At 46.0% G+C, this 288,358-nt stretch overlaps 3 protein-coding genes across 9 annotated transcripts; 2 read left to right on the forward strand and 1 right to left on the reverse strand.

Annotated features, from left to right (window-relative positions):
• Positions 1–2,979: 2,979 nt before the first annotated feature.
• GPR20 (G protein-coupled receptor 20) lies at positions 2,980–28,895 on the forward strand. The gene is made up of 2 exons (XM_030494112.1): positions 2,980–3,052; positions 27,672–28,895. Exon 2 carries the CDS (start codon positions 27,693–27,695, stop codon positions 28,752–28,754), a length of 1,062 nt encoding a protein of 353 aa, XP_030349972.1. The 5' UTR covers positions 2,980–3,052; positions 27,672–27,692; the 3' UTR covers positions 28,755–28,895.
• Positions 28,896–74,129: 45,234 nt separating this feature from the next.
• Positions 74,130–166,711, forward strand: SLC45A4 (solute carrier family 45 member 4). 7 transcript variants are annotated; one of them, XM_030479662.1, is made up of 9 exons: positions 96,766–96,885; positions 100,553–100,724; positions 125,726–126,346; positions 153,431–153,619; positions 156,576–156,755; positions 156,844–157,919; positions 158,018–158,117; positions 159,074–159,285; positions 160,461–166,711. In XM_030479662.1, the coding sequence occupies exons 3-9, from the start codon at positions 126,103–126,105 to the stop codon at positions 160,821–160,823; spliced, it is 2,364 nt and encodes a 787-aa protein (XP_030335522.1). In that variant the 5' UTR covers positions 96,766–96,885; positions 100,553–100,724; positions 125,726–126,102; the 3' UTR covers positions 160,824–166,711. The 7 variants fall into 7 exon arrangements, with proteins under 7 accessions (XP_030335555.1, XP_030335522.1, XP_030335538.1 ...); XM_030479678.1 differs by having other exon boundaries at positions 100,556–100,724; XM_030479695.1 differs by lacking the exons at positions 96,766–96,885; positions 100,553–100,724 and adding an exon at positions 74,130–74,149.
• Positions 166,712–169,757: 3,046 nt separating this feature from the next.
• Positions 169,758–209,378, reverse strand: DENND3 (DENN domain containing 3). The gene is made up of 23 exons (XM_030502408.1): positions 209,197–209,378; positions 202,942–203,215; positions 202,086–202,201; positions 201,454–201,593; positions 199,049–199,160; positions 197,442–197,561; positions 195,748–195,966; positions 194,092–194,213; positions 192,899–193,054; positions 189,415–189,511; positions 186,302–186,405; positions 185,327–185,508; positions 183,586–184,107; positions 181,768–182,030; positions 181,222–181,392; positions 180,285–180,414; positions 179,740–179,847; positions 177,847–177,986; positions 176,299–176,459; positions 174,475–174,608; positions 173,509–173,624; positions 173,253–173,390; positions 169,758–171,232 (listed from the first exon to the last, which is right to left on the reverse strand). The coding sequence occupies exons 1-23, from the start codon at positions 209,278–209,280 to the stop codon at positions 171,032–171,034; spliced, it is 3,810 nt and encodes a 1,269-aa protein (XP_030358268.1). The 5' UTR covers positions 209,281–209,378; the 3' UTR covers positions 169,758–171,031.
• Between the last annotated feature and the right edge of the window lie 78,980 nt (positions 209,379–288,358).

The following is a 288,358-nucleotide window of genomic DNA, read 5'->3' on the forward strand; positions in this document are numbered from 1 at the left end:
CGGTCTCCAGTAAAAGCTTTGTACCTATGAGGCATGATAAAGAGACGCCAAATCTCTGCCATGCTTGGGTGTTACACCATCTAAGACTGCCTAGGCTTTTAATTCAAATCGAGAGCTCTAAACACATGGCTTTTAAATCCCTTCAGCCAGGTATAGTCTGGGTAGTGGCTAGAAGACCTCATTCCCCAGGCATCTCTGAGAGTCGTAGCCAGGATATGCCACAATTCCCTTTCAATCCAACACCTTCGTGATCAGAAGATCTCCCTTCACACCCTCCAAAAGACTATAAAAGTCCCTGACAGGTAAATGAAGAGTTAATATCCTTGCTACCTGGGAGGTTATCACTAGAATGGGGCTCCTGCCCAGGAACAATGGCTTATGGGCACTTCTCCACTGTGATGGTTTCTTTACAAATAGTTGGTTTTCCTTCTCCTGTTCAGGAGGTCCATCTGTAGTAAAAATCTATAAATAGTGTGATAGGTTAGGAGGAGAAATGAAAAAGGGCCAGTGCTGGGTCATTTAACGTATAGACAAATACGTGTTCGCTTCATGTGCCATGTAAACCTCAACTGCTCGAGTTTATCATTCACTGCCAAAAATGCTATTACAGCAGCTTGAGATTTCAAAGACAATTTTATTCTTGTTTCTGACTGACCTTTGGATGGATTTTTCAACTTGGAAGAAGGAAAAAAAATATACTTTATGTGCTCTGAAATGGAGCTCAGATTTAACACATTTCCAAGTATAGGCACGGTGATTTATGAGGACCTCTTTTTCTGGTTTTTATAAGACTCTGTCTTTCTTCAGCCATGAACAATGTATTGGTTCTGACAAGAACATTGGGAATCTTTGAGACTTCAGCATTATTTATGACAGAGAGTGTGTGATCCAATGGCCAAGAAACAGGACTTATTACTTGGCTCTGCCATGAACGTGCTGAACAAACTAAAAGCTTTCCCTTCCTGTGTCTCTTCTTCTCTGTAGTGATGCTACACTGGGGTCAAAAGGTATTTTCTTACTACTGGTTTTCAAATAAATCAGTACAGCCCAGTCATTGTGGTGGTACCACATAACGTTTCCTTGCCAATAATCCCTGCTCCCTGTTGGGTTTTATGACCAGCTTCCAAGGGTCAACCAACCCAATTACATCAATGTCACCAGGTGGTTGGGGCTGTTTATGAGCACTGGTGCCAGGATTCATACAGAATAACCTCAATGCTTGAGATTAAATCATTGTAAGCTAAGAGGCTACAATGAATGTTTTGCCTCAAGGTACCATACAGATGGTCTAATAAGGGATGACAGACCAGTTGTATTAAGAGCTGGACAAATGCATCATAGGTAGGTAATCCATGACTCAGAGAGAGCACAGATTTCATCACGGTTGTGCAACAGCACTGGAGCAAGCTCCATATTTGCCCTTACCTGAGGCTCTAAGATAGGAGTGGTCAAGCGTTTGCATCACACTACCCAAGGGAATGAGCACTCAACCTAACAGAAAACTACCAGCACTTAGGGCATTAAAGCCTTACGTTTGATTTCCTGGAAGTTGTTTGGCCATGCAAAGAAAGCTGGCTTTGCTCCCAGCCAAAAAGAAGCCCTAAAGACCAGTGTGATTAATCTGCTGTGACTAATTCGGCGTTAGCCATGGGACGCGCAGGTTCCACTTCCTGACAGTGTTCTCCAAATCCCTCACAAGCATCAGCGCTTTCCATGCCCCAAAAACATGTCCCTGCACTGTGGGTGCACACGGCTGGGGGATGGATGTGCATACCATGCAGCAAAAAAAGGATAAAATCAAAGTTTTAACCTGAGAAAGCAGGATCTCAACAGGATATCCTCCAACCTTACAAGGGTCTAGGGAGAGGTGAGTTACTGAGTTCCTTGAATCCAAATACTAGATGCTGTGACCTGCAAGTCTGTAAAAGGCTGATCTGTACGCATAGACAGGCATATTCAGGTGCACATACCTACAACTGCATGGCCCATGTAGCCCAATGTCTCTAAGGCCATCTCTTGAGATGGTAAAAGCAAATCAAATTGGCATTTCCCTATTCTCTTGGAGATAGGCACTGGCCCTGGCCTGGACACAAAGTCAGCACAACTGGGCAGCTGTGTCCATGTGGTATTATGTAGGGGCACGATGCCTCTCTCAGTCCCTCAACATTCTGTCTCCCCTTGAACCAGCACCCAGGGACAAACAGCCACCAAAGGTCAGGGAAGGGCTCGTCCTCCCAGTCAGGGTGCTGGTGAAGGTGGAAAGCAGCTCTCTGTGCAGATAGAATCACGGAATGGTTTGGGTTGGAAAGGACCTTAAGATCATCCAGTTCCAACCCCCTGCCATGGGCAGGGACACCTCACACTAGACCAGGTTGCCCAACGCTCTGTCCAACCTGGCCTTGAACACTGCCAGGGATGGAGCATTTACTTCTTTGGCCAGCCTGTTCCAGTGCCTCACCACCTCACAGTAAAGAACTTCCTCTTCATATCCAGCCTGAACTTCCCCTGTTTCAGTTTGAATCCATCACCCCTTGTCCTATCACTCCGGGCCCTGATGAAGAGTCCCTCTCCAGCATCCTTGTAGCCCCCTTCAGTCACCGGAAGCTGCTCTGAGGTCTCCACGCAGCTTCTCTTCTGCAGGCTGAACAGCCTCAACTTTCTCAACCTGATGCGAAGGTCAGGCCTCCAACATACCCATGTCTAGGTGATGATCTACACCTAGGGTCAATGTGCGCTCCATAAGCACCCCTTCTTTCAGCATTACCCCCTAAAACCTCCCATCTCTGGCTTCCCACGCCACAAGAACTCATCTCCAGCTCATCCTCACTCCTCTCCCTTTCCAACTGTTTCCCACCCCCCTGAAGACATCCTTTGACCAAAATGAGCCATGGAGGCTAGAAAAGACACTGACGTCAATGTAAAAGTAAACCAGAGAGGTCTGGTTCCTGTTTCATCCCTGCTCCAGGGTGAGCACTGAGAAGCGCGGTCACTCAGTCGAGGAATCTGGGAGCGGGCTCAGGGATCAGCAGCTGAGCTTTCTCATCCAGGCTGTGTGAGTACAGGCTGCGGCATGCTTTGGGCTGGGAGCGAGGGGGGAGAAGGAGGGAGAGTCACCAGCTGCAGCTCCGGAAGGCAGCGTGCTGCGGTCCTGGCTGTGCTGGGATGCGGATGGGATCCCCGAGTCGGGAGCAAAGCACGTGGGTTTGGATGGGCTTTGGCTCCTTGTGGGTGGGAACAGTGCTGGAGAGGACAGTTTCCTATGCTGGGTGCTGCAGGGGTAGAGGAGGGTCAGGGAGGTTTGGGCTGGTGCAGAGGAAGAGAATGTCTCGTCAAGGGAAATGTGTGTTTTTCTAGATACTGAATTGATCCATTTGGGTACCAAAGTACATTATTTTAGTCAGTGATGTGCATGTAAGAACACACAAATGTCTATACGTAAAAAGCGGGTTTGGGCAGAGCCATCTGAGGGATTCTGCATGTAAAATTGAGTATTTATTGTTATCGCCATATACTGACTGCTTCTGTCAAGTCTAGCTGCATATATACATACGCATCCTGTAAGTGTCCCTGTACAGAGATGCAGAGGTAGACACAAGGCCATGAAAAAGTGTTCTGAGAGGGCTCAAAATGAACTCTGTGATATAGGATTAGGAAGCAGAAAACTTCCCCCCTGGGAAACAGCATGAAAATGTCCTTACTTTGGTTGCTGTGTGAATGGGGGAAGCGGCTGGGTCAGAACTAGGGTGGGTGAGAGGGATGAATGGTCTCACTAGCTCCATTGGCAAGTCGCTGCCAACTGAGACGTGTCCAGCTGCAGTAGATCATATAGAGAGCATCTCCTATGGTTTACACAAGCTATACTCAGTGGCAGTGTGATGAATTGGCAATGCAGCTCTTCAGACTCATTTCAGCTGTGTTTTGGTAACACGAGGCACCTCTTCTTCTGACATTTCTCACATGCCAGGCCCAATTTCTCTTCTTCAGCAAAAAGCCAGCCCCCGTCCAGAAATGGCAGCTCCTTCAGCAATGCTAAAACTCCCCCATTCAGAAATAAGAGACTGGGTATACAAGTTTAACCCCTATTACATGCGCATGACAGTCTCAATTGAAAACCACCAGGGCAAATGCCTCCATCACCCATGATCAGATGCAATGCTGCATCTCCACTTTCTCTGTAAATCCCTCCCTGAGCAGGAAAAGCTGGGTAGCCATGGAAAAAAGGAGGCAGAAATACCCAACACCTCCTTGTTGTAGCATCTACTGGCACAAGTGAGGGCAGAAGCTTGCCTTTGGTGGAAACCTCTTTGCTAAGAAACTTTTCTACCATCTCCTTTGTGCACAGAAATCTCTGACAACTCACAATTAGAAAGAAAACTCCCTCCTTCCCCCCTCCTTTCTTACAAGGACACATGGTGATTTAGCAATGCAGTTAAGCAGCTACTTCATGAATCAATCGATTTCAATGCATCTTGCTTCATTCTGCTTGAACCTTCTTCCCCATCACACCAGTGCCTTGAGATAAAACACAGACAAGGAACCATTTCTTTCCTCCCCCGCAGAGCGCAAAGGTGCCAAAAGCACCCTACAAGTCTTCCTTCCCCTGTTTTGAAGAAGGAGGCAAAGGCCAAGGAAGGAATTGTACATGGAACATCTCTCACAGCACGTTCTCCCGGAGGCAGAGCAAGCAGAACAGGGGAGGCTGCTGAACAAAGCAATAAATCCCACTATGCGCACGTACAACAGCGCCGCAGCTCCGCTCCCCTTTACATGCATCATGTCATGGGGATGACATGATTCCCATAGGGATATGGACTGCCTGGCCCATACATCCCCTTTCATGGGGGAAGACTAAACCCTGCACTCCAACTTGTCCTAAGGGCTGTTGGATTTTGGCTGTCTGCATTTTAGCAGGCTGGAGACATAAAACCAGGGATGTTTACTACATAGGTGCTCAGCATGTTTGGGAAAACCTCATCCTTTAAGGAGATGCTGTCTAAAAGCGGAGACATCCAAATTCCTGAGCCCTTTTTAAAGTGGGAGCCACAAATCCCCCATGGGAGTAACGCTCTAACAAACACATTGTTTGGACTTTCCTTTACACCATGGACTGTTAGAGCAGGTTTCTATAAATGCCCTGTTGCTAGGTTTAGGGAGGTGAGACAATATATTACCTAAAGGTACACGTTGGCAAAGCTCCTGTGACATCTAAGGTAAAGTCTACAGCCTCTTCTGAGAAATGTCTGATGCTTCTTAGCAAGCCTATTATAAATCCCATTATAACTGTTATAAGCACCCTGCCATCCCTTCTTGCCCTCTCTTTTACCCCTCCTCCAGTTTTCATACTTGCATTTGAATTTGTGGCTTTTAGCTGTAAATTTTGCTCCCACTCAATACAACTGATTACAAAGAGCTGAGAAAATCCTATTGATGGCTTAGCACAGAAACACTTCCCATCCAGTAAGTCCTGGAGAGGCACAGAAGAGTCCAGCTAAGCATGACAAAGTCCAGAGACAGAAGTAGTTGTGCTGAGGTGAAGGATGAATGAAGAGAATAGAAAAGTGAAGCCCAGAAGGGAATCAGTAAAGCTGCGGGGTCAGATGGGACTAGGCTGAACTGGCCGTGACACCCAAAGAAATGATGTCACCCATCAGGATGACGCTAACCAGGGATGCTGCTGTTCAATCTCAGCATGATATTTACTGGGATCAATATGCCATTAGCGTATAGATGCAGAGGAACTGAATTCTTTATTACTTCTTATGCATAATCCATAAAGGATGTGCATCTCATCTATCACAGTCTGAAAAGCACCACTACCTCCATTACCACCCAACAGAAGGGATGACTTTTTCCACAGTGGTGTAAAAAGATTTACTGTCACATGTGCCTTCCTCTTCATGGTTCCAATCACCTTCTCTACAAATACCTGCTAAAAAGATGGGGCTCTGGGAAAGGCTAACAAACATGGGGTATGGCTCCTGATGTCCAGTATATAGCTCCCCATCCTTGCATGCACTGAGGTTGTCAGTCCTTTCTATGAGATACCTGGAGAAATGGATTTGGATTTGCCCCATAATGAACCTATCACAAGTAGGCTTTGGCCTTACTAATGAGGTTGGGGATGCTGTGGAGATTTGATGAAATTCTGTTTCATCCAGAGCTATGAAGAGCTGCAAAGACCTACCTTGGAGTAGCTCATTCACCACAGGTAGGCATTGGCAAGGTGAAGTAGCACTGAGCTCTGAGCATGCACCCAGACACCAGGGTTCCCTCAAAGTGACAACACAGAAGGATGTAGTAAAGTGGGTACCTTGGCATAGCAGGAGAGGACAGCCTCAAGAGGACGACCAGCTTCTTGTAAGGCATGAAAAGGGTTTCTAGCATTCAAGTGCAGAGGGCAGGAGATTGCTGGTGGATGGCTTATGTTGCAGAGTGGTGGGCACAGACCTCCACCACACAAAGCCATATTGAGCAACCAGCTTCTCCTCTCAGTGGGGTGTATAAGCACCATCTTGTTGGTCTGCCCACTCCCTAGGGTCCAGCCAGTGGTCAGTGCAAAGCAAACATGTGTAGCACACCTTCCCCTATAACCGGCACAGCCTGACTTGCCATTACCCATCTCAGTAGGGAGGCCAGTGCATTAGCAGTGTATTATCAGGATATTTAACCAGGTACAACTTCCTCCTCATCCCAAAGGTCCTTTTCTAGCAGAATGGAGAGGAAAAGCTGGGTGGTCATGCTGGGTTTCACCTTCTTGGCACTCACAGAGCTGCAGCTCCCCAGCAGAGCCAGGCTGGCTCCTTTTGCCTTGGTTTGAATATGCCAAGCAATACATCTCTGAGAAAAATCCAGGCTGCCAAGCCGTGTTATGCTGTCTCCAGCTACCAGTCATGTGGATAAATTGATTGTCATTAGAGTGATGAAGGAACTCAAGAAATAAACTTGCAGGAACAAGGCAGCCCATTTTTCACATGCCAGCATCAAGGCTTCCTGCTGCTTTGATCAAACACACAGACAATTGTCTCCAGGATGCTCTGGTGTTAGAGACACACTTGTGAAGGTTTGAGCAAGCCAGTGAGGAACAGAGATTTATAGTACCCCAATAACTCCACATTCACGCACTGTTGTGCAAGGCAGGTTGAGCAGATACTTTCTGAAGGAGTCCAGGGCTGAGTTATGGAGCAGAGTTACACAAAGAGAGGTGGTTGTCACATCCTGCTGCTGCATGAAGCCACCATAAAGCTCATTCCAACCAGCAGCCACCTCGGAGGATACCCGGGACTGAAATAGCAAGGGGCAGACGTCAGGAATCAGAGGCACTGGCGGGACAGGGAAAGGAAGGGGAGTCACGCTGCCTCTGGCCCCTGCCTAGATTAGGTCTGTCTCATACCAGAGCTGTTCATCTCCCACTCATAACAGTATTAAATTCACCCAGAGAATCAGAGCTGCTAAAGCACTGGCAATAATAAATCCCAATGGTGTTATTCCTAGTGAGGAGCTTACCTAGGGAAGTGCGTGATTATTTTAAACACACTGATTTATTAATACACTTAGGAGAGCTGAAGCCACTCGTTCTTGCCCAAGGGAGCTCAGCAGTGGAGCTCAGCATCTCGACTCACAGTATTGGGACTGATATATGACTAGCTACGATCAGATGGCATGTCTAAAAATACACAGCCTGAGGTTTATTTTTCTTGGAAAATGGAAAGACACCCAAAGAAGCAGAGCCCGATTTAGCAACCACAGAGGCTGGATGGTTGCTTTAAAGAAGCCAGCAGAATTTGCCCAAAAGAAGATGCCATTTAGGTTGTGTTACAGCCATGGGGTTAATCTGTTGCTTTAGCACCATGGGGGGATCCTCTGGCTGCCCTTGTTGTGGCTCCTACTCTGTATTATATGGGTGCCGATCACACATCCCTGCCCAAGGAGACATAAGCAATAGGATTCCTCTTACCCAAAGGAGGTCTCTACACTGGGACTGCCACTAACTCAGCTGTTCATTTAGTACAGACTTGTACTAATGAACTAAAGCCCTGTGAGATGAACCCACCTTGCACCATGCCCAGGGAAGCTGCCACAGACATCTCTGCACCAGCTATCAGGTCTGCCTTTGGCCATCTCTTCTCTAGATTAAACAAGCCCAGTTCTGCCGCACTGTCCTCGTGGGTCACGTTTGCTGGACCTCAGGTCATTCCCACTGCTTTGGTTTGCACCTTTTCCAAGGCAGAGACAGATTCCCCTTTCATTAGCCCATTTAACACTATTTATTACATGTAATAGTGCTTTCGTAGGAAAAAATCCCTCCAAATGATCCAAAGAGCATGTAAAACAGCACCGTGCAGCACCTCCTAACATAAAAAAGGGTGAAGCTATTGGTAACAAGATGAAGTTATGGAAAGGAATGATTCAGCAGTGGCAGGTTGAGCTTTTGCTCCTGATTTGCTTTGAGGCCATAAACACCAACTCGAGTGGGGCCTTGGTCTTCCCTCCATTGCCCATACCTCAGTGAGTTCAACGTCTCCTTGATAACCAGCAGTGACAATCTGTTCCTGTCTATAACTTCATCCTGGGCAGAGAAAACATCTCCCAGGATTTCTGAACCATCTGAACCACTGACTCAGATCCACAGCAGGTTACTGTGCCCCATGTGAGAGACAAAAGGGTCTGCAATCCTACAGCAAAACCCACCACCACCATAAACAGTGGTGATTTTGCTGTCCATCTGTTTGTCTTCAAGAGAAAACTGACTACCCTGACATTGCAATTTCCAGCAAGAAACCCCTTTAAATCACACATATTATTCCCTCCTTCCCTTCCCAAAAACTTCCCAGGGCACTTCTGCACCTTCGATACTTCGAGGGGTCGTTTCAGCGATAGGGAAACTGAGTCACCTTCCCAGGAAGTGGTTCTTTGTCCCCAGAGAGGCCCCTCACACAGAACTCACTGCAGGAGCAGGGACTGGCTGCAGGGATAGAAGCTGTAATCCCAAACAGCTGAAAACACAAAGGAAAACACCCCCTCCAAAATAACAGGCAACCCCCCCCTCTCCAGCAAATGCATCAGCCTCTTCCAGAGGCAGCACTTTTAGGAATCACTTGTAACAAGGCAGCAGCAGCGGGATGGTTGGGAAGGGGGGATGTCCTCAGATGGGGCCCTTTCTTCCTGCTCCTGTAGGATTTTTCATCACTGTGGCATTTCCTACGATAATCCATCAGATTTATGCTGCCCTGTTGCAGATCAGAGCATCACTGAGCTCTGTGCATGTCTAACAAAAGACAGCCCTGCCCTGAGCCACTCAAAATCTCTACAAACCAGGCAAACAAAGGGGAGTGGAGAGGAGGATTAGCATGTTTGTGGAGGAGAGCAGGGAGAGGATGTCTCTCCCTAGAGCCATTTGAGGAGCATGGGTCCAAAGACCTGATTTTCTGCTTTGCAAGTGTCCTTCCTCCCTCATACAGCAAAGGGCCATTGAACAGACAACCCTGGGAGCACACCGCTTGTCCCTTGCCAGGTTTGTGTTTGCTGCTAAATCAGAGCACATGGAGGTACCAGACCTGTCCCCTAAGGTCCCACAGCTTCCTTGCCATGTGTTTGTGAATGCTCCTTCTGTGCTCTGCAGCCTTGCAGGGCAGAGCACACCTTGTGTTCAAGGTTTTCCAGCTCAGCTCTGCCATGCTGTGCTTCCCATCTCCCCAAAAGCAAGAGCAGAGTGATGAGAGCTGCCTAGGGCCCATATTCTAGTGCTGTCATGACAAGCATCCTGCCAATTCCTGCTTTGTAGCCCTTGGTCCAGAGCTGGGCAAGAGATGCTCCACCCCGCTCTGACCTCCCCGGGTTATGTGTGCCCAAGCAATGCCAAAGCCCTGGCTGCCTACATAGCTTTCCCCTCCAAGCACCAGTGTCCCTGTGTGCCCAGTGACAAACAAATCCAGCAGGAAATGCCTTGCTGGGAATGGGGAGAGCTCTGCGGTGAGGTTGTGACACTGGACGTTGTGTTCTTGGCAATTAGCTCCTGAAACTTTGAACAAATATCAAGAAGGGAACAAGAGGTGGCTGCTGGCCAGAGCTGGTTTTGGGGGGACAGAAAGGTCAGAGCAGGACCCTGAAAAAGATCCCAATGTGGGTTGGACCACCAGGGGCAGCCGAGACATGACTTTGACCACTTGTTGCATGGCCGAAGTGTCTCTTGTGGCTCATTTTCCTGGTACCTTGACTGAGAAACCTTGACAGAATCCTCACTATTGTGAGAGCTGTGGTGAACTGGGCAGACTGGGACAGAGAGAGGGATCCCGACTCACTCCCATAGGGTACATTTATACCAGGGCACATCCAGCTTCACACCCCTTGTCATGCAAGAACTGGAGAAAGGCAGGACTAGTGTCCTCCAAACCTGTCACCTAATGGTCATCCAGAGGAGCAGCTTTCTCTTCACACCCTGCAGACATCTTCGTTTTCCTTTTGGCTCAGCAGGTCCATCAGCAAAAATGCCATGGAGAAAAATGGAAAGGGAGGCAATGGTCAGGAAAGTCAATTCCCAAATATGCAGCAGGGCGGAAACTGGCTCCTACACACTTTCTCTCCCGTGCCTGACTTACCCAACGGGAGCCATGACCACCATTTGGGAACCACTTGTCTTTGCTGTTCCTCATCAAACAGACAAATCACAGCTGGGTACAATGAGCAAAGGCTCCCATATGGCGACTGTCTGATCTCCCTCCTCGTATAAACAGGCAGATGGAGCCTGTTCAGAGGCAGGGCCACACGCTAATGGTGGCCTCTGGCCTTTGCAGTCCTCTGAGGACAGTGAGTGACAACCACAGGGAAGCTCCTCTAAGCTGTTGGCAGAGGATGCTGATGCTCTCTGCTGAGCTTCTTATGTCAAGTAGGTGCAGCTGCCTCTGGGCCCTGCTGAGATGCTGTTATAGAAGCAGCTGGACCATGTTTGTGGCTCACCACAGCCTCTATTGCCCATGCTGAGAGTCAGGCACATGAACATGACCAGGAGGAGCAGTCCAAGGTCTCCATCTCCAGGCAGAAGCAGCTTGTGTTTCTTTGCCTCTTTGGTGTTTCTGCCCCAGCATTGCAGGAGGACAAAGATTGTCTCTTCCCCACAGATGCTGTCCAGGGATCAGTACAGAGGGCTCTGATCTTTCCTTACAGCCCCTCCAGCTACCACCTTAGGCATAGCCACCATGAATGTTTCAGGGTCCAGATCCCAAAGGGATCTCTGATGTCCCAGATCCCTGGATCGCCATGAGAACAACAGGGAATGACCTCTCAATAGCCCAGCCCTGTCTCCAAATGAGCACGTGCCACAAGCTTAAAGCCAGGCTGGATACAGATGTTAGCCCCAATCTTCAAGGTACTTTAAACTGGATTTCTCATGGACTCTAACAAAGGTACCAGATAAAACCAGGATCTGCTTTCAGGATCCACCCATTTGCCATGCTATTGCTTACACCAAGCAGCAGCTCAGGAGTTACCAAAGGGGAGCATTTTCCCACACTGCTATCCAAGGCTTTCCTTCAGGGCCAAGGCAATGTACGTCTTACTTCCTAACAATAAGGCAGCGTGATGAGGTTGAATCACTCCTGATCAAGCCTGCAAGGAGGGAAATTCCTACATTTGGGGAGAGTCTCTGTATCCACGGATTTCTCCCTAAACCAAGTACCATGTGGTGCTTTCCTGGCAGTTATCCTCTGTAAAAGGTAACTCCAGTGGAGCAGCTTCTCGACCCTTGCTCCATCTGTTAGAGCCTACCCAGTTCTCTGGGTCAATTCTGAATCTGATTCACAGCATCTCACAGCAGCCCTGGAGACTGTAGAGAATCAAGAATTTAGGGCTTATGGGCATATCATAGGGACATACATGAATGTTTTCCAGTACTCATTAAGGCCTGGAGATCTTCTGGGACAGATTTATTAGAAGGAGTAGCTGTGGAGGGTAAAATGGATGTAGACTGTCCTCCATGCCATTAACTTTATCAGCTATAGCAGAGGGTTTATTCACCTGGCAGGGAGAAGAGCCCATCTACTGTTGCTTCTCCATCAAGCCTTGGTGGGCAACCTCCCCTGCAAGCAATCTTCTGAGCATAGGCTTGTGCTTTTGTGTGTTTGTTATGACCGTGGGCATTACTTGCCCCCATCAATCCTTCTGGTTCTCCTGCTTCCTAGTGCAGGAGTCAACCAGTGTGTTTTACATATGTGGAACATATGTGTTGGAGAGAAAACAGGAGAATGTTCAATGGAGGTGGCCTGTGGTCATGTGAGTTCTGAAGAAGCTGATAAAAAGAGGTTTCCCAGACAGCTCAGTGAAGATGCCACCATTCAGTGTCCTCTGTGCAGTGAGGATCCCACTCTCGGGTGTCCTCTGCACAGTCATGACCATGGGCAAAGGCTCCTCAGTTCTTTGAGCTGATTTGTCATGTTTGGATCCAAGACCTTCCCAGGTAGAAATTTTCCTTCACCACTGACGAAGATAATTCATTTGTGAGGATCTCTCCAGTATATATAAATATATATATAAAAGTATATATAAATATATATGTATCTCCAGTATATATATAAAATAGCCTACACTCAGCTTCCTAAAGAAAAACCAGGCATGTTCAGATACTAGATTCTGGTTTGGGTCCTTACAGGGTTGGTCAACAAAGACATCTTGAAAGCTGATCTGACCATGTGCTTTGAGCCCACCTCCACTTTGTGTCGGTCCATTATGCTGTGTCCAATCTCAGTCTCTTCTGTAGGGGATGAAAGGACACTCAGCTCCCTTTTTTAATCAGACTGGAAAAGTACACCCTTCTCCTGACAGAAACAGGGGAGACATCTCCCCACCTTCCTTTTCACCTCTTTCAGAGACATCTGGCTTCCTGCTTTGCTGCTCTGTGCCACAGGAGAGTTAAACACAGCCCTATTTTGCATGGCAAAGTTAAGGGATTGCTAGGAATTATTACAGGCTACTAGCACCCTTCCCTGCTGTAAGTATTACTCCTTCTACATACTAATTTCAGCTGAGCCAATATCTTCTTCCACCTACAATGTCAAGACATCCACTCCAATATTTAATCCTGTTGCACATTCAATGAACAGGCTTGAAAATTTTCCACTTACTAAAGCTTAACTTTCTTCCTGCCTTTCCCCCTCCCTCTGTGATGGTGATAAACGGCTGAAAATCAGGAGATGATGGGAGCTCTTCATTCATCAGATACGGTTGCAACTGCTCCTGAAGCTGAGTGTGGGAACCGCGTCTAGGACAAAGCATGGCCCTGAGCCCGGATGTGCCTTCTCCACCTTAGCAGCAGCATCTGCTTCCCAATATGGCATGTTCTGCACTATCTCAGGCACAACTTGAAGCTTTGCAGCTGTTGCCACTCCAAGTCTAGCTCTAAATCCAGCAAGGAGGAGAGGCTGGGATAGTGGGGGAGTGCAGGGCTTTCATGCTGTGCACAGGGATGGGAACAAAGCTCACATGCACCACACAAAGGCACAAAATCAAGCCAGTCCTCACATTGGAAGGGCCAGGTAGTCCCAGAGAAGGTGAACACAGCACAGGTACCAATAGCTCATCCTGGAGAAAAGTCACCTCTTTCTTACAGTCTTGCATTTGTGACTCCAGAGAACTATTCTCTAACTAGAAAAGGTTTGTTGACAGTCTGGAGGAAACTTAAGCATTTGCTGCCATAGGCAGTAAGAATGATGGAATGAGAGAATCATAGAATTGTGGAATCCCAGACTGGTTTGTGTTGGAAGGGACCTTAAAGCTCACCCAGTTCCAACCCCCTGCCATGGGCAGGGACACCTTCCACTAGAGCAGGTTGCTCCAAGCCCCTGCGTCCAACCTGGCCTTGAACACTGCCAGGGATGGGGCAGCCACAGCTTCTCTGGGAAAAGTCTGTGCCAGCGCCTCAGCACCCTCACAGGGAAGAGCTTCTGTCTCAGAGCTCATCTCAATCTTCCCTCTGGCAGGTTAAAACCATTCCCCTTGTCCTGTCCCTACAGGCCCTTGTCCAAAGCCCCTCTCCAGGTTTCTTGTAGCCCCTTTAGGCACTGGAGCTGCTCAAAGGTCTCCCCTTAAGGAGCCTTCTCTTCTCCAGGCTGCCCCAGCCCAGCTCTCTCAGCCTGGCTCCAGAGCAGAGCTGCTCCAGCCCTCGCAGCAGCTCCGTGGCCTCCGCTGGACTCGCTCCAACAGCGCCACGACCCTTTTATGTTGGGGGCCCCAGAGCTGGATGCAGTTCTCCAGGTGGCACCTCATGATAGCAGAGTAGAGGGGCAGGATCCCCTCCCTGACCTGCTGCTCACGCTCTGGGAGCGCAGCCCAGCACACGGGGGGTTCTGGGCTCAAGCACACACTGAAGCCAGGTCATGGGGAGCTTCTCCTCACTCAACACCCCCAAGACCTTCTCCTCAGGGCTGCTCCATCCATTCTCTGCCCAGCCTGTGTTTGTGCCCAGGATTGCCCCAGCCTATGTGCAAGACCTTGCTCTTGACCTTGTTGAACTTTTGAACAACCATAGAGCCCAATTTTATCCACCCTGCCCAGTGCTGGATCATGGGTTAGTTGCTTCTCTTTTGCTTTTCCACCACTCAGCTCCCAGGGTGGAAGGAAGTGAATGTAAGCTTATTACCCAGACAGGGCTCATGAAGACCTTCCAATCACACTTGCTTTCCAAGCCATAAGGAAGTGAAAAGTAGATGGCAGCCCAGGCACATGTAGCTGTGAAAGGCTGGATGCCTGGATCAGGAGGCACAACAAGCCAAGGAGGATGTCCCTGAAACTGGGGGAAGAATCTGCTCCTCCATGTGAGGAAACTCAAAATAGAAGATCAATAAAATAACCAGACACAAAAGATGGGATCAGTCTTCCTGGGAAAGATCCAAGGGTGAAAAACCAATTCCAGAAAATGACATCAACCTTCTCTAATAACCATAGCTACTGTTTGTGCTCCACTGAGCTACGCATGTGTGGAGTTTACCTCTCCTCTATTTATGGATTTGGCCTCTTGACCTGGAATTCAATGCCTTTCAGTTGATCCTGTCGTGTTGTGACGGGCCATATCCTGCATGTTTATTGCATTGGCTCCAATGTTGTCTTTATCTAACGGGTAAGCGAAAAGAACAGTCCAGGGCTGATACTAAAATCCAGCATCCATCCTCCCTGTCTTTCCAAACAATAGAATTGGATGCAACATCTCACTTTGGGTTTTTTTCTGCCTTTTTCCCTAGAAGGGACCCCTAAAGCTACTGTAAACCCTCCTGGAGAGAACATCTGTGCAAGCCCAACAAGAGATGGCTTTTTGGTATCCAGTTTAGAGCAAGAAGTATCCCATCCTGAGGTGGGACTCTGGGGGATTTGGGAGATTTGAGCCCTTAGAGCATTGGTCAGCAGAGACATATTGAAATCTGATGTGAAAAGAGATCTTGAAAGCCATGTGCTTTGAACCCATCTCAACAATTGGATAGCTCATTATGCTTTGCCCAATCTCAGCCTCTTCCCATGCAACCAAGGGTGAAGGGATACTTAAATCCCTGCTCCGAGAACTACATAAGACCCACAGCGACTCTACCACCAGTAGGGAAGGGCTGTGTGAGGATGAAGGAACATGTTGGGGGCTTCTTGGTGGAACCTCGGACTCTCTGTTTCCACCCTTTCCTCATCACACTCAGTCACTTCAGCTCAGTCCTTGGATAGATCTTATTAACCCCTCTCCTATATGACTGCAGCCAGAGTATCACCAAAGTGTGCAGGGTCACCCTTTGTCTTCCTGTGCTGGACAGCTGATTTGGTTCAAAGCATGTCACAGGCATGTTCCTGTAACTGTGAGAGATGCTTCTGTCTAATCCCAGCTCATATCAGGAAGATGAAAAGAGAGGTATTTTCCTCATGTCCACTGGTGGTGGCTCAGTGGCATTGCGGTGGCCTTCAGGTAACGAGTCCTAGAATCACAGACTGGTTTGGGTTGGAAAGGATCATCCAATTCCAACCCCCCTGCCATGGGCAGGGACACCTCACACTAGACCATGTCAAACAAGACTTCATCCAACCTGGCCTTGAACACTGCCAGGGATGGAGCATTTACCACTCCTCTGGGCAACCTGTGCCAGCACCTCACCACCCTCACAGTAAAGAACTTCTTCCTTAGATCTAACCTGAACTTCCCCTGTTTCAGTTTGAACCCATCACTCCTTGTCCTATCACTCCAGTCCCTGATGAAGAGTCCCTCTCCAGCATCCTTGTAGCCCCCTTCAGACACTGGAAGCTGCTCTGAAGTCTCCACGCAGCTTCTCTTCTCCAGGCTGAACAGCCCCAATGTTCTCAGCCTGTCTTCGTACAGGAGGTGCTCCAGCCCTTGATTATCATCATGGCCTCCTCTGGACTTGCTCCAACAGCTCCATGTCCTTTTTATGTTGAGGACCCCAGAACTGCACACAGTGCTGCAAGTGGGGTCTCACGAGAGCAGAGCAGAGGGGCAGGATCACCTCCTTCAACCTGCTGGTCACGATCCTTTCGATGCAGCCCAGGATACCACTGGCAAGTCCTCAGGAGGGAGACTTTGTTGCCACAGAGGCAGAGGAAAATCAACCTGTGGAGGGGACAAGAAGAGGGCAGCAACATCAGGTTTTTAGGTTACTAGAGATGCTCAGGCACTAGCACTGTGGGGAAGGCTGGAGCCCTCTTTAGCGTTTCCAGCACTTCATAAATTTCAGAGAGATTCAGGGCAAGGAGCCAGATGTTTGGGGAGAAATTTTGAGCACTAAAGACAAGTGGAAATATTTCTTTCTCTTTTTTTTGGTAGTGTGTATTTTTTCCCATTAGTTGCAAGGCTATATTTAGAAGAGAGGGGGGGAGAGAGAGAGAGCACGAGAGAGAGATTAGGCATTTCTTCATATTCTTGTAGTCACTCCAGTTGTTCTGCTTGTAGGAACAGATGTCTCTGTCCTGGGGTGATAGCATTCAGGTCCACGAGGAAATTTTCTTCCCTGCAGCTCCTCTAACATAGAAAGGAGATCGAGACAGAGGTAAGTCAGTCCATCGTGGAAGAATACACTGCAGGGACCATTGCAGTGAATGCTCTGGGATAGTGGTCAGAGAGAAAGAGGGGGATTGGAGATGTGGCAGCAGGGGACCAGGAGGGAATTGCTGGAGACTGGACTCTAAATCCAGAGTGGAAAGCATGGCTATTGCAGCAGAGAGCAATGGAAAGGATGATAGTGGAGAGGGTCCTGTGCCAAACGTGGATGTGCAGCTCAGGAAGCTCTTGGCTCTGCCCATGTGGCTGGTACACCATCACTTTGCATCTAACCTGGAGAGCCAGGCTGTGCCGCTGGCTGTGAGGAGCTGCAAGCGGGTTCTCCTGCTGTGAGCTCCTCTGATTTTGGGTTTTGGGGCAGTGCTGTGATATTTGGAGATGGGGGGGGGGTGATGAAAAGTGTGTTAAAGTACTTTCCTTCATTGAAGTACTGTTGTCAGCTCTTGTAAAGAGTGGGATGATGTCTTGTTTGTATCTGTGTATTCCCAGACATAATTCAAGTTTGGGCAAATGTGTTCATGGAGGTTTTGGGAGCCAGGAGAGGAGATGGTGCACTGGAGTCATCTGTGACTGGGGATGTTTTACCTCTCTTCGGCCGTGCAGCAGGGTGCGAGCTCAGCTCTAGGAGAGATGCTGTTTCCTTTCTCTGAACCCACTTACTGGCTCAGCCTAAGGAGAAGCAGATCCTTTCCAAGCTCCTTACCCAGCACGGTTCAGAAATGCTCCCTGTTTTCATAGCAACACACTTACCAATAGGTCCAAGTATTTCCAGGTTAACCTGGTTAATCCAAAATTGGCAATACCCTGCAGGCACTATGGGCTCTGTCTGCAGAGCACAGTCTCATACATGGCTAGCAAAGGAAACCACAGAACCCAGCCTCCCAAAGGGTTAAGATATGCTTGTCCATCCTGGGATGCCTCAAGAAATGCCTGTTCCCTACCCAGGTCTCCCATCTCGCTGCATTCCCTGGGCCAAGCCCACACAGGGCTCCGTGCCTCAGTTTCTCCCTGCAGCCAAGAGAGCAGCACAACTTGAAGTGAGTGCTGGGCTGCAGAGCTGCATCCATACGGGGCTGGTTTGCTGCTCATGGTGCACGTGTCCCTTCTCCCTGCTGCATCATCCCTTCATCCCTACCTGCATCTATGTCACCTCTGTTCCCTGTGCTCCCTAGGGTATGAGCATTGCTCCTTTATGTCCTGCATCCCTGGGCCATGCAGGTATTCCACAACAGCAAACCTTTGTTGTTGCTCTTCTCCTACTGTCCTCAGGCTTCTTGCCAAGGGACAGAGCAAGCAGGCAGCTGAAGGCAGAAAGAGGGAAAAGTGCTCAAAGATGGTTAAATTTGCAATTAAAATCTCCTTTTCAAAAGCCAACAGCAATGCACAGGCCAGATATTGCTCAGTTTAATCTCCTGTGATGTTTTTACACTGTGAAGTTCCTGTATGTGCCTATATGGTAATTTTCACTGCAGCCACAATAGCTGTTCTTCCAAACCAACATTTCTAGCACATTGTCCCTGGCACCCTTGAAATGCTAGATGGATTACAGTAATCCCAATAAAATCAAATGCATTTCTCTTGTACTGTTACAGCCTCCCAAGCAGACAGGCACAAATCTGTCTCTACTGGCTGGACCTATAAAACTCCAAACCCACGTTTCTTTCCAGATCTAACTTTAAAAACATATTAAATCCTCTTGGAAGAAAATTTATAAGGTATTCTCCCCTCACATTATACTGGTGAGGACAGAGAGGGATACATGCAGGAAGTGATGCTCTGATTTCTCTTGAAGTATCAGAGATAGAAATACACAGCATTTACCATCACAGAGATGTCACTCCATGCTCCCTTGTGACAGATGGCACTTGATCCGAGCCCTGACAGGCTATGAGATATTGGTCTTTTAAATGCTAACAGCTTGGTTTATAGAGCTTTCACCAAGACAATATTTCTGTCACTCCAAGGCTAAGATCTGGTGATGCAGAAAAGAGAGACATGAAAAATACAAAGGTATCAGTTGTAGATGTCTAAATGTTTCAGGAGGGACTTTCCTACACAGTGTGGTATAAACTAGCAAAAGGAGGTGTAAAATGTTTATTAGTACTTTAAGGTGACCAGTACCAGCAAACCTCATCAGAGATGTGCTGAAGGACCTCTCTGGACCCCAGCCGCCACTGCTGGGTTCACGTTTGCAGGTCTGGAGGGGCAATGCATGTACAATCCCACTTCTTTGTTTGCTTGTAATGTACATCTGAGCTCCTTCTTTTAAGGAAAGACTGAGGCATTACTGCTGCAAATGGGCATAGAGTAGGTATAAGCTCATAAGAAATCTGCCAGCACATGAATTTCCTTCTCTGTGTATCTTTGGGAGCTTCATTCCATATTTTCCATGCATGCTTAGGACAGGGCTGGAGGAGGACCATGCAGATCTTTCCAAGTTTTAAATAGGTTGTCTCTGGGGTGTCCAGGACTGATCTGTCTCCTGGTTTTAAGCAGCAGGTTAAAGCCTAGATGCAGAGAATGGGCATCTGGGCCAAGCTGAGTGGCCTCCTTCCCATCTGGGTCACTTTGCTCTGTGAAGAACAGGAATGCAGTTTGGAGACTCAGTGCTCTCCCTCTTCTAACTGGCAGTGATCCCTCATGGCTTAGCATGACCTGTTGGACTAAATCATTGCTGGGCACCCACAGGCTATTCTTGTCCAAACTGAATCAGGCACTCACTGATCCTCACTCTCAGAACACCTGATTTTGGTCCTATGCAGGGGAGCATAAGGTCCATCCATGTGCACACACACAACTGAACACAGCATGATGGGTGGAACTCAGATCACAACTCACTGCAATACCAATATCCAGGGCCTCAGAGATGAAGGACCACATGTAGGCTAACTGGCATATCAGGCAGGAGGCAAATAGCCCAAAAGCACACCAGCAACACCATCCCAACAACCAACATTGCATTAGCTTCTACACATCTGCAGTCTGAGACTGGTTACATGACTTGAAGGACAACCCTTGCTATGCCTAGGACCGAACATCCAAGTTTTAACTCTGGCCAGATGGTAATTCTGATTCTCACAGACAACATTAGAGTCAACAAGGAGGTTAATCCCTTTTGCTGTGTGCAAAGTTCACACCTTTCTCCTTCCAGACAAAGGCTGCAATTCAGCACATGAACATTCAAACATGAACAAAGTAGGAGTTGCTGGCCATCACACTCTTCATTAGACATGGGCAAGCATGCCATGGCTGACAAGTGCAGACACCAGGTAATGAGCTATCATCTGTCCCCAGTCAGGCTGGTTCTGCCATGGGGAAGAGATGTAACTTGGTGTAAATCTGAGATTATTTCACATCAGGATAACATGAGAGGCAATGCTCTCTCTTTGCAAATCCAGCCCTGTTTGCAGTGTTTAAATGCCAAAGCAACTTTGAATTTGCAGTGAATAAGACCTAAATGAAAGCCTGTGTGGTGGAGAATACTAGCATTTCCTTGCAGGTTCATACTAGAGGAAACGACGATCACTCACAGTTCCTATTTGTGTGTTTGTCAGTTCTGATTTCCTCCATCCTCCTAATGTTTTTCAATGTGTTGGCTCATTTCAGCCAAGCTTTGGCAGAAGGGAAAGATCACCTCCATTTGCAGGAAATTAGGCAGCAAAGTGAGGAGAAAGTCAAACAAGTGTCGGAGCCAAGGGAAGAACTGGAACGTGAGTGCTCATCCAGGCAGCCAAGTGTCCACATGGGAAGCAGTTATAATAAGCAGCTCAACCAGGGCAAAGCATTCATCCAGCCCTGCGAGCCACTGCATGAGACCATAAGAAAGCAGGTGTCGTTGCATCTGACACTCACAGAACTATGTGGTTTGTGTCCCTAAAGCATCTTCTATTTCCATGGCATTGGAAGAAAGGGAATAATCCAAGTGGGTTTAACTATTTCCAACTGCAGTTCTCAAGCAGTTGGGTGTTTCATACACTCTGTCTGGCCACCTGCAGACCTGCAGGGCTCTAGGAGACATCAATGCCCAGGAATCAAGTGAGAGCAGAGAGACAACGCTCACAAATATGGGATCTTCCCTGGGAATAGCCCCATTTTTGCTTCAGGATGGAATCTTTCTGCCCCGGACCTTAGCTCTCTTCTTACAGCCTGAGGGCTAGATAGGCACCAGCTTTTCCCTTTCAGCAGCTGGATTCATTCCCTTTCTTTCCTTTTCTCACTGTCAGCAAACCCACCCTCCCCTGGCTGAGCATGAGGCACACAGAACAGGCTTTACCACGTATAGGGCAAGGTCCTCAACATGCACAAAACCACCATATTTGGCCAGTTTGAGCCAGAGTTGAGTGAGAGCTTGCCAGGAGAATCATACAATTTAAACTGAAAGAGAGGGACTTTAACCCTTCATATATAAATACGATGATAAATCACTCAGGGAACTTTAAACATGGAAAGGCTGCAAAGCTAAACACATTCTGCTGCCATCCCAGGCTGCAGAGTAACACTAGCAGAGTGAGGGGCATAGCGGGGATGATAGTGCAGCCAGGTTGCTATATGAGATGTTCTGATTAAGGGAGATGAGAAAAGCTGAAGCTGTTTATCCTAAATAACACTTGGTCGTGCTTGTTAATGTCCTTTTCATCTTTCCAATCCCAGCGCATGGCTCTTTTGTTCTCTGTCTCTGGGTCTGCACACAGAGATCCTATCTGCGCACACCAATAAATAACCCTTTTGGCGAGCGGTTAGGACAAAGCTCATTTTGCCTTTTCTTTTGTATCCCATTACTTAAGTTGCTGAGCCAGAGCCAAAAGTCCCCTGAGTCAAAGAAGTGAACCCTGGTAACTTCAGCAAGGCTGAGGCTTAAGGCTGACACCAAACAAAATACTGGATGGAATGAAACACAGGATGATCAAGGATGTCCTCCTGGGGCAGACGTAGCACTGAGATGTCCATGACAAATGAACAAGTGTGATGCCAAGCAGCAAGAGAGCAAGGGAAGAGGCTGCAGGACCTGTTTCAGCACAGAGACCATCTGTTTCCTATTTGGCCCAAGAACGATGGAATTGGTTGTGTCATGAAACAATGAGAGAGTGTTTCAGAACAAGTCCCCCTCTCCCAGTGCTGAGCAGGGACCTTTATCAAAAGGAGGGAAACCAGGTCAACCTCCAGTCTCCATCCCTGCCCTTATCCCGTTTCTACCCAGATGCCTGCTGTACTTTTAAGGAAATGCTACCCACGGTCTCTCAGCCAGGCAGACAAAATCCAGCCTGAGAGGTATAATATAACAGCATAGGCCAACTGGCACTGGCAGGCAGCACTCAGAAGGATGCATGTTTACCCATCTTGAGCTTTGCAGACTGACAGCTCCATGGAAATCTGGGGGGCTGAGAGCTGGATGAGGCATGAAGAAAGCTGAGCTCCAAACTGATTGAAGATTATAGGAAGGGGATTAGCACAGAGGATATTCACTCTGTAAGCAAAAGTGATTGTGGTTCTCACAGCTCATGCCATAGCTGCAAGCAATAAACAGTGGAAAACGTAGTAAGTGCCTTAGAATTAGACAAATGCATACACACTCAATACTCTCTAGTGCATGCTAAGGAATGGGATGGGTGATCTTGTCTTCTCCACTTGCTGAAGTTACCAGGGTTCACTTCCTTGACCCAGAGGACTTTCAGATATGGCTCAGCAATCTAAGTAATGGGATATACCAAAACCCCCCATATTTAGGCATGCCCCTCACTGACTGCTGTGTGTTACCCCTTTGCAGAGATAGGGAGCTGAAGTGACTCACTTCAACACCTATATGAGTATTTCTGATGGCAGAGAGACATGGTCGAGGTCATTTTTGGACTTGGGCAGGGGGGCAGACATGGGAAACTTTGGGAATGTTTGCTTCTCCTCAGACACGAGGTCACGCTGCCTTTTTGTGCCTTGTTCATCCTGCCTTAAAACGGGGCAACGCAGTTTTCTCAAGTGCTTGGAGTCCCACAATGGAAAAATACTTAGTAACTGTTAACCAGGGATTTGGTCCAGCTCTGTCTCATTAAAAGCACTCAGAGGAATGCTGTTGCTTTGCTAGTCCAGTTCTGCATCCCTTCTGCTTGTGAGCCGTGAGATGAGGGCAGTCCCACAAAGAAAGGAAAAGGCCATTCACCCAAGCACACATCAGTACCAATGTGATTGGAGGAAGACTTTTCCCATTGCAGTCCAAGGTGCAGGCTGTCAGTGAGGAAATCTTCAGAATTAATTCAATTTCTTGGGATTTCTTCCCTGTAGTTCCTCGGATTTTGTGTTCAGACAGGGCAGCGATGGACTGGGAAAAGCCACAAACTCTAATTCAGCTCCTCTGCATATTCCATTTGGCAAACCAAATGCTACCTCTTGGTTTTTAGCAGTTTACAATATCTGGAATTTATTTCATTGTGCATAGGGCTCAGAGGAACACTGTACGATGATGATTTTAATTCATGTGCATGGACAGTACTCATAGTGGATCCTTTTCTATTAGTCTGTAAAGTGCCTTACATACCTCAATAGCATCGTGAAGATGAAGAACACTTGAATGCATTTTGAGTTACTGACTTCACTGAAAAGGCAAAATGTAAGATGAATATCAGTTGTTTGTGATAATGGATCTGAAACTGAAGATAAATCTCCTATAGGAGGCAAGCTACTAAAAAGATGTCAAATTAGACAGTACAGAAATTATAAACAGACAGTACAGAATTACAATAAGAAGACAAATACATACTCAACTCAATACTCTCTAGGACATGCTAAGGGATGGGATGGGTGATTTTGTCTTCTCCACTTTCTCAACTATAGAATCATGGAACAGTTTGGGTTGGAAGGGACCTTCAAAGGTCATCTTGTCCATTCATACAACAAGCTTACACTGCACTAAAGGGGCAACAAAGTCTTTATTCCCTGGTTTGCACTGGTGCAGTGGCTTCCGCAGTGCTCCTCTTGACAGCATCTGCACAGAGGAATCTGGGAGCAGATCCAGGCATCTGCTCGTTTGTTTTTGTAATTCAAGAGTGAAACAAACAGAGAAGATCAGATGGTGAGAATGTCAGAAAAACATTAGAAAATGGGCCAGCATCCTGCATCCTCCCCATGCATCTTCCTCAGGTGCCAGACTTTGCAACTCCTCCATCTTCAGCCAGTCTTGGGTCTGGTTTTTCCTGTTATTCCCCCTCAGCGTGCTTGGCACAAAGTGTAAAGAGACAAGACTCTCCCCCAGGAGTCTGGAAGCTCAATCAGACCCAGACAAAATAATGTGAACATGTGTGCTACTTTGGCTGCCACCGAGTTCAGTGCAGGGTGAGGTAGTCTGGTCATTCCTGAAACACAAGATGTCCCAATGTCCGTTTGTTGCTGGAGGTGGCCTCAGTGCAGAAATGGACAGAAGTTAGGATTGTTCCTCTTTGCCCAGCAGTTCTTTGGGATATTACAGGTGGTCTGACCCCAGGCTCCAGGGTTTCAGTCCTGCAGCATAATCTGGCCCTGAGTTTGATCTCACAAGGGTTTTAGTGTTGAGCCCCAGCCATTCCAATGGGCAATTCAACTCCTTAGGCTTGAGTGGCTACTTAAACAGAGTTGCCATTTGATTAGAAATACCCTTCCAAGTTAAAGGGTATTAAAAACAGCTTTTCCTTCATACCACTTCTATAGACTAGATAAGAGGCAAGAAGAAACTGGAGCAATCATCAGACTCCAGGCCAATAGGCCTAAGTCCTATCACGATGGCAAAGTCACTTCTCCAAGGATTTTCAGAGGGAACTTCACACCTGGTCTTCTAAAATCTCAGTCCTAATCTCTGGTTTTGCCTCAAAAATGTTCTGCTTCATGCTCACCTGGCTTGAATGAACCATACAGAATAACCACAGCTAGACTGCAGCATCCCATGAGGACTCTTGATCTTGAGTGTTGATCATTTAGCAAACATATTTCATTCCCAGCCCTCTCCAAAATGAGAAAGGTTAGAAAAGCATCCACTCTTTGATTACACAGTGCTCCATAGAAGCTGCCTGGCCATATCCTATGACCCCATTCAGCAGTACAGGCTGGGAATTGCTCTACTGACAAAAACAAGGGTGTTATGGTGGATCTTAAACTGAAAATGAACTAGCAAGCAGTGTACACTCACTGCAGGGAAGGCAAAGTACATACTGTGCTACATTAGGAAGTTCATGGTCAGTAGACAGAGAGGAGTTATTACTCTATCAATTCATCATTGGTGAGGTGCCTAGTTTGGACCATGCTGTTCAGCGGAACATTGAAAGACAGGAGAGTGCCCAGCAGACGTTTTATCAGGATGGGATGAATGCACCAGTACAGCCTAAGGCTAACCAGCTGGATAGTGTCTTTGCAGAGGACTTGGGGGTCCTGGTGGATTCCAAGTTGCACATGAACCAGCAATACACCCCTGTGAGAAACAAGGCCTCCTGGGTTGCCTTAGGAGGAGCATTGCCAGCAGGCCAAGGGAAGAGATCCTTTCCCTCTGCTCAGCACTTCAGACACATCAGGAATACTGTGACCAGCAAATACACAGAGACTTGGGAATCTCTTCTCCTGAACCTCAGTTCCCCAGCTTTTCATTCCAGAAAGCTGGAAGCCTTCTAGTCAGGAGGTGTGGAGAGGTTCAAAAGCTTGAGAGTTACAGCTAGCAGGGATTTCTAGTTCATTAGCCCAACAAGCAAGGATTTGGTGGCTGAGCAGGAAAAGGCTTTGTCACTTGTCAGGCAGGCTCAGAGCTGCTGTGATGCTCTCTGGATCCAGTTAGGACTGTTCCTGCAAAACACTTTTGGCCAGCAGAAACTCTCCTGAGAATCCACTTTTCACTGGAAGGCTTCTGACTTAGGTAGCTTCTTCCTTCGCTTCGTACATGGCCATCAACAGCTTGAAGCATCTCACAGGCAATGGGACACCTTCAGTACATCCTCCTGATCCCCATAAGCAGCAGAAGGGATTAGTGCAGGCAGAAAGCCAGCTACCAGAGGATGGGGCATGCTGTGGGGAGCTGGATATCCAGACTCCCTTGACAATGCAAGCCTTCCTCATTGAGACACACCATGGTTCCTGGGAGTACTGGGAGATGTGCTTGCTGCTCCTACTCTCCTAGTCCTTCCTCACTTGGCTCTTTGGTAGCAGGGATTTCAAACTCTCATAACTCACATCTTTCAGCACCATTCTTTGCTGATTCAAGCTGATTTTTTTTTTTAACCTCAAAATCCTGCTCAGCCGCTTTGAGATATTCCAGACATTTTTCAACCATTTATTTTTATTGAAACCAGCCAAGTCTCTGTATATATTGGGCTTTTTTTTTTTTTTTTTTATCTTTGTAATATACAAATCAGTTTAAAATAGTGTGTAAGTCAGGAGTGATTTGCAAATTAAACTGTCAAACCCTGGCAGGAGCAGCAGCTGACGCCCTTGGTTTGAAATCTCCTGGCTGCTGGTGCTGTGGGTGCAGATCTCTAGAAGATGCCACACAACCTGTTTGGAAAATGCAGCCATCCTTTGATTTCATAGAATCATAGAATGGTTTGGGCTGGAAAAGACCTTAAGATCATCCAGTTCCAACCCCCTGCCGTGGCCAGGGACACCTCATACTAGACCATGTTGCCCAAAACTCCATCCAACCTGGCCTTGAACACTGCCAGGGATGGAGCATTCACGACTTCTCTGGGCAACCTGTTCCCGTGCGTCAGCACCCTCACAGTAAAGAACTTCTTCCTTAGATCTAACCTGAACTTCCCCTGTTTCATTTTAAACCCAACACCCCTTGTCCTATCACTACAGTCCCTAATGAAGAGTCCCTCCCCAGCATCCTTGTATCCCCCTTCAGATACTGGAAGCTGCTCTGAGGTCTCCACACAGCCTTCTCTTCTCCAGGAGGAAGTCTTAACAGTTCCCAAAATGCTGCTGTGTGTAACTGGGGTCACCTGGCCAAGGGAAGGAATGTGATGTTTTAGGAGCCAAATGCCAGGGCTATGGTTGTGTCAATAGGTTGGGCAAATGTCTTCTGGCTGCCAGCACTATCCTGCTCCCATTGCAGTGCAGGAAGAGCCTCCAGTTGGGAAGAAGCTGCTTCAGGGGAGAAAGGGCTCAAAAGAATAAGCACCATGTTCAGGAAACAACACTTGGTAGGAGCTTCATATCGGCCTGACCCTCCCTGTCACAGGAGAAAATGGCCTGTGCCTCCATGAGCATCCATGCACCCTGCTTGGACTCAGCAACCCTGTCTACTTCTCTGGGCCATTCAACATGACCATATGTAGCTCCCTCAGCTTCCCCTTCTTCTTTGCTCCCCTTGGCATAGTCCACACCTCTGTTGTTGCTCAGGCCCTACAACCACTTTTGCACAGGGCAGAGGAAGAGAAACTTGAAGTGGGGATTGTGTGTCTTCTCCAATACATGTATCTGGAACCACTGGAAGACAGTAATTATAAACCCAGGTATTTTCCTACTGATTACTGGTATCTCATACTAGCAGATGAAACTCAGCTCAGAGAGTGCAGCAATATATAGAACTACTGAAGACATATAAATACGTTGGTTGCAATGTCCTTAGGTGTCAATATTTTGAGTCCTCAGCAATGCTGACATCCCCATCAGTATTCCTTTGTTTCTTCTCTTCCAGATCACTGGCAAGGCAGTGACCATGACGACCTCCTCCACTCAACTGCCAGCCCTTGACTCTATCAACACCACCCAGCAACCCAACTCCAGCATCTACTTGTTCTCCAAGTTCATCCACCCCGACACAGAACTGTACACAGAATTCTACAGCCTGTGGATTGCCCTGATGGTGGTCAATGCCATCATTTTTCTGGTGGGTGTTGTGCTGAACAGCTTGGCACTGTATGTCTTCTGCTTCCGTACCAAGACGAAAACCACTTCTGTTATTTACACCATCAACTTGATTGTTACTGATCTCTTGGTGGGCTTTTCCTTGCCTGTCCGGATCATCATGTTCTACAGCGCAGGGAACTGCCTCAATTGTTCCTTGGTTCATATCTTTGGCTACTTTGTCAACATGTACTGCAGCATCCTCTTCTTGACGTGCATCTGCGTTGACCGCTACCTGGCAATCGTGCAGGTGGAGGCCTCACGTAAATGGAGGAACCCCACGTGTGCCAAGGGGATCTGTGTCTTCATTTGGATCTTTGCCACTGCGGTAACTTTCTCTATCCTGACCATGGCAATACAGTTTGCTAAGTGCTGCCTCTCCAAGATTCTGGTCCTGATGGTGTGCGAGTACTTCTTCCCCCTCATCATCATCATCTTCTTCACCACCAGGATTATGTGTGCTCTGTCCAAGCCCAGCCTCATGCACCAGAGTCGGGAGAGGAGAATGAGGGCCGTGCAACTCCTTATCACCGTGCTCATCATCTTCATGATCTGCTTCACTCCTTTTCACGTGCGACAGGTAGCAATCTCCATCAACCCAGACATGCCCCATGGTGTCAGCCTCCTCGTCTACCATGTAACAGTGACTCTGAGTAGCCTCAATAGCTGCATGGACCCCATTGTCTACTGCTTTGTCACCAACAACTTCCAGTCGACCATGAAAAACATCTTTAGGAAAACTGAGCCACAGCAAACCAGTGTGGACATCCTGGGCACAAACAAGAACTCCAAGGGCCCCAATGCAATCATTGCCTTCTCAAACACAATAGGAAGCCCTGTGAGCTTGCCATCACCAAGCAGTGTCCAGATATAACCTACATCTGATGGGACGCAGTAAGCCAGTGTAGTGATGCTGGAATCTTGCTAGGATGCACAGTACTATTGTCTTTGACCTCTTTGTCTTTTAGGCTGAGGTGCAGAATGACAGTGGTGGAATTTATTCCTCAAGAACATCGTGGTCTGTTTGGAAAATGGAACTTGCAGTGATGTTAGTACCAAAACAAAAGAGAATCCATTAATTACTGTTCCAAACGGGAAAGTTTTCTTTGTATTTTAATACAGACATTTTGCTAGCAACAAATTCTTCACTGTGGTTTTCTTTTCATGTTTGACATTGTAATGCAACACTCCTGGGATGACTTAGAAAGCAGAAAAACTCTGTTTTCTATGAAAGCTTTTGGGCCTTGGCCACGTGTTTAAGAGTAAAGGATAAGAGGGATGTTTCCAGAGCTGTCCACCACAAAGATTTTAGATGCCAGTGTAGTGGGAAAGAAAGTATTCTAACCCACTTGTCACTAGTAACTACTCATTTGTTTCTGATAAAGTCTGAACTTTCTCAGTGAAGAGGAGATGCAATCAAACAGTAAAGTCTCCTCTTACTATTTCGGCTATAAGAAGAAAGCACATGTGGGTGTATATGTTTTCACACACATTGTTTGGGCTTGGAGAGAGGTTAAAGATGTGTTCCACCTTTATTTGGATTACTAAATCTCCAAAACTGCATACAAAAAAGCATACAAAAAGAGCATGCACAAAAAAGCTGTGAAAATGAGCATGCTTTCCAGCAAACTCTGCTGTTCTGCTGTCTCCCCTGAAGAACAGCCAAGATGAAAAGCAAAATCAGACTAGGGTGTTATATACTACTCTCCTTTGATTTTTCTTCCTGGCATGTTGTAAAATCAGGGCTTGCTGTCCTAATTCCCACTATCGGTCCATCCACTCAGTCACTTAAATGCTGATGCTTCCAAGGACAGAAAAAGAAGCCATCTCAGGTATCTAGGCTGAAATTCACTCCAGTCACTAGAATGATTTTACTTCACAAAGTCACTACCATGATTTAAGAGCCATGTTTAAAAGATATGTGAGGCTAAGGATGCCACAAAATTCTGCCCACAATGGTTGGTAAATGTTTTAGGCTACATTGTACCTGTTAAGCAATGTGAATACAAAAAATTATCCTAGGAAAACAGCAAAACCTGCAGCATGAACAGCAATAACTGTTGTTATTGCTCCTTGTCTCCTCACCCACATGCCTATTGCTCCTCCAGCTGGAAGGCTACTATGAATTCATCAGGTCTAGTGAACTGCGTTTCCTGGCACTCATTGGTGTTACCATCCAGAAGAGCAGGGTTTATGGCTGGTCCAAGCTAGGACATCCTAAAGCACTCTGCTTCCATGGGGTCTGACTATGGAACAACCATCTCCATTTTGCAGGAACACAACATAATCAATGTTACAAACTGCCTCTTGCAACTGAGTTAGCAAGAGCTTGCCTCTTGCAACACATTTCCCCTAATCTGTTTCTCTGACCAATCCAACAGTAATAAAAATTGAACAGTCAACATCACTGCAATAGAGGGATCTAGGCAGAGGTGAGTATAGTTGTCCCTATGAGCACTGGGTGTCCCAGTTCCCATTCCAGGCATTGGAGACCATGGAGAGTGATTCAGTCCATGGAAGCAGAGATCTCCCTGGCCTCCACGTTGCCTAGGTCTGCAGGGATATAACAGGAGCCCAGACACCACCTGAACATGGAGACACTTTGGTGCATCTATCTTCACCACACACCAAAGTCCCCCAAAGGAAGAACGCAGTTGCCGATAGACCAATGCCTGGTGCCATGGTTGGCATGATGGGGTGTCACCACACCTTTAGCTCCTGCTGCACACAAGTGTGGTTCTCCTGCGCAGCCTGCACTGTCCCAATGGCCCTATCCCCAGTATCCCATAGTATTCCCTTCTGCCTGGGCAGCTGAGTCCTGTGCCTGAAGTAAAGTTACGTATCTGCAATCTACAAATGGGCAGCGTTCAGTCAGCTAATGCAGGGACCTGCAGGTCTCACCTAGAACATCAGCATGACAATGTCAGCTGCAATTGGACCATTAAACGTGTTCTTGATCACCCTGGGGCACCGCAACTGCCACTGCTAGGTGTGTGACCTCTTCGAGGTTTTCCCAAGCAATACAGTGCACTCAGAGCCCTTTTCCTGGGATCTCTATTCCTTCAAAGAGGATTTTCCTCCCAAAAGGTTGTGATGAGGGCCACAACACTGTGGCATGAGATGTAAGACTGTTGTCCTGGTCATTCATTCCCATTCTAGATATGGCCATGAACATGGTGAGCCTTCCCAGGTCCCAACTGTGCTGGAGTTTTCTTTCTGCTTTATCTATTTCTTTATTCATCTGTAAATCACTGTTACAGGTACCTAACAATCAATGTCATCTTCTTGGAAGCTCTCTGGCAACTCTCTGTTAAATGGTGCATCAGCACACACAGATTAGGCTCTGACTTCTCAACCAGGCTGACCACTTCACATTTCTGCCACTGTTTTCCACCAGCCCTTCATTTGGAGAGAGTGTTTCATGCCTCAAAGGTCTGCGCTTCCCTGCAAACTCCAAAACCTCATGCCCATCAACACACTCTCAGACGTTTCCATGCCATTCAAGCTGTTAGTAGCAAAAATGTGTGTCACATACACAGCACTGTCTTTTGCCAAGACTACTTCAGAGTAATGGGAGGAAAAGTGCAGGCTCAGTGCTTGGCTTATTTTAGTTTCTTTGTTCCAACAAACTACAGCTTCACACCTCCCTTTCTTTTGCCATCACCAGCTTTTTGCCATATACAGAAATGTCTTAACGTCTTTCTCAGCGCAGTTGCTCATTTGAGGTCAGGATAAAACCTCTGAGATTATTTGCTTAGATTTTTAAGTTCCTAAACAGAGTCTCGGTTGCAGCTCTGTCTTTCTGCTGTAAGCTCAAGTTGTAGTAGTCTGAATTCCCTTTACTGTCAGTGTATTATTCACTCCCTATAAAAGCCACCTGAGTCTGGATAGTTCTCTTTATTTGGTAATGCCTATTGCCTTATCCAGAGCTTTCAGTGGTCCTCCATTTTATATCAGTTCCAAGGCAAGGTCTTGTCCTTTATTAAGGACACAGTCTCCAAAAACTGGAAAGAACCTGATAATTCCCAAACTACCCTATTTTTTCAGTGACTTTTTGTATTTTCTGTTTAATGCATATTGTTTACACATCTTGGTTTTCCTCATGGTCTCTAACCCTTCGATCTGCACCGTGTCTCTGCTCGGGGTATCTCTTTGGGTTGCCTCTTAGTCCCCAGTAGGAGACTTAGTCCCCAACAGCACCGACAGGGATTGCAATAGTCTTGTTCCCACCCCAACCTGCCCCTTCTGGGATGAGAACAGCCACACACGATACAATAGGGAAGCCTCCAAGGGCAATGTGAGTAACTCCATTCATCATTAAACACATGCAGAGACTGCACATAGCGATCAGCTTTTGCAGGGCAGTCTTTATGCAGAGTACTTAAAGATTTAGACGCCAAATTCCCAATGATTCCCAGTAAAATCAGGCACTTAACAGCCTTTGAGAATCTGGATCACTCCCCAGAGGCTGAGATAGTAATAGGCATGGATGGGCATTGCATATCATACTATCACCACCAAGTAGACACAATACAGCATTCCCTAAAGAGCTTAAAGGCAATAAAGAGCTCTGTAAAAAGCCCCAACCTTTCAGGGAATTACAGCATTCATTCCTCTTTGATGTGCTGTGGTTCTCTTGTGCATCTGAAATCCTATGAAGTGAAATAGAAATATCCCCTCTAGCTGCCTAGAGGCTAGCAAAAAAAGATCATGGAAAATCTCACACATATTTCTTGGGATCTCAGTCGCTTCTGTGACAAGAGATGTCTGCTAACCATGAGCTCGCCTGCTTGAGTCACAACACACAGATGTCTGTAGTCTTTTGGCATGCCAGGGAATGGTATCCAGGAATAAAGCTCAGCCTCTTTCTCTCCCTGCTGTATCTCTCACCTATGTTGCATTCAGCACAGCCCATGTTTCAAAGCACTTCTGCCTTTGCAAGGCATTTCCTACTATAGCCCAGAAACCTGTAGTAAGGCAGAGGTGCAGCACAGCCAGCCCTCAGTCACACTGCAAACATGTCTGCGCCCAGCAAAGCTGAAAATCCCCAATTCTGCACCAGAAAAGGAGCCCATGACTCCACACATGGGGTTATCTGCCAAGATTAGTTCCTCCTGGGCCCTGAGCAACCTCCCCCTTCCCTCCAGCACCGTCTTGAGAACTGCAAAGAGGAAACAACAGAGATATGTGCAAAAGCAATTTCTTCCTTCCTCATCCCTCTGGGTTTTGCTGTCCCTCAGGTGTGTGCAGGAGTCTCATTACTCAGCCCAATCTCAGTACTATTAGCAGGCGTAGGCTCAACTTGAGGAAAGGCTGAAGTGGAATTGCCCATGTCAGGGATATCAGCGCAGGCCACCTGCACTGGCATTGAAAAAACACCCCATCTATTCTGTACCTGTGGGCTGCCTCCTTCCAGGGTGTAAGGGCAGGAGAGGCTGTGGGCAAGGATTTGGGAGGAGAAGGCAGATTTGATCCTCATAGCTGCTCCAGGACCCAGGAAGACGAGGAAGACATTGTGGGGGAGCCAGAGCCCAAGACAAAGTAATAACAGAGGAAGGGAAGGAGGGGAAGCCAATGGGTTAAACAACAAGTGGAGCTCCACAGACATGAGAACAAGGATGAGGAAGCTAATACAGGGGAAAGCAGCCAGGGAAAATAAGGACCTGATATCCAGCAAAGGATGACACAGGAAAACAAGTGAGGGCTTGGCTTGTTTTTCCCCTTCTGGGCATCATTAGTCCCAAAACAGGAGCTCTAGGGAGGATTCCAGTGCTTAGATCAGAGCTGGAAGACTCCCATTTTAGGAAGAAAAAGTCTAAAACCAGAGCACTTTGTCCCCTTCCCATGGTGAGGCCCAGGAGAGGGACAAAAGTGAACTCCCCCCATCTGAGCTTTTGTGGTCTCGCGGTAGAAGACAGGAGGGTGTGCTGTGTGCTGTGAAGGAGGAAGAGGGCCTTCATCTCTCCACCCTTGGGAAGAGGGTGAAGGAGGGGATCTGGTGCAGTGCTCACAGGCTAATAGCAGCATCCATTGCGTATGTTGGCTGCGTACAGGACTGTCATGGGAAGTGCTGGGTGATGCTTATGCCACAGCACACATCCCATGCTCGGCAGGGCATCTCAAGCTGAGGCAGATTGGGAGATGGCAGCATGTCCCCAAGCACAAGAAATGATTGACTACTTGACTACAGTGTACCAGTGCTTTGTGATGGGTGCTGTTCAGCTATCGGGACTTAATAGGGATACAGGGGGGGATACCCACCCACTTCCCCTCTCTCTGATCCCTTCTTTCCCATGTGCACTTCCTTTTCCTCATGTACCCAGCCTCTTCCATCCCTTCTGCCTTTCCTGCAAGACCTTGTCCCTGTATATTCCCAAGTCTCTAGGGCTCAAATGAAGTCCCAAGTCCTGCCATCCAGGTATTATAAACTCAGCAGCTCTCTGAGGTGTGCAGTTTGATGTTTTCCTCGGCTGACTGCTGGCTGTCCGGATAATCATCTACACAACAGTCCCATCCCAAGCTGAGGACACTGGACCACCATAATCCTTTACTCTGGGCGAAGAACTGGCAGACCTGGCTCCATCCCTCCTGTATACCCAGCAGATGCTGCCCAAAACACCAAAACTTCCCTGGCAGAGATGTGAGATTCTCTAAGTGTTTTAATAACCTGGCAATGCTGGCAGTGTATCAGGGTCTTAGTCCGTGAAACTATCCTTCTTCAGGATGCTTGACTACAGCATCAGAGATTAATTTAGGAATGGGTCTGAGTTCTAACACAAGTGATTTTGTGTTTCCTTCATGGCTGTATGTAGAGCTAACAGCTCAGCTCAGGACTGAGGTTCTCCTTTCTGGCTGTCCATGCAACAAGAAAGAGCCTGACAGATGAAATGAAGCTGAGTTTCCATGTAGGAGAAAGTCCTTCATGGCAATCTCAGAGAAACCTCACAGAGAGGATCTTCTGCCAACCCAATGAGAAGGTAAGTAACCCTCTCCCAGCTCCATTCTCCTTCTTGTATTTGCTTTAATAAAGCCAAGTGTTCATATGGGGAAGGGCAGACTGCTGTCCATCACCTGCCAACTCCAGGCCACAGAAAAGCAGAGCTAAATATTTACCATAGATGTTCAGTTTAAGCTCCATTAATAGCAGCAAATTAAACAACTGGCAGCCCTTGCTGGTCTGCTTTCTCCATTGACCTGGCAACACAAGGCCATCTTGGCAACAGCCCACCAAAGAAGTGGAACATGCTTAGGACCACAAGGAGAGATGAAACAAGGATGAAATTAGCATGACCCACATCACTTCTGATGTGTCCTTGTGACTCAGCTGGAGCTGGACCAAGATATCTCTTTACCTGCCTCCTATCACCCACTCAGTCCAGTTCTCTCAGATAACACACCTGACCTACAGCTCCTGTAAAAGGGCTGAATGGGATGCGAAGAGTTGATTTTCCTGGGTGTTCTGCTCTTGGCTACAAGATGTGATTGAGTAGGTATGGCACAATATGTAAGTCTTTTGTAAGGACGGAAAGAGAGAGCTTTCTGGAGGTCTGAATTGAAGCTGCTCATTGAAACAGAAATATGAGTGGAGGTCAGACCGTGTTGCAGTGTCACGCCTCAGTGGGCAAATGGGATCCAGAGTTTGGTTCTCATACGGGTCATGGAGGGAAGTATATTCGAGCACCAGCTGACTCTCATGTAGACATGTACAATGCTCCATGAATGTGTAGATGTGTCAGAATAGGTTTTATTTTGCCAAAATCTTGGTCAAGAGCTCTGATCCAAACATATGCCTTCCAACCATGTCACCTTTGCTCTCCTCAGTAGGAACAGCCAAAAACCAAGCACTAGCCTGAGCCCCAGCCCCAAAAAGAGGTATTCTTGGGGATGCCCTGAAGGCTTTGCCTCTCTCCCTTGAAGAAGACCTCTTGGCTTCTCTTTTGTCCCTCAGTGGACACTAACAGGACTTTCCTGTCATGACCTTAAAGCAACAAAAAAAAATTCCTTCTATGTGGTTCAAGCACCCAAGAGCAAAATAACAACGGAGCTTTTACACAGAGCACCTTTACTTCTATCTCCTCCAAAAGAGGCCTCAAAAATATGCCTAGAAGTTCCTGTTTGTCTCTGCAGATGGAGATCGCTGCAGGTCAGCTAAACAGATTCCCCAAGAGATTTGCCCAGGGGAAGTCCATGTTGGAATAAGGCATGGCATGAGCCCAGCCATTGGCTCACCCTTCCTTTGATCTCCCAGGCAGCATCTCTGCGGCCAGAGAAGGACCCCTATAAATTCATTTTTGAAGTTCATTACCCAGGAGCCTAAACCAAAGCCTGGTATCCAACCTCTTGACGTTGTGGATAGCTTGGAGACTGCCCAAATCCTGGCTTCCCAGGGCAGGCCTCTCTTGATTGATATTATTTAGAGTTGGAAATGCCAGCAAGGCTTGGGAAACACGGCGGTGCTCACGACGCCGGTTCAGACGGGCTTCTCTGCACAGCTGCCCATCCGCAGAGCGCCTGGTGGGAATCTGTTGATAGGTTCTTGACACAAGTTATGGCTTGTTTATCTGGTAGCTTTACTTTGTGCCTCCTACCCAACCCGGAAACCCTTCCTCTCGTAACCTCTTGGCCTGCTGTTATATACAGACTAGTCTACATGATAATTTTGGTAACCATGCTTCATCTTATGACAAACACTGCACAAAGCAAACAGATTTGGATTGTCATCATTAAAGCAAACTAGTGGATGGTTTATCTATACAATCTGCCACTGCTAACGCTTTACCTGGCCTCCAGAGGTTTCAGCAAGCTGCTGTAGGGTATATTAACCCATGCAGTATCAAACCAGGCATGACTTTGCTGCCTCCCAAGACTGGAAGGACTTGGAAGCCAGTAGGAGTTCTTTCTAAGGTTACTGCATGCCTAATAGAGATAAGAAAGCCTCATCCAGTCATCCCAGCATCAACCCATTTAAACTGGAGCCCCTTTTCTAGAAAAGCCTGCAGTTTTTTTCTAATGTCTCTTGAAGGTTTAAAGAAGATAAAACACCTTCTTTGTCTTTGCAGAGTTACATTCCAAGCCACAGATATTTGCTCTGTCTTTGCCCAACAGTTTACTACATCCCTAAATGCCAGACTTTTTTCTCCCAGTAAAGGTATTTACAAACAACACACCATTCCTGCACTCCAAAAAGATTGAATTACTCTGTCTCCTATGAGGCATATTTCCAGGGCGGTTATTTGCTGAACTGCTTCAGATGTTTCAGCTGCCTTTTCCAGGTAGGGACATCAGAGAAAGATGGGGATGGGGGACAGAGGGGTGTTAGTCCATCAATTGATTTAATGTAGCTTTAAGCCCATCTTTACACTGGGGCAGATGGGGGGTGATACAAAGGGACTGAGGGGCACAGCTGATGCATGGGACTATGGTGCTTCTCCACCTACCACCCAGACCTCCAGGTCTGCCAGCACCAATGTGTCTTCTTCTTAACATTTTCCGTTTCCTTTCACTATCTGGCCAGACCTGCTTAGCAAACCCTATGTACTCTGCATTTAGCATCCATGTGTTTTTAGCTCTTCCAAGCCCACAAGGACTGGAAGAGAGGGGGATGTCCTCTGCCATGTTTAATAGCTGCAGCTGCTGGCACAGGGAATGCGGATGTGCTATTTGCAACTTAACTTCCACGATCAATAGAGCAGCTGCTTGTCCTGCAAGCTCCTGCGGGGCAAGAAAAATCAATTGGTTCTGCCAAGAGAATCCCAGAGGGTCATTTGTCAGCAATACTGAACGAGAAAGCAGGAGATTCCAAAGGGAGAGCTGCACAGAGCATGGTAGGACACCCGCACAGAGGCATAGGTGCATAGGGAGCATGTATGGGTGGCAATGCAGAGTGTGTTTGTAGTTGTGTGATGGAAAAACAGGGCAAGGAGCAGATACAGCTGCAGGCAGGGAAGTCCCCTCATCTGTGGCAGGCAGCAGGAGCCTGTGGGCTGTTTAATACACTAGCAAATTCCTGCTATGTGATGTAAACCAGAGATCACCCGAATCCCAGTCCAGCACCCAGGAGCAGACAGGGATGTCAGTGGAAGGGGGATCTATTCTGGGCTATTCCTGGAAATCCTTCTCACTGAGGCTCCAGCGGTGTGCTGCAGTTGGTGACTGCAAGAAAAGCACCCCTGATCTGCTGCCCTGGGGTCTGAGAAAGCTGAGCACCCGGCTGAACACCCAAGGACATGAACACACCAAGAAGCAGTGAAACCATAAATTCAAAGGGGATAAGCCCGTGTAATGATGTGTTCATGTGTGTGTGCATGTGACAAGAGAAAGAAATGCTTCTCATGGTTTCTTGCAGACCCCAATCGTGAGGGTAAAACCCTGCAGAGACAGGGAGATGAGAGAGGCCACAGGGTAAAGCTGGGACGTGTGGGGTGAAAGGCAAGAGGGAAACTGAAGGACAAACTGTGCATGCAGCCTCTAGTGAAAGATGTCAGGAGCTTCTCTACACCCACATCCAAGGGTCACCTTACGGGCTCTGTAGAGTTCCTCTTCCCATGAGCAGTGTTTGTGGCGGGAGAACAGCCAGCAGTGTGAGCACAAACAGACAATGTGAGCAGATTAAAATCACAGGACAACTTTTGGGGGATTAGCTTTTCACTGTAAGCTCAAAAGGGAATGAGATCCCTCTATTCTCTCTCCAGCCCCCTCAAGGACAACATTTCTTTCCTGTACACAGCAAGGTGCATTTTTTTCCCTACATCAGCAAAAATCTTTCACAGATTGAATATGTTTTCATGGCTCTCCAGAGGGACCTCTTTGCCCAGTGAGTAGTGCATGAAATCACAGGAAACAGCCTGCCTGAGGTCTTTCCAGGCACTGGAGAAAAGATATAGCTGCTGGGACACAGGCATAAATATCCTGCTGGCTCTTTTTAGACTTCGGAATCATCCTAGGAAGTGGCTCATCCCTTCTGCCTGCAACAGGAGCAGAGGATGCTCAGCACTAGGCAGGATTGACATTATACCTGCTTTTGGTGTTACAGTAGAACAGGCCTCCCATTTGCCATCAGCCCCTCCATCTTTCCAGGCTTTCACTGCTCTTCCCATCTGGAATATACCTGACACATAACATATTAATTATAATTAACACATACAGTTAATTTTTCCTGAGGCATTCATCAGCCCCGATCACTCTCTCCAGAGATTGATCCTGCCAGCAGAAGCGCAGGAGCAAGGAATTGCTCAGACAATTGCTATTTCCTGGATTATCCCTGTAAACCAAAGTGTGACTATAACTTGTGCCATCAGGACATATCCCTCTGCACCCTAAGACTTGGGCTGTGTCTGGTCCCAGAGCAGTCAGCACTGAATGTGGAGTAGGATTTTGACTTAAGTTTCACGTTTAAAACCCCATATATCTGTCGGGGGAAGGGCACAGGGCCAAGGCAGGCACACAGTGAGGTGAAGGGTCCAAGCTGGGCAGGCAGGTCATGGCCAAGTGCTTGATTTCATTTGTCAACTCCACTCCCAGACCTTCCAGTCTGCCTGATTCCTCACAAGCTTTACTCTGCCTTTATACTTAGAATCATAGTATCACAGAATGGTTTGGGTTTAAAAGGACCTTAAGATCATCCAGTTCCAACCCCCTGCCATGGGCAGGGACACCTCACACTAGACCATGTTGCTCAAGGCTCTGTCCAACCTGGCCTTGAACACTGCCAGGGATGGGGCATTTACCACTTCTCTGGGCAACCTGTTCCAGTGCCTCAGCACCCTCACAGTAAAGAACTTCTTCCTTAGAGCTAACCTGAATTTCCCGTGTTTCAGTTTGAACCCATCACCACTTGTCGCATCACCACAGTCCCTGATGAAGAGTCCCTCCCCAGTATCCTTGTAGTCCCCTTCAGACACTGGAAGCTGCTCTGAGGTCTCCACGCAGCTTCTCTTCTCAGCCTGTCTTCATATGGGAGGTGCTCCAGCCCCTGATCATCCTCGTGGCCTCCTCTGGGCTTGCTCCACAGTCACTCTTCCCTCTCCTCTCCTCCACCCTTACACACAGCCAATGTCAGTGAACTGGAATCCAGCTCTTCCTGCACAGAGGTGGGATCCTCCAGCAAACCCAGGGCTGCTCTGCACCGACAAGTTTGATGTCATTTCAGCTGTCATCAGCCCTGTACAGAGCAATTGGCCAGGAATTCCCAGCCTTGGCTTCCTTCCCACAGCAGCATCTGGTGTTCCAGCAGCCGCAGGGGGATCGTCACAGGAGTTGTCCCCCGGCGTTCCCTTCCCAGGCTTTCTGGAGCAGCTCCATGCCAATTCTGCTATGTCGAAGTAACTTTCCCAAGGCCACCTAGGACACACTGCTTGGTCCAGGTGGCTGGTATCCTTGTGATGCAGGAATTTTTCCATTTTCCCGCATGTCTTCCCTTCCCACGGGAACAGGATGCCCGGATGATGGGAGGCTGCGGGTATTCCTCACTCACACGAGCAGTACTGGTTACATATATGGTTTAGGGACATTTCATAAACACATACAGCAGGCTTAAGATTTTGGAGGATTTTGTGTATTGCAATTAAAACACTTGCAGACAAAAAAAATGCCAAACTTCTTGAAAACCAGCAGTAAATTGGCAGATTTAAACCATGCAAAGGAATCATATCTCCTTTTTTCCTTGGACACTCTCTTTTAGTTTTGTAACGTGGCACAGGGTGCGAAGAGGGAGGTTTGATGAATTTCCCCAAGAGGTTTCACTGCAGATCCTCCCTGCACCAGCTCTTTTGGATGCTCTGCAGCGCAATGATCTTAGCTAATAGCAAAGTCCGTGGCAGTGGTTTAAGAGGTCTGACGCTGCCAGCCAAGTAGTGACCAAACCAACCACTGCCCTCTGCTGAACACAGCCCGAAATCCCTATGGGGCTCCTGAGGGTCCGGAAAACTATGGGAGAATGGGAAAACTCAAACTCCTCCCTATCCTTATCATGAATCTTTCCTTCAGGTCAGCTGCCAAAGTCCTGTGTTTTGTGGCTTCCACGTTGACTCTCTACTACACCGTTACATCTCTCCAATACATTTAATTATGCATTGCTACACAAGGCTGCTATTTTGTGCTAACTACTGAGTATGCTTTGTCTTTATATCTGCCTGGTCCACCACCCGTCTTGGTTAAGGATTTGGGCAAATGTATAAGAAAGAGGGAACAGTTTCTGATGAGAATTACCACAGGAGCACATCCAAATAGGTAAAGATATGGGGGGTGTATTACATTTGAAAGGAATCACCCACAGAAACTGATTTCTAAGGGACCATGTGGAGTCTCCATCACAAGAAAACAAGCCTGGGTGCCCTTCTCAAAGGCACACCAACACAAGGGGCAGGAGGCAAAGTCTCTAGAACTGGTGAAGGCTAGACCAGGTAAATTCCCCATCCCTGGCAGTGTCCAAGGACAGGTTAGACACAGGGGCTTAGAGCAACCAGGTCTAGTGGAAGGTGTCCCTGCCTATGGCAGGGGGTTGGAACTGGATGAACTTTAAGGTCCCCAAACCATTCCATGATTCTATAATTCTATGGTTACTTGTTCTCAACTAACACAGTTTGGACTCAGTTTCCCTCATCGTGAAAGCCCTGAAGGTTATCTCACACACACCACGGTGTGCTGGACCCCACAGAAATCCCTGATGGGTTCTCCCGGTTGGCAACAGGCAGCATTGCTTGTGCCCGGCCCCGAACAGGGAGGATTTCTTGTCCTCTTCAGACCTGGTTGTACACCTATCCCCAGACCTGGTCGGTCACCCCCAGGATAGCCCCTGCTTCAGTTCTCTGGAGCTTCACCACCACGACATGGCTGTAGATGGTCCCTGGTGATGCTTTTAGCTGAAAACAAGCAAAAAGCTGTGTCAGAGCTTAGAGGAAAGCATCTTTAGGGCAGCACCTGCGGAGGGAATTGATGCTCGCTCCTGCCTGGTGGCAGAGAGCTGCATGTCCTCCCTGCCAGGACCCAGGTATGGGCTGGACCGTTCTCCCCCCTCACTCCCCTCAGCCCTTGCCCAAGCGCCGAGCTCAGAGCTGGTTTCTGGCTCCATGGCCAGTGAGGGATAACGCGGGCGGACGGCCTGTGCCCTGCGGCCGCGGCGAGGCTGAGAGAAGAAGGGAGATGGAAGAAGGGAGAAGGGAAAGAGTGAAAGGAAGAGGGGCGAGGAGCCGCCGCCATGTCCGCCCCGCGCCCCGCGGGCCGACGCTAGATGGCGCTGCGGGAAAAGCCTCGGCGCTGCGGGGCCGGGGGCGGCGATGGGGGGAGCTCAATGTCCCCTCAGTGATGGGACTCCGGCCCCGAGCTGCTGGGCTCAATCTCCCCTCAGAGGCAGGACCCTGCTCTGTGCTGGGCTCAATGTCCCCTCACAGACGGGACCCTGCTCTGTGCTGGGCTCAATGTCCCCTCAACAGACAGGACCCTGCTCTGTGCTGGGCTCAACGTCCCCTCAGAGGCAGGACCCTGCTCTGTGCTGGGCTCAATGTCCCCTCAGAGGCAGGACCCTGCTCTGTGCTGGGCTCAATGTCCCCTCGCAGACAGGACCCCCACTCCATACCCTCCATGACAGGGACCAGTGGTTGGAGCTTTATGGACACTACTCCAGCTGCCTGTGGTGGGGAGTGGGGTCCAGGCAAGCTCCTGACTGCCATGGACAAGGAGAAGACCACTGGGACCATGGTGGTAGTAAAGGACCGAGGCTCAGCAACGGAGGAAGCCCAAAGATTGCTCCACGCACCCCCTGCTTCCCTCAGTCTGTGAGACAAGGAAAGGGGACATGATCCTCTTTTTCACCCACCCCAGCACATCATGTAGCTGAGGTTTGTCCCCATCCGCTCAGCCACTCCAGATGCCCAGATGCTTCCAAAGCCAGCGGCAGCCAGGCGTGGGACAAGGTGATGGCTGGAAATGGTCTTTGGATGATGCTGTGCAGGGGCAGCTCCTCTAGCTAAGCACATGGAAGGGATGTCAGCCTGCTACAGACCGTGCTCATATTTGGATAGTGCCGGCATCTTCACAAGATGCCTGGTTTTGCCTTGGCAAACTGTTGCATAAATGACCCTGGGACAGCCCTGGGACAACCCTTCTCACTACAAGTCCCTTCTCTGTACTTTCTGTAGACCCCTTTAGGTCTAAATGACCCCTTTCATCCTGTACATACATGGGAGGGTCATTGTCTGTGTCTCGACATGTTGGCCAGGCTGTATTCAGTGTAGACATACCTGGCTAGAGCTGCTCTAACAGTGTGCAGCTCATCCACCTCAGGGACAACTGGTCCAAGTCCAGGCCTCCAAAGGAACTGTGGTTAGTATCTGGCTTGGGTGCACTGCTGGATCCAGGGCTTGGAACACTCTGGGTCAGTCATATCACAGATGGTATGTATGGGAATGCTTCAGCTCCAGTACAAACCTGCACTTAGGCACCACACTAACAGTTTCCTGTCTGAAACTGTGGTTTATTTGTCATTGTCATGGTTTAACCACAGAAGAAAATTAACTCTATCCCAGCCAAAACCAGGACATCTTCTCAGATTACTAGTACATCAGAGGGGGAAAAGAAAAGCTGTGACTTATCCCTTCCATTCTCAAACACAAAGTGCTCCTGGTTAGGCAAGGCTTGCATCAGGAATTTTCTTTGGGTTACCAAGTCACTACGGAAGGAAAAGATCCTGATGGAAATAAGTTACCACACATCAATCCTGTGAACTGCTTGCTGTGGAGTGCAGAGCTCCAGCCCAAGCTACCACAGTCACCTTATGCATTTTCCAAGGCATTAGCTGCATGTCTGAAAGAGCCCCCAAGAAGCCCTGATCAGGGTCTTTCTTGATCACTGTCCTCCATGTGCATCCCAAGCAGTTCACAGTCAAGAAGAGACCTGAAATACAAAGGACTTACAAGGAAAATGCGCCGTTGCAGAAAGGCAGGAGACAGCAAGTGTGTTGCCAAGGTCATTGACATGAGTCCATGTCAAATGATGTCACCCAACCTCTGCATTACAGAGGAGGAAGGACCCAGCCCAATTCCTCTCTGACGTTAGGTCTGACTCCTAATAATAAATGTGGGGTGTGTGGATGAAGTGGGCTCTCAAGGATACTTCTTTCTCCTTAAAGCACAAGGGGATCTTCTCCGCTCCCACCCCAACCTGATTTTTAGTTGGGCCAGTCCAGTACTAGCTGGGAAAGGAGAGAAAAAAGACCCCAGAAAAAACCAAACCCAAAGCCAAGTTCTGAATCACAGAGGAAAGGTTTCCTTCCTCCTGGCAGAAACCCTTAAACATGGGAATAATTCAACATTGTCAAAATGGCATGTAACTGAGAACAGCAATGATCATCTCCTTCCAATGCCCTCCTGAGGATATCCACAAATCCCACACCCTCATCCAAGCACTTTTCACCTCTTCTTACAGGATAGCACCTCTCCTGTGCAGTCCCTTCCTCAGCTTTACCTGTTGCACACTGAAAGAGGTTGGATGCCTTTCTTTGGAGAGGTTTCCTAAAATGTCTCTGAGGCTTAGAAATACTATTCTCCTTTCCAAGCTAAAGAAGTCCACGTCCAATTTATTTCCATTTGATCTCCCATTATTACTATATTTAACATAAATACCTCTTATGCCCAAACATATTGAACATAGATACTTTTTTTGCCCCAAAACTTCTTTTGTTCTGCTTAGAAGAGTATCTTTCAGCCTTGGTTGGCTAAGTGATCCATATGCTCTTCCCACAAAATACATCCCCCATTTTCCTGATCATCCAAATGAAAGTCTGAACTCCCTGAGACTGTGTGCAGCACTCTGGGGACTGGCTTGTAACCCCCAATGCTTAATTACTCCTTGGTTTCACTTAGGCACAAGAACTTTAATGGCTCAAAATGCAGCAAGGGAGCCAATATTCCTATTACCTCCCTTCCAGCCCTGATTGCACATATCTCTCTCCATGACACATAGACTGCTGCAAGGCCATGAGGCATCCATATGCTGGGAACATTTTTTGACGTTCCTTTCCTAATCCATTTGAACCCTAACAATTTGACAGGTCAAGCAGACTTAACAGGTTTTGCTACCAGCTGGCAGAGGAGATCAGAATAGCTCATCCCCCTTTAAGTACGACCCAAAGGACCAGGAGACCATTGCAGCCTCCAGCCTTGTGAAATGCACAATTCAAGAGACAATCACCAGTAATCCCAGAGCCTTCCCTCTAATTCCCACTCATGAGGACAGGGCACGTAACCTGCCCGTGATTCATACAGTCCTCAGGCAAACTGCCACAGAGGAAGAACACTCAAAATGGCCCATGATGACTCTCCATTGCTTCGCTCCAAATAAAACAGAAGAAGGAGCAGCAGCTGCAGAGCCTGTTTGAAAACACAGAGCCACAATGAAACGGTGACACAGCAGTTCACACAAGCCCCAAAACAGAGCAGGGCTCTGACATAAGCAGCCTCTTTTACAACTCAGCCTCCAGAGGCGGGGAGCTCGCCTGGCTGGTGATCTGGTCTGTTTCTGAGTGACAAGTCAATGCAGAAAGAGCGGTGATGCATCACAGTCAGAATCAGTTGTGCACAGCAGCCAAGCAGCTCCAGCAACTGCCCTCCTTCCCCTTTTCCCTGTTAGCAAAGCAGTGTTCTATCCATGGAGTCACTGCTATTACAGAGGCAGGGTCCCCAGCCTTGCAGATAAAATGTAGGCTCCATGGAGGAAGTGCAATGAGTGGCTATGTCTGCCTAAATATCCATATGGAAAAATGATATCACCTTGGCACTGCTGTTCACCAGGCTCTGGGGCACCTTATAACTTCTACCCTAAAACACTGACCTACCCTTATAGGCCTTATGGTTTTCTCAGCATATTGACACCTTCGTGCTTAGACCATGTTAAGCCTCTATGTCAACACTATCGAAACTAAAGTAACTTTATTTCTACAGAGCTTCATTCACTTTCACCTGGTTTAATGAACACACTTCAAATTCACCCCTTTGAGGAGTCCAGTTTAACTTGCAAACGTGTCTCTGCGGGGACGAGCTCTCCCATAACTGCTCCATGCTACTTCTTTATTCCACATCACAGGCTTCTCTGCACTTTAGTTTAGCCTGGATATAGAAGTGGAAGCTCTGAAACCCCCAGCAGGAAGGATTAACCTGGCCAGTTTATTTGTAGGGTGCTATCTACATCCTAGCTGGAAATGAATTCAACATAAGCATTGACTGCACCTATTCTCCCCTGCATTTGCTAACATAGGATCTACCTAATCCTCTTCCCAGCCATGCTTATCTTGTGACCTGAGTCTAACCCTTTAGACCAGAGTTGATACCAAAGCCATAGCATGGGAGGGCAGAGAAACATGCAGAGCAGGGTTAATACAGCTAAACCCACCCTGGGAGAGGAGCTGGCACAAGCTGGCAGGAGCAGAAGGAATGAAGCAGACATATTAGGTAGACAGTGTGTCCCTGGGTTTGTCCCTGGGTTTTTGAAGGAGAGTGCTAACAGCTCACACAGCAGTAGTGGAGGACATCCTAGCTCAGACTTTATTTGGAACTCTTAGCCCATCACTTGTACACACAGAAGTGGGGTGGAAGGGCATCCTCCTTCTCTCTCAGAGGAGGCAACAGCCAAGTCAACCTCACCAGTAGAAGATGACCCCAGCCAAAGACAAGGAGGAGGGAAAGGTGCTAGTAGCTTTTATGAAGAGACCCAGCTGCATAGCAGAGAAGCTGGTTGCCCCATCCCTGGCAGTGTTCAAGGCCAGGTTGGACACAGGGGCTTGGAGCAACCTGCTGTAGTGGAAGGTGTCCCTGCCCATGGCAGGGGGCTGGAACTGGATGAGCTTTAAGGTCCCTTCCCACACAAACCATTCTATGAATCTATGATCCCAAATAATCTTGCTTGCTGGCAGTACAGTAGCCAGCAAAGCATGTAGATCACTACCAGAACAGAGAACATGATGGATGTGTTCAGAGGGACAAGCTCACAGTAAGATGAAAGGAGCTATTGTATCTTTTAAGCGTAAATTATGCCACTGCTTGTACGTATAGATCAGATTTCCCATGGATTGGAGACTTCACATTCTCAGGAATGTCCAAACTGATCTATATCTCCACAAAAGCCTAGTCTTCATTAAACCAAGCAAGTACTTCATCATTTAAAGGAAGCCTCTGTGCACTCAGGACATTAACTTCTCCAAAATCCCCCTCTGGGGCGATTTGCTTGGAGAGTTCACTCTTCTGTTGCAGTACAGGCAGCCACTGTGTTTCAGCTGACATTCTGGTTCTGGGAGAAGATTCAAGAGTGCCCAAGGTTATAACCAATAAGTGAAATTAGCAGTGGCTTCATCTCAGTTAACCTCAAATTGTCTACACAGACGCGCCTTGAAGCAATTGAACTCGAGCTTTGCCTTGGCCCTCGATCAAGCACCATAAATTTGCATTTGAGTTTTAGCTCATATTTCACATAAAGTTTTTCCAGACATCAGGCATAGATGAGCATTTACAATCAGCTTTCCCATCCTTCTTCCTATTTCCACAGCAGATTGATGAGGAGTGTTTCTGACAGCCTTTTAAAGCACACGTGGTCAAAATGCATAGGTATGGTATTTATGGACTACTAAGGTTATAGGAATAAAAACGAGAGTCTGCTGACTGTGCTGCAAAGCTCAGATTCAGTCTACATTCAACCATGTTGTTTGCAAGCCCTTCCATGCACAACACGAGACCTTATCTGTGCACAGAAGTTGTATTCACACATGATACGTGGCCACCATAGGTGAAGACCTACAATATGTGCAAATTGTCCCCTTCTCCCTCACCATTCCCAGCATTTTGAGGCACTGGGGCTGCATTCCTGGATCTAGCTTCAGCCACTGAATCCCACTGGGAGAAATGGGCAGCTGGAAAAATCAGTGGTGCTCTGGAGAACCTGGGAGTTTGGCTCATTGCAATCGGGTGCAGGGCAGGAGCTGGTGATGCAGATTGTTTATACAGACTTTGCTTCTGGGATTGTCCCATGTTGCACCATGATGTCAAGGAGAGCCTGATGATCATTGTGGACTGCTAGATCAGATCTCAAACACTGAAGTTTTCAAAGACCTTGAGTTTCAAGCAGATCAGCACAAGCCATTTGAAGGTATTCTTTGGTGCTTGAGAGTGAGTTAGGCTCTATGGGGAGTGTAGCTGCTGTATTAGCAGGGGCAAACCCCACTCTAAGTTAGAATCATAGCATCATAGAACGGTTTGGGTTGGAAAGGACCTTAAGATCCTCCAGTTCCAACCCCCTGCCATGGGCAGGGACACCTTCCACCAGAGCAGGTTGCTCAAGGCCCTGGACCCAGCAGCAGGTCCATAGGGACAGCTAAGACCAGCCAAAGCACAGAATAATTCTTGCTCTCTGCTGCAAAGAATGGAGGTCCTCTGAAGGTCTCTAGGTCACTGGAGTCTGCTCTGTGGACTCTGCCCTCCAAAAAGGAGGGCATTAAAGCAAAATGAGGTCTCCTGTAAGTGCCTGTTTCCAGTGCTAAAGGCCATGAATTAAATCTTTGCCGCTGTTGTCACTGTGTATCAATACATTTGACAATAACAGTATTACTGCCTGCTGGTCCCATTCCCCTTCAATCTGTCCCCTGCCCCACTGTCCTGGACACACAGACACTTGCAAACCATTCTATGAGCCTATGATATTTCAAAGATAATTTCACAGCAGAGACGAAACAGGAGGATGGAAGCAGACAACACACTCATGGAAACTTCGAGAGACTCCTTCCTCTAACACCTTCCCAGACCACAGCCCTTACAACCAGCATACGTCAAGCGGAGGCATCAGGAGGACATCTGTGCCTTCAAGCCCTTCCGAAGCTCTCTGCAACATCCCTGCCTGGCCAAGCTCTTCCATCGCACCTTGGGCCATGAGGGACTGCACTGAGGTACTGGGTCTCTAACAGACATAAGGCACATGTTGCTGAGCACCAGATACTGTTCTCTCGTTCTGTTTATAAGAAAGAATGGCAGTGTCAGGCAGTCTTTGCTTACATGGCCAGGCATAGGGAAGACACTGGTTTTGTTTTTTTATTTTTGTGCCATTAGTCATATAGATTCCTTGTTTTTCCCCTGCAAAACCATCATGATCATATCAGCTTTAACAATACCTGTGGGCTTTAAACCCCTCATGGAAACTTTGGGCCAGACTCTGAGATGATATAAAGTTGTTTAAGCTGCTGTAAAGCAGGAAGGATCTGGATCCTTTGGTGCATCCCTGCATGTTTTGTGACTTAATGAGCAATAGCTAAGAATAACATTTATCCTGAATGCTACACAGAATATCAAAGTATTTCACCAGGACTACAACAACACGACTTTGTCCTTCACAATCATAAAAGTGTCCTCACCTCCCACATCCAGGGAAACAGTGAGGTCACTTGGCCCCTAATTTATACTGAAGTCAACAGGAGCGGCAGAATCCTTGTTTCACCTGATGTTCCACTTGAGAAGGAGCAACGCGAGAGCCTCTGTCATGGCAACTGCTCGTCCCGACGCAGACGAGCTGTCTCCAGCCCTCTCCGATTACATCTTTGCCGTTATAATTCACATCCTGCACTTATTAGTGATAAGGTCAATGGCAGCAAATACAATGGGAGCTGCTGAAAACTCTGTTGTTGCACATGCTCCCAACGACACTCACTGTGCTACAGAAACCAAAAATAACTTCCTGGTCTCCCAGAGCGGCGTGGAAAATATTTCCCTGTATTTTCTAGGTTATGGATAACTTCCCTTCTTTAGGTTTGCGGTGGCTATTTCCCCAGGAGAGCTGAGCACAGATATCCCTTGGGGGCTTGTGCCGTTTTCCTTTGTCCTCTGCAGAAGTGCTCTCACCCTGGAGATCTGCATGCCCTCCTTACAAGGGCAGAAAATCACCATCCCTCACTTCTCTGGCTCCTGTCAATGCATACACAGCTTTAACTCAACATTTCTCCCTTTCTTTCTTCTTTCCAGCCTTGTCTTCTTACTATAGGGCTCCTAATACTTGTACAAGGGTGTGAGCTCCCAATGCATGCCCATACCACAGAGCAGTGACATTGCTTGTGTCCTCTGTTGTTCCTCTAAATGAAATACACACAACCTCTGAAAGCCGCCAAGGCTTTTTTCCTACTTATTTTAAGGGCAAGCAGAGAAAGTGCTCCAGGAGCTCTCTTTCTTCCCTAAGAGCAACCACATCTGCAACTGCTAGACAGCATGACAGCCACGGACCAGGAAAACTATTTTTGCTCAACTGATGTAGATTGTTTTCCTTCTTCCTACCTCTCTTGCCATCTCTTCGATGCTGTCTGTCACTGCCTTCGCCTGGCTCTGACTGGTGAATGCAGAAACTGTCTCTCTGCACTGATTCATGTGTTAAAAGCTCATGAATTGTCTCTGATGGTCTGCAAATGCTATTTGTTTCTCACATCCAGCTGTAAACTCCAGAACCACAATGAGTATCAGAGGAGATAGGAATGGAATATGAGAATCCAGCTGGGTTGAGAGCATGCAAGAAGTGTATCCAGGGGTCTTCGTGAAGGTCAAGTCCTGCAGATAAGCCACTCTATCATAAAATCCATTAGCACAAATTGTTTTTCTAGTGGGAATCCCAGTCCCTTTCTGCCCATGTATTTGAAAATACAACTCACACACACAAGGGGTGAACCTATAACTGCTATTGCAGTGATACCTGGAGACCTCAGAAGCCATCAAGGCCCTATTGTGCTGCTATATGGAGACACATGGGAAGTTCCTGACCCCAAGTAGAATAAACAGGCAGGGCAGAGAGGGCAGAGAAGGGACAGGCCAAGTGTTGGGCAGGGGAAGAAGGGATTCAAAGACCTTTCACTATAGATTTATTACTGCACTGGCCACAGAGAGGGATTCCTTTGCTGGGACTAATCGGTCTGGCTGACCCCAGACTCCCAAATAAAGCACATGAACTTCTGTGGTTTTAAGCATTCTGAAGGCTTTGACTTTCCCTGATCCAGCTGCAAAAAACACCAGCTTTCCTGACAGCTACATCTGTGGTAATGACTCATTGTCAGAGCAAACATCTGTGTCTCATCTAACATATGGTGCAGCACAAAAAGGGACCAAGTTATTCTGTAAAGAAACCAACAATGACCTGCTGATCGGGCCAAGAAGAGGAAGGATTGAAGCTGGTTTGCACTGCTCTGCAGTCTCTAGAGGACTGTTAAAATGAACAAGGATCTGCAAGGCCTGGAATGGGGATAATGTGCCCTTTTCTGACCTCATATGCTGCATCCAGTTAGAGATGCTGAGCACCACAACTCAGGAGCAGCCAGCTGCTTAGGAAGCAAGCTGGGATTCAGTAGGAAGGATTGAATCCTGTAGGGCAGGAGTAAGATCTCCTCTGAAGGGTAAAATTGCCAGCAATCACTCTACCAAGCCTGCAGGGAACCCAGGAAGCTCTGCACACCTAATTGTGCCAGCAAGTATGTCCTCTACTTTGAACATACCAGTAGAAATAGCATTCTTGGAGTCTTCAGCCTGGGATGTCCAAGCACCAGGTCACATGTACTGAAAGTGTATTCTTGAAGTGGGAAAGTGACCCAAATATCTCGGATATTACTGCAAAATCCCTCCACCAGTTTCAGATCCATTGAGGAGGGGAACAGTTCAGAAGAGTTATTCCATCATCTAAATCAAACTTGGGTGTTCAAATGCTCCCTGACATCAAAGCCATCATAAAAGAGCTTGAACAAAATTCAGGGACATGGATAAATCTCCTTCCCTCCCTCCCAGCCAGCCACACAACCACTGCTCAAAGCCTAAGACAGTCTTCTTGGACCTCACACCACTGTCTGTCCCAACACACACCCTCTCACCTGCACCACCACCACCCACCCCCCCCCCACCCCACACCCCTCCCCCCAACTGCAGATTTACACCTTTTGTCAACTAAAGTCTAACCCCACCTACTGCCTGGACCAGACCCATATAGTCTATGGCCACTTCTCACCCCCATGTGTTGCTCACCAAGATGGAGCTGACTTCACACCAAACTCCTCCTGTGGTCTTGTCCTCCATCCAAGCCAGACCCCCTCCAAGCCTATGGCCTCCTGCCTTCTTCTCCTTCCTGCTCACCTCAAACTAAGACCCCAACCCTTAACCTCTGTTCTCCACTTCCTTGACCCTGTTCTCCCTCATTCCCTGTCCTCCTCAAGAGGAGCCTTCCCTACATCCAACCCTTAAACCTCACCAGCCTCCTTTTTCTCTTCCATGCCTTCTACATCCTCCATGGCCCAAACCATGGGTGTTTTTACATCCCAGTGTAAAGAACCACTCGGTTTACTCCTGCTCCCTTACAGGATTAGATGTGACAGCAATGAACACAACAGAAAAACTCTCACTAGAGGCAATATACAGAGACTGGACTTCAGATCTAATGACTGGGAACCATTTCAAGTGTTAATCATCCTTCTTTGTTGTTCTTTATCCAAGTTGAAGCTAAATCTTAATCTCCTTAATCCCACTATTTCCATGTGAAAGGTCTGCAGGCAATGTGGGAAATAAACTCATTTATTTCTCTTAGAAGTTATGTCAAGGAGCACGATGGGAAGATCCGCATAGGCAGGAATTTTTAGGTACAGTCCCCCAGGGTGCAAGAACCGTGTTCCTTTTTCAAACCTGATTAATTCTGCCTCACTTGGGCACATTACAGACACCGTTCTCCTCAAGCCTACAGTGTATTCCCTGGGCCACAGCTGCTGCTTCTGCCACTACTTGCTATTTGCGGAGTGATTGCATCTGACAAATAGCAATGGGAGAGATTTCAGGAATGACTCAGAGGCAAAGGCAATTTCACATCCAATTTTACATCCAAGGACAGCTTTTCACTGGTTACTGAAATATGAACGGATGAGGTTTATTCCCATACAGCACCTACTTGGGACCACGTTGAATGTCACATCTAAGCCATGGGCAGCCCATCGCCCTTCAGCTTTTCTCTGCTCCAGGCATAAGGGACAATGACTATCAAGTCCTTAGCATGTTTCTTAGCTTTCTCCCATGTTGGTGGCAGTGTTCTGGGTTTGGATGTTCCTGTTTATCCCCTGGAGGAGCTGCCAGTGATGGGTCTCACCATCCTGTCCTGCCTGTGTGAGTCACCAGTGCTGGGATCTTGCTGGTTTGCTCATCTAGGTGCCATTTACACCTGTAATTTCTACAGCCCTTCTGCCGTTTGTCTCTTCTGGTGCTTCTACACCAATCTTCATCCAACCTTCATTCTTGCCAGTCTCAACATTCCCATTATAACTCCCCGGCACACTTAAAATCCCTTCTCCTGCTGACAGCATAACAACTTCGCAATGGGGAAAGATGTTGCCACATCTGCAGACACAGACCACAGCTGAACCAACCTGGTCTTAACCTTGTCTGTCTTTTCAGGCCCACAAAGAGCAAATCTGGGACCAACACACACTTTTGTGCATCCCACCAACTAACTAAAATATGGGATAACGGGAGACCATCATAGCTGAACTAGCTACGGGAGCAGTGCTGTTCAGCTATCCAGACAGGTGAAGATGTGCTGAGTGCTTGATGGTAGCTTAGAAAGGCATGTCCATCTATGCTCAGTAGCAAAGCACATCCAAGACATTTCCAGCACAGCCCCAAGCTCCTGTGGGACATGTTGCAGGATCAGCAAATTCAGGCTATTCCTCTTCAATTCCCTGCATTGGAAACAGCTGTAAATCTTTAGCTGCTGTGGTGTAATCAGCCAAGAAACATACCCTGAGCCAGGGCTATGTGTTCACACCGAGCTGTCTCTAGGGGACTATTTCTCTTTGCTGGTAGTGCATTGGTGTGAATTTATCCCAGGGAGGGCTAAGTCAGCACTAACACTCCCTGCCCTCCAGCAGCATTTAGCAGAGCACAAGCTCTCTCTGGTTACAGACCTGGGGAGGTCTGTAACATGCTGTCTCCTCCTGTCAGCCCTGACATGGTGCTATGTCTCTTCCACTCCTCAAAAGCTCAACTAGCCCATGTTCCCTTCTTTGGACATGCTCCATCACTTCAATGTCTCTCTTGTAGTGAGGGGCCCAAAACTGAACTGGATATTTGCACACTTCAACCCAACCAAGAAGCCTATGACATCTGTGGATGAGAACACAGTCCAGATCTATGTGCTGACCACATCTCTAACAGTAATTCACCACCAACAAGCCAGGAACGCTGCAGAAAGCACTATTGGTCCTCTGCCCAACAAGAGTGACACATAAGAAAAGGGACTTCTTGTCTTTCCCCCTGCAATGCAGCAAGTTGTACTAGAGACTCCTCAAACCTGAATTATCCTGCCATCATCATCTCCTGCAACAAAGCGTGGATGTGAACACTGTGCACACCAGTGTGGCTTCATGTCAGGAAGGGTACTTTTAGGGGCAGGTTTTTGTTGATTCCAGAATAACAGCATTTGTCCTTTGCCCACATCTCCTCTGTGTCAGGAGGCTTGGGCAGCTCTGCCCTGACAGCAGAGCCCAGGTTGTCCTGGGCAGACCTGGCCATGGAAAGCCAGCCAAGGCAGGGCTGCTGGGTGACTGACCCTCCCACTTCTGAACAGGGCTTTTGACAGCAAAACATGACAGGTGTTTATTTGCAAGCCAGGCAGGTAATAACAGTTAACCTGAGCTATTACAGACACCTTTCCTTATGTGCTCCATGAGGATGATTACATGGGGCCCTGGGCTATGGCTACAGAACTAGCCTGGCTCCCCATCTCAGGATGCTTTGGCTTTCTCTGCATCCAGATCTCCATTCACTGTATCTCATAAGACGACCTCCCTCTGCTCACCTGATCTGCCCACACCACAGGACCATGAGTGGTGCATGAGAAGTACAAAGCCCAAATCTCCTCCCTGTTAACGTCAGTGATTCCTGTTAGATGGAGTTTGTGATTCCCTCCTCTTGGCCCAGGGCCATGGGAATGACTCTGTGTTGCTCAGCGCCCTGTTTAATCATTTACACCAGGGCAAAGTCAAGGTGGGACAGACACAACATTCACAGGACCTCGGTGCTTGAGGAGGGAACACACAGCCAGGCCTCTCATCCTGCCCATCCTGCTTCTGCCACCCCACACCAGCCTGACCCAGGGACTCAATCCCTGGTGCAACAGTGTCCTCTTGGAAATCTGGGTTATTTGGAGGGTTTCAAACTGCTGTTAAGTCCACATCCAGCCCCAGATCTCCCAGCTAATGCCCTTCCTGTTCTCCACGCTATATGCCTACCTGACTCACACCCAGTTCCTTGCCCTCTTCACACACGGAGAAATTAACTCCTTCCCACCAGCAGCAAGACTCCCTATCACACACAGGGAGCCCTGGCCATTACCTGGGGACCTGCTAACAAATACAATGCTGACAGTCTCCCTGAGCCCTGAAAGGTGACAATGGACATCCTGGTATCTCCCTTGTGGTCAGGAGCACCTCTGCACTCCCCAGTGCTGTACATTGGGGGGGGGTATTCCCATTTCTGATGGGTGAGCCTTGTGCTCTTGGGAGAGCTTTGCAGGAGGACAGATAGTACCTGCTATGAGATAACACAACGTGCAGAGCAAACACCCGAAGTGGCAGAGAGCTGATACAGCATTAACCCATCAGTACTTTGTGCAGAAGCAAGAACCAGCAGCGTGGCTTGATCTAGGGATCTCTTTGCAACATGTACCATTGACAGAGTTCAAGGAGCTCTCTGCATGTCATTCACACTGTGGGAACAAGAGCATTCCCACACTGTGGGAACAAGAGCATAAACATGAAGACTAAAAGAAGTCTGTGTGTCACCGATGGGAGGGCCTTGTTTCCAAAGTAAGTGGGTGGATCTTCAAACCACTGATAGAAGGACTGGGGTGGACATGAAGTGGTGACCTCAGCCTTCCCTCTGCCCCAAGGCAAGATCAAGCCTGCCTGAACCAGTCCTATAGCTCTCAGTTTAACCTGCCTTTGGAACATTCAGGCCCACAACATTCTGGTCCTTCCAAACCAACTATTCTATGACTCTATGATTTGTTGTCCCCAGTTCTGCCAAGTTCCTAACTCAGTTTCCCCACCTGTAAAAGGAGGAATGACCAGAACAAGTGGATCCATTGCTGGGTTATTGGAAAGAAAGGAGTTGGGAGAACTTTTGGCTGATAGTTGATGATCTGCAAATATCTGGCGAAAAGCAAGAAAGCAGCATGGAGTATTGTGTTTGTATGGGTGTTTACACCTGCTGAGGTGAGTTTGATACAGCTACTCAGTGTAGTAGCTCAGATAGCGCTGTCAGTGTCTTATGCAAGATGATCCAGGTATGCACACGTGTGCATGTTTGGTTCTTGTTGTGCTCCTCCGAGCATAAGATGGGCATTTGCCTTGCAGAGGAGTTCCCAGGGCAGGGACTGTGACCAGATTTCCAAGGGATACCAGGTAGCTCCTTTTAACTGCAGTTTATAGAAAGTTTGCTCTTTCATTCTATCGGGCATGGAAAAGTGTGGGAATCACAGCAATAAGCTTCCTAGAAAAGGTCAGTGCTTGGTAGATTGGGCAGCATCCTACTTCTGTAAGTGGAGGGGCAAGAAGGTTATTTCTATATGTACTGCACATATCTGACACTCATGTGAGCACATGATTGCGAGTGCACTCAAAAGGGTGTTTTAAAAAGGGCAGCATTTTTATGGCACTAACTGTGATACCCTCAAGCTTTGAGGGTATCTGCTGCTTTGGAAGACATTCTGAGCCTCCAAAGCTGGTTAACGTGAGTCTAGGTCCCTGGTTAAGATCAAATCAACACTTTGCCTGAATCAATAATTCTCAATCCTTTGCAAAATCATGCCATCAGTTTGGGCTTCAATATTCATATTGCATCAAGGCGGGTCTCAGACAAGCTCTGTGTGCAGCAGACATCTCAGAGAGCCTCACAGATCCCTGCCAGCCCCTCCTGATCACTGCAGAAAGACACTGCCCAGCATCTACAAGTTCTTGGAGATTCTCCAGTGCCCCATATTGAACATTATGTCTTATCCCTGCGGAAGCAAGCATTTCCCTTGCTTTCCACAGGTAACATTTCCTACCCAACCACATAAGAGATGGGGAAATGGGCACCACCTCTCCAGTAGGACCTGTCCGCTTGAACCGGTGCCTCAATTACTATGTTAGATATAACCCAAAGCAAGAAGAGAGCCTGTTTGGAGACAGGAGGTGGTGAAGGTGGCAACATGCACTTGATTCATTGATCTTTCAGGTGCTGGGGCTCGTTCACAGGCACAAACTTATTTCAGCTGGCTGAAATCACCATCAGATGGGCTGCACCTCCACTGGGAAACATGGGCAGCCACAAATCAAGTGAGGCTGAAAACCAGGCTTTTAAGCCCAGATGCTCTCCTGCACTATAACTAGCATTCAAACATACATCCCAGAAACCACAAGTTACTCCAATTTGCAAAGGAGTGAGGCAAAAAAGAGAAGACAAGTAGGAACTAGATGATGGCTCCTTTCCAAGCCAAACCATTCTATGGTTCTAAGATTCTATGATTGTTCCTCATATTTGGACAATAGTTTTGGCACCTGCTAGAAGGCCAGAGAAAACCCAGATGAAGTTGGTTTGGTGTCCTATTCCTTATTATGTACCTAATTTAGCTCTTAAGTCACTACTTAGAACACGAAACCTGTGTCATTAAATCATCTCACAGCCCTCCATGGAACAGTTAAGGCTCAGGATGGCCTTTGAGCATTACTGTGCATTTTAGCTCTGTTTCATTCCTGTTACCTGAGAAATATGATGAAAATGTATCTAGGAGACCAGTCATCAGCCATACAGCTTCTGTTCTTGTTTGAGTAATCAGCCACACAGCTTCTGTTCAAGCCCAACTTCCCAGTGATAGCAAGTGCTCAAAACTAGGACCTCATGATTTATCCAAGCTCGATATCTGCTACTCTTCTGGCACGGAAATGCAAAGTTTAGATCTAAAACCTGCCTTGAAAAGTTCTGTGCAATCCAATCAGCCAGTAAATTTCTCACAGATGATGGCACACTGATCCTGGCATAATCCAATGTTTCATAAACGTCTTAGAAGATTAAGGCATCATTCTCTGCCCAACTGACAGAGGAGATTCACATCTCTGCAGAGCAAACACTGGCAAGAGACTTGCGTAAGAGCCAGCAATATTGCTTGAATTCTCCTCTCTGCTTCCTTACAAGGGCAATTACATAATAGAAGCCTTCATCTATCAAAAGCAATCCTTTTAATGAAACGATGCTCTGGAGTAAGTGCACAAGCACACGTCCAATGGGAAGGTAGGGAAAGTAGCAGGATTCTATCTCCTGACTGGCCTGGAAAGAGGATTTTAACTACTTAATGACTTATTCCTGTTCCCTATTTCCCTTTGTTAACTTCTAGCTCCTGTTTGACGGAGGGCACCAAGATCTTTGACTCATGAATCATGGTCCCCAACATGCAAGGCTTACAGTCACACATGCCCCATTCCTCTTTATAAAGGACAGGGATTGTACCTGCAAAGGAGAAGGGATCAGAGCAGGACTCTGGCTGAAAGACTTGCTGATGCAGAACTGCTGAAGAAACTTCACCCGATGCTTGCCAGAAGAACTAAGGCACCATCTTGCTCAGCCAAACTGTCTTAGGGACAAGTAGTTCTGCTGCTTCCTCTGCCAGAGAGTCCCTTAGTTCCCAGTTTATCCTATCCCAGTTTATCCCAGTTTATCCTAGATCCACAAGGGGATCTGCAAATTAGGGCAATTACAGCTGAGTCTTAAGGTCACTGCAGGCAGGAGCAAGTGTCTGCACATGAGTTGTCATTGAGGTTCTGTAGCATCTATGGGAAGATATCATCCTAGTCATGTCTGTTTCTCTCAACTGACTATGAAGAGTGAATCTGCCACAATGTGCACACTCCACCAACATCTCTGCATCAGTTCTGTGAATAGATAGAGCAATGGGCGCTGCTGGCCACCTCCTGATAGCAGAGAGCCACAGACAGCAGTGTCTCAGGAAAAAATACACAAGAGCTATATACATGTCCTGAAGGACTGTGTCCAGTTATAAAACCATCAAATGTGCTAACTAACCTGTTTACAAAAGATCATAGAATCACAGAATCATGGACTGGTTTGGGTTGAAGGGACCTTAAAGCTCATCCAGTTCCAACCCCCTGTCACGGGCAGGGAACACCTTCCACTAGAGCAGGTTGCTCCAAGCCCGCTGTGTCCAACCTGGCCTTGAACACTGCCAGGGATGGGGCAGCCACAGCTTCTCTGGGCACCCTGTGCCAGCGCCTCAGCACCCTCACAGGGAAGAGCTTCTGCCTCAGAGCTCATCTCAATCTCCCCTCTGGCAGGTTAAAGCCATTCCCCTTGTCCTGCCACTACATGTTCTACCTCTCCAGGTTTCCTGGAGCCCCTTTAGGCACTGGAGCTGCTCTAAGGTCTCCCTTTAAGGAGCCTTCTCTTCTCCAGGCTGCCCCAGCCCAGCTCTCTCAGCCTGGCTCCAGAGCAGAGCTGCTCCAGCCCTCGCAGCACCTTTGTGACCTTCTCTGGACTTGCTTCAACAAGATCTGAACTCTCAGCAAGAATCCCTGTGGGACCCTGGGCTTTCACACATTTTTGCTGCCTCACACGAAAGCCACAGCATCTCTTGCACCTCACTGTAGCCTCCCCTTGAGTTGATGGCTCAGATTAGGACACATATATTGCCCTCAAGGGAAACAAGGCCAAATTGTGCAGGGGCCCTGAGGATATCCATCTGGATTTGGGATGGGCCTCACATCTCTACTCCTCTTATTGCCTCTCGTGGTGCATCTGCAAGGGGAAAATAAGGGACAGAAAGTATTTAACATGCACAATGTCCTCTAAGGCAGCTGAGGGAGGGATGTAACTCACTGGAGTGCCTTCCCTCAGCAGCAGACACCTTCCTGACTGCTGCTAATGAAATAGCAGGAAACAGCATTTTCCTGCTCAGACCTGGCAAGCAGACAGCACACAGGGGGGATTTTTGGCAGAGTTCTTTTAGGAGAGCAGAAGGTAACACGATAATTGGATGAAGGCAAATGGGAAGCAAAGAGAAGGAGGCCACACTGCAAGGTCGCTAGGGAGGAGCCCAGAGTCTGCAAGAGAGCTCGGGACAGAGAGCTGGAAAGGGAAGGCAAGAAAGCACAAGGAGGAAAGATGGAGCAAGGGAGAAATGGGACAGGGAAGGAGAGGCAGGAGGTGGGTATCCGCAGAGAGGACTTGCTAATGTGTCTGGGCCTCCTAAAGGGACCATCTCCCCTACAGAGGAGAGATCTAACCCTACAGAGTAAAAAACATAAAACCAGATGGATTTTGTTCAGATCTTTATTTATGAAGAGATCCCCTCCTTATATTCAGGATGATCCATTTGTGATCTAAAAGTCCCATGTTCTTTTTCACTGCCATTTCCCTTCCTTCAGTCCCTTAGGCTTCAAGGCTGAAAGAAAGCAATATCCCCACCACCACAACTTATCCAACTGCAATACTTCCTTCCAGAAAAGACATTCCTGCCGCTGCAGCTGCAGCTGGTTCTTGTGAGTGGCAAAGGAGGTGATATAACCAGCACAGAGACATGCATCAAGGCTGGAGGACACTGCTGTAGTCCTCCCTCCTACCACCAGCATGACCGAGGCCACAAATACATCCTCCTGCAATGGCAGTTTTAGTGCTGTATCAGCTCATCCAATCTAGGAATCACAGAGTAGGGAACTATACGCCCAAGAAGATATGGGAGAGGACGTAGCAAACCCTTGCAAATCATTCATTGCAATGGACAAGCTGCCATGTGAGAAGTGGAACAATGAAGCCTGTGGGGTTTAGAGAATGGAGGGGGTTTTAGAGAGAGGTTTTGGAGGGGTTTAGAGGCTTCTGCTCTGGGGTAATACGTAGTGTACACATAGCATTGCATTTCCATTAGTGGAGGCACTGAAAGAGACTTTTAGTCTATCCAGCGACCAAAAGTGGTAGGAATTTTTCTATCTATGATCTTTAGGGCTTCACCAGACTTGCCTGAAATGGGTAAAGGATTCAAAGGTGTGTAAAAGTGAACAGCAAAAGCATCTCAAGAGAAATCAAGGCAGTATTATTTTTGCAGCCCAGAGAGCAACCGTGTCCTGGGCTGCACCAAAAGAAGCATGACCAGCAGGTCAAAGGAGGTGATCCTGCCCCTCTGCTCTGATCTCGTGAGACCCCACTTGCAGCACTGTGTGCAGTTCTGGTGTCCTCAACATAAAAAGGACATGGAGCTGTTGGAGCAAGTCCAGAGGAGGCCACGAGGATGAGAAGGGCCTGGAGCACCTCCTGTGTGGAGACAGGCTGAGAAAGTTGGGGCTGTTCAGCCTGGAGAAGAGAAGCTGCGTGGAGACCTCAGAGCAGCTTCCAGTGTCTGAAGGGGACTACAAGGATGATGGGGAGGGACTCTTCATCAGGGACTGTAGCAGGATAGGACAAGGGGTGATGGGTTCAAACTGAAACAGGGGAAGTTCAGGTTGGATCTAAGGAAGAAGTTCTTTACTGTGAGGGTGCTGAGGCACTGGAACAGGGTGCCCAGAGAAGTGGTGAATGCTCCATCCCTGGGGCAGTGTTCAAGGCCAGGTTGGACAGAGCCTTGGGCAACATGGTCTAGCGTGAGGTGTCCCTGCCCATGGCAGGGGGTTGGAACTGGTTGATCTTAAGGTCCTTTCCAACACAAACCATTCCGTGATTCTATTATTAGCTTTTTATCTCTAGTACGTCAGCAGTCGACATCTTTATCTATTGGCTGCAATGTTCATTAGCTATTGCAGGATGTGGCCTTGAAAAGCTCTGAGGAGATGACTCAGTCATTTCAGAGGCCCAAGGTGATTTTGCCACCTCCAATCAGCATTTCCAGGAGAAGCTGGGCACACACTGAGAGGACAAGAGCAAACAACAGGGATTGTCTGGCTGAGTTTTGACACACATTCACGCTGGTGGCCATGCAGTGAATGGACTCATTGAAAGTGAGTTTCAAATCCAGGCACGAGACTGGCCACAGACAACAAAGTTTTTGTTGGAAAGCTTTAGCCCTAGGACTAAATACCTGCTGCGCTCTGCCCATGGGAAGGCTGCAGCTTATGTCTCCAGCCCAACCCTTCCAGCAAGATGGAAAAAAAGAGTGGTATTAATCAATAGTTCAGGAAGTTCAGGTTAGATATAAGGAAGAAGTTCTTTACTGTGAGGGTGCTGAGGCGCTGGAACAGGTTGCCCAGAGAAGTGGTAAGTGCCCCATCCCTGGCAGTGTTCAAGGCCAGGCTGGACAGAGTCTTGGGCGACATGGTCTAGTGTGATGTGTCCCTGCCCATGGCAGGAGGTTGGAACTGGATGATCTTAAGGTTCTTTCCAACCCAAACCATTCTATGAGTCTATGATTCTATGAATGGCACTTGAAGAAGAGAAAGTGCAGGAATGAGCTGTTGATAGTGTTCTCAGAGGACAGATCTACTCTAGGAATCACTTTCAAATACTCTAGGATGAGAAGAAAAAAAGGTCTTAAGATCAATTAGTCTTTGCAAATGATCCCCTGTGCTGGAGTTTTCATGAGTCCTGGTAGGTAACACACAGGTTATGGTGGGAACCAGGGGCACCTCTCCAACCTCTGAGTCTCAGCAGCATAAATATGATGTTGGGACAGTCGAAATGCCAGACCCTGCACCAGGGAGAAGGAAAAATAGAAGGAAAACTGCTGATGTTACAGGCAAGGGGATTGAAAAGCTGAATTGACTTAAAGCAGGTCACTTTCACAGGGCTTGCAAACTGCCTTCGAATTATGCAGTCAAATGAGTGTTAGATAAGCAGAGAGGCTTTGTGGGCCTTCAGGGGAACTCAGACAAGGGGGTTGTTCAGCAGCTGCATGATGACCAAAACACTGAGGCAAGAGGGGATAAATCACTGCTCAAACCCAAGACACAGCTGGGGCTGAGGGAGGGGTAGGTCCATCACCCACCCCGAGCTCTTTGAGGAAGCTGGTTTCAGGAAGGGGGTTATTTCTGTTTGGGTTTGTCTTTCAGCTAGGTTCCTAAGGAAATCCCCTTACACAATCACTGCATGTCTGTAACTCTCCCCCTGCCCAACAATTCTCACCCCACCGACCTAGGGTTTTCACAAATCCAAAGAAAGGTTTTTCCTACACGTGCTGTGAAAATCTGTGGGTGGGGAGGGTGAGGAGTTTGGGACCAAAGAGTGTGAGCAAAGTGTTATAGGGTCACACTCCCTCTGTTTCCTCCATAATACAAGGGAAAGGACCAGCCTCTGAAAAAAGAGGGTGACCATAGAACCATAGAATCATAGAAGGGTTTGAGTTGGAAAGGACTTTAAGGTCATCCAGTTCCAACTCCCTGCCATGGGCAGGGACACTTCACACATCCTCAAACACTCATCAGATTGTGGAGATGGACAGGAGATTGGGAGCATTCCCATCTGGTGGGGACCACCTCTGCCACCTGCAGCAAGGATGGGCCTGCCCTGAGAGCCTGGTGAACACACTGGGGCTATGTGCAGAGGAGGGACCTGGAGAGCACCACATCTGTGGTCTGACACAGGACTGCCATAGGAGACATCTTTGTCAGTGACACGGAGAGTGAGATTGAGTGCACCCACTCAATGTTCATCAATGACACCGAGCTGTGTGGTGTCATTGTGGCTGCCCCATCCCTGGCAGTGTGCAAGGCCAGGTTGGACACAGGGGCTTGGAGCAACCTGCTCTAGTGGAAGGTGTCCCTGCCCATGGCAGGGGGTTGGAACTGGATGAGCTTTAACGTCCCTTCCAACACAAACTATTCTATAAGATAGCATGGCTGGAGACCGAGAGGGCGGGGAGACAGGATCTTGCTTCTGCCAGCATGTCACTGCAGAGCTGGGCAAGCTTTTATGCCTCCAGTTGTGGTAAAAACTAAGGTACAGCTCCGAAACCCTCTGAAGGAGGCAGGGTGTGTGTGTTGCTATCACAAGCCTACCCTTGTGACCCTTGGAAAGGGAAAACACATGGTTTCTCCTGCAGCCAGCAGTGAGCAGTGCCCCATAAATCAGCTACTGGTGATTCAAAGTATATCAGTGTGGCTAATGGAGAACGCTGAAGTCATTGCTTCCCCTTTTCTTTCCTTTCCTCTCCTTGTCAAAATAAAGATCTTCTCCTTCCTTTGCTATCTGAAAAACACAGAATAATTTAGGTCAGACAGGACCTCTGGGCATCTCCAGTCCAATTTCCTGCTCTAAGAAGGGTTATCTTCAATGTTTGATCTGGATCTTACCCAGCCGACGTCTGAGTATCTCCAGGTTTGGAGACAGCAGTGTCTCTGCGTACTTGTCCCATTCTCGGGGTGAAAAATGTTCCCTTTGCTGTGCAGGACACATAAATGAAGCTTTCAGGCTGGTGTGAATGGGGATGTTTTGTGTGGAGGTACCAGAAGGAACAAATGGCAGGGCAAGGGCTACACAAATGGTGCCTGATGATGGCACCTAGCAGAACCAGTGAGCAAGATCCCAGCACATCTCCGTGCAGCAGCTCAGGATAGTCCAGTGAGTAAATCCTAGTGACTCACAGACATGTGACAGGATGGAAGGATTCAACATCCATTGTCCTCCATGGCTTTGCAGGGAATTGTGGACAAGCAACTTTGACACAAGTGTTTTGGTGCTGAAGTGGTGGGTACACGCTTACTGCTGCTTGTGGGCATGAAGGTCTGAATGCAGTGAGCGACAACAGGGTTTCTTTTGGTTTTGGTTTAAAATTTAATCAACCCCCCCCTACAAAGTCTCACATCACGCATTACTGCACTGTCCCAACGTCATTTCCTGCAGCCACAACTTGGTTTTGTTGCCTCATCCTTTCACAGGGCTCCTTGGAGAAGAGACTGACCTGTCTCCTCTATAACCCCGCCTCAAGCAGCAGAACTCAACAATTACATTACCCTGAGCATTTTCCTTCCCAGGCTGGTCAAACCCATCTCCCTCAGCCTTTTCTCATGTGTCTTGTGCTCTCCACTGGACCTGATCCATTTTGTTGGTCTCTTCCTCGCACTGGGGGGACCCAAAACTGAACACAGAGGGGAATCATCACGTTCCTCAGCCTGCTGCGTATGCAAGGAACCTGCAAGGCACAAACAAGAGGACACCAACTCCCACTAAATACAGCAACGGGTGAATCAAAGTCATCTCAGCAGAGCCTGATCGTCCTGCTCTCCATCCCTGCACCATGTCTTCAGACATCTCATCTGAGGAGGAGCCAGCAGATACCTCTTTTTACTTGCCACGTATCTGGCTGCATGAGCAGCTCTTGCATCTCTGGCAGCAAATCCTTAAGTATTTGCTGATGTGAACTAACATTCCCTGCTCCACTTTGTGTGTTTATTCTGCTCTGTCTGATAAATGGGCTCCTACATCTTCACATTGCTGAGCAAAAACTGATCAGGAGCAAAACTAAGAGAAACAAACAGAAGGTCCCTGCAGGTTTGGAGATGAAATAAGGCTTTTAAATCATGAAGAAAATACGTTTGGGGTATTTTTCTTGTTCCAAAGCAGGAGACCAGATCTGCTTTTAGTTATTTCCTCACCCCTACAGCCCTACAGCCCTACCCCTGGCAAGTAATTATCCCAGCTGAACTGAGCTCCTGGTGGTCCACATGCAGGAGGCTGCAAGACAGGATGTCTGGGTTCCCTTCTGAAGTCAATCCCTGTCCTGCTGAGGGAAGCACAGCTCAGCCCTGCTCCTGATGGGCCACGTTTGCAGATGGGGAGGCTCTGAGCAGTGGTCTCATGCAGCATGCGTCACTGCTGCTGTGGTTTCCACTGCACTTACCATTATGGCACCAAAATGCCTCCTTGTCTTATGGAAGTGTCGGGAAGATTAGTTGGTGTTTGCTTAGCACTGCCTGGATGTGAGCAGAGAGGAAAGATTTCCTGCCAGCTCTTCCTTCTCACCACGCAGATGTAATTCTCTCATGATGTTTGTTCAGGTCCCTGTGCTTGCCTTTGCCTCCTCCCCTTGCAGACCAAGGTCCCAGAGCACAGCCTCTCCACCCAGCACAGCAACAGCCTTCTCATGGGATAAAACAGGGCTCTTGAAACACCCTTCTTTTTCACACCTCACTTTTGTGTCCCTGAGGTCCACTCTGAACAAGATGAGAAGCATCTTAACCCCAAAACTGATTTGGCCATCAGCCCCGGGGCATGAAAAGCGCTAAACCCAGCTCTTGCTGCCTTCCTCAGAGTGCATTTGGGCTAAAGCAAGCAGCACAATGTCCCTTTGCCTGACACATGTGGGGATGTTGGAAGTGGTGATGTACCACCACACACCACAGTGGCACCGCAACAGGGTGCAGCTCACCCTGTGCCACTGGCTCTGTGCACCCTCTGCAATGCAGCAGCCTGTCTCCTGCAGGTGGCCAGCCAAGAGCTAATTCAAAAGCACGAAGCTAAGCCAGGACCTGCCTCTGGCAGGGAAATCCCATTCCCTGGTCCCGCTGGGGTTTTCGTTCACCATGCTGAGGATTGCCTGCATCCATAGAGCATCTCCTGATGCCTCAAAGTGCATCAGGAAGATGCTGTGTCCCACAGGTCCCTTCTGCTCTCTGGGCACAGATCAGGGTATAACACATGCACAGCTTGTAGGAGGCACCAGACAGACCAAGTGTGGCCAAGCTGCTTGCTCCTGCAGCCCCATGAGGAACTCTGTTTTGTGGCCATGTCTTGTACTAGGCAGCCCTTCACTTCTTCACGCCATGTCCTGTGCTAAGCAGCCCTTCACTTCTTAACATCATGTCCTGATCTTCTCCCAAGCTTCATGTTTCTCTTTGCTCTAACCCTTTCTCTAGCCATGGGCTAAACAGAGCACATGCTGCTCTGCTCCTCACCACCTCTCCAGAGAGCTGTGGCTGTTCCTCCAAGCCAACACCACCACAGTAGCAAACAGTGTGGTTTTAATGAGCCCCGTGGGCAACAGCCACTGTGAATGCAGCAAAGCAGCATCATGGGTTGCTGCTGAGCTACTGTTTGAGGAGTGAAGAGATCCCTTTTGACATGACCCTGCCTTTGCCCTGCTCCATCCCTCTTTGCTGCCCGGAGCAGAGGTGTTGTGATGGATTTGCCCTCAGGAACAAGAGGCAGGTTAGCTCTGCACTAGCTCTGCTCTCTCACACAGCCCGGTGCCTGCAAAACCCACATTATACAAGTTGAACCAGTGATGCTGAGTGCTGAGCCCCTCTCTGAGGCTTTTTTGGGTCGCTGTGGGGCAGGGGTGCCCTAAAAGCAGAGGGAGAGCAGGGATATGAAATCAGCAGCATCACTTCAGGAAAGCAACACCCATCTGGCTGCAGCAGGGAAGAGTGGATGTATAAATGCATTGGATTCCAGCTAAAGGCTGACTTCAGTGAACAGTGTTTAACTTGATGCCGACCCCAGAACAGGCAGATGTTGGGGGGAAAAAGCAACCCAAAACCAAAAGCTCCATGTGAAGCATTCCCATAGTTTCAGGGGGAAGTTTCATGGTGCACAGGATTCTTTTAAACCTTATCGTTTAACACAGCCAAAAGGAGGGCAGCCAGGAGATGGGAATCTTAGCAGCTGAGGGGACATTCACCCAGCCAAGCTCTTGGGATGACCCAGCCATGAGCATCCTCTTTCCATCCCGGAGCCTCTGCCCAGACAAAGCTCCTGCTGTTGCCAAACTTTCCAGCTTTAACAGGGCACAGCATCAAGGAGAATTAATGCAGAATGCACCCACCTCTCATGAGCAGAGAGCAGCCTCCCAGCGTCATGACCCAAACCACACACCACGGTCACACCACTGAGTCAAGCAATAAATCAGGCTCCTGCTTTTGCTGTTGGAACAAGGAGGCCACGAGGAGGATCAGGGGCTGGAGCACCTCCCGTATGGAGACAGGCTGAGAGAGTTGGGGCTCTTCAGCCCGGAGAAGAGAAGCTGCGTGGAGACCTCAGAGCAGCTTCCAGTGTCTGAAGGGGGCTACAAGGATGCCGGAGAGGGACTCTTCATCAGGGACTGGAGTGATAGGACAAGGGGTGATGGGTTCAGACTGAAACAGGGGAAGTTCAGGTTGGATCTAAGGAAGAAGGTCTTTCCTGTGAGGGTGGTGAGGCGCTGGAACAGGTTGCCCAGAGAAGTGGTGAATGCTCCATCCCTGGCAGTGTTCAAGGCCAGGATGGACAGAACCTTGGGCGACATGGTCTAGTGTGAGGTGTCCCTGCCCGTGGCAGGGGGGTTGGAACTGGGTGATCTTAAGGTCCTTTAAGAGGAAAAGAGTTTCTGCAACACACCGTGGTGCTGGCCATCACTTGCTACTTAGCATGGGAGTGGTTGCCCTGTCACTGAGAGGTAGGAAGGTTTCTGGGCTGATTAGGATTAAGCATCAGCTTCCTGAGGACCCGGCTCCTCTTACACCAAGCACCTCTCTGGCACTCTCTGCTTTACAAGAGCACATCCAAGTGACACGGGAGCAGCTCAGGAAGGGATCCGGGAAACACAAGGATGAGCTGAGCACAGGACCCTGCAAGCTTTTGTTGTGTGTTGCAGAGACAATGAACATCTACACATCTCCCTCCTTTCAAGCACCTCTTTTGCTCATGGATTTACGGCCAGCTCCAAGTCAAGGCACAAGGATGGTCCCATCATCTCTGTATCAAATCTTACCCACATTTACTTACACAGGAAGCAGAGATTGTGTAAGCAATGCTGCAGAGACCTTCTTCCTCATCTAATGAGCCCACAAAGCTCCTCGAATGACTCTGGCTAAGAGGGACCATGTGCTGTTTCACAGTCAGGGGGTTGAAGGCACATGGGATACACAGCACTAAGCAATCTGCCCTCTTGCAAAACCCAGCACTTGCCTCTGCCAAGCCCACAATTTCCTTTTGAGCAATAATTCTGCTGTGTTGATTTGGAAATGTCCCGCAATGGAAATGTCTACCAGCTGCTCCATGTGCACGGCCACTGGTCCACAGCCTCCAGCAGTCAAAAAGAGGAGGGCATCTGACCGAGCCTGCGTGTATCCAGCCTCTGTCTCAGATCCCTGGATGAGGTTTGGTGTTCTCAGTGTGGCTGGAATGTTGTTCACCCCTCGGCACCTCTTTGCATTGACCTCAGCCAGGTCAGCTCCTTCACTTCTGCACTTCATTGCTTTGGGCATAGCAGCGTCCGGTCATCCCAGTGGATAAGAAAAGCCTCTTCCCTGCTCTGATCCCCTTGATTTCCCTCAAGGCCACATGCTACACCAGATCTGCTCAGGTGTTCAGAAAACAAGAGCCACCCCATCCCTGGCAGTGTTCAAGGCCAGGCTGGACAGAGCCTTGGGTGACATGGTCTAGTGTGAGGTGTCCCTGCCCATGGCAGGGGGTTGGAACTGGATGATCTTAAGGTCCTTTCCAACCCAAACCATTCAATGATTCTACGACTGCATTCAGGTCCAGCGCTCAGCTTGTTCTCCCCAGGCATCAGATCCCTGGGGACACGCTGGGTATCTGCAGCTCCCCATGGGGATTAAGCCTGGGTCTGCCTTGTCCTCAAGCCCAAACCCCAGGCAGGCAGGTTGCTGAATCCCTTTGATAACCCCCTACAAGCACCGATAAACCCAAACCTCATTAAGAGCCTTTTGCACAACCTCAGTGACCTACCAGCAGGACCTTACCCCACGTTCCACCTCGCACATCTCCGTGACCATTTCATCTCTGCTGGGGTTGTCTCACCAGTGCTGTTCTCTGATTGAAGCCGAACCTCTCCCGCAGTGCTCAGTGCTGCCACAGAAGCCACTTCGCCTTTGAGCTGCCTTTGATATCCTGGCTCCTGCTAAGTGGGACACGGCAGGATCCCTGAGCGATGAAGGAGATGCAGGGATGCTCCATGCAATGCCTGAGCTGCAGCTGGATCTCGAGAGGGAAGGCAGCGTGTGAGAGCTGACAGGCTCACAACAAACCAGCTGCTGGCACGCACCCCAAGCCCAAAGCACCCCAGGCCACCCCCTCCCACCCTCCTGATACCATCACACCTGTCCGTGCTTAATTAAAAGAGGATTAAAGAAGCTCTAAGGATGTGGGCGACGGCTGAGGTCAGGGGGGGCCTTGCAAACCCATGCCAAGCCCCACGGTTGCTGCTGGGACAGCGGGATGTCTGCTGGTGATGCCAGCTTCTCCCAGCTCTAAGGCAGGTCTAATCTGACAGCCTGGCAATGTATCTGGGCTGCTTGTGTCCCGTAGTGCTGCTCCGTAAGGAGAGCTGCAGGGCAAGGATGGGATCAGGGTATAGATGTCTGCAGGGAAATGCTTGTGCTACTGGTAAGAGCAAGCAATGGCTATGGCATTCCTGTGAGGCCTCCACACTGGCCTGATGGCCCTTCCCAGGGCTTGTGTTTGGCTCCTTCCAGAGCTCACAGCTTTATCCCACATGAGCCATGTGCAACCATCCCAGCCCTGGTACTGAGGTTCAGCTCATTGAAGCAGCTCTGTCACAACAGAACAGACCATTCCACCCCCCTCCCCGATTCCCCAAACAGGGATGCTTCACTAAGGCAGAGCTTAGAGGCTTTCTCCAGCCAGCCAGATGCCAAGCAGGTAGGTCCTTCCCAGATCCAACCTCATGGAAAGCCCTGGGAATGTGTCTGCGGATGAGGCGCAGTGACAAGGAGTCCCCCGGCTGGAGGAGCCATGATCATTGATGGATAGAAGTCACCTCCACACAGGGCTAACACTGGGATTAAAGCCTCAGTATCAGCAAGTTTCACCTTCACCGGGGACACTTACTCACAATAATGGCTTTAACCTGTCAGAGGGGAGATTGAGATGAGCTCTGAGGCAGAAGCTCTTCCCTGTGAGGGTGCTGAGGCGCTGGCACAGGGTGCCCAGAGAAGCTGTGGCTGCCCCATCCCTGGCAGTGTTCAAGGCCAGGTTGGACACAGGGGCTTGGAGCAACCTGCTCTAGTGGAAGGTGTCCCTGCCCGTGGCAGGGGGTTGGAACTGGATGAGCTTTAAGGTCTCTGCCAACACAAACCAGTCTGTGAGTCTCCAAGTAGGTGGATAAAACCCCAGCTCATTCTGAGGGCGTTCCTCTCCTGTGTGGACGTCTCCAGAGCAGAGTCAATGGTATGTGGGTAGCTCCCACATGGACAGAAGCAGAGGAAGGGTAGGGACAAATGGAGACACTGACAACTGGAATTTGCTAGCACAGAAACAAGGACATGGGTCTGCATCCAAAACCCACCCCTGAGTGATGGGACATGCTGGGTGGTGGCAAAAGAGATGTCGTAGGCTGATGGATGGACTGTACTACACCAGTATTCCAGTTGACTTGTATTGCTGCATGGACAACTGGCCTGTGGGACACAAGCTGATCCCTTGTCAGCAGTTTCATGGCCTACCCAAGCCTATACGATGGGGCCAGTCCCTGCAGGGACAGGTGAGTCCACAGCATTCAAGTTCTCCCCATTTTACCCAAATCCATCTCACATCCCCTAAAGCATTTCAGTTCATCTCCAAACCCACCTCTTTTATAGTGGCTTGGCCATAACAAGGCTGAAGAGCTCGAAGAAGTTCCTCATGGTGTTTTTAGCTCTAAATTCATTGCCTTCCTCTCCATACCCTAAGAAAGCCTCCTCAGAGCTGCTCCGCACAGGATCTGACCTTTCTTCTAGGTACTTCTAACTGCTCCCAGTTTAATTGCTGCTGTCTCCTATCCAACCCATCATCCTGTCACCCAGCCTTGGAAAGTTCTCTCCCTCCTTACCTTGCACTTGCCAGGCTGATTCATCCCCTGTGTGCCTCAGGCAACCCACGCAGCCACCGATGATTGAGTTACTGAACAATTAAGTAAAGCCTTAAATCTCTGCAGCACTTAACGTGTATTGACTAATTAATCCAAGCACCAAGCTGAGGTAGGTTGGTTCAGTCTTGTGTGTAGCTTCCAAACATGCCCATGGCTGCCTCGTGGGTTGAAGGCAGAGGTGATAAGAGGTCCACCATCAAGGGACCATGTAGCATTGCCCCTCTGTGTTGTAGGACCCACTGCCACTTGGTCACCAGGACGAGGGACCCATAACCCCAGCCCAAGACTCTTGTAAAGCTTGTCCCTGATGGGCTTTGCTCCTGCATGTCTCTGGCCCTGCACGGTGGCTTCATTCCCTGGCTCCACCACCACCAGTGCGGCACATCCAGCAGCTGAAGCCAACTCGTTCCAACAAGGAATGAGCTGCCTGAGGCTCTGCCAGGCTCAAAGCAAAGGAAAACCTTCCCCTGAGGTCCTGCTGGTAGACACCTATGAGCACTGTGATGCAGGAGGACCAACCCAGCCCTCAGGATGGTGACAGCAACGCTGCCTTAAAGAGGTGTGAGCAGCAGGTCGAGGAAGGGGATTCTCCCCCTCTGCTCTGCTGTCATGAGGTCCCACCTGGAAAACTGCATCCAGCTCTGGGACCCCCAACATAAAAAGGATGTGGAGCTGTTGGAGTGAGTCCAGAGGAGGCCACGGAGATGCTGCAAGGGCTGGAGCAGCTCTGCTCTGGAGCCAGGCTGAGAGAGCTGGGCTGGGGCAGCCTGGACAAGAGAAGGCTCCTGAAGGGGAGACCTTAGAGCAGCTCCAGTGCCTAAAGGGGCTACAAGAAAACTGGAGAGGGGCTTTGGACAAGGGCCTGTAGGGACAGGACAAGGGGAATGGCTTTAACCTGCCAGAAGGGAGACTGAGATGAGTTCTTAGGCAGTTGTTCTTCCCTGTGAGGGCGCTGAGGCGCTGGCACAGGGTGCCCAGAGAAGCTGTGGCTGCCCCATCCCTGGCAGTGTTCAAGGCCAGGTTGGACACAGGGGCTTGGAGCAACCTGCTCTAGTGGAAGGTGTCCCTGCCCGTGGCAGGGGGTTGGAGCTGGAGGAGCTTTAAGGTCCCTTCACACCCAAACTGTTCTATGATTCTCTGATTCTATTAAGCCTATTCACACAGGCTGTCTCAGCCACATCAAAACCCACGTCCCAGTCTCGCAGTCAGCAGAGAGTGAGTCCAGGCATGGGAGGCAGGGAACCCATTCCCTGCATGGATGAGCCACACAGGAGCTTTGTGCAGATGAGCAGGATGGGGAGATGCAGGGATGCACCCAAGGTTTTCAGAGGTCAGTACCTCGGTGAGTCCCAGCCCTGGGCTTCAGAAGGAAAGGGAGAAGGTTTGCTGTAGCTAAAGCTTTGGGTAGACACTCGCGGGGCTGAGCTGGGCTCCAGCCACAAGCCCTGGGGCTGATCCTGAGCAAATCATGGAAGTTTTGCCTCCAACACAGTCATTTTTCACCTAGCCAAGAGTGAAGGAAAACACCTCATCCTAGAGCCATGCTTGTTCCTGTTAGCTAAGGCCAAGACAGACATTTAAGCTCCTGGTCATGCCATGGTCCTCTTGCACTGAAGAGTACAGCATCCCCCAGCACACAGAGAGAGACCCCAGAGGTCCGTGCTGCTATTTTCCTCCCTGCCACCAAAAGGTTTCAGCCCTTCTGAGCCCTCCAAGCAGCTCCTGCCCTTTCCCTGTCTCCCTGTCACTCCCAGTGACAATTCCACCTCCCTGACAGGTGGGTGATGAGGCTTGAGACATGCTTGATGTGAAGGACCTGGCAGCAGAAAGGCACTTTGTCAACCTGAAGCAGCCAGGCAGAAGAGAGCTTAATCTGAACAACCTTGCTCAGAACAGCCAGGACCAAGGGAGTCAGGATCTGCTCGCTCCATGTGGAGTCTGTACCAGCAAGATACTGGCTTGAGCCAAAAAGCATCAGTGTGCACGTTATAAAGGCATCTCTGCTGCTTGTAATGGTACCCTCCACGTGCCCTCCATCCCATGCTGCTGAGGATGAGGTTCCTGCTACCCTGTGGATACACCATTTGCTCTCTTAATACGTCCCTAACACCAAATACAGAATAGAAACTTCCTCTCCCGATGAAATTCACCCCAGCAAACCCTGAGCAGAGGAACTTATAGACCAACACTTCGGGTCATAAACCATCACATAGATCAGGATGGAATTTTCTCTCTTCCTTTTTATTTTTTTTTTTGCCTTGCCTGGATATGTGCTGATCTCATTCATCTTGGGAAAAGCACGGGGTGTTCTCATCCAGGCTCTACCTGGCAAGCTGCACACACTGTGGCAGAGGCAGCGAACTCCCGAGCAGGCTCTGCAGTAGCTGCTGCCGGGCTCCTCGGGCTTTATCTCTTGAGCGAGAGGCCGGCTTCTTCACCTGGCATTCCTGAGAGAGATGAAGGGTAAGTCAGCACATCAGCTCCATGCACCGCAAGCATCCTCCATCCCCTGCTTTCAGCCATGGCAGAATTAGCTCAGGTCAGGATTTGCTGGTAGAATCTCTGCAGGGTTTTCTCCCCTCCTTTACCTTGCAAAGGGAGAAAAGCAAGCAAATGTTTGTAACGTGCTGCATGGAGGAGCTGTGGTACCCGGCACGGCTCAGCAAGCACTGCCGGGGAAACCAACAGGGAACACGAAACGCTCCTGATGCTATTTTAAACCCTGGCAGAAAACGCGAGCTAGCAACACTGAATCCGACGGGGCTGCACCAAGCCAAGAGCAGCCACAGAGCCACGATCCCATAGCACAGGGCTCCCACACGATGCAGGGGATGCTCTGTCAGTCGTTTGGGTTGTTGATGTATTTACTAACTACAATGCTGCTCTGACAAGTCAGCCTGGATGCCCCGGGGTCCCTCAGGCACCTCCGTTCCAGCCCTGAGGACTCCAGCTCCGATCCACGGGCCGGGGTTAACCATGAATCGCAGCTAAGCTGTCCAAAGGGATCCGCGCTGCCACCAACGTGAGTGCTCAGCGCCGGTGGAAGGTGCATGTCTGTCTCCAAGGGGGGGATGCAGCTGGAATGCACCCCTGCTTTGCCGGCTTCCTCTGGAGCATCCTGCCTTGCTTGCCCGGGAGAGGATGTGAAGAGGGAATGCTGCGGGGTTGCTGCAGCCAGTGGGTGCTGCTAAAGGCAGGATGTGAGATTAAAGGTGGTATCTTTATAAAGATACCGCTGCAACCTTTAGCTTAATAATAATGAATATCACAGGTCTGGCTACTGCAGGAAATGTCCCTTAAATCAGGCTGTTTGGAGCAAGAAGAGGGATGATGCGGATCTGTGCTGCAGCTCGTTTTGGTTGGGTTAATTTGGGAAGAGGATGTTTGCTGGCAGCTAAAGGAGACGGGTGAAAATGCAGAATTACCAGACCTGGCTGATGTTTGGAAATGATTTAATCATCTCAAAGCAGGAAAATGTGGTTTGGTATTATTTACCTGCTGAGATAGCCAGGAGGGGAGAGACCTCAGCTTAGAGGGCTCCTCTTAATGAAAACGGAACTGATTTTTAAGGATTCTGCCTGTTTTGCAAAGCCCAGACACGCGGCGATGGGCACTGCTGAAACAGGCTGCCTTGCTGCCGTGTGAATGCCAGGCCTTCTCGGAAACACTGTGCAAGGAAAACAGCTCACTGCAGGGGAGTTTTAACACCCTGGGTTTGTGTGTGGGTTCATATGTGTGTCTGTGTTTGGGAGGAGGAGGTTTGAGCTGCTTGTTGTACCCTGAATCTGACTTTGCAGCCCTGGTGTTACCGTAGCTGTGGTGATGGGTATTATGCAGGGCTGTGATTTAACAGGAGAGCCCCGGCTGGGTTTAACATGATGATAGTTCCTGGTGCTTTCGGTGCTCACAGTCTCATTGCTAAAAGGGGAGCCTGTTTCTCAAAAGCTGGTGTCAAATGCCCAGTGCTACCAGGGAAACTCCTGTGCAGATGCAGCAAGGACACAAGATCTGCGTTGATGTGTAACTCTAACTGGGGTGACGTAGTGAAAAGGGCAAGGAGAGTGACTTGGTGGTGCTGATGTGGGTAGGATGGAGATTGGGAAGGAGGACAAAGAGCAGCAAATCCTCCTGGATCTCCTCCTGGAGAGGAGGCGATCAGGGATCAACACGGAGAGATGGCATTTGTGGGTGCTGTGATGGTTATTGGGGAATGGAAGCGGTGAGGGTATGTAAGTACATACACAATGGCAGGGACTGCTCCCTGCACTAACTTCTCACTGTCTGTGCTTACCAGTGAGTGAGCCACAAATGAAGTAACTTGTAAGAAAAGGGACCTTTGCTCCTTCCCCACTTCTCTATTTAACATTGCAGCTCTGCTTCAGGTCTCGTCCCAGAGGGAAAAGAGAAATCCCAATGGAAGCTGGTGTTTTAATAGCAGCAGCACAAGAAACCTAAAGCACAACCTTCCTCCTGCACAACTTTACTCTGCTCTAATTCCCTGCTTCAGGAGCGGTTGTAACCAAACTACTCAGCAGCGTAAGGGCACCTCCTCTGCACATGGATTGCTATTTCATTCTCTTTCACTCCAGTTTCTGCACTGGATTTATGGTCTGTATTATTTGGTTGAATGCTTTTGAGGACAAAGGGCCCCCTGTACCAAGCAACCAAATGAAAACATGCCAATGAACCCTCACCCTGTGAAACCACAGGGGCTGACTGCTGTAGGTTCTCGTGGCAGTCGTGCTGACGTCTCTAGTCTTGAGGGTTATAGAACTGAGCCTAGACCAACACTGCTATTGTCAGAAAGGTCTGGTGGTAGAAGAGCAAGAACAGTGTATGAGGGAAGGGTTAGAGCTCCATGGCTTGCAGAAGATCTTCTACCTTCAGCCTTCACCTAAGTGGAAAAGGAGACACAGTGAGGGGTGTCCCTTCATGGCCTGTTGACAGTTTGTCAAGCAGGGGTTGGAAGGATGCTCCGGGTAACAACTGGGCACTCCTGACATTTATTTCCTCCAGCTGATTCGTGATCTGGATCTCCAGGAATCCCTTCATCCACCATCTGAAGCATGGTCACTGCTTTGTTTGGCAGGGATCAGAAACCTAGTTAGAACATGCTACTGAAGTGGGTGCAGCATTTTAGCCCTTCCTGTTCAGTCTGGAGAAGAGAAGCTGCGTGGAGACCTCATAGATGATCTTAAGGTCCTTTCCAACCCAAACCATTCTATGATCCTGTGATTCTATGATCGTGACTGAGCTGCTCTCCTGGGCTGACATGCACAGGGTGCTTCTCTCTACCATGAAGTCATGCGTCAGTGCTCTAAGTCAGATCCAGACCCAAAACTAGGTGAGGACAAACACCCCAGAGCAATGGGGATTAGATCACACGCGGAGCACACGGCTGTAGGCATATGTTGAAGCAACCACCTAGCCCGCAGCTCCAACACAAAAACACGGACCTGAACAGCAGCCAGATCCTTTTCTATGGGAAAGCACCGTTCTTGAGCAATTTTTCCAGCACTTCCCACGCAAACAGGTTTTCCTTGAACACGGCACGGCAGCATTCACCACCTCATGCCAGCTTTTGTCTTTCCCAATTGTAAGGAGCAGAAGGGCCTCACGTATCACTTAGTGTTTCCATGCTGGTCTGAGCAGTGTATCCTCATGGATAGAGGAAAGATCCAGCATTAAACCATTTCATGTGACCAGTTCTGCTGAAGTCAGACAAGATCCAACCTGTCTGTGCAGAAATCTGAGGTCTTCACCCTGTCACACCAGTCACAGGATCATAGAACCACAGTATGGTTGGGGTTGGAAAGCACCTTAAGATCATTCAGTTCCAACCCCCTGCCATGGGCAGGGACACATCACACCAGACCATGTTGCCCAAAGCTCTGTCCAACCTGGCCTTGAACACTGCCAGGGATGGAGCATTTACCACCTCTTTGGGCAACCTGTGCCAGCGCCTCAGCACCCTCACAGGAAAGAACTTCTTCCTTATATCCAACCTGAACTCCCCCTGTTTCAGTTTGAACCCATCACCCCTTGTCCTATCGCTACAGTCCCTGATGAAGAGTCCCTCTCCAGCATCCAAATAACAGTCTAACAACATGTTCTTCCTCTTCTCACCACCACAACAGGCTTCCCAGGAAGGCCACGTTGACTCTTCTCAGTTTCCATGCAGCGGGTTGCAGTGCAGAAGCAGTGTTGATCCTTCAGTGCTGGCACCAGCTATTGGTATCCATGATATTTTGCCAAATTAACTGAATTCTTGGTGGTAAAAAAAGGGATGTTGAGGGAAAATGGGTAGTGTTTGTAAAGTCAGGGGTGACACCCCACACACTCCAGTGTAGCCTGTGCCCACTCTGACCTGGAAAAACAGGGAGGTTTTAAGGCATTATTTGCCCCAGTTAATCAACTTCCACTGCACAACAGTACCAGGATGTATCACCAGATACATTAATTGCACCTCTTAGTTAGTGGGGATGGACATAGGCTGTTTGTTCCTAACTAAGAGAATGAAATGGCTGGAGTCTCTCCCTTGCCACATGGGAGGAAGTGAGAACTGGAGATCCCTACTGGAAACAAGAGGGACATTTTTCACAGTGAGAACAAACAGCCATTGGAATCATCTCCCCAGGGAAGTGGTGGATTCCCCAATGTTGGACACTTTTAAGTGCTGGAACATCCAATTTAGGTCATGCTTTGCCTAGAAAGGTTGGACCAGATGATCCTTGAGGTACCTCCCAACCTGGGATTCTACGATTCTAGGGGAGCAGCTCTGCTCCTTAGCAGACACTCCTTTTTGATCCAAGCTTCTAATCTCATCAGGTCCCTCATTTCTGCATGCAGGAGGGAGAGGAAAGCAGAGGCAGCACTGCTTCTCCCACTAGTCTGCCCCTTGGTGCCCCACACATTGACCTGATCGAAAGAGCAGGGGGAAAAAAGGTATTTATCCAAGAAGATCTAACAAAAGATCTTTGTTGTCTCATTCAGTAGATTGATATTCCAGTTCTCCTTTGATCTCGATCCCCCTGAAAAGTCCATTAATTTTAACCTGCCAAAAAAGAACTGGGGAATATAAAAGCTGAGGCCCAAGCAAGCAAAAATATCCCGCAGAAATTGAGAATTTCCCTTTATTTGTGATGTGATGCACTAAATAATGCTCAGAAGTGGCAAATGCCCGGGGGAAACTGTTTCATCATTGCACAAGGGAGAGAAGAGGCAAGTCATGCAAAGGTGGATTGAGCCCTGGCACTGTGCAATGCTGGAGGCAGACTGAGTAACCTTCTGTCTTCCCTGTACTTGTCCTCTCAGACCTACTTCAGGGTATTTGAGACCATTCTTAGCTAATTGCCAGGCATAGGAGCAGCTTCTGGCTGGGGTCATGACTGTGTCATTAGCTGGGGGCTCCTCTGATTCCTGTGTTCAGGAACATCAAGCAAATACCTGTTAGGAGAGGGATTGAGCCAGGTTCTGCTCAGTTTGTGGCCCATTCACTGCCAGAAGATTCACTGTGCTTTGGAGAGGAGGAGAGGGAGTTTTGGATAACAAACCTCACATGCACAAGCCAATAGAGAAAACAATGATAAAGACATAGAAAAACACACCTTAACTTTGTTTTAGTGACCCATGAAAACCACAGCAGTGATGCTGCACCAGAATGGCATGCTTACATCCAAAATTTAAGCTCCAAAAGTGAAAAAAAACCATTGACACTTACTATTAGATCAGGCAGTTCTCTTCTGAACACATCTCAATTTCCTCCTCAGCAAGCTGCATTAGGCTGCAGAGCAGCCTGCTATCAGGAAGCGCTGGCAGTGAGGGCAGAGAGGCTGGATGCTCTTGGCATCCACTTTGACAAGTCTATTGTGCAGAGGGGTTCACAGAGCCGTGCTGGGCACCACGGAGAACAGTGGCCTCTTCTGCGCCTGGGCAAGAGCTGTGGCTCTCCACACGTTGGGCAGGATCCGCTCCGGCCTGTGGCACAAAGCCCTGGAGCAGCAGAGCCAGGACCACGTTGGCTCTTTGTATGAGGCCTGGGCAGACACATCCAGGTCACTTGCTCCAGACAGCATTCACCACCTCGTGTTTTTGCCATCTCCCATTGCCCAGAGGGCAGCTCGGTGCCTTTGGCAGCGGCACTGCTGCTGTCCCCAGGGTCCCTGGGCTCTGCTGCCTGCTGGAGCATGGCTGGAGTGTGCGGCAGCTCAGGCACTTGGGAAGAGGCCATCGCGTCCTGCTTGGATGTGATGCGCCTCACGCCATGGTGCCTTTTGGGTTCATTTAGGCACACAGTTAATTCTGCACTGGCTGAACGGAGAGCCAAGAACAGGATTTAGCTGTAGCTCACTCTCCCCTTCCGTCTTTGCCTTGATCCTCTAGGAGGGATAAATGCAAAGGAGTCACCCATGGCCACGGCAAGTTGATGTTAATCGCTGGAGCCTTGGTGGAGTCCAGCATTTAAGCTCTGGGAAATGGATAATTGAGCAGGGAAGGGCAGATTTTGGGAGCTGTGAAAAGGAGAGGCACACTTTACCCATGCCACAGAGAGAAAGGTGGATGTGGTTCTGGGAAAGCTGCTCTAGTTAAAGATGTCCCTGCTTATTGCAGGGGGATTGGACTAGATGAGCTTTGAAGGTCCCTTCCAACCCAAACCATTCTATGATACCATAATATCCCTCTGCTCCCAGGCTTTGGATGCTCAGGTACATGGGTTGGCAGGCTGGAAGATGGACTGTGCCACTCTGGTTGGGCTAACAGAGAGGGATGGTTCTGGAGGAAACACGATGGCTTGAGGATGATTTCACACTCATGGGGCAGCTCACTTGTGTGCATACCCCTCCTGTGGTGGCTCCTGTGGTATGTTTAGTAGATGCCCCTGTATGCATTTGAGAGGGAAAGGAAATCTGCCTGATGATAGTCCATTCTTCCAGCAGATCTTCCCTTTGTTTCTGAGGCCAGAAAGCCTTTTCTCTGCCATTCTGGAGACAGAAACGAAGGTGCAGGATCAACTGAAAAAGATGAAGTTGCTGCAAGCAAACCCAACACCCTCTGCATCATCCCAGAGACAGGAAAATGTGTTTGCTTTATTTCTGCACAACTGATCAATGGAAACCAATTGATCAAACACTGTGTGTTAACATGTTCCTGCCTCCACCCTGCAGGCTTGTGGTGCTGCCCGAGCTGAACAGTGGATCTGAGTTAACATTCAGACCTGGTAACTCTCCTCCAGTGGGATCCCAAGTCCTCCTCCAGCCTTGTTTTGGGTTTCAGTAAGGAAAGATCAGTTGAAAGCAATCATTCCAGACATCTCATGGATGTCTAATTATTACCTAAAGCTCAGCCTGGATAAAAGAGAGGGTTTGACATCCTTTTCCTCACAAGCCTTCTCTCTAAATCTTCTAAGACCACAGTGGGAAACATGATGTGTTATCTGCCACACAGCTCCATAATGCCACCTCATACCTCCCTCTCAAGGTCCATGAGTTTAGGCTGCAGTTAAACCTTATGGATTTTTCCAAGCCCAGCTTCTCCAGCCCTGCAGGTAAATCTCTTGATACCTCTTCCTTCTGCTGTTACTAAAGTACCTTCCATGGGTCCTGATCATGATTCACTCTTACCCATTCAGGATACTACTTTGTCTTGCTTCCCAGTCTGTATCCCTCCAGTGGCTCCTTCCTTCCCATAATAACTAATCTGGGTCTTCATTCTCAAAGCCCTGTGACTTCTCCAACCGTGGCCATTCCCACAATCCAACCTCTGTGGCCAACCTCCTTATCCCTTCTACCACATTTTTTTGGAAGGGAAACATCCAAACCCACAACAGAGTGCCCATTCCCTGGTAGAAACCCATCTTTGCCCACAGTATCTCCACAATGGTCAGGTTGCCACACAACACAGAGGCAAACATCACTTTCCTTCCCTGTGTTCCCCTGTTTGCCTGAGCCCACCCATTTCCCTGTGTCCCAATCTTGGAATAGCAGCCGTGATGTTTGTTGTGCAGCACAAGCTTAGCCCAGCTGCAGCTTCTCATCCTATGGCAACAGGAACAAGGAATAATAACAGCAAGGTGGTGACTCATTAAAACCAATACCCTCCATAATTAGGATTGCTTAACTTTTCCAATTGGATCAACAACTAAAAACAAAAGGATCTTAAGCTTTTCCAGTAGTTTTTACTTTTCCTGTTTCTCACACAGAAACTGGCAGTATTGGGCACTTGTCTCAGTCAAATTTCCTCTCTGCACAACATTAAACTCATAGGGTAAGGTGAAACGTTTCCTTTACCCATGTTCTGTTAGTGCTAAGGAGACTCCAACATCTCTTCGCTCCTGAGCAAGGAGGAGCCCTGCTCCAGCCCTGCCTTGGTGCTGACACTGTTCCAGCTGCTGTTGCTATAGGGTATAAAAACAAAGGCAGAACTGTCCAAGTTTTGAGTTCCTGAAAGATGTGTTTAAATCAGAGCTTGGATGCACGTTTCTCTCCAGATCTGGTGCTCAGTGGGTTTGTCTCTGCCAACCACCATTGCATTCACCTGCTGCTGATTGAAGTTGTACCCTGGGTACAGCCTCTTCTCTCTAAATAACCCTTATGTGCCCATTGCCTCTTGTCAGAGGCAGAAAAGGAGGCATGGACCAAGACAAGAGCTGCCTTTGGGATTAAGAGAAGGTGTTTGTGCAACAAGGAGCCATCAGAAATAGGAGAGCACTTGGGAGATGGCACCTGAGGGGCAGACAGGCAGATAGCCTGGGGGCAGTGTGGCAAGGAGACCTTAAAGCAGCTTCCAGTGCCTGAAGGGGATAAAAGAAACCTGGAGAGGGACTTTTTACAAGGGCAAGTAATGACAAGACAAGGGGAATGGCTTTAACCTGCCCGAGGGGAGATTGAGATGAGCTCTGAGGCAGAAGCTCTTCCCTGTGAGGGTGCTGAGGGGCTGGCACAGGGTGCCCAGAGAAGCTGTGGCTGCCCCATCCCTGGCAGTGTTCAAGGCCAGGTTGGACACAGGGGCTTGGAGCACCCTGCTCTAGTGGAAAGTGTCCCTGCCCATGGCACAGGGGGTTGGAACTGAAAGAGCTTTAAAGTCCCTTCAACCCAGGTTATTCTATGATCCTATGATACGAGAGGACTGGGCTGAAAGGAGAATGGAGGGACCAAGCAGGGAAGAAAAGGTGGGCATCAGATCCCTGAGCAGGGTCCCACGCTTCACTCCTCTTTCTCAGTCCTTCTCCCTGCATTTCAGGCACACCAGGGCCTCCTGTTCAACTTTGTCTTCTATTTTTAATCACTAGAGATCTCGGCACCCCGCAGCTCCCAGGCAGATGGCAGCAGGAGCTGCTACTGAACCAGCACTGCCTTGGTAATGGCTTAGACCAAAGCAGATCAACTGCCCTGATGCCAGCATTGGGCAGCCTTAGTGTAGACAAGACCTGAAGAACTTGACCTCCAGGCTTTCCAACCTGCCCTATAGCCTCACCCCACCAAAACCCCCACCAGTGAGTACAATAGCATGGTGTTAAAAATGGGAAGAGAGATGAGCCTGCTTTGTTACACAGTTCTATGTCCTGCAGTTCCTTTTGATGCAAATGTGTGAAATTACACATTTATTGCAAGATTCAAGTGTAGCCATGGCAACGTGATTATCAAACACTTGCATATGGAAGTGTAAATCCATACAAGCTTCTGGCTGGGGAGATTAAACTGCCCAGGGACAGGGCTCAATGTACGCCCAGACCATCCATGTCCAAACGGAATCGGCTCTCACTTCTGTGCCTAGGAAAATTTCATGGGTTTGCACCCAAATTGTCTCTATTCACCTGAGATGACCACCAGGAAGATGCAGAAGGGCTGCTGGTACCTTCAGCAGAGACACAGCATCACACAGCTCATGTGACAGCAATCCAGTGCCACCAAAAGCAGGGACAAGCAAAGCTGGTGTGTGTACTCATTGCAAGTAGGGAACGGTTGTGCCCTTACAGCTTCAGAACTGTGACTTTGGTCGTCATTCCCTGGAAACAGGGCACATCCATTAATTTTCCATAGCCTCCAGCCATAGGATCACAGCCAAGGAATGCGTGTTGCAGTCTTCCACCTTCTCTCTGGACATGAGGCAGGCTCCATGTAGAAGTGGTTGCACAGAGACCGTGCTCAGCTCAGTCCTGTTGTGTCTGGAGTGATGAGTATATGGTCAGGTGGCCTGTGAAACAACAACAGAACTGTTATTGAAAGAAAGAGAAAAAAGGAACATGCACCCCAGCATGGAAACAGGCCAGTAGGGAGGAAATAAAACCTCCAAGTTTGGCAGAATTTGGCCATACAGGAAAGCAGAGCAGTGGGAGTGCACGGATTTGTCCTTGTTTTGCTTTTTAGCCAAAGATTTGAGGTGGTTCTTTCACTGAGAAACACAGAAGTAGGGCACAGTCCCCAGCAGGCACCTCCAGGAGGTATTCACAGCCCCGAGGTTTGGGGAGCTGAGGCAGAGCTCTGGCACCTCTCTGTAATCAGCAGGAAAGCAGGTTGTCTTAATCAGCCACCTAAAGCATCTGATGGCAATGCCCCTGAGCTGTCATGTAGGAATTCACAGGATGGCTTCCTGGGTAGGATGTTCCTATAGTTAATTAACCTCTGATCCTTATTTCCAGAGGGGACATCTCTTGTTTCTATCTCCAGCAAATAGCTCTTTGCCCAATAGAGCAGGCAGCCTGCTCAAACCTGGCACCTTCCTCTGCTGCAGGTATTTCTGGGGACTGATCAAATCCCTCTTAACCTTCCCTCCTGCAAGGCAAACACGCCAGAGCTCCTTGTTTCCAAAGCTTCCCAGTATGTGAAGCCCCAGATTAACTACCCTCCTCAGTTCCTTTCTCTGCCTCATGAGGTTTTATAGCAGAACTTCTTTATTTTTCTTAGAGATTATTATATAGTACAGGAAGTTTTGGGCTTGAAAAGGAAATAGCTCTTGTCACTAACAACAGCCCTTTCACAGTAAACACGAGGCTTTTGGTTAGGAAAGTGGCAAATATTGTTTCTTCACTTTAATAAAGATTAATTTCCCCAAGCCCTTTCAGACAATTAATAAAACCCATTGCTGTGTTAATGGCTATTACAATTTTCACATCAGCTCCTGCCTGTGGCCATGCAGAGATGAGTTGTTGTGCACGTGGACTTGCCATTCCAGGCTGCAGCAGATGAAGTGTCTGGGTTTTGGTTAACCATGAATTATCACTAAAGTAAATTCACCACAGCCCTGCTGTTAACTCTTCCTGATGCAATTCCCAGATGGGGGAATGCTGGTGTGCTGCTGAGCCATCCAAGCCATGCTGCTGCAGCATCTGCTCCCCACATTTGGTCTGTGTTGCTCGAGAAAATGGACCAAACTTCTCTAAGAGGGGAGGTGAAGCTGTTGCCTGCATCTCCTCATTCCTCTCGCTGTGCCCTTTGTCGCCCTTTGATCTCGGTAATAGGGAATACTAATGGGAGCTCTAGAGTCTGAAGTGGCTTCAAGCCATTTTCTGTATTGCTGGATTAGTGCTGAGAGGGTCTGAAATCTCTGAGCAAGTCAAGAGCTTTCTGCTTCTCACAGACGTAAGCTGAACGTACCAGCACAACTAACTGCTTTTATGAATGGAGTTTAAAACAACAGACGCTGTGAAGCTGTTGCTAAGAAGCTCTGTTTTTTCCTCCTGGTGTCCTGACTGCTCTGGCCAATACAAGCCACAGCGCTCCCGAGCACTGCACAGCCCTGGAATGAAGGAAACAGGCAGGAAAAGAAAAGCCCAGGTTCCCCGTGTTTAGTTGAGCAATTAGACAATTCCACCTCTGTGATTATTCCTGGCAAGGTTTGTTCATCTCATGGGAGTCTTTTTGGAATGAGCCAGTGCTTTCGTAGGGAGTGTCAACCACGAGGCGAACGTGCCTTCCAGATCTGATTTGCTGTATTTTCTTTTTAAATACATAAGTAATTGTTTCTTTCACAGTTTGGTCTTTGCCTTTTAATGACTCACATTTCTACCTTGTCAGCTTTCAGCACTGGCCCTGCCCTCCCTCCCAGTACTACAATCCTCCCAGATCTCACCCACCGTGCCAGGTCACCCAGGGTGAAATAGCGAAAGATGGGAACTCGTTTTCTCCATCCAGATGTGCTTCTTGCAGGGGGCTATAGAGCTACAGGCACAGCAGTCAAAAGGCATAAAAACCGAGACGCAAACCTGCCTTGAACGCATTCAGGTTGGTCTGTGGTTTAGTAGTTGGGCAAATCCAGATGTATTTTCACAGAGACAATGACAGACTCGGCTCCCCAGCGCTGCCTCTGCTCCAAGTGTCTTGTTCCCATTCCAGCCTCCTGCGGTGCAAAAGTGCTCTTCAAAATAAAGAGGGAGAAAGCTTAAACATTGAGAAAATTCTTTAGCTTTAATCTTGGTGAAATATGACTGTGCCTTTTTAAGAGGGTTTTGTGTGTGTGACTTTTCCCCCTTCACTCCTCTCAGGAAAATGTATTCCGCTTGAGGCAGGGAGTGATTATGGAAAATTTTCAGGCTGAATGGTTAAAGGCACGGCCAGCTTGTAAAGTAACTGGAACCATGGAAAGTGTTGGCAACGCGGGATAAAAGGTGCTGTGTAAGTGGAGGGTCCGTTTTTACTGCAAGCTCCTCTCTCCGATACGTTGGTTTTGTTTTGACAGTTCATTAATTTCTTGTCCAATTGCAGGCTGCTGAGGGCAGATAAATTTGAGGCTATTATGGGAACACCCTATGAGTTTGTATGGAAAGGAAACTCTCTGTTTCCTGTATCATCCTTCTGGGGATCTTGAAAGAGTTCACAAAAGCCACTTAAGCAAACTTTCGTTGCTGGATAACGGAAGGAAAGGAAACTGTGAACAAGCAAACAACACTCAATTCTATGAGACAAGAGATACTCGCAGGTCATTAAGAGAAAGTAAAGTCAATGAATGCAACACACACACACACACACACACTGGAAATAATGGGAATTTCTGCTCCTGTGCTCTGTTTCTGAGCTATAAAAAGGTAAATCCTGCAAAGCACCAGTGAGATGGGTGGTGCAATATCCATCTCTGCAGTGCATGACGTTTTTTGTGGTTCAAATAATACATCGTGGGCTGAGTTGGACACGGTCATGGACCAGCTTCACTTTCTTCCTGTCATTGACAGCGTGGTTGCCAGAGGTCTGCCACAACCAGCTCTGTATTTTATTGTCACTTACAGATGGAAAGTGAAGGTCTGGAGAGCTCTGTGGTTTCCTGGGGCTGGCTTCAAGCGCAGAATTCAGGCGGAGCTCAGAGGGCTGGGGCTAAACACAGCATCAGGGGTGCAAATGCAGCCTCTGGCTCCAAACCCTGCAAGGACCTGGAGGCAGAGGGACTCCAAGTCCAGTATTGGGAACTCCAATTTATAGGCTTGTCCCTGTCTCTGAATTACACACCAGTTTTCCAAGGAGGTTGGTCCAACAGGACTTTCCCTTTCCTGACAAGTTTTAAGCATCTTGGCTTCAAGCTGCATTTCAGAGGGGGATCAAAATCACAGAGTGGATGAAATGTTGCAGGTTTGTTATAATAAGTGGTTAAAGAAGGAGATTTGCATGTGGCTTAGCTGGAATATGGATTTTGTGGTGCTTGATGTAAGTAAAACCACATGGTAGAGAGACCTTGTATCTGCTTAAAGCACAGGGAAACAGGTTGAACTTTGCAGTTTAAAGCAAGTCAGAGAAGAAATGGTTTGGGGGAATGCTTGGTTAGCAGTGAGCAGGGCAGGGGGGAGGCAGTAAAAGGGGAACAGCACCACAGCATCTGTTGTTTGTGGGAAGTGAAGCTCAAAACAAGCCAGAAGGGATGATCTAAAGCAGATATGCCCTACAAAACATACTCACCTCTCTCAGAAGAGGAAGAGTTTATGCAGCAGCGTGATGGAAGATCAATATGAAAGGACCTGGCCATCTGACAGGTCATTTTCAGGACTATGTATCAGGAGAAAACAATCTAAATCTCAGCTCCATAGTCCCTGAATACTCCTCTGAGCTTCTCCAGCCATGTTCCAACTACAGCCTCACCAGAGCACACCGAGAGGTTGTTGCTCATCAGAGGTTGAAAAATAAACCCTACAGGAATCCTCACAGGCTTGTTGGGCATCTCAGAAGGGAGGTGAAGACCAAATGAGCTATGGCACCAGTGCTAGCAGTTGGAGTCTGATAGATGATAAGGAAACCCAAGAGGAGGCTGTTCTGTACCTGCTGTATCACTGCAGGGAGGATTTCTGTCTCCAAGGGCACCGACTGGCAATTTGTGAAAAGCATTTCAGAAAATATCAATTGTGAAAATGATTTTTTTTCTGGCAGATTTTGCAACATATGCTTCTGGTCTGAGCAAAAGCACCACCGGGGGAAAAACAGAGCGAGGAAAATGCAAGAGACTGTTGCCAGCTGGAAAAAAAACATCTTATGTTCAAATTGGAGCAACCCATTCAGGCCAGTTCTTGTTTAGTTGGGAGCGGGGAAAGCCTTTTCTGGGCAGAAAATGACTGATTATTCAACAGGAAAAATCCAAAGCCCACCCAAACCATTTCTCGTGGTCTCGTCTCAATTATTCACAGCAACAGTGCTTCCCTAGGGAGCTTGTTAAACCTCCCAAATCACCTCACTGCGAGGAACTTTCTCTCCTCTCAGTTTTATTAACTTCTTTATCTCAAGCCACAACCTCTCGAGTGTGTTCTTAAGGTTGCAGATAATCTCCATTCAATCTGCTTCTGAGCTTATCACCTTCCTGTGCTCCGGCCCAGGTGAGTGGCAACACATCCCTATGGAGAGCATCCACCTGCACCCAGCATAAAGGCATTGCCAGGTCAGAAAAATGGGCTGAAACCCAGTCAAGGAGGAAGTATCTTTATTCCTATTTTGGCATATTCAAGAAAATATTCTCTGCTGCCTTTTATTCACTGATAACAGAAAAGGAAATAAAACTGTAATACAAAACTTTTGGTCCTTGCAAAGCAGCCCTGGGTGTTTGAGGTACTTAAGTCAGGAGCTTAGTCTCCAGGCTCCCTTTGTAAATAAGGAAAGAAGCAGCAGAACTGACAGGATTGCCCAAAGAAGAGCAGCAGGAAAGCACATCTCTCATCCTCCTGCTCTCTCTGCTGTTGGCACAGTGTTCAAGCACACGGCTCTACAAAAGAGCAGTGCCACTTCCAGGTCCCCCTCCAGCAGGTCGTGTTGTAGTCCTTGGGAACATCAGGGAAGAGCTTGAGAAAGAGGACGAAATTGCTTGAGAAGGAACTGGAAAGTGGGCAGTGAAGATGCTGCGAGGGCTGGAGCAGCTCTGCTCTGGAGCCAGGCTGAGAGAGCTGGGCTTGGGCAGCCTGGAGAAGAGAAGGCTCCTGAAGGGGAGAGCTTAGAGCAGCTCCAGTGCCTAAAGGGGCTACAGGAAACCTGGAGAGGGGCTTTGGACAAAGGCCTGTAGGGACAGGACAAGGGGAATGGCTTTAACCTGACAAGAGGGGAGATGGAGATGAGCTCTGAGGCAGAAGTTCTTCCCTGTGAGGGTGCTGAGGCACTGGCACAGGGTGCCCAGAGAAGCTGTGGCTGCCCCATCCCTGGCAGTGTTCAAGGCCAGGTTGGACACAGGGGCTTGGAGCAACCTGCTCTAGTGGAAGGTGCCCCTGCCCATGGCAGGGGGTTGGAACTGGAGGAGCTTTAAGGTCCTTTCCAACCAGTCTGTGGTTCTATGGTTTTATAGGGGTCACAGGGGACAACTGGAGGAGGACTTACCCTGGGAGAGCCAATATTGTGTGAAAGGGCCTGACTATTCCCTGCCAGCCTCCGCAAGCTGAAACAAGGTTTAGGACTATCAATCACGTGAGTCAACGTGCAGGGTTTATTCCACAGAAATATTCACTCTTTCACGTAGGGTTTCCCACCGAATCAGCCAGCTGAACTGACTCACCCTGAGCACATATGATCAAGGAAAAGGAAAGGAAAAGTTGCTCCTTTTGGGAGCAGCTAACTTGTAAATCATTTTAGCTGTAAAGTGAAACTGGACCCCAACAGCAGCGTGCAGTATCCACACTGTGCGTCAGGTAGAGGGACTTCCCCAAATCAAACACAGCATCAAAGTTGGTGGCTGGGGTGATATTCAGCTCTAGGAAAGGGGAAAAAATCTTGAATACACTGTTTTAACTCCAAAACTGTGATTTTGTCAGTTTTCACCCAACTTTTAGGATGGGAGCAATTAAAAGAGCCCTAAAAAAATCTCAGTGTTTTGCTGGAGATTTTAATTTTGGGCTTTGGAAATGCACTTTGGTTTTTCCTCAGAGTTCAAAATTGATCTCACATGAAACACTGTGGGCTCTGCAGTTGTTTGGTCGTGTCTGTGAATTCAAGCAATTAGAATAAAAAGTATTCACCCGATTCATTTCAGTTTCTTGGTCACAACTACAACAAGAGTCTGCTCAGGGTTATTCTTGAAACTTAGAATCATAAAATCATGGAATCACAGACTGGTTTGGGTTGGAAAGGACCTTAAAGCTCATCCAGTTCCAAGCCCCTGCCACGGGCAGGGACACCTTCCACTAGAGCAGGTTGCTCCAAGCTCCTGTGTCCAACCTGGCCTTGAACACTGTCAGGGATGGAGCATTCACCACTTCTCTGGGCAACCTGTTGGAGTGCCTCAGCACTCTGACTTGTGTTGCTTAAGTCATTTAAATAGATTTCTATTTCAGAAACAAAGTGAGAGCCAACAATTTCACAACGAGAAGCTCGAGGGCTATAAAACTTGGCTTCACCTCAGACTCTTAACATTGTTTTTATTATCTTAATCACTAGGTTCTTTACATACTAATTTTCCATCCCATTGCCAACCAGTGCCAATCCAACTCGCTTTTCCATCACCCAGGTGAGCGTTACTCATGTTTTGAAGTAAATATAAAACCCCCCCTTGAATACAGTCAGCACAACAGTGTCTATTTTTGTGACTGCTCGTGGACTTCTGCTCACACTGAGTCATAGCTGCAGAAGCCACTAGTTCAGGTGTTGCTCCTTCTGCGTTGTTTCCTAGGATTTTCCAAAAATACAGGCTGCTTTTCCACATGCAGTTTTGATGACACAGGGCTAAACAATTTGAAATCCTGTCTCTGCTGGGACCCAGGATATTGCAAACACCGAGTAGGTACGTGACCGATTAGGCAAGGGGAGAGATGAGATAAATAACAACATGTGGTTGTAACAGGCCTTAGCAGAGCAAAGAGTAAAGCGAGTCCTCCAGGAAGGCTACAGAGGCTTCAGGTCACACCTGGGTGATCAAAACAGACGTGCCCAGTAACACGTGGTTTGAATAGTGGGTTGATAGATGAATCCAGCTGTAGCTAAGGGCGGCAAAACAAGGAGGAGGTGTGGAGAGGGATAAATGCTTGGTTAACTAGAGGTCATGTTTTAGTGTCTAGAGCTATAGAGCAAACGTTTGTGCTGTGACCAGATAAATATGATGTTTTATTCTGCACTGGACTAGCCCAGCTGGCTCTCATCTATAAATTAATCTGAGTGTTGTATTGGTATAAGAAATCATTAAGGAACCAAGCTCTCTGAGGTGAAACTTCAGTGAGGTTGGCTTTAGAATTATAGAATGGTTAGAACTGGAAAGGGCCTTAAAATCATCCAGTTCCAACCCCCCTGCTATGGGCAGGGACACCTCACACTAGACCTTGTCACCCAAGGCTCTGTCCAACCTGGCCTTGAACACTGCCAGAGATGGAGCATTCACCACTTCTTTGGGCAACCTGTTCCAGTGCCTCAGCACCCTCACAGTAAAGAACTTCTTCCTTAGATCCAGCCTGAACTTCCCCTGTTTCAGTTTGAACCCATCACCCCTTCTCCTATTGCTACAGTCCCTGCTGAAGAGCCCCTCTCTGGCATGGAAAGCCAGGCTGCAGGAGCCTGAAAACCAACTGGTCTTTTTTCTGTATTCACCAGTGTAAACTGGTGCTAATACCAGCCAGCTTTCAGCAGGGTAAGGTTAATGTGAGTGGAGCCACTTGAAAATAATCTCAGACTTAAACAGCCTCCTGGACTTCAGGCTTTGGGTTCTTCGCAAACCCAATTTGATGAAAATATATCCATTTTTCAATTTGGCTTTGAGTAAACCTAGAGACCGAGGTACAAATATCCCGGTGCAGCAATGGAAACCTCATAAACATCATAGTCATGGTTTAATAGGAGGCAGCTCGGAAGGAAAACTAATAGCAGCTCATTGCCCAAATGGAGAGAAACAGAAAGAGAAACAACATAAAAACTAGAGGTTCTGGTCTCTGCTCTGCAAGGGAGGAAGTGACTGAACTCATCAAGCCCTGCAATCCTCAAATGCTGTCTAGCAGCATTTTAACTGCTCTTGGCACTTAGGTGGGGACTGAAAGCCACAGCTCTTGAAGGCCTGTCAAGTCATCCTTTGTCAACTATAAACTGCACTGGAGCTTAATTCCTCGCAGTTTTATTGTGAAGATAATTATAGACCACATCAATTCGAGAGGCAGGGTAATTTTTTGCAGCCATTAATATCACTTTTTAGCTGTGCAAAGCAGGGAAATAATGACAGAGAGCTCTCACTCTTCAAGGCATGAACTCACAATGAGACCTCACAAGTGGCTGCAGCAAACTCATCTTCCAGCCTCTATCAGCACCTTGCTGATAGAACTGCTATAAACTTGACTCTCCACCACGAGCCGTTTATTTTCCATATAGGAATGGTGTGGGGAGGTATAGCTATTGCTTTTACTCCAGGTTTCAGCCCAGGAGAAAGGCAAAGAGACCCGGCACCGGCACTGCCCTGTTTGCTCAGGACTGTTGACGTGAACCAACTGGCTCCAAACTTAGGGCAGGAGACAGGGCAAAAGGCTGGGTGACACTCTAAGCCCGCAGGTCCTGTCTGAAGCCATGTGGCTCTCAGCATTAAAAGTCAGTTTTGGCTGCCACAAACAAACCTCAATTGACCGGCAAATCTGCGTGTCTGGGTCCCAGCGACGGACTCACACAGCGTCCTGTGTGTGAGTCCTTCACAAGACTTGTCTGTGTCCAGATAAAATCTTTGGTTGGCTTGCCGCATGTCTACAGCCCTCATCTGACAGGCAGAAACCAGAAGCATCTCAACGTTTCTAGAGGGGAAAAACAAAAAAAGCATCAAGGGACCATTTTACACAAGCATTAAAGTTCCAGATGAATGACAGCATATGCTGGGGGAGGGTGGGAAGAAGGACAAACAGCAGTTTCAAGGCCAGAGCACGGGTTTCCCATCAGATATCGCACCCTTTGTGAGAGATACCCCGAGGGGAAGTTACAGGCCAAATGTGTAAAAGTTGAGACTCATTTTTCATGTCCTGTTTACAAGTGTCCTGGCTGGGAGACCTCACCTGGGCTTCAGGGTGCTCAGATTTGCTTCAAGTCTAGCCTCAGGCTGTCCAAACCCATGGCCACTCCCAATTAACATGTCGAACATCATTAAGTCTGAAAGCAAGTCAAAACAATGCCGTGGGCTTTTGTCCATCCAGATGAAGAATTACCTTTTCTTTTTGAAAGTCACAGCTTTCCAAGGATTTGGAGCAGGATAATGCAGGAATCCCTGAGTTTCATATAAAGCAATTCACGCTAGATCTGACCACTGGCAAACAGTCAGCTAAATCCATTATTGCAGGATAAAGCTCAAACATTTCATCCTAAGCAGCTGTCCTCTGCTCCCTTACCCCTTTCATCACACAAACATTGCTTTAACTGTCCGAGGGAGGGGAGAGGGAGGATCAGACACAGCCTCGTAAAATTCCTTCACCCGCTTTGCCTGCGGCAAGTTATTTCTCCTGACACGCGTGTAAAATGATGGTGGGGGTGTTGTTTGTTTGGCTTGGCGGGATATTAGATTTTCATAACAATTTTGTAAGCCAAGTACCTGCGGAGCTGAGTAACTACAGAGTAGAGAGAACTCACGGCAGCTCGTCGATGGTCTTGAGGTCTGGTTAATTAAGGTATCGCATTAAATAGGGAAGCCCCCCCCTTCCTCTGACTGCTATAGCAAGACAGGGCAGGGCTTTTAGAGCAGGATCTTGGTCTCCAGCATTCAGAGGTAGATTTATTTTGTTTAAAGTCCTTGGCTATTACACACCAAACAAACCAGTGGAAGCGAGGATAAGCAAGGGATCAGCCCCTTGAGGTTTTCTCCAACTACGTGACTCACGACATGGAAACATGCACACTAAAAGTCATCGAGGGTTTCTGAGGTGACTTCTGGATGCTTTCTTTAGGGAAAGCTCTCACCCAAGCGCCTCGGCACATTGCCTAAGGATGCAGTGAGGAAAAGGACCCACAACCACCATCCTGCTGAGGAGGGACCTGCTAAAAGCAGACATCACAAAGACCAGGGAGCAGCGCACGTCTCCAACCTCGCCTCAACCACAGTTTAGGAGTTTTCCTCCCAGCCCCACAAACATCAATCCCAAACGTAGCACACGTCTGGACAGCGCAGCAGTCTCTTGACTGACACTCATTTCTCCCCTGCCAAGACTTGAGGATGCATTTATTTATTATGGGTTAAATATTTGGAGTTGAGTAAGAACCTCAGAGGGAAAAGGTGGGTCTGCTTCCTTGGATTCTTTCTTTCCACCCCCCTTCACTCTTGCTATAAAAGACTGGATTTTTTAAATTAAAATGCTTGTTTTATGGAAAATTACCCTTCCTGCCTGTAGCTAGGGGCTGACAGGTAACAAGTCTCAAGAGAAAATAACATGAGGAAATAGAATGGAGAAATATCTGGACACGTCTGGACATGTCTGGCCATTGCCAGAACAGGTCTGGAACGTCAGGGTGAGGTAAGGACCACGCTTCACCACAACAGCAGGCAACAAAAGGTCAACAGAAAAGTCATTTTTTCCAATTAAAGTGAGGTGTCAAAACATCAGGCAGCCCCGGCTGCCACAGATCTATGGGTAACAAGAAGCACGTCTTAGAAGTTGTAACTACCCACATCTTCAGATCCCTTCTTGGTGTTTTGTTTCAGGGTTTCATATAATTTCCACTAAAGTCACTGAAATGTTCTCTCTTCTGAGTCATTAGACATTTCTACTGCTATAAATACAGTTTGTTTCTTCTGTGCAATGAACTTTGATGTTTTATTAAGCTACGCTACACACGTTCAGTTGTGATAAAACGGAGGTTGTTTTACTGTCAAGAGTAGGCATTACACTGGGCTTTATCTTTATTACTTGTCTAATTAAGTAGTAAAGTAAGTAGACTTTATTTTTTTTTATTAGTTGTCTAATTAAGAGATTTAGCCATTTTTCCTCCAAAAAAGCTAGCAATGTCCTTGCAAAATTTATAAAAATCAGTAGTATGTAAAAAGAACCCCATCATTCTTTGAATAGACTTTGGGAATCCTCAGAGTATGGTTAATTTAGTGAGTTGTGCAAGATTGTAGTCATGCATGCTTTTCAGCCCTCGGTCTGAATTAGGCTACAAATAAGTATATATCAATACCAGCATTCTCGAATAAAAGATTTATGTCTTTTTTTTTTCTTTCCTTGAGGGCTTGCAACTTTCAATCGCAGTATTTTTGTAAGCCTCAACATTCGTATTGCTTTTTAATAGTGCGTAGATGTGTACAGCTCTTCCATCTTGCCTTCTGTGGTTTCCCTTTCTCTCAAGGCTGGCACGCTCCGTGGTTTATTTATTCCCGAGCTGCAAGAGAAAGAAGTCCACAATAAAACAAAATTGTTTTGGAATACGCGCTTAACGGCGTGTCAAGAAGCACAAAACAATTACACTTATGCAACAGAACGTGCATTTTGACATGCCACTCACACGCTACTTTATGCAGCCCCAGTTTATGTAAGTAATGAGTATTTATTACGCTACCCTGCCCAGCGCAGTCAGCACAATTAAGGCTGGGAGACGTAAGTAATTGGGAACAAAAAACACTCGCCCGCGCTAAAAACATGGGCTGTTTAATGGAGAGTGCGCAGGGGGTGCTCACAACGGGGCTGTAACTCCCTTGGGCTCGCTGCACATTGTATATTGCCTCTCGTGGATGTGATGAATGATGAATTGCACCATTGCTCGGTCGCCCAGCCCAGCACTCCCCATTAAAACATGGGACTGGGTATATGGAGGCTCACTGCCTCTGGATGGTGAAGGGCTGAGGTGGGGAGGGAGGATGGGACCTCACATGTGGCCAGAACTGAGGGAAAAAGTGCTATTTTTCCTCGTGATGAAGGACAATGTCTACAATTTGGGGCTGATGTGTTCGCAGTGTCTCAGGTTGGGAAGGGCGACTGCTCCGGCACTGTGCAAGTTGTTAGCTTCATAGAATCATGGAATGGTTTGGGTTGGAAGGGACCTTAAAGCTCCTCCAGTTCCAACCCCCTGCCACGGGCAGGGACACCTTCCACTAGAGCAGGTTGCTCCAAGCCCCTGTGTCCAACCTGGCCTTGAACACTGCCAGGGATGGGGCAGCCACAGCTCCTCTGTGCCTCAGCACCCTCACAGTAAAGAATTTACCCCTAACATCTAACCTAAACCTAATTCGGTGTCGTTTAGCACAACTTTTCCAGTCAGGGAACACGGGCTCCGCGCCACGTCGCCGCCGACTTCCTGAGGTAAACACACGCTATCTCAGCGCGGACAGCTCAGGTGCCAGCCCCTAACCGCCCTCAGCTCACCGCTCGGCGGCTTTGGGGGCTCCCTTTCCCCTCAGAACCCCCCTTCCAGCCCCGGGAAGCGGCTCGGACGGGCTCGTCCTTCCCCGCGGCCGCTGCACCTGACCCGCTGCCCGCCTCACTGTGGCAGCGCCCCTGGGGGGGGTGCGCGGTCGCCCCCGTAGCCCGCCCCACTCCGTCACCATAGCAACACCCCCCCTTCCCCAGACCCCCCCACAGGCCACGCCCCCCTCATTGCATATTCATGACCCCCGGCGCGGGGAGGGGCGGAAGCGGAAGCGGGACGCGGTTTCCGAGGAGCCCGGTATAAAGCGGCCGCTCGTGCCCGGTGTCGCCCACCCCGTTCGTGCCGCAGCCGGTCGCTTCACCCCTCCCTCCTCTTCCTCCTTCTTCCTCCTCCTTTCCCCCCCCCCCTCCCCAAACCCTCCCCGCGGGCACCTCCCGGCACCGCCGCCTCCTCTCCCCCACCCCCGCCGCACGGAGCAGGTCCCGGGTGCAGGGGGAGACCCGGGGGCAGGTACGGGGCGAGCGGAGGGGGGGGGGGGGGTGTGTATGGGGGGGGACGTGAGGAGACGTTGGGAGGTGTGAGGTGAGGGAGGGTTTGGGGTGAAAGGGGTGAGGAACTGGTGAAGGTGAGGAAGGGTTTGGCTGGAGGAGGTGAAGGGTGAAGGGAGGGTTTGGGGTGAGGGAGGGGCTGGTGAAGGTGAGGAACGTTTTGAGGTGATGAGGGGCTTATGGAGGTGCGGGAGGAGTTGGGGTGATGAAGGGGTTGAGGGGATGGTTATGAGGAGCTTATGAAGGTGAGGAAGGTTTTAAGGTGATGAGGGGCTTATGGAAGTCAGAGAAGATTTGTGGTGATGAGGGGCTGGTGAAGGTGAGGAAGGTTTTGGGGTGATGAGGGGCTTGAGGTGAGGGAGGATTTGGGGTGATGAAGGGTTTGAGGGGACGGATATGAGAGGCTGGTGAAGGTGAGGAAGGTTTTGAGGTGATGAGGGGCTTATGGAGGTGAGGGAGGAGTTGGGGTGATGAGGGGCTGGTGAAGGTGAGGAAGGTTTTGAGGTGATGATGGGCTTATGGAGGTGAGGGAGGATTTGGGGTGATGAGGGGCTGGTGAAGGTGAGGAAGGTTTTGAGGTGATGAGGGGTTTGAGGGGATGAATATGAGGAGCTCATGAAGGTGAGGAAGGTTTTGAGGTGATGAGGGGCTTATGGAGGTGAGGGAGGATTTGGGGTGATGAGGGGCTGGTGAAGGTGAGGAAGGTTTTGAGGTGATGAGGGGCTTATGGAGGTGAGGGAGGATTTGGTGTGATGAGGGGCTGGTGAAGGTGAGGAAGGTTTTGAGGTGATGAGGGGCTTGAGGTGAGGAAGGATTTGGGGTGATGAAGGGTTTGAGGGGACGGATATGAGGAGCTCATGAAGGTGAGGAAGGTTTTGAGGTGATGATGGGCTTATGGAGGTGAGGGAGGAGTTGGGCTGATGAGGGGCTGGTGAAGATGTGGGAGGGTTTGGGGTGAAGAAGATGAGGAGCTGGTGAGGGAAGGTTGGGGTGAAGGACATGAGCTGGTTGAGATGAGGAAAGGCTTGTGGTGAGGGGCTGGTCAAGGTGATGAAGGGTTTGAAGGGATGGATATGAGGGGCTCATGAAGGTGAGGAAGGTTTTGAGGTGATGAGGGGCTTATGGAGGTGAAGGAGGATTTGGGGTGATGAGGGGCTCGTGAAGGTGAGGGAGGAAAGATTTGGGGTGAGAGAGATGAGGGTGAGGAAGGGCTTGGCTGAAGGAGATGAGCTAGTGAAGGGAAGGTTTGGGGTGAGGGGCTGGTGAAGGTGGGGGAGGGTTTGAGTTCTGTAGAAATGTGGGTGGGACTTGAAGGTAAAGAAGGATTGAGAGCAGCCTTTGGGTGAAGGAGTTATAGGGCTGGAGAGGTGAGAAAGGGATGAGGAGCTTTGGGGTGAGGGGTATGTGGGGCTGTAAAGATGGGAAAGGGATGAGGAGCTTTGGGGTGAGGGAGATGTGGGGCTGCAGAGGTGGAAACTCGAAAGGGTTGAGCTCTGTGGTGAGGAGTTGAGCCAAAGGAGATGTGGGGCTGCAGAGGCTGGGGAGGGATAAGGAATGAACATTAGGACAAGTATAAGGTGCAGCTGGAGAGGTTTTTTTGGGGTGTCTGAGATAACGAGTCCTAATGAGGCGAAGACGGGATGGTAAAGGGGTGGCCAAATGCCCCTTTGGGATTATGTTGGGTGCTGAATATGCTGGAAGAGGGCTTGGCAAAGAGACCAAGGAAGGACATTAGAGTGGCTTTTCAGGCTGTTAAACCTCACTGGTCTGAGTAATTCCACACTTAATCTGTAACCTGATCTCAATCTTTATCACCGTACAGTGGAGTCTCACCTCACCCAGTCTGATGTGATGGTGGGATGAGTTACTTGGCACTTAACTCTTAAATCTCCCTTGAAAGCTGCAGTTTTCATTAATATCGTGTTATCGGTGATTTGCAACTCCAAGATGCCCTAATTTAGCATCTTTAGCAAATGCAGGAACTGTTTGACCTTGAAAAATACTCTCCCTGTGGGGCAGTCTTCTGTTTAGTGATTGGCCTCCAGTGTTCTCTATGTATAGAGGAAGAAAGGAGGGGAGGAAAAGATCTAGCCAAGGCTCTGACTTGGCACTGGGTGCAGCAAGTGAATCAGTGTTGCTAGAGCTTGGCTAATGCAGTGAATTACAAATGGGAAAGGGTTGGAAAGATATTGCAGGATGCTGAATGTTGGACAGAGGAGGTGATTTCTCCTTTAGGAAAGATGCTACAAGATGTGCCCCTAGAGGGACAGGCAGCATGAAGTGCAGAGCACAGAGAGAACTGCAGCATTATGAGGATTCCTGAGAAGAAACCACACTGTTACAGCATGTACCCTTCCTGCTCTGCAGAAACTGCTCCAGTGTGATGTGTGTCATGTTCCACTGCCTCGACCAGACAGAGCTACTAAAATATTTAACGAAATATGGCTTGAGAAGGTTCTTGAGCTCCAAAAAAGTGAGCTAGTAAATGCTTTGTTTCCCTCTAGAAGTCAGGCTTTCTCATAAATAGCTGGCTGAAGTGGTTGCTGACGTGGTGGCACTGACACAGCTTGTGTATGCCTCCTTCACCCACACCAGTACTGTGAAAGATAAGGTCTTCCTCACTTGGTTTGTTTAGTGATTATACTGAATTGATGCAATGTTCAGGCCTAATTTTTCCCTTCCTAAATAAGGAAAGGGGTTTTGAACAAGAGATTAAGGCATTTAGTTGACACTCTGGCTATAAATGCTTCCAGAAGTACTACTTAGTGTTAGTTAGAAAAGCTGACACCACCTTAAGCTCCTAAAACTGCATCTGTTAGTCTCTGAGGCATTGAAAAACATGAGTTCCTGTGTCTGTCAAAGGTAGTGGCAGCTGCTGTCTTGGAAGTGAGAGCTTCATTCCTGTATTAATGAGATTAAATTGGGTATTTAAGGGAGTTTTCGTGGCAAAATAACAATTTCCATGATGTAATGGATGGGATCAATGGAACAACTTCTATTTTAGTTTGCTATTTGTAATATCAGAGGCCAGTTTACATGGGGTTGGCTCCTGCCTCTCTGAGGAAGTAAATGATAGCAGTTCTTGCACTCAATTATGTATGACTGAGGGATCTTCAGCACAATTGAAAACGTATGGTTCTATAGATAACCCTCTTGTGTAATACATGTTAACTCCTGAGGGAACCTGCTGGAGTTTGAGGCAGGAATGAGCAGTATCTGCTGATGTGATCTTGTTTGGATGCTGTGGGGACTGCTTGCAATCGAAAGCAATCCTTGTCTGCAGAGCTGAAGTGTCTTAGCAATTCATTCTGTGTTAAATACACTTGTATTGTGCTACCTCAGGCTGACAGGGGAGAATGTTTGCTGTTGGAGGTGTCCTTCGTTAGTGATGGGGTGGTTAGACTGACATAGCTGGTGAGCTTGTGGCTCCTTCTATGTTGTGTTACAGCAAAATTCATGAAGTACGACTTTGTTCATGGGCTTTCTCAGTGGGGCAACACAAGTGGAATATTTATGTGGCTGCCAGTGAAGCATGGGGCAGCTCTGCCTGAAACAATACACAAGCTTGTATGTCTAAGTACATGTGACCCGAATTTTTCACACTGAAGCAAATGGGTAGCTTATTTCAGGAGCTTTCTGAAGCAACTGCCTTCGCGCTGCCATGTGGAAATACAGGCTCTGAGGAGCTTAGAGAAAGCAGGCTGAATTTGGACACATCTTCAAGGCTGTGACCTCAGAAGTTAATTACCTTTAAACTCCCTCCAGCCCTGGATTCACTGACAGCTAGGAAGTTGGGTCTTGGTAATGTGATATTGCTCTGCTTGTGTGCTGAGGCTGGAATGTGTGGGCTCTGCCTCTATACCTCTATAAATTTCCTCTATAAAACGGATCATTTCTAAAAGCTATGAGAATATGGACATTGGATGGTACCTGCAGAGCATTTCACCAGTGAAACTGCATCTAAAGTTCAAAAAACCTTGAAGTCAAAATGTGTTGCGAACTGAATAGCTCAGAAAAGATGCTTAATCTTTGAGAGGAATCTTATAAATGCCTAGATAGAAAGCTGCTGGCTGAAATGACCCACTAGCTGCTAGATAATGCCTGCAGTTGTGAACACAGTTGCATATAACACTTCCCTACTTCCAGCAGACACTGATTTGAGCAATAAACAGTTCATTTACAAGTAGCATTTGATCTTGTCTAGCTTAATCTATGAACTCTGCCTCTGATGTACTGTTGTTGTTGTTTGTCGAGCTCCTCATGACTTCAAGCTTCGATTCCTAGAGTAGGTAGCCAGTTCCACCCATAGGATATGGGCACCTCTACTTGCATGTTGGACAAAACCAGTGAAATCCTTTCACTTGGCCCAGCACAAGAAGCTGCAGCTGGTGGTTCTCTTTCAGTTTAGCAGTCTGTAACTGTGGTTACTCCTAACAGCAGAAGCCACCCTAAAACACTTGCATCAAATGATCAGTGTGTGTTGAGCAACAGCGCATTTGCAATGGTGACATGCTTGAGAGAAGAACAAGTTTCACTTGCACTTCAGCCTGGCTTTAATGTGATGGTGAGTGTAAAAAACATGCTGAATGTAGGCAAAGCTACTGGAGTTAACTGGGGCTTTCCAGTTGGTCTGCTGGGAGAGCTGCTGTGGAAGTGATGAGGCTGTTGTGATGGAGGGGGAAGCTTTAGTAGCTTGCAGAGTAACCGGCAACATGAAGAACTTTTTGCTGCCCTTTATGTGAGGGTCTCTCCTGTTACCTTTACCTGTGATACTTGCAACATCCTGGGCTGTGACCTGTTCCAGCTGTAGGTGTAAGATTCATCAAAGCCACGCTGACAGTGGGATAACCTCGTGTGCAGTTGGTTCCATTAGAGAAGGCTTAACAGATTGGATGACTATTGTTAGAGCTACTGGTTCTTCGACTTGCAGCATGTTGTCAGCCTTACTCAACAGCTTTAACTCAACTGTGTGGTTAACTGGGGGAATACAGAGTGCAATGGTTGTCACTTGGCTTAACATACCAGCACTAAACAGACAGAAGTGTTTGAAACAGCGCTTTTCCCAAGCAGAGCATTACTCCTGCCTAATAACAGCTTTAACAAGTCCAGTAGAGTTCTTTCCAGCAGAGTTCTGTGTTTAAGTTGCCACACAGAAGCAGAAAATACAAATGATTCTGGCAAATCCAGTTGCCAGAAAGTTGAAGCGGAATGCCTGCTGTCAGGATGAGTGACATCATGTGTGTTTCTTGAGAGATAACTGGTGTTTCAGTTTGAGTTGCCTTCCAAACTGAGATCCTGGGCAGTCCAGAAGCAAGCCTGGAAGTGGACACCGTTAAGCTGTGGGGCTCTGTGCTGTGAAATAAAGGCTTTACATGCTTTTGGTAAGCTGCTGCTTGTCAGGTGACTGTTTTACAGCCAACAGCTTATCAGTTACCCACACATCTTGCATTTGGGTCACAGCCCTCCTTGGAGTAACCACCCAAAACTTCCACTGGGAAAGATTATTTATTCCCTAGCTGGGTCTGTGAGGGTCTTTTGAATCCAAGCACCGAGTAATTCTTGCTATGCCGAATAAACTGGTTCTTCTGTTATGCTTCTGTATCACAGTTCACTCCTCCCAAGTGCAATAAGATACTCTGCGTGAAGAAGAGCTGAGTTCATGCTATTAAATCTAGACCTCTCATAGAGTTGCTGGAGACTGAATGTGCCTCAAGTTAAAAGCCGGACTTTAGGCATCTCAGCAATGGATTCAGAGCACTGTAATGTCTGAGCCACTTTGGTTTTGTGTGCTGTGAACTGCCATCTTAGGGAAACTGGCACACAGGAGCTTAACTAAAGCCCCTTAGTGCTGGTATGTCCAAACAAGTGCTGTAAAGTCATTTCGACTGCGACTGGCATACTGCATTATAACAACTTGGGAGAAGCAGCCAGGGCTTCTCATCAAACTTGCTCTTGGCCAGTGACTCTGGCAAGCATCAGGACACAAGGCTTTTGCTGGGTAATGATTTGGTTTGGCTTAGGAGCTGCTTCTGACCTTGGTTTGGCTCTTACTGGCACATAGTCTGCTCAAACATGAATCTTAATATATAGGGGATGGGAAGTTGGTCGCCACAATGCAGACAACGTGTAAACCACAGAGCAGGGGATAAGTTGCTTTCCAGGACTACCAGCTATGAAGGAGATGGGCTATTAAACAAGTCTCTTTAGCTTTAGGACATGTGGCTGGCTTGACACCTTAGGCTTCACCAGCAGTCTGTTCTGCAGTGTTATATGGAGACTGACTAATCCGTGGCCCTGAGGCAGTCTGTGGGTAGACTGAGACCAAATTTCCTTGTGTGACTGAAACTCTCAGTCAGTAGCTGCTCCTCATGTAGCAAGGCATAAAAGGGTAGGAGGAAAACAAAACTTAACCCTAAGGAATAGACTGAAGATGCTTTTAAATAAATCTTAGGGTGTAAACAGCAGCAGGGAAGCATTTACCCCTGTTCTGTTTGCAAAGCTGTTTGTGAGGTGCATTTTGTCGCTGTTCTGGGGAGAGCAAGACCAGTGCTTTTAGCAGAGAGAGAACCTAGTTTCCTCATCTTGTTTTAAATGAGAGCTCCAATGTTTTTGTAACTGAAATTGAAACCAGTGTTATGCTGACCCTGCATATTTTCTATCCTCTGCTGGCTGGCCTGGGCTACTTGTGCATGCAGTAGAGTTCATTTATTTTGGAGACTTGAAAACAAGCCATTATCACCCTTCGGTGTCAGATAAATAAATGATCTAACTGGGGGCTGAACCCAAAGCACTCTTTTATAAGAGCATAACTGCATGTCATGCTTATCTTCATTCTGTCCTTGAATATATGATCAGTCTAACTGGACCACATCCAGAAGCCAGTGGCTTAACCCAACAAGCAATGACTACAGAGCAGTCAGGTTTCTATGCCACTTAATTTCCTATCATCACTTACATGTAGCAAATGGTCTTGCAGAATACACTTACTCTGAGTGCTGTTTAACCTACAACTGGCTTATCAATCATATGGGAGTACAAATAGAAGGAACAGAGATCAGCTATTTGAAGGAGTCTCGATGTTGGGTCTTTGCTTCCAGGTAATAAAAGCTTCAGTTTGGGTTTTTCTGTGGCGAGGGAGAAGGTACACATGCAGGGTACAAATCCTCCTCCCATTTTACAAGGGGAATATGTGAGCAAGTACACTGGCCTGTGCAGTCTGGCTCTGGGTACTCCCAGAGGAGTGATCTAACAGGCTGAACTATTGCTCCTTCGAGTAGTGCGGCTAGCCAGCAAACTCCCAAGAGTTCAAAAAATAACCCAAACCAAATGTACAGCTTGTTTTAACACTAACACATCCAGTGCACATGTCTTGTTTGCTGTCTGAAACGTATCTGGGGGAATAGGCGTGTGATGGAGGTTTGTTCTTTTTCTTGGCTCTTGTTCTGCTTCTAACTTTGGTGTAGAGCAGGGAGAGGTTCACACTTCTCAGTGCAGGAGCTATCCTCATTGTTTCCAATGTCACAGCACTATTGTGGCTCTGGCTGCCATTCACATGGGTTGGTACAGCTTGAAAAGTCAAAACATTTAGTGCTTTCAGTGGGCTGAAAAGGGGAGTGACTTGACAGTTGTCTGTATCCTTCAGGTCCCTTCTGTTATTGCTGGCCTTAGTTGGAGCTTTCTGCTGCTTTGCTTTAAAATCACCTTTTCAATTTGTCGTCTTCCAGGTACGGGCTGTTCAAAACTCTTAATATGCAGCTGCATACTGGTGGATTTTTCATTGTACTGGAGAAATGGCATTGAACCCATTAAGATATGTCCTCTTCCAGGTGGTTACTCTGGGATAGTTTGTATGACAACTCAGGATGCCACTTGAAAATAATCCTTTTGACGTTATAGTCAAACATAGGTGAGATCTCTTCTCTTCTTTGTATGCGTATGAGCTGGACTGAACTACTAGATGGCCTTTCAACTGTGTAGTAGCTCCCAGTTAAGCTGTATATAAAAGGGTTTGAGTTCCCATCTGGTGGATCTTGTGCTGGCATCTTCCATAGATGTCTACTCATCTGGTGGGCTTGCTATTAAATTGTTTGTAATTCTCTTACTAGTTAGGAACAGCAGGATGTAGTTGTGGGCAAGTCTTTGGTGTGATGACTTAAGGTGGAGCCTTACTACTTTGTCTTAGCGTAGTCTTAGGCTGTTCATGGCTAGACCTAAGTGACATCACGCTGTCCATGTAAAATCTAATGTTTCAGGGATATTCAATATAAACTTGACTCTCTGCTCCTTTAATAGATTTTTTTTTTTTTTTTGCCTCTTCACAAATCGCTTCATGGAAAACTACACCGGGGGGGGGGGGGGGAGGGGAGGGGGAAACCACCCAAACACCCAGTGCTCAGTAACTCCAAACTGTTAAACACATGTTGATCAGACTACAGACCTTCAGCTCATTCCAGCAGCATTTCCCTGAGCTGCCCTTAGTAGCTTTCTCTTCCTCATTAACCATGCTCCTAAATTAACACTCTTTCCAAGAGCTCAGTTCCAGCTCTGTGTTAAGGCTGGTTACTGAATAACTGCTTGTAATTAATGCCTAAATTTATCACTGCTACAAGAATAGCTACACTGTTCCCCTAAATTCAGCTTCTTTCAGAAGCTTTTGGTCGACAGACTTGCTGTCTGGGTGGCTCTGTGAGGACTGTGTAGGTATCATTAAATATCTCACTTGCAGGATCCTTCAGTGAACTTGTCAACAAGTTGCCTGGATTCTGGATCATGACCTCATTCTGCCTACTTGGAATCTGGTAACTCCTGTGTCCCTGATGGCTTTCACTGGTCATTTTAAGGGCTTTTCCCACTGACAAAGCCACTGAAGTGGCCTGTGGTCCAACATTCCTACAAGAGAAAGCTAATTTAAGTCCCTACATAGCAATTCCTGTATCAAAACTGAATATATCCACCATAGCTTATAAAAGCCAAATTCTTTAGGGAATTAGGCTTTCAGTATTGCGTGCAGGAATTGCTGCAGTCCAAATGCTTTGGGGATCTTGCTTCTAGGAAATGGGATAAGAGAGCTGCTGCGGATCTGTGCTTCAAGCATTCTCATTAAAATTGCTTTGGGCTTGCAAAAAGTAGGCTGAATGAGAGGGTTATTCTGGGAGAGGTGTTGTAATGGTTCCCTAAGCTTTACTACTAAGGGTATATTGTCTAATAAGGGCAGATTCTAATGTTGTTGTGCTTAAATACTTCAACTCTGTAGTTACAACCTCTCCACCGTGCAATATACTATCAATCTTGCATCTAAATTAGCGGGCTCGGGGTGGAAATACTGTGCAAATGAAAGCAACACTTTGTTTAGCTCCCATAGCAGCATTCAGTTCATTAATATTGCATCTAACTAACTTGGGAACTGAGTGGCAGCCTGCCAGTGCCAAAATATGAAATAAAACTGGGTTCCTTCCTTTTGCTCCAGTGACTGTTCAGCATCCTTCCTCATTCTTACCTGGTGTGCTTGTGCTAGCGACATTAGAATGCTTCATTTGCTTGCTCGCTGTTGATGTAAGGATTAAATAACTTCCTACTGCCCAGGCAATTAAATAGGGATATTTTTTCAAATACCACGAAGAATTCTGGCCAATTTCTGGCTTTCCCTGTAGAATTTCTTAAAATACTGGAGTCAAATGAGAGCAAACCAGGAAGCCAATGCTGGAAAATTCTTGTCTCCATCGTATCTGATGAAGCAAGCAAGAGCCCAGAACTTTCCTTCATGAATTAGTTAGCCTCACAGGACAAGCTGTAGCTCTCTCTGTTTGGTATGAGCAGCTAAAACTAAAGCTATATAAGTCTGTCTTTCTGCATCTGAGAGGATTTAGGCTTGCAATAATGCTGTCACCCTTCCAACCTTGCAGGGAAGAATGAAAATATAAAGGTTTACATGACTGAGTGCATCTCAAATAGTTTATAGCTGGGTGTGTAGTTTAATGTTAGATCTGCATTCCCCAGACTTGTGAATAGAAAGTTAGGCACAGACTTAAGCTGCAGATGGTGCTGGAAAAGCCTCAAAGTCTGGGTAGCTTTTCTCATCACTCATGCCCAGTTTCACATGTGGGGAGGATGGATTCAGAGTGACAGACAAGTGTCACTGTTCATGATCTAGTGGGATTCGGAGCGTGGCTTTAGTGTGTAACTGCAAGAACTCCTGGAATTGGCTTAATGTAGTACTAGTCCCATCTGCTCCTCATAGTAGGAAGTGTTTAATAGAGAGCATGTGAGAAGACATGGGCATATGTTCAGCTTGTTTTCTGTCCAGCAAAGAAATCTGGGATCAGGCCACTGAAGATCCTACCCAGAGGGCTGGGTATGTTCCCCCATGTGTGTCCTAAAGGAAACTGGAGTCTGGTTTGTGTTACTTCCTTCAGCAGGAGTTAACTTGGGGAAACTTGTGTCTGCTAATTTCAGTTCCATGTTTTGAAGCTGATAACACTTTATTTGCAGAGTTCTGTTCTCCATGCCAGTGAAGGTTTAAGCCTGATAGAAACTTACTGTTACAGGGCAAGTCTTCTTTCATCAGGGAAAAGACAGGATATAGTTGCATATCTTATATTCATCCTGTTTCTTCAGATTTCATGTATGAGTGGTGAGTAAGGGCAAACCAAGTCCTCCAAGAAGGTGAGCTGGCAAAGTTTTCCTAGATAAAACTATGTGGTTATCTGTAGTCCTAGAATTATAGAATGGTTTGGGTTGAAAAGGACCTTAAGATCACCCAGTTCCAACCCCCTGCCATGGGCAGGGACACCTCACACTAGACCATGTCACCCAAGGCTCTGTCCAGCCTGGCCTTGAACACTGCCAGGGATGGAGCATTCACCACTTCTCTGGGCACCCTGTTCCAGCACCTCACCACCCTCACAGGAAAGAACTTCTCATATCTAATCTAAACTTCCCCTGTTTCAGTTTGAACCCATCACCCCTTGTCCTATCGCTACAGTCCCTGATGAAGGTCCCTCTCCAGCATCCTTCTAGCCCCCTTCAGACGCTGGAAGCTCCTCTGAGGTCTCCACGCAGCTTCTCTTCTCCAGGCTGAACAGCCCCAACTTTCTCAGCCTGGCTCCATACGGGAGGTGCTCCAGCCCTTGATTATCCTCGTGGCCTCCTCTGGGCTTGCTCCAGCAGTTGGATGAGCAACCTGCTCTAGTGGAAGGTGTCCCTGCTCATGGCAGGGGGTTGGAACTGGATGATCTTAAGGTCATTTCCAACCCAAACCATTCTATAATTCTGTATGTTATAATTCTGTTTCCAACTTGGGCCAGTCCTTACTTTTCTCATTGATAGATCACTTCATCTTGGCCTTTCAATAGCTTTTACATTTGAAACCTCCTGTCAAGCCTTTAAGTAGAATAATCCCATGCCTTCAGCCTTGTAGTCATGTCTCTGGCTCTTGTCCTTTCTCTGATTTCCTTCTCCAGCCTTTTCTAGTTGGCTCAGTGTGTTTACACACAGCATGCTTTGCTCGCTCGAGTATTTGGGTTGAATGTTGTTGTGCCTGATGAGGAATCATTAGTCATGTGGGGCGATCCTCACCTCTAGTATCACACTAGGACAAAAATAAGACTATCTGCTTTCAACAGGATTTGACTTGGGTTCTGCTTCCCTGCTGTGATCCACAGGGCTTCCTGAAAAATGGGTAATTCCTTCTCTGGTAACCTGCAGAGTTACTAAAGAAGTAACTCTAGTTACTTCTAGAGCAGTAACCAGAAGTACTGAGTTGCTGCTCTAGAAGCAGGAGCAGTGTTTGAGTGAAGATTTGCTGGTGTTCTTCTTATTTCAGCCTGTCCTTTGCAGTCCTTACGGATCTCTGTTCAGAAGCAGTGCATGACCTGATGGTACTGCTGGACCAGCACTGGAAAGCTGCTGAAACCCTACTTAGAAGTAATATTTTGGAGTTTCTACTCTCATAGCAAAAGTTCTGGAAGATGCTGTAATGTTCTCTTAAGTCCACCTGAGTGTCCTACCTGCTTCTGTGGTGGGTTTGTCTGAGGTTGCCACTGGGATGCATGTTGTGCTAATTCTTATTTATAAGACCTGTGAAATCCAAAATAACTGGTAATTTACTAACACCTTCAGGTGTTTGAGTTAGACTTCTCCTTGAAGACAGAGTGACCAAATTGAGGCAATTCCACTTGTCTAGAATCAATTCTGTCTCTAATTGGAACTAGAGAAGGTCTATAAGAAGCCATTCAGTGTGCCAAAGTCATTGCAACAGGAAAATTACTGTCCCCACAGTCTGACCTGGATAACTCTGCCCAGAGCTTCATTCACTTTGATAGTTTTTGTTTGCCTGCTTTTAACAGCCTCCATTTAAATCAGGTGTAACATTTCAAGTACTTAGGACTGATGTGTACATCACTATCAAGGAATTAACTTTTTGCCTGCTCTTCAAGGACGTGGCCAAGTACATGGTAAAGTTGTTCCTTAACCTGAATGACAAGTCTGTTAATTCCAACAAACTGTTGCCTGTAAACACCTTGCAAACAGTGAGGGAACCTCCTCAGAGCAGTGAAATAGTTCGGGGCAAATGTCCCTATCCCTTATCAACTCCATGTGTGATAAATGGATTTAGCTGGTTCTAATGTTAGAGAAAGGAATCTCCTAAGTGTTAAGGATCTTCATGGGAACTGGGTTGGAAGCCAAGCCACTATCTTGTACCAGAATAAACTGATAAGAGAAAGAATTCAGTTAAAAGTAGAGCAGTTCGTTAAAGAAATAGTCTGAAGACCTAAAACTCGTATGAAAAGATGAAGTAATATTAGGCAGTATTTATTCAAGTACTTGACTTGGTTTCTTCTGCACCACAGAAATAAAGCATCCCTTTCTGAAACATATCTAGTCAAAACCACCTCACAGCTTAAACCAGATGTATGTGTGTTCACATCGTACTTCATCTGACCTCTGCATGTCTTTAGTGATGCTCCTTGCTTGGGATGCTGCTGTGGGCACGCATCATCCCCTCCTGGAAGATGAACATCAAGTCAGTTTTGACAATGGAGAAATTAGTATATTCTCTAGCAAGCAGAAGCCACCAAGAGGTGATGAGGAGTGACAGATCAGAGAGCTGGAAATGTAGCATCTAGAATACTGCAAGAGCAGGCTCAGCTTGCCAGAAGAGTGGTGAAAAGACTCTGCAGCCTTTATGCTGCTAGGATCAGAGAAGAGAAAGCAATGAAAGCTTAAAGCAAAGAGAGAAATGCCCTAGCTTGTGGTATGCCTGTTCTCAACAGCTTCTGCTTCATTTCCTGCTTGGCTTGACACTTCAGTATCTATCCAGGGTAAGAGAATGAGAAAACTTACTGCTTGTTCTGACTGTAGTGAATGGACTTCTGAGGAGATTTTATGCCTTTCTGGGGATATTAGATATCTGTAGGATAAGCTGCCAACTCAGCTGTTGCACTTCAGCCTCGTGCTGTTCTGTGTACTGAAATTCTGGTGTTTCCCTCATTGTCCCGCTCTTCTCATGCTGCTTTCAGTGCCTGCAAGTGTTAAAGCTGCTCTACCTACCAACAGGCGGACCTGTGATACTATCTGACCACAAATTCATTCTGCCTCTAAGAATGATCTGGAAAGGTGCTCCAGCTGGTATGCAATTAGCTGTGCATAAAGAAACAACCACTGCATTAGTGTTGTTTCCTAAAGAATCAGTCCTGCTTGTAGAGGCTGAACTCATCACTGCCATGTTCTTCACACCAGACATCTAGAAAATGACTCAAGTGCAATCACTTCGAATCTTAAAACTAAATCAATGTTGACTATGATTCGTTGACTTTAAATACCCTTTTCAGGCAAAAAAACTCTCCTTCTGCTAGAAAAAGCTGCATAAGACGAGTAGAAACTGTTGCAATGACAGTTTGTCCTTAATGGATGTGCAATTTAGCATGTATAAGGTTGATTTGCTGAGGATGTTTTAGGTAATTCAAGGCTGTCTATCTGATAGTAACTTCCAACAGAAAATGCTTGTGAGAGATCAGATGCTTTTCAAACAGCATTTGCTGGGGGTGTTTTTGCTTTGGGGAGGATAATAGTTTGTAAGGACAACCAGTATTGAAGTGTTAGCATCCCTCCTGCCTGCATGGCCTGCCTGTGGCTTGTAACTGTAGTTACAGTGCAGCTCACAAAACCATTATGCAGATTCCTCTTAACCACTCTGCCCCTGGACAATGTCTCTGTAGGGATTTAAAGGAGCACAAGACTTATGCTCTAGATCGTATAATTATCCTTACAGTTGTGTGGTTGAGATCTGCCCCCATCTCAGCTTTAGCTTTGTCCCTAAAGGATTCCTTAGATCATGTAAAGCTTCCCTTGAAGGATGGCAGCTGTATATTTTGCAGCAAGCCTACAGGAAAAGTTGGTGGACTGACAGAACATGATGGAACTGTCTGAATATGACAGAACTAAACCTAGACTGAGGTATGTTCTTTTCACTTGCTGAAGGTGACTGTCGTGATACCTGCTGTCACGATTGCACTGATACGACAGCACACTGTAAAAGTACTTCAGCTTTGGTACAGAACTGCTGCAGGTCTCATCCCATAGTGGTCCAGATGCATGTGTTAAAGTGGCATCTAAAGAGGCTGGAGCTTATGCATCCTATAAGAGGAGAGTGGATGACAGCCATTCCCAAATGAAATAAATTTGGGTAAATTCTGACAAGCCTTTGCCAAGTGTTTCATAGTTCTACAAAGTCACAAATGGGAGAGGTCTGTGTCCTCTTAAATATTCCCCTGCTAGCAGGTCTTTATGTTTCAAGTCCAACTGCCAAGCAAGCACTTGTATCCTCTTGTTATTTTAGTGTGTGTGTCAGTAAATATCTTCCCCTGCCAGTTCTGACAGGGCTACAGCTTGGCAAAACACAGGACTGAAATAGAATTTGTTCACGGGCCAAAATCAAAGTATGTCCTGATGGAGCTGCTCTTGAACATGTCCACCAGCTTCTACAGGGCTGCTCGTAACCCAGATGTCTAAATTGGATGGTTTTGTAAATAGATTGTGTTGGATGCTTTGTAAATATACTCTGTTGGCCAGAGGGTTAGAATCATGGACTGGTTTGGGTGGAAGGGACCTTAAAGCTCATCCAGTTCCAACCCCTGCCATGGGCAGGGACACCTTCCACTAGAGCAGGTTGCTCCAAGCCCCTGTGTCCAACCTGGCCTTGAACACTGCCAGGGATGGGGCAGCCACAGCTTCTCTGGGCACCCGGTGCCAGCACCTCAGCACCCTCACAGGGAAGAGCTTCTGCCTAATACCTAACCTGAACTTCCCCTGTTTCAGTTTAAACCCATCACCCGTTGTCCTGTCACTCCAGTCCCTGATGAAGAGTCCCTCCCCAGCATCCTTGTAGCCCCCTTCAGACACTGGAAGCTTCTCTGAGGTCTCCACGCAGCTTCTCTTCTCCAGGCTCAACAGTCCCAACTTTCTCAGCCTGTCTCCATACAGGAGGTGCTATTTGTTCATTCTTTTGTTTTGAATTTGCTGCAGAGGGAAGCTATGCGGAGCTGGGGCAGGGATGAGGGGAAGGGATCTCTCTCCTTTACACTGACAAGAGGCAGTTTCCAGCAATCCCCCTGAATCAGTGCAGGTTCAAAACAAATTTTGTATTTCATTCTCCTACAAGGTGTAACTCCTCAATGGTATGTTTCACCTACTTTAAGTAGTGTTTGCAGAAGTTCTTCCTGTGTTGTTCTTAAACGCTGTAGATACAGTCTGAAATGACTGTGATGTTGCAACCCTTCTAAGCACTGATTTAGCCATGTTATTGGCCAAACAATGTTTCTCTGGTATTCTTATGATTTATTACTTTTATTAATGATGGGTATTAAGAGGAGATTCTTAATTCTGTTTCTTTAGTTAAAATACAGGGGCAATGCATCACTGCTAGCTCAGTTCAGATGTTTATTTAAATAACTCTAAATCAAGTAGCTGTGCTTCATGGCAATGAACATAAGCATGTCTGTCATGCTGGTATTTGGGACTGTGAAACACTGGAGCAGGGATCTGCTCAAGTGCTCCAGCTCTTCTCTTTATGGAGTGTGCTTTCCCAATGCTTGTTTGTGCTTCAGAAGGGAGGCACTAAAGAAGCTTTCCAAAGGTGCTGCACCACAAAACTGCTGCTCTAACCTGTCTCCTCTGTTAATACCACTTAATGCATCTCAGGCCTGAGGTCATGAAGCTGAGGAGCAGCTATCTCACCGCACCCCTCGCAGTGTGGTTGTGTCAGGAGGATCAGGCCTCCTTGCATGCCAGGGAGGAAGTCAGTAAGAATTCGAAACTTATCTCTAACCACTTTTATTCCTTCCTTTCAACACTCAGCTCCATCTAACACTTCATCAGGGGATGGTAGAGTATTTTACTTGGCCCAGGCAGAGGGAAGCTATGCGGAGCTGGGGCAGGGATGAGGGGAAGGGATCTCTCTCCTTTACACTGACAAGAGGCAGTTTCCAGCAATCCCCCTGAATCAGTGCAGGTTCAAAACACAGGTTAGGCTGTAAAGAGTTTCTCGTTACCAAGGTAGCACAGTGACCCTGTGCCAGTTTGATCTGTGAGCCCACTCCAACAAGGCAAAATGAGAATATTTAGTGCAAGATGATTCCAATGGGATGGTTCCTGAAGGTGAGCTGACATTTTACAAATAAGGGGATTGTCCTAAACTTCTTTCTTGTGCGGGCTGTGTTCTCTAATGAACTTGAGCAGCGTGGATTGAAACTGCCTTTTCCAAAAGGCAAAGGACAGTGCTAAAGCATCATAGGAATGGATCCAATCTGTGCTTTGTAGTCATTGTCAGAGCCTGTATCAGAAATGTATCAGAGAGTATCAGAAATCAAAGATACTCAAAATGTGTTTTCTTATTTTCCAAATGCACAAGTTCTGCAAACATAAAGTTGATATTAATGTAATTATCACTTTTAGCACTGGAATTCCTGCTTTGAATAGGAAAACGGGGGGGTTTTTTAGCCTGTATTGCAGTAAAGGACCTATCCACCACCAGTTGCAGGAGGTTGGAACTAGATGATCTTTAAGGGTCCCTTCCAATCCAAACCGTTCTATGGTTCCATGACCTAAAGAAGATGATGTAACCCGTTATATATAGCTGTTTACAAACCCTTCAGACAATCTGAAATGTGAGAAACCCTCTTCTGTGTTGTTTTGGTTAACCTCTGTCTTTGTTGGAGGGTGAACAAAATCCTATAGATGCTTTCAAAAGCCAACTTTCACAGTGTTTTCTGAGCTGGATTGATGGAAATGTGTTTAGGGACTGGTAATTGGAGCTAATTCCAATAAATTAGACTTTGCAGACGTTAATGATATGCTGGAGGAAGACAGCTTATGAAGATCTACACTGTGCTCTTTCTTGTCTTGATCTATTGAATAGCTTCTGTAATTGTCTAAGACATATTCTGGCAGTATTTGGGTTTCTTAAGCCTGAAGAAACCAGCCTGCAAATCTTCAGTGAATATAATTAGTTCAAATGCCAGTACATGGAAATAAAGTGTTGCACTCTGCCTCTTGGGTGCAGTGAGATCTGCAAGAAATGTCTAACTTTGCATGTACAGACTAAATAAGCAGCTTGACTGTTTTTTACAGATGAATATTCATGCAAAACACGAGTCTCAGCCTATTATAGAAAGCATTGCTCATTCTAGAGAGCAATGTGCCAATGCTTGTGCTGGTGTTATACTTCATTTCCCTACACTGTGCAAGCAGGAGAGCCTTGGTGAAAGAACTTGCAAAAATAAAGTGCTTATTTGACCAAATCAGTGGATTTTCTTAGTGAAAGTTGGTACTTCAAAGCCAGGTTGGACACAGGGGCTTGGAGCAACCTGCTCTAGTGGAAGGTGTCCCTGCCCGTGGCAGGGGGTTGGAACTGGATGAGCTTTAAGGTCCTTTTCAACCCAAACCATGCTATGATTTGCAGTAGTGTCAGACCATCACAGCATATGTGCACAATGGCCTGAGCACAATCTCCATCCCCATGATTTTTTGAGTTCTTTGTGCTTATGTGGTAACTAGGTTGTTAGTTTTGCGGTTTGAAAGTACTTAGCTGTTAGTACTTACTATCTTGCCTTCAACCTTTATCTAATTTTGGAGGTAGAACTTGCTACTTGGAGATGAATAAGGCATGTCTCTATCTTTGCTGTAGTGTGAAGCTGCTTCATCGTGCCTGCTGTACCAGCATTACGGGTCCTAGTTATGTCTTCTGCTAGCTGGGAAGGCTTCTCTTGCTATTTATGCCCAAACCACCTTAGCTGTTTGTCTTCAGATTAGATCTAAGGAAGAAGTTCTTTCCTGTGAGGGTGCTGAGGCACTGGAACAGGTTGCCCAAAGAAGTGGTGAATGCTCCATCCCTGGCAGTGTTCAAGGCCAGGTTGGACAGAGCCTTGGGTGACATGGTCTGGGGTGAGGTGTCCCTGCCCATGGCAGGGGGTTGGAACTGGGTGATGTGAAGGTCCTTTCCAACCCATTCTATAATCTGTACTAGTAAACACAAGGGTAACAGGAGCACAGATGAAGTTTTATACCCAGCAGAAAACAAAAAGTAAGTTTAATCAAATGATGCCACCTCCCCAGTTGAAGAAAATGAAGTATTTCTTACTCAAACCAGCAGCGCCAATGATTTAACAATGTAATCTGATCTAATATTAGTAACTGTGCCTTTAGGGAGCAGTATAATATCCAATCCACTGAATAAAGCCTGTCTCACACTGAATTCTAGATCCCTGATGGCTTCCCAGAAGCATTTGAGTCATTCCATAAAGACCCATAGTTCCCTACATCTTTTTCCCAGTAATGGTCAGGCTGAGGAAATTACATTGGCCCCCAAAATATAAACAATGAGAAAATAGCTTTATCTTACCAAGGTGTTCTCCTTGATGACATGAGGACCTTCATCTCTCCACTTTATGTCTTAAGCTTTCTGTTCCTCCCAGCATGTCTGGGCAGTAAAACCCCATCAGGGGAGTTTGCCATCTGTGACTGCATCACCACATCTTCCAGCATGAGCCAAAATCTTGCTCTTGGGTCACTTTCTGACTAAGCTGGAAGGGAGTGGAAAGAGGGTCCCAAAAATTAAGCGGGCTTCTAGTCAAGGCCATGCAGAAGGCAGCAGGAAACCCTATGGAAGATTTAATATTGCCAGGGCTGGAGCTGGAAGCTGGTTATGTTGGGTTTTAATACTTCCTGGAATTCTGCATACATCCCAAGGAAAGGTGCAACATGTCTCCATTAACCCTTTCAAAATCAAGTAGCGCACACCTTTGCTGTTATATTTTGGGGGTGATTGTTGTTTGGGTGATTGTTGTTTGGATGTTTTTATGGGTTTGGAGGAGAGTTGAGGATTTTGGATGTTCAACTTTAATAGCAGAAGAGCTGCCAGAATCATTTGCTTCTCTTAGATGAGTATAGTTTCCAAAAGCTATGCCCTGGCTTAAACAACAGCAAGGCAGAGGTTGGAAAAGGCCTCAACTGGATTCCTGTGTGTGACGAGGCAAAAGTTTGCATTGCAAGAAGGGGAATAAATGCTGCTTCTCCCTGTGAGGGGCAGATTGCTCCATATCCACTTCACTCACAACGTGCTGCAGATTGATTTCCCTCCTCCCAGACCCTGCTTCCATGGCCTAAATTGTGTGGTAGCCTCAAAAGTAGGTCATGATGCAAAAGCACTGCGCTGGTTCCAGTGGCTGCCTTTGGTTTTTGGGTTTTAAATCTCAGTTTTCAAGATGAACTTGTTCAAACTTTCATCTAAGCCTCCATTTGGTGTCATTCTTTAGGCATGGGATCCTTGTAGAACAAGCTGGTTTATGCTGTTGTGTTTCAGTGCCTTTGATTACCTGAATGATGAATTAAATGGTAGGACATGTCAAATGTGGTTCTTTATTGCACCCAGTTAGCCTTAACCTTTCTTCTTTGGCAGGCTTTTAGTGATTCAAAACAGGTTAGTCCAGTTTAAGGTAAAACTATTTTAAAACCAGAGGCTGACTTTCCTCTCAGGATCTGTAGTAACGTTGCTCACAGTGTCTGGTGTTAAGTAATATGTAGTATAATTGCATTTTGTAAAAGTTACTCATGAACAAGTACAGTCTTCTCCCTCTGATAGGGTTAATGCAGTCCTGGGTTTAGAAAGCAGTATCATAGAATCACAGACTGGTTTGGGTTGGAAAGGACCTTAAAGCTCATCCAGTTCCAACCCCCTGCCACGGGCAGGGACACCTTCCACTAGAGCAGGTTGCTCCAAGCCCCTGTGTCCTACCTGGCCTTGAACACTGCCAGGGATGGGGCAGCCACAGCTTCTCTGGGCACCCTGTGCCAGCGCCTCAGCACCCTCACAGGGAAGAGCTTCTGCCTGATACCTAACCTGAACTTCCCCTGTTTCAGTTTGAACCCATCACCCCTTGTCCTGTCACTCCAGTCCCTGATGAAGGTCCCTCTCCAGCATCCTTGTAGCCCCCTTCAGACACTGGAAGCTGCTCTGAGGTCTCCACGCAGCTTCTCTTCTCCAGCCTGAACAGCCCCAATGTTCTCAGCCTGTCTAAAAATCATGTTTGCATTTAACTCTGTGAGCAGTCTGAAAGGCAATTTAAACAAATACCTGCCTATAATTGCTGCCCTTTTGAACCAGAGGCCTCTTGACTCACTTATATGTTGGTGCTTCTAGAAAGTCACAGGATTTGAGCCTAAACTTAAGCAACAACTTAACCCAACGGAAGGATACAGCCTCTTTTCTGAATTTCAAGTAGATTAGTTGAGCATTATTTGTCCAGCTGGGCTTAAACCCTCCAGGTATGTTTTCTACATGCTTTTCTTCCTCCTGCAGCGACTGAACACTTGAGTCTCGACATGGGCCAAAGAAACTTCCCCTGTGGCCAGTTCTGTTACTATAAACAGCCACTAATAATTAGCAACAGAGCCGCAAACAACTGGGTGCGAATAGCTGCCCGTTGGCTAAGCTAGTGGTGTTCTGCCTTGCATCTGGCAAGTACAGGAGGCACAGTACATGATAGCCCTCCCAGCATGACAGGAGATCTTCCTGCTGCCTTGTGGAAGGGAGGCATCTTGAGCTGGGCAGGTGCTTTTTGACCTTGTGGCCGCAGCGAGCCACCTACAACTTGGTTTCTCTTTGTGACCTGCAATTTCACACAGGCTTTGGGTGCTACTACTGCTTGTAGCTGCTCCCATTCCTCCGTACCCCCATGCAATGTGGATCTATGCAGCCATGCAATCAGATAAAACCAACCTGACTCTATCAAGGATTTATTTAGCTTCTTGGATGTGGTGTTGTCGGCTTAGTTTTCAACCTGTATCAGTTACACTGGTTTATTACTACAGGCTTGCGTGGCTGTGCAGGAAGGGGTGGGAGTAAGGAACCTGGGGCAGAGAAGAGGAAGAACCAGCTGCTGCTTTAAGAGGAAGTACTTGTTTATTCCAGTTTCAAGTGATTGAGAAACCTATAGTGTAAGCAGTATAATAAGCTGGTAGCGTATTTTATGTGCTATTCCTATGCAAGCAGTTGACTGTAAACCGAAACTACCCTTGCTAGCAGAACAGGCTGTCCTAGCAAAAAGTAGAGTATAATTCGAAGCTGTGATCAGATTTGTACTGCAAGGAGGATCTGTCTGGTTTCAGCTGCTACTATCTCTGTAGTAGAATCATGAAATCAACTGGGTTGGAAAAGACCTTTAAGATCACCAAGTCCAACCATTGCCCAGCACTGCCAAGGCCACCACTAACTCATGGCACTGAGGGCCTGAGCTGCATGGTGTGTGAACACTTCCAGGGATGGTGACTCCAGCCCTGCCCCGGGCAGCCTGTTCCAATGCCTGAGCACCCTTTGGGGAAGGAATTGTTCCTCATCTCCATCTAAACCTCCCTTGGTGCAGCTTGAGGCCATTTCCTCTTGTCCTGTCACTTGTTCCGTGGGAGAAGAGACCGACCCCACCTCACTACAACCTCCTGTCAGGCAGTTGTAGAGAGCGATAAGGTCCCTTCTGAGCCTTCTCTTCTCCAGACTAAACCCCCCCAGGTCCCTCAGCCGTTCCTCATCACACTTGTGCTCCAGGCCCTGCACCAGCTCTGTTGCCCTTCTCTGGACCCAAATAGTAGAAACTACTGTCCCTGTTGCAGGTCTGTAGAACAAAATTAATATCAGGGGAGTCATCTGTACAAAATGAGTTGGATTTGCATCTTCTGGAATAGTTTTTAACATATTTAGAGAATAGACAGATTTCTGTGAGGTTTCTGAGGTGGTTTGCAGGGGGATGAAGGTCAGCCTTGCCTTTAAGAGCTGCTCTTTCACAGCAACATGCTATTTGACTATTGGCATGGTGGAGCACCAGAGGACTTGAACTCAAAACATTAGTAATTATCCTTGGACAGATGCCATTTTCCTCTTGAAAAGGCACAAGTCCAAGTATCATTTTGCAAGCCAGTCAGATGCTGAAGCAGAACCCAATGTCCATTTTGCATTTAATCATGGAAGGAATAAGGAGTGATGCTTGTCTGCAGCACAGGGGTACAAATGTGCAGCCAAGCATTTTATTTAGTCTGAGTAAAAGCCAGATAAACTCAGAATGCCTTTCTTTCCAATGCTAATATTAAAGTTATTCTTAAATTACTCTAGATAGCTTTTCAAGAGATGGCCAGATTACTTGCAAACCTTACCATAAACCAACTTGGCAGAAGTATCTGACAAATGACTGGGAAATTATAGGTTTGCCAACCTCACAAGATTCACAGGTGAAATAGAATCATAGAATTGGGTTGGAAGGGACCTTAAAGCTCCTCCAGTTCCAACTCCCTGCCGTGGGCAGGGACACCTTCCACTAGAGCAGGTTGCTCCAAGCCCCTGTGTCCAACCTGGCCTTGAACACTGCCAGGGATGGGGCAGCCACAGCTTCTCTGGGCAGCCTTACAGCATGGTTACCAATGTGTATGTCTGTGGGATGTACTCCTTGGAGAATTGAAGGAGGATGAGGTGTGAGAGACTGAGAGGAAAAGGAATCTTGTTATATTAGACTTCAGCTTCTGAACTCTTATACTTGTTTTTTCCAGTCAAACACTTGAATATTTCATGCAGTAGGAGGACACCAACCTTGGTTTCTTGTTGTTCATGGTTTTCTCAGTGTGTGGTGCAGAATGTGACATCAGGATCTGCTAGTGATCCAGTGACAACTGTGACTGGAATCATTAAACCTGGTTAAATCCTGTAAGAATTGGTTCTTAGCTCTTTTCATAGACTCATAGAATCATTTTCCCTTATGAAGTTCGTGGTAAACAATGAAAAGATATTTATATGCAGTGATGGCTCCAAGGTATCTCTTAATCCTTTCAAAGTCGAGAAGGTGGAATTCTTTTCAACTGCAGAATCTTTGTTTGAGCTGGAATATTTCCTGCACCATTAGAAAACAATCCCTGCGGAATGCAGCCCTTCACCATGATTTGAGAAGACTTTGTATATTTGCATGTAAAAGCATGTAATAACCATGTAGTAGGCAGATCTTGAAGACAAGAGATGGCTACATAAGGGCTTGGAAGTTAATGCAATAAGAGAGAAGGGGGTAGTTTGCTTCTGCTCAATCCTCCCCTTGTTCCCTTAGAAATTCAATGGTGTTTGGACAGAACTGTTTCTGTTTCACTCTGTTCATTCCAGTTTTTCTTTGTCTAGGCTTATTTTTCCTTCAGGACTTAGAATTTGGTAACTTGTGCACACCTACCCTATCGAAATGACTTGTTTCTTACACCAGCAAATGCCTTCAGGATTGCCTAATGGCTTCAGAGGAAGAAAGCCCTCCAAAAGATTGGAAGTTTTCTGATGGTATCCAGTTGGGCCCATTTAACTCTTCGTCCACTTGCCAAGCTTTGTTACTGCTTAATAAAGCACATGTGTGATTAGAGTCATATGCTTTGGCACTGGTTCAGAAAACCTGGTTGCTTGTCAAACAGAACATTCCTATTCCTTGTTAGCAAGAGATATCTGGAAACATGCATTAAATATAGCTCAGTCTTCAAAGATTTGGGCAGGATCACCGTTAACTCTGTTTATTTTGGTATTGCTGGGTGCACTCAGCATCATCTGGAGGTCAAAAGATTGGATCACAAATGGAACAACACTGCTTGTCAACCTCTTCAGTCCTGACCTTACAAAGCACACCGAGAAATGTGATAGAAGTCACTTGCCCAAGGCTTTGTGTTGCATAATGGTCTAGTGGGAGCTTTTTGTGCATCTCTAGCATCTTAGTGCTTGCTAGGGAAAAGAAAACCACTGAACTTTGTGGGCCACAAATATGACCTTATGTAATTCTTCCTCTTTTTGGAAAACCCTAAAGAAAAGCAGCAATTTTCCTTTGGTTCTCTGATGGGTCATGTTCTTTGTTGGTGAATGCTGCCTATTTGAGATGCAGGAATGCTAGGATATAACCTGGTTTTATGCTTCATAGTCATGTTATGACTTGTGCCTAGATGGAATCATAGAATCCCAGGAAGGGACCTCATGGATCATTTAATCCAACTTTTCTTGGCAAAGCATGGTCTAGACAAGATGGCCCAGCACCCTGTGCAGCTGAATCGGTGTCCAGTGTAAAAGTATAACAGATTACAAGCGATTTGAGAGCTTTTGTGCCATTTTGCTTACAAATTAGTTTTCAGGATATATTACTTGCCTGTTTAGTTGAAATATTAACTACCCCTTTATAGGTTTTGTCATTGCTGCAATGTGGCCAAAGGTCAAAGTAAAACATGTGCAATTAGGTTGAAGAAGAGCTGGTGTCATCAGTGCCCTCCTCCCATGAACGCTTTGCACCATCAGGAATATTCCTGTGTCTGCACTTCTCTTCATAGCCAACCTCTGTACAGTGCCCAACACAAACCTATTCCTATGGCTGAAATTCTTCATTCTACTTCCTTGTTAGTCATGAAAATCATAGAATCCCAGCACAGTTTGGGTTGGAAGGGACCTTAAAGCTCCTCCAGCTCCAACCCCCTGCCACGGGCAGGGACACCTTCCACTAGAGCAGGTTGCTCCAAGCCCCTGTGTCCAACCTGGCCTTGAACATTGCCAGGGATGGGGCAGCCACAGCTTCTCTGGGCACCCTGTGCCAGCGCCTCAGCACCCTCACAGTAAGATGCCTTTTAAAGCTTTATACAGAGTGTGGTGAGAGTGCGTGGCAGAATGGGGACGTGGTCTCGGCTTCCTGGGGTAGATGCTGTCTCATGGGCCAGTTTACCTGTTAAAATGATTATCTTTAGGTGCTACGTGGTCAGAAAGGGATGGATGAAAGGTTTCTAAAACCTTTTACTCCTGTGCCTCTCGACCCCTGTGCTCTCTTAGTGCCCAGTCTGCTTGAATGACAGGTAAAATGTAAGCCTAATTCATCGCTTTTAAAAATGATACTAATGCTGGCCTATTTCTCAGGCGAACTCCACACAGTAAAGCATTTGAACCACAGGAGTAAAGGGACTATTGGAAATTACCATGGATATTCAATACAACAATTCAAAAGAATATCTTGTCAATCCAGGTTTGGTTTTAGTAGCCAAGAAACATGAAAAAAATGCACTCCTTGGTGTTTTTTGATCCAGCTCCTCTTTAGATGCCATTTACTTTGGAGTTCTTTGCTGCAGAAAAACTTCAGTGATACTTCCAGCAGGTAAATGAATTTATCTCCCATTTTGATAAGGAAGAATGCCACTATTCATACTTGCCAAATTCAAAATGAACTTGGAAGGAGCAGCAGCACAATCTGGGTCGGTCTAAAATGAGTATGAACACAACCTAGCAGAGCTTGTGAAAGAGCTGGAAGACCTTTCTGAGAAGCTCTTGTTATTCTCTGGCTCTTGTATTAGACATGCACTTGGAGGCAGATGAAAGTGCTGCAGGAAGATAATTCCCACAGAATTGACATAATGGAACAGTAATTCTCTGTTCCTTTAGATAAAACCTGTCCATTGAGCCTCTTGCTATTGCACTTGAGTGCTGTAACTGGTGTTTCTGGCATGTTTAAAACCTACTGTTGTTCTTATCTGTGTCAATTACAGCTTCAAAGTCTACCTCCATCTATCATCTGTTATTCCTGTCTCTTAAATTATCTCATCTCTCCCCATCGTCTTCCACTTCCAGAATAACATTTTCAGTCATCCCTTAAGAGTCTGCCTCCAATGGGCTAAATCTGAGATATCCTCTTTTGTCCTGTCTCTTTATCCTTCCCAGTGACAAATGCTCCCAGCCTGGTATCATCCTGCTTGCGTCTACAGGCATCATAAAACATTCTGCTGTGATGAACTGCCTTCCTCTCAGTTCTGCTACCCTGGAACTGTGCATTAAATGAGGTGTGGAGGGAAATTGAGTTAAATCCTTCATAGACAGTGACAGGAGGGGAAAATAAGCATAAGAAAACATTAGAGACTTTAAAGCCATCTTGTGCCGGAGTCTTATCCGAGACCCATAGTCTGTAACACAACACACATGTACTGAGTGATTTCTGAGTAACAAGAGCTGATATTTAAACTTTTACATTCTTCTGACTGTAACTTTGTCTGACTCTGCCAGCAATGAAATGTTTTATGACTAGTCTGTAATTAAAATAATTGCTCCTTCTCTGGAACCTGGATTTCCTACGTTTTCCTCACCCAGAACTTGTGTTATGAGAAGTGGAAGCATGTTTCTCTTAATACACACCGTACTTAACTTCCTATTTATGACAACTTTATTAGCCCTTCAAGGATTAAGTTGGAACCTCAGATACTAAAGCAAAGTGAGAGAATCACATCCCTTCCCCTCCTGATGCGAGTTCAACACACTACTCACTGCTGGAAGGAGACAAATGGACTCTGCTGCATGCAGGAGCTTTGCAAATCCAAATCCTGACTGGTAGAAAGCAAAACCTTTATAATAACAAGGTGCTTATGAAGAACTTGAACAGATGCCTGTTTGTGCCATAATTCAGTGACCCCAGGCGGTGCATCTCAACTCCTCCTGTTAATTCTGAGTTGATGAAGAAATGCTTTCCTGAGTCCTTTTTGTTCTGAGCTATTTAAGGCTTAAAGATTTAAAGTTGGAGCTTAAAACTGTGCTTATAGCACTTGTGTTCAGTCAGTTATTTTAACTTCTCTCATGTGATTTCAAATTTGAGTAGCTCAAAAGCAAATTATAGTATGAAGTTGTTATTGAGGGGGTCAGATTGGAGCAATCCAGTAATCTTGGGGAGCCTGGGAGGAGAAGAAGCTTAAACAAAGGAAGATTCTAAAGAGGGTCTACAAGAAATCTGGAGAAGGACTTTTTACAAGGGTGTATAGGGATAGGATGAGGGGGAAGGGCTTTAACCTGCCAGAGGGGAGATTGGGATGAGATATTAGGGGGAAGTTCTTCCCTGTGAGGGTGCTGAGGCGCTGGCACAGGGTGCCCAGAGAAGCTGTGGCTGCCCCATCCCTGGCAGTGTTCAAGGCCAGGTTGGACACAGGGGCTTGGAGCAACCTGCTCTAGTGGAAGGTGTCCCTGCCCGTGGCAGGGGGTTGGAACTGGATGAGCTTTAAAGTCCCTTCAAACCCAAACCATGCTGTGATTCTGTGAAAGGAAGAACAAAATATACTCCCAGGGGGTACAGCTGGAGGAGGGTATCAGCAGGGGGGAGCAGAGAAGATGATGTTCCTGTGCTGCTCATTTAGTAGAACAGTGTGTCCAGCCACTGTTGGATGTGCTTTAAACCCCAAACATGTCATGCTTTTCTTAATGTTCCTTTTTAGGTTCACCACTTCATGATCTGGTTTGTGCTCTGGCCCACACACGGTTTTTATTGCCACAGCTGAAGGGGCCGGAACTGCAGCGTGGGGACTTCTTAGGCCAGCTCTGCTGCCTCTGCAGCACCTCACAGAACCATTCCCATGAGGGCTTTTGTGCTGGGATACAAGTGCAGTCACACTGTGTGCAGAGATGTTAATGTGCATCCTTCTAGTACAAACATGATGTAATCTAACTTTTAATAAAGTGCTTTTTCTCCTAAGTGCTTAAACGTTTTGATTGACATGGTACACTATGTCTGTCTGCTTAGACTTTGTCTATGCACAAAGGAGGGGGGAATGTAAAAGCTTATCTTGGTTGGAATACATTTTAATAATTAAATGTATGGTGGAAGATATTCATCATTCTACTTTCATGGGCTTAAGAAACCTCATAGGATGTGGGAGTAAGTGAAGATTGATGCCTGTGCTGTATATATCTTCATTAGAAATTTAAATGTCAATCTTTAAAGTTATCTTTCTAATGGCTTATTTTTGCTCATGCTTGAGGAATATCTTCATCATAAGACAGTGTGATGGATACTGCAAAGAAACTGGCAACTTCCAAAAGTTGCCAGACGTTGATGTCTGTGTGGCCAGTGAGTAAATGGTAATGGATGAATCATCTTCCTGGCATAGTACTGGAATATCCTATGCTGTTTCTGAAATGGAACCTGCAGTAAATTTACCAGAATGTGTTAGTCTTGTGCTCAGTGCTCTGAGGAGCTCAGGCAAATGCACTGATCTCTGGCTTCGTGTAGCACCACAATCTGGAGGAACTTACAAGTACAATTAAGCAGCGTTTAAATCTGAGGAGTAACTGCATTTCAATGGAAAGTCCAGAGGTAGGAGGGAGTGTGGAATAAAAGACCCTACAGTAGGCAAGGACAATGGAAAGCATTAAACAGGAAATAGGGTATATGGTTAAGGGGAGGGGGGGGCCGACAATATCCTGAGAAATGCTATTGAAATTTTTAAATGCTTGCTTTTTGTTGCAGATTAATCAGCCACTCGATGGGGATTAACAGTGGAGCACCTCTTTGTGTCGCCTTTCCACCTCTGTGTAGCAAGACTAACAACTTCAGCACTTCTTCAATAATAATTATGAAACTGGTATTAACTGAATGGCAATTATGGATTTTTAACTCTAACTCTCAGTAAACCAGCAAAGCCATATGTTGAAATTCCTACCAAATAGCTTTTCATTCTTGAGGTCTCGTATCTATACAAGAAGTTGCAAGATACCTGTTTGTACAAGAGGAATATAAGCATTACCTGCCTGAGGAACAGAGGCTGAAAGAGAAGACACCCTAACTTGTTCGTGGAGTTATGGTAGTATTATTTATATAGATATAACAAATATATATATATTTTTATGGTGATGAATATGGCTCCCCAGAATGCTGACTCGGAATCTATGCAAGTTCAAGATCTACCTGTGGCACAGCTTCAGAAACCAGAAAACAAGGAGAATGAAAGTAGAGAGGAGACCATTAGTGAAGGCTCTATAGACCGGATACCGATACGGCTGTGGGTGATGCACGGTGCAGTAATGTTTGGCAGGGAATTCTGTTATGCCATGGAGACAGCTTTGGTAACACCTGTATTGTTACAAATTGGTAAGTAAGCCTCATTTTTGTTACTTGAAACTGTATCTTTTTGCATTGATTGAATGCGGAGGAAGAGGGGTTTGCCAGCTAAAAGTACTCCAGGCGAAAAGGATTTTGGCTTTTTGTTATTGCCTGTGCCACAGATTCAGTTGTGTGACCATGTTTAAGGATTATGTGCGTTCATCTTCTGTCCAATATTGCTTTCTTCTGTAAAAATGCTGACCTGATTTAAGTCTAAAATTCTTTACTAAAAGGTAAGTGTCCTAGAAACAACGTTAGACAATAAAGGATTGCAGTGAAGCTTTTTTATTTATGGAGAAGTGCTTCAGGTTACAGTACTTCAGAGTAAAGTTAGATAAATTGGCTTTTCCAACTACTAGTAACTTACTGCATTTATGTCAGACCACTAGTGAGTCTTGGTTTATGTGATCTGCTTAGTTTATAACACCTGAATAAACCATGATACCAATAGCTTTAGCTAATAATGGGGTGGTAATGGGGTTTAGAATAGGAGTGGACAGTGTTGAACTTGTGGTGAGTGTTGTAATTAGGTTACAATAAACTGCCTACAGTATTATCTAGTATTAACTTTATCCACTCCAGAAAATCATGTTCTCTATCAGATATCGGAAAACATTACATGAAGCTGAATAGAAGTACTAGACTGAGCGTGCTTCCATGAGGAAATAAATCAACAATGTGTGTGTATGGTATAAGTGTATATATAATATATGCATATTGTATGTTTGCTAATGTTTGCTTTGGCTTATACATGCAGTTGTGCCTCACAGCATGCTCAGTTGTGGTGAAACAGAACCACTCGACCAACTCTCTAAAATAATGTTCATTAAATACCATTTAAAGCATTGTTTAAGGGTTTCCAGGTTAGCATCTCAAGTGAAATGTCTGTATTTTTGTATCTATATGGCAAAAGGGCATCAGAGATTGAAGCTGTGTGCATGGAATGTATAAATTCTTTTGTGCAGTCTCCTACAGCTAAAAATGTGTTTATGTATGAAGTTACTAGCCCATAGTTGAATCCACAGAGGGGTCGATAATCAGTGCAGTCAGTGCCATGAGAGATGCTGATGAGTTCTGCCTCCACGTTTTCCCAAATATCGTCGTTTTCAGAGCTCATCAGATCTGGCAGCATAATTAAAATAGATAATAAATGTTCCCTAAATAGGAGCTCTCTGAACCTGACTTGCTGAATAAAACAGTTGCAACTTCATCTAGGAATGTTTATCACGTCCATAACTTGTTTTGTGGTTTTATCTTTTGGGTGAGTTGAGATTTAGAGGCATAAATGACTTGTACTAGTGGTGTTGGTTCAATTAGTATGATGAATGCAAACCCTTGCATCCTGCTTTGCATGGAGAAGACCCCCAGTCCTGTAAGTGACCTTTGCTTGCTTGTTTGTGCTGGCACTTGGCTGTTTCAGATGTGTAGCTGCCTAAGCTGACTTCACCTGACCATAGAGTAAGGTCAGACAGCATAAATAAACCATTCTCTTAATGACTGACCATTTCTATTTCTTTTGTGAGCTCTTCTAGCTGATCTGTTTCCTCCAGATAATTGAGAAATCTCTCTTCCCTTCCTTCCCTACCCCAGTGATCAAAATAACATTGGGATTTGGGGGAAGGGAGGAAAAGCATTCTTGCTTGGAGAAAAGCTGGCAGATCAGCACAGCAATGCAAAAGGCTTTGGGGATGCAATGATGATGTTCCATGCTGTAGAGATAAGAAATGGAGGGAGCTGGTTACAAATGTATTTAGGGCTTTGGGAACTAATTGGAATCTTTCATGCTTTGGTTTGTGTTCCTTCAGCACGGGAATAAACAGTGCTGGATTCACTGAAGGGTTAAGTTATTCACGGTTAAGTTATTCAAGGGTGACTTATCTAACCTGTTTGGTAATTGCCTCTTACATGGTTCTGTTTACCTTTATCAACCTCAACATCTGTTTGCCTCAACATGAGCTATATTTATTCCTCACTGGAGGGGGTTGCATGGAGGTGTGGAACTGCTGGAATATTCCCTTTGCTGCTTCATTTGGGAAAAGCCACATTCAGTTTGTTTTCCATGAGATTAAATGGGCTCTTTTGAGAAGTGGCACCTGGGGAAGTGTGGTCACTAAACCAACTAACTTTGCTTATAACAAATTGAAGAACCAGAAGCCTTTTGGGTGTGCAAAAAAGACTTCCTTACAGGCTTATGTTGAATATTAACAATTAAGCTTTACAGCAAGTGCTTGTGTTCTGTATCTCAGAGGAAACTTTGTTCACTGAAATCATGTGAGATTCCTATCAGGTACCACCATTAAAACCTTAGGCACGTTAGTATGATGTTACACACTGTCTGCTTGCAGGTATTTGACTTTCCTGACTGTTTGTGTACCCTGGATCAGAGGTGGTGTTATGATTTGGCAGATGAACGACCTGTCCTACTTGTTCAGTAAGCCATGAGATTTCAGCAACTGGAGATAGTCCCTTGGATAGTCCCTTTCCAATTCAATTTCTGTGTTTAAATGTCCTGAAGTTTTGAATTCCTAACAGAAAAACCTAAAGGCAGCAACAAGAGCTGCTTGGATCAATAGATACTGTGAATTGGGAAGGTCTGGAGGTGCCTGAGTTGCTGTATCCCCACTAAAATAAGTGATTTGTGACTTCAACGGTTGTCTTTTTTGCTATGCTTAGATTCATGTCTCATTGCCTTGTCAGAAATGCAGCTACAAATCTTTTAACAGCCTTGTAGTCATAACTGGGCTTTAGTAGCTTAGCAACAAGAACAAGCCAAATATATATTACATGGGGTTTTATTCTGACTCGCTCTTTGATGTCTCGCTGTCTGCAGCTTAAGAATTCAAACTGAAGCAGCTAAATTGTTCAGAAGGATTGAGAGGATATAAAAATATGCCAAATATGAGAAGTTGCCGCCTGACTCAAGATGAAATTATCTCAGTTGGCACTTTCACAAGTTTGGATCTCTAGAAATCTTCATTAAACCTTTGTTAGGGACCCATTCACTCAGCATTAAAACTTTACTAGAACATAAACTGTCAGTGCCTTCAGCACTCCGGGTTTACTTGTTCATCAGTCTGAGGTTGTTGATAAATTGAGCGATTTCATCTTACTCTTGAGTATGTTGTGTGCATTAACACCACTTTTTGCTTTGGTACATTTCAGCCCTGTATTATAAACTCCATAGGAGCAGGATGAGGCCTTTGTCTTTTTAAACATCTGGTACTTAATGCTGCTTATCTGTGAGAGTGAATTAGAATCCCTGCTATTGTTTATAGATGACAATGTCTTTTCTTCCCTCATTAAACTTGGCGTCGAAGGCTGAAATCTCTAAAATGATTTCCAGTTCATGGAAAATTTGGATACATTTGAAGTATTTTGCAAAGGATTTTGAGTGAATAAAAGTGAGGAGAAACTGATGACTGGTGTGGTGTAAACTTAGAGAAACTTCTTTTTGAAGCAGCTTGTTCCATGGAATCACTTGTCTTCAGATAACACCACTTTAAACCATTATTAAATAACATAATTTGGTGATTTCAGGTTATTTCAGGTGTAATTGTAATGCAACCAGTAAATCCATTTTAGTTCTGAAAAGTGGGATCCAAAAGGTGCCTGTTTCATTAGGGCTGTGGAAGAAAAAACCCTGTTGTGCGACTTGGGCTGGCTGCTGCTTCCAGCCTGAGAAACTTGCTGTCTGAGTGAGTGCTGGGAGCTGTAAACATGAAGTTTCACTACTTATATTTAATAGAATAAAAGCTTTGCCAAGCCTTTCCTGTTGCTTCAAAGGCTCTTTCCAATGCTATTGAGTGATTTATGAATAGTTAATAGGCCCAGAAGTGACTGTCAGCACCAGAACTGTTCCTTGTTCTTCTCCATAAATTAATTATATTACACTACTGCTTTTAAAAAGAAACTCTGGGCATTTACATAAGGAAAACCATGAGCAGTTTACATGTACTGCTTGTCTTTCTAATGTCACTTCAATTTAGGGATGTTTCTCTGGTGTGGTACAGGAATAGCCTTGATTTTTATGTATTACATATGAAAGCTGATGTGTGATGGCATTGCTTTGTTTTGCTATAAGAGTTAATGTGCTCTTGTATTAAACATTAGCCAGTACAGCATTAAATACCACAGTTGGGCCTTTTAAGCTTAACCCTGAGCATGGTGTTCTTTTTAGGGAATAACACCAAGGAATAGCACTGTTAGAAACTTTGTGTTTCAGTTCCAGTTAGATTTTAATAAAGAGAAAGGCTGAGCTAAGCAGAGCAGAATACCACAGGTTATTTTTGTTTGGAGAAGAAATTGTTTCTCTCATTACATGTTTTTGCATCAGCAAAACACTGTAGTAGCTCATGTCTTGTAGGAAACCTGTAGGAAGCTGTTTAGGGGGTTGGGCTGTCATTTAGACGTAAATCAGGAAAAAGCTATTATCTAACATTCAAAATTCTTCCAGCCTAAAGCTTCAAGCCCCTTTAAGCGTGGTCTACTAAATCTAGTTCATGTGAAATTGCCAGTATTGGAAAAGCATGTTAAGCAAGAATTAAAACTGCTGATGCTGAGAAATCTCGGAGTGGAAGCTGACAAGTCATTATGCTGAAGAGATTTAATATTCCAGAGTCAACTTTTAGTAGGAAGTAGTGAATCTTCCCATTGAAATTTAGTGCCTGAGAAGAATGCGTGGAGGTAAAGAGGAGATTATGGAGATGTATTTAGAAACCAAGCATGAAATGTTGCAGAGAAGTTAGCTTCTAGGTGTGTTTCTTCAAAGGAATTAAGGTATCAATTGCTGACTCAATTCACTGTGGAAGGGGTCTTCCTAAGGCTAAGCCTGGGATCAAAGGAAGTCTAAAAGCCTTAAAGAGCTGGTGGGGGAGAAGAGAACAAAGGGATGGGATGAGCTTTTGGAGGCTGCCTATAATTCAAGTGAAAAAAGGCTGAGTGGCTGGAAAAACCCTTGCAGATGGAGGAAGCTCTTCAGCATAAAGCAGCACTGACTCTATTTCGGCTCAAGCAGTCGAGTTTATTCCTCATCTCTGCCAGAGGATACGTTTATGTTAAGGTTGTATGTATTTAGAGCTGTCTTTCTACAAGCTGCATCTTACCATTGGAGCTGTGCCTTACCTTACCTTGTCTTACCAGGAAGAAACCGAGTTGCTGTAACCTGCTCTTTGAGTTAAATTCCTGTATGATCCGGCTGCATCTGGGCTCTCAGGCGTAGCTTGTTTGATGCTGAGAGTGAACTGCAGGATCTGAATTCCTCCTTGGGAAGAATTAATGGCTTGAGAGCTGGCCTGTCCCAAGAGGGGACTGTAACATGGCTAACCTAAGGACAAGAATTGATTTTACAGTAGATACACAAAACCTAGAGTAATAAACAGCTCACTAGATACATTTTTCAGCCTCGTTAGCTTTGAAGTTAGTCTTTGAGATCATGTCAGGTTTGTATTCAGATCCGAAGTGGTGGAATGTATAAAACTGCAAATATTGTGCCTGAGGCACATGTTAATTGCCCTATAAAACCTCCCCACCCATCATTTTTTACTTATTGGCTAAGTTTATGCCCACTAAGGGGTTGTGTAACACTAATTTTACTGTGCTTATTTTTTTAACCAACAAGCAAGTCGGTGATGCTTTCATATCATGTATCACTGTTCCCTTACATGAAGTGTCTGTTGACCTCAAATTAGTATCAGCCCAGTTTTTGAACACGTCCTTAGTGGAAGGTTTAGTTCAGGGTGTGTTTAAGGCACCTTTAAAAGAAGGTGCTGTGCAGCTATGGAGCTTTTTAATCCTGAGGGCAATGGAAGCACATGCTTTGTTTTGATATCAAGGGAAACGCCACGAGGACTGGCAGTTGGGCAATAGCTGTTGCTTACAGAGCTTTTTTTATAGCAATGTTCTGTTTTTCTTTAAGTAACACTGAATCTGGCCTTCAGAGGCACAACTGATAACATGTGGCAGGTTTTCAGCTGGGGTAACATGAGGATTCTGGCTTTAGGGTTGTACAGACTGCGTGACTCGGGATGAACAGCCTTACTAGGAAAGGGAAGCTGAGCGCGAAGAGCTTTTCCCATAGCATGAAACATGTTTCCTATTACTTAGCAGTAGGTAACTCTTTGCTCCGCTCTTTTTTTGGCTGAATAAGGTCTGCAAAAGCAGCTACTTGTAAAATAAGCCTCAAACTTGCTTGGTGCTGTTTTCTTCCGTGCCAATTCTTTAAGTCCTTGATCTTTTAATTGCGTCCTATGGGAATGTTGATATGTCCCTCCTCAGCACAAACAGTGCTTGCTGTAAAAATTGCATGAGAATACTTCTTTGAATCCTCGGTTTTGCTTTTGAGAGCTTGTGTGATCTGAGGTTAGTGCGAGTGACCATCTGTGACACACGAGACACAGGTATGAGAACTGTGGACCAGCAGCAGCAGCACGCTGCAAGACACAGCAAACTGTGTACAAATGCACTGTCAGCTCTTACATAAAAGGCTTAAAAGCAGCTTTTGATTTAGTCATCTCTGCTCCTCAAATCCATTTTTGTTCTGCAGCACTAGACATCTCAGTCTACGATATGTGGGATGAGCTTGAGGCCTCCAAAAATAATCACTCCCTAAGAAGGAAATGGACATCTCTGTCCTTATGTAGATGCTGCTTTCTACCAGTAAATCTTTCCTGTCCAGCATGCTGCCTTTCTGTCTTGAGTAGTCAGGGCTTAAGAGAGACTAAACTATTTGGAATGACTTAGGAGTACTTTGACATCTGTGTTCCCATTCTTCCCCGGATCTCATGCTCTCTCCTGCCCCAAGGAGATGTAGTAAAGCAGCAGAACTAAGGAGCAGGTAATAACGCTGCTATAGGCTGCTAGTGATGAACTGGTTATGGGACTAGATTAAGCAGATTGGAGGGGGGTGTTTAATTTGCATATTACCCAATAGCTTTTAAATGTTCTTTCAGTCTATTGTAAATGTGCTTTTTACTTCTCTTTTAACATTGAGTCAATGAATTGTTTTGCAATTCTTCCCTCCCACACATACTAGACCCACCTTGTTGCTGTAGCCAAGACCAGCCTCTAGGTTTTCTTCTGTTTCCAAGGGCAGCTCTGAAGTAGAAAAAGAGGCACAGGTAGGACTTGAGGAACTGCAGCATCCCTGTGTTTTTAGTGATTCCTACCTAAGGGGAAAGGAAGGGAGAAGTAGGGGCAGCCTTTGGCCTCCTGAAAACATGCTTTAAACTCTGCACCTTCACACAACCTCTTTCCTAGCCTGAACCCTTCCTCTTCGTCTGCTTTCCACCCACATACGCTCTCAGCCAAATTTACAAAGCCCACATCTTACACTTCTGTCTAAACACCCTCTCAGAGAACAGGATGTCAGGTGAACCTTTGAATGTACATGCATGCACAGCAGCCAAGAGGTAACTTTGCTACAGCGACAACGCAATAGTGCTTCCATGCTCTTGATTATGAAGTAATTGGCACCAGGACCATTTTCCAGCAGGAAATTACCTGTTCTTTACTGTAGGAAGAAACCTTCCAGCTCTTTGGATGGGGTTCTGGTGTTGGAGGCTTGCAGATGCAGAAGCAAGATTTGAGTGCCCAGCTTGAACCCCAAGACTTCAGTGGTTTTCTATTGAACATGATTGTAAAACAGGTTATGGAAAGAGAATGGCTGAGAACTCGGTGAACAGGAGTCTTACTTCTGAAGGAAATAAAATTAAGGCCACTTTTGAAATGAAAAGAATGTCAACGGGCTGTTGCCAAAGCACGTAATGCTTTAATAAAGCTTGCTTCAAGAGGATTGTCAAAGCTGCAGCCCCTTAAGCTCTATTCTCCTTTGAGTCTCCTGTGTGCTTGTTGCAACAGTATTTCTGTTGTGATGCACCCTCTGGGACTCCAGTTTAATCATCCTCTTTTAACCAAACAACACTTGAGAAGGTTTCAGATGTGCTTCCTGCAGGCTGTTCTGCAAGAAATGGTTGGAAAAGTTTGGAGCTGCTGATTCAGTTTGATGATAAAATCCTTTTAAACAGGGGGAAAAAACAGGTCATAGATTTTATTTACATTGGTTTGGATGAATCCTCACTAGGCCATCACGCTCCATAAACCAAGTCCTCCCTCTGAAGTCTGGAGTAACAGTGGGCACAGATTTTTTCCATCAATACCCAGGGATACTCTATATTAACATTTGGTGTTCTTCAGTTGGACCCTCACAGTGGATTTGTTGCAGTAGTAGATGCAGAACCTATAAACTGAATGTGACCTGGTGTCCTACAGAAACAAATTGGATTTAAAAGGGTTTCATCAGAATCAGAATGTCCTGAAAGCCTGAACTATTCAAAGAATAAGGTGAGAGTAGGTGGCGAAGGGGAGGGAAAGACCTTTAGCTGTGGGAAGCGATGGGCAGGTAGTGGCTGGCAAGAGCACTGAAGTATGTAGCAAGTACTGCTAGACCTGGTAGGTGACTCCAGTTGTGTTTTGAAACTGAGAAGAGATTCAAGTGCTTTATTTATTGTCACTCCTCATCTGGGGAAAAACATGTCATCCACGCTCCTACTGCAGGGGAGGATGTCTACCAACCAAGGTTTCCCCTTCTAGTCAATGTTATTGGAAACTGTTCCACTTTGTGTAAAACAGCGTAAATGTTCATGAAAGCAGCTGTTCTAAATGATAGAATCATAGGATGGTTTGGGTGGGAAGGGACCTTAAAGCTCCTCTAGTTCCAACCCCCTGCCACGGGCAGGGACACCTTCCACTAGAGCAGGTTGCTCCAAGCCCCTGTGTCCAACCTGGCCTTGAACACTGCCAGGGATGGGGCAGCCACAGCTTCTCTGGGCATCCTGTGCCAGCGCCTCAGCACCCTCACAGGGAAGAGCTTCTGCCTCAGAGCTCATCTCAATCTTCCCTCTGGCAGGTTAAACCCATTCCCCTTGTCCTGTCCCTACAGGCCCTTGTCCAAAGCCCCTCTCCGGGTTTCTTGTAGCCCCTTTAGGCACTGGAAGACCCAGAAGCCGGAACTGTGTCCATAAATTAATGTCATAACAGAAGTTACTGTGGTAGGCATTCTTCAGAAACAGCTTCCACACTCAGCTCAAGAAGCTTTAACACACTTCCAGAGCAAGGCTGCTTTTCCCCATGGAAGTGCTGATACAGAGAATGAAAAGTTCAGTGCCTGCAGTGGCCTGGTTCTGTCTTCGGCATCACTTTTGTCTTTGGCACGTATCCCACCACGAGGCAGTGCAATCTGTTTCAATATACCAATAAATTTTGCATAGCTTCTGCTCAGATCATCTTAACCTTGAATCTCTGTCCCCCTCAGGATCCTGATTTATGGCCTTCCTGGCTCAAGTGATAAACTGAGCAGGATCATTTTCTATGTGTTCTCATGTACAGACTGTTTAAAAACATGAATTTCCTCCTTTTATCAGTTGTGCTGCTCCATAAACAATGGTCTTTCAATAATTCAGTCTATCAGAATTGAGGCCTCCCCCCTCACCTCAGGGTAATCTGCACATTCAAAAAAATATCCTGCTGGCTTTAAATGAGCCCTTGGAGGTGGTTTATTACCTCTTCTATCTGGATACTTCTGCAAATTCAAGTACTTCAGAGAGTGGAGATCGAGTTTACACACTTCAGAGTTCATGTAGGTGGCAGGAAAATTACTATTAAATTACATGTTCTAAAATTAGTGCCAAACTTTGTAGGAGAAATCTTCTCATATCTAAACCCAACAACATGCCTCAGGTATCCAGATAAATGCTTGTTTGCCAGATTTAATTAGTCGTAGTGGATTTGGTGTCAGCATTCCCTGTGTTTTCCTTGCCTGATTTGGGAAGTCAGGCAGTGTCTGACCAAGCCAGACATCTTCCTGGCAAGGAAGATTCATTACAGACATACCTACTGTATTACATGGACTACATCAGGTGGCTTAAAAATGACTGTTTATCATACTCAGATGCGTATTAAACAACTTACGTAGCAGTGGGATGCTGCTGCAGCCTCAGAAACATCTGAGCTGGTGTTTTGCTCCAAGCTACAACAGAAATGAGGAACAGATACGTTGTGCTCTGCTCCTTCTTTGTCCCCCTAAGTCATTTTTCCATCAAACTTAACAAAAATAGCTTTCTGGTTGCTGACCCAGTGTCAGTTTAGCACCTCTGTAGTGGTTCTGTGCTGGATCTGCAGAAAACTTGCTTCTACAAAGGGTTTGGGATTTTTCACTGGGGAATATATTCCTACTATCAAGACCTTTGCAGCATAAATTGAGCTGTACTTACTTTATAGTGACTTTAAATAGAGCAGAAGGAAATGCTGTCATTGTCATCTGTTTGAAATGAAAATTGAATTTCAAGTTTGTTCTTTTTGGTTCAACAAATAGCAGGATGCAAGAAACACACATTTCAAACCCGAATGGGTGGCATCTCGGAGGTCATTGCTGCTGTGGTGAGAGCTGACATCCCTTCCCTTGTGTTTTGCTGCATCCCTCCAGATACAGACACTGTGTAACAGTGGAGAAGCTGAAGTGCAGGGCAGAGTTTTGGGGATATTTGGGGATGGAATGAGAAAATGAGATGATGTAACCAGTTAAGAAACCGAGGGTGGCTTTTTCTCTGTGTTTTAATGAAGAAGGAGTCTAAGAAGTCCTCCCACCTTCTCTGAGGTAGTCATGGCCATGGCTCATAAATCTGGCGCCAGGGACTCCATCAGTGTGGACAGCAGTCAGCACACATGAGAGGTTAAGGAGATAAATGAAGGGGAAGGTTATATTTCTGCCCTGTGGATTCCTGCCCTGTTGATACAGCAAATGTGTTTAAAGTAAGTTATCAAACATATCTAGGCTGTTAACCTTCAAGGGTTTGGTACAGCTTTTCTGTGAAAGGATTGCCAAGATCAACCTTAAATATTATTTAGGTTTCAATCTTAAATTATTTAGGTTTCCTTTGTTGGATGACTGGATAACACTGTGCTACAGACTCCACCTGTAACTCATATATATAATTCATTCCATTCTTTCTAAGTTCAAATGGCAAGAAAAAGGTTACAAGCAGAGTGATGTCAAGTAAAACTGCTTTTCACAATGTGATAGAAACACTTGTCTGGTTGTTTGGGAAACAGTTCTGTTCTGCTTCGTGCCCATTAGGGCCTAATTCTCATCATTTGCACATTTGGAAAGGAAATGCTTGCTGTCTTTACTTGCAGGTGTGTTCCACTTGTTTAACTTGAGATTGTATTGATGAATTTATCCTTCCTCTCCTCCGGGATGCACTAAGATTGGGATTTGGAATGCTGCCTGACACTGGGGGTTAAGTTCTGCTCTAGTTACCAAGCTCAAAATACTAAGATCAAGATTTTTATGTAGCTAAGAGTTTAGAAGACTTCGGTGTGAAAACAGCTCTGCTTTTAAATCTCTCCGGTACACGTGTAGAATGTAAGTTAATGTTCAAGCCAAAACGTACAAGTTTATAGAATATAGATAGATTTGGGTAGATTTGCATTAGATCTTAGGCAGAAGTTCTTCCCTATGAGGGTGCTGAGGCGCTGGCACAGGGTGCCCAGAGGAGCTGTGGCTGCCCCATCCCTGGCAGTGTTCAAGGCCAGGTTGGACACAGGGGCTTGGAGCAACCTGCTCTAGTGGAAGGTGTCCCTGCCCGTGGCAGGGGGTTGGAACTGGATGAGCTTTAAGGTCCCTTCCAACCCAAACCAGGCTGGGATTCTATGATAGAAGGCGACATGTAGGAAAGTTTGGAAGCTTGAGGCAGGCTCCAGCACTATCTTTTTTATCAGTCCCCATGATTTCGTCTGAGGGGGTGGTTTTCTATAGTGCTTTACCCACAAGGCAGGCAGTTCATGGCATGAATAGTTGTAGAGGAACACCTCTTTTTTTGATGGGGGGAAACCCTCAGTTGATTAAAACTCCCTGTATGGTAGATGAGGCCCTTAGTGACATGGTTTAGTGGTGGAATTGGCCGTCCTGGGGTAAAGGCTGGACTTGTTGATCTTAAAGTTCTTTTCCAGCCTACTTGGTTCTATGATTCTATAGTCCTGTTATCAGCATTTGTATGTCTACAGGTTAGAACAACCGGTGAACTGCAGTGTTTTTCCTGGAGTAATGTACCAATGATCCTTTCCTTGTAGGCAAGGAAAACGATGCCTACAAACTGCAACGTGCAGTTCATTTGTTGAAGCAAATAGAGAAAGCACTAATAGGATTTCTGTTTCGCTTGATATAACCACATGAGGAATTAACCTCGATAAAGGCAACTGCGTAGAGGAATGCAGTTTCTCTTTAGGAGCTTAGTATGGGTTATGTTCAAAATTCCTCTCTGGTTTTGAAGTATACAGTGAATAATGAGGTAAAAGAATCAGTGCATTTCTTTATAGTTCAGCAACACTTTTAAAACAGCAAATAATTCCATAGTGAATGCAGTGTTACTGTTCATTGCTGACTTATAGCTGGTAGTGCTTCCCAGCAGCACACCGTGACAAAACTGATCCCAGGCAGAGTGTTTATTCCTATCATAAACAAACCTATAGTGCTAAAGCCTTTAGAAAGGCCAAAAGGTTGATTTTGCAGTGCAATAACAATTAACAATACACTTTCTGTAAGCTTATTATGGGAAGGCTTTGAGTATTGAAAAGGGGAGTAAAGCATGACATGAATGGCCCAAGGAGTGTAGGTAGGATCAATTCAGCTTTTCTTTCCCCCTCTCTGACTAGTTTGGGCATTAATACCTGGAAACAAAATGGCTTTTGGCATATGAAGTTTATATAAGGTACCTATAATGTTTATTAGCTATTTTTTCTTTGCATTAGGTCAGCCAGGGTAATTATAGAAGGAGCTGCCTGCACTATTTCCTGACCCTTAAAAGGGCTATGCAAATGTGATCCTGGCTGAAAGCTGGAGATCAACTGTCTGGTCAGTATTCCTCGGGAAGATGAAGCTTCTCAGATGGTGTCTGCAGGGCTACACAGGCCAAAAAACACCTTCTTGAGTCGCTGTTTTCACATGGCTTCCAAGTGTGTAGCCAAGCCTAAAAATGGGTGAGGAAGAGGATGATTTATATCAGTGTGCAAAGACAAGCTCCTTGTCTTTTACTCTGCTGTACACTGACTGTATTTTCTAATACACACAACTCGAGGCTGGAAATGAACTGGTTTCTTTGCTGCTTGCAATTCAGGGGTGCAAATGTTGTGCTGACCATACCCTGCTCAACAAAAGAATACTTTTTTGGCTCCCTTCTAGTCTGTCTGCCTTCCTTTTCCAAGTTCTGTTCCTGGATACCCTGCCCAGATGCCATGCTGGGCTATGTATATGCCAGTCATTTGTTTGGCAGCTTGAACCAGAACCATCATAATTTTCTTAGGGCTTGGTGGGGTAGAACAGACACAACAGGAGTAAACTTCTGCTGCAGTGAATGGAGTTTAATATCTGGGTGATGCTTTCTTAGCCCAGAGTTTGCTAGAATGGTGTTTTGAAAGTCTTAACCTTGAGCAAGTCTCATAAACTTTGGGATGTCTCAGCCATGCTCTTCCAATCCCCTGCCACGGACAGGGACACCTTCCACTAGAGCAGGTTGCTCCAAGCCCCTGTGTCCAACCTGGCCTTGAACACTGCCAGGGATGGACCAATCTACAGATGGACCAATCTACAGCTACCTGAAAGGAGGTCGTAGTGAGGTGGGGTCAGTCTCTTCTCCCCAGTAACAGGTGAGAGGACAAGAGGAAACGGCCTCAAGCTGCACCAGGGAAGGTTTAGATTGGATATTAGGAACAATTTCTTCCCCAGAGGGTGCTCAGGCGTTGGAACAGGCTGCCCAGGGCAGTGCTGGAGTCACCGTCCCTGGAGGTGTGTGGCACATAGATGTGGCACTTATGGACATGGTTTAGTGGTGGACTTGGCAGTGCCAGGTTAATGGTTGAACTTGGTGACCGTAAAGGACTTTTGCAAACTAAATGGTTCTATGATTCACAACTTCCTTGGGCAGCCTGTTCCAGTGCCTCACCACCCACACAGTAAAAAACTTCTTCCTTATATCCAACCTGAACTTTTCCGGTTTGAACCCATCACCCCTTGTCCTGCCACTACAGTCCCTGATGAAGAGTCCCTCTCCAGCATCCTTGTAGCCCCCTTCAGACACTGGAAGCTGCTCTGAGGTCTCCACGCAGCTTCTCTTCTCCAGCCTGAACAGCCCCAACTTTCTCAGCCTGTCTCCATACGGGAGGTGCTCCAGCCCCTGAGCATCCTCATGGCCTCCTCTGGACTTGCTCCAACAGCTCCATGTCTTTATGTTGATGGCACCACAACACAGTGCTGCAAGTAGGGTCTCACAAAGAGCCCCCTTATAATCCATATTGAATATGTCCCCATAAAGCAAGTATGATTTTAATTGAAAACTTGTTCTTAAGCAGAACAGAAAAGTTGTTCAGTTACAAGATTTTTAGGGGGTGGCAGAGGGTCAGCTTAGTCGAGGTTGGACACCCAGAGTTACCAGTTCAGGTTTGGCTCTACTTGCAGGCAAAAATAGGTGTTATCAGCACGTTTTGGTTAGGATTTGATTCAGCTGCATAAGTAGATGGTCATATTCCAAGGTATTAATGTGTTAATTGCTGCAGCAAAAGCTCCGCTGTTGATTAACACACGAGGCTTGTGAGTTGGTGCTGAAAGATTTGCTATTGTATATGTAAGTCTTTTTGAGTTTGGGGATTTTAAAGCGTGCTTGAGCCGAAGTGCCTTTGTTTCTACATTTGGCAATATTCTGGAAGCGGTGACGAAAAACCCTATCGAGCTTTGGATAAAGTGGGATGCTGCATATCTCCAGGCAACACATGTCACTGGAACCGACGTGTAATCTCGCAGCGAGGCAGAGCGGTGAAGTGCTGCAGTGTTGTGTAATGAGCACCGAGGCGAAGTGGGGCATCACGTCCACATGATGCTTTTAATTACAGCCTGTAAAGGCAAGGGCAGGATTAGGGTGGCAAAGCAATGCATTGATTGCTCCATTCATATAGGTGTCTGTGTACATTTAGGTGCTCGGGAACGATGGCAAATGAGTGCTAGCGTTGTGTGTGATCTCCAAATCCTTCTGTATCTGCAGCTTGCTTTACAGGCCAGCAACAGGAGACAGCATTTGCAGTCTGGGAGTAAATACACTGACATTGTGATTGTGACCCTGCATTGGGGCAATCCCAAGCACAAAGGCTGAGCAGAGAATGGATGGAGCAGCCCTGAGGAGAAGGACTTGGGGGTGTTGGGTGATGAGAAGCTCCCTATGACCTGGTTTCAGTGTGTGCTTGAGCCCAGAACCCCCCCGTGTGCTGGGCTGCACCCCCAGAGCGGGAGCAGCAGGTCAGGGAGGGGATCCTGCCCCTCTGCTGCGCTCTGGGGAGACCCCACTGCAGTCCTGATCCAGCTCTGAGCAACAGCACAAGAGGGACAAGGAGCTCTAAGTTAGCTTCAGGTGGTTATATTGATGTATGTATAGTTGACTACAACCTGCATTTTTCTGGGATCGTGAAGGAAGTTCTCAGCTTTTTATTTGATGTAAATACCTTTGTTCTATCCCTCAAACTGCTCCTCAGTGAAGGTTAAAAGGACATTTCGTTATTGCTGCTGGTTCAGCACAGTGGAAGTTGCATCAGATTTAATCTATATTCAAATTTCTCTCATTAAGCACTATGATGCAAATTTCTTCTTAGTGTCAAAGTGATCTATTTCTAAACATTGGTTAATATGCAAGAGAAGAAGAAAAGTTAAAACCAAATTTCCCAAGAGCCAGCAAGCACAGCCCAGGTAATCTGGAGAACGCCAGTGAATGGGTTTCAACACTCAATAGGAGCTCTTGGCAATGTTGTGTTTTGTTGCTCTCTCTAGAGCTTTATTACCTGCTGCAGCCTGGAGAAAGCTTGTTTGGCACTCTCAGTGTTTGAGTATGAACAGTTTAGCTTCTGGCTTATTAAACTTAGTACTTGGTGCTGGTCTGTCTGTGCCCTGGTATAGTTTTGGTAAGGATGGAATTCTGTGCACAACCTATAGGAATTACTAAATATTTTTACTATAGTAAAACATCTACAACAGCATTTAATTCTTCGGTCTTTCTTAGAGCAGGACATAGCAGAGGGGTTGGAACTAGATGATCTTTAAGGTCCCTTCCAACCCAAACCATTCTAGGACTGCATGTCATATGTGTTGTCTTTTGATTCCTCTTCAGCAGCAAGAATGGTGAATATTGCATATAGGTCTATATGCAGTTGGTTGATAGATAAAGCAGTAGAAAACTGGATTGTTACAATGGCACTAAAATAATCTACCTGAATTACAAGAAGTTACTCCTGTGGAAGTAGGTTAGTAGGAGGCTTAGAAACTTTAAATAATTAATGCTTTATAAGCTTTACTTGACAGCATTTGTGCTCGTGCTAAAAGAAAACCCATATTTGCCTGCCTGCAGATGGGTGCGTGTGTTCTTTCTTCGATGCCTCAGACTCGGCTGTTCTCAGGCTTTTTCTTCCCCTCTCTCCTTCCACACATATCTCTGGCTCGCCTCCCTTCACATATGCTTCTCTTTCCTGACACAGCAGCATGAAACTGGGTTATAAAGCAGGAATTGTCAAGGAAGCCACATAAACCTTTCTACAACTTTGGCAGAATGGCAGTAGAGCAGCAGAGCTTAATGAAACCCCGATGACTCCCACGGTTGCCAACTATGAGAAGGGGAGGACAGTTGTAGGAGGCTGAGAAGTAATAATTGAGCAGAGACTGCAAATGGGGAAACTGGGTGATGAAATCCTTGAAGAGGCCTATCTCTTACTTCCTTAATTCCATTTTTCACAAGTGTTATTTAACCCAACGTGGTGGCTGCTGGCCTGCTATCACATGGGTCATTTCTAAAGCTACTCAAAGGCAGAATAGCTTTGCCAGAAAGGGATATTACTCTTCTACAGCTTAAAACCACCTCCATGACTCCTTAGGTGAAACACTACACTAATATTTCTGTGCTGATGCTCTTGAAGAGCAAAAGCATTATTTTAGTACCAGTTTAATTGTTGTTCTTTCAAAATGGGTGGCTCCAGTCTGGTTTGTAGGCAAGGCATGTACCACTTGTAATAGATTCCAAATTTTTGGAAGTTATTTCTGCTGCAAGAGTTGGCATCCAACTACTAAGGAAATTTAAAATGTGGAATACAAGTTTGAAGGAAATGCTGGGCAGTTTTTCCAGCATCTCTAACCTAAATTCATCCTTTTAATATTCATTAATGTTCTGTTCAAATATCTCAAATCTATTTCCAGCTTTCATCTAAAATCTTCTCCATCTAACAGGGAGTGACCAAAGCAGATATGTAGGTGCATTATGAAGGCATGAATCTGCTGTAGAAGTTTTGGGTGTCGCAGCAATGCAGGTAGTGGATCCCCATCCTGGAGGAGGAAGACAGAGAGAGCTCCAGCCCTCTTCCCTGCAAAGCGTCTCTTTGGTCCAGTGTTTTCTTCCTGATGCATTCAGGCTGGGCTGCAGCTGAATTCTGCTGGTGGCTTTGGAAAGGATTTACTGCCTTTTGCTCTCGGATGTCATTCCTTTTTAAGTGCCACAGAATCACAGAATGGAAAGGACCTTAAGATCATCCAGTTCCAACCCCCTGCCATGGGGAGGGACACCTTCCACTAGAGCAGGTTGCTCCAAGCCCCTGTGTCCAACCTGGCCTTGAACACTGCCAGGGATGGGGCAGCCACAGCTTCTCTGGGCACCCTGTGCCAGCGCCTCAGCACCCTCACAGGGAAGAGCTTCTGCCTAATACCTAACCTGAACTTCCCCTGTTTCAGTTTGAACCCATCACCCCTTGTCCTATCACTTCAGTCCCTGATGCAGAGTCCCTCTCCAGCATCCTTGTAGCCCCCTTCAGACACTGGAAGCTGCTCTGAGGTCTCCACGCAGCTTCTCTTCTCCAGCCTGAACAGCCCCAACGTTCTCAGCCTGGCTCCATACAGGAGGTGCTCCAGCCCCTGATCATCCTCGTGGCCTCCTCTGGACTTGCTCCAACAGCTCCATGTCCTTATGCTGAGGACACCAGAACTGCACACAGTGCTGCTTTTTATGTCCTCGTTAATATTCCTATTAATTATTTTTTCTCTTGATTATTGCTCCCCTCAGTGCTAATAACCCCATCCAAATGGAGGAATCCTTCTTTATCCCTCCACTCTTGTATCCCACAACTTAATTCCTCATTTGCACCGACAAGGCAGCCCTGTCCTCTCTTCCTGTCAGCTGGAGCAGTACTGGACCATCCTCTGTGCACACATCCCTGCTGCCAAGAGCTAAACAGGAGGGGAAAGGAGAGGACAGGTTTCTTGCAAGCGGGTGATAGTTTGTGCTCCAGAAAAGTATGTTCAGATGGCAGAGTGCACGTACTGCTGCTGTCAGATGTATCTGTGTGCTGACAGCTTGTGAATGTTGCCGGCTAAGCAGAAGAGCTCGTATTTGACAGGCACAAGAAGAATGTCAGGATGTGAATTTCACCACTGAGAACATGCTATTTTGATATTGCTCCTATTTTACGTGGTGTTTATTGCAATAGGTCATTTCTGAGACACTGAGTGAATAAAGATGCCTGACAGCTTGACAGGCCATCGCTTGTACATAGAAAGTTAGCAGCAATTAAAACCCTCATGGTACAGATTTGGTTCTGAGTTTTACCACCTGTGTTTTTTGCAACTGAACTGAGCCTTGTGGCTTGGTCAGAGTGACTTCTGAACAAGCACTTCACTTGAGCAAGTGTCACCTTATCATACAGCCTGGGCAGGCAAAATTTAATGAAGAGAAACCTTCTCACGTGAAAAATGGAATCTAGTTATAGGGCTTCATGTCTTAGAATCACAGAATCAACCAGATTGAAAAAAACCTTTAAGATCATCAAGTCCAACTGTTCCCCAGCACTGCCAAGGCCACCGCTAACCCATGGCACTGAGGGCCTCGTCTGCATGGGTTGGGAACACTTGCAGGGACAGTGACTCCAGCACTGCCCTGGGCAGCCTGTTCCAATGCCTGAGCACCCTTTGGGGAAGGAATTGTTCCTCATCTCCATCTAAACCTCCCCTGGTGCAGCTTGAGGCCATTTCCTCTTGTCCTCTCACTTGTTAGTTGGGAGAAGGGACCGACCCCACCTCACTCCATCCTCCTTTCAGGCAGTTGTAGAGAGCGATAAGGTCCCCCCTGAGCCTTCTCTTCTCCAGACTAAACCCCCCAGGTCCCTCAGCCGTTCCTCATCACACTTGTGCTCCAGGCCCTGCACCAGCTCCAGTGCCCTTCTCTGGCCCTGCTCCAGCACCTCAATGTCTTCTCACACCAGCAACTTTAAGAGACTGTAGCATTAGGGGTGTAAATCAGAGGCTCTCTCATCTCATATGATATCAGACTCTTGTAATTTTAAAGTAATACTCAAAATCATTGCCTTCTTAAAAGCTTGTACTCCCACATTTGGAAGCTGCTCAAATCATGGTGATGGGCACCAGGAGAAATGACTGTGCTTTTTCATAGCCCTTCTTTGTTAGTCAGACTTCTTATTTCAATCCAGAAGTTAAAAACTGGTTTCTCACGGGTGCAATAAACTCAACAGGCAGTTGCTCACTGCGCTGCAGTAGTGCTTGGACCACCAGTCACACCAGTTCCAGTGCATTGCTTCAACTTATTTTGGCTCAGGTATGGAGTTTTTTGGCAGCTTGGAGTCCCACACGAGCTCTTAGCCATTGGAAGCCCTAAAACCTGAGGGGAGATAGCAAGAAGCAAAAGGATTTGTGGTTGAAGTTTCGTGCTGATACTGGCATGCAGCTTGACTGCAGTGTCTCTGGGCGCCCCAGATGTTTGGCAACTCTATTTTTGTTTTAAATGTAAGGGAGTGGATATCAAGGTGTATTTATGAACTGATTGCAGCTGCATTCTGAAATCCCCATCCCTGCGTAGCTAAAAAGCTTGAGTTTGTGGTGGTTTCTCCAATTCTCTCGTAGAGCAGATAGTGGGGTTCTAACTTTTCACAGCTTTTTGACAAGCATTGCTTTTGCTTGCTACACTCTTTAAAAATCACAGCCTAAACAAAGCAGCTTGTATAAGCAATGCATTTTTAAACAGATCAATGTGGGATATTTTTAACAACACCCAGGGATGAAACCGTGGAACACAAACTGTTTGCAGGGCACGACAGCTTCTTCTGTTGGTTCCGGATTGTGTGTGATGTTTACTTTCAAGTGTATAAACAAGTCTCTAGGTGATGATTTCTGCTGAATGAAAATAGGAGCTTAGCATCCTATTCCCATATCAGATCTTATTGTTAAGCTTATAAAGAACTATTTTTCCCCCAATAGAACTTATCAAAAAGAGGTTTTGAATAGAAACTGCTGCATGTGACTTAATCTTTCTTCCATGTAACTCGTGACCTCACACAGCCCTTAGACTGATGGTGACACAGTGAGCATTTCCTGTGAACCGTGAGCACTGCTGGTCCCACTATTGTTGGGCCCTTTTTTTTTTGTCTGGGAAAAAACAAACCCTTATTTACTAGAAGCCAGTGTCCTGTTTGTTTGTAGCTGGCTGGGAAATGCCATATTACAAGGGTCTCAGTGGCAAGTCGTCGCTGCTCACAGAAGCTGTTGTTGTGGTTTGCTCTTTTTCTCACTGATTTGTATGAGACTTCGATGCCTGCCTTGTGACCCGCTCCACATTCAGTTCACAGCACAAATACTAACCTTGTTTATCCAGTATGGGGGTTTTTTTTTCCCCTTCTCGGTGTTTCCTCAGATTAGCTGTCAGTAAAAGGCTAAATAATAATCCTCCAGTTATTATTCCTCCCCCAAGAGGCCACCAGGTTACTTGTCCAAGTTGGCGGATGGTGGCTTGCTGTTAGAGCTGCTGCTACCCAGCAAGGGTGGAAAATTACAGGCAAAATCAAGGAGCAGCATTAAACTGGTAATGGGATGCAGCTGCATTGGCCGTGGAGTCTGTGAGTGAGGCTCAGCAGCCTTTGGAAAAGACATATGCTGTGTGGTATTTCTTTTGGCCATCCCAAATCAGTCCCTTCCAGGTGGGTATAGCAGCTCTCAGTGGTTGGGGTGTTTCACATTTGGCTGTAAGAGGTTGTGGTGAGGCAGTCATATGGATGAGACAAGCTTCCTGTGCAGTACTGCCTTGAAATCCAGCCACAACCAGCATCCCTGCATCTGTTCTGCACGTCAGAGACTGGATGCTGCAGGGCTGCGGGCCGAGCACATCACTGTAGCCAACACACGCTGCCTCTTGAGTCCTTACCACTAGATGGGAGCATCAGAAGGAGCTTCTTGGTGTCCAAATATTCCCTTTATCTTCATTTCTGCTCATTCTGTCATCTCGTCCTGGCTTGGATGTCTTCTTAACTGTCTTCCCATTTTAATAGATGGTATAAAATGGTGAAGCTCTGTAGGTATAGCAGCATATATCTATACAGAGAAAGGAACAGTTAGGATATGTAATTGCTCTCCTCAACTGCCTAGTGCCCCTTTGCAGACATAATTTCCATAAAGCTTCATTCCTGGAGATCAGTCTTGTGAGACAGCAAAGACTTGGGGGGGGTTGTGTTATTTTATATATACATATATATATATATACACCTGCACACACACATACATGCATACACACAATCTGTTTAAGTATTTCAGTTTTCAGTCTGCTTATTTATTTTGCTTCTACTGCCAAATCAGGCACGCCAGCCCAAATATGCATATCACATATGCAGACATTCAAGATACTAAAACCAGAACAGCCTCTTTTAAGGGAAAAAAGTATTTTGAGGTTGGAGTTCTCCCCTCTCTGCCTGGAACTTTCCCATTTATATGAAATATCTAGTGCTAAAGCAAACCTGCTGTTGAAATGGTGAAGGTCCTGTAGACGCTGCCAGTATGGATCACAGAGTAATAGACTGGTTTTCATTGGAAGGGACCTTAAAGCTCCTCCAGTTCCAACCCCCTTCCAACATCTTCCACTAGAGCAGGTTGCTCCAAGCCCCTGTGTCCAACCTGGCCTTGAACACTGCCAGGGATGGGGCAGCCACAGCTTCTCTGGGCACCCTGTGCCAGCGCCTCAGCACCCTCACAGGGAACAACTTCTGCCTCAGAGCTCATCTCAGTCTCCCCTCTGGCAGGTTAAAGCCATTCCCCTTGTCCTGTCCCTCCAGGCCCTTGTCCAAAGCCCCTCTCCAGGTTTCTTATAGCCCCTATAGGCACTGGAGCCTGCTCTAAGGTCTCCCCAGAGCCTTCTCTTCTCCAGGTGGAACAACCCCAACAGTCTCAGCCTGTCTCCAGAGCAGAGCTGCTCCAACCCTCTGAGCACCTTCATGAAGCATGAATTTTATGAAGAACATCTGCAAGGTATGTTTTGAAGTCTTGCTTCATGGGACAGTGGAGGTAGTGCTCAGTGCCTCGGAAGGCTCTCTCCTGGAAGACCCATGGTAGAACATAGGTGTGAGCTTTCCAAAAGTCTGACTTTCAGCAACAGGAGAGGTGACGACTGAATCTATACAGAGAGAGAAGGCTCTTCTAGCAACCAGAACTGTTATCTCATGGAGTTTTAGTTGGCTGAGTAGACTATGGCTTATCAACAGATAAGAAGTAAGGTAAGATATAGAAAGCAAATGCAAAAGGAAGCTTTGAGTAACTAACTTTCCTACCCATTGCTAAAACACTTGCTGTGTTTGCCTGCCCATACAGTGTTCAGGTGAGGAGTCTGCTGCCTGTCAGGCAGGTTCAGGAGGGAATTCTGCTGGCAAATCAACTTTTCCTATGCTCTCTTATTTTAGCTTGCATGTGCACCAGCTCCCCACCAGGAATCTCCTCTTAACCCCACTCAGTTTTCCACTCCAGTAACCAACTAACGTGTTGATATTACAGTTTACAGAAGAGTTGTACACTTCACTTAAGAAATGATAACTAGTTTGAATTGTGCATAACTGTATATAAAACACAGATGAGGATTTTATAAACTGAGAGCTTACACTTGGAATGCAATTTGTAAGACCCCTGCCATTTGGGTTGCCATGGAAGTTGTCCTATAGCATAACTTCTCCAGCAAGAGAAAGAGCAGGTTGTGCTCGTGTTGATGGTTCCTACCATTATACAATCTGTGGGAATTGCTTGTGTTTCACTTGAAAGTTATCCCTTTCTTGTTTACTTGGAGGAGCACTGAAAGCTTTTTAGAGATTCTTCCATTTCTCTTGGCGTTGGGCTATTAATATCTTTATAGATTTTTATCGTGGCCTCTTTTTCTAAAGATAGACACTTGGGTTGCTGAAGAGCAGTTCAATAAAAGATACCAAAGTGGTTTGTCTAAAGAAAGATCTCCAAACATAATGTTCTTGGGTTTATAAGTGTCCTTTGTGGCCTTCTGTAAAAGCTACATCCCAAAAGCTCCACTCTGAAATCACTGAGATTTGTGTCTTCTGCAAAATAAGCCATTTTCAGTGTAAATATTTGGATATAGGCTTTTATTTTTAGTATTTAGATGATAGGAAGATCACCCTTTGCAGTCAGGGAAAATAAAGCCTCAAGAAAGCATTTCCATCTCTCTCGTCTGACTCATGCATGGAAAGATAGAGATTTAAGACTCCCTAATTGTAGGCATGGAACAAGAGGTTGGGTAAAAACCTTTTTTTCCTTTCTTTTACCGGCCTGTAAAATCAGAACTAGAATGAAGGCCGGAGTCTGATTTTGAGTTACTACATGCAAAGTTGACCTTCAAAGTACTGAAGTCAGAGTAATGCTGGCAGTAAAGATCACTGGATCTTTTAATAATCTTAGAACATTTTTAATGAGAGTTGATGAAATGAGGCTCTAAAGCATAAAAAATACCCATCTTTCCGATTTAGAAATACACAGGTTTTACAGTTGAAGGAAAACCATTTGTAAACAGGGTTTCATTGTCTGCAGAACTCATTCTGAATCATCGTTTTAAATGGATTAAGTGTTTCCAGAACTTTTTTGGTTAAAATCTGTGGACACCACAGAGAAATGCTGTTGGAGACTGGAGACAAAGCGGTGGTCAGAAGGACAGAGGGATGGTGAGCTGTGCAGGCCCCACGTCCCTGGATATACACTCTGAGTGTCCCTCTTGTACAAGTGTTTCCTCATTGTTTCTACTCATAGTCTCCATTAAAACAATTTGTTTGTCTCAATGGAAGTTGGAATATTAAAAGAAGACTCTCTTAACTGGGCCTGTTTTACTCACATCTATCTGTCTAAGGTTGTTTATTCATATAAGAGAGGATGGTGCTTGTAATACTAGTAACAGAAAAGGACTGTATGATTTATTCCAGAGCCTTCCCAATGTCTCACAAGTGTTTGCTGATGGATGAGCTCGACTGAGATGTCCCAGCTCATAATTCACAAGTCACAACATAATTCAGCAAAGAAATGCCTGTTCTCAGCATACAGCCCTCTTGCAGTGATGTGACATCAAGTTATTTCAGATGTTGGTGATGACTACAATAAGGAAAGATCAGTGATGTTGGTTAAGCTCTAGCTTCTGCCGTTGTTTAGAACAGATTTGCTGCAGTGATTTGGCAGCACACAATAGCAACCTCCAGCGTGTAGCTGCAGCTCAACAGGATGGCTTTGTGGAGGCAAAATGGGATGAGTATTTACACATTGCCTTTCTTTTGTAACCTGCAGAAAAATCGTTCTCCCTAAATGCGTCATAACCTGTCAGATATTTAGTTTTGCTTCTCTTGAACTAAATATTTCCTCTTTCCCATCAATTTCTTGTAAGCAGGCCCCTCTATCCATATGCCAGCTCAGGCATTGCTCAGCATTAGCGTCCTGGAGCAGGTGAGGTGCCAGTTAAATGCACAGTGCCCAACCCACTTGTGGGTTTGGGAGGGATGTTGAACTTGATGAAGTTCGTGTTAAAACACAGGGAGATGGAGGTTTTCCTGCACTTTTATCTGGATTACTGGCTTGCTGATTGTACCTATGATTAGGATAGTGCTTGTTAAAGAAGCTGGGTGTTGGGGTCTGGAGGAATGGTGTGAACAACCATGGCTTCTTCAACAAGGGCATTAAACCTAACAAGCCCTGCTCTTAAGTATGTCTCAGGTAAAACTTCCATGTCAGCCAAGACATAACCTAACAGTTGGAAAAACTAAGCAGGAGGTAGTGGTTTGAACCATGATATGAACAGTTCTTTCCTAGAAATCTACACCCTACCTCAAAGAGAGTCAGTCAGTAGTTACGTGGTAAGTGCCGATGTATTGTGTTGGCCTCTGGCAAAGGCCTTCTGCTGCCTCTTACAAGTGAAGGTGGCCTAAACATGATGTCACCCTCTTCCTCTGTGGGCAGGGTGTTCATGGCATAATGGGTCCGAAAACCACGGGTCAGGCAGGTTGAGAAGAGGCAAATCTCTTCCAATAACTCTGTACTCATCAAGGCTGTCACCATTAGCTTGTTCATAGAATCATAGAATGGTTTGGGTTGGAAGGGACCTTAAAGATAATCTAGTTCCATTGAGTCAGATCACACAGACCTTGCCTTTATACCTGAATTTTGAATCCTGATGATTAAATTTGTTACTTATGGCATAAAAATAGGTTCTTTTTCCTATAACATCATCTCTGCATCACCGCAGAGCACACAACAGTCTTGGGAAAATCTTTTTTATCAGTGGTGTTAGTCAAGATTTGATGACACTTTAAACAGCAGGAGATTAGACTTCCAAATTTGCAGCAGAGGCTATTTTGGGCTGGGATTGGTATAGTCCTGCTTGGTAATGGATGCTTCCGTGTGCTGAACAAGGAGCACAAGGTACAGGTTGATCTCGCCAGCAAAGGTCGAATTCTACTCACACTCAACCAAATACGGGTTTGAATAATAAATGCTTTTCCTTCCTGGGGTGAAGACACTGAGCTTTTCAGTCTTGGCATCAGTTGGACTGCAAGAAATGGATTGTTTTGTTTTTAATGCTTTGCGAAGAAACATGTCAGAGTGGTTACCTGGCCTGTGCTGATAAAGCGAGAGGAGATCTCAAAGGACACGAGTGGAGCTGCTCTTCTGGGCCAGGCTGCCATCTGCAGGCCACTGCTCTCCATGCTGGAGAGGTGTGGAGCAGGCTTTGGGGCTTGCTTTCCTTCTCCAGAACTTATTATTGTTAAAATATGACTGTAAAAATGTTAAAGTATTATTGTTAAAGTATATATTAAAACCAACTTGTTTAAGTTGGTTTTTTCTGGGTAAATATCATGTCATAAATCCAATTTGTCTCCATCTGATCCTATGAACCTCAGAGCTGGGAAAAAAAACCCCAAGGATAGCAGAGATAAATAAGCCTCATTAGATTTCTCTAGAGGTTAATAATGTGCTTTTTTTTTATCATCCATTGTTCAATTCTGTAAGTAAACATTTTTGTGCTTTAGAAAGGGGACATTTCATCTGACAGCCAAATTCTGTCCGTCATTTTCAGTCCATTAATCTTTATGGTGGTGGTCTTAGATGAACAGAACCACTGCAATATTCAACTCCTGTTGAATGGTAGAAGTTTTGTTGAGAATGGGGTATGTGTATATGACTACTAAGTGCTGAAGGCTTTCCAAGCATCCCAAAGACTGTGGGTTTTATAGTCCGCAAGTGGATAGAGGATGTAACAAAGCTGTTTGGTTTCTAATACAGCCAAGCTTGGCTGCTGGTACTTCACAGAGGCCACCCCTACCCAAAAGAAGCCCCCATCAGAAGAAATGCAACAGACTCAGTACAATTCAGCACATTTTGGTCAGTAGTAGCTAATGTAGGTTCATGGTTCCGCTGTTAGGTATATCACTGATTGCTTTAAGTTGTATTTCAGTAGCTTAAATATACCAATTGTTAACTTCTTATTGTCCAGGTATTTGAAAGCTTAATAGTCTGTGCTTTCCTTAGCTGTTATTTTTTACCTATTGATAAGACAACTGAGAGGTTCATTTGGGAGAGAATTTGCTGTGGGTAAATGACTGATCAATTTACCTTTTTCAAAGGTATAACAGAATCTCATATCTGAAGTGAAACGTTACCTAACCTTAAAATAACCTTAAAATCCTCTTTTGTCTTTGTTTTAGGTCTTCCTGAACAATACTACAGCCTCACTTGGTTCCTTAGCCCCATCCTGGGCTTGATCTTCACTCCGCTTATAGGTTCGGCCAGTGACCGCTGCACGCTGAGCTGGGGCCGCCGGCGGCCTTTCATTCTTGCTCTCTGCATTGGTGTCCTCTTTGGAGTTGCACTTTTCCTTAATGGTTCTGTTATAGGTAAATAATGAGGAAATCACCTGCATATATCTCCTGCTAACATACCTGCTGTCAGGTTTTGATGTAGGAAGTAAAGATAACGATACGCAGTTGATTTAACCTGTGTTTAGTGTTAAAATCATTAGGAATCACTGCATTTGAGCTATCCACCTTGCATGGTTTTATCCTTACTCTAAAGTTAGGGTGCTGTGCTGAGGCTTGTGTAGTCGTGGCTGTAACTGGTAATACAGTGTTGTTAATACAATGGTTGCCAGCATAATGTTTGCAGTCGCTGAGACGAATTTGGTCGATCTTTGACATGGGAAAATTGTAGCAACCTGTTCACAGGGAAATGTTTCCTGTTGTGATCCATTTTCCCTTTAATGCATATCTGGCAACACATCCTGTTTCCAGCATTATTTCAGAAATTATCTTTTCACTTTTTCTGGTGCTTTTCTTAGAGCTGGTATTGAAACAGTCCAGAGCACAGTTAATATTTGTTTATGAAAAAACCATGTGGGAAAATGATTTTTCCTGAGCCCCCATCAAAGCTGGTAAAAATAGTTTCCCTTGAACGTAGTTTACTACAGAACTTAATCTGCAATCTCTTTGTAAATTTAGTGTAGGAGAGGTGACAGCACGTACATGTGGGGAACTGTTTACATCATGCTTGGGCTGATGCAAATGAAAGGAACTTAGCACCTAATAATATCCTCTTGGCTCTCTTTTTTTGGGAATTAGATGCAGCTCCATTGTCAAAAACTTGTACTAATTGAGGGAAATGAGTGGAACATTACCTTGGCTCAGCATGTTAGCTTTTTAAAGCCAGATTTTGGATGCCGTATGATGGGTTTTAGTTCTCTGCAATGGACAAACTGTTCAGATGAATGACATTTAATTTATGCTGGTTTAATTTCCCCAAGTAATAGATATTAATTATTTGAATTGCTCTCATATGGTATCAATTGTACTGTGGTGATGTGTCTCCAAGACTTACTCCTCCTCCTCCAGATGTATGCAAGATGTTAGACTGCATTATGAGATTTTAATTGATAGGAAGCTCTTCCACACAGTAGTTTAGGTCAGTAGCCATTGGTGCTGGCAAGCAAACCTTATACGCAGTTTATGGGCTTATTTTGCAAGTATCTCACCTTGTAATAAATCAGGACAAAATACTGTCTGTGATTTCTCTCTAACTTTTTGTTGCTCAGTGATACAGTCTGTGCATGGTTTTCCAGAAAACCTGTGCTTTCCAGGTGCTCCAGTGGTACTCCTGTGCCATGAAACTTCTTTAAAACACAGAGGGTGTTGCAATGCACTGCAAAAGTGAGCTGAGTGCTTTATGCATCTGTTCTTGGGATGTGATTGTGGTAGGTTTTGAAGGAAAACCCTACTCTGAAAAGCACTTTAAACACTGCTGCGCCTCTCCCAAGGGAGCCTGGAGTGAACTGAAGTGATAGTTGTTCTATGTTCTTCTTTAGATCTATTCCATACTAGAAGATCGAGATTTGCCACTAACATTCCATTTCATAGACTCACAGAATGGTTTGGGTTGGAAGGGACCTTAAAGATCATCCAGTTCCAACCCCCTGCCATGGGCAGGGACACCTTCCACTAGAGCAGCGTTTACATCAGCATAACATAGCGCTGGACATCAGTGTAAGACAGCACTTGAGCTACTATTTAAAGCAGATGCGCATCATGATAAATCAATATAAGTATGTCTTTAATTGAAGTTTTGAAATGGTGACTCGTGTCACTTTTTGGAGAGAAAAGGCATTGCTTATCCATCTCACAAAAGGGTTTGCAGGAAGAGGCCTCATTTGTAACCAGATTTTCTTCTAGAGGAGCCCCATATGCTCTCATTGTCCGTGTTCTTCCCATTTTGTGTTCACACTTTCCTATCCTCCATCTTCATCCAAATTTTTGCAGTCCTAATTTCAGCTTGGGTCTACAGGAGATGCTATAAAAACTGAGGTGGTCCTTGTATCATAAGGTCCCCCTGGCCTTTGGCAATAGGAATCATAGGGAGGGAAACAAGGAGCAGAAAAGCATCCTACAAAAGAGGTTTGCTAATCTTAATAGTAGTACAGCTATGTCCCAGGAGAACAGCAGTGGATAGATCTTACTTAACCTTTGTTCTCTCCACTATATGGATGTTCAGGTTTCCAGCAAATCTGAAGCACTGACACCATTGGTGTTTCCTCTGTAACGTTCAGCCAAGAGTGGAACACATATGAACTTCTTCAGCATTCAGAGGCCTTGGTATAAATGAGGATTGAATATGAAGGAATCAGCTCTTGAGATTTAGCTGAGTTTTGGTGGCTCAGCCACTTCATCTATTTCCACAGTCATTTTCATCAGTAACACTAATGGTTTTATCAGTCTTTCATGTGTCACTTCTAAATCTCCCTGATTCAAGTAATTCACGCTCTTGTCAGTGGTTTATTTCATGACAAATTCCCCAGCTCTATACTAATAATGCTGCCTTTCTACTCAGTAGACAAAAAGCATTTCATCCCCTGCTATCAACAGAAGCCAACTGATGCTTTTTGCAGTGCAAAATCCCTTCATCTTGCTTCAGCCTTGAAAGTTGGGCTTATGAAAGTGATCTGGAAAATATGAATAAGCAAAGAGAGAGGTGAAGGGGTTAAAATACATTTATCCCAGCGTACTGTGACCATTGCCTGTTGGGCACCATGGCAGGAAGGCTGCCAATAGCCAATGCTCTGAAAGGTTTAGGAGATACTTTTAAAACAACATATTGCAAAACAGATGTTAGTCCTTAGTAAAAACATAATCTTTGTCCCAGACCTTCCATGACGCTGTGCCAAAGAGTTGAAATTGCCATTTTACTCTGTGAACAAATGTTTCCAGGGAGCATGTTGGCCACCTTTCTCTTAAGGGGTTAAGGTTACTCTTAGCAGTTTTCCCTTTTGGGCCAACGTGCTCAGATCCCTCTTCTGTTTCTCCTCAGGTCTGGCTATCGGCGACGTCCCGGACAAGCAGCCCATCGGAATAGTTCTCACAGTGCTTGGTGTTGTGGTGTTGGACTTCTGCGCCGATGCAACAGAAGGGCCGATTCGGGCCTACTTGTTGGATGTGGTGGACAGTGAAGAACAAGACATGGCCCTTAACATCCATGCGTTTTCAGCTGGTATGGAGTTAGTCAATGTGATTTTGGCAGCTGTCAAGTCATCCTGATGATCAAGTTGTGACTGAATTGGTTGTTTTCTCTTCCACAGGTCTTGGAGGAGCAATTGGTTATATGTTAGGAGGGCTGGACTGGACACAGACCTTCTTGGGTGATATTTTTAAATCTCAACAGCAAGTCCTTTTCTTCTTCGCAGCCATTATTTTCTCTGTCTCCGTTGCCCTCCACCTTTTTAGCATTGAAGAAGAGCAATATAACCCTCAGCAGGACAGGATCGATGAAGAAGGAGACACCCTTTCCAGTGTCAAGCTCAGTGGTAGTCTCCCCCCCGTGAACCGACTGAATGTAATTAGTGAGGAAGAGCCGTATGGAACCTCCATGTTCCACGATGAGGTTCAGTCAGAGCATGATCTCAATATGGAGTTCCTTGAGGTGAACATTGTGAGAAGCAAGAGTGACTCGGTTCTGCACATGCCCGATGCTACATTGGAAATTGAATCAGAGCTGCTTTTCCTGCATGACATCGAACCCTCCATTTTTCAGGATGGTTCATATCCAAACACTCCCCACAACACAAGCCAAGAGACCATGAAGTCCAAACTCAACCACCTCTCTGCTTTCCTCAGGGACAATGAGAAAGAGGAGGACATGTTGCTTGATAATCGTTTAAACGAAGATAAAGTCCCAAACATCAACGGCTCCCTACCAAAAGAATTCCTCAACGGACACGCTAGGATAGGCATGAAGCAATCCAGCACATCAAACTCCATGCGGCGGCGGCGGCACATGTTCTACCGTCAGCCATCCTACACCTTCTCCTACTATGGCAAGATAGGCTCCCACCGCTATCGCTTCCGTCGCGCCAACGCCATCGTCTTGATCAAGTCCTCCCGCAGCATGAACGATATCTACGACATGCAGAAGTGGCAGCGACAGAGGTGCAGGCACAGGAATCAGAGCGGCACGACGAATTCGAGCGGCGACACAGAGAGTGAGGAGGGGGAGACCGAAACCACTGTCAGACTCTTGTGGTTGTCCATGCTAAAGATGCCAAAGGAGCTGCTGAGACTGTGCGTCTGTCACCTCTTAACTTGGTTTTCCATCATTGCTGAAGCTGTGTTCTATACGGATTTCATGGGACAGGTCATCTTTCAGGGCGATCCAAAGGTAAGAGAACACTTACCGCTGGCAAAACTGCTTGTAGTTACTCACTTCTGAGATGTTCTTGTTACAGGAAAATGGTTTTGTGCTTGTGTTTGCTGCAGGCCCCTTCTAACTCAACGGAGTTACACGCCTACAATGCTGGAGTTCAGATGGGATGCTGGGGACTGGTAATTTATGCTGCTACTGCTGCTGTATGTTCAGGTGAGAGGCTGCACAATCAGACACTGGAATTCACCTCATTTCCATTCAGAAGGGAAAACGTTTTGCTGCAGTTACCATCAGCCTCCTTTGGGCGAAGGATATTTTGGAAAATACATGGTCATAAGGGGAGAGGCTGCTTTAAGAATCGGTCTTAAAATCCCTCCAAATGTAGAGGTGGGAATATGAACAGATGGGTTCAGTGGCATAAAGCAGAAAATGCTCTCAAAGGATGCTGGATGGCATTTAGCTAGTCGTCAGGAAACTAGAATGATGCCTGTGAGAAGATTCAAGCGTATGTGAGGGGGGTTTTGCAAAGCCTGTTTTTAAAATCCAAGTTATAAATGCCTATTTCGGAAAGTCTTTCATGCTCTCTAGTAACATAAACCAACTACAGACAGTTTGGGCTTGGAATTACAGGCTCTGAACCTGAGAGCTTTGCCACATTCTGCCTTTTGCAGCACATGTGCAGGCACGTCCCCACCACAGATCAGCATGGTGGCAACTGCCTCTGTGTTGAGCCATGTCCAAGTTCAGGTGGACAGCTTGTTTCTGAGCACAAACTGAAATGTGTAGCTATAAACATCAACTACCTGATTGCTTTGTTTAGGAGAAGTGTTTGCATTAGAAACAGAATCTCCTCTGTGCTCAGGGTGTATCTGAACAGATAAAGTTCATAAGTAGGTAAAATTACTGAATGGACCATGATGTGTTCGAATCTCAAAGCATTTTGTTCTGCCTCAGGCTTGTAGGCAAGTCTCTGAGCTCATTTATTCCCTAGTTTCTGAAGGAGCAAGACATGCTTTTCCCAGTGAGGGCTGAGCTATGCTGCTAAGACAAGACATATATGCAGTGAGCATCCAAGCCCTAAACAGCATATCGACCTGTCCTGGCCACATCAATACCATAGAACTTCACTGAGGAAACTGATTTTTATGTTTTACTCTTCATCTCCACAGCCTTGTTGCAGAAATACTTGGACAACTACGACCTTAGTATAAAAGTGATCTACATCCTGGGCACGCTGGGTTTCTGTGTTGGCGCTGCAGTGATGGCTATCTTCCCCAACGTGTATGTCACCATGATAATGATCAGCACTATGGGAATAGTCTCCATGAGCATCTCCTACTGCCCCTATGCGCTTCTGGGACAATACCATGATATTAAACAGGTACATGGAATGTTTTCAAGGCTGTGTCCAACGTGGCGTTGAACACTGCCAGGGATGGAGCATTCACCACTTCTTTGGGCAACCTGTGCCAGCGCCTCAGCACCCTCACAGTAAAAAACTTCCTTATATTTAGCCTGAACTTCCCCTGTTTCAGTTTGAACCCATCACCCCATGTCCTATCACTACAGTCCCTGATGAAGAGTCCCTCTCCAGCATCCTTGTAGCCCCCTTCAGACACTGGAAGCTGCTCTGAGGTTTCCATGCAGCTTCTCTTCTCCAGGCTGAACAGCCCCAATGTTCTCAGCCTGTCTTCATACGGGAGGTGCTCCAGCCCCTGCTCATCCTCGTGGCCTCCTCTGGACTTGCTCCAACAGCTCCATGTCCTCCTTATGTTGAGGACACCAGAGCTACACAGAGCTTCAGAAGGGGTCTCACAAGAGCAGAGTAGAGGGGGTAGAATCACCTTCAACCAAAGAAGGAGAGCTGCTACTTAAATCAGATGCTATTAGCATCCACTTGGCCCAGTGGGGTCAGGATTGCTGAACCCTGTGCTGAGGTATAACAGGATTTGGGTGCATATGGTAGATGAAGAGAGATGAAATAGTTATTGGAGTATTTATTGTATACCTAGATGTTACTACTGTTTCTGATGTGTTATGTTGGCATTACTCAGGTTTTTCACAGTCTTAGATATTGAGGTGAATCTGTAAATGCAGCTCTAAGTCTGGGGAGATGTAAGCAAACTGATATGAGATGTAAGCAAAGTTTCCAGCAAACTGATTCTGCTGGAAACAAGGACACATTTATTTTCCACTCCTTAGCACTATTCCATTTGGATTACAGATTACAGGAGGAGCATTTATTCTACCAAGTTTCTGCATTTGGATCAGGATTCCTTTTTATAATCATAAAAATCATTTCCACCAACTGTTTAATGTAAATTCTTGTTACAAAACCTAATCTTGAAGCCAATCCATGCTAGCAGTGCCCCAGTAAATACCTGCCTCTTGGTGCAAGATGGGGAGGCCATTACTAAGTGGATTAGGAGGCTGTTGCTCTGGACTGTGTGATGCACAAGGATGGCACAAAGTTGACCAGTTGAGGAGGATTCTAGTTACTTGGTTTAATCTCATCCATTATTTTCCCTCCTAAACACGTTTCTTGTCTTCTTCCAGTACATCCACCACAGCCCCGGGAACTCCAAGCGTGGCTTCGGCATAGACTGCGCCATTCTGTCCTGTCAGGTTTACATCTCCCAGATCCTCGTGGCCTCGGCGCTCGGCGGCGTGGTGGACGCGGTCGGCACCGTCAGAGTCATTCCCGTGGTGGCTTCGGTGGGATCCTTCCTGGGGTTTTTGACAGCCACCTTCTTGGTGATTTACCCTGAAGTCAACGAAGAGCCAAAGGAAGAGCAGAAGGGACTTGACCCTCCAGAGCCGACCAAGGCCAACGGCACGAGCACCGAGAAGCCGCCCGTGCTGAAGCTCACACGCAAGGGGGATTCTGCGGCAGGGCTGGAGGGCGAGTCAGCCGTGTGAGGCCACCGCTGCTCCTTCACCACATTCCAGGCAGTGCAGGTGCAGGATGGAGGACTCGGGGTCGGGTTTTTCTTTTCCAGGAGAACAAATTCGGATCTTCACTCCTCATAGCTAAAAAGAAAAGGCAGTTTTGTGCCAACATGTAAATGAAATCCTGTAGTCCTTCATCTAGGTTTGAAGCGGTAGCCGTGACGCCGATTGCTTTCTCTACAGCTTAGAAACGTCATCTCCGAACACTTTTTTATTAAGGATGCATTTAGATTTCGAGTAAGTTTTATTAACCTGCATGAGACTCACAGTGTATACAATTAGCTGTTAGAAAAAATGAAATTTTCAGCTGTTTTTAACTGAAAATGGAAGCTCTCTTGACTTTAGTCTCTTGCTGCTTTTTTTGTCTGACCATTTCAGATTTACACTCGTGTAACAGCTCAATCAAAACGCTTTGACATCTCGATCCATTTCTTTCCATGAGCATGGTATTATCGGTCTGACAGCGACAGTTCTTTAATGTTCATTTTAGACTTCATGGGTTTTATTAGTGCAATGACTAAGAATAGGTTTCTTTGCTGTTATTTTCAAGCGAAAACAAAAGCAATTACTGCAGTTTCTAAGAAACTGCTGTGAATCCTTTAGTCACACTGTTGAACAACAGCTCCCGGCTCTGCTGCTTGTCAAGAGAGGCTGATGCTGAGTGCTTGATGTCAACTGTAGATGGAAGGAGCAGCAGCTGGGAGAGGTGACCAGCACTCACAGGTTCTTATCACAAGTGCTGCATTATATGAATGTTGTTGGAATATGCTGTGACAATGTTTAGCTGGGGGGGGGGGGTGTGTGTGTGCTGGTGAACTTGCCATTTAAACCTGATCATCTCTGGAGGAAGCTGCCGCAGAGAAAAGGCATCTCTGGGGTCAGCTTCATGGGAGGGGGCATGTGGATTCTCTTTCGTAGGGAAAGGAAGTCATTGCTTCATTGCACTTTGGTCCTTTAACCTCCTGGCTGGGAGCACAGCATGCAAGGTAAAGGCACGGTGTCAGTACAAGGTAAACCCAAGGCCTACCTCCATCACCTTATGGCATAGTCTGGGTGTAGCAAAATCTGTGTCAGAAACAGTTTTAGGCCTTAAAATTCAATCCATGTGTTGCTGTTCCCATCCCTGTGTTGGAGGACTTGCAGGCTGGAGCTCTTCCGAGCTGCTGTCCCAATGTCATCGGCGCAACCTCCACGTCCCCTTCCTTGATTCAGGACATAGCTGCAGCGCAAAGACGTTTGTTCTGTGAAGAGCTTGAAAGAGTTGTGCAAATCTGGTTCAAAACAGCTCTTGGATCACCAGCAGCGTGGCCCAGTCCACGGGCAGCCAGAGCTCAGTGATCCAGCAGCCATCTAAAGCAACTTTAGAAACCAAACTTCCATTTGTTGTCTTCTGAGCAGTGTTTGTGAGGCTGTTTTTACTCATTCCCACATGATCCCACGGGCTGCACTCCATCCACGTGCTAAACAGACAAATCTCAAGCTCGTTGTAAGGTTTCTGCTGCCTCAGACTTCTCATACTACACTACTTCAAAATGCATGTGTAGATCGTGCTGCAGTAGAGTCATCCAACAGGAGAAAATCTATTTCAAACAGAAAAGCAGTTTTGAACAGATTACTTGAATGGTCAGTGGATTGAAGAGGTTTGGAGTGGTTGAAGTTAAAGCTCAGTCTTGGCCAACACCATTGCCAAATGCCTGGTGGCATCCATGGCTTGCTTAGCTGAAGGCTTTCAGTGCTGATGTCCTGTTCTATCACGGGGGACAGTGTTGGTTTTAGGCCGGTGCAGTCACCCAGCACTGAAGTACACGTAATCCCACAGGATTTAGGGGTTGTTTGGTTTTTCCAAGTGTCTTGAGAAAGTCTTTTTTGTCTTTAAGGTGACTACATTTTCCATGTAGAGCACATACTGTGAACTGTGTTCAGACAGGGCAGTGATACTACTGAAGAACATGAGACCTTCTGGAAGAAATCAGTTGTGAGAAACACTTGAACTGAACTTCTGCCGTGAATTTTATCATCTCAGTTGCATTTAATATATATCCTGGCGATGTTCATAGAGAACAGGTTGTGTTTCACCCTGTAACTGGCATTAGTGTAAACCACACACTGAGTTAGACATTTTAAAGTGGCTTTAATGCTTTTGAAGCATCTTGAAGATTCTGCTTTTGTTGCAGTGAACACTGTCAAATCCTCCCTATTTTAACCTCTATTTCTGGTTCTCCTATGGTTTAAATCTCTGCATCTTCTGACCAGTGCCAGCCTTACCCTTTTCCCCGGTGAGTTTCATGGAGTAGCGTGGTTTCAAATCACCATTTACTCCACGTGGCACCTTCCTAAGCCAAGATTTCCTTCCCAGCACCATCGAGCTGGCCAAGGTCAGGCTACAGAGGAGAAGGTGAAGCTCCCTCTCATTTCACACCCAGCAGAGGGAACATGAAACCCTTTTGGGGGTGAGCTCACACACATTTCTTTAGCTGTCTCAGCCAGGGGAAGGATGTTTCCAACCCAGAGGTTTCCAATCAAAGGCAGGTCCAGCTTCATCCCAGCCAGCAGTTGGCATGGCCTCATGTCTAAGAAGTGGATGTTAAAATCCATGTTTAGGGGTTGTCTCTGGGGCTGTTTAATTGCTGTTTGTAACACATGGAGGTACACGCTGCCGTGGAGCAGGAAGCTCTGCTTCACCCCTCTGGAAAGCTGAAGGAAATCATTATTCCTTGTAAACGTGCTGAAGCATTTGTAGTATTGCCAGAAGAAGGAGCCAAAGTGTCTCCTCCTGTCCCTTGGCCATGGAACCATCACACTGCCTGCACTGTGCTTGGCTTCAGAGGTCCTTCACAGCAATGCTCTGCTTCAATTTGAGTTCTCTTTCTAGCCCAGCACTTCTCAGGTAGAGTGGGCAATGATTTAGTTCTTGTGTCCCTTACCTTGTCTTTTGATACCAAAATCATTCATTTTTTGGTCATGATCAAAGGTATAAAGTAGGATTTTACCTGTTTATTGCAGAAGTTGTGGGAAGAGAGATTTGAAGTGGCTTTTATTTCTTCCTGGGGACAATAAGCATCATTTTTAGTTTGTTGGGATTAGTGTATAGTCACATTGATCCCACGTGCTCCATCCCTTTGGACCTTTACTGCAATAGGCTCAAGGTTTGATGGTTTCATTCTGTGTTGCTCTGTTCTGTAAACAGCTTTAACATATTCTGCTGCAGGCACTAAGCTGCACATCTAGAGATAACTTCACATGAGAGCAAAGAAGCTCAAACTTCAACCCCTCAGAAAGGCACAGCGTGGATTTTGCCCTGGTGGGTTATTGCAAGAGTCCAGTGGGATCCGTGCTGTTTGTGGAGGGCAATTTCAGACTCCAGAGCAATAATTTCTTAGGAATGTTTCTCTTCCTGCTGGTTAGATGACTTCCAAAGAGATTTATTACCTAAACAGCCTTTTCCTAACATGGATCTGGTCGTTTGCTAGTGCTGGCAGTGAGCAGTTACGGAAGGATGCGGGTTGTTCGTCATCAGGAGGGAGGAAGGCAGTAAATCCAGTGGAGGTTCGTGCTCCTTGCAACACACCACGTCCTTTCCCCTTTCATTTGGAGCTTTTCTAGACTGAGATATCCCCATGTGGTGGGCTGGGAAGGAGGTAACTGCAAATTCAGCCTCCTAGCTTTGTAACCAGTGCTGGTGCTGGAACACAAACTCTGTGATGCTGCTGCATGAGGTTTTCCACAGAGGCATGGATGTGAGGGCTGATGCTTCCTCATCCCTCTCCCATCTGGTCTGAATCCCCCCAGCACTTGGAATGACAGCAGCAGTGATCAGTGCCAGGTACCTCCTTAAACCTCAGTTCCATCATTAGACACATCCACCCATCATCACTTGGTGATGAGTTGGGTCCTCCTCCAGCATCCACCATCCCAGGATGTGCGTGGCTACCAGCGGGCTGTTGTTGGCCATGTGGGCTCAGGTCCCATTTGTGAGTAAGGTGGAGAAGGCCACAGCGTGTTCCTGGGCAGGAGGGGAGCTCAGGGGTCAGGATTCATTCCTTTCTGGTGGTCACTCATGTTCTCAGTGCTTTTGGGTAGACACATAACCAGGTTGCTGCCACTCCACTGCTCCGTCCCTGCAATGAGTTGTAGTTCAACCGCTGAGAGTTGGGCTTTTAAGGTGTGTGTGTGTGTGTATCTGTGTGTATGTACCTTTATGTACACACTGCTCTGGCCAAAATACCTTCAGTGCTCGTGTGCTTGTCATCCCTGTACTCACAATGTTCTCAACTTGAGTTCTTCCAGGTTTCCCTCATCCCATTCCGATGCGAGACGAGCTCAGCTCTAAAGACGTATCCTATTTAAGTGAATCAACTCCCGCATGATATTCCAAGCACATGTAGCAGCTTCAGCACCTGGAGTATCTATTTGTGAAAGAGAAGTTGAGTTTCTTTGCAGCTGGTTCGTCCTTCGTTTCCTTTGTAAAAGGCCAAATAAATGTCACGAACACCAAATGTTGCACAGCAAAACGTTAGTGACGACTGTGTAGGAGAAATACCAAATTGTGTTTTTTCTTTGGAGAATCTTGCTGGGGACAGAGCCTCCTCTGCCTCTTTGTTCTTCCTTCAACGACAAAGCTGAACGTTTGTAAAGTCAAAACTGGTCGTTTCGTGGTGCTACCCAAGGTTGGCTTGTTTCTGATGTTGCAGCCAGAAGGAGCCATGGGCACGGGCGAGCTGCAGAACCTCATCCGGAGGTTTGACACTTGGGGAATGGTGTTAGATGACAACAAAAAGGCTCAGTTGCCTTTTCCTAATGGGATCTGCTCGTGAGGTGTTCCAGGTTTCCCTGGAAGTTCAATTGAGACCACGTCCTGCAGAACCAGTTGTGTTTGGTTCCTCACCCCCTGTGGCTCTCACAGGTTCAACATCACCTTCCCTCAGCCCAGGGACCTCAAGTGGTGCCCAGAGGGACAAATAACTTCCCCCACCAAAGAGCATCTGCTACAATGAAGAGGCTGCTGATGCTAAAACTTGAGCAAACCCCAGGACATGGTTCCATTTCCCATGCTCTGATGCATTTGTCACTTAAATTAAGCTGAAATCTGGACTTTAACATCCACTGGGGTGGTTCAGCCCAACAAGGCATCACCTTATTTACTCTGCACCTACTCGGTCCTCAGCAGTACCCAAATTGTCACAAATAGCCCCCCAAAACCCTGACTTTTCACCCAACAACTTGGCAGCTCCAAATCTCACCGTTTGATTATTGCTTCTGCTGTAACACAGACACTAAACCCTTTGGGTAGCCCAATGACCAGCTCCTTTGAAATGCCTCCTGTTGGTAGCAAGCTGCATTTTTAGGCATCTCATAGTGGGGAAATGAATTAAAAAAAGGTAAAAAAGATAAAAAAAAAGAAGAGAATATTTAGTTCCTTTGAGAACTGGCCATATGACAACTACTGTTTTATCAACTTATTAAGTTGGGGCACTATACTAGCTCTTGCTGAGTTTAGCAATGTTTATAAGCATGTGTTAAACACATACTGTTGTTTTCTGAGGAAAAAGGGATAAAGCAAAGTAATGTCACAGATGAATGTTTGAGTGCTTTGAGGGCATAATGTATGGATGATGTTGATTTCGACACCGTTGAGCTTATTTTCTGTTTGAAGGTTAAAAAAGAAGGAAAGAGATTTGTTGCATGAGAACTGGGTTATTGTGTTCTGCACTTTCTGTTCTTTGGGTTTTTGTATAATCTCGATTTGGTTTTTCATGTACGCATAGAGAGGAGGAATCAATGTAGAACTATTCTGCTCCACACACATTGTGTTCGATCCCTTGTTCTGGAGTTCGATCTTAATAAACATTTCAGTAAGAGCTGGTGGCTCCTGGCCCTGTGAGAGACCCGAATCCCTTCTGGTTGTGAACTGACACGAGTTACAGTTCCCAAACACTTGAGAAACTCACCCCAAAGTGGGCTTTGGGTGGAACAAGGGAGGGAGCAAAGAGGGAGTTAAGTGGTAAAGATGGTCCTACAGTCCTGTCTTCTCCTCGCACAAGCGCAAGGTTTGGGGTGGAAGGGAGCTTAAAGCTCATCCAATTCCAACCCCCTGCCACAGGCAGGGACACGTTCCACTAGAGCAGGTTGCTCCAAGCCCCTGTGTCCAACCTGGCCTTGAACACTGCCAGGGATGGGGAAGTCCCTGCATCCCTCATGGTTTGCAGCAGCCGGGATGGCATCTCTCCCATCCTGGGGGCACGGGTGGCACATGGTCCCCATGGACACCACCAGCCCTCGGCACTGGAAGGGGCTGTCCTGGCGCCTGTTGCCAAGGGCCGTTGTGAGGTGTTCACAGAGGAAGCCCAATGGCTGCTTGTCCCCATGTCTGTGCGGCTGCTGCTGCTCTGCTGAGCACCCCAACACACTGTGTCCTGCAGGATTAGACCCATGGCACATGCTGGGTGGCTGTGCCCATGCAGCCACCAGGCAGGGCTCAGACCTCCTGCGCTCCCAGACCCGCTCCCCAATGGCTCCAGCCTGTCCACACGACACACACACGATCCCAGAGCTCACCGAGGACATCGGATGTGCCTGTGGGGGCTTTTCTCCATGTCCATCCCTTGCCCATTTCCATGTTCATCCTTTGTCCACCAGCAGAATGATGGTGACACCTCAAACACACACCCTCGAGTTGGGGTCCCTGCTGCACTGGGCAGCATTTCTCACCCCAAAAAGGGGCAGGGAGCAGCCACCCAGCAGGGAACCAGCCCTGGAGGGACACAGCAATGACCAGGGAGGTGCAGCAGGACAGTGACCCAAATCCTGGGGCCGATGGCAGTGTTTGACTCCTTTTCTGGCCCTGGGAGCTGCACTGGGGCCAAGTGGCGTTTGTCCTGACAGCCAGGGTGACAGAAAGGGGAGCTGTGCTGAGGTAAAGCACCATGGAGGGGGAAGGCAGACACGGGGCGAGGCAGAAGAAGGGGCTGTTTCCTACCTCACTGCCTGGCCCTGCCACAGCCAGCACAGCCTGACTTCCCGAGCAGCTCCGGTCTCTGCAGCAGGGTTATTCCCAACAGCAAACACTGCCATCCCTGGTCTGAATCACGGAACAGCTCCAGTTGGAAGGGACCAGTGAGGACCAAGTCCAAATCCCTTCGCCTCACACGACTACCTAAAACTAAGCCATATGACTGAGAGCATTGCCCCTGAACTCTGACTTGGTGCCATGACTGCTTCCCTGGGGAGCCTGTTGCAGCAATTAATCAACCACCTTCTCCATAAAGAACCTTTTCCTAGTGCCCCATCGGAACTCCCTCGATGCAGCTTAATTCCCTTTCCTCATGTTCTGTTGCTGATCAGAGAGAGGAGATGAGAATCTCTCCTTCTGCTGCCCCTCCTTGAGGAAGGTGTAGGCTGGGATGGGGTCACCCCTCAGCCTGCTCCAAGCTGAACAAACCAGGTAACCTCAGCAGCTCCTCACAACTCTTGTCCGTGAGGCTTTTCACCATCTCTATCAATCACCCTCCTCTGGACACACTCGAATAGTTTGATGTCCTTACAATGAGGTGACACAACTGCACACTGAGTAAACCACCCCAACAACATCAGCTTTATTCACCTTCCTCTTGATCCTTATCCAGAAGGTCTCAACCTTCTCATCACCAACGGGAGCACCACACAACCCAACTCCTTCCTTCCATACAGCAGCACCCTCTGGCTGCAGGGGCTCTGGTCATAAAGTCAATCAATTCATCTGTATTTGTTTTAAACTCGTGTTCTAGTCACACGTAACCTCTAAATACTGTTCTGAGACAACTTCAGAGCATGAAACTTCCCCCCTGTTTGCAGCCTGTTTTGAGCCCACTCTGTTTTGTAACCAAAAGGCTCAACAGAAGGTTTACCCAATGCAAGCCATCAAGTGGTGTTGGTTTCTATAGTGTCCTGATCTGCAGGAGTCCTTCCTATGGGCCAGCACAGCCTCACGTTAAGACCATTAAGAATGGTCTCAAAGAGCTCACCCTGGGGTGAAACAACAGAGAAATGAGTATATGGAAGTCACAAGTATCAGCAGGATCAGTCCTCAGAGGACTCGGAGCAATGAGGACCACTGGGAATCTGTGGATCCCTTCTCCTGCACCTTCCCATCATCAAGGTGAAACTGGAAAGTGACCCAAACCCCACCGTGCTGTTCCTGCAGCTCTAACCTGAAGCAAAGCCGAGATGACAAGTGAGCACATACCTGAGGCTTCCTGTCACTCCAGAAGGGACAAACCAACGTGTCACTGTGCTCCTCACAGCAGCTGGATTGGTATTGCTGGTCCTCCTGCTCCTGGGATGGGTTAGTTGTCTTGGAGGATGTTTGTATATCATCTCCTGGTCTGGTCTGATGTGGTTAAAGTTGTCTCCTATACACTGGTGTTAAACAGCTGGTATTAAAGCAAGCAGCGTTTTCAAAAGGAGGCAACACTCAATGAACTATGGACTCATGGAATGGTTTGGGCTGGAAGGGACCTTAAAGCTCATCCAGTTCCAACCCCCTTCCACTAGAGCAGGTTGCTCCAAGCCCCTGTGTCCAACCTGGCCTTGAACACTGCCAGGGATGGGGCAGCCACAGCTTCTCTGGGCACCCTGTGCCAGCACCTTAGCACCCTCACAGGGAAGAGCTTCTGCCTTATGAATCAATGAATAACTCAAGGTCAACACCAGCTGCCAGGGGAGGAAATGAGGAACCTGGAAGCCAGAGATGAGGGCTCAAAGGAGGACACATCATCAGAAGCTGGTTTTAGAAAGAAGAGTAGGTAGAGAGAAAAGAAACAGGCAACTGTTCTCCACAGCACACACAGGCTGGGATTAGTGCTGAAAATCATCATTCCTGGATTGTGTGTTGAGTGATAGAGGAAAAGGAACAAAGTAGAGAGAAGATACAGGATCAATATAGTGTTTAATGTTCTTACATTGAAAATAAAAAGACTAAACACATCAAACTTCAGTTATCATCATATGCTAAAACCTTTTTATCAGGACATTAGAAGAGTTCAAACTTTACACAGAGTATTTCCAGTAGTTTACACCTGTAGTAGGCCTGCCCTGGTTCATCCCTATGAACAGAAGTAGCCCATTTGTTCCTTCTATTTACACCACCTTAAATATTGTATCCCACTTTACTCAGCACTGATAATACACATAAAACTCTTCTGCATTGGTTTACTTGTGGGTAATGGTCAGGAATGGTCAAGAAAGCAGAATGGAAAAAACCATGTACACCAGGAAGTGATTCGGGAATGCTGCTCAGGATCCCGTAGGCTGCAATGGGATGATGCTTGTTTTAGTAACTAAGGAGTAGTTTGAGGACTCTGGGGGTTCTACACAAAGTAGCAGCAGTTCCTCTGATGACAGGAACCAAAGGGAGGAGTGGCAGAGGGTTCTTTGCACACTGACCGAAGGGTTGCTTCCAAAAGCAAGTATAATATATAATATACATGGAAATTAAATAAATAAGTGCTTCAGATGAAACATAAGACCCAGTTTCACAAACTGTTACAAATGCCAAGTGCTGCGAGTTGTTTTTAAAGGAAAATCAAGTTTAAAACAGTCACTGGGAGCATCCCAGTATCTTGTTTCAGCAGCAGGGAGCTTGCAGTGCTGTTAGGAAAAGCCTGTCAGTGTCTACATGTCAAATACATCACCATACACACACACACAGGGGTAATGGACACTCTTCCCTGCTCCATCCGGCTGCTGGTTCAAAAGGATACTCAGTATTTACAATAGCTCCATAAATCCAGCAAACACACCTGGTTTTTCTCGTTTCAGGGACCATTTCCAGCTATCCCAGGCTGTAAAGACACTATTGAATCCCAGTTTTTAGGCACCCCATGCACAGCCCAGGAAGAGCTCCAGTGGAATTACTGAGTCTGGCCTCTAACCCTGACCCTTCGCAGCACCACAGGTCAAGGTTAAAGCCAGACACCCCTCTCTTTGCATTTCCCTTTCTTTATCCAACGTGCAGGAGCAGTACAAGGTGTGAGCAGAGATTCTACTGTCATTTCCTACAGCAGTGTAGGGACTAAAACAACTCAATAAATATAAAGCAGTAACACTGACAATGGGTTGAAATACATGCAAAATGCTGGAACAAACACAGCTTGAGGTCTCCCCTTCTTCCAGCACGGGTAGATGGATTTGGGATAGCTTCACTACTCAGCTTTCCAAATGGCAATCTTCCCTTCTTCCCTTCCAGAGCCGCTGAGGACGTATCTGTCCTCTGCTGAGCACAGCGCCCTCACCGTGTCAGCGTGCCCAACCAGCTCCTTCTCCACACTCTTCTTCTCAGCACATATCACATAGATCTTCCCTTTGCTTTTGCCCTGCAGCCTTGCACTGCTGCCAACCCACACCTGCAGGGGAAACAGAAACCAACCCACAATTAGTTGTCCTGCTTTATGTTTCAGTCTAGGACACGGTGGAGGAGTTTTACGTGTCACGTTGATACAGTGAGGGCTGGAAAAGGGAACACTGAGAAGTTCCTATATATATGAAGTTCCATGTTCATGTCAATGGCTGCCCAATTTTGCCTTGGTGACTCGTTTTGCCTCTGGTTCCACACACAGTGCAGAGAATAAGACAGAAGGTGTCACCTTCCCACTGTACAAACCACAGTGTGTCTGTACCTCGAGTGCTGGGTGCAAGAGCAGATAAAACCCAGGGAAGAGTAACTAAAACCATCAAGAAAGGAACAGCTCTCCTATTTCAGAGATGGAAACACCAGGATTCCATAGGCTGGAGGGAAGGCAGCTAAGGAGCATCACAGCAAGGTCCACAAAATCACAGAAGGGCAGAGAAGCAGAATGTAGAACCATTGTTCAACACATCCCACAATAGAGAAGCGAGGGAAACCAGTGAGTCCAGTTTCACTTAGTGGAAAGAATTTCTCTGTACATGGCTGGCAGTGAACTTCTGGAACCTGCTGCTACAGGAAACTGTGGTACCAGCAAGTTCGGAATGATTGGGTCCAAAAACAGGTAATAAGAAACCAATGTTGTTGTTAGACTTTACCAGGTTGGAAGTTAATTCTCAACAACTGCAATGCTGGGTAGAAGAGGAGTATGGGTGCTCCAGTTAGTACAACAGGCCCAAGTCTCCCCCTTGGACAACTGAGGCTGCCGAGCTGAGAGATGAACCCACAGGCTCAGGAGATGGATCACACAGGGATATTGGCCAGTTGTTCCTTTTGTATCAATGATTTGGACTTCAGTGTTAGTTAAGGTGGAGCAGAGTGAGGAATAAGAGGAAAGGAAAAGGAACAAAGTTCTTAAGTATCATAGAATCCCAGAGTGGTTTGGGTTGGAAGGGACCTTAAAGCTCACCCAGTTCCAGCCCCCTGCCACGGGCAGGGACACCTTCCACTAGAGCAGGTTGCTCCAAGCCCCTGTGTCCAACCTGGCCTTGAACACCACCCTCACAGGGAAGAATTTCTCCCTTACATCTAATCTAAATCCACCCTCTGTCAGTTTAAAGCCATTCTCCCTTGTCCTGTCCCTACAGACCCTTGTAAAAAGCCCCTCTCCAGATCTCTTGTAGTTCTGGAAGGCTGCAGTAGATCACAAGAGAGCTGGATGCCTTGGGGTTTCCAAACAATCCTCTAACTCCCTGAGGACAGGGGTTAAATATCTCAATCTCTGCTCTGGGGAAGGATCTCTGAAAAGGTGTTTCCATGTTAGTTCGCAGATCTAACCAAGGGCTGAACACACACAAAACCTCCCCATTTCATGAGGTACTTCATGAAAAAAGTCATTTTTGAGGCAGGAAGGAGGGAAAATCTGAGCAAAACATTCAGCAAGTTGCTTTGCCAATAGATATTAGCTGTTTATTTGCAAATCAACCCTGAACCTGTCCATGTGGTACCACAGCTACAATCATTGCCCAGCTGATACCATGAAGGAAGAGCAGGTACACAGCCTGAGGCCAAGAGTGACACAGACCCAGGATGCTAAGGTAGGAGCTGTTGGCTCCTTTGGTCTCTGTTGAGTTAGGAATGTGGTAACTAAACTAGGAAAAGGTCAGCTACAGGAACAGCTCATTGGTATTTACTGTTTGTCTATTCACTTTTCCAAGGCTTAGTCTTAGGAGCACCAAGATTAAATATCAAGGGACTTAAAACTTCCAGTTTCTATGGTTCTCTGAAGATGTCAATGGTTAGTAAAAGTCACCACACATTTCATTATCAAAGAGGCTTTGGGGTTGATGTGCATTTTGGGGTACATGTGCACCAGTTGTGTTGGGCAAAGAGGAATCAGTGTTTCAAACCAAGATGCAAACCCCCAGTAAGGAAGCTGCCTCTGACAGCCCCTGATAGCTGCAAACAAAGCTTTAGTAAAGAATCCCACAAGAGGTAAAACCAGCCCAAATGTCTCTCACCTGATTTTTAACTCTTATCATACAAGTGATCTCAGAGCAATCCTGAAGATGAATCTTTTGAGGTGGACGTGAGAAGTCTTTGGTGTTCCAAACATAAAGGTCACTACTCCCTGAGTAAGATGCCCACACTTCATATCTCTGAAGCACGGAAAAAGAGAGGTTTAACATCAGCACAGCTCACAGGAAGTACATTGTAGTAAGTAACTATGGCTTGTAATGCTTCCTTTAAACTCTACTAACAGTTTAAATAGAATACCTCGGGAAAGAGCTGGAAGCAGAGGAAGTAGGAACACACATCCTTCAGGTGATGCTCAATTTTCAGCTGTAGTTGAAATTCATGAGTTGACACTACGAGTATGCAACTTCCAGTACCTTCAATATTAAAGACAAAGAGTTAGGAACAGAAGTGCCTGTTTCCTCCATCTCTATAAACCATGGAGAAAAAAGACAAACTAGAATGGATGCATCTAACAACTGCCTTGTTTCTCAGTCAACAGTGAAACCTTGGAGGTACTTCTTCCTTGTTTTCATAGCACCTGCTTTTTAGGTTTGCTCTTTCTCCAAATGCTGGTTGCTGTTCTGCAGTGCAGAGTTAACTTAGAGTCCAAAAATGATGAGAGGAGAAGAAACAAACTCCTTAAAATTAGGACATCTCATACTTGGGTTCTCAAATACACCATTATCTACAGAACTGAGACCAAGTGTCTGTGCTATGAAGTTAACAGGGCTGAAGTCAACCCCACCACAGCACCAGCAGCATCGCTGCTGCCCACAGCAGCACCAGGAATGTCCCAAGGCTTTGGCTGCTGCTCTGTTAAGGTATGTTTGGATCCAGGTTCATGTGTTTGGCAGTACTGAGATTTGTAGAGTGGTTTGGGTTGGAAGGGACCTTAAAGCTCATCCACTTCCAACCCCCTGCCACGAGCAGGGACACCTTCCACTAGAGCAGGTTGCTCCAAGCCCCTGTGTCCAACCTGGCCTTGAACACTGCCAGGGATGGGGCAGCCACAGCTTCTCTGTGCAACCTGGAGTTGCCATCTGCAGAAGTGTTCTGGAGACCTTACCTTCAGAATGCTACTTAAACAGATGAAGAAGAGAAAGGGGGAAGAACATCATGTACACACACATCTGAGTCTGACATTAATGTTTTGTTCTAATAAAACACTGTGTTATGAGAAGATGATGTACTTTGGTTTCTTAACTATTTGAAGAATGAACTTACAGCACCACAGTTGGTCATTATGAAGCTTGACAGAAGTGAGATTTTGGCAGGGCAGCTGGAAGACACGGTTAACTTTCAGAGTGCTGATGTTCCAAGCAATCACTGTTCCATCTAAACTGCTTGAGTACGCTTCACTGTTGGTACAGATCAAAGAATAACAACAATAGTACAGTGCACATTCATGTTCAGAACAAAGGGCATGCACAGAAGAGAGTTAGTTGCAAAATAGCCAATTTTACAGCAAGCCAAATGAATGTTCTTCATTTCAGGGACTAGAAGAGTAAAGCACAGGAATGATTTCCAACAGGAAATGGACTGAAGTCCAAAAGGCTTCAAGGCCAGATGCTGGCATTATTTTAATAGCAAACAATTAGATTGGTTCAATTCTTTTAAATAAGGTGACCAGAGTTTTGAGTGGAAGGAGCGTGTCCATCCTCTGCCCACCAAGGTGCCTAGGAAGGACATAAACTTCTCTTCTTCCCTCACTTTATTCTGAGTAGCTGGCTCTAGACAGCTGAATGTTCATTTAAGCAACCAACAGCTCTGGGTCATAGAATCACAGAATGGTTTGGGTTGGAAAGGACCTTAAGATCATCCAGTTCCAACCCCCTGCCATGGGCAGGGACACCTCACCCCAGACCATGTCACCCAAGGCTCTGTCCAACCTGGCCTTGAACACTGCCAGGGATGGAGCATTCACCACTTCTTTGTGCAGCCTGTGTCAGCGCCTCAGCACCGTCACAAGAAAGAACTTCTTCCTTAGATCTAACCTGAACTTCCCCTGTTTCAGTTTAAACCCATCATCCCTTGTCCTGTCACTCCAGTCCCTGATGAAGGGTCCCTCTCCAGCATCCTTGTAGCCCCCTTCAGACACTGGAAGCTGCTCTGAGGTCTCCACACAGCTTCTCTTCTCCAGGCTGAACAGCCCCAATGTTCTCAGCCTGTCTCCATACGGGAAGTGCTCCAGCCCCTGAGCATCCTCGTGGCCTCCTCTGGACTTGCTCCAACAGCTCCATGTCCTTCTTTTTCAGAAGGTTCCAACCCCTAAGCAAACCTCCCTAATCCCAGTTACACCCAATGCCCCACTGGCAGAGCTGGTGTGTGGTCTGGCCTGGAGTTGCTGCTCCCATGGGTAGAGAGCAGGTTAAGGCCTCCAGCCAACACTCTTCCCAGTGCTACCAGAAGATCAAAAGCATTTTCCCTGAACAAAACAATAAATGTCTTATTTGTTACAAACAGGATAAATCCAGAAGCATCCTGCAAACATCTAGTTGATGATGTGCTCAAAGCAGAAATGAAGTGGTCTTTAAACTGCATCTGTATTGATTCATCACTGGATGCTGCCAATTCCTGGCTGCTCTCATCCTTGGCCAGAAAAACATCCCTTTATCCTCTTTGTTCCAAAGTACACGATGCTCTTTCTTCAAAAAGGATATTCTTAGTTTACTAAATACAATATGGGAGCTACAAAACCAGGCTAAATGAAGGTTTATGTTAGCAGGATAAGCCTCCCTGTTCTAAACAATACATTCTTTCTAACATCTAGGAAAATCAGTCACTGATTTCCTCTATGGGCTCCTTTTCTTTGAGCACGAGTTCACTTTTTGCCTTTGTTTCAGTCAATGAAAGCACAAGACTGGATCATTTGGATCTGCTCACTGATGGCCAAATTCTCTAGGCTGGCTGTTCTAGCTACATAAAATGCCTTTCTACTTAACCACAGAAAGATTCCCCACATGTCCATGACTCCTCTGCTGGTAGATACAGCCTTCCTATTTGCCTGTATATATATATTTATGGAGAAAACATTGTAATTAAGCATACCTGGGTATTCCATTCTTCTTGTCCACAATGATGTCTGTAACATCAGAACGATGATCATTTAGTTGCTTATTACAAGACATACTGTGGGTGTTGATGATATAAATATTGGAGTCTTGAGACCCAATCCACACTTGACTCTGTTCCACCATGATCATACAAGTCTGGGGAGAAAAAGCAACATTAAATCAAGTCTGGAAGAAAAATCACTCTTTAATAATGGAGAAAGGCTGCATTAAGATGTTACAGTTTCCTGGTGATTACAGTAAGAGATCAAGGCTCAGTGCTCCAGTATTCCATCCTTTGCTCGGCTCTGTAAGTAATGAGAAAGGACGGATCTCTTTGCTGAGTTTATCCTCCAGTAAATAGGATTAATGATTTCTCTTGGTAACTGACTCAAAGCTGCGTTTCCTGGCCCAAACAATGTACAAGTTACAAAGAGCACGAGGGGCAACCACAGAAGTTATTGTGTTTCTCTCTTCTGGATTAGAAGCCATCCTAACTGATATAAACACTTCCTGCTTCACTTAGAAGCAGTGTCTAAGAATATACTGTCTTCTCCTTTATTGTCTCTGGAAATTACTGCCTCCTTCCCTCACTGAGAAGCTCTTAATTTCTTCCCCTCCTGAGTCCCATCAGTTCCAAACTTTCCTCCTATTTTCTTTCTCTTCTTTAGAATAGGTCAGTACCTGACTCTTCTCCTGGATTTCCACCTTCCCTCCAGCATCAGCTTTACCTCTCCCTTTTTGACTGGCCCACACTCATCCACAGCCATCATTTCTCAGCTTTCACACAAGTGACCCATCCAATCCCTTTTCCTACATGATTTTCACTCATCTGCAGCTCTGGTTCACATCCCCTTTCATCAAGAGAGCTCTTCTTTTCAGTTGTCTTTCATAAGCAACACCCTTTCACCTGCTGGTTGAGTGATCTTTTAGAGCACTGTCTCTTGCTCAGATCATCCACCTTGTTTCCTTACCCCTTTCCCCAACATCCAGTTCTTCAGCACAGGTTTTCAGCTATTCTTAGGACTGCCCTTCTCACCTTCTCTTTATGTTAATTCTCTTATTCTTTATAGATTTAGATCAGATATTAGAGTGAAATTCTTCACTGTGAGGGTGGTGAGGCACTGGCACAGGGTGCCCAGAGAACCTGCTCTAGTGGAAGGTGTCCCTGCCCCTGGAAGGGGTTTGGAACTGGATGAGCTTTAAGGTCCCTTCCAACCCAAATGTTGTGGTTTAAGCCACCAAACCATTCTATGATTCTATGTTTCAAATCTGCCTTCCTGCCCCAAGAACCCACTCCTGCCACTAGGCCACCTCCCAATATCCAATCTATCACTTCTCACCAGCTTACTTGCTTCATTACGAATCCATTTTCTCTCCTTTCCCTTCTTCTCAAAAATGGCCATTTCTCCATCTTAACTGAAGCCCAGATAACTCAAGTATCTTTCTACAGCTTTTAAGGAATGACAGTGTTTCAGGGTCATCCAGGTAGAGCAACGAAAGCACAAAGCTAAAGCAGCAAGCGCAACCTGTGGGCCAGTCTTACCAGTTTCGAGCGTCCCATTTTGAAGCAGTGCTGTTGAATAGACCAGGTAGATGCATCGAAGACCACCACTTTCCCCTCACTTAAAGCACACCACAGTTTTGGATGAGCATTGCCAGGTCTTTCTGAAGGGTCAAGATGCCCTGGAAACGAAGCAGAGGAGATGAGGTAAAAGAAAAGGAATCACTTTTGGAGACAATGTAGGACCTCACCTTATCATTTAATCTCACACTTCCAAGAGCAGAGACACTCTTTTTCATTGATGACTTAGTACCTGGCTAACTGGGAATGCAGGAAGGCTTTTAAGCCCTGAAATACAACTAATAAATCTACTCATTTTATCTATTCCATTGCATTTGGGCAGAGAAGAGATTCAGAGCAGCCCTGTGGAGAACTTGGGGGTGTTGGTTGATGAGAAGCTTAACATGAGCCGGCTTCAGTGTGCGCTTGAGCCCAGAAACCAACCGTATCCTGGGCTGCATCAAAAGAAGCGTGACCAGCAGGTCGAAGGAGGTGATCCTGATCCTCTGCTCTGCTCTCGTGAGACCTCACTTGGAGTGCTGTGAACAGTTCTGGTGTCCTCAACATACAAAGGACATGGAGCTGTTGGAGCAAGTCCAGAGGAGGCCACGAGGATGCTCAGGGGCTGGAGCACCTCCCGTATGAAGACAGGCTGAGAACATTGGGGCTGTTCAGCCTGGAGAAGAGAAGCTGCGTGGAGACCTCAGAGCAGCTTCCAGTGTCTGAAGGGGGCTACAAGGATGCTGGAGAGGGACTCTTCATCAGGGACTGTAGCGACAGGACAAGGGGTGATGGGTTCAAACTGAAACAGGGGAAGTTTAGATAAGATATAAGGAAGAAGCTCTTTACAGTGAGGGTGGTGAGGCACTGGAAGGGGTTGCCCAAGGAAGTTGGAAATGCTCCATCCCTGGCAGTGTTCAAGGCCAAGTTGGACAGAGCCTTGGGTGACATGGTCTAGTGTGAGACGTCCCTGTCCTTGGCAGGGGGGTTGGAACTGGATGATCTTAAGGTCCTTTCCACCCCAAACCATTCTATGATTCTATGATTTAGAAGCCTCATATTACAAAGAAAGAAAAGCACCACTGAACCCCCACCACAGTGATGCTCCTGCCCACTTTCTTAACTTCGGAATTCCACTAACTTTCCCTCTTTGTCTCAACTTGTTCAAATATTAGGAATTCCATATGAATTTACATCAGAGGACTAGTAAGATTATGAAGTTAAGAGTTAGGACCTTCCAGAGCTATCATGTCTGCTACCTAAATTCACACCCATTGAACACAATCCCTAACTTTTCTTCTAATTCTTCCTCCAATGCTTTCTGAATTAGTCAGATATAAATGTGCCAACTACCACAGAAAAGCCCACAAGGAAATTAATAATGTTTTCTAAGGAGTGAACTTAAGTTACATGCAATGAATAGTACGTTAGATCACACACTATACAGTAAGAGGCACAGGCATGGAGGTCTGGGTGGGATTTCAAGAGTGTTTGAACCAAACACCCCCACCAAAAAAGATAAGAAATAACACTGAATAGTGATCAAAAGTGGGGCATCATTCAGCCAACCCTGCTCAGTAAATGAGGCTGAAGTCTTAATGGGAAACTGGCACATTAGAACATAATTGCAGTCTATTGTAAGGCAGATACACACAGGAAGACAAATTAAGACTGTGAAAGCTAAGCCTTGGAGTGTCTTAATATGCAATGTTACTGTTCTTTCTTAATGATTTTCTGGTTTAGTATTCAACACACAACAAAAGCATGTCAGGATGTAACAAAATGAGGCAGTCATAATAGCAGGTGTTAGGAGATAACGTGCTTTAGAGGCTAATTAAAGCTGGCTGACATAAAGCAAGTAATACATCACTGTACCTGGTGTATAAAGCAAGACGTCAATTGCCTGTGGAAATGTCTCACCAGCTGAGGGGTTGATCTTGTGCTTTAATGTCTCTGAAGTTGTTTTGGGGACCATCATAGGCACTAAAATAGAGGTTTAAAAGGTCATGAAGTGCACACTTCAGCTTGAAATAGATCTCTAATTCTCAGGAAGTAATAATTCTGCACCATTTATTCACATCTCTCACTTTTCTCTCCCTCTATGAGCTGATGAGGAGAGCCCAAACAGCATTTGTACGCATTCTGGTAGCAGAAGCATGCAACACACAAGCAGTCTAAACAGCTAAAACAAAACCACAGCATCCAACATAGAGACAGAAGGTTCAGATGCACAGAAGGAAGAATAAAACCAAAATCCCTAAGCTTTCTATTCATGCTATTTACCAAACTACATCTGTGAAAGTGCAGTCAGACTAATGTCTTTTTCTATTGCTACAGTTTGAAAACCAGAACACAAACAGAAAGAGCTGAGACAGATGATGCAAACCCAGCAGGCTTTGTAGCCCTGCCATGTGACTCACCTTCATTTTTCATCCTGTCAAAGTAAGACAGTTTAGAGGCTGCATATATGGTTTTGGAGGACTGCAGGGCGCCAACCACAGCATCCATCAGGAGAACGTTTGTCAGCGCTTGCTGAATATATTGAGGATCCTAAAGACAAAAGTCTTACTGTAGTTTATCTGCTGCTCATTCATCTCACACGTCTCCATGTCACAACACACGTCATGTTTAGCACAAGCACTAGTTGCCACATAATTCATGCTACTTCAGTCAAATATCGCATGTTCCATCCCCAGGCAAGGTCCTGGAGCAGGGAGCTAGGAGTCGGTGTTAATTCATTACACTGAATTACTACATTTTCACTATTCAATTCAGCAGTCATGAAGAATTATGTGCTTTAAATGGAAACCCTGCTTGTATGATCCATTTTCTCCAGGGTTCTGTGGCAGAAGCATACATTTTGCTCTATTTGTTGAAAGGATCTACACTCACCAGGGCTCCAGCATGACAAAACTCTTTCTATACATGGTATTTTGAAGCAAGGTGGGATCACTATTCCCACATTGTGAACTTCAGAAACTACTTCACACAACTAGTGACTAAATTAAAAGTTCCATGCCAATATTGTTAAATATAATATCTTTTTTATTTCTTTTTAATTATTCCAGAAGTATTATGCCCAGAGAAGCTGTGGCTGCCCCATCCCTGGCAGTGTTCAAGGCCAGGTTGGACACAGGGGCTTGGAGCAACCTGCTCTAGTGGAAGGTGTCCCTGCCCGTGGCAGGGGGTTGGAACTGGATGAGCTTTAAGGTCCCTTCCAACCCAAACCATTCTATGATTCTGTAAGCTTATTACTTAGCTATTGTTGGCAGAAACCTAGAAGTTCTGATTGATGCATGAATTATTTAGGACAGAGACAGAAAGCACATATTTAGTTAGCAACTCCCTTATTTATACCTTGTGATCATCTGCCATCTTCTTTCCAGCCCACATCTCTTTCACTATCAGGTACCAGAGATCACACTCAGTTTTCAGGTTAGCTTCAAAGACTTCTTTTTTAGATAATGTTTTAATCCTTAGGGTGGGTATTCTCAAAAGAAGGAAAGCTACAGTCGTGCTCTTCACATCCTGGAAAGGTATGGAAACAAGAAACCAAGGAGGATGTACCATGCAATCACAGGTAAGGTGCAGCACTCACCCTCCAGGGCAACTTTATTTCTAACTACAGCTAATTATATTAATTGTCCATACACAGTGTTAAGCAGAGATGGTTTTGTGAAAATCTAAGTTCCAACCATCATGCAGCAAACCACGCTACAGCAGCTCTGAAGTTTTTGGTCCAAAGACCCAGGATTTTATTTAATCACTTCATGTTACTGACTCCAGAGGTGTTTCCTACTCTCCTTACTGAAACTTTCAGTTGAGAGATGGGTTATTTTGCAGAACAGAACATGGTTTATAGCTCTAGGCATGAAAAAGAACAAGAAGTTACTGGATGCTCACCTCAATATCCCTGAAAGCAGCAATCTGGACATAGCCAGGACGTCCTCCCTCAGTCAGAAGGAACAAGCGCTTCTGGGTCAGAGCTATTTTTCCTACACCATAGTTAGTTTTAACTGAGCAGGATAACTTGTAGACACATTCATTTTTATCTAGATGCTCTATTACTGTTGGTGGCAGATTCACCTCTTGAGCTTCTGCTTCAGTTTCTTTCCAGTAGTTGTAGAAATCTCTGAATGTTTCAGGGTCAATTTGTTTCTGATGGCCTAAAGGAAAGATTAAACCCCGTTTACTGTGAGAAACTATTGTACAGATTTCTACTGGAAGGCAGCTTTGAAAAGATACAAACTTTTAAATTGAGCCTCTAAAAGCACAATGAGTAAACAAGGCACAAAATAACTACAAAAAACAGGCCTGGAAAACAGTTAAAAGAGACAAAGTTCTTCTCTTGACAAAGCAAGATTCCTCTGCAGTTAGTGTAGGCCACAGGTCTCATGCATCTGGCATCCTTCTTTCCACCCTGCCCTACAGAGGGAGGGAGCAAATGCTGTGCCAATCTTGCTATATTAAATCATGCCCAAAATCCAGTCAGCCAAAGGGAAAGGATTTGTGCTTCCCTACTTTTCATTATGACTTCCCGGTTTATTCTATCGAATGCTGCTATATCCCACACTTACCAACCTGGGATAAAACATGAAGTTGTAGCAGTTAAAGACTGCAGCAATAGGCATTCAAAGCCATTAATTGTTCTAAGAATTCAAGTAGTTGGACAGCAGAATCTCAAACACACTCAAATTCTTGCTAGTTATATGCTACCCCTGGCTTCAGAAAGTCTTCCTGTTTCGACCAATGTTTAATCCTCTGTGGCCACAAAATGTAAGAGGTACCAGACAACCCAGGCACAGAAAGAGAACTGAAGAGTACTTCATAAAATCACTCTCAATCTATGATCTTAGAAATCAATCACAGGGTTCAGATCTCATTCAGGAGAGAAAAAAGTTCTATCAGATAGAAACATAACTTCCCTTTTGCTATGATGACCATCCAAGAGGGATTTAACAGTAGCTACTTGAATTCTGGATTTCAATAGAAGCACAGAATGGTTTGGGCTGGAAGGGACCTTAAAGCTCACCCAGTTCCAACCCCCTGCCACGGGCATGGACACCTTCCACTAGAGCAGGTTGCTCCAAGCCCGTGTCCAACCTGGCCTTGAACACTGCCAGGGATGGGGCAGCCACAGCTTCTCTGGGCACCCTGGTTTTGTTAGTTTATTTGCCCCTTTGCCATGTTACCTCGTGCTTTTACTGCAGGAGGTTCTGGGCAACCTGATCTAGTTGAAGATGTCCCTGCTCCCTGCAGGGGGGTTTGACTAGATGAGCTTTGAAGGTCCCTTCCAACCTGAACTATTCTATGATTCTAACACAGAGGTATTTTCCATTAGCCATCAGGACAGTCCTATATTCACTTGACTCATAATCTAAGCCAAAGCAGAACTGCAAACCATCAGATCACAAAACTACTTCATCTACACAACATGAAAAAGGGTAAATTGTGTGCCCAAATATACGTCGATTCCTTGTCTTTATTGTGGATGCAAGTATAGACAGTCTTGTATACATCAAATCCATTCTCCATAATTATCCTGATGAAATAAAATTGTCCATAAAGCTCACAAATTGTGAGTTTTTAGAGGCCCAGAAAATCTGAGTAATAATTAAAAACAACTGGAGACAAAACAATTATTTTGGTTCATAATAAAAATGGTTTGAAACTGTCATTGCACCAATGTAGGTGGTCACTAAAAACGTGTCTTACACTCACCTACTGTTAGGGCATCAAATAACCGATGGATAGTGTCTATGTCTTTGACAATCCCAGATTCCTGGATCCGCCTCACAAAGTCATCCAGTTGCATGTGGGTTTTTGGCAACTCAAAGTTTTTTACATGGTCATCTATTTTCATAATTTCTCTTTGGTTTTCCATCACTCGACTTATGAGTTTCTTGAGCTCGGGCTTGCGGTCCGCTTGCAAGCGCTCAGCAGGAGCCATGGTTTCCACTATTTTCCTTACAAGATCAGTAGGGAAAATTCTTAAGTCTGTTTTATCTAAGTTCTGAAAGTCAGAAAGTGCATTTAGTAGTTTCCCTTGCATCAAGCTGATAAGTCCCCGGAGGTAGAAGTACCGTGCTAGCAGTGCGGAGTTATCAGGTGGTAAGGTGTTTATAGCTTTGCTGAGGTGGTTATAGAAGTCTGTGTAGTAGGAGTGAACACACTGGAAGATCAGAGGAAAGTGGATTTCTGGGATTTTGAATGTACTGACTGATCTGGAGGGCATTCTCACAGCTAGAAACAAACAAAAAGTACATTGGTCAGTGCCAGAATGAGTTAAAGTGCAAGTATCTTCACAACCAGCGATACTATCAACAACAAAACCAATCCCCGTCACAGCAGCCAGCAATCACATCACGTGAAATTCAAGCATGATTACAGTTGTGTTAGGGACACAAATATGTTTGTATGTCCATCAGAATATTCCCTCACTTGATAATAGCAATCCTGGGGATGGACAAAACGAACAAATAATAAGGAAAGATGCTGGGTTCCATCAACAAGGGCATTACAAGCAGAGATAAAGTCATTGTCCCACTCAGTGCTTGTCAGGCCAGACCTGGAATACTGTGTTCAGTTCTGGTCACTGCTTTACAAAAAGGATGTGGGACAGGCTGGACAGGGTCCAGAGAAGGGCCACAAAGATGATCCAAGGACTGGGAAGCCACATGAGGAAAGGCTGAGAGAGCTGGGCTTGTTCAGCACACAGAAAATAGGGCTCAGGGGAGACCTTATCCCCATGTTCAGTATTTAAAGGGTGGCTGCAAAGATGATGGAGACTCCCTTTTTACAAGGAGTCACATGGAAAAGACAAGGGGTGATGGGCACAAGTTACTCCTGGGGAGATTCCAACTGGACACAAGAGGGAAATTTTTCACACTGAGAACAATCAGACACTGGAATACTCTCCCCAGGGAAGCGGTGATTCCCCAATGTTGGACACTTTCAAGATTGGGCTGGACACGGTGCAGAGACATCTAGTTGAGGCCATGCTTCACTTAGAGAGGTTGGACCAGATGATCCTTGAGGTCCCTTCCAACCTCATATTCTATGTTTCTACCATTCTATGATTCTATGAAAAAAGAAGGGAAAACCCCACCATGCAGTTTCTGCAGGCCTTGCTTGTTAAACAGTGCTAAGCCTGGGCCTACATTTAAAGATAATAGAGAACTGGACATAAGGTGGGTGAGGACTGAACATGGTTATGACCTCGGGAAGCAACTCTCCAGTATCAATCCTACTGTGACCCGTCAATCTTCTGTGCTACAGCAAAACTTCCAGCAGGCTACAGCCTGATTTCACATGCAAGGAGAAACACAGAGAGGCCCCAGCTCAAAATGCCTCAGCTCACCATGTCCTTCCACCATCTGACACTGCTTCTGTGTAAATGATTCAGTGATGTCACCCATAGAGACAACAGGAAAGACCCTCTATTTGTTCATTCTTCCCTTACCAACTCCTGTTTCTAGTCTTCGAAGCGAGGATTTTCTGGTAGGGGCTTCTGGCAGCTTGATCTCCTGCAGATCAGGCATACTGATCACCATCCGCCTGCTCACCATGTACTGCGGGTTGAATCGTTTCAAAGCCATTTTCTCCATAGTCAGTCTTCTCGGAGTATGAAACATCAAGTTTAATCTGAGAGAAATAAAAGTAATATATAAGCAGGTTTTCAATTCAGTATACTCACACAGGAAATTACTACTTGATTTTCTTCTTTTGGATAATAGTATTAACTTATAATTCTAGCACAGATTTACAGTTTCAGCAGTCATGGCCGGGCATGTTCATATCACCCTTTTAAATCTTAATAATCATAGAATTATAGAATGGTTTGGGGTAGAAAAGACCTTAAGATCATCCAGTTCCAACCCCCTGCCATGGGCAGGGACACCCTCCACTAGAGCAGGTTGCTCCAACCCCCTGTGTCCAACCTGGCCTTGAACACTGCCAGGGATGGGGCAGCCACAGCTTCTCTGGGCACCCTGTGCCAGCGCCTCAGCACCCTCACAGTAAAGAACTTCTTCCTTAGATCTAACCTGAACTTTCCCTGTTTCAGTTTGAACCCATCACCCCTTGTCCTGTCACTCCAGTCCCTGATGAAGAGTCCCTCTCCAGCATCCTTGTAGCCCCCTTCAGGCACTGGAAGCTGCTCTGAGGTCTCCACGCAGCTTCTCTTCTCCAGCCTGAACAGCCCCAACCTCTCAGCCTGTCTTCATATGGGAAGTGCTCCCATACAATCATCCTTGTGGCCTCCTCTGGACTTGCTCCAACAGCTCCATGTCCTCCTTATGTTGAGGACACCACCCTATCAACTAGTCATGATCTCATTCACGGATGACCTGATCTCATACCAATAGAGTCAAAGGATTTTTATCACTGATGATCAACAGAAGATTCAAAACTCGAAGAAGGAATGGGAAGACTTTACCTGTCCTCTTCAGACTGGGTGCTCAAGTCCATTCGAGCGAAAGCATCCATCTTTCTGTTGAGACGAGCTTTAAGAAAAGAGTGAAACATGTAGGTCTCTAAGACCTGTGAGACACAAGCTGGTTAACTGTTGATCATTAATGACACCTTTTATTACAAAATTATGATTTTATTAGCATGTTTTGCTCATTTTTATTACCTTTACACAAGCAAAGCTGAGAACTTCCAATGTTGCAATCACAAACCCCAAAATACTGGAAAGCTTCAACAACAGAACACTAACTCAAGTTTCCATTCACTTTCTGTACTGTCAGGATATTTGCTTAGTGGCAAGCAGGAATCTCAGACTGGCCTCCAAAAGACGAAACCAAACCAAAATGAGGAATATTGAGCAAACCAGAAAGTTTTAGCTACAGATTTAACAGTGTATTTAACTAAGTAACTCCTAATATTGTCTGTGGTTTGGAATAAGTAGTTTGTGGCACTCTAAGCCCACATTATGCCATCAAACTGAAAAGAGAAGTGAGTCATCTTTTCTTCTGGTAAGTCCCAAAGTTGTTCCCTGCTGAGGTAATTGTTGTGGTGTCATCCAGAAATCATCTCTAAAAGGTCAAATTGCTACTTTTAGGATAAAGGACACCATAAAAAAGGCCAAGTGTGAAGAGAAAAAGTTGAAAGCCACCATCTCCCACTACTGCACGTTAAACAAGATGAAAGCTAGGATTTGAGGCAATACAACATGGGTGCTATGTAAATGTTAGTTCTGGCACAGAGTTTTTAGTATCATTTGAAATTAATAATTCAGACAACTAATCTGTTCAGCAAATCCAATGGAAACTTCATCAGGAGACAGTGTTGTTCTAATCAGGAATCCTGACTTTGTGTTAATACAACTTCCAGCTTTTACAAACTCACTGACAGACAGTTGTACCTTTGAATGCTACTATGCAAAATTACTTTGATTAATGATATATCCCAGTATTTTCCTAAAAGTATCCTTGTTAACCTTGAAAAAAACCACAAAACAACCCCCAAACCCCACTGGTCAGACATCAGTGTCTTGCTGTCATGTGTTTAAATAGCAAATGAGAAAGATTCATAGGTACTGGAGGTCCTCTGAAATGAATGGAAGTATTTCACCAGCAAATAGGTCATTCTTATTCAAGATGCCTCTTATCAACCCATTTGCAACATATCCTATAAAAGAGCATTCAGGTTTGTGCTTTTAAGGAGTTCTCCAGCAGATGGCACATTTTGGTGGCAATTGTATGTACAGGAGCTGACAAACTGCAGGAACAGTCTTTTCCAATGGTCTTTGGAGCTCTCCTGATGTAATTCTAGATACCCCTAGTAACTACTCCATACAATATTCTCTCCTAAGATTTCCTCAAAAGCAAACCTGCCACTATGTTACTTAGTATTTAACTGCTCAAAGCTCTTCTTAAATGTGTACATCTGAATTTTAAATGGATTTCAAATTTCCATTCATAAAACTGCCTATTTCATTTATAGCATTAAAAACTGCTACTGGAAATAGTTTCATTATTTCCAGTCATTTGAAATCAGAACAATTCCCATTAATTTCTCTCCTGATGACACATTAATAAGTTCTTTTTGGGTTTTCCTTTCTGTTTGTTTTCCAGACTGTTTGCTTGTGTTGGAAGCTTTATCCAACAAACACTGTTTCTTGTTTAAGATTCATCAGCTTATCTTTGACTTGCCAGATATTCTGCCAAGTTTGGCAGCTACTGCTTCAGTAACACGAGATGCTTCTCCGTTTCCTTCACACGCTGACATCTCCTTTGGACAGATGTTCAGAAATGGTTCTTATCATATGCTTGAGGTTGGGACCAAACCAGGAAACAACAAAGGTGTTACCAACCACAGCCTGTTGCTGTTAATGAACAGCTCTTCTTGCCAGCTGTAAAACAGTTACTCCTGAGAGCCAGCTGCCAAATTCTAGGGGCAGAGAAAACCTCTGCAACTTTCACAGGCAGCCACAGAATGTAATTAAAAGCAAATGTGAAATGGCAAATGCAATACTCACATTCCTTGTTAAACTTTTGCTTTGCCCCACAGGTTTGTTAAACAAAATGTAGTGTCTCCAAAAAGGTAGTGAAGACACACTCAATAACACCTTACTTTTGGGAAGCTTAAATAACAGCATGTGGCTTACAGTTGGTTAGAATAAGAAGCTACTTAATGAGGTACCTGTTAAAAACTAAGTCAATTGCATCAAAGGGTGCAAGAAGCTGAGAAAGATGTCTCAAACCCCTTCAGAAACCAGGACTTGACCACACACACTCCCAGTTCAGGGTTACAGCCTCCCAAACAATCATTTTTTCATTTAAGTAAGCTTTTTATTTGGCTGATAATAACAACACTTAAAAAAATCCCATGCTGAAAAGCAGGCATCAAGAACTCTGTGTGCTGTTGCTCAGGCTGCAGATAAAGCAGGTACTTCCCAGAATCCAGAATGGTTTGGGTTGGAAGGGACCTTAAAGAACATCAAGTTCCAGCCCTAACCTGATCCCTGGCTGCTCAGACAATTTCTTTGTATTCCTCCCAGGCTACCTGCCTTTGCTTTCACCCTCTGGAGGCTTCCTTTTTGTGTTGTGTTTGTCCAGGAGCTCTTTATTCATCATCTTTGGCAGGATGCATTAGTCCTGAGCTTGAAGGAGGTGATCCTTGAATATTAACCAGGTTTCTTGGGCTCTTTTTCCTTTATCCCATGGTACTCTACGAAGCAGATCCCTGGAGAGGCCAGAGTCTGCCTTCCCAATGTCTACATATGGGCTTTGCTCCAAACAGTTGGGACAAGTGCCTGTGCTTCAAATACAATTTAGATGCAGCTTTACTGACCATCTGCCACAGGTTAATCTCATCCCTGAGGAATTACATGTAATTTGCTCTGGAATTACATAGTACCTTGTTCTCCAAAATGCTGGCTACTGTTTTATCTGTTTATAGTAAATAAGGGAAGTTTGGGAAACTTTGTCAAAGTTGGTGGTTCAACACCATCACACAGACCAAGCTGTAACCATTCTTTTTGGCATTAATTCCAAAACACAGCTTAATCACAGATATATACAACATATTTAACACTACATTTACCTTTCTGTAGAATGGCTGGTCTCCAATTGCCCTTGTTTTCAGGAATTCTTCACTGTTGAACACTCTGTGTTCATAATTTAGATGGTCTTTTACCTCCCTGGAGACAAAAACCAAACGGATAGATAAATATGCTTGGAGATTTGTAAGCAAGTCACATTTTTGCTGTAGCAGAAATACACTGCAGCATCAGAAGGCAAAATAGAAACATGCTGCAGTATCAGAACACAAACTCAGTTGTAATGAATGAGTCTGAGTTATTGAATCACAGCAGGAGAATGCAAACCCTTCTAAGAAGTAAGACAGGCTCCCTGCTGCCACTGCCATTTCAAACCAGCACATTCACTTAGAGTCTGGGGGATCAGTTTTAGTAAACCAGAGAGGAGAATCTATATATTCAAGTCATGATTTAGGCTCTGATCCTGGAATTACATTTACATACATTCCTGAATCACATACAAGCCATTTGGAGCACTAAAAGGACAAGTGTACTTATCCACATAGGCAATGTGAAAGATGTGACCTGACCTCACTGTCCCATTATGTTGCATCTGTAAAATGCATGTGAAATATTATAGATTACATCATGTTTTTGCTGCTCTCCCACACTCTGCCCATAAACCAGCAAGAACTGGGAATTGTGTTACTCTAAAGAGACAGAACTATTGAAATAAAAGAGAAAGTGAGATAAAGCAATGAGGCATACTTCAGTATCTGCATGGGCACAGCAGGCAGCAGAGGCCCTGTGCTATCAGACACCAATAGTAACCTCTGCGCCCTAAAGGTGAGCTGGAAAAAGCTGTTTCAGGAGCAGAAAGTGGGAGTTTTTCCAGGAAAAAAGCTCTTCTCTGAAGTCTGTGCATAAGAAATGAGAAGCTATTTAAGCTGGATACATGTAAGTGGCTAAAATCAGGGCTCTTTTAGTATTACATCTTGTATCATGTCCTCATGGTGGGTATTCAGGAATAAGACATTACCATGAAGATACATGAATGAACAATGCAAGTTGGTGAGCTAAAGTTTGGATGTAAGCACAAAAGGGGAATCTCATAGCCATGCAGACAACTGACAGGTCTATATATTGCTTAACTTTCCTAATCAGTGATAAAGGAGCATTAACACTTTATGAAGCCATATGGAGTCAGAAAAAAAGATAGTAAAATACATAGTTCTATAGAATTCTACATAATTTAGCAGTATTTCCTTTAAACATGGAACCTCCACAGTGTTCACTGAAGACAGTAACAATTGACAGCACAAATGCATCAGAGATTTACTTTCCTTCACTCTTGGACGTTGGTAGATAGAGCATTAGAAGACAGAAGAACAAGGCTGAAAAGAAGAACAAAGAAAGACAGTTTGAAGGAAAGGAGAAAGCAAGAGAAGAATCAAGCCCTCTGCAAAACACATTATCTCTTAGAGAGCAAAGCATCTGTCCATTTCTTGTAGTCGAGCGTTTAGTGCATTAGAGTTCAAGGTGTTAGCAGCAAAATGCATTTCTCCTCATCTTTATCTGCAACGTACTGTTACCAAACACTGAAACCCACCAAAACCCACAGCGGTTGTAAATGCATTTCAGTTTCCATATTGTACCAGCTGTAAGGTCTGTTCTATCCTCCACACCCAGCAGCTATTGTCCTCCTGGAGAGCCCTGCCACTTGTATGAATATTCCCTAAGCTGATCCAACAAATCCAAGCAGTTTAACAGAGATCTGGTATTTGGACTACATGAATTAACCCAGCACCTACTGAGAGAAAGCATCAGGGAGCATTCACAGAATCCCAGACTGGTTTGGGTTGGAATAGATCTTAAAGCTCATCCAGTTCCAACCCCCTGCCACGAGCAGGGACACCTTCCACTAGAGCAGGTTGCTCCAAGCCCCTGTGTCCAACCTGGCCTTGAACACTGCCAGGGATGGGGCAGCCACAGCTTCTCTGGGCACCCTGTGCCAGCGCCTCAGCACCCTCACAGGGAAGAATTTCTTCCTAATGTCTAATCTAAATCTCCCCTCTGGCAGGTTAAAACCATTCCCCCTTGTCCCATCACTACCTGTCCTTGTAAAAAGCCCCTCTCCAGGTTTCCTGGAGCCCCTTCAGGCACTGGAGCTGCTCTAAGGTCTCCCCTTCAGGAGCCTTCTCTTCTCCAGGCTGAACCAGCCCAGCTCTCTCAGCCTGGCTCCAGAGCAGAGCTGCTCCAGCCCTCGCAGCATCTTTGATAGCTGATCCAAAGAAGAACAGCATCTCCAGCAACAAACAGCTGGGCATGGTTATCTGCACAGCTATTCGCAGATCTCTGCCCATATAATCAGATTCTTTAAATACCAGGTAGGCAGTTTAACTTTCATGGTTGAATATGTCAGTATCTGTGTAAAAAAAAAGAAGACTCTGCAAACCAGCCATCCATTTTCTGCACTTGTTCGTACAAATCACCTGACACACTTCCATTCTCTCTCCAAATACAAGCAAGTAATAGCAGGATTTGCCACCAGTACCCAGCCTGCTAAGATGAACCAACTGTAAAGATCAACACATTACATTAGATTAAGAACAAGGAAAATCAGCATGACTGGACCTTTTTCTAGAGGAAACTAAAAACCAAATCCAACTCTACATCACTGTTAAAATGTCAGTCCCAACCACACCCAATACCCAGCATTTCCTGTGCCAACACTGTGTTCCTGAGCTGAAAGAGCTCGTCTCATTCTCATGTGGTTGCACTCTCCAGATATCCTTTGTTCAGTCAGCCGAAACACACTCGGGTTCTGAACTCCTCATCCTGCTTTCAGCTTTTCTACCTTGTCCTGGTTTTAAATCATTTTCCTCTAACAACAGTGACTAAGATTGTGTCCAGTTACAAACTGACATCCCTGCTGCACCTTAAGCTTTTCCTAGTTACAAAACACAAGGACTTCACTTCTTTTCCTGCAATCTTCATACAAAAGACATAAAGTTCAATCAGAACAGTTTTAGTAAGATGTCTTTGCAATGTATATGTACCCAAAGAATGAATTAGTGATATTCCAGCAGGCTACAGGACCACCTTCTCATATTCCCTCAGAGAAAACTTCAGAGATTTACAAAATATCTCTAAAGTAAGACAAAATAAGAGTAGCAGCCTTTCAGTATCTGAAGGGGGCTACAAGGATGCTGAAGAGGGACTCTTCATCGGGGACTGTAGTGATAGGACAAGGGGTGATGGGTTTAAACTGAAACAGGGAAGTTCAGGTTGGATACAAGGAAGAAGTTCTTTACTGTGAGGGTGCTGAGGCGCTGGAACAGGGTGCCCATAGAAGTAGTAAATGCTCCATCCCTGGCAGTGTTCAAGGCCAGGTTGGACAGAGCCTTGGGTGACATGGTCTAGTGTGAGGTGTCCCTGCCCATGGCAGGGGGTTGGAACTGGATGATCTTAAGGTCCTTTCCAACCCAAACCATTCTGTGATTCTAAATATCATATGCTCTTATAACTAAAAATACTACATCCACTCACCTGAAGATATTAACAATTAACTGCAAAGCTGTTTGCTGAACCTCTGCATTCAGTTTCTGTTGCCAAACCCTTCTACGTGTTTGGAGCTCACCAAGATCTGTGCTGGCTTGGAGGTGGCAGAGCTCTAGATCATAATGCAGCTGGAGACTCTCCACCCTGCAGAGAGAAGAAAGTTCCCAAGTTACAACCTAACACCATTTTTCATACCTTTTAAAGAGAAAGTCATTTAGCCTCACACATACTGCAGCTAGAGAAAGTGCAAGATTGATTTGCAAGTGTTGACAAGCTGATGAGATTCCTGGAAATCCCACTAGTACATGTAAAGCATAGTGCACTCAGTCTCCTTGCAAAGAACAGCAAAGTTCCTCAACATAAGGAGGACATGGAGCTGTTGGAGCAAGTCCAGAAGAAGCCACGAGGATGATCAGGGGCTGGAGCACCTCCCGTATGAGGTTGAGAAACCTGGGGCTGTTCAGCCTGGAGAAGAGAAGCTGCGTGGAGACCTCAGAGCAGCTTCCAGTGCCTGAAGGGGGCTACAAGGATGCAGGAGAGGGACTCTTCATCAGGGACTGGAGTGATAGGACAAGGGGTGATGGGTTCAAACTGAAACAGGGGAAGTTCAGGTTGGATATAAGGAAGAAGCTCTTTACTGTGAGGGTGCTGAGGCGCTGGCACAGGGTGCCCAAAGTGGTAAATGCTCCATCCCTGGCGGTGTTCAAGGCCAGGTTGGACAGAGCCTTGGGTGACATGGTCTAGTGTGAGGTGTCCCTGCCCATGGCAGGGGGTTGGAACTGGATGATCTTAAGGTCCTTTCCAACCCAAACCATTCTGTGATTCTGTGAAAAGATCTGGATTTTTTGCATTAAGCTCCTCATGTTTGGAAGCCTGTTTGGTAAACCAGGCAGTGGATAGAGAGTTTCCAGTCTTTCTGCAGCTGACTGATTCTCTGATTCAGACAATAATCTGTAACAGTAATAAAAAAGAAACAAGCATTCCAGGTATTACAAAACAAGGTTCTGATTAGGACTGCTTAAAGTTACCTGTATATTAACTGCATTTTTCTATTTGCCCTTATCAAATACAGTGAGTTTTATATGTATAAAATAACATGCTAATAACAATAAAACACAAACACTTAGAGAGTCAGGCATGATTTATACACTAAGACAAACACAACTTCAACATCTTTTCACCTCTTTATGAAAGTTTCTGCTGCTTGTGCTGGAACATCTGGAATTTCAGGTTCCTCTTCAGTCATTTTGGAGTGTGTAATATCTCCATTATCTATATTAATTAGAATTAAATCTTCAGTTTCCTTTTAAGAAAAGAAAATAGAATGCCTGTAAATATATTGTAAAAACACTCTGTTCTCCTTTATGTACTCTTAGGGCAATTAGTTATTTCAGCTAAGAGGTAAATCAGAAAAGGCTTTTCCCCCAACTAGAAGATTCTGTGGATAAATAACAATTGCAGTCAAGAAAAACAAATGTCTTTAACAGATTTTAATCTAAGTACATAACCATTTAGTAACCTCATATGCTCTTCACGTAGTATTGAATTAATACTGGCTCTCTAAGCCCATCCTTATAAGGCTCTACATTGTACAAAACCAAATACATGCACACAAAGAAGCTCCTGGAAAGCTTGTTCCAGTCAGCATTTACTCCTGTGCGTGCCCCATGGGATGCCAGGGGGAGGGAGGGTTTATGTCTTAGTCTGTACCAGAGAAAGCCCCACAGAGGTAAAGCTCACACTGATCTCTCAGGCTGCACTTTTAATAACCTGAAAGATCAGCCTGCAAAAGGCTATAGATGGGGTTGCTCAGCCTGGAGAATCATAGAATCATTGGAAAAGACCTTTAAGATCATCAAGTCCAACTGTTACGCCAGCACTGCCAAGACCACCACTGACCATGTCACTAAAGAAGATGCAGGAGGGTTGGAACTAGGTGATCTTTAAGGTCCCTTCTAACCCAAACCATTCTGGGATATAAGCAAACATAAAATCTTTCAAATTATACCAAAGAAAAGTGTGTTCTCTAATTTCTTAGAGTCATTTCTTACAGTGACATCTTACTGCTAATTAAAATCAAGTTATCATCTCCTTCATTTTAACTTCATTCTTTGTTGATTTTGGACCAGTTTCCTTTTGGCTTAGAATCAGATGGATTCATCTCCTATAAATGTGCACAGTTTTGCTGTGTTCAATTTGGAACACTCACAGAAACCCTACGGGATACCCTCAAAAAAGCAGATTCACATCAGCCCTCCACTATGGAGCTGAGTTTTCCTTAAAGCTTTTGAGGTAACCAAGACTTATGTTACCCACTGAAAGAGGCTTAAACAAGATTCTAGTAAGAGAAGATCAAAAAAACCCCTCAGAAACACTGTATTTTATTACATGTATCTCATATTTACCTTTTTTTATCACATACTTAATGCCACTGTGGGGAACAGCAGCAGCATCGGAGTATTTTCAAGTGCATGCTTAATTCTTAAACCAGCTGCCTGGAAAGGGCACATAATTCCTCCCATGCAATTCAGAGCCAAAAATAACCTCATCAATCTGAAGGGAAACTCTTTATACTGTACAAATGACTTGTAAACAGAATTTTTCCCCAACTGAAACCTGACCTCACAAAACTCAGGTTATCCTGCAAAGAAAAGAAAGGGAAGGGATACAACAAAAAGCTTCTTCCAATAAGCCAGTGATCACATCACTGTGGTTCCATTACTTTTAACTTCTTCACTTTTCATACACCTAAATAACAAAAGCAAGTTTCTAGATGCATCTGAAGGGGATGAATGGGCAGCAAGTGGAGAGCAAGACTGTAATGGTCTAAAACATACCATGCTAACTTCTTCAAAATGGTCAATATGACATCCCATAAGAAAAGATGTTGGGGCCATGACAAAATCCAGCATTTGTCGAGACAGAAGAGGCACAAAAGTGTGTTGCCACTGAAGAGGGTGAAGGTACAACATGAAGCATTCAGCAACGAGTGTCAGCAGAGCCCAGTCAGAGGAGAAGAAAACTATCCTCTGCTCAGTCAAGATACAGGTCATAATCTGGAAGAAAACCAAAATGCTACATGTTTACAACGAGTTCTATCTAGAAATGCACAAATAGTTCATCTGCTTGCCTCAGAAGTTCTGGGGTTTTAATAGTTATATACATATATATAAAATATACATATTTATAAATTGAAATAACATTCATGTAAGGATTCTTACAAAACTAAGAGCACAGAAAAAGAGAGAAAATTTAAGTGACAGTTGTGAGTTTTGCTACCAGTGTCAAAGAAGCAAGGATTTAGCTGGAATTCCTGAGACCTGTTGTCTTTCTTTCACAGTGTTAGACCATAAAATGCCTGTAAAAAGTACCCAGATGAAGGGTATAAGCTAACCTGTCTTTGAAGGGAGCCACAAGGATGCTGGAGAGGGACTCTTCATCAGGGACTGTAGCAATAGGACAAGGGGTAATGGGTTCAAACTGAAACAGGGAAAGTTCAGGTTGGATATAAGGAAGAAGTTCTTTACTGTGAGGGTGCTGAGGCACTGGCACAGGGTGCACAGAAAAGTGGTGAATGCTCCATCCCTGCCAGTGTCCAAGGCCAGGTTGGACAGAGCCTTGGGTGACATGGTCTAGTGTGAGGTGTCCCTGCCCATGGCAGGGCATGATCTTAAGGTCCTTTCCAACCCAAACCATTCTGTGATTCTATGATGGTGAACACAAAGACCATCTAGGTTTTAGACATCTCAGCCAACCCTTGATTCCAGATGGTAGCTCATGAGGTTCCTTACAGGGCCACTGCAGAGCAGTGCTTTCCCAGAGGAATTCAGGAAGCTCTCTGGAGGTGTCCACCCTTTCCCACAGAGAGAAAGGGACTCAATGGCACCTAAGCACCAAGCATTGACGCCTCAAGTGAGGTGGGATGAATTCAAGCCAAGAAGACTAATGGCAAGCACGGGACATCTCACAGAGGTGCTACCACATAAAACTCCACATTCTAACTGCGCCAGTTGCAGAGAACCATTTAGGATTTGAGATGGTTTTATTCTTAACATGCACACGTGGGCACAATCCAACAAAATAAAGCAGCACTTCCTGCTCTCAGCACTGAGGAGGTTTAAAATCATCCCTGGACAGAGGCTTCCAACCTGCTCTTTCTAAAGGAAGTGGCACAAATAATACTGATGACTTTGAGCAACCTCATTTCACTTCACAAGTGGCCTTTGAGCAGGGAATTGCATCAGGAAACCTACATTGTAAAATATATTCTTCTTAAGAAATAAGAAATTTGGCACCTATTGCTAAACCACAGGAGAAAGAAATCCAATCTGCCTTAATCTTATCTGCTCTAACAACAAAACATCTTAAGAAGAAGTGTATTTTATTGTGACATAAATCTAATCTGCAGAACTAACACTATTCTGAGTTCCTGGGTTTATCCTTTTGGGGGGTAACTAAACATCTTGATTTTATCTAAACCAGAAATTACTAGTGCTGTCAATCTCTAATACATTTATAGTATCAGTTTTACCTGCAGCACCTGCTCGGGCCTGAAACACAGCAATGGAAGATGAAGATCCAAGTCAATAATTGGACTGTCCGGATCCTCTCGTGAAGGAATTATTATCTGAAGTGGTTTCATATTAAATACCTGTAAAATAAGAGATGTTTTCCCTTAACTTCTTCATGAAAACCTTCCCACAACACATTGAATTCAGGATTTTAGTTCCCACTACAAAGTATTAACATTAATTGAGAGCAAGAAGACTGCAGAAAACTGAAATAGAAAAAGAGGGAAATAGTAAAAGACACAGTAACTAGTTTGAGAGATTAACATGGACTTTGTCTCCTTTCATTCTCCTGGGTTGTTTAGCCAATAAAACTTTACAGATATATACGCACATTCTTTGAACAGAATTAAACTTGCTTTGGTATAAGCATAATAAAAAGAATGGGATTTATATTTGTAGATCCAACTGGGAAATCCAAAGTATTGATAAAATTCAGACAGGAAATATTAGGAATATGAACAAAGTAACTGAACATTGGTGATAAAATGAAGACAGAACAAGGCAAAACAAATGAGGTCTTTCAGTGTTTCAAATACTCCAGCTCAAATCTCTGGGGGCCACATCCTGCACGTGATTTCAGCACTTAGCAGCTGGTTTAACCAGTCATTCAGACAATTTTCCTCCCCTTTTAACCCCCCATCCCAGGCTCAGGGAAAGCAGCTAAGGAGAAGTCCATGGCTGGAGCACTGTTCTCTAGAATCCATTTCACTAGCCAAAGGAGAGCGTGTGCTGAAGTCACTGACCCAGCCACCATCCAGCTCACCCTGGGAACGGTTATGAAGCAGAAAATGCAGCTCACACATCTCAGCTTCTGCACTGAATACAAATGGTTATGTGAGTTTCTCCTCTCAGTGAGCTCTTCATCAGGCAGCAGCCAATTCAGAACATTTAATCCTCTCACACACTGTTCTGCTTCCCCAGAGTCATTCAGACCCAAGGAGAGGACAAGTCCAGAGCTGTACATGTTGTTCCAGCAACTGATTTCTGTGGCGTCTTTTCTCTCACAGGAACTGCACTACTACTCAGTCACACAGCTGCGTGTCCACCCATTACACAGTCAGGATGCGAGTCATGAGCATACATGTGTCATCTTAATATCAGACACAAGACAGGGAACTCCCACATGTTGGCTGAGTGATAGTTACATGATTTACTGGAGTTTATACATGTGTATTCAATGAGATGGCACTGCCATAGTGTTCAGTTAAGGCAGCTTCCATACTCGTAGCTTAGCTATACAGTGGAACTTCCAACTACATGTAGTAGAGATGCTCCCCAGGTCTCCCCTTAAGGAGCCTTCTCTTCTCCAGGTTGAACCAGCCCAGCTCTCTCAGCCTGGCTCCAGAGCAGAGGTGCTCCAGCCTGCGCCCTGATCACACAGGTAGTTTATGTACTAATAATGCATAGAATTCCTTTCTAAGCAGAGGTATTGACATCAGCTTTACACCAACAAGTACAATCTCTGACCTGAGAGTGAAGAATGTGCCTTCATTTATAGAAAACATCATCTTAGAGCTTTCTAAGACCTAATGTTGAAGTAATCATGAAATTCAGCATCAGGAGTTACCAAGTGGAGTGGTCCTGGTGGTGGGCTGGGGATTAAAAACAACTTTGCTGCAAATTCTTTGATGTGCTCCTCAACATCCAAATCCTTAAGAGGCCGCAGCTGCACGAGCAAGCTGAAATGAAATGACAGAAAATGACTTGGAAATAGTAACATGCAAACAGAAAAAAGCCTTTTTACTGATAACCTAGAGCTAAAAATAAGAATCCTTAGGAGCAATGAAGCTATTATTCCACCTGATTAATTTCTAATTTATTAGCTACTTCAGCAGCTCCATTTCTTTTTAATGATGCTGCTGAGTCAGAAGCAGGTTGGGTTTGGATTTTTGCTTCCATGCACAGAACAGTGCTGCATCACTAATACCAGTGGGTTTATTTCAGTTTGCAGTTTTACTGGTTGCCTGCAGAAGAACACTTGCTCTGCAGGAAGAGAGTGGCCTAGAAAGCAACTGAATTGGTTAAGAGATGTATTAGAATCCAGGACATACCTTGTGTTTGGTGTTTAGATTCCAGAATAAAAGTATTCTGACATATATTACTGAGCTTTTATTTGGATTAATGAGACATTTAAAGTTCACTAAACTCACACCTGGGAACTGCCCTGGGCTGTTGGACATATTCCCTAAAAGCCCATAAGTTATTTTGGGTGCAAAGGAGGCAGAGGAAGGGGAATTTAAGACTTATCAAAGAAAACCAGAGAGTAGAGTCATCAATTTCAACAAACGCTGTCACACTTGGTAATGCCATAGATGTGGCCTAAGAACACAGGCAGACCTGCTTTTTTGGCCTCTTTTTTGAGGCAAAAAGCACATATGAACACATCCAGTAAATGTTACAACAAGAACAAGCTGCCCCCAGTGCTGAAAAAGCAGCAGATGTACAGAAAGGATGACAAGAGCTCCCTAATCATACACTGTGTCCATTTATGCAAGGTAATAGCAGCTGACAGCAAATGTCTGCTGAAATGAATGAAGTAATCTCTGAAACATTAAAGTGGAGAGCTAAGGAGTTTATGAACCTTCCGTTACCTCTATTAACTGTCCACACACAGATGTTTCAGAAGGCAAAAAACATCTAAGAATAGGTCCTTTGTAATGCCTCAATGCTGGGAGCTATTTTCACACTTCCTCCTTTTCTCAAGGCAGCTGAAAGGACTAAAGCACAGGTTGGAAGATTTACTGTTTGAATGGAGCCTATTCATCCATCCAAGCCAGGAGTTCATCCAGGACGAGATCACTGCCAGGAATATTTCACTTTTCATGTAGTGTCAACAGACTGAGGTAAAACTGCCTGTGCAAAGTGCCAAAACCTCTCAATTTGAAACTGAACCTTCTCAAATAATGTAGAAAAAGCCAGAGTGTGGCGAAACGGTTTAGATGCACATCTGCTTGTTCTGGAGAGAGGCAGACACACTCCGTTCACACTGTTCTGGGTTTTGGAAGCACTGTATGCCCACAGTATGTGAATTAGTTATAAAATTAATTGTATGGAATATGAAGATCTTCGTTACTATGATACACCCGGGGAAGAGTGGCTGGAAAGCTGCTCAGCAGAAAAGGACCTCAGCGTGTTGGTCAAGAGCAGCTGAACATGAGCAGCTTGTGCCCAGGCAGCCAAGAAGCCAACAGCATCCTGGCTTGTATCAGCACCAGTGTAACCAGCAGGGCCAGGGCAGTGATTGTCCCCCTGCGCTGGGCACTGCTGAGGCTGCACCTCGAATCCTGGGTTCAGTTCTGGGCCCTTCACTACAAGAGAGACATTGAGGTGCTGGAGTGGGGCCAGAGAAGGGCAGTGGAGCTGGTGCAGGGGCTGGAGCACAAGTGTGATGAGGAACAGCTGAGGGACCTGGGGGGTTTAGTCTGGAGAAGAGAAGGCTCAGGGGGGACCTTATCGCTCTCTGCAACTGCCTGAAGGGAGGATGGAGTGAGGTGGGGTCAGTCTCTTCTCCCAAGTAACAAGTGACAGGACAAGAGGAAACAGCCTCAAGCTGCACCAGGGGAGGTTTAGATTGGATATTAGGAACAATTTCTTCACCAAAAGGGTGCTCAGGCATTGGAACAGGCTGCCCAGGGATTTCCACCAGCACAACAAAACCAGAGTTAACCCTCTTCCAAAAAAACCCCCAAAATCTTCAAGAAATCTGTGCCCTGCAAGTCAGTATTTTCTAGACTTACCAAAAACCTCAAAGAAAATGAAGACAACATCATACCTAATTTCCTTGGTATTTAGAACTTGTGCTTGCTGGCTGGGTAACATCCACGTTCCATTTCTTCTTTTCCTCTCCCACACATCTCCCACATTCATAACTTAAAACTAAGACCTGCATTAGGCAGCTATCCTGGCCACGTCATGCAAAGTCATGTATTAAAACCTGTTTCTTGGAGAAACACACAGGGTAGCAAGTCTTACCAAGAGAGGCAATCCTTGAGAGCATGAAAATATGGATATCTGGATATAACACAAACAGCAAATGGTACAAAACAGACAGGCATCTTCCCAGTCTGTGCAGATTCCCAATGGGCCTGTCCATTCAAGGAGATGGAGCCATCCTGCAAGGAAACTACAGATTAATGTGGTTATGCTGAGCATAAATTTATGGCTGATATTTTCTCGAGAACCACAGAGATGTGATACCCAATTCCCTCTAAATCTCAAGGGGATTTGGACGTCTATCTCCCTTAAGCTCTTCAGAAAATGACAGCCAACAAGACTTAGACACATGTATTCGAAAGAATTTCAGCACAAAAGATATTTAGAAAGAACACAGGGTACAATTTTCACCCAAAAAAGAAGTCCAAGGGACAAAGATTGCTCCTAAATATTCAAAACTCCTCATTGAAATCCATACATAACAGTTTTTCCTAATGCAATGCTCTTCCAATTGCACAATATGAAGTCTGATTTGTTCTGTGTTCCTACTAACACAAAACCATCTCTGGTCACTAATTTCCTAAATGAAACCTGACATTATTCTCAAGGGGGTTTGGTTTATTTGATATCTTTGAATATGTTTTAATAAAAGCATGAGTTAAATAACATACTTGCAGAGGCTGGGAGTACTGTGCAACAACACCGTATGTTCTGTTACCACAGACATCTGTGAAGACCAGGAAATGAATGTGGTCCTCTTTTGATTCAGAAGTTATATAAAGTCCTCCTGCAATGAAGGTAGAAACCCTTTTTAACTACATATTTCACTTCAGCTGCTCGAAAAGCAATTCCTGACAAGTACAGCCCATTTTCACTTCACTTCAAGAGAAAAGTCTGATGTTAAGGGGTTAAAATGCACATATACCCTCCATTTGATCTAAGGGGTGTTACAAAGGCTATAAGCTGTGCATTACTGAAGAAGCAAAAGCATGAGATAATTATTCTGCATTTTAAGGAGCAAAACACAACAGATGGGGTGTGCTCATTTTGGTTTTCTTTCAAAGTATTGACCAGATCTGCAGCAGTGACACGTGCCACAAAGTTTCTGTAATTAAACCTGGAGGGAACAGTCACTCCTTCAGGTTATCTCTTAACACCAAATGAAAAGTGAAAGAAGGCTCAGTCATTTTGGGTGGAAAAATGGATTTTAAAAGCATGTGCCTGGGCACACTTCACTCAAACCAAGATTTACCAAGAAGGACTAAAGTGACTTTCACCTTCCCTCTCTTGCAGGTGTTGCAGCTACTATTGCTAATGGCTCTGTTTCACATGGCATAGGCAGAGTAAAGGAGCCCCCATTTAGGTGGCAGCTGCTTTCACCACTGACCTGCTCCAAACAGACACAGTTTTTAGACTGTGAAATACAAAGACACAGAGATCACTAAAACCAACAAAATTGGTGGTACTATGGGGCAACAACTATATCTTAAACCAGTTGTTTGCTAAGAAGCATGAACCCTGCCCTACCTGGGAAGCACAGCTGAGGCAAACCAAGAAGATCAATGTCCTTTGGAACTGTAACATCCTCAGTGTCAGGTGCTTTCTGCTCCACATGGAGGCTCTTGATGTTTTCAACCTTTGGTCTTTCTTTCTTCTTTCGGAAAGACCGGCGTTTAGTTTTATTCAAGTTATTACCAGCATTCATCACCTGAGTATCATCTCTGCTGATAAATGGAGGCACAAATACAGAAAGCACTTCGGGATCAAGGGGAGGAAGACTTTTGGGTTTCCTCTGAGTACCCTATTAAAAAAGAACAAAAGAATTACAAATAATAACTAAGTTAACACTCATCCCGATAGCTTTTTTTTGAAACCACTTTTAGCCCTGTTTTCTCTCTACCGCTAAAAGTGTGGGTTTAGAAGATGTTTCTTCTTCTTCCTAAATAATTAGGTTTTCCTTCTGATTTCTTGCTTTACGTATGTTAATGCAAGGGGAGTACTCTGGGAATTTCAGTAAGCAAAGAATCATTCTTCCTCATTCAAAATGCACCAAATCAATATTAGAATCACAGAATGGTTTGGGTTGGAAAGGGCCTTAAAGCTCATCCAGTTCCAACTCCCTGCCATGGGCAGGGACACCCTCCACCAGAGCAGGTTGCTCCAAACCCCTGTGTCCAACCTGGCCTTGAACACTGCCAGGGATGGGGCAGCCACAGCTTCTCTGGGCACTCTGTGCCAGCGCCTCAGCACCCTCACAGGGAAGAACTTCTGCCTAAGATCTAACCTGGACTTCCCCTATTTCAGTTTGAACCCATTACCCCTTGTCCTTTCACTACAGTCCCTGATGAAGAGTCCCTCTCCAGCATCCTTGTAGCCCCCTTCAGACACTGGAAGCTGCTCTGAGGTCTCCACGCAGCTTCTCTTCTCCAGGCTGAGCAGCCCCAATGTTCTCAGCCTGTCTCCATAGAGGAGGTGCTCCAGCCCCTGAGCATCCTCGTGGCTTCCCCTGGATTTGCTCCAACAGCTCCATGCCCTTCTTATGTTGGGAATTATGTTTTTGGCATAAGGAAACTAAGAAGCATCAAATGTGACATTTTCTCCTTTGAAGTCTTAGGATATATGCTTAAGCTATACTTAAACTAAACACTGCTAGTAAGAGAAATCAGGCAGCAAATAAATGAAAACAAAGAGAAAAACAGCTGCACTCCCTAGAGAAATCTTTGTTCAACTTCTGGAAAAGCTTTTAACTTAGAATAACCTCTACAGGAAGAGAAAGGATCAAACCCCACCACCCAAGCTTTCACAAGGCAGGTTTTAACTTCATAAGGCAATTCAGACAGTACAATTAAAAATTACAAGCATTGTTACAATAAACAATGTTAAACACTGTGCAACATGAAGCCATGATAATTGCTCCATCCATTGATGACTAAGTGGAACAGATAGTCCAAGAGCATGTAATTATGACCACGTTTTTCAGTAGGCAGCTGTGTAAAGCTCTCCTGCACTGAGAGCCCCTTCATAGCAAGGCACTGCTATGAAACACCAGTGGAGGAAGTGATCAGAAGAGAAGATTTCCTTGTACTTGAGAGCACTTTTTGTATTCTTGACCACACAGCGCAGAGAAGTAGCTGCATTTTCAATTACTTCACTGCAATTTTAACTCTTCCTGCAAGGTCAAAGCAGCAGCACTCAAAGGTTTGTTCAGTCAACGGATATTTGGAAACAGGAAAGGCAAGTCCCCCTGTGGCTGAAAAGCTGTTTCATTTTCATCTTCTTGCTACCTGATTAAAGAGAGATGAAGCACACGTGCTGCTTTTACCTTCAGACACAATGCATCAGCACTGCTTTTAATTAAGATACTCCTCAAGAACCAATGCTGGCCTCTCTCATCATTTCCCTACTTTATAAAACAGCTACAACACACAAAACTCTGTTGCTTCACTGAGGCCAATGTTGCACCATCAAAGTTTTAGAACAGAAATTCTCATCTAGTAGAGGAGTCTTCTTCACAGTTGAGCAACCAAATGAGAAGGAATATCTATCTTCATGACACTGAACCGTTCAGCCTGGAGAAGAGAAGCTGCGTGGAGACCTCAGAGCAGCTTCCAGGGTCTGAAGGGGGCTACAAGGATGCTGGAGAGGGACTCTTCATCAGGGACTGTAGAGATAGGACAAGGGGTGATGGGTTTAAACTGAAATAGGGGAAGTTCAGATTAGAGATAAGGAAGAAGTTCTTTACAGTGAGGGTGGTGAGACACTGGAACAGGATGCTCAGAGAAGTGGTGAATGCTCCATCCCTGGCAGTGTTCAGGGCCAGGCTGGACAGAGCCTTGGGTGACATGGTCCAGTGCGAGGTGTCCCTGCCCATGGCAGGGTTTTGGAACTGGATGATCTTAAGGTCCTTTCCAACCCAAACCATTCTATGATTCAAAAGACACCAATGACTTTAAAAAGCAGGTTACAAATTGCGGTACTGAGTGCCATATCCTGCCATGCTGAAAACGTCCAGTGTCATTTTCCTCAGCTGGCAGCTGACACCCATTTCCTGTGAAGCAACTGGAAACACAGCTAAATCCAAACCTGATCACTCTTAAAATAACATGCAGCTACCCATTTCAAAAGGAAATGAAGAATTAAGACTCAGCCCTGAGGCTGTTATGCAGGAAAAACAGAGCCCTACTCAAACAGCAGCGATCTTAACTTGGCAGCTTGGCCCTGCAGAGGTTTTCATACAGAGTTGCTTTGACAGGGCAATCCCCAACTTCCATTGAAGGCATCTCTGTGACCCCAAGTGCTGGATGACAGCAGCAATTTAATGGCCTCACAGAGTAACGGCTTCTGAAATGGCACGTCCTTGATGTCTGAAACTACAACAGAGGCACTGAACACCAATTCTTTCCTTCCCAGAACAGCATTGTCAGCACTGCCACTGACCCAGCAACTCCCTCGTCAGCTTTCAAGTCAGCTCATATCAATGTCTACAGCCAAAGTCACATTTTCTTACCCTTTCAGTTCAGGGGCAGTGAATAGGCAGCAGCAGAACAATATTCACTTGTTTCTACTATTCTTTGCCCATTTTCTATTCTCTGCTTCTACTGTTACTTCTTCATTTTGAAATGTTTCTCTTCTGTCACTTTTTACTATCAAATGTCCCTGAATCACACATTGCTGCTTAGAAATGCTAATGCCTTTTCTTTCCTGTAATCCTGCAAGATTCCAGAAGTCAGGGATTTTATTCTGTCCCCATTTACTGGTTATGTTCCTGTAACAATGATGCTGTACAGAACACTGATAAGACACAGAGTTTTTACAACGACCACACGATTTTAGACACAAACAAGAAGTAGTGTGTTGAAACCACAGCTCTGAGTGTGAGCTCAGCTACTTGGTGTTTCTTGATCTCATTCTCCTCTTCACTGAAAAAGTGAATTTCCTTTCCAATGTTATGAAAGAACTGGCTTCTTTAAGGAATAACTGGGTAGGGAAAAGTATGAAGCCTTAGAAATATTAGGTTGAAAGGGTTCTAGTGCATGGGATGCAAGTGAGCAAGGGATCCCTTGCTCAAAGCAATGATGACTTTGAAGTTACACCAGGTTGCTCTGGGTCTCATCCAGTCAAGTTTCAGAAATCCCCAAGGAAGGAGATTTTTCCCCCCTTATGCTCCAGCTTTCATATAGCTGAGCTTCTTCTGGTCTTGCTCCTGCTTGTCAGCAGCTCTCCTGTATTAAGGTACCCAAACGAGGGACAATATTCCAAATGTGACCACAAGAGCGTTGAGAAACAACAGTAATAATCCCTTCCTTTTGCCATAGACTGGTTTGAGTTGGAAGGAACCTTAAAGATCATCTAGTTCCAACCATGATGCTCCTGCTGAAGCGGGCCATTACGCAGTCACTTTTCCCTGCCACAAACACACACTGTTACTAATGCTCAACTTGATCACACCCCAATTCTTTCACACAACTTGACACCCAGGGGGGCATTACAGAAGAAGGAAAAACTTAGACTGGAGGTACATTAGGTGTGTGTGACAAGGTTGTGGTGCAGGGAAGGCTACAGGGGTGTTTTCTGTGAGAAGCTGCTAGAAGCTTCCCCCATGTCCATTAGAGCTAAGGCCAAACGGCTCCAAGATAGACCCACCACTGACCAAGGCCAATCCCATCAGCGATGGTGATTGTGCCTCTGGGATAAATTGAAGAAGGGGAAAAAGTTACTGTGCAGGAGCAACAGTAACCAGAGAGAGGAGTGAGAGAAACAGCCCTGCAGACACTAACATCAGTGCAGAAGGAAGGCAGGATGCTCCAGGCACTGGAGCAGAGATTCCCCTGCAGCCTGGGGTGCAGACCATGATGAGGCAGGCTGTGCCCTGCAGGCATGGAAGTCCACAGTGGAGCAGATATCCACCTGCAGCCCATGGTGGAGCTGATACCCACCTGCAGCCCATGGTGGACCCCACGCTGGAGCAGGGTGATGCCCAAAGGTGGCTGTGATCCCATGGGAAGCCCATGCTGGAGCAGGCTCCTGGCAGGAGCTGTAGCCCCATGAAGAGGAGCCCACGCTGGAGCAGGTTTGAAACCACTAGTAATCTCTAGGTGAAAATAGTGGCCTCTGATCTCTTCAAATTGAAATCTTAGAGTGACAACTACCTTGGCAGGGTAGTTGGACAATTGATGAATGACAGCCCAGAAGCTTCAGTTTCACGAGCCTCAGTGCAAAACTGTATCTTTTTTCCTGGAATCCCTGTCAACAACAGGTCAGCCATATAAGATTTTTCTTACTTTGGGAGTGGGTTAATATGTTCCCTCTGACTTTGCAGTAAAGTTAAGAATGCACAAACACACTTTCAAGACCAAGATCTGAAGCATTATTAAGATTTTTACCCTGCTGTTTCATCTATAAATATCACCAAAGGTTCACTACTTTCCATTGAAATGTTCTTACTTTCTGTCAACGTCTCTTCTTTCTACATTCACTGACATTAGACACAAGACATTCCACCATTTCCTCCTGTAGGTAGTGCTGCAGAAGGAAAAGGAAGTGGAGTAAATCTATAACTTGCCCTAAGACAGTGATTGAAATCCCTGTGGTGTAACAGCTTGCAGGGACATTACTACAGTTAATACTGACAAGCGTAGGGACTGCTTTCCTTTCTGACATTCCATTACATACCTTGAGCAAAGAAACAATCCCAAACCTGTAATGTGATCGGAATATCAGAATGGCTTCTACTTTTTGTAGCCAATTCCTTATTTGTGGTTCTACAGGTTATTTGGAAGCAATGAGATCAAACCGAGCAGATCGGAATGAAAAAGAAATCCCCCTTCCTTTGGGTTTACTTCTCACACAGATGCCAAAACAACACATACACACCGGTTTCAAAAGCCTGGTGGTGACATTTGTGGCATTTATTTCCCCATTGTGAACATACACATGAATGAGATCCTGGAATTCGAGCCTCTGCTTAGCAGACACCACCTCAGGAGCTGACATCAGCAAAAGCCGTCTCCTGAGTGAGTAAGCAGCAACAAGTTCAACAAAGACTTCTTTATCTAATGCTATTAGAACACACAATCAAATCCAAGTTCAAGCAAGGCAATAGAGATCCCTGGGAGCAACTTGGCTTTCCAGCACGTGCCGGCACCGCAGCGGGGCTGCTCCTGGGTCACTGATAAAACCCTCAGCACACATTAACGCAGCAGAATCAGGAAGAGGACTTTGTAAACTCACTCACGAAGCGGCTATAAACGAATTATGAACCGCATACGCAAAGCAGAAACCAACCCATGAACTTCTATTAATGTATCTGAACGGCTCAGATTGTGCCAAGAGCACTAAGCTCACAGGGATTGTCCTCAGGGTACAAGTTTCCAGGTTTTATTCCCTTATCTTCAGCTTTCCAACGGAAACAGGGGAAATGGGAGCTCATCCAGCATTGTTCAAGCATTTTGCTGTTCCTGCTTATAGAAAGCTATATGCCCTTCTCCACTCAGCTCTGAGCTTTGAAAAAGCTTTAATTCCTTACCACCACGACCAAACTACCGCTATTTTGTTGGCGATCGCCTGTCAAAACAACCTTTCTTTAAAGTATTTCAGCTCTATCCACTGATAACACCACCAAGGTAACCCAGTAGTTGTACCACGGGCTTGTTTTAGTAGTTTTAGTCCATACCGGCGGAGGGGAGCCAGGCCAGGGAGGAGCAGACCCGGCTCCTGGCTGAAGCCGCCTCACAGCCCAGCCACAGCACCCGCCCGCCCTCACAGCACCGAACCCACTCTCACCTGGAGGAGCGCCCGCACCCGCTCCCTGGGCACGCCGACCAGCAGGCAGACCTCCAGCAGGCCCGAGGGCAGCACGTCCTCCATGGCACAGCGGGGCCGGGGCGGGCCGGACACCGGGTGGCAGTGGCAGCAGCGGCGGCTCCTTCCCCGGGGCCGGTCCCGCCCCGCGCCCGCTCCCTCCCTCACACAGGCAGACGTCCGCCCGCACAGCTGCTCATCCCGCCCCTCACCGTAACTCACGCTTTGATTGGCTGCGTGTCCCGTCGCTCTGAGGACTGTGACCAATCAAAACGGCAGTAAGTGCCACCGGGGCGGGGCGTAGGGTGGGTGAAGCTGAGGGCTGAGGTAATGGCCGCCCGGACGGTGATGGTCGAGTCGGTGCCTCATGGTCCTTCATGGTCCCTTTCGCTTCCTTTCTCCTCACCTCCTCTCCCTGCCCGACCGGGAGAGCCCCCGAGGAAGGGGAAAAACACTTCCCGACCCAAAGGGGAGTTCATTTTTCTCCCGGCCAGCTGAGTCCCAGAGGGGCTGAGGTGCCTCAGGGCTGCCCGTCGCCGGCGTCAGAGAGGTGGATGAAGTCATGGCTTGGCGCTTTGATAAGCGGTGCCATTCCCTCGTGTTTGCTCCAGGTGGCTCAGCAGTGGTGTGTTGTTGCTACTACATAAGTGATGGGTCACAGTGTCCATGAAGTGTAAGCACAGAGCTGATGGCAGGCTGTGTGGTGTCTCGCCTTTGGAGGCTTCTCTGGACCTGCACAGCAGAGAAACAACATGCAGGACTCTGGGATTGCTTTTTGAGCTGTTTAATCTAAACAGACAATGACTCACTTTGTATATATTGGCTCCATGTACATCTTCACTGAGAGAAAACATGTTTCCTATGAGACTGGCGCGTAAAGTGCCTGAAACTAGAGAGAAGTCTCCTTGAAACTGAAGGTAAGAGACGTAGTTTTGTCACAGCCACAATGTTTAAGCATTCACATCTTTTAAATGCAAAAAAAAATCCCGGTGTAAATGGCTTCAGGCTTTCACGGGTTTGTGGTCACGGTCCAGGTTTCAGAACAGACTTCTTCAAAAAGTACAGAGAACGTCACAGACACGAGGTGTGGACTTCGAGGGGATTTTACCCTCTGAGTTTGAATCAAGATTATTCGGCCTCCGGTGCTCTCAAAGTTAGAGGAAGTCACACGTGCAGAACAGGGGAAACTCTCTTTATGCAGCACTAAAAGAAGGAAACTCTTGAAAACCTGGAAGTTCAGGGATCACTTCTTCAAAGTGACAGAAGAAGATCGTAGGCTCAAAGATTTATGTCGGTTAACTTGAAGTTCATAAGGGATTGTTAAAATCATCTCGTTCAGGCCACAGAATCAGAGTGATTCTTGTATTCAGTTTGTGATGGGCTCCTGCAATAGGGGTTGCTGACAGTCCCTGTTCAAAGTTGGGCGTCTCACTTGTAGTTTCACTCTTTAGCTTAGCTTTTTGCCACTGGAACATATTACAGTTTGCCTGCTGCTTAAACACATTCCTCACTACAGTAAGATTTCTCCTTGCACAGTTCAAAATTATCAGTTTATTTTTAAGAGATGATACAACTCATACTTTTTCTTTCTCTCCTCATCACTTGTGTGCATCTTTTCTCAACCTTTTCCATTTCTTCCAAGATTCTTTTTGAATTATGAACCTCAAAATTAACCTTTACTATTGCTGAATGTAGAGTCACATATTTCTGATATCCCCACCTAATTAAACCAGAGAAAGAAGTATATGAATCATTCAGAAAGGGTGTAATGTCTAACTGTATCCACTGTAACCCTGTACCGTTGTCTTAGGGTTATTACTTCCAAAATGACAAGTCCTACATCTTCCATTCATTGACCTATGACTATGACCTAGCATTTGACCACGCTAAAAGAAAATGGCAAATGAACTGAGGGTATTAAGAAATCCAGGTCACCCTGTAGCTGATTAATCTGTACCATGATTAGGTTCTGATTTCTCTGCTCTCTGCTATGATAAATACTGGATGGTGGTTGTTCATAATTAATGTAGCCCTCAAAGCAAGGAGACGATGAAGTTCTTATCAAAACAGAACTACAAGATGAAAGGTACTAATGTGAATGTGATAAAACCTGAAGAACTCTGGAAGTAGGAAACCTGCTGTAAGGGGCCACTGGGAAGAGACAAAATAATCCATATACAGAAGAATCTCTCGGTGCTACAGAAAGATTCCTGTAGTTAAATCAGGTTTTTCATAAGGAAAATTGTCAGCTGAGGAAGAATTGCCAGTTTTTGTGGTGTGTTTTCTTTCTGTAAGCTCACAAACACAGCGAATGTTTGTTTGTTAACTCCCTGATGTGAGACTTGGCTGCTTAGAGCTGTATGCAGAAAAACCTGATCTTAAGATATCCTCACCATGGGTAAGGCTTTATCATTCCTGAGGGCCATAGCTGAATAATTAAAGATTCCCTTGACACAGAAATCTTAATTCAGCTTCCAAATACAGTGTTTATGGTTTAACTAGACAGAGGAGAAAATAATTTCACAAGTTGTGTGTTTCTTTGATGTGATCTTGCTTATAAAATATAACCTACCCCATCAGATGAGAAGCCTTGAGTTGGCTCTGGCTTCAGCAAGGCCACCCTCAAAGTCTCATACTTGTGGGTGATACAGTACAGCCTTCTGTGTTCAGCCTTCCGTTTGGAATGCCTTCCAAAATCATCTCCAAGCTTCTACCCTCACCTCTTCCAAATTAGGCAGTGTCAATGGGATTTGTTTGGCAATCATACTGGAGACTGCATGAAAATGGTTGAGTTGTTTTCCATAAACCCTGGAGGAAGCTCTGAGTGAGGTGTTGAGTTGTAGACACCTGTACTGTGAACACCCAAACCCTGAGGAGTATGGGCCAGGTGAAGAGGAGAGTCAGGAGCCTGGATTTTAGGAGAGCAAGCTTTCAGTTCAGAATAAAGCCATGAGCAAACTGGTCTGACCTGAGAGCTGATCCTGCTTTCATATGAAGGAAACAAGTTAGAATTCCAGTCAACCAAGTAGGGAAAATCCTCAGCCAGTCGTACAGTGAATGACCTTTAAATTTAACACCTTTTTTCTTTCTGTGATGGGATAACTGAGGCCCAAGGAAATAGCTTTGGGTGTCAAAGCAACGCTTATTCCTCATCATCTCTATATTTCTGATAAGGAGGCTGGCTGTAGTTTTATTTTTCTGTGAAAAAAGAAATCTTGAAAGCCTTGGGAGGGGAAAAAACCCAAACCCTGAGCTTTATCACAGCCCCTGCATCTAGAGAAATGCAGCAACACCCCAAGCTGTCAGGTCTTGGCAAAGAACCAGACTAATGGGAGTGCTCTGAATATTAGAAACACTTTGCATTGCAGATAATGTGAGGGATTCCCGAGGCTACAGAAGAGCTTATTCCTGAATCTCATCACTCCAGGGTTAGTTTTAGCAGTGTTTTATTTATGTGGGATGCAGAACATGTCCCTCAAATCTGCTTAACATGATATTTATTATACTTCTAGTTCTTTACCATCTGGCACAATCTCAGGCAGCCAAAGAGATTTTGAAGCTGCTTTTATAGTGGCATCAAGTTTTCATAACATTTGTCCTTTCACTGCTGTGAAAGAAGGGAAGAGTCAGGATCCCTGAAGTGGTGGGACAAGAGAGAGGAGAGGTCAGTCAGTGCACAAAGATAGATACAGAAAACCAAGAACAGCTTTTGTGTAACAGCCTCATGCAGACATCACTGTAAGAAACCGCAACATAAATAAGCCCAAATATGATAATTCATAACTATGAATTGATTTCTTGTTTTAAAAGATAAAGTAAACTTGGTTTGGTCACTGGAATTGGAAGAATCTCTTGGGATGCTCCACTGGGGTCAGGAAAGATCTATCAGCAGTTCATAGCTCAACAAAAGGCCAATGTTGGAAACATCACTAATAATTAACTTTAGCTTAGTGAAACACAGATAAAAGCCAAACACTTTCCCTCTTGATCTTTTTGAAGCTGTCCTTACGTCATCCCTTTCTTTAGAAAGATTTGTCTTTGCTTCTCTTTATGAAAAAGCAGCATATATAAATAAAATTAACTTTGTTATATAAACCCCAAACTTCTCTAAGTTTGGGAACTGTTTAAACATGACAAGATTGTTCATTTTTAAATGTTCACATGACAAGGTTGGTGAACAAGATTAATCCAGGCTTGGATCCAACCAGAATAGCAGTTGTATTTTCCATGCAAAATAAGTAGCTTCCAAGTGACTCCAGTTTATCCCCAGATAAAAACTGCATCAAGCACTGCAATAAGGCAGCGTGCAGCGAGTGTCATAGAATCATAGAATCAAGTAGGTTGGAAAAGACCTTTAAGAACATCAAGTCCAACCATTCCCCAGCACTGCCAAGGCCAACACTAACCCATGGCACTGAGGGCCTCGTCTACACGGTGTGTGAACACTTCCAGGGATGGTGACTCCAGCACTGCCCTGGGCAGCCTGTTCCAATGCCTGAGCACCCTTTGGGGAAGGAATTGTTCCTCATCTCCATCTAAACCTCCCCTGGCGCAGCTTGAGGCCGTTTCCTTTTGTCCTCTCACTTCTTACGTGGGAGAAGAGACCAACCTCACCTCACTCCATCCTCCTTTCAGGCAGTTGTAGAGAGCGAGAAGGTCCCCCCTGATCCTTCTATTCTCCAGACTAAACCCCCCCAGGTCCCTCAGCTGTTCCTCATCACACTTGTGCTCCAGGCCCTGCACCAGCTCCATTGCCCTTCTCTGGCCTCGCTCCAGCACCTCAATGTCTTTCAAACACCACCCAACAGCCTGTGTTTGTTTTCCATGTTGCACTTCTAATATATAAAAAACAGATTAGCCAAATTTGGGGTTGGAAAACTTAACCGATGCTGTGTCCCCACTGTCTTGTTTTCTGTGGTCCTTGTTTATTCCTCCACAATAGCTACTTCAGTTTTCAGGGGGGTATTGGGTTAGTTGAAGTGCAGAGAGAACCTCTCATCTACAAAGGTGAATTGTTCATCAAAGGTATTTTAAGAAATCCGTTTTAGAGCAATTTAGGTTTTCTTTTCTGGCACAGCTGAATCTGATGCTGTCTTTCCTTATCTCTATCTTTCTCTAGTGTTTGGAGAATTGTTCAGAGTCGATTTACCTCAAATCTTCTAGTAGGGGAAAACCACCAAAATACATTTCAGCTTGGTAAAGTAACACAGCCTGACATCAATGGAAATGACTGGCAATTCTAAAAGCAGGTTCATATTCCACAAGGATTAACCTTATGTCAAGTTTTCAAGTGTCAGAAAGAGCAACTCTGGCCTTCCTAGTGTAAAATGATCCTCAGGGGTCATTTTACAGCCCTGAAAACAGGGGTGGCTGTGAGGTTTTAGTGTTTTAGAGCACATACACATTGGGAGCCAGTTTGGTCAGTGCCAGGCACTGTTACATATAATATGTTCCAGGAGGGCTTATGGTGACTGTGAAATGAGAGAGGTTTTTCTTTAATAAGAATTGCTGTGGCAAAAGGCAATTATTGAATTCCAGGGGGGAAAAGGAGTTTGTTGTGTGTTTTGGGAAAGCTTCCTCTGAGAGAAGCAGGAACTCAGAAGACACTGCTCATAGGTTCTGTAATATCCTCACCAAAGCTGTTCTGTTACTGAGGGTAAATCATGTAACATAAAAATATATTATCATAGAATCATATTGTCATAGAATCATAATTATTATCATAGAATCATAAAATCATGGAATGGTTTGGGTTGGAAAGAACCTTAAGATCATCCAGTTCCAACCCCCTGCCATGGGCAGGGGCACCTCGCACTAGACCATGTCGCCCAAGGCTCTGTCCAATCTGGCCTTGAACATTGCCAGGGATGGAGCATTCACCACTTCTTTGGGCAACGTGTTCCAGTGCCTCAGCACCCTCACAGGGAAGAACAACTTCCTTGTATCTAACCTGAACTTCCCCTGTTTCAGTTTGAACCCATCACCCCTTGTCCTATTATATATACAAAGGTATTAAGTACATTTGTATGAAAACCTCAAAATCGATCTATCCCAAGCTAGAGCTGGAAACGTTCAGTAGTACTTCCACAGAGGATAGGATTTATTTTTAAGTCCTGGCTAAAAGAGACAGACTTCTTGTGAGTTCTCATGTTATACAGACTGAAGGCTTTAAACAACGTTAGCTTATTAGTTCTGTTCTTATCTACATTTTATGTATTGGCACGTTCACTCGCTGCATCTTTTCTTCACCCCTCATTTTATCCTTCAGGATCAAGCCCACACAGCTCACTATCGCATTGCAGCCTCACACTGTGAATGCCCCAGGGCAGGAGGTGTTTCTCTGAGTGGAGTACACTTACCCTGCAGAGCAGGGCACTGATCCAAGGCATGTGGGTAACAACACAACAAGAACTGGGTGCTGGTATTTCTTTGTGCCAGTGTTTTAAAGAAAAGCTGGTTTACATCTTTGAGCAGATTCCATTTTGGCCTCTTCGAACACGGCTGGAAGTGACATTAACATGGATTGTGAAATATGTCATTCTGCACTGCCCCATCTCGCACCAAAAGAGAGGTAATTTTTCAAGCATGTCTGGAATGTGTAATTCAGCACAACCATGTGAGGCATTCCCTCTCAGGCCTTTCTTCAGGCACTGCAAGTTGCTCAGAGGTCATAAAGTTGCTCATGCACTGATGGAATCCATGTGTCTTTCATGATCACACTACATGCTTCTAATAAAAGCTGCTTCAACAAAAATCTGTTGTGTCTTCCCCTGGCTATAGTTACAAGAAAGCAGCATTGTTTAATTAAGAAAGCACATTGGTGGAGTTCATAAATGAATCCATGAACAGATTTTCCTGCCAACTCTGTTCTTTAATTCATATTTCCCTGAGTTTTCTCCTGGATTTAACAGGATTTTTCACAGGAGATTTCTTACCACGCTTTGCTGCCAGCAGAGAGCTGATGAACTTGAGCAGGATGCAATCACCTTTTCGTAATGACCTGCACGATTACCTCTGCAAATCATGGAATTATAATGAAGATTTCAATAGAAAGAAGGTGATCTATTTATGTACTGCCCAGAAACATTCGTGGAATTATAGAATCACAGAATGGTTTGGGTTGGAAAGGACCTTAAGATCATTCAGTTCCAACCCCCTGCCATGGGCAGGGACACCTCACACCAGACCATATCACCCAAGGCTCTGTCCAACCTGGCCTTGAACACTGCCAGGGATGGAGCATTCACCACTTCTTTGGGCAGCCTGTTCCAGTGCCTCACGACTCTAATTCATTCTAATTCAAGAGACTAATTCAGTCTCTTGATGTGGAGCAAAACCTGAATCTCCATATGGAAATCTTTGGAGTTACTGCAACAAGACCAGTCGGAGTTAACCAGGAAGGAATCCAGAAGGCTGTTAATAAAGCAGTGCTGAGAGAAGTGCTACAGGGTGCTGTGCTGCAGTATGTATTTGCAGTATGTTACGAAGGCTGCCTTTATGTCCAATATAACACCTTTAAAAAGCAGCATGTTTTGTTTTGGACAAAGGAACCCTCAACTTGAGTTCCCAAGTGACCCAGACCTATCTAAATCCTGAAATAACAGCCAAACCTTCTGGTTTTCAGCTCAGCAAAAAGCAAACCTTAAACATAAACAGCACAAAAGCAGTGCTATAATTCAGCACTGAGCCAGCTATTGAATCCCCATTCAGTATGTTTGTACTCTGATTATTTTGTGCCTAACACCTGGTTAACCCCTGGGGCCTTGAAACACCATTGATGGACCCGTGGCATAGTCTTTACTCTGAAGAGCTTACAGAGCCAACAGCCAAGCAACATGGGCTTGTTTTGTCTTCCTTCTCTGACTACAGATGGTGTTCAGTTCTGCTAAGTTAAAATAAATATCAGGACCTAAATCTAACAGCTACATCCTCCAGACAGTGATTGCATGAATATGCAGAATTTGCAGCCTTGCTTTCATATTCATTCTAACTGCATCTCACTCACATCATCAGCAGTGTTTTCCCTTTATTATCTTTCACTACCAGTCTTATTTCAGCCAGCTCTCAACACATGCCAACTCTATGATAAAAAAAAATCCATTGCTACCTCTGGAGCCTATGGCAGAGCTCTGAAAAGCTGTGCTTACCCCTCCAGCTGCCAGCAGGGAAAAGGGAGAACGTGTGTGAGATGAAGATCCAGAGATTGCCAACGCATAAGTAACAGCTACTGACTTCTACTTTTCCATTCTGTTCAAGGCAGAAGGATCATGCCCAGCTCTTCACAGCTTTCCCTAAGTTTTTCCAGCCCAGCTCTTCACCTATTAATCCCATTTCCCATGCCAGGAAGCATTTAGTCTCTGCCAGGCATCTGTCCTCACTCCTTAGGGTGACAGTATTCATATTGCCTGCAATGATGGTAACCCTGAACTATCTGTACCTGAAAAAGAGGAGGGTTAGAGGTACACTCTGTGGTTTCAGTGCTTAACATGTGTTCATGTTGCTTTCACCCCATAGCTATAGAGCCGCTCAAAAGCATCATGGAAATACCCAGTGAATCATTTTCCTTATGTTATGTTACAAGATGCTTTCTGGTTTGCAGCAGGGGAGCACTGCAAGGTTTCTGTGCAAGAAAAGGGTCAGGAAGGAGGCTGAGGTCATCAGGTTTTGCAGATAGACATAGTTTTCTCTACAGACTGCCCTTGCCTTTGGCACTGGAGCTCAAAATGATTCCTACAGAAGTCATTGGTACTTGGACTCCAGTAGTGCCTAAAGCCATCAGGATCCAGACTTTGCTAAATGGGGTATAAACTCATAGTCTTTGCCCTCAGGAACATTCACTCTCCATCTTTCCACACCTTCATTGCATATTCTGCCCCAAGGCAGAATGGAAGCAGTTCATGGTGGCCTGTAATGCTGACTGCTATTACATGAACACTTTCCACTGCAGACTGTGGATGCCAGTACTGATTTCATGGCATTCAGCCACCCTCAGTAATGACTGAGTCTGAATTACAAATGAGGCTCTAGTCTCCATTCTTGCAACCATCTACCCATCCACTTTTTATTCCTTTAAATTGACAAAGACATGTAGTAAAATTCCTATTCCCTGGCAACCTAATCTAATTTCCATATTAGCCCTGCTTTGAGCAGGGGATTACACCAGAGACCTCCAGAGATCTCTTACAACTTGGATTTTTCTTGGATTCTACAGTTTATAAAAGCAGGTCTATTGGGTGTCCACATCCAGATGGTGACAGCAGAGGGGCTGCAGGGGTAGTCTGTGTGAGAAGAGGCTGCCCCTCCATCAGACAGAGCCAGCTCCAAAAGGGACCCACCACAGGACACAGCTGAGACAATCGGCTACGCTGGTGGCTCCTCTGGGAAAACATAGTTAAGAAAGGCAAATGTGCTATGAGAAAATAATTGTAGCTCTGTAACTCTGCCTTCCAAGAGTATCCACAAGGAACCAACTCTGCAGAAGCTGATGACAGTTAAAGATGTTCCACAAGCATTTGAATTCCTGAGCATCACTGCCACTTATTTTAGGTATTAGCAGACCAGAGCAAGTCTTTTCCCCCCAGCCTGTTGTGTTTCAGGCTTGCAGATATTGCTTATGCACAGCAGCATCTAAAGATGACAGTTGGTTTTGAAAGTGTACCTCTTGCTCATAACAACTGTGGAGCAACTTAGACCAGGATTCAGACAGTGGGATGAAGACACCACTGAGAACAGAAGGAGCTTAGAGCAGATTTCAGCTTAGAGCAGATTTCAGCTTAGAGACTTCAGTTGGTTCCTAAATACCAGTGAGATTCACTTCATCTTAATTGTTCCAGTAAGAGTCCAGAGACACAAGATTAATAAATACCTACAGGAAGTTGTAAATCTCTCAAGGAGCATTTTCATGTCTGCATCTTTCCAGTTACAACTGAGGAGGAAAAAAAACCCCACTCTTGATGCCATCTGCACAGTCACTGTTCAGACTCTCGCTGGCATGATTAAGCAGATGCTACATTATATAGGGGCTTTTTTCACCTGGTTTTGACTTCTAATAGCAAGTACCAAGATGAGAAAATTACTCTGCCTGAAGGATTAGCCCAAAGTTTATAGTTCAGCTGAACAACATATATAACAAGCTGCATTTCCTTTCCCTGCCAGCCCATTGAATAGGAGCAGCAGCATTGTCCCTGTGATGCACAGTAATGCTGTTACGTGTATCTGCACCTCTTTTTGCCATGACTCATCTCTGTACAATCACGTGGGAGAGATCAGGGCTCTGCTTTCTTCTCTATTAAGGAAACTATTGGCTGCCATCATGCCTTGATATTCCAGACCTGAGCTTTCTGCTCCTTTGTTTCACCCTCTGTGCAGAAAAAGCAGGCACAGCAGCTCCACAGGATTTATCTTTAACCAGCTTATTTGTCTTGCTCCATCTGTTCGAAGCAAACACTGTGGACAGGACAGGTAAGAGGTTGGGCTAAACCGAGGTGATTACCTCGGTTCTCTTTCATGCAACTCCTGATGTTCAAATCTAATAAAGACTTATTTCAAGCTCTGTGCAAACACTGATTCATAATTCATAAATATACCCATAAAGGAACAGGTAAGAACAGGTAAGAAAGTAGTCTTTCACAAAAAAGAACTCAAAAGATGTCAGTTCAGTTGGGGGGCAAGAGGTGTAAGTGTATTCTTAACTTCGGCTGGACAATTTGAGCTTAAATTGCCAAGAGTATGGCAGTTTTAACCTGGGTTAGTAGTAAATGAATACTTAAAAGGGAAACCTGAGGATAAAACCAATCTCCTTCCCTTTACTAAAACCCCAGCTGACTTATCTTTACCTTAGCACAAAGGAAGAGTTTGCTTCTTTCGTTCTTCCTTTGGAATGGCAGCACATCCTAAATGGAGGCAAGGAATTTCAGAAGTAGCTACTGATTTTGGCTGTGTTTTTATATGTTGAGTTTGAAGTAGCTGAAGAGTAATTTTCGGAAGTGCCATCTCTCTGCCTGCAGTTGTATTCTTGAGGTGTACATCCACCATAGCTTCTTGGCAACCAAAAACATCTTTAAGGAAGCTTGGAGGGAAATTACCCTTTCTCTGAAACTAGAAGTCAGATAAAATGCTGGTGAACTGTGGACTTCCTTTCCCCAGTACTGCTGATAACAGAGGAGAGGAAGCTGTAATCATTTGTTCCTTGCCAGCGTGTATACAGACTGAATCAAAGTCCTGTCCTCTTTGAAGGGCCTAGTTGAAGTGAACTGCTTCCTATAACTGAGATCAGGGTTTCCCCCACCACAGAGTACTCCTTTTATCTTCCTTTTTATGGGCAGTATCTTCCAGCTGAGAAAGCCCCAGCTCCTTTTGTCCACCACCACTTAACTCTTGGTAGGCTGAGTCCCAGATCCTCTGGAAAACCTGATTTCCCTGAGCCCCAACAATCCTGGTTTAGCTTTCACAGAGACTTCAAAAGTTTGGACTCCATAAAATACCCCAAAATGTGTCCACAGCCACAGAGTGAGCTCATGCCTGAGCTGGCCTGAAACTAGAGCTTAGGGCTTGTTAAATTAGTTCCCTATCATCTAAAGATCATCTAACCCACCACCTCTTTTCAAGAACAAGGAGATACTTCCCATGTCATCAACTTCCTTTTTGATACAGGGTGATCAGACTTCAAATTGTCTGAAAGAGGAAGAATGCTGTTCTTCTGCAAGGCTCCAGCCTTGAAGGTCATGAGGAGAAGACAGGAGCTATTTCAGTTGGTAATGACAGAAAATAGTCATTCAAATACATTCAGCACGTCAAGTGGCATGTTAAGAATCCTTTGAGGGGAGGATGGACACAGCCACAGGCAACTGCTTTTGTCTGGGCAGGAATAGGGCACAGAGGGGTCACATTTGCTCAGGCCTGAATTGTCTTGCACAAATCACATTAGAAAGATCTTTCTAAAGGCTTCTTGAAAAAGATCAGATTTGACAACCTCAAATTCAACTCTGGAAACCAGACAGAGAAAATCTCCCAAGTTTCAAACAGAACAGTAAATCTTTGCAGCAATTCAAAAGGATACAAACCCAGAGGATCTGTTTTTCAGGGAATGCATTTTAGCTGCTGCTGCATGTCACAAATAACACTGAGTTCATACAAAGTCTTTTTCACAGTGGTCCTTCCAGTTGTCTCCACTGCAGACAGTGCAGCCAGCCAGTGGTCTGTGTCAGGAATTGACCCCGAGGAGCTTTGTGAGATTAAAAGTTGGAGTCCTTTAAAAGTTATTTGCTGTTCCAATAATGGTTACAAAGTCAAATTTTAGGTGGCACTGAGATGTGCTTAAGGGAAATGTTAGTTTTTAGATATGACCCTTCCTTTGTTATAGCTCAGGGGAGACTTTGTAACAGTCGTCCAATACCTAAAGGGGCCTACAAAAAATCTGGGGAGGGACTTTTTCCAAGGGCATGTAGTGACAGGATAAGGGGGAATGGCTTTAACCTGCCAGAGGGGAGATTGAGATGAGCTCTTAGGCAGCTGTTCTTCCCCGTGAGGGTGCTGAGGCGCTGGCACAGGGTGCCCAGAGAAGCTGTGGCTGCCCCATCCCTGGCAGTGTTCAAGGCCAGGTTGGACACAGGGGCTTGGAGCAACCTGCTCTAGTGGAAGGTGTCCCTGCCCGTGGCAGGGGGTTGGGACTGGATGAGCTTTAAGGTCCCTTCCAACCCAAACCACTCTGGGATTCCATGATCAGTTACCTCACATGTGCTGCGACAGGTGAACTGCTTTGACAGTAACATGCTGGCTTTAAGTCTTGTATTTTAGTTCTTTTGTGCCTACACACAATTCTTACCCACAGTGAAATATCTTTTACTTCCTGAAATCAGCACACACGCATGTACTGAAGTATTTTAGCCACTGCAAATGAAAATAAATCCCAATCTGATATGGCAGAGTCTGCAATTGCTAAAAAATCCTTTTGGCAATTTTCATATGCATTACCCCCTCTGCTTATATCAGAAGGTCATGGCCTAGTGGCTTCCAATTCCTTCACACATTGCCTGTCTAAAATCATAGAATCATAGAATCACAGAATGGTTTGGGTTGGAAAGGACCTTAAGATCATCCAGTTCCAGCCCCCTGCCATGGGCAGGGACACCTTCCACTAGAGCAGGTTGCTCCAAGCCCCTGTGTCCAACCTGGCCTTGAACACTGCCAGGGATGGGGCAGCCACAGCTTCTCTGGGCAACCTGTGCCAGCGCCTCAGCACCCTCACAGGGAAGAGCTTCTGCCTTATATCTAACCTGAACTTCCCCTGTTCCAGTTTGAACCCATCACCCCTTGACGTATCGCTACAGTCCCTGATGAAGAGCCCCGAACTTTTCAGTCATGCTGCCTTTCTTTATAATGCTTCTAAGACTTTTCCCTGGAATCATTAATTTATCAATACTCTGCTCTTCACTGGTGTTTAAACACACTTAGACATGTTCATGAATTAACCTCGATAACCTCCATTACAAATTCCTGGGTGTCGTACTCACTACAGGCATTAGCTACTGTTAGATATTCAAACACCCAATCTCATGCTTTGGGCTTCCAACAATATTTACCAAACTCTCTCATTAGCTTTTCTCAAATCTGTCATTAATATTTCTTTCCACAATACAGAAGCCTTGGCAACAGTTTATGCCCTGCACTGCCTATCACATTGAGCTGTATCACTTCACTGCTGCCTGAAATTCCCCTTTGTGACTGTATCCATCTGTTGTTTCTTGTCTTACATCTCCAAAGCAGTTTGGGGCAGGCTTACCTTTTCCTTTCAGATTTTAATTGCTTCACTCACAACGGGATCATATTCTGTGACCGAAATTCCGACATGCAACATGCACGTAGTGAACGAATGGGGAGACAGGTAGGAAAAAGCAAAACGACTTGCCTAAAATACCCTGTGATGGATAGAAGTCAGGAAACTATCCATCCTTTCTGTGTTTGCATCCCTTTCCTCACGGTTGTCATCCTCCTCATTACAGAGGAATTCCAAGTGAGGGTGAAAAATCAAATCGAAAAAAGGAAGGAAGATTACAATGGGTAATTCCAAGGAAAGGGAAGAGTTATTCATCCAATCCTCCAACAGCTTCAAAACGCCAGCAAACCTCCTATAGAACATGTCATGGGTGCTTTTAACCACTAGGAGCCGTATTCAGACCGTCTCCCGCCTGTAACGGACCTGGCAAATTTCAGCATTCAGGTCAAGGGAGTAGTTCAGTTCTATGATCCAAGGCAGCCACCTGCACCTCATCCATCCTTGTGTTTGGGATTGCCAAGCTCCCAAGGTGCCGGGGAATGCTCGACACGTCCCAGCCTGACCTGAGACAAGCGCCATTATAACTTCTGAAGAGGTACCTACTTCCAGTGTGGATTTCCTCACCATCCAATAATGATCCCATCACGTCCAGCACAGCCGGACAGAGCTGGAAGAGGGGGAAGTGGTTCTACTCGATCTTACACAAGAACTTTAGGCAAAAAAAGCAAAGAGAGGGTTGTAGGTCCCTCTGATTCCACAGGGGTGTGTAGCTGTAACTCCTGCTCCTCGGGAAGTCACTTCAGCTGAAAGGCCCATTCTTATTAATGACCTAGCTTGTTTCCACACCAAGACCTTCCATAAAGGTCTGGAAAGAGGGAAAACAGAGCTTGGGATTGTTAATTCCTATGGGTTAATATACTTTTCTGTCTTCAGTTTCCCTGAAAACCTGAGGACACTGGGATTGTTTAAAATACTCATTCTTGCAAAGCTTGCAGTGTCTCTTTTTGCTCTCCTGCGCTATTCACCGTTTCAAAGCTCGCATTATCACAAATGCCTTTAGGAAAGTATGCAGGAAGACTGGAATCTCCCTATCCAGTGCCTGCTTTACCAAACAGGCTTCCAAATATGAGGAGCTTAATGCAAAAAATCCAGATCTTTTCATAGAATCATAGACTCATGGTGGGGGGTTGGAAGTAGATGATCTTAAGGTCCTTTCCAACCCAAACCATTCTATGATCCTATGATTCTGTGTGGGTGCTGCACTCAGGAAGCACCTGGGTCTTTGATGCCCATGATAAAAAACAAGGATAAGATGCTTTTTATTTCCCTGCTTAAAGAAAACCAATTCTGTTGAGGGAGCACAGAGAGAAGGGCTGACAGCTCTCTGGAGACACCAAGAAGCATCCTTTGGCTGTATTCCCAGTGGGAAAACATTCATTGTCAGGATGCATTCGCTGTCACATACATCTGAACCTTCTTGTGCTTTTCAGGGAGTCAATCGTTGCTGCCACAGATCCAGCTCTGGTGGAAGGAGCCTCCCTGCTCTGTGGGGTTAATGTTTGCAAACAAATGCACAATCACTTGTTTCTGCTCAGCTGCCTGGACAATACAGACCCAGTTACGTGCAAACAACACCTCGCCTTGTAGGCAGCAAGTCACATGCCTAACATTAAGTGTAAGTCATGTGCAAACTCATCTCTGGCCCTTGTCCAAATCCCTGCTTACCCTCCCATACGCAAATATACAACATTAGGTGGCACTTAACACCTAAAGCAAAACTCTCCTTAGGCTTAATGAAGTTACAGACTGCAGCTCCTTTTGGTCTTTGCCAGCACAGAGGTGGGAACAGCCATCTTGCTCCCAAATTACATGCAGAACACACACACTTAAGCATCTTACTACATTATTACAGCATCTTAAATGACTTCTAACAACAGTTCAAAAACTTCCTCCCCAGACTTGGCAGAGCCTGTCCCCCATGGCCTAACAGTAGCATGTGGCCTGAATTGCTCTCATGAACTCAATATGCCATGTTCTTCCATCTGTCACAACACCATAAGGTATGTTCACCCTATATATTAAGCCTGCCATCCAGGGTGAGCAGCGCAGCTGAGGCTGGTGCCTGCTTGTGAGCTCCTCCAGCCCTTTCTCTGTCTCCTGGATGACTGAGGAGAGCTGAGCTCAGGGATCAGCTGAACAGCAGTTAGGAGCAGCTCAGTGCCGTCCCAGCCCACTTCACCAAGTTCTAACCCTGGGGTTCTCCTAAAGACCTTGACCCTTGTCTAAAAGGCACTGTGGGGATAGAGGTTTTGCAGTGGGATCAGCAGGTCCAGGTTTAGTACATGATATCGACACAGCCAAAATAAGTAGGTGGGTGAAGCCTTTAAAGTTATATATTATCATAAAATTATGATTAAATAAATATCACAGAATTGTAGAATGGGTTGGAAGGGACCTTAAAGCTCATCCAGTTCCAACCCCCTGCCACGGGCAGGGACACCTTCCACTAGAGCAGGTTGCTCCAAGCCCCTGTGTCCAACCTGGCCTTGAACACTGCCAGGGATGGGGCAGCCACAGCTTCTCTGGGCACCCTGTGCCAGCGCCTCAGCACCCTCACAGGGAAGAATTTCCTTATATCTAATCTCAGTCTCCCCTCTGTCAGTTTAAAGCCATTCCCCCTTGTCCTGTCACTACTTGCTCTATGTAATTATATATATATAGATCAATTGTAGGATATAGCCTAACAAAAAAAGATAGGGAATGGGTTGCCCAAGGAAGTTGTGAATGCTCCATCCGTGGCAGTGTTCAAGGCCAGGCTGGACAGACCCTTGGGCAGCATGGTCTAGTGTGAGGTGTCCCTGCCCATGGCAGAGGTTGGAACTAGATGATCTTAAGGTCCTTTCCAACCCAAACCATTCTATGATTCTATGATTCTAGGTGTGATTCAGTGTTTTCCAAGCTGTCCATGCAATTACCAGCACTCTGGGGTTCAGGGAGGGGAAGATTGGCTTTGAAATGTTTTGTGCTTGATTGATAGTCAAAGAGTTGTTTTTGCACAGCCCAAGTAGTGCAAGGGATCAGCACAGCAAAGAGCACTTCACCCAGGAAGAACTGCCTCCAGGCTCCCATGGGAGCAGAGGTAGCTTGTACCCATCGCTCAGCAGAGCATGAGGGGATCTGAGTGCTGTCCCCTCACTTGCCAGGCTTTGAGATGTGGTTTCAGTGGATACTCACTGTATATTCTGGCTAGAGGCTGTAGCACTTCAGATATGCTTTTTGACTTCAAGAAAGGCACATCTGACAGTGCAACTTAGTCACAGCTAAGGAAAACCTAAGAAAAGGCATTAAAATTAGAGCAAAGACTTGGCTCTCAGGAGAGACCAGTGTTTTCATTAGCTGCAAAATACAGATAGGATTTTGTGACCATTTCCTATTTCCATTTGAAGAGCCAGAGTTGCTGGATATTCCCTTGCACCAGGAGCTCCTGAGTTTTGTGTGATATCTGTACTAATCACTTCTCTGCCCATGTCTACCTCTAATGTAGGGAAGTTTCAAGAATCTGAGGTATATTCTGTTACAATCAGTTGATTTTTGTATCACTACAAATGTTTTCCTGCTATGTGGAGCTGCAGTAAAGTCCTTGCTATGAAACTCTCACCTCTTGAAGTACAATAGAGAAGGAAACCCGAAGGGAAATGTCCCTTTTGCAGGTTGTGAGCCAAGACACAGCCAAAATACAGAGGAGGTCAAAAGGATGCACACGAGTGCCAGACGTGTCCACCTCTCACCACTGGTGCTGCAGCTGGAGCAGGATATTTTGCCAGGAAGGAAGTCACCTCCTCACTCCCAATGGGATTTCCCCTCGTATGTCTCTGGTGGGGTGCGAAAGTCCCACCGCTTCCTAAGCAATTCCTCATCTCTCTCCATCAGCAGCTGCTCCCTCACGGCTGAGGCTGCTCTCAGGTTTAGAGGGAGCAAGTCACAGCAAAGGGTGCTGGGTGACTGTACCAGCCTTGCCCAGGCAGCAGCATCCATGGGGTGAGTAAGGATCTGCCTGCAATAAGATCAGAGGACCTTTGTTTTATGGTCCTGCTAAGGAAGGATTTCACCACGTTATGTTCAGGACTAGCAATTAGGCTGTTTCCACATGTTGCCCAAAGAGGGATTCTGAAGGAGGTGGTGGATTTGTTTTGTTTTTAAAGGTAGAAGTTTGTTTTCTGGCAGCTGGAGTGCATTTAAACAGCGTGGCAAACCTTACATCAGTTAAAGACACGCTTTACTACAAAGTGATTTCTGCTACAAAACCCAAACAGACACACCAGGGAAATAGACTGGATTTCATACAGCTATTTCACATCATCATTCCAGCAGAGAAAGGAGAAAGAAGGCAAGCTCAGAGTTTCACCTTGTCTTCCCCAGGGAGAATAATTCATCACCGTCTATCACACATGGAGCAGGTGGATGGGAAAGGAGGAGGTGAGCTCCTGCAGGGCCAGGACACGGGAGTTCAGACTCAGAAGGAAGGTGGCATGTTCTTTGGAGTTACGGTGTGCAGAGGCAATACTTAGCCAGCAGGATAGAATCCTGGAATGGTTTGGATTGGAAGGGACCTTCACAGATCATCTAGTTCCAATCCCCTGCCATGGGCAGTGATTCCTACTCAAAGCCCTGGCCTGGAGCACTGCCGGGGATGGGGCATCCACAACTTCTCTGGAAAACCTGTTACCTCACAGTAAAGAATTTCTTCCTAACACTTAATTTAAATCTCCCCTCTGCCAGTTTAAAGCCATTTCCCCTTGTCTTATCCCTTGCCCAAAGCCCCTCTCCAGGTCTCCTGTAGCCCCTTCAGGCACTGGAGCTGCTCTAAGGTCTCCCCTTCAGGAGCCTTCTCTTCTCCAGGCTGCCCCAGCCCAGCTCTCTCAGCCTGGCTCCAGAGCAGAGCTGCTCCAGCCCTCGCAGCATCTTTGTGGCCTCCTCTGGCCTCGCTTCAGCAGCTCCACATCCTTCTTCTGTTGGGGACCCAGAGCTGAACACGATACCCAGTAACGTCCCATCAGCACAAAATACCACCAGATTTTCATAATAAAGACAGAGCTGATTAGCCCTGAAGAAACAATTAGTTTAAAGGACAGAGAAATTAAAGTTTGGCCATTTATCTGAAGCTTCATTTCAACACATTAATCAGGAGGAGAGCAAGGGACAGATCCCAGAGTGAAGGAAGCGGACGGTGCCAAAACCAGTTCGATGAAGATAAATCACCACACAGGAAAAGCATGAATATTAATTCAGGAATGAATATTAATGTGTGTGTGTGTGCTCTTTAGGGACTTGAATAAATCCCATTTGGGGTGCATCTACCTGAGTCCTGTGCAATGCTGGGGAATTTGCTCCTGAAACGCAGGGCTGAAATCAGAAACTCTGTGGTCATACATACAAGAACCTACAACTATATATATTTATAACGTTTTACACTTTGGAGAGGTGGCAATGTCTGAAATAGCTTTAAAGTTCTTAAACTTCATAGTGAAGTAGACTGAAAACAGGAGGTGAGGGAAATGGGATGGACAAGGATGAATGACTCTGGACCAAAGCATCTGAGTAAGATGACTGAAAGTAAGAATTTGACCTAGAGATCTTGAAAAGACACTGGAACAGGACCAGAGCTGAGAGATTTCCTTCCTCCAGAGCATGACTATCCTTTCCATTGCAGCTCCGATGGCCATGTCCTACCTGAGCTGTTGCTGTAAGCATGGTATTCCTGGTTTGTGCTTCTTTCCACCCAGCATGAACAATTCCCTGCTGGTAACACCCTGCATCACCTCTCACATGGCTTTCAGCCAGGCCCTGGGTGATGCAGCACTTGATGCTTCTGGTTGTGAACTGACGTGATGCGCAGAAGCACCTCATATGGGCTGTGCTGAGCTACCCACCAGACCTCCTGCTCCCATCTTTCTCCAGGCAGCACTGCATCTCTTGTCTTTTGCATGGTGGCCCTTTGGCACGTGGCCTCTGCACTACAGCAGGGGGTGATTTTTGCCTCTCCTCAGGTCCCTTCCCTTCCTCCCTGTGCATGGCTGTCACTGCCCATTCACTGCACCAGTGCTGGATACCAGCACCGTGAGTAAAAGCTGGGAGGCTACCAGCAGAGGAAATGCTTTGAAAATGAGATCTCCTACTTCTGTGCAGAGGAACAGGCTATTTTAGGATCAGATTGTGTTGAAGATATGGGCTGGGATGGGATTACTGCAGCTGCTAAAGGAAATGCTGCTGTATCCAAAGCTTCCCAAAGAGCAATGCGATAGAGATCGCACAAAGAAACCCTCCAGTCTCATCCGTTCCTCTCCTCCCTCTTTGGCATGGCCTCTGGACTCAGAAGCAGTAGGCAGGACTTTCCCCAACCACACAGACCACTGCTGGTTTACAGCAGTGTAAAGGAGTAACTCCATCATTCACATCATCCTAGAAGAATAACAGTTTCCATCCTGCAGACTCCTGATTGCAGCAGAAAGGAAGGGCTGGCCTGCTGTCAGTGTGAGGGCAGCACAAATGAGCATGGTCACAGACAAAATTCCAGCAGTCCTGGGCATGTTTAGCAACATTGCTAAGAAAAAAATCAGTCCTGGGCAGCTCCCAAGGGAATAACACCCCTTTGTCTGCCTGAGGTTCACTGATTCCCCTTCCAGCTGCAGCTCCCCGGCCATTTAAATGATGTTAGATAATGAAAGGTATTATAGAACCATAGAATGGTTTGGGTTGGAAAGGACCTTAAGATCATCCAATTCCAACCCCCTGCTATGGGCAGGGACACCTCACACTAGACCATGTCGCCCAAGGCTCTGTCCAACCTGGCCTTGAACACTGCCAGGGATGGAGCATTCACCATTTCTTTGGGCACCCTGTTCCAGTGCCTCAGCACCCTCACAGGAAAGAACTTCCTTATGAAAGCAGCCAGAGCTTGTCAGAGCTCTGCTGAGTTTCACCAGAGCTTCTTCAGCTCGAACCTTCAGCTCTCACATTTGCTCACATTTGCCTCAGACATTTGTCATCACCTGTATCTTCAGGTCCTCGCTCCCATCTGCCAAGGCAGCGGCCTGTGGCATGCAATAGCCAAAAGCAATCCCAGCAGCCTGACATGATGTGCACCTCTCCAAGCTGCATCTCCATGCTACAAGCAGGAGAAGCCACGCTGCAGAGCCCTGCAGACCTTTGTCCATCATCCTGCTGAATGGTTGCTCAGAGAATTACCTGTAGATTTATTCCCCTTCAATGTAACATTGCTGTGTCTGTTCTTACAGAGATTTACAGCTCATCCTGCCTAGAAATGGGGCTTTCTTTCTGTTTTCTAATGGAGTGATCTGTCTTCCGGGGAAATATTTTATTTTGGGCTCTATGTTTCAAGGTCTTTGACTGTGTCACTTCCACTTTATTTAACCACTCTGCCACACCAGCCCTGTGTACTCCCTGTTCCACTATCCATGGCAACCTTCATGGCTCAGACATTTCTTTTTCCTTCTACACATTTCCAAACTGATTCTTGAGGCTGGAATGTGGCCTTAAGTTATCCCCTTAAGGGATATTTCCAGAGATTTTGGGATAACTCTTCTCTGTGGAAAGACTGCAGCATACATATGGACAGTAGTTACACCCCTGAGCTGTCATACTTCACTGTGCCTTTGTGCCACGATGAATTACTACAAGCACTAACTCAGAAGAAGTCCTTGACTATTACTGGAGAAAGGTCACTTAAGAACTGCATTCCCTGTGTGGCTGCATTCAAAAAGCAAACATATAGGAGGCTATATAAAGGATGGGATGGAGGGTTATATAATGCAGTTACACAATGTATGTGATTGCTGTCATCAGAACACCATCTTCAGTGCTTTTACTCTGCTTCAGAAATAAATAACAGGACTGGAGAGTTCAGGGACAAGCAGTGTTCTTACAGCAAAGAACAAAGAACCTAGAAGGAAGATTGGAGCCATTTATCTGGGAAGGATAAGACGTGATAAATAATGAACAGCCTTGGACCTGTGGATTAAGAATGTCTGTTTTCCTTTCCATCGAATAAAAGAGCAAAGTGGCATTCGAAGAGATGAGAAATAGGAAATTACAGTTTTACAGCAGAAGCACTTGGTCAAAATAATTACAAACCACAGAACTCAGGAATGTACTTAAACCCCAAAACGTGAGAAATCTTGATGTGGAACATATATAGTTGCAACACTGAAAGCTAAAAAACCCCAGAAGGGTGATAAATGCTTTGGTATCTGTTATATATATAGGGGACTGATACTACACCATGAGGGCTTGTTTTCACTGATATCTCTGTTAGTAAACCCTCTCAGAAACAAGCTATGCCACCAAACAGCCATGCATCCAACAGGACAGTGATGTCTGTGTTCCTAAGGAACAATAACAGCACTGAAGGCAAAGGAGCTGCTGCTTATTTCCAGAGATGTGGAACGTCTGCCTATTGTGCCCGTGCTGATGCTGAGCGTGGCTGCGCACACTACGGCCGCTGTTCAGAAACAACTTCCAACGATGCCAGTTCAGCCAGTGAAAAATATTATGTGGGAAAGAGCTCAGATTTGGTGAACTTCCATCAGATGTGAACTCCAGCTCTGGTTGCCCTGGAAACACTGGGATGATGAAGACACCTCATCTCGGGGCAGCTCTGTCTGAGGGGTTTGCTCAGTGCCAGGAGCCTTGGCTGCTGCAGCACGTCGCAAGACACCTACAAGAGCATCAGTTTCACTCAGCAACTGCAGAGCAGTCAAATTGCTCCTTCCTGGAATTAACACTGGTCCACATCCAGCCCAGGCCTTTCGAGCTGAGTTTTCTTAATTCAAATGCCCATCTGTGCCCTATGGCAGCTGCTTCTGGCTGAGTTACTCATTCCCCCAGGTGGGTGCAGACACCGTGTCTCTTATTTGCCCTGACAAAGCGGCAGAGGGAGCTCAGGCTGTTCAAACACTTCCTAGAAGGAAGTGAACAGTGAGTAGATTCTGGCCACTGTATCCTGGTTTGCTACCAAACACACAGCAGTGCTCCAGTTGCATTGTGAGATGGAGCCAGACTGACTATTCCCGGTTCTGTTACCAGATTTACACTGATCTCGGCTGCCTCCCTCCCTTCACAAGTCATCCCAAGGTTCTGAACTGTCTCTTGATTGCCCTTGGACTTCTTATTGCAAGGAAGAAGTAATCAATAACAATTTGAGGGTTGTACCAGAGTAGGATGTTTTCTCATCACACCTTTAACCCAGGGCTCAGGGAGGCAGAAGACTCCCTGAAGAAGTGGATCCACTCAGCATATTGGGCCTTCTGTTGCCTCAGAAGTCTCCTATGGCAATGAGCCAAGTTTTTGCCTTTATGGAAGTGGTTTTGATGCAGGGCATGGGCCAACTTAACCCTGGCAACACCTCCAAGCCAGATGAACCATTCTCCTTGTTACCTGTCTCTCTCTCAGACCCCCCCTGCTTGGTTTTTAACAGAGGCAAGGAGTTACAGACTACCATAAGTAATTGCAGTAAATACTGTTCTCTCTGGAGCGTCTTCCACTGAAGAACCTCCACAAGATTCTTCTGCACGGGTTTAACTGATGGGGCTGTTCTGTGTGATATCTATGACCATGGGCAAGTACTTAGCAGCCCTTTAACTTCCATGTGAATAGAATGAAGTTAATAAAATCATCCTGTTTCACTGGCAGACAACACTATTCAAGATTATGGGATGTTCAACTTAGAATCATAGAATCATGGCGTAGTTTGGGTTGGAAGGGACCTTCAAAGGTCATCGAGTTCCAACCCCCCTGCAATGAGCAGGGACATCTTCAACTAAGTATCTTAGTAAAGAGAGTGATGGAGGAAACAGAGGTAGAGGAAGGCACCCAAGCTAGGAGCTTAGCTGTCTTCCACACTTGCTATCACACCACACCAGTGGCTTACCAGCTTGAGTCAAAGTGGAATTGGGGATTGGCTGTGGGCAAGGTTTCCACACGTTTCTGGTAAATGCATTCAGGGTAAATGGCCATTAGAGCTAAACACAAGCTTTGGTTTAGATTCTTGTTTTCTCAAGCTATCCAACCCAAAATGGGCTTCACGGCTGTTTCCTTAGTAACCAGCCCATTTGTCAGGAACATATTTAAGATTAGTATGTATGAGGTAAACAGGTCAAGATTAAACCAGGTTCAAACATTACACCATCTCTACCTGATTTAGGGAAGAAAGACACAGAATTTCCTCCATTTCTATTAATTCTTTTACATACACGGGAGGAAGTGTCTGTGGACTAGAAATCATGAAACTATCAGCTCTGCTATGGATTTGTTGTCTGGGTAGAGAAAGAAGCAATTGCAGTTAAGGGAATGGTGTGAAAAAAGCCTGCTTCTCAATATTCCTTTCCAATTAGAATCAATGTTGGCTGTAACAGTGGAAAAGTTAGTCTTTTTATTTAATGTCTAAGTTCATAACTGCAAATGATGAAGCCATTTTCAGGTAAAAGCATTGATAAGGAACACATTTCACATTCAGAATGAATGGCTAAGAAGAGTTTCATTTGCAGACAAACATTCAGGCCTGATCTTTCATGCCCTTGAATATGCAGGGAATGGAAACAGCATCACATTACTTCTCCGACTAGCTGGAAATCACATAGCCCTAATGTTGAATCAATTCACAGAATAAACCCTGTGAATAGCTGCTGAGGGAATCAATAGGAAGAAATATGGAACTGAGCATCTATTCTGCAAATAGACAGGAAAAGATAAAAGAGATTGTGGCTGTCCTGGGTTTGGTATCCCTGAAAAGTCTGGGCTTAAAAGTGAGGTGGGTGCCCAATTCCCACCTAGATTAACAAAGTCATTGAGAACCAAGTAGGGAGGTTGTGGAGAAAGAAACAAAGGAAAGAAATTGAAGAAGGGTGATGGAGGGGAGGTGGCAGTTACAGATAAGCAGTAGCAGGGGTAGGTGAGGCGAGAAGAGTATCAGATGAAGGAACTGCTCAGAAGAAGAAGGAGAAAGAGGAAGTGGGGTAGGCGTAAAGGTAGAGAAAAGGTTCAAATGTTTTTCTTTCTGATACAAGATGGGAGCACCTGGATAGCTGTGATCTTGTCCATGACAGAGGAAGGATTCCAGGGATAGCACAACCAAAAGAGAAGGACAAGAGGAAGATGGTTGCAAGGAGCGAGAGTACAAGAGGTTATGGGAGGGAAGGGCCAGAAAAGAGAGAAATGCTCAAGATGAGGAAGAAAACCAGAGCGTGAATAAATCTTCATGCTGGTGAGAGGAGGGGAGGGGAGGAGAAGGAGAGAAGGAAGACATGACTGTTCTAATGTGGATTAGGATGACATCAGGAAAACTGCCTGTGAATTGATGCTGACACAGCAACCAGTTTGCCCAGGCTGGAAGTAGATAATTGATACCATCCTTTGGGAGCTGCCATGCATCAAAGTGCTTTAGTATAACCCTGGAAACCACCAGTCTCTCCTTGCCCTTAATTTGTTTTAATGGAACGCTTTTCCTGCCTCTTCCTGTATTTTTTAGCAACTCCTCACAACCTCTCTTTATCCTCAGCACTTCAAGCAAGTGATAAGCTGCCGGTAAGCTTGTTTGCAGTTTGCAGTTCATTAGGAGTGCAGTCAGAGGCAAGGGCAGCACTTGTGTGCAGGCTGAATTGTTGAGCAAATGTGTTTGGGCTGAGCCTTGTCTCTGCCAGCCACTTAGAGGTGCCACCTAATCCTGATCAGGCAGCACTCACTGGGGTTTCTTGCTCTGCAGCTCTGGTGTCAGTGGTGATAACCATCAAAATGAGGAGGAAAAAAGCCAAGTATGAGCTGCACAAAAAGCACGAAGCAAAACACAACACAAGAGGCAGGATAAGATGAGGCAGGACCAAGACGTGAGCACTGAGAATGCACATCAATTGCTGCTGGGTTGCACGTTGCCAGACTGAGTCTCGACTCTCTTGTTTCACACTCATCAAGATGCCACTCAGTGAAGGTGATGATTTTTGGTGCTCCACTTCTTTTCTCTGACCTGCAAACTGTTCAATGCCAGGAAGCCTGCAGGCCCAGGACTGGGCCCCTCTTCCCTAGAGCATGGACCACACACCCAATCCTGCAGCTGGGCTGGGAAAGAAAAGTGGAGATGGATGAGCAATAAGGTTTTATATTCGAATAATTTAAATATTAGTAAGAATTTATATTTGAAAACATGGGGAAGCCCATCTCCACTGGGTACAGTGCCCTAATCGTAGAATTACAGAATGGTTTGGGTTGGAAAGGACCTCAAGATCATCTAGTTCCAACCCCAATCATATAGACAGTGCAGTGCAACTCCAGACAGAAGCCTAACACCCTTCTCAGCCTTTCTGATTTCCACTGTTGTTCCCCAAGCAGCACCTTTCAACACCAGAAAGAACAGGGGCAGCTCCCACATGTGCTGAAAGAGATGCAGGATTTGAGCCTGCCACAGGGCAAATGTCCTCCAACACAGACTTTTTGGAAAAGCTGTGGCTTCTTCCTTATATCCAACCTGAACTTCCCGTGTTTCAGTTTGAACCCATTCCCCCTTGTCCTGTCGCTGCAGCCCCTGATGAAGAGTCCCTCTCCAGCACCCTTGTAGCCCCCTTCAGATACTGGAAGGCTGCTCTCCTATATTATCAGCTGCTACATGCTTTAAAATCTTGTATCACCACAATTTGCTCTTCTTATTTCTTTAATCTGCTGGATGGAAGTAATGAATATTTTACTACGAGGTGTAAACCCATCTGTCCTGGCAGCGGGGCTGGAGCTGTGCAAAGCCGCAGAGCTGAGGATCGTCGTAATCAGCTCGATGGGTGGTTCTGCCTGTGGCCAAATGGATTCCATATGTGAGCTCGTCTGTCATGCAGAAGGCACCATCATTAGCTTTGTTTCTACGAAGTCCTTCTGCTCTCCTGGATGGAATACACTGTCACTTATCCCAGCATGTTGGCTTGCTTGATGGTGTTAGTATGGAGCGAGCTCTTCTTTGGTACCTTTCAGAATTACAATGCCCCTGTTCATTATTTTGGACTGCAGACAGATAATGTTGCTGTTCTATTTTTGAGCCTCAGCATGAGGATGATCCCACTGTCCAGATGCCTCTGAGAAACATCATCTCGGGTGAGGAGAATAGTCTGGATTGCAGATATACCACACTGGTGCTTTTAATTTTAGGCTTACACCATTAACCAAAGAGCAACAAGCTGTCACTGCGTGTAACATGCTGCAAAATCAATCCATTGCAGCCAACATCTTCATCCTCATTTCTCTATTTATAAGGAAGGCAGGTTCTCGTGCCCAGAGTTCCTCTGAGAACCTTCTATGACAGTGGGCAAGGTAGCTGGGGAAAGGGAGAATGTAACCTGCTCTCCATGTCCCCTGGGGCTGGGTCAAGTGTAATGAATTGAAACTGAAACGGAGGAGTTAAGAGATGACAGAAACCTGTTTGACAGAGGAGGGGACAGTGGGTAGATGTTTAGGAAGACTGAAACCTCCAGCACTGGCAGTTTGTCCAATCTGTTTCTCACCTCCCTGTTGGGGTCTTGCTCCTCTGGACTTTTTACCAGCCGGTTTTTCAACTTTGCTTTATGCTCTGTGTATTCAGCTTCTGAATATTTTCCAAAGCTTTAATTGTTCTTAGGTATAATTAACACCAGAATCCTTAACCCAGAAGCGTTCTTTAGGTTGGACCCAGTCCTATTCTGTGTTTACAAGATAAAACCTCAATGTGAAGATCACCTCTTTGAAAAGCAAGAAGCAACCCTAGCACCCAGTCTCTCCCTCTGAGGTAGAGCACATAGAGAGCAAGGAATAACACCAGAGCACATAGCTGTTTGCCAGAAAAGCAGCACAACTTCACACTTCCAAATTCTCCACATTTATTAGTGAATTAAATACCTAGCTGTGTATCTAAAGTGAAATGTTCAGGAAAATGAGTAATATCAATCAGAACTACCAGTTTCTGGATCATTGTCTGTAATCAGGTTGTGGTAGTTCAACGAGATCCACATTTCCTGTGGTTGACAATGGATTATTCACATAGGATGTGCAGCATGATTGAGTTAAGGTTATGGAAGCAAACACACCTTCTGGAATTCACCCAATTGAGTCACATAGTTCCGTAAAGCAGCATAATTCAGGGGTATTTTTACTCACTAAACACTGTGGTCATGCGTTCTGAAGAACAACAGTGTGATGGGAGCAGTCTTGGTTCATACTAGCATCTGGTTAAGTGAATTCGAAGTGCAGTGCTCGGGAGGTTTCAGTTATAAAGCTATTTCAAGAAACCCAGGAGGATTTCATTGCAGCTGCAATGTGTGCAGGCAAACAGGATGCTCTTCTATCAGCAAAGGAATAACAAACAATTCCAAAAGAGGGGGTGATTTAGTTAAATATAGCACTTGAAATAATATACTAAGAATTCACATCTTTTGTGGTCATTCTACCTTTTGTATGCAGTGGGTAGGAGTAAAATCCTCCAATCTAAGAACTGCAAATGGGGTAAAAGAAGGAAATTAGGAGATACCAGGCTGAAGGACAGCGAGGTGAGCTGGGGCTCTAGGAAAGAAGCACCCAAATGTCTAAGATCATGGATTTGTCTGCATCCTAGGCCAGATCCTTCAGCACTGTGCTGGTTTGGGCTGGGGTAGAGTTAATTTTCTTCTTAGTAGGGGCAATGTTTGGGATATATGACAAAACCAGTGCTGATCACACAGGGATGCTTTCGTTACTGCTGAGCAGTGCTTACACAGAGCCAAGGCCTTTTCTGCTCCTCACCCCACCAGCAAGCAGGCTGGAGGTGCACAAGGAGTTGGGAGGGGACACAACCAGGACAGCTGACCCCAACTGACCCAAGGGATATTCCATTCTTTATGACCTGCATATAAAGCTGAGGGAAGAAGAAGGAAGAAGGGGGAATGTTCGAAGTGATGGCATTTGTCTTCCCAAGTCACCGTTATGCATGATGGAGCCTTCCTGGAGATGGCTGAAACCCTGCCTGACCATGGCAAGTGGTGAATGAATTCCTTGCTTAGCTTTGCTTGTGTGCACAGCTTTTGCTTTACCCATTAAACTGTCTTTCTCTCAACCTACAAGTTTTCTCCCTTTCACCCTTCTGATTCTCTCCCTCATCCCACCAGGAGGGAGTGAGCAGATGCTTGGAGCTTAGTTGCTGCCTGGGGTTAAACCACAACAAGGTCTTAAATGTGCAATACTCTAACCACTGTGAAGGTGCTGATGGTACATGAGCTTATTCCATGGTTTAGTGCAGCCAAGGACCAATCTCTGCTGTCTCTAAGAATCCTTCACTGACATCAGCCAGGAAAAGGGTAAGAACTGGACAAAGCAGACTCCCAGTGTGCAATCATTTGCAGCTCAGGACTTCCTGAGAAGGTAGGCTTGGTGTATTAATAACCTTCAATTTCTCTTCCTTGAAGAGGCTGCTTGAAGGGATGCTTTTGAAGCCACATCAGCTCTTAGTTCCCACAACACACTGTGGCAGGAAGTTCCAAAGTTTAACTATAGGCATAAAGAGTCACTTCCTTCCGTTTGCTTTGAGCTTGTCCTCTCCCACTTAAAATTGCTGCTTCCTTATTCTCTTCTTGGAAAACGCAATGAAAAATCAATCTCTTCACCTTCTCCATGACGTTATAGATTTACCCTGCTCTTCTTTTAGCCTCAAGTAACCTATTTAGTTCTTCTTTATATTGACTAGTTCTGTACTTCTGCCATCCTTGCTATTCTCATCAGGATCTCTTTAGCTCTCATTGCCTTTTAAAGTGAGAGGACCAGAGCTGCAAACAGGATTCAAGCTGGAAGAGCCATAGATTTTGTACAGTTGTGTAACAACATTCCCTGTTTTGTTCTCTGTCCCTTTCCTGGTGATTCCTGACATTTGATTTACTTTATTGACTGCTATTAAATGCTTGGCTAACGTTTTCATATTAGAGCCCCAAGCTGTCAGTCCTGGCCTGAGAGCTGCTTTTCCCCTTGTGCATCACTTCACTGTCCAGTCACTGAGATTTGGCAACTCTTCACAATCTATCCTCATCTTTAATAGTCAGGATAGTTTTGTATCATGACTAAACCTTCTCACTTCACTGTTCACCCCTTTCCATCTCCTGTATGGATTTGCTGAGCAAATAGCACGTATCTCCAGGGGACACCACTGCTCATCAACCTCTGCCACAAGACCTGACCATGCGCTTCCACTCTCTGTTTCCTATTTTTATTCATTCCTTTTTTATTCATCCAGGGACCTTCCCATTTATGCCTTGACTTTCCTTAAAAGCCTCTGGTGAGAGATTCTGTCTGCAGCTCTCAGGAAATAAAAGCTGGTTATATCAACAGGATATCCTTTATCCAAAGGCTTGTTGACACCTTCAGAGAACTCCAGTGGGACCATATGGCAGGACTTCCCTTTCTAAAGGCCATGCTGACCTTCCCAAGGCACATCACATTTACCATGTGTCCACTCATTCATTCTTTAACACTAGTTTCTACAAAGCAGCAGTACAAAACCAATCTGCACTTCACTTCCACTGCTGAGAACTCACATTCACCTGAAAGGCTGGGACAAAGGCATTCCCACTGGATGTGTGTTTTCCAGAGTGCAGCTTTCAGGTGCAGGAAGAGCAGGAGTTGGGATATTTTCCCCAGAATTTCCTCTCAGTGTTTATTGTTGCTTTCAGTCAGGTATACAAGAGAGGGCACAACACTCGGAGAGCAGCATTCCCCCATCAGGATTCCTTTACCTATCCCAGAATACTACAAGCAAAATTCCCTGCTGCAGTCAGTCCTCTCTGCAGTGTCAGCACTGCAAGGTGAGCACTCACCTCCCTTCGGTTCCATCTCCAAGGGGCAGGAAATGCCTCTTTCTCACCATGTTCCCTAAAAACCTGGGAATGGGAGTGCTGCCAAACAAGGGGAGGAAGCACCAGACAAGCTTAGGTGCTGCCAGTTGCAGTTGCTCCCTAAGGGAAAGTGGTTATTTAGCTGGAATGATTCTGTGCAGTGAATCAGGGACACGTTTATAGCTCCCAGACAGCCAAACCTCCCCCTCCCTTTGTGAGGGAAGTTCATGCAAGTGGCAATCTGGCTTCGACAGCCAACATGAATTATTCGCTGTCCCTCTTAATGATGAGTTTTGGGTTTGAGAGTGCAGATTCAATCAATTTATCTGCACTCACTGCCTGGGAAAGCAAAGGTCTGGTTCAAGCATCAAACCAGTGTCGTGCTCTTCTTCTTGGGGTGCTGGGGTTGTGACTTCTGCTTGAAATGCTGGAAAATATTGAAAGCAAAATAAATGCTGAAAAACGAGCAGCTGCTGAACAGCTCGACAAGGGCCCCGTGGTCATTTCCTTAAAAATAAACCACCAAAAGATATGCTTTTGGTGGTTTATTTTTGCATGTTTCCCTCTCACGAGGAGTACATTTCATCCCTTCCTAGGATTAACAACTGAATGAAGTGAAATGCCAGCACTTAGACTCGCATTGACTGCAGAGCTCTTTCTGGAGCCCTGAGCTACTCCAAGGAATCATAGAATCACAGAATGGTTTGTGTTGGAAAGGACCTTAAAGCTCACCCAGTTCCAACCCCCTGCCACGGGCAGGGACACCTTCCACTAGAGCAGCTTGCTCCAAGCCCCTGTGTCCAACCTGGCCTTGAACACTGCCAGGGATGGGGCAGCCACAGCTTCTCTGGGCACCCTGTGCCAGCGCCTCAGCACCCTCACAGGGAAGAACTTCTTCCTTATATCCAACCTGAACTTCCCCTGTTCCAGTTTGAACCCACCACCCTTGTCCTATCACTACAGCCCCTGATGAATGTACTGCTTTGACTCCTTTCACAACACCCATTCCCACATATTGCACTGGGCTCACAGCACAAAGCTGACCTCTCTGGGAAGCTGGAAGAGGTGTAAAGGCTTTCACAGACACCCACAGGAACACTGGTTGTCACTGCAGTGACTCATGGAACAGAGGCAGGAACACAGATGTGCAGGAAGCAAAGCTCCGTCAGGCTGAGTAATTCAGGTGAGCACAAGCACAACACCTGAAGGCACGTACACACTGGGGGTGATGCATAAGGTTGTGTAACACAGTTTGTCCTTAATAGGTGACCTGAGGGGTCTATATTACGGCTTCCTAGTCATAGAATCATAGAATGGTTTGGGTTGGAAAGGACCTTAAGATCATCCAGTTCCAAGCCCCTGCCGTGGGCAGGGGCACCTCACACTAGACCATGTCGCCCAAGCCCCTGTGTCCAACCCGGCCTTGAACACTGCCAGGAATGGAGCATTCACCACTTCTCTGGGCACCCTGTGCCAGTCCTTTGAATGTGAACCGCACTGTCCCTTGTCACGCAGATGAGCTCCCACTTGCCTGCACCAAGGGCAGTGTGGCATGCTTGCCTGCCATGCCCCCTGCTCTCTCCCAGCATCCCTGGGATGCTCTCAAGCTACCAAACCAAGAAGCCTCTGGTTTTGTTCATAAGGTTCTTGAGATCATCCTCTGTGAGGGAAGATGGGATCTGCAGGCTGGCAGACCTCAGGATTTACTTTACTCCTCTGCAAAGGATCCCATCTGATTCACCTGAGCTCCTGAAGAAGAAAAGAGATTGCATTTGTTGAACAAATTTCAATACATCACTTCTCACACTGGTACCGAAGGGCAGCTGTTACAGGATACACAGCTCCACAGGGGTCTGGTAACTGTGATTTTATTACATACTGGAGCCAACCTACCTGTAATCACTGCCAAGAAGGATGTCCGGCTCCCTGATGCTGTCCCTGAGCCCAGCATGCATCCTGCAGCTTCCATTTCGCCCCACCACTACATCCCTGACCCACACTGGGCCTGTTCAGGGAGTTAAACCAGCACAGAGCCCTCCAGTTTTTATTGCCACAGACAGCTTTTTGATGGTGTATTTCCCAGCACCAGCACACAGCAGGATCAGCACAACAGACGCAGTGGAAACGTGCAGCCTGGTGAGCCTGACCATTGTTTCCAACAGCTCCCCATTAATTAGGATCAAAAATATGATCAAATCTCTTTTTCAGCCTCATAATATCACCCTGGCATGCAGAGAACAACAGTGGATGCCAGGGAAGAATCAAAGGGCTGTAAGGGGAAGAAACATGCACTCATGAATGACTGTGAGAATTCATTTCTGCCATAAAATATTGCTCATAGTAGGAAATGTCTGAGAAGTACCTCAAAACCTTGCCCTCTAGGAGCTCATTTTAGAAGTATTAGTTATAGCTTAACATCACAGAATCACAGAATCACAGAATGGTTTAGGTTGGAAAGGACCTTAAGATCATCTAGTTCCAATCCCCTGCCATGGGCAGGGACACCTCACGCTAGACCATGTTGAAAAACTGAAGAAAACAAAGCAAATGACAATATCCTTTGTGATGTTGGCTGAGATTGAGTTTACTGAAATGCTTTAGTTTTCTTCTCAGTTATTTTAGCTCGGCCCACTGAAGCTACACTACAGCAAGGTGGATGTCGTAGTATTGTGTCTTGTACATCAATAACAACATGGTCATTTAATACTTTCTTATAATCTCTGTGACTGAGGAGGATGCACAAAGAAGAATCATAGAATCACAGAATGGTTTGGGTTGGAAAGGACCTTAAGATCATCCAGTTCCAACCCCTGCCATGGGCAGGGACACCTCACACTAGACCATGTCACCCAAGGCTCTGTCCAGCCTGGCCTTGAACACCGCCAGGGATGCAGCAACCACAACCTCCCTGGGCAACCCATTCCAGTGCCTCACCACCCTCACAGTAAAGAACTTCTTCCTTATATCTAATCTAAACTTCCCCTGTTTAAGTTTGAACCCATCACCCCTTGTCCTATCACTACAGTCCCTGATGAAGAGCCCCTCTCCAGCATCCTTGCAGCCCCCTTCAGACACTGGAAGCTGCTCTGAGGTCTCCACGCAGCTCCTCTTCTCCAGCCTGAACAGCCCCAACTCTCTCAGCCTGTCTCCATACAGGAGGTGCTCCAGCCCCTGATCGTCATTGTGGCCTCCTGTGGACTTGCTCCAACAGCTCCATGTCCTTTTTATGTTGAGGAGGTCTCATGGGAACAGAGTCACCTGAAAGAACACAAATGCCTCACAGCACAGAGCAAGGGCTGCAGACCAGGGGAACCTGCAATCTATCTAATGAGCACTTGATGACATGAGGGCCACCATCAAGAAAAGAAATGGATGGACACAAGATGAAGCTCCCAACTGCAACAAGTACCAGCATGTGGCTTAGTCACAGGTACAATGTAGTGGTTTCCTAGACAGGGAGGAGTTAGAGCCTCCAAAGTCTGGCAGTGAAGGGAGCAAGGGAATATCTGGCTGGTTTAAAGTCTTCTGGATTTGTTTCCTATTGCTTCACCCCATGGAGATCTGTGGGGAAAGGGCAGTTGTTAGGGAGGAATTGGAAGGCAAAGGGGCTGCAGCACGCTCCCCACTCTCAGCATGGCCTTGCAGTGCTGCAGGTGTTGATGCAGAGAGCAAGCAGGCCAAATGAGTGTGCAGAGGGTGACAGACACACATCTGCTGCCTGCAAAACTGACCTGGAGGGATGTGGGCAGCTGGAGATGGGAGCACGTATCATATTGATTAGTGAACTGTCTCCTGGAGCTGTTACACAAGGTGTCAATACAAGTTACGGAGAGGCACTTAAGAGAAAAACCAACAGCAAAAAAACCCTTTCTGTTCTTTAGAAACACTGGGAGAAAAGGGTTGTTTCTAAATCGCTGCCCACACTGAGTCATATTGTTCACATAAATTAGCTTGGCCTGAGACAGAAAGCTCAGGAGCTTCCAACAGCAAAGCCAGCCACAGGTACGAGCTCAGGAGGGGCTGCCAGTCTCTCAGGGTTTGGCTGGTCCTATCATGGATGGGAGAGGTCTAAAGAGAAGCCAGAGTGCAGGAAGAAGGTGCTTTGGTGGCACAGTGCTGAGCCAAGGGCTTTGTGTGGTGGTAAAGAACATCTCTGGGGCTGCAACACGGCCTGATCATATATACCACAGACATTGTGCATCCTTTAAGTGCTGCATCTCCCTCAGCTGCCTGCTGGATCAATGGTGTTATTCTGCTCCAAGTGGTGCAGCAGGAGACCACTTGATGCAGACACACTTTTACATTCACATCATCCCACGAAACAGGAGGCTTGCTGTCATTCCTAGGTATGACACTGACACTCTATTCAACCCCCTAACCCATGCTCAAAGAGAAACTGTCCAGGTTTCTCCTGTCTACCGTTAGGGATTAGTGTTGGGAATAGTCATTGTTTCACACTTGCATCTCTCCGCTTATACACCGTTCCCAAGGTGTATGTGTTTTTCATAGTCACCCACCCTAGGTTCATCCATCTTAGCTCTTAAATAAGCTGTTCTACGCTGACATCCTCTAAACTGAACACAGAAGTGTTTACTGGACTGAAAAAGACGTCTCCAGATGGCTCCAATATCAGCCTAGAAAAATCAGCAGGCTGTGGAGTGTCTGCATAGGCAAATCACCTCTAAGAGGCTTTATAATTGCATTCAGTTCTGCTGTGCTGGAAAATGAGGATAATAAGCTTGATGTATTACACTTAAACTGGGGCTAGGCTCTCTATATAGTGGTAACAAAAACACAGGCAGAGGTTTTAAAGGCAGCCAGTGGGGCTCAGCACTTTGCTCAGTGGCAAAGGAGATGCCAAACTACTGCAGTTCACTTGAGAGTCACAGCCATGAACTCTGAAGTTTCCAGAAGTCCCCAGTGATGGGAGATCACCTATTTCATATGGTGTGAAAAGGCTCAGCTCTGAGAAGTCATATGCTCTCTCTAAAAATTAGGCTCACATTATGGTCTTAGGGTGAGAATCCAACAAACTACACATACAGAATGTACAGAAAATACATTTTCTGGACTTTCAGATAAAAGTTATTACTTTATTAGTCACTATGTTTAAGGCTACAATACTCTTCTGGTGCTGAACCTTTACTAACCATTAAGGTATTCAGGTTTGTCTTCCTTTGCCTCACTTTCATGTCTAGCTTTCATTTTCCGGCTCTGTGCACAAGAGTTATGCTGAGTAGTTTCCTAACAGTTGGCCATACTATCTACCAGAAAGTCTTGAACACATTTCCATGAACATCTTCTGTGTGTATCAACTTCTTTCCAACAAAACCTGAAAAAGACCTGGCCTTCTACTATGTTTTGTCTTTTTTTACTGCACTGGGAATGGTGTACTGGTAGGGTAAGTCAGCAGTAGATAACTCAGTGAGTAGATAACTCAGTGAGTAGATAAGTCAGTGAGGAGATAGGTTACTGCACTGGGTTTCACTTTAAAGCAGGACTTTCCCTTTGTGCCATAGGTTGACAAACACTTTTTCTACCTACTACACTGGTTTGAGCAATGCCAACATCTCCTCCTGCTGCCCATTGAGTTGTGCCAATATAGCTTTCCATGGGCTGCCCAATAAATCCTGTAGGGATCAATCTGGGACAATAAAAACCTGGCCAAACATGACTCCCTCTTTTTCTTCAAGCCCTTTAACCTTTGTTGAGTCTCCTTAGGTCAGCACTGCCACTGAAATACTGCACAGCAGACTGCACCAAAAGCAGAACATTCCCCCTGTGTGCAACTCATGGGGTGCAGAATGGGCCCCTCAGTCAGCCTGGTTTTCAAAGTCTTCTGGGGCTCAGCACTGTGGGGAGGTGTGTGGTATTCACTAAACCCATCGTGTGACAACCTAAGTCTTCTGGTCTTCAGTTATGGACATGCAGAGGAATTTTGAAGACGACTTTTCAGATCAGACAGTGACAATTGGGATATGATTCATCTTGACAAACATCACTGAAAAGACAGTGCCTTGTTCTAAAATAGTTGATTGAGCTGGTTTGCGAGTTACTAGGCCCAAGTGTAGGACACTCTGAGGCCTTAGATGTCAGTGGAGAGGGTCATCTTTGCCCTTCTGACTGTTGGTGGCTGTTACCTGACTGCTGCCAGCCCAGTCACCCAAAAAACCCTATGATGTGAGGCACAGGAGGTCAGGGTTCCTTCCCAACCTTGTCTGTGAGCTTCACCAAAGCCTGCAGAGAAACACAGCCTGTGGTGCAAGAGTGACTTCTATCACGTCAGTCTAACCTCGGCAGTGGTGCTGTCTGTAGTTTTCACCTCCTTACATCTCGTCATATACTCATTTTCTCACCTGTACCATGTAAAGCACTACAAGGTGTGCCAATGTTTTCCATCACAACTACCTGGAGTTGCACTTCAACCACAGGAAAGGTTTTCAGCCACTCAGCTTTCTGTTGACCAACGCTTCCTTCAAGCTAGTTGGCTATTTCTGTATAAACCAGACTGTAAGTCCTTGTTCAACACAAGTTGACTGTTATTACACCCTGCATCATTCGTTTGCTTGGCTCATTCAAGACAAACCAAATAACTGGGTACTGCCTCACGCTGCCTGCAACTTAAATTAGACAGAATAGACCACAAGACCAACTGCAGTGGTAGAACAAGTGACTCTAAATAAGGAAAGGGAAATGTTTCTCTTAGAAACCTTTGTTCCACGCAGGGAAATTGTAAAAGTAGTGCAGGGTATTTTGGTCGCTGCTTTTTACTATGAAATTTCATCTCTGGAAGCATTTACAGACGCAGTGTTGTGCAGTGCTTTTGCTGCAGTATGGTGATGGCTAAGATTAGCACAGGAACAGATCTTTTCAGAGTAAATTGCAGAGAATTAATAGGAAGCAGGAGGAAAAAAGGAATAATTGTACTTTAAATGCAAGTTCAGTTCTTCCAGAAGGTGGAACCGGCACTAAGGCCATTCTAAAGAGGGGCCCTCTCCATTCCTTTCGGCTGGGTAATAAAGAACAACAATTCTATGCCCATGTTGCAAATTCTTATATCCAATTTGAGATGAGTTTTACCAAAGGATGGGGATGTTCAGAGCTAGAATTTGTTTCAGGTCCTTCCTAGCAACATTGGAGATTATTGCCTTGTGCTTTTGGCTTGTCTCCCATCCAATGTCAAAACACATTACAGGCGTTCAAACAGCATTCCCTTGTGAAGGAGCTATATAAAACCTGTGCAACACAACTTAAATGTTGTCCTCTGAGGCAGGACTTCATTGGTAACCTGAACACAGCTTCAGTTCACCATCTCTAAAATGAGATCTCACACTGAGATTAAGCACCAGGACAACAGCTCCTACGCTCCAGACAGGGTTTCTGTGTGTTATGAACCCCGTGACACCTCACCAGAGGGGCTTTATGACACTAAGCTGTGTGGTGCGGTGGATATTGGAGGGAAGGGATGGGGTCAAGAGGGACCTTGACATGCTTGTGAGGTGGCTGATGCCAACCTTATGAAGTTTAACCAAGCCAAGTGCAAGGTCCTACACCTGGGTTGGGGCAATCCCAGGCACTGCTACAGGCTGGGTGGAGAAGAGATTCAGAGCAGCCTGAGGAGAAGGACTCAGAGGTGTTGGTTGATGAGAAGCTTAACATGAGCCGGCTTCAGTGTGCGCTTGAGCCCAGAAACCAACCGTATCCTGGGCTGCATCAAAAGAAGCGTGACCAGCAGGTTGAAGGAGGTGATCCTGCCCCTCTGCTCTGCTCTTGTGAGACCCCACTTGGAGTACTGCGTACAGTTCTGGTGTCCTCAACATAAGAAGATATAGATATAAAATAGGGCAAGAGGCAATGGGCTTAAACTTAAACAGGGGAAGTTCAGGTTAGATATAAGAAGAAGTTCTTTACCGTGAGGGTGGTGAGGCCCTGGCACAGGCTGACCAAACAAGTGGTTGTGAATGCTCCATCCCTGGCAGTGTTCAAGGCCAGGTTGGACAGAGCCTTGGGCGACATGGTCTAGTGTGAGGTGTCTCTGCCCTTGGCAGGGGGTTGGAACTGGATGATCTTAAGGTCCTTTCCAACCCAAACCATTCTATGATTCTATGATCCCACGTCTCATTCCAACATGAGTAATCACAGCTTTCTCCCCAAATCCTTGTGGAGTTCCTGGTCAATGCTGCAGCCGCATGGCCCATTGCACGATGAGCTCCCATCTTCCATCCCACTGAAGCAACCAAATTTCCCAGTGGGTTATTGTGTGTGGCAATAAGGGACAAGCCCACACACTTGCTTCACTCACAGCATTTCTCAGCTCCTCACTTGCTCACACAGACATTCCTCCCTGCGTTAGAGCATCACAATATTGCCAGATGCGCAGCTCCATAAAGGTACTGAAATAAATCACTGCAGCCAAGGATTCACTTGCTGTTATTAATCATTAGCTATTGCTAATTAACGTCATCACACATCATGACTATTAATCATAAGCTGCTGATGCAAGACATATTGTCTCTGGGAGATAAGAAAGAGGAAAAGAGCAAGCAAGCAATATGCAGACTTGAAAATTACAATGGGCAACGTCTGCAAATTCACATCCCAAACTTCATGCTAAAAGTAACGTCCCTGCCTCGGTGGCTGCATCTCAGTTATGTTTCAGCCGTGCCACTTGCCACAAACCCACACACCACCAAACTGGGCATGCAGCTTTCATATACTATGTAGTATAGAACATCTTTTGATGATACAAGCTCTCTACTATGTGGGAGGGGGTGATGGGTTTAAACTTACAGAGGGGAAGTTCAGGTTGGATATAAGGAAGAAGTTCTTTACTATGAGGGTGCTGAGGCACTGGAACAGGCTGCCCAAAGAAGTGGTGAATGCTCCATCCCTGGCAGTGTTCAAGGCCAGGCTGGACAGAGCCTTGGGTGACATGGTCTAGTGTGAGGTGTCCCTGCCCATGGCAGGGGTTGGAACTGGATGATGTTAAGGTCCTTTCCAACCTAAACCATTCTATGATTCTATGAATGAGATTTCAATTAAACTAATTGTCTCTTCCATAGCCTTACACTGCTTCCCCCCAAAAAAAACCCCACATGCTGCTCTCTTTACATCAGGGTCTTTCAAAAAGAGTTAAACTGTCCAGTTCAAACACAAGCTGTTAGGCTTCCTCGAGAAAATGCCCATGACCTTTGCTAGGTAGAAGGTGCCATTAGCTGACCCTAAAGATCCATGAAGGCTACAAAATGCTATGGTGCAGCAAATAATTTGACATCAGAAGTGCTGGGTCATTAGGATTTGGTTGTCATTAGGCTTTAAACACTCATTAATCACTTTTTTTTTTCCTTATAGGGAAGGAAAATGAGATTTCCTTTGGTTTACATCTTAAACTGGAGTGAAAATGGAAATGCCGGTGTCTGAAGGTGAAATGCAAGAGTGAATCAATTCTGTAGCTCACAAAATTGATTTGCCCCACACAGGAATTTGTAGTATTTCCCCTTAAGCAGGCAGTTGGGAGCCTGGATTCCGTGTGGCACAACAGAGGGCTCACACACAGCCTTCAGCTACCTGCCTTCATACTGATGAATGTGGACATTGCCTGCTCAGAAGTGAAATCTCCAAGCAGGAGGTTGATCGGGGGCTGGAGCACCTCCCGTATGAAGACACGCTGAGAACATTGGGGCTGTTCAGCCTGGAGAAGAGAAGCTGCGTGGAGACCTCAGAGCAGCTTCCAGTGTCTGAAGGGGGCTACAAGGATGCTGGGGAGGGACTCTTCATCAGGGACTGTAGCGATAGGACAAGGGGTGATGGGTTCAAACTGAAATGGGAAGTTCAGGTTGGATATAAGGAAGAAGTTCTTCCCTGTGAGGGTGCTGAGGCACTGGAACAGGCTGCCCAGAGACGTGGTGAATGCTCCATCCCTGGCAGTGTTCAAGACCAGGTTGGACAGAGCCTTGGGTGACATGGTCTAGTGTGAGGTGTCCCTGCCCATGGCAGGAGAGTTGGAATTGGGTGATCTTAAGGTCCTTTCCAACCCGAACCATCCTGTGATTCCATGATTTGCAGTGGTTTAAACAGTTACCCACTGCAATGGCAGTCTCATAAAGGTATGGTGCAAAGAACACGACATATCTATTGGCTTTGGGTCTACAGACTCAGGGGTAATGGGTCTACAGACTCAGGATGGTTCTACAGAGGAGAAGGTGTCAGTCCTCTTAAACACAAGTATTTCTGCTGCACGTTCAGACGGCCACATCTCCATCCGCTATGGGAGAAAGGGCTGTTGGTCGCAGTGGTGAGCTCATTAAAGGGAGATCAATAGAGATTTAACCTAATGCTGAGGATTATTCCAAGTGTAATGCTCAATTAAGTGTGGAGGGAAAAAATGTAACGCATCAAACAAATTACCAGCTGATTCCCCTGCTTGATTTGGAATGTAGCCCAATACCAAGGAGGGCTGATAAGCTAAGGCAGAACCGTGAAACCAGCTGATGCTGGGGGTTAGTGGTCAGCAAACACGAGGTAAATGTGCCACATCATTACTCATAAACCCTGCAGCAAGCTCCACAAGTACACATAGCATCTTGCTGGGATTATGTACCTGCCAATCTCCACTTGTGTTCACACCAGTGGCTCTAAGAATATTAGAGAACTGCTAAGGTGAGGATTTGCATAAATAGGATTTACCATGGAAAACTGGAAGAGTTGAGTGTGAGGAGTGCTGCAGACCTGCCTTTTCTTTGCAGTTCTCTGTAATCCTGGACTTTTCTCCCTCCCTCCTTCCTCCTCCACTCCCAAATCAAACCCACTGCCTCCTCCCCAGCTCCTTCACCTCTCCCAAGCAGCGGCCACACAGGGACAAAGAGGATTCTGTTTGGAATGAAACATTTTCTTCTGGAGGCATGAAAACGCGGTACCAGGCAGGAAGCCAAGACGCAAGAAAAGAGAAACACATTCTTTAATTAAAACAAGCATTGCTCGCTTTGAACTCAGAAAATCATGGCAAGAACAAAACCTGAAGCCATGAGCGCTCAGCCTCTCGAAGAGAAGAACATGCTCCAGCCCAAGCAGGGGCACAGCAAGAGCCTGCATTGCTGCAGGAGAGGAGATGCATTCCCTGAGCTTCCTAATTGCCAGGCTCAGGGCCCTGTGCCACTGACAGAGCAAAGAATTAATCCTAACATGAACAGCTCTGTGGCCTGTTGGCACAATATCACAGCGGGGTTTGTTTTTTACCAGCGAGCAGTATTTAATCTTCGCCCAGACATTTCAAGGCAGAGCTGTCTTCTTTCTCCCATTATTGGCAGGACACCTTCCCACGCCGTTCCCTAAAGCCAGAATTTATGGGAGCTCAGCAAGATGATGTCCAGCCAATCCCGACCTCCCTTGTGCATCTTCTTCTTCTCTTCCTCTAAAAGACTCACCATCCCTAAGGCTTACAATTGCCTCCAAGTTCAGCAAGTTGCCAACCTGAATAGTTCCCTCAAGCTCCCACACTGCCTCCTCCTCATGACCAGAGAGGTTAAAAACATCCCGAGGCTGCACACTGTTAATGGTGTATGAAGCAATGGTGCCTCCGAGGCTCTCCGCATCACTCTGAGAAAGGCCAAGCACAGAGTTAGCTTCTACTGCCTCTTACCACCTACCCATGGCCCTGTTTCTTTGCTATTTATCGCTATGATGATAGCTATTTATCACTGTTATTATCAACTCTATTTATCTGTGGTCCAGGGTATGCAGCAGGCATCTTCCTCCCGCTCCCTCTGTGCTGTTCAACACAGTAAAGAGACATGTTTTATACAGTGGTTCAAGATGGGCTGTGGGGGGTGGAAAACCTTAATCCAATGGAGTTAGAAGACCAAGTGGCACCTATGGCTGTAGAGTGCTCAAAACAACTGACTTTGGGATGTTTTGTTGCAATTCTCCATACTGAAACAGTGGTTTTGCAGGCCCCAGCAGCAATCCCTCTGCTCTCTGTCCTTCTGCTTCTGCAAAGCTTTTCCAGGGCTTTTTGCTAAGCTTTTTGAACTCAGAGGGACAAGAGCCACGCTGGCACCAGGGGGCTGCAATACCCCATCTGGCCCCAAAGCAGGGCAAACGCCTGTAGAATTTATAGCCTCTCCTGTCATTGCCCTCAGGAGCCTCCCAACTGGTCCCACAGATGACAAACTGTGTTGTCCTGTGCTTATAACACAGAAGACTGCTCTGACAGTCACTCCACAGCCATGGCTCTGTGGGAAACTGGCAGAAGAGCACAAGGATAGCACCAGGAGTGATGGTTTTAAACTGAAAGGGGCGGATTCAGGCTGGACATGAGGAAGAAATTCCTTACAATGAGAGTGGTGAAACACTGGCACAAGTTGCCCAGAGAGGTGATGGATGCCCCATCCCTGCAGACATTCAAGGCCAGGCTGGATGTAGTTCAGGGCAACCTGATCTAGTTGAAGATGTTCCTGCTCATTTTAGGGGGTTTGGACTAGATGAGCTTTGAATGTCCCTTCCAACCCAAACCATTCTATGACTCTAAAAAAAAGACCTGCTCTATGTCTACATGGAGGAAGAGCATCCTGCAGGACATACTGTGGGATATGGGGCACAACATCCTGGCTTGTCCCAGCACTGTCTGAGCCTCCAAGGGAGGAAGCACGGACCATGCATCTACCACAAGAGCCTCCCGGCTCCCCAAAGGAGGCAAATCATCTCCCCACCGATGCGTCTGGTGTCAGTACATTGCCAACAGCTTGTAAAGTCTGGGCTAAAAGCTCCAAATAAGAATGGCATTTGAAATGTATGAAACTCCTACATGATGGAGTCTAAGCTTGTTGACCCCATGACAAGCACACTGTGGATGCAGGTGTGATGCTTTCTGTGGCATGAATAGAAGTGCAAAAGCAGTTTGGCAGAAGCTACCCGAGAGTGCAAAGCAGAAACGTTTGAGGAACTCACTGTGTTAGTGATGGTGAGTACAAACCCCCCAAGCACCTTAACTTTGTACAAATACACCAGTTACATACGAAGCAAACAGCACTCACTGGAGTAAAGGGTAAATGATGAGGAAAAAGAAACCAATGTGATTTATATATAGCACAGATCTGTATGTTCAGTGTTTTCCCAGTCATAAATTCTGCAAGACTTTCTATAATGTTCTGGCAGTGTTTTGTCTTGGGCTTATTTTGAGGCTGTCAGAAGAGACAGAGCGTGCCCAGCTTCAGTGGCATTTGAAGCGGAAGATGCAGAGTTGCTGGTGCAATTCCAGCCTGACCACACCATCACCTGGTGGCAGCCAAAGGGAAACAGCCCCAGCCCCAGCGCCTGCGTGTGGTCTGGCAAGTGCCAGGATCAGTATCTTCATCAACAAATGCCATCGTGACTGAGCACTCCAGCTGAGCAGCCGAGCTGCAGCTAATGCTTCCGCTCACTGTGTCCTTGGTATATCCAGCATCAGGAGGTTGCACCTCGAATCCTGGGTTCAGTTCTGGGCCACTCACTACAAGAGAGACATTGAGGTGCTGGAGCGGGGCCAGAGAAGGGCACCGGAGCTGGTGCAGGGCCTGGAGCATAAGTGTGATGAGGAATGGCTGAGGGACCTGGGGGGTTTAGTCTGGAGAAGAGAAGGCTCAGGGGGGACCTTATCGCTCTCTACAACTGCCTGAAGGGAGGTTGCAGTGAGGTGGGGTCGGTCTCTTCTCCCACGGAACAAGTGAGAGGACAAGAGGAAATGGCCTCAAGCTGCCCCAGGGGAGGTTTAGATGGAGATGAGGAACAATTCCTTCCCCAAAGGGTGCTCAGGCATTGGAACAGGCTGCCCAGGGCAGTGCTGGAGTCACCATCCCTGGAAGTGTTCACACACCATGTAGATGAGGCCCTCAGTGCCCTCAGTGGTGGTCTTGGCAGTGCTGGGGTTATGGTTGGACTTGATGATCTTAAAGGTTCTTTTCCAACCTATTTGATTCTATGATTCTGAAATGAAGATAAAGACCCAGGCCAGACATTTTCAAGTAGAAGAGTAAGAAGCAGAATCCAATCCGGATCTGGTGCAGAGCCTGGCACGTCTGTGCAGCCCCGAGCACGCTGCGCTGTCCCCAGTCATGCAATTCTTTAAAAACAAGCAACTCTTTGCAGTTATTTGCTGGCACTCCATGAAAAGCAAAGCCCCTTCGGTTCTGTCTTTCTGGGCTCTTTATTGAAACCAGGCAGTCAAAACATGCAGTTCTATTGGAAACAGGACACGAGGACAGTTTTCGCCTGTGTGGCAATTTTCTTCTTGAGCTCTGCTCCCAGCGACAGCCTATTCTTCTCCAGGACTTGAACAATAAAGATGTCAAACAAAGGAGGGTCACACAGCTGGAGAAAGGATGCTTGAGGTCAGGGCTCCTTCCTTAACCTCCGCTGAGGTCAGTAGGATGGGTTGTGCTGGTCCCACTTTCCTGGGTGAGGCTCACCACAGCCTGTGGGAGCTGCTTTGCCAAGCCCAGGAGCTGACGGAAACACAAGGTCTCCTGCAAGGTGGGGTTCACAGCGCTCACAGACCTTTGGGGTTCAGCCCTTTGTGCTGCAGAGAGGTTGTCTCCACCAAGGTCCACGCTAATCTCAGGCTGAAGGGCTCCCTCCATCGCTCTACTCTGACTCCTCCATGTAAAAGGGTGACTTTGCCAGCTGCAGTCACTTTTAAGCCACAATTTTGGACTTCCTGCCTGTTTGGGTTTTTAACAACATTTTCTAAGCCCACTCCATCCATTTAGGAAAACACACACATAGAGAAACACACAAACATGTATTTTGGGTGCAGCTGTACACTTAATACCACTGGGTTTTCCTGCCCCCTTTTTGGACTCCGTGCCCCTCTGGAACATGGAAAACCCATTTGTCTACCTCGCTGGGTGCTGAGTGGATAAATACATTCAATACTTTGCAGCACGTTGGCCTGCTTTTATCCCAGTCAGGTCATCAAGATCCCTGCACCACAGCTAGATGGGAAACTGGTGAACCAGGTAAACCACAGCACTCTGGGGAGACTGAGCTGAGCTAACGCTCGGTTCATACAAAGCACGTGGTTATTCAGAGCTCAGGATGGAAAAGAAATTGATGACAGAACCAGGTAAAATTGACACAATCCAGGGTGTTTGTGTAGTTAAACTCCTGTTTTCATAGAATCATAGACTCAACTAGGTTGGAAAAGACCTTTAAGATCATCAAGTCCATCCTTTTTCCCTGGCAAGGCAAGACACAAGTGGCAGGGACTATCTTTGCTCTCTCTGCTTTTACTCCCTTCCTTCCACTCAGTGCCAAAATGCCTTTTGTTGTTGGGAATCTTGTCTTGTCCATCCCAGAGGTGGTGCTTGGTGCTTTTCTGCCACTTCCTCTTGCTGCTCCGGAGCCTTTCCACCTCCATTTCACTGGCACGGGCATTTTCATAACACAGAGTGAGCAAAACCCCCAAACCAGCCATCGCAGACCCATCTCCTTCAGCCATGCAATGTGTAAGTGTGAAGTTTCCCTTCTGCAAACCTTGCCACCCAAGCCTGATTCATTCTGACCACAGCTTCCCACCCCGTATGCTTTGCCTTCACTTTCAGCAGTGATGTGCATTCACGAAGCCAAGAGAGACACTTTCTCTTGGATGTAAGTTTGAATCCATTATAGAGGATCTTTTAATGCCATTACAGGCCACACTGTGCCACTGGCATGGTGGGACTCTGACCTGCAAATCTGAGCATTAACTCATAGAATGGTTTGGATTGGAAGAGACCTTAAAGCTCATCTAGTTCCAACCCCCTGCCATGGGGAGGGACATCTTCCACTAGAGCAGGTTGTTCCAAGCCCTGTCCAACCTGGCCTTGAATACTTTGAATACTCAAACACTTCCAAATCAAAAGGTATTTCTCTTCTTTGCGAGTGATGTAAACTCAGCCTCAAAACTAAGGGATCCAGCTGTTCCTTGTGCTTCTCACATCATCACCAGCAGCAAATCCCCTGTATTCTACTGCAAACAGCCAGACTCGTGGTCCAGCCCACAGCCAGGATCCTGGTGATGTTTTCTTGTGGGGTGAAACATGCTTTTGCTCAGTAAAGCCACCAGAACTAGCACAAGAGCACACACACACCAAGCAAGAAGAGGCACTTTCACATGGCCACTGCTCTGTCTACACCAGCACTTTAAGGCACTAATGGCACAAACAGGATATAGCAGAAAAGGTGTGAATGTACAAAGTGACACTTTCAGGACTATTATTTCAGTCCCTGGAATCTTACATGTGGGAATTCAGCAAGAGCCAAATGCATTTCTTTTTGCAAAGGGCATTGCAAAGGGCATTACAAGAGGCATTTCTCTTTGTCTCCATGTTTGCTCCCACTTTCTTCTTCTTGCCGTGTTCTTTTTAACCCCCTTTTGCCCATCTCCAGCCCCTGCAAGTAACACAGCCCTCACATTGGTACCACGCAGCATCTGGCTGTTGACACCAAACCCTATTAGCAGCTTATCCATGGTGCAGCCTTGCGTGAAGGTTTGTCAAGGACGTTTCCACATCTAAGACCTGTTATCAGTAAAATTGCCATTCTGAACTCGTGTGGCCACACGTATCTTCCCCAGTGGCAGCTTACTAATGAATCTGGCTTTTTGCTTCTGAGTTTCTGGGATTCTTGAAGTAAAATACACAGTGTTTTCACACCCTTTGTGCATATTCTTTTACAACCAATTTCACCTTTAAAATAGCAGCATAAGAGGGTTTGTTTAGGAGTTGAGAGAGATTTGGCTACTTCAGTTCTGTCATTTTGATAGATCCAGTGATTTGGGTGTGCATTGGAGCAGATTCCTGTGGATTCATTTGACATTGCCTTACTCTGAAATCTGGATATTGATGACCTACAGAGAAGGTTTGGCTGGGAGGGATATGGAGATGCCCACTGTCCTCACCTGCAGTGCTATTTGATATAAATATCCATTTTGGGGGAGCAGAAGCCCCCCACAAGCACAGGAGTGGCTCCATCCCAGCTTGGGACTCCCTCCTCTCCTCTTAACTTGCATACAGCTGGAGCCCAAACCGGGTATCCCATTCCCAGTGAATTGCTACCACAAACCCATGTTTATTTTCCTTCCCCTGTGCTCCTAAACAGGATGTTTTGGTTCTTTTCTAATTCAGAATATTTCACATATTTTCACTGTGATGACAGAAGGGAGTTAGTTATTGCCATCACATCAAAAAGCACCTGGTGGGTTTGGCCTGTGTAGTACATGCTGGTATCTTGACTGTGTGAAGAAAGGAAGAGAAATACTGAGTCAGTGAGCACAAAACACCATCCTTGCTGCAAGGATGGCTTCCCCAAAGCCTCTTTCTGATCGTGATACCCCAAAGCAGGTGGCAGCTGAGCAGGCAAGCACAGGGCTTCATTTCTTTGTACTAAACACAATGTAAAATGCAGCCACTTTTGCTGGTTGGAGGCATCTGGGACTGTTAAATTTTAATAACCTTCTCGACTGGAGCCAGCCTCTCCTTTGATGTGGCGCTGGTTTCAGCAGTGCTGGCTCAAGGTGAATACCTGATTAGCTATGGGGAGATGAAGGGGGGGTTTCTTTCCCTTTTTCTTTTGACTTTGGTAATACTTCCTACCGACAAAGAGCACCGGTGCCCTTCCCGTGTTAGAAATATAACCCAGAGGAAGTGCCTTTGGGTATGTTTGGCAGTTCAAATGAACTAATTCATGCAGGTTTTTGTGCAAGCTCTCTCCATGCTTCACTTTGTGGCGCTTTCAGTCTTCTGGGGTTCTTTTCTCCCTCAAATCCAGGGCAGCTGCAGAATAGCTTGTAACAAATACTTTACTAGTCCTCACCACAGCGGCTCTTCTGCACAATGACCATGAGGGATCTGTGAGCACACAAGGTCTTGCTCTGGGTCTGATTTCTACACCCACAGCAACAGAGCCGTGCAGATACGGGAGTTTCAACAAGATCAAGGCTCTTTCTTCCATTTTCTGCTGAAATAGACCTATCAACCCACTTGGAAATGGGCCTTCTGAAATCCTATATAGATCCTAAATGTCTTTTTATCCCTTCTTTTCCCAGGAAAGCGCTGTAATAAGAGACAGACTATAGGATCATAGAATCATAGAATGGTTCGGGTTGGAAAGGACCTTAAGATCATCCAGTTCCAACCCCTTGCCATGGGCAGGGACACCTCACACTAGACCATGTCGCCCAAGTCTCTGTCCAACCTGGCCTTGAACACTGCCAGGGATGGAGCATTCACCACTTCTTTGGGCACCCTGTTCCAGTGCCTCAGCACCCTCACAGTAAAGAACTTCTTCCTTATATCTAATCTAAACTTCCCCTGTTTCAGTTTGAACCCATCATCCCTTGTCCTACCTCTACGATTCTTACTGAAGAGTCCCTCTCCAGCATCCTTGTAGCCCCCTTCAGACACTGGAAGCTGCTCTGAGGTCTCCACGCAGCTTCTCTTCTCCAGGCTGAACAGCCCCAACTCTCTCAGCCTGTCTTCATACACGAGGTGCTCCAGCCCCTGATCATCCTTGTGGCCTCCTCTGGACTCGCTCCAACAGCTCCATGTCCTTTTTATGTTGAGGACACCAGAACTGTACGCAGTACTCCAAGTGAGGTCTCACAAGAGCAGAGTAGAGGGGCAGGATCACCTCCTTCGACCTGCTGGTCACGCTTCTTTTGATGCAGCCCAGGATACAGTTGGCTTTCTGGGCTGCAAGCGCACACTGCCGGCTCATGTTAAGCTTCTCGTCAACCAACACCCCCAAGTCCTTCTCTGCAGGGCTGCTCTGAATCTCTTCTCTGCCCAGTCTGTAGCAGTGCCTGGGGTTGCCCCGACCCAGGTGTAGGACCTTGCACTTGGCTTGGTTAAACTTCATAAGGTTGGCATCGGCCCACCTCACAAGCGTGTCAAGGTCCCTCTGGATGGCATCCCTTCCCTCCAGCGTATCAACCGAACCACACAGCTTGGTGTCATCGGCAAACTTGCTGAGGGCGCACTCAATCCCACTGACTATGCAGCATTATATGTGAGATCAAGCAAGGGGCTGCAATTTGGGGAAAAAAACGAGAAGAAAACTTTGGTTACCTGAGAACTCCTAAGAAATAAACTCATCTGGCCACTTGCAAAAGCTTCACAGATTCTCTCTTTGATTTCCTACACAATTTCATAGACAGAACACGGAGCAATAAGTACTCAGAAGCTTCCCAGAGATGTTACAAGCTGTCGACTGAATTTCAGGCCAGTTTAGACTTCTCTCCTGCTCCTCTCCAGGGCCCATCAATGTGTCATTCTTAGACAAGTTCGATTAATGGCGCAAAGGCAAAGAAACTCCTTTCTCCTGCTTTGGAATAATAATATCACCATAACAGCAAGCACTTCAAAAGCTGTTCAACAGAGGAGATGCCAATGTGCTCTGTGAAAGATTGTGCTACAGCCAGGGCAATGGAGACATGGGAAGGTAGATACAGAATGTCAATAGAAGATATGGGTGGCAACTTGCTTGTTGCCATTCCGCAGAGCTGAGATGAGGATGTGGGTTCCCTGGGGGGGGATGTAGTGGCACAGCTAAAGTCAGCTTCACATAGAACCTCCAGCCTCTTCCACAATACTTTGCCCTTTGACAATATTTCTGATTTTGAGCTTATTTTTTCCCATTCTCCTGACCCTCTCCTCCTGTCTTCCCCCCCTGTCACTCCTTTGGCAAGTAGTTTCTTCAACTATCCCCATAAGAACAAGACATTTACTCCCACTTTATGCCGTATGTTGGGGGAGATCTAAACATGCTCCACTTTGTCCTCAGGTGTGTGTGGGACTTTTGGCCATTGTATTACCTCCTGCCAGGACAATTGGTGCTCTCCAGGCAGAGCAGGAGCTGCCAGGGACAGTCAACATGTGGTCCCCATCTATCTAGAAAGAAGCAATCAGGAAACAACAGAAACCAAAGCAATGCTTTCTCCACCCAACATCCTCATTACATCTTGTCTCTTCCCCTGGTAGCATGAAAGGACTCCAGGACCCCAAATTCCCATCTACTGGCTCCGTCCTGGGGTTTGACACATCATGAGGCTCAATAGAAATGCAGACAGCCTTTGAAGAGTGTTCTCCAAGCGTATCTTGCTGGAACCAGTCTCTCCCAGCAGCCCACCGAGTCTGCTGCTTGGGAAAGACAATGCTGCGTCATTCCAGAAAGCTGCATGGAACATTCGACAGACTTTGTGTAACAGAATATCACCAGTGTCCTCACCAGCTCCTCACAGATTCAGGGTGTTCTTAAAGACAGGAAGAACTGGCTCACTTGCCAAGAGCACACAGCACAGGATGCTCCTCCAGCCCTGTTTTCAGCCCAGGAACTCTTTCATTCACCACCTTGCAGAATGGTGCTGGATGTTCATCCAAAGCTATCCAGAGATGGAGAGCCCACCACTGAGCATCCATCGTGCTCCTGTGTTTAATGAAACTTGCATTTCTCAGTTCCATTTGTCCAGCTTAACCCCCCAGCACCGGCTGCTGTGATGCCTTTCTGCCCAAAGAGCCTCCAGTTACACGGTGCTTCCCCCACAAAGTACATAAGCACAGACACCAAGTCATCTTCTGGTCTTCTTTTGGATCAGCTAAACAGATGGAACTCCTAAATGTGGCTACGAAGCACTTTTGGTGAGCCTCAGGCTGTCTCTAGCTTCTTCCTCCCACCAACACCAGCTCAGCCCAGCCTTCAGCATCTTCTAAATCAGAGCATGCAAACTGGATGCAGCATTTCAGTCACCAAAGGCAACAGCTCAGCCCCGCACTGCCGTGGCAGCATGGCTGTATGTACCTGTCCACTTAGAGATGGATTTTATTTGCCCCAATAGCTTCTTAAGTCATTTAGCTCATACTGAGTGACATTCTCCCTTTATAGAAGATGGGGTTTTAATCAAGGTGGTTGGTCAGCTGGTAAAATCCTCTTACAGAAAGCTCAGCTTCCATTCTTTCATATTCTGCTTCAGGACTGGGGAATTATCCCTTTTGAACTACCCAATATATTCATTACTGCACTGCTCCATCCTCTGCCTCTATTGAAACTGAGTCCCAGCCATGCACAGACCAATCTGTCAGAATGAAAGCTGAAATACTGTTATCTCGTGTTGGGTGTAATATCTTCTGGGCTACGAAATGCTCACACATCATTTGAGAAACTTCAAGGAGATTTATTTCTGGTTATATGAGACTTCCAGCATACATCTTTATGATTGAAATCTCCCATTACCCGCTATTTCTTTCCATTTATTACAGAAGAAAGCTCCAGGAGCAACTCACCTATTAATGGGAGCCTGTGGTCTGTAATCCCCTCTACAGGCACAAGCATGCTCACCCCTCACTACACCCTCTAACTTCTTTAGTTAGAGCTTTAATATCTCTGTATTCAACAACTAAACAGGTCATGGTCTCCTTCCCACTCAGCCTTTTCTCTTGGGCTCACACCACTGCTCAGATCCAGGTTGTAGTCAGCAGTTCTAATGCTCCAGCCATAACTTTGCATCCTCTATCTCCATTTGGGCAATTGTATCAGATTTCTTTTAGTTAACAAGCATTTCAATTCCCGTCATTGCCCACATGCCTCAGAAACCTGAAGAATGAAGGAGGAAGGTGCTGACACAGCCACCAAATTCCAACCCTTGAATGGAAATCAGACAATTTGCTCGGGCACATGATCCGCCTTGATGGATAAAACAAATCTGACACATTTTGGTAGGTGCTTTTAGGCAAATAACTGCCCCTCTAGTGCTGTGGCAGGCAGCATGATTGAGGAATGCTATTAACCATTGTCAGTCATCTGGGGAATGATAAATAACATTCATAGAAGATAGTGGATAAAGGGAGAGAGCTGCAGGGGACTCTATAGTGTCTGCAGAGGATGTTCAAAGTCAACCTTACTCAGAGGAAGGCCCTTTGCCTTTGTTTGGGCCTTAGCAGGAAAGGATGTTTATAGGCTGTCTCTTTTAAAGCACACCATGCCCCAGTCAGAGGCTGTGCTTACATTTGGAGTTTGGGGGTTTTTAATATCAGCACAAAGTCCAAAGAATAAATCACTATAACAGGAAAATCAGGTAATGTCACTTCTACTGATGTGGCAAATTTTAGTGCTGCAAAGCTAAAGGGTAAGAGGGCAAGTCTATCTCATTGATATACCTGGTGCAGTGCATCTGCAGTGCTGTTTGCTCACAAAGCTGAGCAGGTCCATGGCATTTTGAGACAGAAAGACACACATGGTGCTACAAACCACCACCGTACTGATGGCAGCTTTTTGGTGCAGGCATATGGGAACAGGCAGCGAGGAGGTGCAGCAGTAATTGCTCCAGGAGTAGGAGGCAACGATTCCTGAAATAATCAAATCTCCCTCAAAGTCTCCTAAAACACTCTTCATAAGCAGAGCAAGAAAAAAACGGGACCAATTCAAACCAGCACTGCACCACGCACTGGGATTCCTGTCCCTGTTGGGGAGCGGTTCCCCCTTGGCAAATCAGAACACATCAACCAGTCCAGGGAGAGTTAAAATCTCTCGGCAATTCATAGAATCATAGAACAGTTTGGGTCGGAAGGAACTTCTAAAGGTCTAGTCCAACCCCCCTGCAATGAGCAGGGACATCTTCAATGAGATCAGGTTGCTCAGAACCACATCCAGCCTGGCCTTGAATGTCTCCAGGGATAGGGCATCCACCCCACCTCTCTGGACAACCTGTGCCAATGTCTCACCACCATCACAGGGAAGAACTTCTGCCTTTTATCTGTTCTGAATCAACCCTCTTTTAGTTTAAAACCATCATACCTTGTCCTACTGCTACAAACACTGCTAAAAAGTCTGTTCCCATCTTTCTTGTAGCCCCTTTCAGCACTGGAGCTGCTCTAAGGTCTCCCCTTAAGGAGCCTTCTCTTCTCCAGGCTGACCCAGCCCAGCTCTTTCAGCTGGTCCTTACAGGAGTATTTAGCCCAGACCTAAAGGAAATGAATTCTTTTATATCAAGCCATGAAACTCAGCACAATCAGATGCTGACAGGGACACAGAACACTCTCCAACCATCACAACATGGTGTTAATCCAGAGTAGATAGCTCCAGGACCTTCCAGGCTGTGGAGACTAACTCCCCATAGTGAACCCCAATGCAAGCAGGAAGAATACCTCCATTTTCCCCAACCTGAGCCTGGGCTCAGCTCAAAAGAAATTGGTCTCAACTTAACAGAAGAGGTTTACACATGTGTGAAACCCAGATGAAGGGGCAGCAGAAGCAGGTCAGAGGGTGGGAGGTGAGAGCTGTAACCAGGCTGTGCCAGTGTTTTCTTCAGCAGGGGCTTGTGTTCAGTTAAAAATCTTTTCCTTCTGGTATGTTTGGTTTATTCCACACTTTTATACTCTGCTGATATGGTGGAGTCCTGCCCAAATGGGATGTTAAAATGCCACAAGGAGAAGAGGCTCTGCCGGAGCCTTTCCGAGTCAGTAAGAGCCAGGGAGCGGGGAAGCCACAAGCACTTCTGCTCATGCACAGGTTCCAGCCCCAAACTGCTGGCTCCAGAAGCTGGATTTTCACTAATCCTCTGAATTAAACCCAGAAAGGTCTGTCAAGGCTTGGAAGCAGCTGCACCATTACCAAGGAGAGGAACTGCCCTGGAAATAACACTGAAAGAGTCCAAATCCCCGTATGAGGCACTACCAGTAGTAACCTTACACAGAAGACCTTTATTTGTTTGTTTTAACATGAATACTGTCCTTGGCATCCTGCAAGACATGCTGCATTCCTGTGGGGATAAAGGGAGGTTTGTCACAGCTTTGACTGGTCTCTTGTGAGACACACAACATCTAATTCACTACAGTATTGCTACTTGTCCCACTCCAGTTGGACATGCATAACTCCGACCATCACACTACTACTTTTAGCTGGGGTGGATCATATCTTCTTTGATTGCTTTCTCTCCTGTAAAGCAAAGGGAAAAGGGATGGGGAGATCAGTGTGTGGCTCAGCCCCAAGGTCAAGGCAATGTATCTTGAGGGAACTTCCCATTTCTACACACTTATATAGTGGGGTTTGCCCACAAGTAGCACCCAGTCTCTCTCCCTGGATGCTCCTCTTATCCCAACCAAATTCAGCTCACCTCCAAGTGTCTACATCTGGGTTTGGTTTATGACTTCCTCTTTCAATCGGTGGAGAGAAGCAGGTTCACAAAGGATGCAGCTCATCCCAAATGAGGTTTCTGAACCAGCCCCTAGGATGACTCTTTGCCCTCATCAGTATAAAGGGGAGTGCAGATGTTTGGATGGGGCTGTTCTCAAAGGAGGCAGCTTTTAGGTTAGGTCTGAGTTAAAATGGAGAGACCTTCTGCCCTCCAATCCTCCTTGCTGAGCTGGGAAAGAAAGAATCTCAGACACAGCCTATTAAAACATTTCCCTTCCCACACCCTTTTCCTCTCTTGTCATTGAGGAGATGACATTTATATTCTCACAGCATTTAGCACCGGGGACCCCCACTCTCATTTCATCCTTGGGCGCCGCTGTAGTAAAAACAATAAACATTGAGTGTGGTGGTGGGGTTTGGGAATGGTGCCAGCTCACATTTAAAGGTTATTGCGTGGTGAAGAACAGCATTTACAGAAGGCCTTTCACCCCGAGGTGCTTCACAAACCATAAACATACATCACCACATCACAGAATGGGCAAAACAACCAACTTCAAAGTTCCAGCTGGGAAAATCCCACACGCAACCCGCTGCAGGGAGCAGTTTACCTGCCAGATACCAAAGGCAAGGAGTCCTACACACAAAGGAGGGGTTGCTGCTAGGCTCAAGGCATGTCCAAGCTGCAAAGGAGACCATAGGATCAGCTTTCTCTTCTCTAGAGATTGTCTGGATGGTCTTTGGGTGTCTGTGTTTAAACAACGTTGCTCCATCACTGCCAGAGTTGAAACCATCTCTGGTTTATTGTGTTTCAACGTGTTTGCAAGGTCCCTGTGATTGTTCATCTTGATTTTCTCTCTGAACAAGTATTCCTCTCCATTTCCTTCACACGTGCTCATGCCTGACTCCCCTTCCTTGCAACCTGCAACACCTCCACATAGAACCATAGAATCAACCAGCTTGGAAAAGACCTTTAAGATCATCAAGTCCAACCGTTAACCCCAGCACTGCCAAGGCCACCACTAAACCCACACCAGGGCAAAGAGCCAAAGGAGACACCAAAAAGATGCATGTCCATGTAGAAAAATGACAGCTAAAGGAACCTTCAAAAAGGTGATTCGGGAATTATAACTGAGAGCACGTCAGGAAAATTCGGCTGCTGGGATTTGCCTTTACACCTTCTGAAAACCTCAGAGGGTGAAAGAATCTGAAACTGAGCTTGGAGGCAAGGAGCAATCCCTGAAGGTGGGTCTGGAAGGACTTCCAGCCACTCGCCCTGAGCATGCAGCCACCTTCCCTCTAACAGCAAACGTGGGGCTGAAACAGAACCATGCCATACACAAGCTGCATCATGGACATATCCCAGCATCAGTGACCACCTGGATGTTTCTCCATCCATCCTCAGGAGCCTAAATAGGGATCTGCAGACTTCATGGTCCGATTACACGACACTTTTACAGAGGAATCACAGGATATAAAGTGTGTAAAAAGGTGATGGTCCAAAGGGAAACTTGAATGTGGCATCTGTTAATCTGCATTTACCAGTTTGTACTGGGACTTCCTGCTTGTAACAGTGCTCCCTGCCTGTCCCAGTGGAGATCAAGAGGCTTCAGTGCTGGTGGTGAGCACGGAGGCTTTACAACCAGGATTCCTCTCCTGTGTTATGTAGTGCAATGCAGGTTCATTCATTCTCGGCTGGAGCAGGCTGAATCAGCAGACAGACAGGACAGCAGAAGGACACCATTACAGTAAGTGAGCAGGAAATAACAAATTGAAGTATTTGGATGTAATTGTCCAAAGGAAAACGCAGATCATGCGAAAAGAAAAGCTTCTCAACAGTGTCATTTATGAGACTACAAAATAATCACGCAAGTGAAATATAGGAACCCCCAAATTAGAGACATCAGAGAACCCATGTGAGTCCTTTCTTCCTCACCCCAACTTCCCCAGTGCTCTGAGTGCACAGTGAGCTCTGCCAGGCCAGGTTTCTCAGAGTGATTAACGATTAGCAGCAGCCACCATTTGTCTCAACCCCTTCTGTAGACCATGGGAGGCAAAACCCCGCAGCTCAAGCAGAATTCCTTCCTTCTGCTCCCTGCTCTTGGCATGGCCGGGCTCTCCCAACAGCAACAGCAGCTACAGGTGGGTGCAGCAAGGGTAATACCAGGAGAGGATTTGCTCCATGTCAGAACCGACCCACCCTCTCATCCTTCCAGAGATGATTGTTCCTTTTCCTTTATTTATACTCATGAACTCCAGACAGTTTGCTTCGTGATAAGAACTGGGATAACCCATTAACCACCTCGCGTTGGGTGGCTGCCCCTAGTGAGATGGGATTTGCATGTCGTGGGCACACATTCCTGCCATTCAGAGCCTCCCCGAATTGCATTCTCGTGCACATTACCATGAATTAAAGGCTGGTTGCAGAGATCTTGCTTCCTATTCTGTTCTTGTAATGGGTTTTGTGCTGGTTTTGGCAATCAAACTGAACCTGAAAGTGTTCAAGGGCTTCACAGCAAATGAGGCCATTTTAGGCCACTGATAAGAGTTTCCAGTGGAACAGCATTGCCCTTGATGGGTTAACCTCCCCCTGCTCCAGTGTTTCCTGTTTTCTCATTGTCCTTTAAGCTCTATGTTTAAGTTATTTATAAGCATTAAATCAGAATTTATGTACACTGAGAAACACTGAAATTATAAATAATCTAATCCTGATAAATGTATAGAAATAAGTAGGTGTGGAATATCAGAAAGGTATCATCAGAATCTGTCCTTTTAAATAGACAATGTAGAAGACATTATTATGCATTCTCATGCCAAGACCATATCATGCCTAGACATTGCCTCATTAACATCCTGTTCATTCCCAAATCTAAATCCAGATTACAATTGTTTAGGTTTGTGTGTGTATATAATTTGTGGCTTGTCTATCTTTTGGAGAAGTCAGGAGATACAGGGTTACTGCAGATAAGTGAATTTCCATTCCCAAAGGAAACTAGCATATTCCACAGGTCCCTTCTCTGAGTTCAGAAAGTGTCTTTGAAAAGAACAACTCTTTGAATTACCCTCTTTGCATCCAAAAAAATGACTAAACTTGTACTGATCATACCATTTAAAGGTAACTAAAGGTACGTACTATCGCCTAAACCCTACTCCGTTCATCTCTAGCATGGTGAGTACATTAGGAGCACATCATGTAAGATGCTGCTATAGCTGGGAAAAAGACAGACAGCCTGATCAACCCCATTCCCTGATAAAAATCACACCAAACACTCTGGGAGAAGAGGATAAACATCCTGCCTCAAGTTTCATTCTGCCCATGTTGCCATCCAAGCGCTTGAGATACCAGAGAGGTGCTGCGCTTAGTTGACAGCCCACCGGAAGGCTGATGTTACCTCCAACACACAAGAAAGGTTTTTAAACACCTTCATCTTACAAATCCTTTATGGAATCATAAACAAGGGAATCTCTGGTTACAAAGGGGTGATGCTAGTCCTGGGAAAGCTGACTCTCCTCCAGGACATTGCTCAGTGGATCGTGTAACCGGCTTCTGAAGAGAGAGCCTGGAACTGTCTGCAGCAGCTTTTCACCTTGCCAAGAACAAGGCTGCAGGGAGCAAAGATCATTTCTATAGCACTGTACTGCTGTGCCTACTGCTGATACCCAAACAAGGCACCTTAATGCTGTTATGGGTCTCCCTGCACCACATTGTGGTGTAGTGGGACCAGTATTTCCCATTACCCCCTTTTTTAAGTGTCGTGGGTTAAGCTGAAGCCAGGACATTAAGGCAGCTCGAGGAAGTTTGTATTAGTTACAAATTTGGCTGATGAGGGAATTGATGTTGGGCTTCTGTAAGAAATGTGCCTTGTAACAGTGCAGCATGTTGATGAAGTAACTAACCCAGTACAAAAGCACTGTAAAACACATTAAATGGATTAAGAACTGGCGAACTTCAGGTCTCAAATATAATTATAACCAGAGACATTTTCTTTGAGTGGGTGTGTGTTTGGAGAGATCCCACAGGACTGGGTCTTGGCTCTGCACTATTGTATTTTATCAACAACTTAGGGAAAAAAAACCCCTTTAAATCATTATCAACAAGATTTTCAGATGAAAAAGGCTGGGAAAAGGGTAAAAAGAAGGAATACAGATCACTGATTCCAATGGGGATCTGAAGGTAAGCAAGAATGGAGAAGGAAGATATTTGCCTGGTGGGGCTGCAGTGGTTCTACGCTGGAAAGCCACAACCAAAATAGGAGTTATCAGCTATCCATGAAATGATCCAATCTGTATATGTGTAAGCAGAGGAAATCGAGGGAGAAGAGGATGTTGTCTGGGTATTCCCCTTCTCCCAAAACTGCTGACACATTGTGCCCTGCTCTTGTGCCCACAAAGCAAGCAGGAGGTTGAAAAGCTGGAGACAATTCAAGAGACACAAGAACGTACACGAGTCTGAGAAAGATGACTTATAGGGAGAGATTTAAGGAGCTTGGCCTATTTAACTGGTCGAAAGAAAGCTGAAGTGGCTGGACACGGATCCAAGAACCTCCAGGGAGAAATTCAGTATCAGAAGTTGTCCTTTGCAGCCAAGAGAAACGTCCAAAGATGTGGTCCGAGTTCCCATACCAGCTGCACGCCTTGGCCATGTCCTGCCACCATAGGTGGGAACATGCTAACCCTTCTCTCAAAGAGAGATCCAGATGCTTGATCCAACCAAGAGCTGCAGCGTGCTCTGACAGGTCCTCCTATCTAGACAAGCCAGGGATTGGGAGCCAGTTGGAGCAGCAGGTTTTGAGTCCCAACATGGCCAAAGAATTTGGGAGCGGGATCCTCCAGCTCTGTTTTCATTCCATGGGTTTTGTCTCTGTTCTGATCCCGGTGCCAAAGGAGTGTTGCATTGTTTGAGAGATCTGAATCTGGTGGCAGAGCCTGTCTCAGAACAAGCACTTTGAAAGCTCTCAGCTAATCTCTCAAGAGAGAAGCTAACCCAAGAGACAAAGATAGCAGGCTCAAGCAAGAAAACTGCTGTGTCTCCCCAGATGAAGGAAGGATTATGCATTGACCAGTCTGAGCAAGATTAAAATGGAAAGGCTGGAGAACAGCAACACTTTGGAACAGTGTACATGGGAGAGACATTAAAACTAACAGTTATTTACTGGGCCCATATCTCAGCAGCATTTATTTCCATCGTCCTACCTGCCCCTTTTGGAGACCTCTTACCCCATCACTTCAAAGGCCAGTAGCCAAACATGACAGTCAAGCAAAGGTCAGAAAGGGGTGGGTAACATCAGCCTGACTCCATCTGGCTGCAGATACTGCCTGGAGTGCAGTCCCTCCCTTCTCATGTGTGCTGGATTTCTGCTCCAGCTCTACTGGGAGACGGCTGGAAGCACAAAGAGGGAAAAATAACCGGTGAATACGTAACAGGAACAATTTGTTCTTGGATTTAGAGCTGTCTGTGGACAGTACGTACACAGTGTTTTGCGTGAGGTATTTGACTAATGATTCCTACAAGGAGTATGGAATAGTTAATGCCTGGAAGTGATATTCAGGGGAAGTTGGAAGTGGGTGTAACAGAATGGGATCATGATGATATTTGAGAAAAGCTCGCACCATTGGAGGTAGCTTTTCATGGGGGAACAAGCTGTGAAGAAAGCACATGATGAAGAACATGCTGGATGCTTTAGCACACTTTTAAAGTGTCTTTAACACATTGTAAGAACAACGATGTTCCTGTGCTTTGCAAGCAAACACAATACTAGCTGCGTATCTTTAATTACAGCAAACTACTGACTTGCACAAGCTTTACAAAGCATTGCTGGAACTCAGGCCATTGTACTGGAGAATAATTGCATCAACTACCGAAAGAGTCAACACGGAGACTAAACAGGTATTGTTCTGTATTAAGTTCTCAACAAACTCTTGCTTCTTCTGGTTGGACCTTGTGTTCACCGCAAAGATTACTTTCTTATGGCACTTCTCAAAGCTTATGTGCAAGTGCAACATGTAATTTGAGGTCCTTGGAGTTAATTGCCCACACAGCTGAATTCCCCACAACTGCCACATTCCACAAAGGCAAACCCAGAGCTGTTCATTTATCTTCTCTTCAGTGGGAACTGAGCTTTCTACTAATCACTGACTGCAGCTGACATGAATTCAGCAGCACAATAGTAAAACAAGAAGTGCATTCATTTAGCAGCACGTTAAACTGTGGCTGCATTTTAGCCCCTCTGCAATGTGGTTGCTATGGCATTTGTGGGTGGTGGTGAAGATGACAGGAGATTCTCAACATAAATGCCAAACCACGCTCTAATACATGTCACAGTGACCTGCTATTCATCCAGTGGCTGCTCTTTTATCATCAAAAACGAGATCAGCTCAACTTTCCCTTCAAGAATGGATGTGAAACTCAAACCAGCAGCAGCTCTGAAAGTGTAAATCACATGGCAGAAACTTTAAAGGTTGGGTTTTGTGTTGCTGGGGCTTCCTGAAACCATAGGAGGATTATAAGGAAATGGGAATAAGCTGATAGTTGCACCTGCCCGTGGGTTAGTCTGAGCAATTTCATCTTGCCATGAAATGTAATGATCGTCAGGAACATTTATTAACTTGAATATGATGTTTTAATTCCATCCTATTTATCTAGAGGTTTTATCATCTAGAGGCTTTTCTAGATGGATGTGAAACCTGTAGCAGAGCTGGGGATTTCTTTGGTCCCATGCTCTTTATTCACAAAGAACTTGGAAGTTTGTTTCTTGGAAGTTTCTCTTCATGAGGGAGGAAGTTTCTCTTCATCAGGGACTGTAGCGACAGGACAAGGGGTGATGGGTTCAAGCTTAAACAGGGGAAGTTCAGGTTAGATCTAAGGAAGAAGTTCTTTACTGAGAGGGTGGTGAGGCACTGGAATAAGTTGCCCAAGGAAGTGGTGAATGCTCCATCCCTGGCAGTGTTCAAGGCCAGGTTGGACAGAGCCTTGGGCGACATGGTCTAGTGTGAGGTGTCCCTGCCCATGGCAGGGGGTTGGAACTGGATGATCTTAGGGTCCTTTCCAACCCAAACCATTCTGTGGTTCTATTAAGTTTGTTTTGCTTAACCTCAAGAAGAATCAAATAATTAAAAATGTCTTTCATGGTGCTTTTCCTTAGGACTGTGCTTCTCACCTTCATGCCAGGGGCTTCTTTATCAGCTGCACCGAAGCTCTTCTCCATACACGTGTCCTGCACATGCCTTTGTTTGGGCAGGAACAGGCAAATGTTTTGTGTAATTGCTGCTGTTATTTCAAATATCTGTGTCTTTAATGAAGATTACTGGTTACTTACAGCAATATATATGGCTTTAAGACAGTCCTGTGAAATAAAACACAACTATATAGGAAGCAGAAGGTACGGATTTGTGTTTTCAACTCTAGATTAGCTACCCCAGCACCACACCGGTGGCTGGTGGCTTCTTGCTCACAGGAAGGTGACACCCTTCCTGCAGGCACACACTTCTCAAACCACTCTGGAGGCTGGGTACCAACAGGCAGCTAGAGCATGCTGGCACTGCCCTCCTCCCAGGAGAGCTGCCTGAGCTCCTCTCATGCTTGTGTCAGGATATCACACAGTGAGAAAGGTGGTGATGAAGACGTTGCCTGCTGCTTGCACTGGCAAGTAAAACACTGCCAGAAAGAAGTTCAGCAGAGGATGTGAAACCAGCCCGTAGGTGCCAAATCTTGTCCTCTTGCCTTTCCCTGCATTGTTTTGTGCCCTGCAGCTTCTGACCAAGGTCACAGCCAGTGATATGCCCCTTTCCCCAGCCACAGAGAGAGTGAACACCAGGACTATTCACAGACAGAGACTATTCTCTGCACAGAGACAGCCAGAGCTTCTCTTGCTCTGTGTAAGCATTTCAGCTCTGGCAGTGTTCATTCAGGAGCATTAACCTACACTCCAATACAATTATGTACTATATGCTCTTAAATTTTTAATTAGTTACATGCACTTGAGAGCAAATGGTCTCTTTTTCCCCCCCCGACAGACACATATAATTCCTCTCAGCGTTAATGGGATTTACATGGGTTTGTCAAGTGATAATAAAAGTCTAAACGTCAGCTTCTGCTAACATTTACTGTGTAATTTCCTGCTCTCTCAACACACAGGGAGTATAACTATGCACTGTTAAGTGCAACATAACAAGGAGAAAAGACATTAAAGGTTAATGCTGAGCTTTACCCGTATCATTGTTGGAAATCTGTTACATACCTGGTTCTTTCTGAAGTGTTATGCCAAATCACACAGAACTAAGCAAATCCAAAGGAAAACTGATTTAAAAGCGATGGGTGGCTCTTCTCTGCCCTGCAAAAGGGCACATCTCTACTTTGAAACATCTGGGTGAGCAGAAATCTCTGTAGGAGACTGTGTTGGAGGTTGCAGGAGCAGAATGGGAGGGTCCATGCAGCACCTTGCTCTTGCTCTGAGGGGAATACATGAAGAAGATAACACCATCTGGGCTGATTTAATCTATTCTTGTGTGCCTCCAGTCTCCTGTCAGGCAGGCGTGAATCAACAAGTCCTTCAGTGCTGCCTCAACATTCCTTGGGGCTGGAAACAGGTTTAGTCCCAAAGGGTGGGACTCATCCCTCCCAACTCCAGCTGTCTGCAGCGTAGGTGCCTCCCATAGTCTTCTTGACCCTAAAGAACCTACATCTTTCCCTCAAATACTAAGGAATAAGAGTAGCACACCTGGAGGCTGGTGACAGCAGCTCCACTGGGACTGTGCATGAATGGCCCTGGCTTCTCCAGGAGTTCTAGCTACAAAGCTGTGGCCTGTTTCTTCCCTTGAAAGTGCCCTGGTCTTCAATGATGAGAAGAAACAGCTACAAACGGGTGTGCACAAGGCATGTCTCACCCCTGCTCCATCCAGGCAGCTTTAGAGTAGAAAGGGTGTCCTGGTTTCAGCCAGGTTTAATCCACAACAAAAGGCTACGTTACAAACTGGATTATTAAGCCACAGCCATTTCCACAGTCATTCAAAATAAGCCATGTTAAAACCTCTTCCTAATGCTAGTATTTCTTAACGCTTTGAGGGCTGAATTTTACATCAAGAACTTTCTTCCTGTGAAGGCTTCTCATGCAGAAACACAAAACCTGGACACATTTTATATGCAGTTTCAGTGTGGGGTCTCAATATTGTTCTTCCAGCCATTCCTTACGTGCCACAGCAGAGGTGACTGGTAAAGGGGAAGATGAGCACGGAAACACAAACCACTTCAGTAACGTCTAATACAAATTGTAGCCACATGCTAAAGCACCTCCCAGAGAAGATCAGATCAGCATTAGCAGTAACACCAGGCAGGTCTATTTATTGGGAAAATCAAAAAGGAAAACCTCTGGAGAGGGTGACTGCTCCAGGGTGAACTTGTGTTGGACAGATGCTGAAAGCAATCTCCCCTCACGCCCTACAGGCAGACATGGATTTATTGGAATGGCTTGATGGAATAGCCATGAGATTTGCTGCCTTTTATCTAGCAACTGAAATAAAATAGGAGAAGGGGTTGGATGTTTAAAGTTTCATATTGGAAAACTTGCCTGTTCCAAGAGGAATGTCGCGGAGGCTCAGCTGCGGGCAAATACAGCCAGAGGCGTCCCACACACATACCGACACAGACACAGGGAGCCATACACAGTGTGCAAACACCCTGAAATCCCAAACAAGTCTCTTGAACATCTCTTGTGCTCCAGAGCAAACACAGGCCCTGCCCACACACAGAATGAAGAAGTTAATTAGTGTCTAAATATTTCCTTGCAAGCTTTGGCACTGTGACTGTTTCAGTGAGCATTAAACTAGCGAGAACAAGGGACTCGATGGGAGAAGAATGACTGCTTTCAGACCGCTGAGATAAATGATAAACAGAAACCATGCAGGTAAACCGTGCAAGGGTTTTATTGCAGCTTTAATACGGCATGATGGGGAACTCAGGGAAAGACTTCCTTTTTTAAAGCATATATGTTTTGCTCTAGCAGTGACCTTTTAATATGTTCAGGTCCCTGCAGGGGAGATGAAGCTATTTGTGATCTTCTGTAAGAAGAGATGAAGGAAAAAGGCATTTCAAGATCACATAAAACCAAGGATCAGCCACAGGGAAATATGTTTTCACCTTCTTAAGTATTTTACCAGACTTAATGATCTATTCATTTTGATCCATTACTCTGGATGACCTCAAGGAGGGATGGGTTTTGCTGGGTCTGCCAAGAAGAGTCATCCATCACCTATAGTTAGAGAAGAATGGGGTATCTCTACTACAGCTGGCAGTGGACAAATGAAATACTGTGTACCCATAGCTGTAATCATTTCTATAATCACCCAGCTGGGATGAAGCTATGATTTTCTTCTGTTATCTCTTTTGAGTGCCACCAGCAGACAGCTAACGTAGTGCTGGGGAAGCAAAGATGTCCAGGGCACCCTGCAGAAGAGTTTATTCTCCCTTTATTGTTAATGTAGAACACCAACGGGGAGAAATGGACAGTAGAAAAGGGTATGGATTTATACTTTACTCTCTATACCTTGGCCTTTTGGCTTTCTTTTTTGGATAGGATAGGATAGGATAGGAATGTTTCAGTTGGAAGGGACCTACAATGATCATCTAATCCAACTGCCTGACTACCTCAGGGCTGCCCAAAAGTTAAAACATGTATTAGACTCACAGGCTGGTTTGTGTTGGAAGGGACCTTAAAGCTCCTCCAGTTCCAACCCCCTGCCACGGGCAGGGACACCTTCCACTAGAGCAGGTTGCTCCAAGCCCCTGTGTCCAACCTGGCCTTGAACACTGCCAGGGATGGGGCAGCCACAGCTTCTCTGGGCACCCTGTGCCAGCGCCTCAGCACCCTCACAGGGAAGAGATTCTGCCTCAGAGCTCATCTCAATCTCCCCTCTGGCAGGTTAAAGCCATTCCCCTTGGCCTGTCCCTACAGGCCCTTGTCCAAAGCACCTCTCCAGGTTTCTTGTAGCCCCTTTAGGCACTGGAAGCTGCTCTAAGGTCTCCCCAGAGCCTTCTCCGGGCAGAACACCCCCAGCTCTCTCAGCCCATCTTCATAGGACACATAATTGTATATATTAAGAACATAGTTTAAAGTTTTTTAACTCACTGGTTTTTAATTTACCCACGGGCCAAGCGTGCACCTTGCCTCTAATGGCACAGCAATTTCACTGCAGTAGTTGAAGCTATACAATTCCCTTTTTCAGGCCTCTAGGGACTGAGGTGTAAGCTGGTGCTTCTGCTTCCAGGAACATGACTTGCATGCCAAAATGGGAAGATCCTGGAACACTAAATCAAAAAAAAGCCTGAGTGGTGGAAAGGTTTTCAGGCTGAACTACTCCGTGATCAGAATATGTGCACAAAAATGACTACTGGAATGGGTACACTGCCAGCTATAGTGGAGATACCCCTATAGGAGAGATACTCTTACTCAGAGTTAAATAGAAGCACTGGTTTCTAATAAAATAAAGGAATATTCTCATTGCTGAGCCACCTCTTCACGTCTAAAAGAAAAATACATGTTCAGACCTTTGTGTCCAGAATGTGCTGAGGACAAACGCTGCACACGTGAGACCATGAAAGTCTCTTCCAGACAGACTGTTTTATCCACGGCTTTTACCTGTGTGTTTAAATAATACCTGCACTTGTGTGATGTTTCATCTGAAGAGCTCAAAGCATTCTATAGGTACAGCTTTAGCTAAATTGATAGTGGTCTCGGGAAGGTAAGAAGAATTCCCATCTGCAGGCACTCCAGGTGGTACCTCAACACATAAAACATCCCGCTCGAGGTCGGCAAAATGAGTTGGTGGCAAAGCTGGAGGAGAACTTTGAGAGGTGAGTTTAATACATGCTGCAGGCAGTGCCTTGCTGCAGCTCTGCTGCCAGAACATTGATCTTATTCCTGTTGGTGTGAGTGGACTTCTCTACACAAAGAATCACACATCAAACCAAACCATCCATCAGCTGTCAAGAGAAGGGAGATGTAAAATGCCAGCCTGATGCACGTGTGATGCAGGCAGCCATTAGTAAGCACTGAAGAGGTGATGTTTTTCCTCTCCATCCTTGATCCATATTTCCATAAAGCTTTGGTCCTATGTAACCCTATCAGCTAGACTCTTTAACATGTTCAGGCCGAATCGAATCTACTTTTTGATGGTGTAAATGGTGTTGGAGGATGCATAGGACAAAGGGAGCTAAACCTATAGAATTGCTTGTACAATCCCTTGGGAGTGGTCTTTGAAGTGAATAAACCCAAACACTGCAGCTAGTTCTTATTTCAGAGGGAAGTGCCTGAGCGACTCCCAAAGACAGTTGGGACTGAACTGATGTTTTTGCATCGTGGTGCTTAAGGGAGGGGACCCAAAAGTGAGTGGGAAGTTATTTAAGAGGGTGGAGGCATGTCAAAGGGAAAAAGGGGAACTGGCTGCTGCCTGTACATACAGAACAGGAGGTGAGAAGGGAAAGAACTGTTTAGCCTAAGGTACAACCTGGGGGAAAAGGCAAACACAAATTACACAGACAAATGTGGGGTGGAGACTGAGAGACGGTTTCTCACTTGTGACTATTTTACTACACACCATGGAGTAGGACGGGGCAGTTGCCTGGTTTGTGGTTGAATTTGACCAATTCAGGCTGAGGTTTATGCCACAAGATGGTTGGTGGTAGCAGAGCACCACACTAATGACTATAGAGCTTCCTCTTGGTCCCAACTCCACTTTCACAGGATGGTTCCAAACTATGTGTTGCCATACTTGTCTCAGGATAGGCCCCCAGGATTGAGTGTTTCCGTTCACAAAAATGATAATGAATGTTAAATAGTAGCATTTATCTTAAAACAAATAATAAATATGAATAAAATACGTCAAATAAAGGGCTTGCTCCTCACTTGGGGTGAGAAGGGGAAGTTCTGCTCACTTCTGTGGCCACATTGTGGCAACAAAGGATCTGGTTCAGATAAAACTAATCACCAAAAAAGGACTTGATCTACTTTTGGAGTATCATTAGCTCCTTCCTCGGTCTGTTCTTCCAAAATTCTGCTGAACAAGAGAGGAAAAAGGATGAATCATTGCAAAGCTGCAAATATTTGGCCAGTTTAACAGTAGTAAAAGCCATTCTCCTATAGTAATCTCTTCCTCTGTGGGCTCCCTTCCGTTTATTTTAGCTAATGAATGAATGTATCGAGTGTGTCTCTTGAAATTCAAGACAAATACTTTAATTTCGAGTGAAAAGGCAAAATAATGAAGGATTGTTGATGTATGTGCCTAAAAATAAACATCACCAAGCCTGTATTTAGGGACATCAAATATTCCACAGGTGACTTTCCGGCAATTTCAATACTTGAAACTACAGCTGCAGAGTAAGAAAGACAACAGAAGCCTAATGCAACCTAAACCTCAGTTCTTGTGGTCGATAGTCTAGTATTTGTATTGTACTTACTGAGGGGTCATTGTTCAATGCAGTAGCTTAAAAATAACACAACTATCGCTATTGAATTTGTTCTTTTCAGTCCTTTTTTCATGTTTCCTGTGGAGCACTTCTCAGGCAGAGACTGACTGAAGTGGTGCAGGGACCGGATCTATCCGTATTAAAACTACAGCCGCAAGTTATAGAATCATGGAATGGTTTGTGTTGGAAAAGACCTTAAGATCACCCAGTTCCAACCCCCTGCCATGGGCAGGGACACCTCACACTAGACCATGTCACCCAAGGCTCTGTCCAACCTGGCCTTGAACACTGCCAGGGATGGAGCATTTATCACTTCTCTTGGCACCCTGTTCCAGTGCCTCATCACCCTCACAGTAAAGAACTTCTTCCTTAGATCCAACCTGAACTTCCCCTGTTTCAGTTTGTCACATCATTGCTTCTAGGTGTAAATAAAACTGCTCCAACTCTTTGCCAGCCCCAGAGAAAGGCGGTTCTCTCCCCTGCAGGGAAATGCAAGATGAACTTGAAATTCCAGCAGCTCTATTGCCAAAGTCCATGTAACATTTCATCTGAACTTCACCCTTCTGTCTTTCCCACATGCACAACACCGCCGCTTTCAGACAGGCCAGTGCTCATATCTCTCAGGTACCATATTAAATCAGGCCTCATAAGATAGTAACTCTGTGCACAAAACGTTGGAAGTTGGGGGTTTCTGTAATATAATACCTTTAGAAAAAGTTAAATAACTGTTTCGAATCTTTCCAATTCACAAAGTGAAAGCCAATGGTAAGATGGACACATGATTTGAGGTCAAAATAGCAACAACTGTAAAATTAATAACTAATAGTATTAAAAGATAAGGTTTTGTAAACAGAGAGTACTAATTTATCCAGTGCAACTGAAAAGACACTACCATGTTTTACTGTGTTATGGTGTAAAAAGTTACCTGCAATTTGCCTTCAACAAAATAAAACCTTCAGAATGAATGTAAAAGATCTATAAGGTCAGTCTCAGCTTTATAACATGGCCAAGTAAATCCGTGCCTGGCTTGGCAAACTGAAAATGCCACTGAAGCTGCTGCTCTGAAGGGATTTTCAGTAAGTTGTTTCTCTTCTTCTATCTAGAAATTTTGGAATTCTTTAGAAATCTATTTAGTGTATAAGCAGCCACCTAAAACCATGTTAAACTCAAAACGTCTCTAAATGTACTGCTGTTTTAATTTAGAGCTGATAAGAATCCTACTTTCTGCCCTACTTACATACACCTTTTACATTTACCACAAGCATTTTTCCTTTCCCAGTAGCTGTAATCATGGGCACATGCATAGAACATTATCGCACTGTGCGGATGATATCACAGAATCCCAGACTGGTTTGTGTTGAAGGGACCTTAAACTCATCCAGTTCCAACCCCCTGCCATGGGCAGGGACACCTTCCACTAGAGCAGGTTGCTCCAAGTCCCTGTGTCCAACCTGGCCTTGAACACTGCCAGGGATGGGGCAGCCACAGCTTCTCTGGGCACCCTGTGCCAGCGCCTCAGCACCCTCACAGGGAAGAGCTTCTGCCTCAGAGCTCATCTCAGTCTCCCCTCTGGCAGGTTAAAGCCATTCCCCTTGTCCTGTCCCTACAGGCCCTTGTCCAAAGCCCCTCTCCAGGTTTCCTGGAGCCCCTTCAGGCACTGGAGCTGCTCTAAGGTCTCCCCTTCAGGAGCCTTCTCTTCTCCAGGCTGCCCCAGCCCAGCTCTCTCAGCCTGGCTCCAGAGCAGAGCTGCTCCAGCCCTCGCAGCAGCTCCGTGGCCTGCTCTGGACTCACTCCAACAAGTCCACACACATACTTTTCATATTGGGGGCCCAGAGCTGAACCCGTTTGTGTGCACAAAGCATATTATATTGTGGCATTTGTTATAGTCTGGCCCTTAAAAAAACCAAGTGCTTTTCAACATACTAGAAAGCTTCTAACTATTCTTCAACTCTCACTTCTGAAATATGATGAAGATCACCAGAGACTGACACCCTTCCAAGTATACAAATAAAACCGAAGCCTACAAGTGGTCTCTTGCTGTAGGAGGATGGGAGATACACGTGTCAAGCAGCCCAGATGCTCATATCTGGAGGAAACGTTGCAAACAGCACATGGCTCTTTGTTTGCCTACCCAGGCACTTCAGCTGGTGCCCCTGCAGCTGCTTCCAAGTCACTGGAATACCTGGATATGCTCAAGAAGCCTTTTTTTCCCCTTACTAAATCATAATAATAGCAAAATATACAAATATTCCCAAAATATCATGTTTCCCAGAATATTTACTATGATTTCAATGAGAACTTCAGGATAACAATACTCTCTGCAGATAAGAATATTTTCCTTGGCACTTTGTTTGAAGTAAAAGACTTTATTTCTATTCCTGATATCAACATCTGTGAGTTTTGGGTTTTGGACAAATTATAGGTCTCCCTCCTTACTCAAAAGGCAAACAAAATGTACCTCTCCAGACAAGGATTTGCTTTTGAAGTGTGAAATATCTTTTCAGTGGTTTTTATTACATGTTGTTTATTACATATTTCTCACTGATTTTTAGTGTATTTTGGTTGCATTAATCTAATTTAAATCATAGTGTAAGAAGCACTGGGGTAACTAACAGGAGCTTGAAAAATCTCTACCCTTGTGGCACCTGCCTGGTGAAGAAGCAAAAGCAGCTCAGACTGTATCCAGCTTAACATAAATAGGTTAAAAGATAGAAGTCTGACTCAGGAGCCAATGAAGCACCATCAAACCAGTAAGGAAATCTTTGCTTCTCCGTTCCACACAACTCCAGTCCTTCACCGAAACTGGAGAGGTTTTTTCTAAGATACACATAAGAGTGTTGGGAAATCAAGAATTGTATGAAAAAGGAGAAAAACCCTGGCTCACACACTTCGTCTTCACTGTTCAGGCAGCTTCAACCTCTTCTGAACCTCTCCCAGTTGTAACTCCCAATATCTTCCCATAGCTCTAAAATCACTGTGTCTGTTTTACAGACTGGAACTGGAGGCACCAAAACAGTAAATGACACTGAACCCCACATGAAGTTCATAGCAGGGAAAAACAGACCTAACACAGCACTGCTTCTGCTAACTTTTAAGCTATTAAACAGTTAAATATCCTGTATATGGATCATGCTGAAAAGTAATATTCTTACAAAGCTGATAGCGCAATGTGCAAAAATATGTGTTTCTAACTAAATAAGAAGAAATAATCCCCCTCTGATTTACAGGGCTTTTCCCCTTCCTGCACAGCAAAGCAGCCAGGTAACTTTCTAGAGGCAGACATCCATAAGAAAGGAATGTTTGACTCCTTTAGAAAGAGAAATCCATAATTTGGTACGTTGCTCTCTTCCTGTTCGTGAAGCAGCCTTTATTCAATGCACTAATTCTGTTATAAAGCATAATAGTCATACATACAAAACTGATTCAATTAAAATTAAAACTATTACAGTTTTGGGGAGGAAAGTAACATTTCCAAGAACAAATCCTGATTAAAAGCTGCTGTCAATTCACTTTTCTATAGCTAATGGTGACTTTGAGGTGAGGATATTAGATGGCCACAAAGAATAATAATCTCTGTGCAAACTGAAATGCATCTGGCTGCACCTTTCTGTTATAGCAATTGTTTTCAGAATAAAGGAACCCAGGAGAAATATTTGTTTTCAGTGCTTCCTATATCAGAGTGAAATGGCAGACAACATGAGGATGTATAAGAATACAATTGTTAAGGAATGTGTTCTATTCTGCAGAGGTTATTGTAAAGTTTGAACTCACCCCTACATGTGCCATACTCAACTCCAAAGCAAAACACACTGATTTAAGTCAAATCCCAGGTCTTCCCCTTACCTTTTTTTGTGTGCAGTGTTCTTCCTACGAAGTTAATAAAGTCAAATGTGATTTTGAGGTAGCCAGAAACAAAAACTCCACAGAACACCTCCAAAAGACACAAAGTTATGCCTGTACTGAGAAAAGTAGTGGGCAGAACTGTGTGTGTAACATGGAAAACAAGACAATACAGAAAATCTCTCTTTTTCTATACTGCAAATGCATATGCACCAATGAATGTCAGTGTACTGATGGGATAAAGAACAGGACATTCACAAGTTCAGCAGTCCCACAAAGAATGCATTTTCCAGTGCTTCACTGTCTTCTAAACATATCTGCTACGAGAATGAGCTCCGTATTTCAGCCACTACAGAGGTTCTCCTCAAACACTGTGCAAGACCAGCATCCTTTCTCTGCAGAGTCCTAAATGAGAATACAGTTGTTCATTAGGCAACTGAAAAGCAAGGACCTGAACTCTAGAAACTCATAATCCTGTCTTATTCCAGTTTTATTCCAGCTCCCAAAGCAGCACAGGATGAACAAATGAGAGGAATGACAGAAGCCTTCTCCCTCCTGGCTAACTTAAATTCATGAGGTCACCCATGCAGTGGTTCCCAAGTAATGACTTCATGCAGGCAGCAGGGACTCTCTCTGCAGCCATCGTACAATGAATTCATACAAGTCAGCAGTATCTTGCCTTTAACTTAAAGTAACTCTTTTTCACAAGAGGAAAATGTAATGCAAGAGGATTGCCTCTGGGACAGGATACAGGAGAGGAAGGTCCACCCCATCCTGAAGTAAGTGCTGGAACATGTCCTCTTCACCATGTCCCACCGCTCAATGCAGCTATCAAAGCCAATGACCTGGTCCCAGTGGACCAGTTATTGCCCCTATTCCCCATTCCATTGGCAGAGAGGAGAGAAAGAGTAAATTTCCAAGGCCACAACTTTATGGAAGATGAGGAGAACCCTATAACTCAGAGGAAAGGCATATGGAACAAGTACTAGTCCTGTATCCTAATCCTAAAATCTGAATCAAAGTAGTATCAAAGTCTTCATAATTCTGGGACAGATTCCAAGATGACTGGTGACACTGTCTTGTCAGAACTTCTTCAACCTCGAATTAAAAATGAAGTTGATAACAAAATCATAGAGACTACAGTTGAATAAACAGAGACTGGAAAACAAAACATTTGAAGAATCAATATTCACATACATTCAAAATCATTCACTGCGTATGGGACTAGGCAGCCATGACCATCACTACCCACAGAAAACAGTCTCCTTAGTTAATGCATTTGGTTCTGTGTTTCAAAAGAAATCTACAGAACGTTATTCTCTAAAATGCCACTTGAAGTGGCTGGAAGGATTGCAGGAAGATTTCCTGCCATTTGTTCAGATGTTGAAAAAAACAAGCAAAAGAAAAAAGACCATTTTCCCCCAAATGTGGTCATGGTAACCTTTTAGATGGTAGGTGTTCAGCACATTAGTTAATCTTACTGTAAATGGATGAAGCTTAACACAGTCTTAAAATGAAATGAAGAGGTTAAAATATTCCCCACCAATCCCCCCTCCTTGCTGGCTGGACCAATGTCCCAGGGGCCCAGTGGAGATCAGGATTAGATCTATACATTCACATCTGACTGCTATAAATGCGCTGAAATTTGCATGAAGTACAAGAACTCCTTTGATCAAAACATCTCATACATTTTACACATCAAGGGGCTCTACAGAGCAAGTGTGAACTCACAAAAGCAGCTACAGGGATCTGGGGAGGGATTTGACAGAGAACAGAGTGATGATGCTTCTGTCACAGTTCCTGCAAAAACCTGACTCGATCTGATTGATGACAAAGAACCAGAACTGTGTGTAGACAAAATAGGAAAAAATATTGGTATTTGCAATATCAGTTTGACTAAATGAAAATATAGGGATTGTGGGTTGGTGATTGTGGGAGATTCAGATTAGATATTAGAAAGATTTTACTGTGAGGGTGCTGAGGCGCTGGCACAGGGTGCCCAGAGAAGCTGTGGCTGCCCCATCCCTGGCAGTGTTCAAGGCCAGGTTGGACACAGGGGCTTGGAGCAACCTGCTCTAGTGGAAGGTGTCCCTGCCCGTGGCAGGGGGTTGGAGCTGGATGAGCTTTAAGGTCCCTTCCAACCCAAACCAGTCTGGGATTCTGTGATTCTATGATGTGTATATTCACATTATTAACATTTTGGTACCTTTAATTGGTCAAGTTTGATCCTTCTAACCATGAGGCTGCACATACCGCTGTGCCCCTGACTGCTGTGACACTCCATCTGGGTGGCATTATTCACTGCTAAAGTAGGACCCGATCCCTCAGGGTTACCCGTGCCACTGCCTCTGCTGCCTAAACATGAAACTCCTCCATGAGAACAACCTGCAGCATCAGGACTGCAGCAGATTGTAACTGATAATACAGGCATTGTCATTTGATTTCTACCTACTTATAAATTAGGTATGGACTATATACTTCCCTTCACCGGTGCTAGAGTTCTATGCAGACTCACATATGCAATTGAAGACTCCATCTGATGTTGATTTAGAGGATTTAAAAGGAGTAACTTTCCTTTTACGATGAAGAATGTTACTGCGTATTTTGTGAAATATTTAACATCTTGCCAATTTCTCCTTTTTTTCTCCAAATCCCCCTGCATTCCATCACCACAGCTGGAAGCAGCCCTGCAGTTCAGAGCTACCTGTCTCTCACAAGCCTGATCTCTCCGGTTGCTTTAATGAATATTTACCATGCTGCAGAAAAGCTGGAATGCCTCACTGCAGAAACACAGGCAAGAACTAGTTCTCTTTAGAGCCATTACCCCCGGCTCCATCACTTAATAAAAGGAAAGACAATACACGCTACACTGTAATGAAGTTTCCAACCTTTTTGTTTATTCCAGTGCAGCACAGGTTTAATAATCACTGTAAATTAAACGAGATAATGGCATGGAGTGGACAAATAACACCATTAGCATTGAACTGAATGTCTTGCCTCAATATTAATCATTTGGTAATAAATTATAGGGGGTAGACTTTTTCCTACCTACCAACAAAGTCTGAGTAGACAGGGCAAGATTGTTGTACTTTTCTGCAAGTTCTCAAGAATCAGAAGAAAACAAGAATCTTCCAAGACAAATGTGTAAGTGCCAGTTTGTAAAAGTTTAGCTATGTAAAGATTTAGGTGAATTACCTGGGCTTTCCTGTTATCAACTGTTATCCTGTTATCTCCTGTTCTCCTGTATCAACTATCAAGAAGATAGGAGTGATCAGAGAGAAATGTATTGTCTTCTCAATAGGAAGGAAGCTTCTGGAAGCACCTTTCTCATAGGCAAATAGTTTGGATGAGGGCCTGAAGATGGAGGGGGAAAAAGAGCAGAGATTTGCATCTGGATGCCTTATAGTCCATGCAGAAGCCATGACTATCATCCTGCTCGTGTCCTGTGAGCTTCTGCTGAAGCTGTCACATAACTTCTCATTCACTGGACACGAGCACAGCTCCCCTCTCCCAGCTGAGAGCTTGAATCATCAGCTTTGCTGGAACTTCCTCTACGTTTGACTAAAAATTACATTCTGTAACATAAGGAAGATTTCCTAGCAAGCGTTTTATCAAAATCGGTATGTTGCTGAAGGCTTCTGCTTTTACAAGCATTTTGCTGATGAAAGAGAGCAACAAGAAACCAAGATAAAAATTATCACAAGGACCCGAAACAGAAACTTTTCAGGAATTGCCATAAACCATCAATTTGATCTGTTACTTTGGCCTTGCCTTTAATCCCATTAAAGCCAGTGGGAAGGCTCCCAAGGACTTCTTTTCTATATGAAAGAGGGTAACTATTAAAAGATTGAGCAGAAATAGAAGAATCAGATTCACAGTTCTACCACTGCTCTGGCTTTGTTCTGTCTCCTCCATGAATCACCCACATCTCTCTTAATGTTTTTCCACCTGTGAAATGAACAGAATTGGCAGACCCAGAGAACCTACAGAAGATAAAGTTATAAAAACACAGGGATGGTCATTATTTATCAAAGCAAGGACATTTGGAAAGACACCAAATGAAGAATGTTTATTAAATCTGTACATAAAATCAATAGGATGAAGCAGATATTGCTGCTATCTCGCATGTGTAGGACATAGCTCTGGAGAGGAGCTATTTGCTTTTTCGGTGTGTTCATCCAGTGAATAATGTGTGAATTTGGCAACTCCAACACTTTCCAGTGTGAAACCCAGGGATAACTATCTTCTCCACTAATTTGCTCAGAGGCTAGAGCACTTTGACATCTCTGGATGTAGGCTGAGACAAACGAGAAATGATTAATAATGGGGATCAAATGCTTGGAAGGGTTATTTAGAGCAATTCCCTGCTATTGCTAACAACCATATCATAAACATTTATGAAGCTCCATTTTCTCTTTCATTTTCTCTTTGCAGTATTTATACTGCCCCTTCCCTGTATATTAATCAGAAAATATACTCCTGTTTTACTCATGCATTTCCTTCCATTTTTACTATCCCAGTCCTCAAGAGCATCCAATTTTTCCTGTGTGTTGCTGTGAACATCCTGAAGTCTCCCAACTTCCTGTCATCAGTAATCCTACAGGCAGCTGGTTAAAGGTCTCTCTCCTCTAAGGGCCAAACATTTCTATAAAATATGGGTAGGAATTCTGTACTGCTGTTTAAAAGAGAGTTTCTAGAACTTCTTTTTATATGGTGCTCAATGCATTTGTATCATGTTCAGAGCTCCCATGATGGACTGGCTTCCATAGGGGCTTGGGACATTTTAGGTGCGATTCAACTGAAAAATTGTATCTATAGCCTAGGTGCCCGCTTGTTTGTCTCCTGAGTTTCCCTATAGTGCCTGGAAAACTAATAAACATAGGTAAGTTAAAGAGCGTGACTTGTTTTTCCCGAAAGTAAACTACCCATGTTTGATCAGATGAATCATAGCACCACAGCAGGGACACCTGCCACTAGAGCAGGTTGCTCCAAGCCCCTGTGTCCAACCTGGCCTTGAACACTGCCAGGGATGGGGCAGCCACAGCTACTCTGGGCACCCTGTGCCAGCGCCTCAGCACCCTCACAGGGAAGAACTTCTGCTTAAGAGCTCATCTCCATCTCCCCTCTGTGAGTTAAAAGTCAAACTTAAAAGGGACGTGGAGCTGTTGGAGCGAGTCCAGAGGAGGCCACGGAGCTGCTGCGAGGGCTGGAAGCAGCTCTGCTCTGGAGCCAGGCTGAGAGAGCTGGGCTGGGGCAGCCTGGAGAAGAGAAGGCTCCTGAAGGGGACACCTTAGAGCAGCTCCAGTGCCTAAAGGGGCTCCAGGAAACCTGGAGAGGGGCTTTGGGCAAGGGCCTGTAGGGACAGGAAAAGGGGAACGGCTTTAACCTGCCAGAGGGGAGATTTAGAATAGATTGTAGGAAGATGTTAACCACATTAACATCAAGCCCAGGTTGGACACAGGGGCTTGGAGCAACCTGCTGTAGTGGAAGGTGTCCCTGCCCGTGGCAGGGGGTTGGAACTGGATGAGCTTTAAGGTCCCTTCCAATCCAAACCACTCTGTGATCCTATGAACCGTGCCACTGGAAATGAACCAAACTCAGAGCTCCCAGAAGAGCTGGGTCTGTCTGAGGCTTTTTCACGCCTCCAAAGGACAAACCGAGAACGGAGCTTGAGAGATCCTCCGAAAACCAGAGAACGGGAGGAGAACGGGTTAAACCTCGCCTCCTCCCGCTCTACCCCCTCTCTTCCACCGGCCCTTCAGGATCTGCGTTGCCTGAGGGAAAGATGGAAGAGCCCTGGAGGAGGCGGAGGGTCGGGATGCTCCACACCACCACCACCACCACCACCACTGACAGGACCCGCGTCCCCGGCCCCTGAGGCGCCTGCGCGGGGCGGAGCGGCGCCCCGCGGTGTGAGGGGCGGCAGCGTGACCCCCCCCTTCCACCGCCCGCAGCCATGTTAGTGCGGGGAGCGAGCGGAGAGGGCAGCCGCGCATCCCATGGTGCAGCGCGCCGGGAGGGCGGGGAGCGGCCTGGGGTGGCCGGGCCGGGCGGGCAGGCAGGCTGGCGGGCGGGCACAGAGCGCACACACACATACACCGCCGGCTGCCCGAGCACACCCAGCGGGAGCGGGGCCGCCTCAGCTTTCCCTCTCCGCCCTTCCACCGGCGGGACGGGTCCGCTGCTTCTCCGCCCCTCCGCCGGCCGGAGGCGGCTGCCCGCGGCGCGGTGAGTGCTGAGGAGAGGCGGGAGGGGTGCGGGGTGCGGGGTGCGCGGCGGCACCAACTTACATACGGGGGCGAAAAGGGGTCGGGGGGGGAAAGGGGTCAGGGAGGAGCGGGTTCTCTTTCGCTGTCCCTCGTCTCCTCAAGGGACGAGCCGCCCGTTTCGGCTGTATCCCTCGGGAGGGGCTGCAGTGGGCACCGGGGACCCCCCCACCCGGCCCCGGGCTCGCGTGTGTCCGTGTATGGTGCCCGGGGCTGAGGTGCGAGCGGTGGGCTGGGGGGTCCGCTTCCCTCCGTCCTTCCTTCCCTCCCTTCTCCACAGCGGCGCCTCGCTGGGCGGTGCTGAGGGGGACGGGCGAGGGTGGGAAGGGAACGGGAGAAGAGGAGGCTGCGGGCAGAGCAGCGCTGCACCCGCCGGGCCCGCAGGCGAATCCCGCCGCTCCCTCCCTCCCCGCCCGCCCCGGAGGCTCGGCCGCGCCGGTCGGTCCCGCCGGATGTGGCGGGAGGCGGCTCGGTGAGGCGGAGCGGGACAGTCCGTAGAGTAAACAAAGGGAAGGGGAAGGGAGGAGGAGGAGAAGGAGGGGGGTGTCCCCTCGCTCCGGAGCCGGGCTGCCTGCCTTTGCCTCTGCCTCTCCCCAGGCGCGCTGCTGAATCCGTGGTGGCACCATAGAGGCGCGGGGGAAGCGCTGAGGTTTATTCTTTCTCTGTGTGTTGGGGTGTTTTTGGCATTTGGGTTTTTGCGTGTGTGGGTTTGGGTTTCTCTTCGATGGGGGGGGGGGGGGGTCTGTTACTGGGCTCGCTGGAGAGTGATCTCTCTGCTCACGGACACGGTTTAAACCCA

The sequence above is a fragment of the Strigops habroptila genome, chromosome 1, assembly GCF_004027225.2.
Source record: "Strigops habroptila isolate Jane chromosome 1, bStrHab1.2.pri, whole genome shotgun sequence".
Classification (NCBI taxonomy): domain Eukaryota; kingdom Metazoa; phylum Chordata; class Aves; order Psittaciformes; family Psittacidae; genus Strigops; species Strigops habroptila.

Excerpts from the sequence above, each read along its gene's own strand:
- GPR20 (XM_030494112.1), top strand. The coding sequence starts at position 27,693 with ATGACGACCTCCTCCACTCAACTGCCAGCCCTTGACTCTATCAACACC.
- SLC45A4 (XM_030479695.1), top strand. The coding sequence starts at position 126,103 with ATGGTGATGAATATGGCTCCCCAGAATGCTGACTCGGAATCTATGCAA. Across the intron at positions 126,347-153,430 it reads ACCTGTATTGTTACAAATTG|GTCTTCCTGAACAATACTAC; the intron begins GTAAGTAAGCCT and ends TCTTTGTTTTAG. Across the intron at positions 153,620-156,575 it reads CCTTAATGGTTCTGTTATAG|GTCTGGCTATCGGCGACGTC; the intron begins GTAAATAATGAG and ends GTTTCTCCTCAG.
- DENND3 (XM_030502408.1), bottom strand. The coding sequence starts at position 209,280 with ATGGAGGACGTGCTGCCCTCGGGCCTGCTGGAGGTCTGCCTGCTGGTC. Across the intron at positions 176,460-177,846 it reads AAATGGGACGCTCGAAACTG|ACTTGTATGATCATGGTGGA; the intron begins GTAAGACTGGCC and ends TTTTCTCCCCAG. Across the intron at positions 174,609-176,298 it reads AAGAAGAATGGAATACCCAG|TGAAGCGTACTCAAGCAGTT; the intron begins GTATGCTTAATT and ends CTGTACCAACAG.